This window comes from Schistocerca nitens, chromosome 4, assembly GCF_023898315.1.
Source record: "Schistocerca nitens isolate TAMUIC-IGC-003100 chromosome 4, iqSchNite1.1, whole genome shotgun sequence".
Taxonomy (NCBI): Eukaryota; Metazoa; Arthropoda; class Insecta; order Orthoptera; family Acrididae; genus Schistocerca; species Schistocerca nitens.
Window position 1 is genome coordinate 869,929,990 of NC_064617.1, and position 207,134 is coordinate 870,137,123.

Sequence of the window (207,134 nt, forward strand, 5' to 3'; positions counted from 1 at the left end):
TTACAGATACTGCAGCATGTTTTGCACTATGTCTTGCTGTATTGACTTAACAGTCAAGGTCAAACTTGTTGTATAAATATTGCAAAATATCTGTGTAACATGGAATTAAACATCTGCCAGGTTTATGTTAATTAAGAAAGACATGCTAAATATTCAAAAATGTTTGTACCGTGGAAAACCCTGGCAAAATGTGCTGTGGCTGTTGATCAGATGTAGATGTAGATCACATTTCACACATAATTACTGATCTGGCAGTAAAATAAAAAGGGTGACCAGTCTGCATATCTTACTCTCACTGGTTTTACCATTAACTGCAAGGATTGTATTCTGGTGATATTATATTAACTCAAACAACTGAAATTGCCATCTTAATATGTACTTTCTAGTAATTTTCACACATGCATGCATTATTACTAAAATCATATAAGATAAAAAGAGGGAAACCTGTGAAGTTGCAGAACTATTGACAGTGTGGTGTTAACTTGTTGGCACATTTACTGACTGATGAGACACAATTAGTGCGTGTTTTCGTAAGAGGATTTCAAACTAATAGGAATACCATCTTTAATATATATGAAAGAAGTTATAAATGTTCTTATAGTGTTTGGAATTTTGACAGAAAACAAAATGAGCACAACTTAAATTATGTGCAGAACTCACTCATGTTGTTTGTGCTGCATTTAAATTAATTTTATCAAGTTTGGTTCTTTCACAGGTGTCACTCTATCCTTTTTGTGACACCACGTGCACTGTGCAATTACTCTATAGCATAAGTGGTAAAGATACCTGTATCTGGAAATAGCAGGATTCATTTTATTTATAACTCATTTTGTATTTCCACATGGTGAATTTTAATATTATCAACATAAGAAAACACTTTATTCAGCAATATTAAGAGTGACTAAAAATATTTCAATTTTTTTGTAAACTTTTATCAAATGGATATTTTAAGCACTGGCCCATTCTGCTTATTTACATTCAGTCCTACCAGTAAAGGGATGATTTTTTAAAGGATTGCTTTATTTATCTGTCATGATTTAGTAAACCAAAAGTCTATTGTAACAATATTTGCACAAGTATGAAGTTATTATCAGAGAACAAACATATACAAAGTCAAAGAATCTGCATAAAAATATCTTGAATGAGATATTTTATCTGTCACATTAAAGTGAAAATGGAATAGGAATTTACTGGAAACTTTTTGGGTAGCAAATAACAGGCTTACATCACTGCAGTATGGATGTTTTAAGTAATCTCCACAAGAAAGATGCGCGGTACATATTCAACTTTCTGTCTGAAGTACATAGTACATTAGATATCGGCACTTACCAAAGTTCTGTCTTTGAGCTCCTACTCTCTCTCTCTCTAATTCCTTTTCCTTCACTTTGTTTCCTCTCGTCCTCACAACAGGTGGGAACTTTCTCATAAGTAACCTATCGCTCTCCCCCACCCCCTCCCAAGGAGTTAACATTTCCAAAAGCCAGGTATAGTTTTCTCTCCATTAGTGTGTGTGTGTGTGTGTGTGTGTGTGTGTGTGTGTGTGTGTGTGTGTGAAGTTCTTATTTCTGTATGTATCCTATTTCTCAACACATCCGCTAACATCCACTATATGGTCAAAGGTTACTTTTTTACACTTATTGCTTTTAGGCTGTACTGCTCCTGTGTTAATAAACAAGCCTCTTTGGCCTCCCACATACACTTGTAGCTATGATTGTATCATCATTCACTAATAATTGTGGCGTTTCATTGTTTGTCTGTATAACACAAGTATAACATCAAAGCAGCCAACTATATCAATCGAAGCATCACTGCAAATGTGACAGTCCAGCATTGTTATAGTCAAATACAAGTGATATATGTAATAAAGACAATACAGGTAAACTTTCAGGCTTTTTTAGGAGGAGAGGGGAGAATTACATCATTGACACCAGTGTGGCATTAGTGAAACAAAATTATTATGTAACAGTCAGCTGGATTAAAATACAGTAGTTAGTTTACACTTTAATTGTAGTTGCTACACTACATTAGCACCAAAAGTTATACAACAGTGTCCTCTTCTCAACACCTTGCACACCACAACTACCACGCAGTTTCCACCAGACTGCTCGACAGAGTAATCACTTCTGTCGTCTTCAGTACCTGTCACTGTACTTGCCAACGGAATAACGGTCGCTGTAACGGTCTGGGTCACTCTTGCGGACATCTGTCGTGCCTACCGATTTTTGCCAGTGATGCGTCCAGTAGAGATCTTCGAGGTTTACATCTTTTGGATGTTTAGCATCCCTGCACAGATATACACAGTAGACCAGGCTTCCAAACAGGGTGGCAAACCCAAACACCAAAAATACAATCCCCAAGATCCTGTAAATAACAGAATTTAACAGTAAATATGTTGTACTCACAAGTTACATGTATCAACAGTGTACAAAGTAGAGACATTTATTCAGTTTCTTAAAATTATAATCAATACAAGGGGGGGTTCCACAAGTACCCATGTTTTTCAACATATGTCACATCTAACACAAACCGGTGTTACTATCATATGTTGCTGTGCAACAAACTAAGCTAAAACAAAAGTGACACAGATTTGTAAGTCAAGATGGATTTAGCAGCCATTACAGTATCATTCAGTGACATGGTTTTTTGCTCTTGGGTGGGAAATTGAATGATGAGATAAAAGTGAAACTGTAGGCTGTTTACGCTGAACCTCCACCATCAGTTAAGGCTGTAAAGGAACGACTAAATTTCGCACTATATGTATTCGGTGTTGCTGAGACTGGTACATGTTGCAAAATATTTTTTAGTTTAATTACTAAATGTTATTCTGTATAAATATCTGTTTGAAACTTGCTCTGGACTCTCTTCTATCTGAGTATGGTTGTTGACACAAATCACATTTTGTTTTATTTCTTGACTTCTCTGAAAAAGTCACACCATTTGCTTCTTTTCCACTGCATAAAGATTGCATTAGGTATCCAATGAGAAAAGTTAGTACATTATTGTTGACATAAACTAATATTGATACTATAATGACTCATACAATAGAACTCTCCATTCAGTTCAGATCATAATTTAACTGTACAATAGAACTGACACTTTGCAAGAAATGTGAGCACATCGAACTAATTATGTTGGTGACATACAGTTCACACGTCACTCACTTCCACATACAGCGTTTGTATCCACAGCAGAAGGGCCTGTTTCACACAATACGGTTTCTGCCATTCAGTAAACTTCTTTGTGCCACATTTACTGCTGACACTTCAAACATTCTGTCTAAGTGACAGATCCAAAAGCTAGAAGCATCCCGTGTCTTTGCTATAAAAATATTTGTATGTAAATGAAAGTATATCAATCTGATACTGGAGATAGCTTTTTAAGACATCTATTAATTTTCATATGACGAAGTAAAATTTTGGTTTTTCATTTCACATGATGTTTTGCACCAGAATATTTCTCACACTATTTTAAAAGAAGTATTTGCTAAAAAATTGAATTTTTCATAGATGATAGGATAACAGCTTCACAATGAATGCCTTATCTTATCATTGTTTATCTCACCATTAGTCAAGCATGAGCATTTGAGTCACAAACATAGAATGATGCCGCGTAACTGACTGTTCATTGCATTTTGACAGTATGTTATGATGTACAAAATGTACCTGAAGGTTTGAAAAAGTTTTTCATCTTGGAAAGACACTCATATCTATATGTGTTCAGAGTAAGGGGACATGATGTTTCGTTACGGATCAATGATAAGGCTGCCACAGGTTCTCGAGTTTTTCGTTAGTGTACTTTATGTGAGTCATGCTGTGGTACTCATTCTTTCCAGAAGATTGCTTTTCTTGCAACTCGCATAAAAAATGTCGTCATTATGACCTGGCAAGAGCTTTTTGTTAAAATCAGTACTTTCATTTGGACTCTGATGAAAGTACCCTATCTGAAATCTTTTATTGCACAACTCGCTGTATGCATAATTCCCTGTGTCTAAGGCCTTAAATTGTTCATAAAGTTCGATGCATATTTACCTTCCCTCGAGGCATTCATTGTGGCATTGCAATCTTTGTGTCTGTAGTCTTGTCCCATTTGTCTCATAGAATAGGCCTTTGTGTACCAAAGTAATTGATTTCCCTTTGTCTATTTCAACATCATTTTTCACACAAAAACACCCTACATGCAATAAAGAACACAAGTAGCACCCCCTTCCCCCCTGGCCACACATCGTCCACTACAGACACACACAATAGTTGTGCCCGCTCTGCAGTGGCAATTAGCAGTGATGTAAAGTTGGCAACTGCTAGTTGGTGCATTCAAGCCACTTGCCGTAGCTTGGGGAAATGCCCATTTAATGCCATGGAAAATGGTTAAGCCTGCAATTTGTCATATGGCAGAAACCATACTGAGTGAAGCAGCATAACATGTGAAATATATCTGGGAGAAATGAAGTGGAAGTTTATGAACAATGCAGATTCAGCCCAAGCTGCATATGGCGAATGACTTAATGTATTCGGCACTCAAGCCAGTACTAACTTGGCCCACTGAGGATTAATAAATAGGAGGAATGTAATAATGACCAGATTGGCATGTACTGCGTGTTGGGAAGAAGACATGCGAGTAACAGAACATTCCAATCACTCAGAATCCACTGCAGGTAATGAATTATACGTATACGAAAATGATCGACTTAAGTAAGGCACAAACTGTATGTGGGGAAGAAGAAATGCAACGTACAAAATGTTTCGGGCTGTAACAATATGGTGCTTCGAGTCTTGTGGCATCTTCATTACTCAGTATTACGTCACATCCAAAAGCTCTGCATTAATGACAAGTTAGACTTTGGTTCTAGGAATTTAAATGTTGTTGGACATAAATTTTTCAATCTGGATCACCCCTCAAGACCAGCAGATGTGGTTATTGAATGTAACATTGAAGTAGCCACTGCTTGTTTCTTGCTGATTGATGAACAAAAGTGCAAGGATTAGTAGAGTACAAACATGTGTCAATGGGAATGGCAATAAATTTTTTCGCTTAAGTTTGGGATAAGAAACAGCCTCATAAATGCCATCATAGCTAACAGTGTACTATGAGCAGGTGTGGCTTCCAACTTCGAAGCTGTGTTAGGAGCAATTTAAATGAGGTTTGAAGAACTTTTTGTGTCAATGAGACATAATTCTAGCATTATTTTGTCAAAATCATCAATAGTCAAAATGTGTGGTTGAATCTGATGAATCTGCTCCAAAGAAGCCGAAGAGGACCCCATGGACTGGGAAAATTATTGTGATGATTTTCTGGGATGCAAAAGACTTGAAATGAGAATTACTACTGGACAACACTACAGTGAGATGTTAGACTAATTCAACAAGGAATTACAGGAAGCTGCTGGAAAAGAAGGTGCTGTTTCGATATGAGAACATACCAGCATGTTCCTTCGGAGTTGTTGCAGCAGAAGTTCATAAATACGAGGGTTGGAAGTTAAATAGCGGCAACTATTTATTCACAACCGATACAAAAGAGTTACATGTTTGCACCTGTTATTGTCCTTCAAAGTAGTCAGCAGCGTTGTGTAGAACCCATTGCCAGCAACGTGGAAGGCGTAGTATACCGTTAGCAGAGCCTGTTATGTTGATGGTGCGAATCGAGTGGTCTAAAGTTATGGTGATTCTCGTGTAAGACTGTGATTATCCTAATGCATTACATTCCTCCAATGCAGACTATCAAAGCACAGTATTACTGTTCATTTTTGGAGCATCATCTGCGACCAGCTTTGCGAAAGAAGCAGCGACACTTTCTGCGCAACCCATCGTTTTACACAACAATCTGCAAGCACATACAGAGCAAGCTGTGACTGCTCTGTTCAGTCAATGGGGCTGGGAAGTACTGCACCATCCACTGTGCTCCCTGGACTTAAGTCCTTGTGACTTTGATTTGATTCCGAAGATGAAGGAACCACTTCGTGGCATTCGCTCGAGAAATGTTCCAGAGATTTGACAGGCAGTAGACCACTCGATTCGCACCATCAACAGAACAGGCTGTGCTAACGGTATACTACACCTTCCGCATTGCTGGCAGCGGGTTCTACACAATGCTGGTGGCTACTTTGAAGAACAGTAACAGGTGCAAACATGTAACTCTTTTGTATTGGTTGTGAATAAATAGTTGCCACTATTTAAGTTCCAACCCTCGTAGTTGTTTCATCCTCCATATTCGGCCAGCACAATCACTGCAAGAAATAGCTCACAGGTCAAACAAATCTGTTTGATTAAGGTTAAGTTTATGGCATAGGTGGAATTTAGAGAACTTGAGCACTCTTATTTTTTGGAGGTCTTAGAAAATAGGTGGCTGGCACTTCAGGAAAAGGCTGTTTTCTGGATAGAGAACTAGGTTGAAAAATAAATAATCTTTCTTCAGAATTGCAAGTTCATCCCTAACTCTGTGTTTGTGAAACAAATGTTATTAACTGTGATATCACACTTACTAAAATATTTGGGCTGTTGCACTGTGGTGGAATGAACTCATTGTAGGAACCCAGTATTTTGTATCCACTGTGTTGGACATCTTTAAGTGGGGGAGAATGTTGTAACATAGAGAAATTCGTTCAATCTCTCCACAACTGTCCGTGATGAGCTCACTTCAATCAAAGAACACACTGGTCACTTTGGAGTGTTGAGGTTGGTGTAGAACTGGTATTAAGCGGTCAGTACAATATTGCGGTGCCTGTGTTGTTAAGAAGCATGATGCAGTGTTCCTTTGAACATGCATGTTGTTTGTATTCGCAACTGTGAATACATTTCATATTTTGAGTTGTCATGCAACATTCAATTGCTGACTTACATCATGGCAATCAATTGTTATGTTCACTGCCTGACAAAAAAAGTGAAGCATCCAGACAGATGTCAACAAAATTTCAACCAGTACAAACCTTCGGCTGGTACATAAATGATTAGGAGTTGCAATCCTCTGCGACAGGTAGAATGGACACCAGAGTGCATTAGTGTTGTTTGTGTTTAGTGTTGTTACCTGGCAGGGTACACAACAAGCATGAACAGTGTAAGGTGTTGAGTGATTCCTGTGAAGGAAACGGAGATGCCCGTACTCGTGTGACATGACATTATCAGCATCTGACAGGGTTTGAGGGGACCCTTATTGTGGATCTTTATTTGGACTCCCAGTTGAATCATGCAGTATCCAGTGGGGCATTTGGATGCGACAGTGGCCCAATGACAGACTTCATGGAGTGATGGCCGGCATACTCATCATCAACGTTCTGGTTGATACAGTCTGACCACCGTAATGGATTTATTGCCATATTGTGCACCAAGCACGGTGTAACCCAGTCATGTATGCACTTTCCATCTGAGAACAAGTAATGGACTCCCTGCAACATCCTTTGTCATACAGAAAGATTGGTTGAAGACTGGCAGCAGCCAGAGTAATAAATACCATTCTATGTCTAGCCTGCCACTAACACCACAACACGAATGGCTGCATTTGGAGTAGTGTCATGATCAGGTTGGCTGGTTGATTTGGGGGAGGGGACCAAATATCAAGGTCATCAGTCCCATAGCATTAGGGTAGGATGGGGGAGGAAGTCGGCCATCCCCTTTCAGAGGAACCATCCTGGCATTTGCCTGAAATGATTTAGGGAAAATCTGAATCAGGATGGCCGGACACAGGTTTGAACCATCGTCCTCCTGAATACGAGTCCACTGTGCTAATCATCGTGCCACCTCTCTTGGTCCGTGATCAGGATGCATGTACTGTCGGGCGCTGATAACCTCGCTGTTGTGCGCCCTAAAACACTAATCATCAGCATGTACTGCTGATGATTAGGACTGAATTGTGTTCAGCTATGAGTCGCAGTTCTGCATTACTCCACATGACCACTGTTGGTGAGTATGACGGTGACCTGGAGAGAGGTCCCAATCTTCCAATGTTTTAGAGAGGAACAGCAGTGTTACTCATGGAATTATTGTGTGTGGAGCCACCAGGTATGACTTCAGGCTACAGCTGGAAGAGACTGAGGGAAGTTACAGAAGTCCTGTGTCCTCATGAGTTACCTCTTGTGCAACAGTATTGTGATGCCATGATTCAACAGGACAATGCTCATCAACATCACATATCCTCTCAACTCATGAATTTTCATTCACTTCCTCCTTTCCTTATGCGTTCTTCACATGTTTTGGCAGGCAGTGTATGTACTAGTCAGTAGTATGGAATTGGTGCAGTAAGACTGGGCAATATGGTGAAATGACACAATTCCAAAAATAAATTATTGCATTTCAATGTTCCCAAGACCACACCGAGAATGAAGTTGCTTAATTTGTTGGTGTATCAAAGTGAACTGTCCAATGTATCTACAAGGAATGGTTTACTCCTCGTAGCTGTACAACGCAGTTTAAGATCAGTGGTGGTAAAAAGAGCCTAACCGGCAGGACCAGAGATGAGTTTCACGCCTTGTCAAGACAACTGATTTTAAACCTGACAAGAATTACTGTTGCCAACGAATTCAGCTCCATCTGTGCCAATTTTGGAGCAAACACTTCAAAAAATACTGCGGGCAATCGGTATTTCACCCCAGGCATCTCTCAAAAGCCCAATACTCATAGCACCACATAAAGCTGCACATTTTCAATAGGCCAATGAATGTAAACTGGACAGAAGCTGGCAGGAGGCATAGTGTGGTCTGACAAGTCAGTTTTGGCTCTGGTGCAACTCACCAAGTGCACTGGCTGCCCACTGAGGCATTTAACCTACAGTTTGTGGAGGATGTTAGTGAGGCTAGTGGTAGCTCTGTGATGTTTTTGGCACCATACGTTGAACCCATTCACTGTGGACATGAACCAGGATGCTTATTTCAACAGTCTAGTGATAAAGTGTTCCCTTTCTTCTACATCTTTGTGATGCATATGCTGTGGACACTCCTGCCTTCTAAAGCGACAACGGCTGTGTTCACAGGACCGCATGCATACATTCCTGGTTTGATGAATACGAGAGACATTTTGACTGTCCTAGGAAATCAACTAATCAGAATCTCACAAAACCTAGCAGTTAACATCCATGCAATCTGATAGATCTACATGATGTAATCATAAATAAGTGGCTTTGTTTGAAAATGACAAACCTGAGGAAGCATGTGGACTCTCTCCCTCACTGATTTGCAGGCATTATCAAACCTACAGATGGTGTTACACAGTATTAGTGTGATGTCTCCTCATGGTGATTAATTTTTTGTCCATTGTGCTCATTAACTGTTGAGCAGGTGCCCCGTTTTTCATAACACGAGTGGGTGTACTTTGTACACATATAATGAATAGATGTCTTTATGTAGCCAAGGTAAACATGTATGAGTAAACTTATAGTTGTATCTTAGTTTAGTTAAACAATGATAGTAAACTTAACACTATATGAGATAAATAACTTTTTAATTAAACAATAATAAAATAAACTCAAATTATATTGCTCTGTTGCCGCATAAAGGTGTTATCCCACAGTAATGACACACTCAAAACATTAAGTAGTGCAGTTGCATCAGATCCCTACAAACAACTTATTTGATTACTAATGATCTCATAGATAACTGTCTCATTGTGGGATTGTGCTTCTAGCTCAGAATCTGGGTCATACTCTTGCACAGACTGTAAATTTTTTCTCACCTTGTTTACTGTTTATTTTGTAGCACTGCTGCTCACTTGCACTTATGACAGCACAAGTTATCACTGCATTAACTGAAGCAATAATGAAAGGATAGGTAAGGGCTTCTAATTTTAAAACAACAATGGAATGATGCAAGACAATGTCATTTGTGATTGGTGCACTTTATATGTAGGCCAACCTGCATGAGGACCAAATTAGGCATGACTTTTCTGGCTGCAAAAGTTTTCATTTTTTAACTTTGACACTCTTTCAGAACTACTGTGACAGACCTTGATACTGGGTAGTGAAAGTATGAAAATTGGTGTAACTTGACTTCATAACTTCTCTAAATACTCACCACACAAACAGTGGTTCAAAGAACTGTATAACTACTGTGAAGCCAAGGGTGACGAGTATCAATCCAAGGTTGATTAGCAGCATGAGGCAGCACATGCCACGTGTGTTGGGGCAGAATGGGTTGGGTGCTGCCATCGTCTCCACGACGAGCCCACCACGCCGCGACACACGGGACGCCCGTGACTGCTGAGTGCGTGATGTCTTCACCGTCGATCGTGACAGCTCTGAGGCTGGCCGGGAGAGGCGGGATGGGGTCCGGCTGTAGCGTGATCCACGGCTGCAATGAAGAACATATACAGAAGGACATCGCACTGATTAGGTGTAGATTTAATTTGAGAACTTGATTCTTTAACATACTACAGAGAAGAGCTTTATGGGATGGGGTACGAGTGAAGCTATACATTAACATGTGGAAGCTGCCACTACAGACTATTTCTCTAATGTTTATTAACAACAAATCATCATTACTGCTAATTTTCTAACACTGATAATTATGGCAAATAATACTCCCTCCCTCTCTCTCTCTCTACCGAGCGAGGTGGCGCAGTGGTTAGCACACTGGACTCGCATTCGGGAGGACGACGGTTCAATCCCGTCTCCGGCCATCCTGATTTAGGTTTTCCGTGATTTCCCTACATCGCTTCAGGCAAATGCCGGGATGGTTCCTTGGAAAGGGCACGGCCGATTTCCTTCCCCATCCTTCCCTCACCCGAGCTTGCGCTCCGTCTCTAATGACCTCGTTGTCGACGGGACGTTAAACACTAATCTCCTCCTCCTCTCTCTCTCTCTCTCTCTCTCTCTCTCTCTCTCTCTCACACACACACACACACACACACACACACACACACACACACGATTTAATATCCCTTTCACTTTCTTCACAATATCAAATTCTGGCAAATGATGTTACAAAGAGGAGAACAAGATTTTAATACATGGTTAATGCTACCAACTTTTGTATCACCTGAGACACTAAACATGTATGTTGTTCTTTTTTATGGAATGGTGCACTGTTTTCGACACTCTTGGAAAGCCATTGGAATCATAAGAACAATGATATAACACTTATTAGTATTTGCATCAAAACCTCTTGCCAAAGTGAAATGTGCTAAAATTGAAAGACTAAATTGCCGGAATTTGCTACTGCACTGTAAACATCATAGGCTTCATCATTAAACCCAGCATAATTAAATGAGAATACATTTATGTATTTCAAATGGTTTCCTAATCCTCTTTTAATACATTAAATGTTACATATCATTCTAGTTTTTAAAAAAAAATCAAGAGTTGACTGTGTATCTCAGCTGTATAAAGTAGGGTCCAAAGGAAATACAGTTTATCTTAGTAGCCTCGCATCACCTTCTTGCTGCATGTAGTGATGATGATTTGCATGGGAGCCTGCATGGGTATGTTCCAATGATAGTAGAAGGTTATGCATATCTTGCTATCTGATACTTTTGTGAAATATTTGATGTTAGTGAAACAAGCATTAATCACTGTACTTTTCTTTTAGAGAGTGTTTAAATGTTGTTAAAAAGTATAGCTTTTTTAATTTTATTCATTAGAATTGGATGGTGAAACCCTGTGACCAAAAACAATCGCTTTTTCTTAAGAAATGAGTTTTTCTGCTATCAGTCACAATTTTCTTTTTATTTATATTTTGTGTGACATGTTTATGAAAATGATTACGATTTTGACATGCATTTTTGTGAATCTCTATGCCACTTATTCGTGATGTTTCCAATGTGTGAGGTGCTGCATGGGTCTGTTGTCTTTAGGTTTTCTTGTAAATGTAAATATGGACAATAGGAACACCTAAATACAACAGCAGATGAATGCAGAACTTCACACATTGGTAACATCATGAATAAATGTCATAAAACCACACAAAAAGCACACTTTAGAATGGGGATTATTTCCTTAAATGTGTTGTACAAAACATAATTAAAAAGAAAATTATGGCTGATAACAGAAAAAGTTATTCCATAAAGGGACTCAAAGTACTGTATATGTTTCAAAAAAAAAAAAAAAAAAAAAAAAAAAAAACTTTCTTCAATATCTCAGTTCATGCAAGGGTCAATAATTAACCAAGTAACAATATGATATTAGGAGATATTACTGATCAAAAAAGGAAAAGGTCCTACACACTTGTGTCCAGAAGCAAATACTTTAAGATATGGGCCATTCTGTACTATGATAGCTATCTGTTTGACAACACTACAAGAGGCACTCATTGTGACTACCACCCATTTCACACCTTCTGCAGTTCTTTGTCTCTAAGAATTACAAACTAATGGGTACACACCTGACCATCCTCATATTTAGTCACATGCTTGATATGCACAGTCCTGCAATGTGTGCATATTGTAGACAGGTGGGTGTGGATTATACCAATGCCTTTAATGTCAGCCAGAAATCAATAGGAGTAAGATCAGATGAACAGGAAGGCCACACTACAGTACTTCCTCGACCAATCCATAACGCATTAGATCTTTGTGCTAGGTACTTTAGTACAAAACACAGAAAATGATGTGTTGCCCAGTGACGCATAAACCAGATCTGCTGTCTTTCTTTAAGAGTAACACTCTCCAAATTTCTCTGGGGCACTGTATGGCCCTATGAGTCTGTACAGACAATTCTGCTCCCAAATTGACATTAAAATGAACCTGACCCATAGCATCACTGATTGCTCAACGATTTGCATTTGCCCGAATGTGGTTATTACGGTAATTTATTATTCCACTCTGTGCAAATCCTGTTTCATGTGCCAGCACAATCTCAAAACAATCTGTATAGAATGGCTGATACAAGTCAGCACTAAATGTATCAGTATACCTGACAACTGCATCACAACTGTGTTTGACATTTTTCTCGTGTTCTGGCCAGTGTTTACTCTTATAATAATAATATGGGAAACTTTCATTTTAAACAAATACACAAAGAAAAATAACCCCACCTATATGTTTCTCACTTATTTTCTCGTAAAGTATACTGTCACAATGACCTTTGGTAGCTGAGCTTTTCACTGAAATGCTCCACACTGTAATAAGTTAGTATCCACAATATTCATAAAAAACATGGTTGACTATCTTGGCCTGGGTGTTTCTATGTGTTTCTACATGTAGAGCTGTAGTTAGTGGTATGGCTAACCCAATGGTGGATAATGGAGAAATAATTGTTACCCAATGGTGGATGATGGGGAAATAATTGTTATCTTGGAGAACAATAAAGTAATACACATATAATGTAACAAATGTAAATTTTAACAAAAGTTTGGAAGTGTTTCTCAAGAAGTTATTTTCTAATCTTTTAATGTCAAGAAGTGGAATAAAAACAGAAGTACCAAATTATAATCAAAATGCGCAGCTAAGAAAAAGGAGAAAGGGACATGGAATAAGCAGGGCCAGATGTCTTATCCTTAAATTTTTTTTCCTTCTTTTTAACATATTTACTTAGATTCAACTAAAAAATTCATTGGCAACCATTTCGAGCACTATGTGTGCTTTTTATATTTTTCACTTCAAAGAGCTTCTGTATCATCCAGATGTTACAATTACTTCTAATAGGCAATTTTTGTTTCCCTAGTTTAACAAATAGTTGGTGAACGAAGATTAATATCGGAGAATGAAAATGAAGCTGAAGCAGCAACTTATTTTGTACTGCAGGACAAACATTTTACTCACAGTATTAGAAAGTCTGGCCTAAATGTATTACTTTGTAATGTGACTATGTAATAACTTTTCCTTATGCCCTGTCTTGTGATTTCTTTTTCAGCCAGAAACGATTTTGAGCCTCTCTCTCATAGAAAGGATTGTAGCGTTACTGTACGGATCCAGTGAGCTATGACAAAAAACCAGCCCGAAGGATACAATACTTTGTGTGAACTGTATCGTGGAATCTGGACTCTCTAATTCTGAATTGACAGGGTCCAAGACTTTGGTGTACTATTTCTTAATGTCAACTCATTACTAACAGTAGCTGATAAGCAGTACTGTATGGTCCAAAATCATACTGGCAGTTGTTGAATGTAATAACTTTTCTTTATGCCCTGTCTTGTGATTTCTTTTTCAGCCAGAAAAGATTTTGAGCCTCTCTCTCATAGGAAGGATTGTAGCGTTACTGTATGGATCCAGTGAGCTATGACAAAAATTTGCTAATTTGTAATTTGTATCAGTATAATTACATGGAATTGCAGAAGATAGTTTCAGTTCTAATTTTGAGTACTCACAACATTTAAGCATTCTGTAGCCCCATATGTCACTTCTGCTCTTGTGGATGCTTGGTACAAAACAAGAAACACATGTATGTTGCCTGCTTCCCATGCACTGCTTATCCATGTTCATATCTGTGTCTGGAAACCACTACGAAGTGCATTGCAAAGGGTATATTTTACTGAACCATATATTAAATTTCCTTCATGTTTCGTTCACATGGATTGTGCAAAGAATTACTGCTTGTATCCCTCTGTGCAGGCTGATATTTGCCCACATTTATGTGCACCATCTGCACGGTGTATATATGTACACTGTTGTTTCCTTCCTTAACGATTGTATCTCAAGCATCGTAAGAAAATTTTTCCAAGATGTATGTGGTGTCTTTCTTTGAGTGTTGTTCAGTCACACCCTGGTTGTCTATAAAGAGAGGGGCAGGGAAGTTGCTTCTGTTGTACCACTTCTTGCAATCTGGGAAGCAGAAGTGCACACACAGTGCCTGTAAACTGATCTCATACCAATGTTGAAAAAGTCCAATCATACAGAGTGAGGTGACAAAAGTAATGGGATAGCAATATGCACATATACAGATGGTATAAGTATTGTGTACACAAGGTATAAAAGGGCAGTGCATTGGTGGATGTGTCATTTGGACTCACGTGATTCACCTGAAAAGGTTTCCCGGACACTGGGAATTAACAGACTTTGAACACAGAATGGTAGTTGGACTTAACACCCATGGGATGTTCCATTTTGGAAAACATTAGGGAACTCAATATTCTGAGATCCACAGGGACAAGTGTGTGCCGAGAATACCAAATTTCAGGCATTACCAATCACCACAGACAATGCAGTGGCCGACGGCCTTCACATAGCAACCGAGAGCAGTGGAGTTTGCGTACAACTGTAAGCATTGACAGCCAGGTAACACTGCATGAAATAACAGCAGAAATCAGTGTGGGATGTACTGAACGTATCCATTAGGACACTGTACCGAAATTTGGCATTAATGGGCTATTGCAGCAGATGACCCTGTAACGCTGGAAATGCATATCTTCCTATTTCCATCTATTGTAATATAGATTTTTCCTTGTTTTGTTACCTCAAGATATGACATTTCTGTGTCTTTATATATTGTAACTGTTTTACTGTTTGTATATATATATTTATGCATTTATGTTGGTTTGTTTTGTGAATATTATTTGTATTTATACGCTGGGTCTGGCCTAGGGAAAACTATGCTATCGAACGAATACATCGATAGGTCGTGTGGAGAACAAAAGTGTTTAGGATCTTTGGTAGTGTTAACACTGTCGCGTGGAGCGCGGGAAGAGGGAACGTCTGGCTGGGGTAGTGCAGTGGAGCAGGGGTGTTGTGTGAAGCTCCCGCGAGTTGCCGCGCTTTCGGGGTTTGGCAGCATGTAATTGCGCTCGACTTGCGATGATAGTTTCTGACATGGTGTCGCGGACGGGAAGCATTAGCTGGCGCACATCAAGAGCCCGTTTCGTCTGGTGACCGTGTCGAGAAGAAGGCGCGCCAACATCCAGCTTCTGCAACAGCGACGGCCGACAATGAGTGACTGTCGCCACCTCCTCGATCGACGGCTTCAAACCTTCAATCAACCAATAAGGAAGACTGGAAGCACGTAAAGTTTTAGAACTGTATGGCAGACCTCAGCTTTTAAAATTGTTGCATCACAAAACTACAGCAACTTAACATGACCCTTTGTTGCTCATTGTCCCAATTGCATTACCAAGCAGGGTCCCTTCCTTTTCCGAAATGAACCCGAGTGTCGTTGAAATTCAGACGCCAGCGTTGAAGTATCATTCCATTTCACTGCTTTAATTTCAAAGTTCAGTTAAAGTATTCATAGCTGGCTACAATATTTAGATTACACGAGCACAAATTAAGAGTGCGAGTTTTGTTAGCATATTTTAGCTTACCTGTGACTGCAGCTCAGCTTCGTACGTACTAAATTTTACTATTGTTAATTGTTCAGAATCATTTAATTCAAGTTCGAAGTTAAATCTCTTATTTCAAAATTGCGTAGATTCAAGTAGCTCTTGAAATGATTGTTGAGGTAGCCCAAGACTAACTGTATTTTACTGAATTTCGATATGCTTCAGAAACAAAGTTCACTATTAATTTCAGTCACTAAATTAACTTTAAATTTTCCAGTTTTATTAATTCTTTTGCTAAATTAAGTCAGGGTGTAGCGAAATTTATTACTTCAGACAAACATTCAGTTTTCACACAACACGTGTCAACCTTCAGTTGCCACGCTTTTAGTGCTAATTATGTGTACAATAACCTTTCTTTTTCAGTTATTATAGTAATTGTCCATAGGACTGGCGACCGTAATTTTCCCCAAATCTCAAATATCTAATTACCGCTAATTAATTGTTAACGTAACGGCCGCACATTTACTTTCTTTATTAACTTTACCCCTTTTCAAAATTAATTTCCACCAGTTTCATTTACATTTTTCCTTTCATTTAGATGTAACCCTTCCCTCCCTCTTTACCGACAGATTAACTTCGGTGACGATTGCTTTCCCAAATTTTCATTAGGTACAAGCGGTTTAATTTTTCACTGTCATTAAGGTCGATAAGTGAGGGGGAGGTTACACGTGGCGACCTGGTGACAGGACAATCTTCGGATGTGAGGTTGTTCTGGACACGAATTTTGCATTGTGCAAATCTCGTAACAAAGTACTGGTTACGAAATGGTCGATACGTCAGCGAGAATATTAGTGTGAGGAATCCTAATTAGATTTGAGGTTTGTCATTTATATTGAAAATTTGTAAAATGAGTGAAGGTAACAATTACCAGAATTTGGTAGACTTGGATACGGAACAATCGGTCGAACAGTGGGAAACGCGCGCCGCGGTACCCATTGTTCAGGGGCAGGCGGCTAGCATGAAAGACGCGACCGCCGAAACGCAACAAAGAGCAGAAATGGAATTCCAAACTTTAGAAAATGTTTCGGAATCGGAAGTGAAAATCAAATGTGAATCCCTTGATGAATACGGGGGGACAATTAAAGAGGAAGCCGCTACGGAAGTAAAACCGGTAGTTTCCGGGAATTTAACTGACTTATTGAATGTTTTGATTAACGAAATCACGAGTCAGTCTGAAAAAATTGAACGGAAGCTAGACAATCAGAACAAAGCTATTAATGTTGTTAACAACAATGTTGGAGTTGTTAACACAAAAGTTGATAAAATCAAAGAAGATATTGTTGTGATTAATACCGAAATCGGTAATCTTAAACAGGAAATGATGGGCGTTCAGGCGGAAGTTGCGAGCATAAATACTCGTTTTTATTCCGAAATTAGCAGAATCGAGAAAAGTGTAGGAGAAGCAGTTGCTCCGATCATCGAGAATAAGGTGACGGAACAAATTCAATTAGTGAAAAAAGAGGATCAAAAGAAGGTGGAAACTTTAAAGGCTTTAGTATTCGAAGTAGATACCAAAGTGACGAAGCAAGCTAATACCTGCGAAGAAAAAAAAAGGGAAGTAGAAACGCTTGCGACAACCACTTGCCAAGTAATTACGAGAGTGTCGGAATTAGAAAAGAAACTTGACGAAAAACAGAGCTATGTGCCAATATGTGCACATAGTTCGGAATTGTTGACGAAAGAGGAGCGGTTCGACCCCTTGAAAAAAGGTGGTATACACCCGACGGATTTCATTAAAAATTGTGAAAGAGTTTTACCCAGATCATGGACTAATGAGAGAAAAATTAATGCAGTTATTGATGTGTTGGCTGATGATGCCAAGCGTTGGGGCTTAAACCTCAACATTACTAACCTGACTTTTGACGAGTTTAAAAATTTGTTTCTGGCCGAATACTGGTCAGAGCAAAAACAGCAAGGTGTCTGGCGCGAATTTGTCGTATCGAGGCCTTTCGATGCGAATTCGCGCGGTTCGATGAAGGAGTTTTGTGAGGGCTGGATCCACAAGTTGGAATATTTGCTTGATCGCCGCACGGAAACCGAAATAGTCTGGGAACTCTACAAGAAGCTTCCAGATGATACAAAACGCTACGTAGGAAGCAATTACAGGACAATCAATGATTTACTGGAAAGAGTTGAGGACGAGGACAATTGGCGCAATAATCGCGACAGTGGTAGAGGCCGTGGTAACAACAACGGGTACCACAGCAACCACAACAACGACAACTATGGGAATAATGCATACCGCAATCTTGGCAGCAATAACAATAGTGGTTAGGGCCGTAATGACAATCGGTACAATGCAAATAATAACAGGAATGACGGAAACCAGTATCATACTAGCGTGATACGGGCTTCGCAGAATAGTAATAACGCCAGAGGGTGTGATCAGCCGCCTCAGCAGCATCCGGGGAGCGTATCTGCTGGGACGATACAGGGAAACCATTAGCCGCGCCGGTGAGGGGCCCACAGGGCGTGGAGAAATTTTGGAGGCCCAATAACAGTAGAAAACCCAGGTGTCGTCGTTATGAAAATTCCGTATACAATATTCAACGGCGGGAGAGTGTGCCAGTGTTAGGAGAAAGGAGTGCGCCCACAAGTAGTAGATCAGCTGTAGACACGGCTGTAGAAAATACATTTACTGTCAGTGAGAACAATTTAAGTAGTGTTCCGGAAAACGATTATAAAGTGGCAGCTGTAACACCCACAGCAGAAATGAAGATTGAGTTTAAGAATGATTCGCAATTGTTGAGAGAAGATCAGATGTCGGATAACACGTTCGTCATTGAGCGAGGGGATGCAGAGAGGGATGAGGTCTGGTTAAGGCAGTTCGGTCGCTTATACGACGAACTAAGAGATTATAGGGGCCTGTACGGGAGAAGTGTTTATGGGGAGCGCGGGCAGGATTTGCCGCGTCTCGTCCCACAGGAAGATAGTATTTGTGAAGTGATAGAAAGTTCTGACCCTAACCGGCAGACTTTACTAGAAATAGTTGAAGTTCATGGGGAGCACGAGCAAGATTCGTCGTGTTTCGTCCCGCAGGAGTTGGATGTTGAAGTAGTAACGGAAAGTTCTGGCCCTAACCGGCAGACTTTACCGAAAGTTATAGTGGTAGAAGTAGCCGACCCATCTGACGCAAACCTCCAGTTTAAACATTGCGAGAGTATTAAGGAGAAAGATTGCGAAAATTTTAGTGATAGCCGGACTCGACTGGTAGAAAAGCACATAGATTACAGTGTGTATGAGGTTAGAGCTGACGTTATACGGTCAGACGGTAGCAGTGTGGGTTGCGCAGATCCAGAGGAAGTAATTGCAGATACTACTGGGCACATTCCTCCAGGTAGATTGGCAGATGAGATCAATCTGACCAAAGAGGAATCAACGAAGGTGACAATTAATGAATTGATAGCAAAGCAACACTCACTAGTTGACGAGTTACAGGAAAATGTTTCGGTATTGGAGGCGAAGCTACAGACTAAGCCTCAGGACAAACGTGTTGAAATTAAAACTGTATGTGAACAGAGGCTGAAAAGGCCGCCAGATAAGCCGGATTTAGGATCAAAGCCGGATGGTTTTTTCTGGGATGACCTGGATTTAGACGAGGATTTACTGTGGGAAAATAAAGAAACAGTCGAGGACAAGTGTAGACAGATAGTAGTGTCTGTTAATATGCACGACCTACAACTAAACGTGTTGATTGACACCGGTGCAGAATTGAGTGCTGTATCTGGGAAAATATTTGAGTTACTGAAAGACAGACCTGGTATCGTAGTTATGCCAGTAACAGGAGTGAAAATTATCGGTGCTACTGGGAAGGCCAGTAAACCGGTCACAAAACAGATTTTTGTCAACTTCGAGATTTGTGGGGCACGATTTGAACAAGAGTTTGTCGCCGTGCCAGACTTAACTACGGAAGTAATTATCGGGTTAGATTGGCTATTAAAGTACTGTGCAGTGATTAATTGCGAAAGCAAAACTTTGAGATGTACGTCACAAGATAAAACAATAGTAGTTAGTTTTGACGAGGCAGGAGACGGTGTGCATAGGCAATACCAGCCTATACACATTGTTAACTGGCCGGATGGTACTGACGTAGGTATGAATTTGAACTACTGTAATGTGAGGAATCTCGGCATTGACAATAGTGTAGAAAGTGAATTGGAAAGTATTGTAGACGGTGTGTCAAACGTAACACACGAACATAGACGAGCCCTGTATGAAGTGATAATGAAGAATAAGAGCGTGTTTTCAAACAAACCGGGACTAGTGGAAGAGATAATCAAATTCCCTCCACGGATTGACATTAGTATTGGTGTGAAAAAAGATCGTTTGCGAGAAATAATGAAGCTAAAAGCCGATGCTCGCATACGTCGTCATGACGCTAAAGCGCGTTTTGCTAAGTTTGCAATCGGAGACTTAGTACTTGTAAAAGTTCATGAGAAATCGAGCGAGATAAACAATGAAATCTCTAAATTTAAGTTTGTTTATAATGAACCATATAAAGTCATAGGTATACCTCACACAAATGCTTATTGCTTAGAGTATCCAAGCTCTGGAAAACTATTAGGTATACGGAACTTGTAGACTTGAAATTGTACCAACCTAGGATTGATTAATACCACAGAATGGGTAATTTGTACAGTATGTAAATATAGAGTGTAAGATTTAAACGATTTGCTAGATTGCCATGCTTTTGCCTGACCAAGAGGACATTAAAGAAGTTGTAATTAATAAGTAATAAATTTTTACTAAATGATTTAAGAGAGAGTGATTATTTATCAATTGAAAAATCCAAGCTGCTAGTTTAAGTTTTCAGCTGAGTCACAGTAGATTAAGGAATGTAAATATGCTTTTGTAACTAGCTGTCAGATTTCATGAATGTGTGTTTTACTAGTCATTGCCGATGTACTTAGACGCTGTTTTAAGTTTCAGGCTAGTACATGCGTGTGATGATGGACAGTGTCGAGTTATCCACTGTGATAGTGTTAATGGACTCCTTGAGATTACTCAGGAGTGGGTTTTTCCGAAAGAATTCAGTGAAACGGACGTTCTGGAAATGCCGTTACACAGGCGAGTGAGATCAAGCGTGCCGCACAGGCGGGCGCAACAATACTAACGAGGCGGAGTCGCGGTCGGCTCTTGTGCCGCTGTCGGCATTCTTTGTACTTGCGGGTACGGAAGGCGGAGTTGTTTTTCTTCCCGGGCAGCCTATGTGAAAGAATTCTGTTGTCAATATTTATGTTTTTTGTCGATCTGCTGCGTTAAGTGGACTCTCATGACGGGAATATTAATTATGAAAAGGTTATATAAAATGTGTATTCTATGTAATTAATTATTAATTTGCGTGTTTTGATCCACCTGTTTTTATGACCATGTACTCTGATTAATTTTGTAATTAGTATTCCATTTCTCGATAGTGTTACGAATTTTAATGATTTTGGAATAGCTAAACCATTTTCTATGTTTTCTATGAATTTTAATATGTTGTCAACCTGTTTTATTTTGTGCAAGATGACAGAGTGGAATAAGATTAGGAGTGTCTCCACTCAATTATTATGGTCTAAAAATTGGTTTATGGTTAATTAGACGAATGCTAAATTTTCTTGATGTTTTGACATATGCATTTCCGCTGTTTTTTTTCCTTTTTGGGACATTTTCTGAGTATGTTTAGGTTACACTAACATCCTCAGACAATGTGGGGCACGTGTAACGCCGGAAATGCATATCCTCCTATTTCCATCTATTTTACTATAGATTTTTCCTTGTTTTGTTACCTCAAGATATGACATTTCTGTGTCTTTATATATTGTAATTGTTTTACTGTTTGTATATATATATATTTATGCATTTATGTTGGTTTGTTTTGTGAATATTATTTGTATTTATACGCTGGGTCTGGCCTAGGGAAAACTATGCTATCGAACGAATACATCGATAGGTCGTGTGGAGAACAAAAGTGTTTAGGATCTTTGGTAGTGTTAACACTGTCGCGTGGAGCGCGGGAAGAGGGAACGTCTGGCTGGGGTAGTGCAGTGGAGCAGGGGTGTTGTGTGAAGCTCCCGCGAGTTGCCGCGCTTTCGGGGTTTGGCAGCATGTAATTGCGCTCGACTTGCGATGATAGTTTCTGACATGGTGTCGCGGACGGGAAGCATCAGCTGGCGCACATCAAGAGCCCGTTTCGTCTGGTGACCGTGTCGAGAAGAAGGCGCGCCAACATCCAGCTTCTGCAACAGCGACGGCCGACAATGAGTGACTGTCGCCACCTCCTCGATCGACGGCTTCAAACCTTCAATCAACCAATAAGGAAGACTGGAAGCACGTAAAGTTTTAGAACTGTATGGCAGACCTCAGCTTTTAAAATTGTTGCATCACAAAATTACAGCAACTTAACATGACCCTTTGTTGCTCATTGTCCCAATTGCATTACCAAGCAGGGTCCCTTCCTTTTCCGAAATGAACCCGAGTGTCATTGAAATTCAGACGCCAGCGTTGAAGTATCATTCCATTTCACTGCTTTAATTTCAAAGTTCAGTTAAAGTATTCATAGCTGGCTACAATATTTAGATTACACGAGCACAAATTAAGAGTGCGAGTTTTGTTAGCATATTTTAGCTTACCTGTGACTGCAGCTCAGCTTCGTACGTACTATATTTTACTATTGTTAATTGTTCAGAATCATTTAATTCAGTTCGAAGTTAAATCTCTTATTTCAAAATTGCGTAGATTCAAGTAGCTCTTGAAATGATTGTTGAGGTAGCCCAAGACTAACAGTATTTTACTGAATTTCGATATGCTTCAGAAACAAAGTTCACTACTAATTTCAGTCACTAAATTAACTTTAAATTTTCCAGTTTTATTAATTCTTTTGCTAAATTAAGTCAGGGTGTAGCGAAATTTATTACTTCAGACAAACATTCAGTTTTCACACAACACGTGTCAACCTTCAGTTGCCACGCTTTTAGTGCTAATTATGTGTACAATAACCTTTCTTTATCAGTTATTATAGTAATTGTCCATAGGACTGGCGACCATAATTTTCCCCAAATCTCAAATATCTAATTACCGCTAGTTAATGGTTAACGTAACGGCCGCACATTTACTTTCTTTATTAACTTTACCCCTTTTCAAAATTAATTTCCACCAGTTTCATTTACATTTTTCCTTTCATTTAGATGTAACCCTTCCCTCCCTCTTTACCGACAGATTAACTTCGGTGACGATTGCTTTCCCAAATTTTCATTAGGTACAAGCGGTTTAATTTTTCACTGTCATTAAGGTCGATAAGTGAGGGGGAGGTTACAACCCGACACGAGTGCTTTTGCAAACATACTTCCATCGCCCTCAGCACTTCTAACCATATCGGTTAGATCTCAAACTACCGGACTGTGGCTTGTTAGATGAGTCTCAATCTCAGTTGGTAAGGGCTGACAGGGGGGTTCGAGTGTGGCACAGGCCCAATGAAGCCACGGACCCATGTTGTTAACAAGACACTGTGCAAGCTGATAGTGGCTCCATTATGGTCTGGGCTGTGTTTACATGGAATGGACTGAGTCCTCTGGTTCAACTGAAGCGATCATTGATTGGAAATGGTTATTTTCAGCTACTTGAAGATCATTTGCAGCCTTTTACAAATGACAAAAGCGCCTTGTCACAGGGCCACAATTGTACGGAATTGGCCTGAAGAACATTCTGGGCAATCTGAGCGAATGATTTGGTGATTCAGTCCGCCTAACACTAATTGCATTGAACATTTATGAAACATAATTTAGAGGTCTGTTCGTGAACGTTTGCAATTACGGACTGCTGTTGAGGCAGCATCCCTCAATATTTGTGCAGGGGACTTCCAGTGACTTGCTGAGTCCATGCGAAGTCGAGCTGCTGCACTGCACCAGGCATAAGGACATCCGACACGATGTTGGGAGGTATCCCATCACTATTAGCACCTCTGCGTGTGCAGTAACAAACAAAACTTTTAACTTGATTGAGGTTTTGGTAACGAAGACGCTGCATACTATCTTGGACGCAGAGTTATTGACAGAAGCAGAATCAACTTCTGGTGTACCGCCCGCCATCAGAGTGCTTTGCAGAAAATGCTTGTGTTGTAGGAGTGAAACAGGTACGAGGAGGAGGTGGATGGAGAGACGGATTTTGAATGCCGACGTCTCTTCGTTACGTCCATGTACCGTGACGAGTAATTTAATCTGGCACCGGTGCGACACCTGCTTACCTAATTTCCGAGGGTGCCCTGTAGGCGGCGCTGGTGACGTAGATGTCGGACCCCTCCGGGTCGGAGAGCAAGCTGGGCGCCCGAGGAGAAGGCCGAGCAGTGCCGGAGCGCCCCGTCGGCGGCCGACCAGCGCCGGAGATGGCCGAAGGCGGCCGATGCCCGCCCGAGATGGAAAAGGCGGAGGGCGGCCGGGCGGCGCCCAGCGCGCTGTCCTCGCCGTCCGTGGAGGCTGCGCGGCCGTGCGAGTGCGCATGTGCGACGGACTGGCCGTGCACGGGCGACGGCGCCACGTAGTGCGCTGGGCCCAGCCGGCGCACCATCGCCGCTCAGCGTCTGCAACAGCGCGGACAATTGTAGGCTGGTTTGTTTTTACAATAATCTAGGAAAGTTAAAACAACAAAAAAGGTAGATTTCGACTTACAGGGTAACAATTATTGAACTATATGAAATAAGATTGTCATAACTTCCTAACGGTTTGCGTCAGGACGTTCAAACTGCACGGTTGGCCGCGGGGCATGATGGGAATTAGTATGGTTTGGTTTTGCAATGAAGCCCACTTTCATTCGGATGGATTCATCAATAAGCAAACTTGGCGCATTTGGGGGACTGAGAATCCGGATTTCCTGATCGAGAACTCTCTGCATCCTCAACGGGTGATTGTGTGCTGTGGAATGCCCAGTCACGGAATAATCGGTGCGATATTCCTCGATGGCACGGTGAATGCCGAACGGTATGTGAAGATTTTGGAAGATGATTTCATCCCCATTACCAAAGCAACCCTGATTTCCACAAGATGTGTTTCGTGCAAGACGGAGCTCAACCCCATCGAAGCAGGAGAGTGTTTGATGACCTGGAGGAGCACCCTGGGAACCGCATACTGGTCCGGGGTACCCAGAGGCAACTGGCATGGTCCTCAATTGGCCGCCATATTCTCCACTACTGAACACATGCGACTCGCTTTTGTGGGGCTATACTAAGGACAAAGTGAACAGCAATAACCCCAAAACCATTGGTGAACTGGAAACAGCCATTCAAGAGGTCACTGACAGCATCGATGTTCCGACACTTCAGCGGGCCATGCAGAATTTCGCCATTCGTCTGTGCCACATCATCGCCAGTGACGACTGTCACAACCTAAACCCGAATATCTGTAGTGACGTTTACATGTTGAATAAAGTGTGCGCACGCAGTAGTTTGTAGCTAATTTACTTTTTTTTCATGCAGTTCAATAATTGTCACCCTGTATGTGGCTGAGCTAATAATACCGTTGTTCCACACAATATTTATTTCGTTTTCTTATTCCACACAATATTTATTTCGTTTTCATATTAAATACAGGTAAACCAGAAATCTTAGTGGTGAGCAGACAAAACACCGTTGCCCAATGCTCACTTAACAATGAGCGACCACAGACTGTCGAAACTATTATAGCCGTCCGGGCTGGCCGAGCGGTTCTAGGCGCTGCAGTCTGGAACCGCGCGACCGCTACGGTCGCAGGTTCGAATCCTGCTTCGGGCATGGATGTGTGTGATGTCCTTAGGTTAGTTAGGTTTAAGTAGTTCTAAGTTCTAGGGGACTGATGACCTCAGCAGTTAAGTCCCATACTGCTCACAGCCATTTGAACCATTTGAAACTATTAAATATAGATGGCCTCCTTTGTAAATGAGCAACATTTTCCAACAATTCTCCGAATACGCCGAAATCGACCATTCACCTTGGCTACTATCGACTTAACGTGCTCGTTCCAGATCATATCATTTTGCAACATTACGCCCTAACGTCAACGTTACTGTGTCAAGCGGTACATGAACATCACAAGATTATTTTTCCTATTCATCTGTGTTAACTTATATTCTTCTACATGTGGAGCAAGCTGCCATTCATCACACCAAATGGAAGTTCTGTCTAGTCATCCTGTATCCTCCTACACTCGATCAACGCCAACACTTTCCAGTTTACTGCAGCATCGACAGCAAACACCGCAGATTGCTGCTCATCCTATCTGTCAGATCATTTGAGTACGAGGCCCGCAGAAAAGTGATGTATCGATTTTTTTTTATTCTTTTGTCAATATCGCTTGAGGTATTACATGGCATATACAGGGTGGTCCATTGATCGTGACCGGGCCAAATATCTCACGAAATAAGCGTCAAACGAAAAAAACTACAAAGAACGAAACTTGTCTAGCTTGAAGGGGGAAACCAGATGGCGCAATGGTTTGCCCACTAGATGGCGCTGCCATAGGTCTAACGGATATCAACTGCGTTTTTATTAAATAGGAACCCCTATTTTTTATTACATATTCGTGTAGTACGTAAAGAAATACGAATGTTTTAGTTGGACCACTTTTTTCGCTTTGTGATAGATGGCGCTGTAATAGTCACAATCATATGGCTCACAATTTTAGACGAACAGTTGGTAACTGGTAGGTTTTTTAAATTAAAATACAGAACATAGGTACGTTTGAACATCTTATTTCGGTTGTTCCACTGTGATACATGTACCTTTGTGAAGTTATCATTTCTGAGAACGCATGCTGTTACAGCGTGGTTACCTGTAAATATCACATTAATGCAATAAATGTTCAAAATGGTGTCCGTCAACCTCAATGCATTTGGCAATACGTGTAACGACATTCCTTTCAACAGCGAGTAGTTCGCCTTTCGTAATGTCCGCACATGCATTGACAATGCGCTGACGCATGTTGTCAGGCGTCGTCAGGGGATCACGACAGCAAATATCCTTCAACTTTCCCCACAGAAAGAAATCTAGGGACGTCAGATCCGGTGAACGTGCTTCGAATCAATCCATCTGTCATGAAATATGCTATTCAATACCGCTTCAACCGCACGCGAGCTCTGTGCCGGACATCCAACATGTTGGAAGTACATCGCCATTCTGTCATGCAGTGAAACATCTTGTAGTAACATCGGTAGAACATTACGTAGGAAATCAGCATACATTGCACCATTTAGATTGCCATCGATAAAATGGGGGCCAATTATCATTCCTCCCATAATGCCGCACCATAGATTAACACGACAAGGTCGCTGATGTTCCACTTGTCGCAGCCATCGTGGATTTTCCGTTGCCCAATAGTGCATATTATGCCGGTTTACGTTACCGCTGTTGGTGAATGACGTTTCGTCGCTAAATAGAACGCGTGCAAAAAATCTGTCATCGTCCCGTACTTTCTCTTGTGCCCAGTGGCAGAACTGTACACGATGTTCAAAGTCGTCGCCATGCAATTCCTGGTGCACAGAAATATGGTACGGGTGCAATCGATGTTGATGTAGCATTCTCAACACCGACGTTTTTGAGATTCCCGATTCTCGCGCAATGTCTGCTACTGATGTGCGGATTAGCCGCGACAGCAGCTAAACACCTACTTGGGCGTCATCATTTGTTGCAGGTCGTGGTTGACGTTTCACATGTGGCTGATCACTTCCTGTTTCCTTAAATAACATAACTATCCGGCGAACGGTCCGGACACTTCGATGGTGTCCAGGATACTGAGCAGCATACATAGCACACGCCCGTTGGGCATTTTGATCACAATAGCCATACATCAATACGATATCGACCTATTCCGCAATTGTTAAATGATCCACTTTAACACGGGTAATGTATCACGAAGCAAATACCGTCCGCACTGGTGGAATGTTCCGTGATACCACGTACTTATACGTTTGTGACTATTACAGCACCATCTACCACAAAGCGAAAATAGTGGTCCACCTAAAACATTCATATTTCTTTACGTACTACTCGAATATGTAATAAAAGTGGGGATTCCTATTTAAAAACGCAGTTGATATCTGTTTGACCTATCGCAGCGCCATCTAGTGAGCCAACCATAGCGCCATCTGCTTTCCACCTTCAAGCTAGAAAGGTTTCGTTCTTTGTAGTTTTTTCGTTTGACGCTTATCCTCTGCCGCTACAGGGCTCCGAATTGTAGTGTGTAATATGGCGGTCTCCCCCCTGAGCCATGGACCTTGCCGTTGGTGGGGAGGCTTGCGTGCCTCAACGATACACACAGCCGCACCGTAGGTGCAACCACAACGGAGGAGTATCTGTTGAGAGGCCAGACGAACGTGTGGTTCCTGAAGAGGGGCAGCAGCCTTTTCAGTAGTTGCAGGGGCAACAGTCTGGATTATTGACTGATCTGGCCTTGTAACACTAACCAAAATGGCTTTGCTGTTCTGGTACTGCGAACGGCTGAAAGCAAGGGTAAACTACAGCCGTAATTTTTCCCGAGGGCATGCAGCTTTACTGTATCATTAAAAGATGATGGCGTCCTCTCAGGTAAAATATTCAGGAGGTAAAATAGTCCCCCATTCGGATCTCCGGGCGGGGACTACTCAGGAGGACGTTGTTATCAGGAGAAAGAAAACTGGCGTTCTATGGGTCGGAGCGTGGAATGTCAGATCCCTTAATCGGGCAGGAAGGTTAGAAAATTTAAAAAGGGAAATGGATTGGTTAAAGTTAGATATAGTGGGAATTAGTGAAGTTCGGTGGCAGGAGGAACAAGACTTTTGGACAGGTGAATACAGGGTTATAAATACAAAATCAGATAGGGGTAATGCAGGAGTAGGTTTAATAATGAATAAAAAAATAGGAGTGCGGGTTAGCTACTACAAACAGCACAGTGAACGCATTATTGTGGCCAAGATAGACACGAAGCCCAAGCCTACTACAGTAGTACAAGTTTATATGTCAACTAGCTCTGCAAATAATGAAGAAATTGATGAAATGTATTATGAGATAAAAGAAATTATTCAGGTAGTGAAGGGAGACGAAACTTTAATAGTCATGGGTGACTGGAATTCGAGAGTAGGAAAAGGGAGAGAAGGAAACATGGTAGGTGAATATGGATTGAGGCTAAGAAATGAAAGAGGAAGCCGTCTGGTAGAATTTTGCGCAGAGCATAACTTAATCATAGCTAACACTTGGTTCAAGAATCATGAAAGAAGGTTGTATACATGGAAGAACCCTGGAGATACTAAAAGGTATCAGATAGATTATATAATGGTAAGACTGAGATTTAGGAACCAGGTTTTAAATTGTAAGACATTTCCAGGGGCAGATGTGGACTCTGACCACAATCTATTGGTTATGAACTGTAGATTAGAACTGAAGAAACTGCAAAAAGGTGGGAATTTAAGTAGATGGGACCTCGATAAACTGACTAAACCAGAGGTTGTAGAGAGTTTCAGGAAGAGCATAAGGGAACGATTGACAGGAATGGGGGAAAGAAATACAGTAGAAGAAGAATGGGTCCCTTTGAGGGATGAAACAGTGAAGGCAGCAGAGGATCAAATAGGTAAAAAGACAAAGGCTAGTAGAAACCCTTGGGTAACAGAAGAAATACTGAATTTAATTGATGAAAGGAGAAGATATAAAGACGCAGTAAATGAAGCAGGAAAAAAGAAAAAAAAACGTCTCAAAAATGATATCGACAGGAAGTGCAAAATGGCTAAGCAGGGATGGCTAGAGGACAAATGTAAGGATGTAGAGGGTTATCTCACTAGGGGTAAGATAAATTCTGCCTACAGGATAATTAAAGAGACCTTTGGAGAAAAGAGAACCACTTGCATGAATATCAAGAGCTCAGATGGAAACCCAGTTCTAAGCAAAGAAGGGAAAGCAGAAAGGTGGAAGGAGTATATAGAGGGTCTATACAAGGGCGATGTACTTGAGGACAATATTATGGAAATGGAAGAGGATGTAGATGAAGATGAAATGGGAGATATGATACTGCGTGAAGAGTTTGACAGAGCATTGAAAGACCTAAGTTGAAACAAGGCCCCAGGAGTAGACCAAATTCCATTAGAGCTACTGACAGCCTTGGGGGAGCCAGTCCTGACAAAACTCTACCATCTGGTGAGCAAGATGTATGAGACAGGCGAAATACCCTCAGACTTCAAGAATAATATAATAATTCCAATCCCAAAGAAAGCAGGTGTTGACAGATGTGAAAATTACTGAACTACCAGTTTAATAAGTCACAGCTGCAAAATATTAACGTGAATTCTTTACAGACGAATGGAAAAACTGATAGAAGCCGACCTCGGGGAAGATCAGTTTGGATTCCGTAGAAATGTTGGAACACGTGAGGCAATACTGACCCTACGACTTACCTTAGAAGAACGATTAAGGAAAGGCAAACCTACTTTTCTAGCATTTGTAGACTTAGAGAAAGCTTTTGACAATGTTGATTGGAATACAGTCTTTAAAATTCTGACGGTGGCACGGGTAAAATACAGGGAGCGAAAGGCTATTTACAATTTGTACAGAAACCAGATGGCAGTTATAAGAGTCGAGGGGTATGAAAGGGAAGCAGTGGTTGGGAAGGCAGTGAGACAGGGTTGTAGCCTCTCCCCGATGCTATTCAATCTGTATATTGAGCAAACAATAAAGGAAACAAAAGAAAAATTCGGAGCAGGTATTAAAATCCATGGAGAAGAAATAAAAACTTTGAGATTGGCCGATGACATTGTAAATTCTGTCAGAGACAGCAAAGGACTTGGAAGAGCAGTTGAACGGAATGGACAGTGTCTTGAAAGGAGGGTATAAGATGAACATCAACAAAAGCAAAACGAGGATAATGGAATGTAGTCGAATTAAGTTAAGGAGTTTTGCTATTTAGGTAGCAAAATAACTGATGATGGTCGAAGTAGAGAGGATATAAAATGTAGACTGGTAATGGAAAGGAAAGCGTTTCTGAAGAAGAAAAATTTGTTAACATCGAGTATAGATTTAAATGTCAGGAAATTGTTTCTGAATGTATTTGTATGGAGTGTAGCCATGTATGGAAGTGAAACGTGGACGATGAATAGTTTAGAGAAGAAGAGAATAGAAGCTTTCGAAATGTGGTGCTACAGAAGAATGCTGAAGATTAGATGGGTAGATCACATAACTAATGAGGAGGTATTGAATAGAATTGGGGAGAAGAGGAGTTTGTGGCACAACTTGTCTAGAAGAAGGGATCTGTTGGTAGGAAATGTTCTGAGGCATCAAGGGATCACCAATTTAGTATTGTACGGCAGCGTGGAGGGTAAAAATCGTAGAGGGAGACCAAGAGATGAATACACTAAGCAGATTCAGAAGGATGTAGGCTGCAGTAGGTACTGGGAGATGAAGAAGCTTGCACAGGACAGAAGACAGGACTGAAGACCACAACAACAACAAACATGATCGAGTTTCTAACCGCAGAAGAGTTCGTCCACAAATGTATCACCCTCTCCTTCAGGATGACAATGCCAGACCACGCAAGAGCGCTGCGTCATTTGCAGTAATCCAGCAACTTGGGTTCACTGCCATCGATTTTCCTCCATATAATCCCGACTTGGCTCCATCCGATTTTCATCTGTTTGCAAAAGAACGCCACCGAGGACTTCAATTGGATAGTGACGAAGCAGTGCAAGCAGAGGTGAGGTTGTGGCTCCGACAACTACGTCAGATATTCTGCAGTGACGGTATCAGCGAAGCTGACTCTCTTTGGGAGAAATGTGTCCATCGCCATGCTGAAAAATAATGTTGAGAAATAAATATGCAGACACTGCTATCTCCGCGGACCTAACCGAATCACGCGCGCCCTGCCGTCGCTCAGCCCGGCCGCACATGCGCGGTGGTCGGCCTTAGCTTCACGTCGCGGCCGCCGGAGGTTCGTGGCGTCATCTCCGGCTGCAGACGTCGCGCCATTCAATAGTTCTTGCCTGCAGCTCCCTCTATGGCCACAAGATATAACGGGAGCACAGACCTGACGCTACGGCCACTCGCTCTTGCTCGCTAGCTGTGTTAGTATCGAAGAGTAATTGTATAGATCTTATATGACAACCTTGGGCTTAGAACTTAGTTACGATATGGATTGCACTGTGGATTTGTGAATTGTATTGTGAACTTAATTACGTAGCTACTGGTTATGAGAGCAATATACGGTGCCTGCTTCAGTGTGGAGAATAAAGATAAGTAATCTTGCTGATCGCTGGCGCGTTACTTTGAGACTAATCTTTTCTCGGCCATCAGATATTGCGTCACAGCCCAGTCACGTCCTGCTGCCAATTCCAACTTATGTTTGCCACTCCAGGCAGACATAAAACAAAAAAATGGTTCAAATGGCTCTGAGCACTATGGGACTTAACATCTATGGTCATCAGTCCCCTAGAACTTAGAACTACTTAAACCTAACTAACCTAAGGACATCACACAACACCCAGCCATCACGAGGCAGTGAAAATCCCTGACGCTGCCGGGAACCGAACCCGGGAACCCGGGCGTTTGAAGCGAGAACGCTACCGCACGACCACGAGATGCGGGCAGACATAAAACACACGAAGAATAAAAATGTAAAATGTTAATAAAGTTTGTTTGGTTTAAAAGTTTTCACAAACAAAATTCGGAGGCTTTACTTTTCAGCGGGCCGTCGTATGGGTAGGACAAGAGTAGTCCCACCATCATCCTTTCCTGGGGCACTTCCAACTATTCCCTCGTCTGAGATGAACACAGTTTCCTGGGTTCTGTTAGTGAAGAAGTCTTCGAGCCACTCACGCATTTGGGAAGCTGTTCCGTACGCTCGGAGCTTCGTTAGCAGTCTGCAGTGGGGTACTGTGCAATGCGCTTCATCCACGGTTCGCAGAATATCGTGCAAGAAATTGCAACCCGAGTTTTGCACAAGCGATGCTTTTTTACTGAACTGAATCTGGGATTTCGGCAAGGCAGTCCAACGCGCAAACCACGAATCTACGGAGACTACAGCAGTGAATTGCTGATTTTTTCAGTTTTTTTAATAATAAATATTGGACGGGTTGCAGATGTCACATGATAAAGCCGTCGAAGATGTAAAACATTATGAATATGACCACAAATCAAGACTAAACAGTGTTCCCCTAAACGACACTCCCAGGATCGAAACACGTATCTGTGCCAGTGTCCAGGATGGCCTTTCTTTGTCATTACATTGTATTCCCCTTATGCCCCAAGGGACGTTGAACCGCCGTGTCCGTCTTCTTTCTTTCCATTTGCGCAGAGAAGAATGGTACGCTCTGTGGGAGGTTATAGTTAGTGACCCACACTTTTCATTTGTTCCGAGTAGATAAATAGGCGCACCTGTCACCCGGTGCAACGTCAGCTGGCGAGCAGTGCTGCTACACACGACAGACGCTTACTGGTCCTCTTCGTGTGCTCCGGCTCACCATGGAAACCACGGCGTGTGGCGAGCTAGCCTTTCGTCTGAAGTAGAGAGTGTCTCACCGCAGTCCGATCCACGAACGGTGGCGGTTCGCGCATGTTGAGGTACAGACGGGGATCGCATTGTTGACGATTCCAAGCGACAGTTGTAGTACGCGCATGCGCGTGCTTTTCGCTTGGGATGAGAACTCGCAACAAATGGAACCTAAATTCACTAAACAACCCGCTACGACCACGTTCACGCTCGCATCAACTACAGCATTCACAACAGAACGGTACTGAACGCTCATTGGCCGTCGGAGAACACATGACGTAGGTGCGTAGAACAAGCCTAAACTCGACCGCCATCGTTCGTGACTCCAACTATAGTAACCGGAAACCGACATCACGTGATCCTGTCTGTACTTCACTGCAGTGACAGGTTACGCTCCAATTCCGACCCTGGCAGCAGATTTAAAAACCACTGTACAGTTGCGTTTACCGTGAACCTCCCCCCCCCCCCCCTTTTCCATCCCATATGTTGACCATTCATGTTTAATGAACAAAGAACGCCGTCTTCTGAACTGATTAAGTAGTAAAAGATGTGTTACTTTTCAGCTGAGATTAATGACTTCTATTTCATGGAAATCGAGTGAATAACTATTTCCTGTTACACATGTTACGTTTCAATCGTGAATTCAGTATCGCAGTTTATCTTCTGAACACCAAGCTATCGTATAGAACACGAATCAGGCTAAGAAGTCAAGTGTTCAGCTTGTGTTAAAGCATTTGGTCGTAACCAGAATCTCGACTGTCACGCACTTCTGAAATTTTTCAGAACAGCTCGCTCAGTTTTTATAAACAACAGAAAGCCTGATACCTCATGTTGCAGCATGAAGTATAGAAGCCACGAGTTTTTCTCGTTCACTTTTCATGAAGAGCAGTAAATTTGGTTCAAATGGCTCTGAGCACTATAGGACTTAACTTCTGAGGTCATCAGTCCCATAGAACTTAGAACTACTTGAACCTAACTAACCTAAGGACATCACACACATCCATGCCCCAGGCAGGATTCAAACCTGCAACCGTAGCGGTCGCGCGGTTCCAGACTGTAGCGCCTAGAACCGCTCGGCAGCAGTAAATTTGATTAAACACTAATTACGTAAGTTTTTTAACGCCTTCTGTTAGCTGATCTTCTCCGTTTCTTGTTAACTACACACTTAAAGCATAGCCACCCTTAACCTTAAAATGATGTGGACCACTGATAACGTGTTTCATTGTACAATACATTTTCATATCAAAAAGTGCTGCAATTGCATGTCATTCAATTACAGCGTAGGAATTCAATTACTTAAACGGGACCGAGCGAGGTGGCGCAGTGGTTAGACACTGGACTCGCATTCGGGAGGACGACGGTTCAATCCCGCGTCCGGCCATCCTGATTTAGGTTTTCCGTGCTTTCCCTAAATCACTCCAGGCAAATGCCGGGATGGTTCCTCTGAAAGGGCACGGCCGACTTCCTTCCCCATCCTTCCCTAATCCGATGAGACCGATGACCACGCTCTCTGGTCTCCTTCCCCAAACCAACCAACCAACCAACCAACTTAAACGGAACTATATAATTGGATATTATTTCAGTCTGAGACACAACATTAAAAAAAACTGGAAATTGCAAGAAGTCCTACCGCAATTTTATTTTATGAAACATTCTCGTATCAGTATATAGGTTTTAGAATTTTAATCTCGGAACGACGTTCCTTCCATTCATAAGGTTCTAGTTCTTGCTCGCGACTTCGCCCGCCCGGATCTCGAACGCGCATTAATTTTGAAAAATCCTGAAGTTATAAACTACCGGTGAGAAAAACACATTTAAAAAACTGAAGGTGAACCTGTATAAAGGACGCAACGGTAAAAAACTGATGTGTTTGTAAGCACAGATACCGATATTTGAAGTATGAAATACCAACAGACCTGGATAGGGGAACAGCCTCCTGTTGTATTTAAAGAAATTACGAAAATTAAAGAATCTGTGCGTACAAACATATAAATTCTTCACCGTAGCGCCCTTTCGACAGCTTCACCTTCAGTTTTTTATATCCGCTTTTCTCACCGATAATAAGCTTCAGGATTTTTCACAATTCATGCGACTTCGAGATCAACGTGGGCGTAGCCGGGGGCAAAGCATTATTACTTTTCGACAAACTTATCAACGATAATAGTTACACCAAGTAAAATTGACTGAAAGAAGTTAAACGAACGAATACACTAATACAAATCATAACAATCGGATAACTTCACTTATGTCGATAAGAAACGATTATAAGCTCCGAAGAAATGTACGGAAGTGGTTTTTAGTGCCAATTCGACGATCTTGTCTGCGATAATAGTAGCGTATACTCTACAAACTGATCAACGATATTAGTTGCACCGATACGAGCAAGGAGGTATCATACAATTACTAAATAAAAAACAGACCGCGCATATCATAGACTTACTAAATAAAAAATAGACCGCTCATTGGCGCTAGTGTCGCGTCCCCACATTGAATGTGATAGAAGCCGCCATTTGCAGGGAAACAGTGTGTAAACAGGGTTCGTACGTGTCCTGTTTTTAATTGTAACAGTAAGAATGGAAGCAAAGACGAAGACGGAAACAATGTTACATTTAACAGGTCAGTCATTTCTGGTTGTTTGTTACTTTCTATTACTTGTATATAGTATTTTCATGGAGAAATAATACATCATGAGCGTTTGTTTTTGTTTAGATTTCCCCTTACAAATGATTTTCTAAATCGGAAATGAATTGTTGCTACTCGGAGAGAGAACTTCCAACCGACAGCAAATCATTTGCTGTGCTCTCTTCATTTTGAAGAGAATTGTTACATGTAAAATTATGTTAATAGACGTCAACTGAAGGACGATGCTATACCGACAGTATTTGGATTTCCAACTCATTTGCAAAAGGTTTGCAGAGCCAATTAATGCAAATGCTAAATGTAGGTGACAGCAGATTGTTCTATAGCCTAACCTGATGCCTATATTTACACCTTATACTGTATCTAATAAACTTACTGCTACAAAAATTGCAAGTTACATAAGGAAAAAGTTGCAGTGTTAGATTACAGACAAAGGTACTTTGTTGCATGTCAAGTACTTATATTGTATTTGCATATAAATTACTAAAAATATTAACAGGGTTAATGTACTAACTTGAACTGAATGAAGAACTAGGCACATGATAGGTATTTAGATTTTTAATCAGATATATATTAAGTATGAATCAGAGGTAGGTTGAATAATTGCGTTTAGATACTTAACATGTGTTGTCAGGTGGTGATTATACTTCGTAAATGGTCAAATATTTGGTCAAGTGTTGCAAACTCAACCACTTTCAGAGGTGTTATCAGTGTTAAAAACTAATGTGCGAATTGAATTCCTACGGTATTTAAAGTGATATGGGTTATTACAATTAATCATACCAAAATTCGAGTGTAGACACTACTGTGCTAAACAAAAGTAAGCGTGCAAAATGTACACAGTAGTCGGCAAAAAGCAAACAGGACCTGACAGGAAAGTTATGTGAATTAAATAATAATCGTTCTGTCTGCTACTTTAAAAGTTTAATGTAATTATCTAATGCAAATAGCTCGATGTAAACTCGCTCCACCTTGTCAGGAGAGAGCCTTACATTCTTAAATTTCGCGTCTCTATGCAGACGTATTTCGGAAATTAGGAAACTTCATTCATTTAAGTATACTTTTAAAATAGACACGAATACTCAGTATTTTTTTTGAACAAACACGTGTTTAATTTGTGCTTCAATTTGCTCTTGTTGCGTCTCATATACTTCAAATCACAACCCCAGTACCAGGATTCATCCCTGCAAATGGCGGCGATCAGCTGCTTCAATTGGGGGACAGTTACCTCGCTTCTCCGCTACGGCGTGGTAGGGGCTTGGGAGGTATATAAACTACATAGAGTGGCTATCTCTGAGGTAACAGCGCTCCCAGCGGCAGCAAAAAGCAACACCGGCCGCCATTTTTTGAGACGTCTACATGTCAGTATATTTACATTTGGTGTATAGTACTGGCGTTAGAAAATAACTGTTTTCCGGTTGTAATTTGTTTTAAAAGTCTTATTGACCGATCGCGAATCATGCCCAGTGTATGTGCAGTGTACAATTGCGCTAATAGAAGTGATAAAACAATTGGAATATCATATTTCAGGTGAGTATCTAAATGTGTGTTGTGCTTAGCGTCTTGTGCGTCATTTTAGTATTTAAGCTGTATACAAAATGTAAATAAGCTACTGTATACACGTCTCATTATTTTTAGATTTCCTCTGAAAAAGAAAGAGCTGTTAAGTCGGTGGGTAACCAATATGAGGCGAGATAAGTGGCAGCCAACTCAATATAGCTACGTATACTCGTTTCTCTTTGAAGATAGGCGACTTCTGGCAAACGCAGTACCGATAATATTTATGTTTCTTGACCATCTGCAGAAAACAACTATAGTATAGAAACAACCAAGGAAACAGCATGTCAGTGAAGAATCAGCGTCCTTATCAAATGAACCAGGCAAAATACTTTGCTGTTATTTATTTGCTATAACGGTTATGTGTGAATTTCACTATTAATCAATGTATGTTTAAAGAAAAATAAAGCTTAATAATAATACTTCATTTTTGTAGGTGAAAGAGTGAATCAGAATGATCATACAGATCATTCTTATTGTTTGCCTAGCCCAAAAAAATTTAAACAGAATTATGAGGCACTACAGAAAAGGACCGAGAAGCTGAGGAAGCAAGCGAAACATGCAAAGCAAAGTGTTTCAAGAAAGAAGAAACAAAATGTGACATATAAAACAGTGGTTGTAGGCCTAAATAAGAGACTTCAAGACTGTGCTTCTGAAGTGATAGGATGTGACAAAAATAGTGATATTCTGAAGCAACTTTTTGCAATGCAAAACAAATGTTCAATTCTTGAATATCCTAAAGAAATAAAACAGTTTACCCTTACACTCAATTTTTTACTCCTCCAAAGCTTATAATTATTTGAGGAAGTTTGTTAAATTACCCCATCCTCGAACACTACGCAGGTGGGCAACTATAGTAAAAGGCAGTCCTAGATTTACAGAAGAAAGCTTAAAAAAATTTGCAGATGAGGTTCAACATAGTTCAGGACCTATTTTAGCTGCACTTATGTTCGATGAGGTTGCTCTTAAAAAAAGACTTAATATGGGATGTTAATAAGGTCTGGTAGAAGCCGACCTTGGCGAAGATCAGTTTGGATTCCGTAGAAATGTTGGAACATGTGAGGCAATATTGACCCTACAACTTATCTTAGAAAGTAGATTAAGGAAAGGCAAACCTACGTTTCTAGCAGTTTTAGACTTAGAGAAAGCTTTTGACAATGTTGACTGGAATACTCTCTTTCAAATCCTGGAGAGGACTTTGAGCACTATGCGACTTAACTTCTGAGGTCATCAGTCGCCTAGAACTTAGAACTAATTAAACCTAACTAACCTAAGGACATCACACACATCCATGCCCGAGGCAGGATTCGAACCTGCGACCGTAGCCGTCGCGCGGTTCCAGACTGAAGCGCCTAGAACCGCTCGGCCACACTGGCGGGCTTACAGCTGTTTCTGTCGCTCGGCTCCAGACTGTAGCGACTAGAACCGCACGGCCATTCCAGCCGGCCCAAATCCTGAAGATGTCAGGGGTAAAATACAGGGAGCGAAAGACTATTTATAATTTGTAAAGAAACCAGATGGCAGTTATAAGAGTCAAGGGACATGAAAGGGAAGCAGTGGTTGGGAAGAGAGTGAGACAGGGTTGTAGCCTATCCCCGATGTTATTCAATTTGTATATTCAGCAAGCAGTAAAGGAAACAAAAGAAAAATTCAGAGTAGGAATTAAAATCCATGGAGAAGAAATAAAAACTTTGAGGTTCGCCGATGACATTGTAATTCTGTCAGAGACAGCAAACGACCTGGAAGAGCAGCTGAACGGAATGGACAGTGTCTTGAAAGGAGGATATAAGATGAACATCAACAAAAGCAAAACGAGGATAATGGAATGCAGTCAAATTAATTCGGGTGATGCTGCGGGAATTAGATTAGGAAATGAGACGCTTAAAGAAGTAAATGAGTTTTACTATTTGGGAAGCAAAATAACTGATGATGGTTGAAGTAGAGAGGATATAAAATGTAGACTGGCAATGGCAAGGAAAACATTTCTGAAGAAGAGAAGTTTGTTAACATCGAGTATAGATTTAAGTGTCAGGAAGTCGTTTCTGAAAGTATTTGTATGGAGTGTAGCCATGTATGGAAGTGAAACGTGGACGATAAATAGTTTAGACGAGAAGAGAATAGAAGATTTCGAAAGGTGGTGCTACAGAAGAATGCTGAAGATTACATGGGTAGATCACATAACTAATGAGAAGGTATTGAATAGAATTGGAGAGAAGATAAATTTGTGGCACAACTTGACAAGAAGGGACCGGTTGGTAGGGCATGTTCTGAGGCATCAAGGGATCACCAATTTAGTATTGGCGGGCAGCGTGGAGGGTAAAAATCGTAGAGGGAGACCAAGAGATGAATACAGTAAACAGATTCAGAAGGATGTAGGTTGCAGTAGGTACTGGGAGATGAAGAAGCTTGCACAGGGTAGAGTAGCATGGAGAGCTGCATCAAACCAGTCTCAGGACTGAAGACCACAACAACAACTTACAAAGCACCGAGTTGATCCACATAAATGTAAATTTTACACATTTACATGGACAACTCATGCTTGACCAAAAATTTGATTATGACAAAACTGTTTTCACAAGAAAGTACCTGAATGTTCCAAAGGCAGTTTCCATGCATCTGCTTTGGTTTCCGACTTCCTCGTACTGATCTAGATGAAGAAAACACTCTGTATTGAAGACGCTCTTACACGGCCATAAACCAAGATTTTAAATAATTCCGTTACTGTTTTTCTAAAACTGTGAATTATTTAAGAATAACTATTTCAAAAGAATAAGTAGTGTATTAAGAAAGTTTAGGCGCAAGAAGTTATAGTTATGTCAACTACCGCCCTTATTTTGTCTCCCGTCGCCTGTATTGTGTTGACTCGTGTGAGCGCTTATGACTTTTGATTGTCAAAATACATAATGTGAAAGAATTCAAAACTTTAATTTCAGGTGAAAGTAATCATCTTTGTGAAAGGGAAAAGTTTTATTATTAGAACGAACAGATAACTACTTTTAAAGTGAAATCATTGGGAAGTGTGATAGGGATTATCAGTGGACAGGAATTAATTCAAAGGCGAAACTGTGAGAACTTCAAATATTTTTCGGTCGCTACATTAAGTTGTGCAGCGATCATCTTTTTTTCACCAAATCGAACTATAGTTAACGCAGACATAAGATCTTTGACCGTCAGCATTACTGAATACTGACTTTATAACAGCACGCAAAAATAACTTTTGACGTAAATTTAACTTATTTGCAAGGGTGTGAAATTAATTTGGGCAGGACTTGCTTAAATGTTATCGTCTCTATTCATTGATTACTCCATCAAAGTTAGAGAGAGAAAGATACTACGAAATAATCAGTTCCACTACGAGCCGTATTTAACGATAAATTTTAAAGACAGTAAATTGTGGCGTCTTCTCGCAAAGAAAAATTAGCAGTTACCACGCACTGGGATCAGAAAGAAACAAATATTAACGACGACTAACCACTACCAATCAGTCGAGCAATATCAAGATCACGAGAGCCGGCACAGTATGTAGAGATAACTCGGCTTCTAGACAACGTATCAAGACGAAATATGTACCAGATTTAAAGTTAGATCTCCAATAATATAGCTGTGAAAACCGCATCCAATTTCGTGCAGTAGTTTTTGCGTGGTGCGGCGCGTGAAACATACGAACAGACAGACAGACAAAATATCAAACAAAAACTCTAAAGATAATTGTTTTGACTTTCGTTGCTGTTATAAAGAACCCTCATATTGAGATTTCTTAAGTATCTCGTACATACAGACATTGGCCAGTTACAATTTTATTATATGTATGGATTTCGTTATAATTTCTCGTGAATGTGGCACTCTGGTTCAAATGAAACAATGAAACGAAGCACTAATGAGGAAATATTACCAAAACTGAAATAACAAAAAGATAAATAGCAAGAGTGACAGCCTGCAAGCGAAGTACACAGCATTCCGACAAAAAAATACCGGAATGGATGGTTAAAAGCTCGAAAAACACAGCATATTGTCGACAAACACGATGAATGGTCACGGAACATCAATTTCCTGGTACTAAATATCACCTCAGCCGAGTGTGTCCCTGCGCGAGGCATTACCAATCACATGTATGGATTCGCATCCAGGAGAAACGCGTTTCAAAGTCCCTGCCGGTCCTGAGGTTGTAGCATTCCCGTAATTTTATTCAATGCTATAAGCACCTGCTGTAAGGGTTCCTTTGAAATTGATACAAGCGATTTCTTCTCCCGGCTAAGCTAGTGTAAATCTCTGTATCTGTATCGCCTCCGCTTGCCGCCGTCTGCAGTTTGTGATTAGCTGAAATTGCGTCACTTGACAGTTCCGGCCATGTTGGATTCCCCTATTACGTGTCAACGATAGGACGTGATACATATTTACCAAAGTTCCCAAAAGAAGGAAATTTTGCAGGATTCCTGCTGAAGGGAGAGGAGCAGCAAGATTTTTATGTGTTAACGTAGTCATCTGCTGGTTTAAGATCTGCCGGCGAGTTGTCGTATAACAAAGAGCTGTAGTATTTTAACTCGACAAATTCGTGATCAACAGTTGCTGCGCACTGTTTTGAGAACAATTCTGGACGTATCGATGCTTCGTGTTAGCCTGCGCATGGTTGAAAGAAGCAAATAAAACTGAAATATAACAGAGCGAACACATTTGAATGTTGTTTCATTTCGTTTCGCAATTAGAGGTAAATTCTTCCATACTGAAGCAAACCATTACATAAAAAAAGGGGATAGATCTGATGCTAACAACTACCTACCAATCTCACTTCTGACAGCTTTATCTAAAATTCTGGAAAAAGTTATGTATTCAAGAGTAGCTTCACATATTTGTAAAATTGAAGTACAAACAAAAATGTCAATTTGGTTTTCAGAAAAGCTTTTCAACAGAAAATGCTAGATATGCTTTCACTGATCAATATTAAATGCTTTGAATAACCTAACCTCAACCCCTGGGATATTTTGTGATCTCTCAAAGGCTTTTGACTGTGTGTGTCATGATATTCTTCTAGATAAGCGTAAGTATTGTAGAATGAGTGGGACAGTCCACAGATGGTTTAATTCATATTTAATTGGAAGAATGCAAAAGGTTGAAATTAATAGTATATATAGACTGCAAAAATCAGCAGATTCCTTTAAATGGGGAGGTATCAAGAACGGTGTCCCACAGGGTGCAGTCTTGGGTCCCTTATTATTCTTAATATATATTAATGATGTGCCACTCAATATTCATGAAGATGCAAAGCTAGTTCTTTTTGCTGATGATACAAGTATAGTAATCACACCGAACTAACAACAATCAGCTGAAGAAATTGTAAACGTCATTCAGAAAATTAAGTAATTCTCTGCATTGGACTCTCACTAAATTTTGAGAAAACACAGTATATACAATTCAGAGCTGCATCAAACCAGTCTTTGGACTGAAGACCACAACAACAACATATAATTTTGTACAGTAAATGGCGTAACATCATTGATAAATATAGAGTGTTAACAGAAGTCTGTTGCCAAGACAGAATATTCAAAGTTTCTGGGCGTGTGCATTTATGAGAAATTAAATTGGAAGAAATACATTAATGATCTGCTGAAACAGGTAGTATATTGAGGTAGCAAATTGAGACGAACAGTTTGATACAGGGCACTTGTCGTCTATCAAGCCGGGAAACTACCTCAAATTGGCCTACAAAAACTACGTAAGCTACAGCGCATGCGCGTCGAGCGAGGTTTTCAACATTTTCGCGCTCTCTTCGCACAAACCATTAGTTCTAGACAAAAAATGAATAGAACCTTTTTTGTAGGAAATTTAATATAGTTTAATTTTGTACTGCGACACGTTTTCGCTGGAGGGTGCGGTTTTCGAGTTATTCAAGGAAAACGTACAATAGTTATATTAAATGTGTTCTACCTCGGAAACCATTCGGAATAGGGCATACGTCCATATGAAGTTTTTTGTTCAGAATCACTAATACTATCCCCCCTCAAAGCATGTACCTTTCCACCTGACTCACCCTGTATATTCACTTATGGATTCGTTATTAATAACCCATCCCAGTTGAAAAATAATAGCGAAGTACATAGCTACAGTACTAGACGAAAGGATGATCTTCAATATCCAGGATTAAATCTCACTTTACACAAAAAGGGGTGAATTATGCTGCCAAAAAAATCTTTGGTCATTTGCGAAATAACATTAAAAGTCTGACAGATAGTCAACCAACATTTAAAAACAAATTAAAAGAATTTCTGAATGACAAATGCTTCTACATAATACACGAATTTTTAGATATCAGATAGTAACTGTAATAAATAAATATATATATATATATATATATATATATATATATATATATATTTTGTAATGAAAACTTATGTTAAAGTGACACATTCCACATCATTAAGAAATGTCTTATTCGTGATCTATGGAACAAGTATTAATGTAATGTAACGTAACTTTTTCCATTCGTTTACTCTAACGCTACATCAAACAAAGCATTAAAAGACAACACACAGATGAACCAAAAACTTACGACATTACCCATTGCGATGTTGGATGCCCCCTTGTGGCGTTTCAGTCACTTGACGCGGTAAGGCCGGTATTACACTATTATATTTCTTTGACAAAGAAATATAATCAAATATTCGCCAAATTTCTTTGAGAAAGATCTTTGACGTGGAGATAAAACGGGGTATTACACCGTCGACAAACTTCAAGATGGCGGATAACAACCTGTTATTATGCGTTGTAGCTGCTACTAACAAAATTGCATTGTGTGTGTATTTGGAAGAAAAGCGACGGAAGAAAAGGAAATATACTTGGATGAAGCCATAGGTATTACGTCGAGATTATAAAAGCAGCCAACAAAATATGATACGAGAGCTGCAAATGGAGGACGTCAATTCTATATAAATTATTTACGAATGGATGAGAGTGTATTTCAGTACTTGCTCAGTAAAGTACCTCTTATATTATAAAACAAAATACTCTCTTGAGAAATGTTATACCGCAGAAGACGGGCAAACTGTGACACTGGGATTTCTTGATACAGGAGATAGCTACTCTAGTTTACAACACAGGACTCGAATATCACATGCACATCAACCAAAATAATTCCAGAAACGTGTGAAGCGATTTATAGAGCACTGAAGAGCGAATATGTAATGGGAAATAAAAGTTTAGAGCACTATATGGGCAACAAGAACTATTTTTATTTTTGAATAATTTAATTAATGGGATTAGTGTTCCTAGAACTACAAAATTAATTTAAAAAATACGAAAGAGATGAGGTGCTTTTTAACTTGTGGCTTCCAGAGTTCAAAAATAGACAAAGTAGAATGGAAAGCAAAGAAAGAACTTTTTATTTTACAGTGTGACCACATCCCCCATTGCGACTTGCTGAAAAGCTGACTGGATATTTCCAGATGTAGAGGTGGATGGTGGACATATATCGCCTGCAGCATATTCCACCTGCCCATCAACACACAATTAATAGCAAGCACTGTGTCCCTTGCTCGCCCCTCCACCATAGCCGAAGCAAGTCTGAGACGAAGGAACATACTAACTTTGAGGCCATGTTTACAAACACACTACAGAGACATCAAATAGCTGTAGCGACGCCAGCGCTCCAAGCGGTTACATTTCACATTGCAGTGAACAGAAGACGAAAGACTTGTATGATCAAATCTACGGAGAGGCCCTACTTAGATTTGATTTATTTGACGACAGGTGCCGGCCGCGGTGGTCTCGCGGTTCTAGGCGCGCAGTCCGGAACCGTGCGACCGCTACGGTCGCAGGTTCGAATCCTGCCTCGGGCATGGATGTGTGTGATGTCCTTAGGTTAGTTAGGTTTAAGTAGTTCTAAGTTCTAGGGGACTGATAACCACAGCAGTTGAGTCCCATAGTGCTCAGAGCCATTTGAACCATTTTTTTGACGACAGGTGAGATTTGACAAAATTCCCTATTACACCACCAAATTTCTTTGACATAAATATTTGACACATCAGCTTTGACAAAGAAATATGACAGTGTAATACCGGCCAAAGGGAAGTACACTACTGGCCATTAAAATTGCTACACCACGAAGATGACGTGCTACAGACGCGAAATTTAACCGACAGGAAGAAGATGCTGTGATACGCAAATGATTAGCTTTTCAGAGCATTCACACAAGGTTGGCGCCGGAGGCGACACCTACAACGTGCTGACATGAGGAAAGTTGCCAAGCGATTTCCCATACACAAACAGCAGTTGACCGGCGTTGCCTGGTGAAACGTTGTTGTGATGCCTCATGTAAGGAGGAGAAATGAGTACCACCACCTTTCCGACTTTGATAAAGGTCGGATTGTAGCCTATCGCGATTGCGGTTTATCGTACCGCGACATTGCTGCTCGCATTGGTCGAGATCCAATGACTGTTATGGAATCGGTGGGTTCAGGAGGGCAATATGGAACGCCGTTCTGGATCCCAACGGCCTCGTATCACTAGCAGCCGAGATGACATGCATCTTATCCGCATGGCTGTAACGGATCGTGCAGCCACGTCTCGATCCCTCAGCCAAAAGATGGGGACGTTTGCAACACAACAACCATCTGCACGAACAGTTCGACGACGTTTGCAGCAGCATGGACTATTAGCTCGGAGACCATGGCTGCGGTTACCCTTGCGCTGCATCACAGGAGCGCCTGCGATGGTGTACTCAACGACGAACGTGAGTGCACGAATGGCAAAACGTCATTTTTTCGGATGAATCCAGGTTCTGTTTACAGCATCATGGTGGTCGCATTCGTGTTTGGCGACATTGCGGTGAACGCACGTTGGAAGCGCGTATTCGTCGTCGCCATACTGGCGTATCACCCGGCGGGATGGTATGGGGTGCCATTGGTTACTCGTCTCGGTCACCTCTTGTCCGCATTGATGGGACTTTGAACAGTGGACGTTACATTTCAGATGTGTTACGCCCCGTGGCTCTACCCTTCATTCGATCCCTGCGAAACCCTACATTTCAGCAGGATAATGCACGACCGCATGTTGCAGGTCCTGTACGGGCCTTTCTGGATAACGAAAATGTTCGACTGCTGCCCTGGCCAGCACATTCTTCAGATCTCTCACCAATTGAAAAGTTCTGGTCAATGGTGGCCGAGCAACTGGCTCGTCACAATATGCTAGTCACTACTCTTGATGAACTGTGGTATCGTGTTGAAGCTGCATGGGCATCTGTACCTATACACGCCATCCAAGCTCTGTTTGACTCAATGCCCAGGCCCATCAAGGCCGTTATTACGGCTACTGATTTCTCAGGATCTATGGACACAAATTGCGTGAAAATGTAATCACATGTCAGTTCTAGTATAATATATTTGTGCAATGAATACCCGTTTATTCTGCATTTCTTCTTGGTGTAGCAGTTTTAATGGCCAGTAGTGTATATAAAATCGGAACAGAGACGAATGGGTAATCATTGTAGTGACAATGTGGGCCACAAATGTGGTATTCCTATGTTGATCCAAAGACTTACCGATTACGTACGATTGCAGTAGGCTGGGATCATAGAATTTGGACCGTCGGCTAATGGAAACGTGTCGTGTGGTCGGATGAACTGTGTTTCATGTTATAACAGGTCGTGTCCGGATGTGCGTCATCCAGACGGACGGCTGCTCGAAACGTGAACTGCGCCAAGGACGCCGGCCGTTGGTGGCGGTACCGGCTGATTCAAAAAGAAAGAACAGCACTTCAGTTGTTAATCGCAGACAAACTATAAAAAAGAGAAACACATCGCGCATGTCACTGGCTAGACGAAGGTTCAAAATTATGACGCAGATACGCTGTTGTTTGTTAGCATCAACATGGCGATTACACCGCAATAAATCATTTTGTGTGTTGGAATTTGCGCGGAGCCAAGCCATTCTCCAAGTGTAAAGTGCATTCCGCCTTCTATTCAGCAAGAAGCCGCCTCTGCACAATCAGGTTTACGACTGGCATAACAAACTGGTCGCCTATACAAAGGGAAGAGCACTGGTCAGTCACGCACGTCTGATGAAAATGTCGAGCGTATCCGAGATGGGTTTATAGGAAACCTTCGGAAGTCCACAAGACGGGCAGGCCAGAAACTTTAACTTCGTCAAGCAACGGTGTGGCGTCTTCTGAAAGGACGCCTGCATATGAAGCCTTACACGTTGCAGTTATTGCAGCAACTGCGTTCTGGCGACCATAACAGAAGGTATGAGTCTTGCATTTCATTTCTCCAGGATATGGAAGAGGACACACTTTCCGAGCGACTCATCTTTTCAGATGAACCGACGTTTCATCTATTGCTGAAAGTAAAAGGCCATAATGTTTAGAATTTAGGGGTCACAAAATTCTGGCATCGTCGTCGAACATCAAAGATTCTCACCAAAACTGAAAATACACTACTGGCCATTAAAATTGTTACACCAAGAAGAAATGTAGGTGATAAAAGGGTATTCATTGGACAAATATATTATACTAGAACTGACATGTGATCACATTTTCACGCAATTTGGGTGCATAGATCCTGAGAAATCAGTACCCAGAACAACCACCTCTGGCCGTAATAACGGCCTTGATACACCTGGGCATTGAGTCAAACAGAGCTTGGATGGCGTGTACAGGTACACCTGCCCATGCAGCTTCAACATGATACCACAGTTCATCCAGGAAGGCCCGTACAGGACCTGCAACATGCGGTCGTGCATTATCCTGCTGAAATGTAGGGTTTCGCAGGGATCGAATGAAAGGTAGAGCCACAGGTCGTAACACGTCTGAAATGTAACGTCCACTGTTCAAAGTGCCGTCAATGCGAACAAGAGGTGACCGAGACGAGTAACCAATGGCACCCCATACCATCACGCCGGGTAATACGCCAGTATGGCGATGACGAATGCACGCTTCCAATGTGCGTTCACCGCGATGTCGCCAAACACGGATGCGACCATCGTGATGCTGTAAACAGAACCTGGATTCATCCGAAAAAATGACGTTTTGCCATTCGTGCACCCAGGTTCGTCGTTGAGTACACTACCGCAGGCGCTCCTGTTTGTGATGCAGCCTCAAAGGTAACTGCAGCCATGGTCTCCGAGCTGATAGTCCATGCTGCTGCAAACGTCGTCGAACTGTTCGTGCAGATGGTTGTTGTCTTGCAAACGTCCCCATCTCTTGACTCAGGGATCGAGACGTTGGCTGCACGATCCGTTACAGCCATGCGGATAAGATGCATGTCATCTCGGCTGCTAGTGATACGAGGCCGTTGGGATCCAGCACGGCGTTCCGTATTGCCCTCCTGAACCCACCGATTCCATAACAGTCATTGGATCTCGACCAACGCGAGCAGCAATGTGGCGATACGATAAACCGCAATCGCGATAGGCTACAATCCGACCTTTATCAAAGTCGGAAACGTGATGGTACGCATTTCTCCTCCTTACACGAGGCATCACAACGTTTCACCAGGCAACGCCGGTCAACTGCTGTTTGTGCATGGGAAATCGCTTGGCAACTTTCCTCATGTCAGCACGTTGTAGGTGTCGCCTCCGGCGCCAACCTTGTGTGAATGCTCTGAAAAGCTAATCATTTGCGTATCACAGCATCTTCTTCCTGTCGGTTAAATTTCGCGTCTGTAGCACGTCATCTTCGTGGTGTAGCAATTTTAATGACCAGTAGTGTATTTTGTGCGCTTATGTTCACAAAGTCAATGGATTGTTCTTTTTTTGCGGAGGAAAACGTGACAGGAATGCTGTACCTGGACATGCTGCGAAATTGGATGTTTGCTCCACTTCACAACATTAAATTGATTTCATTTTTATGTATGATGGCGCCCCACTTCACCTTCACCTTAAGATCGAACGTTATCTTTACACTACCATCCCACAACGTTGGATTGGAGGAAGTAGACAACAAGATCTCGTTCACTGCTTTTGGCCTCCCAGCCTTTCAATTTTTTTCTCTGTGGGGTACACAAGTCTTTGGCAGCTACTCTTCAAGAGTTGAGAAATCGAATTGTTGAAGATGTCGATTCAATAAACAGGGACCTGCTGATTGGTGTGTGGAATGAAGTGGACTACCGGTTCAATGTTTCTCGAACAACGTATGGTGCTTATGTCGAGTATATGGTATAGATTCTGTGCGAAAGTAAAAAGTTTGTACCTTCCTGTATCCAGTGAGATGCGCAGCGTGTTTCTATCTTTCATAGTTCGTCTGTAATAAAAATTAAAAAAAAATTTTTTTAATCATCCTGTTTTATGCTGTGAGGGACATCCACTAGAGCTTCCACGGGACGTGTTGTGTAGTAATAATCGGCCTCGTGACAGCTGTGGATTACATGAAGATTATTGCGGACCAACTGCATCCGTTCACGCTTCTTGATGTCTTTCCGTGTCACAATGCCAGAACCGCGCTACAGTGGTCTGAGGAGCACAATAACTCGCCCGATCTGAACCTGATGCAACACGTGTGGGACGCTATCGTGTGCTACAAACTAGTGGCCCGTAATTTACGACAATTAAGTGACCTGTGCGTAGGCGTCTGGCGCTACACACCTCCGGAAACCTACCAGTGACTTGCCGAATCCCTCCCACGCAGAATCGCTGTTGCTCTGGCGTTATAAAGGTGGACCATCACGCTGTTAAGTAGGTGATCATAATGTTTTGACTCAAATAAGTGGAAGAAAAGCATAAAAGACGTTCTGATGTAATGGGCACAATAGAGTCGAATTTCTTTTTAATACTCGGTACTTTACAGCTGTTTGGTTCAAATGGCTCTGAGCACTATGGGACTCAACATCTGAGGTCATCAGTCCCCTAGAACTTAGAACTACTTAAACCTAACTAACCTAAGGACATCACATACATCCATGCCCGAGGCAGGATTCGAACCTGCGACCGTAGCCGTTGCGCGGTTCCAGACTGAAGCGCCTAGAACCGCTCGGCCACACCGGCCGGCTTACAGCTGTTTCTGTGCTAGTCTAAGCAACTTGAAACGCAAATACAAGGTGCAGTATGTTCACCAAACAATGTTTGTGGTAGATTTTTGACGAAAGTTCAGAACCTAAATACAGTGGATTGTACAAGACTTATCTATGAGGTACACCGTATTTGAGACATACATATGTGGGAGTTCAGCTACATGCAAGGATATTGTGAATGCTTCATACATGGCTGATAAGTTTGTACGGAGGACACGAGTCATTTAGTGCCCATTATCCCTCTGGCATTGAAGTTTTGCACTACACAGGGTGTTTCAAAAAGGACTTATGAACTTGAGGTGACTGTAGTGTCAATTTGTAGGGAAATACGTCAAGTTTTGTCTCGCGAGTTCGCTAGTGCCGAATTGGACCGTAGCGAGCGCTAGCGGCAGTTGTGTTAAAGGTGGCTGCCATCACTGGAACCAAGCGTGCTAGCTGTGTGTTTTGGCTCGAAGAATCGAAGTTGGCTACAACAGTTCAGCGTAATTTCCGTACCAGGTACGCTAAAGATCCTCCTAGTAGGCCTACAATTTATGAGTGGCGTAAATGTTTTGTAGATACAGGGTGCTCGGAAAGACATGGGAAGTAATCAGGTCGTCCATGCACATCTGATGACGTCGTTGAGCGAATGAGACCTTACATCAGTTAATTTTTTTTATGGGGTTCATCAAGGATATCATGTTTGTACCTCCTGTACCGGCTTCTCTACCTGAACTTACAGCAAGAATTTACGCCGCCACTGAGCAAGTTACACTTGCGATGCTACAGCGAGTTTGGGGAGAAATTGACTTCCGATGGGTTGTGTGAAGGATAACGAACGGAAGCCACGTACAACATCTTTAGTTTAAGGAAAGTCCTATTGGAAACACCCTGTACTTGGATTCAATACGCACAGTCCAGTTAGATTAATGTGACTGTCGCCTATGTTCTACGTCAACGTGCAGTAACCACCCCCAGACGGCAGGTGGCAGCACTAGCAGTGGGGGGTATATAAAGTGTGTCGGCCGGACACGGAAAACAGTGCAGTCGTTATCGTAATGCGGAAGTGGACCGATTTCTGTGACGTCCAAAAAGGCACATCATAGGCTTTCGGGCCAAGGTTGGAAGCATTTCCGACACGACTAAGTTTGTAAACTGTCCATGTGTCGCCGTAGTTAAAGTGACGCTATCCGAAAACGGCGCCGAGGCGCCTGTGGTGCACCACGGACCATAGATGACACGGGTGAATGGCGGCTGTGGAGATGTGTACGAGCGAATAGACGTGCAACTGCTGAGCAACTGACCGGCCAGACGAACGAAGAGGCTACCGAAAGGTGTCCTCAACTAGCGTTCAGAGAACACTGCTGCGAAACTCAGCTCGCTCTGTTCCTTCATGAGATCCACAGCGCAATGGACAACGGCGCTCAGGTTGATGCCGCGTTCCTTGATTTCAGTAAGGCGTTTGACACTGTCCAGCACTGCCGGTTAATGAAAAAAATACGGGTCTACGGAGTATCGAAGGAGACATGCAATGCAGTTGGATTCAGATAGAGCTCAATACGTCGTTCTTGTTTGTTGTTGTGGTCTTCAGTCCAGAGACTGGTTTGATGCAGCTCTCCATGCTACTCTATCCTGTGCAAGCTGCTTCATCTCCCAGTACCTACTGCAGCCTACATCCTTCTGAATCTGCTTAGTGTATTCATCTCTTGGTCTCCCTCTACGATTTTTACCCTCCACGCTGCCCTCCAATACTAAATTGATGATCCCTCGATGTCTCAGAACATGTCCTACCAACCGATCCATTCTTCTAGTCAAGTTGTGCCAAAAACTCCTCCCCAATTCTATTCAATACCTCCTCATTAGTTACGTGACTACCCATCTAATCTCCAGCATTCTTCTGTAGCACCACATTTCTAAAGCTTCTATTCTCTTCTTGTCCAAACTGGTTATCGTCCATGTTTCACTTCCATACATGGCTACATTCCATACAAATACTTTCAGAAACGACTTCCTGACACTTAAATCTATACTCGGTGTTAACAAATTTTTCTTCTTCAGAAACGCTTTCCTTGCCATTGCCAGTCTACATTTTATATCCTCTCTACTTTGACCATCATCAGGTATTTTGCTCCCCAAACAGCAAAACTCCTTTACTACTTTAAGTGTCTCATTTCCTAATCTAAATCCCTCAGCATCACCCAACTTAAATCGACTACATTCCATTATCTTCGTTTTGCTTTGTTGATGTACATCTTATACCCTCCTTTCAAGACACTGTCCATTCCGTTCAACTGCTCTTCCAGTCCTTTGCTGTCTCTGACAGAATTTAAAATGTCATCGGCCAACCTCAAAGTTTGTATTTCTTCTCCATGGATTTTAATACCCACTCCGAACTTTTCTTTTGTTGCCTTTATTGCTTGCTCAATATCCAGATTGAATAACATCGGGGATAGGCTACAACCCTGTCTCACTCCCTTCCAAACCACTGCTTCCCTTTCATACCCCTCGACTCTTATAACTGCCATCTGCTTTCAGTACAAATTGTTAATAGCCTTTCGCTCTCTGTATTTTACCCCTGCCATCTTCAGAATTTGAAAGAGAGTATTCCAACCAACTTTGTCAAAAGCTTTCTCTAAGTCTACAAATGCTAGAAACGTAGGTTTGCCTTTCCTTAATCTTTCTTCTAAGATAAGTCGTAGGGTCAGTATTGCCTCACGTGTTCCAACATTTCTACGGAATCCAAACTGATCTTCCCCGATGTCGGCTTCCATCAGTTTTTCCATTCGTCTGTAAGGAATTCGAGTTAGTATTTTGCAGCTGTGACTTATTAAACTGATAGTTCAGGAATTTTCACATCTGTCAACACCTGCTTTCTTTGGGATTGGGATTACTATATTCTTCTTGAAGTCTGAGGGCATTTCGCCTGTCTCATACATCTTGCTCACCAAATGTTAGAGTTTTGTCAGGACTGGCTCTCCCAAGGCCGTCAGTAGTTCTAATGGAATGTTGTCTATTCCGGGGGCCTTGTCTCGACTCAGGTCTTTCAGTGCTCTGTCAAACTCTTCACGCAATATCATATCTCCCATTTCATCTACATCCTCTTCCATTTCCATAATATTATCCTCAAGTACATCGCCCTTATATAGACCCTCTATATACTCCTTCCACCTTTCTGCTTTCCCTTCTTTGCTTAGAACTGGGTTTCCATCAAAGCTCTCGATATTCATGCAAGTGGTTCTCTTTTCTCCAAAGGTCTCTTTAATTATCCTGTAGGCAGTATTTATCTTACCCCTAGTGAGATAACCGTCTACATCCTTTCATTTGTCCTCTAGCCATCCCTGCTTAGCCATTTTGCACTTCCTGTTGACCTCATTTTTGAGATGTTTGTATTCCTTTTTGCCTGCTTCATTTACTGCATTTTTATATTTTCTCCTTTCATCAATTAAATTCAATATTTCTTCTGTTACCCAAGGGTTTCTACTAGCCCTTGTCTTTTTACCTATTTGATCCTCTGCTGCCTTCACTATTTCATCCCTCAAAGCTACCCATTCTTCTTCTACTGTATTTCTTTCCCCCATTCCTGTCAATTGTTCCCTTATGCTCTCCCTGAAACTCTGTACAACCTCTGGTTCTTTCAGTTTATCCAGGTCCCATCTCCTTAAATTCCCACCTTTTTGCAGTTTCTTTAGTTTTAGTCTACAATAGATTGTGGTCAGAGTCCACATCTGCCCCTGGAAATGTCTTACAATTTAAAACCTGGTTCCTAAATCTCTGTCTTACCATTACATAATCTATCTGATACCTTTTAGTATCTCCAGGGTTCTTCCATGTATACAACTTTCTTTCATGATTCTTAAACCAAGTGTTAGCTGTGATTAAGTTATGCTCTGCGCAAAATTCTACCAGGCGGCTTCCTGTTTCATTTCTTAGCCCCAATGCATATTCACCTACTATGTTTCCTTCTCTCCCTTTTCCTACTCTCGAATTCCAGTCACCCATGACTATTAAATTTTCGTCTCTCTTCACTACCTGAATAATTTCTTTTATCTCATCATATATTTAATGAATTTCTTCGTCATCTGCAGAGTAGTTGGCATATAAACTTGTATTACTGTAGTAGGCGTGGGCTTCGTGTCTATCTTGGCCACAATAATGCGTTCACTATGCTGTTTGTAGTAGCTTACCCGTACTCCTATTTTTTTTATTCATTATTAAACCTACTCCTGCATTACCCCTATTTGATTTTGTATTTAAAACCCTGTATTCACCTGACCAAAAGTCTTGTTCCTCCTGCCACCGAACTTCACTAATTCCCACTATATCTAACTTTAACCTATCCATTTCCCTTTTTAAATTTTCTAACCTACCTGCGCGATTAAGGGACCTGACATTCCACGCTCCGATCCGTAGAACGCCAGTTTTCTTTCTCCTGATAACAACTTCCTCTTGAATAGTCCCCGCCCGGAGATCCGAATGGGGGACTATTTTACCTCCGGAATATTTTACCCTTGAGGACGCTATCATCATTTAATCATACAGTAAAGCTGCATGCCCTCGGGAAAAATTACGGCTGTAGTTTCCCTTGCTTTCAGCCGTTCGCAGTACCAGAACAGCAAGGCCATTTTGGTTAATGTTACAAGGCCAGATCAGTCTGATACAGACTGTTGCCCCTGCGACTACTGAAAAGGCTGCTGCCCCTCTTCAGGAACCACACGTTTGTCTGGCCTCTCAAGAGATACCCCTCCGTTGTGGTTGCACCTACGGTACGGCTATCTGTATCGTTGAGGCACACAAGCCCCCCCTACCAACGGCAAGGTCCATGGTTCATGGGGGGGGGGGGGGGGGCACCTCTGCATACAGTTTGTTTTTTCTCGGCATGATGGCATCGACCAGAAGAACAAGGCAACGTGTCACACAGCTCGAGGTGTACGCGCGCGGTTCGAAGAGCACCAGGGTCAGTTTACAGTACTCTGCAGGCCGGCGAACTTCCCGGATTTAGACCCAACCGAGTTTACGTGGGCCATTCCCGCCCTGGATCCTCAATCGCTGGCCACAGCTCTAGAGTCGCCATGGCGCCACGTCCCAGTCGGTACCTTCCAGAAGGTCACTGACTCTCTTCCTGGACGTCTCGCAGCGGTCCGCGGTGCAGAAGATCGCCATTCAGGCTTTTGACAGGTGGTCACAATAAAGATATTACTACTACTGCTACTACTACTACTACGTGATCAGGCCCAGTGACCGCACGTATCTACAAGTTTCCTCCTCCACTGTATTCTGTTCATTGCTGGTATCCACCAACCGTTCACATCTATTGACACTTGGTTTAAATCGTCATGGAGTCCATCCCTCCAGCACTTCTTGGCCGGCCGGTGTGGCCGTGCGGTTAAAGGCGCTTCAGTCTGGAACCGCGTGACCGCTCCGGTCGCAGGTTCGAATCCTGCCTCAGGCATGGATGTGTGTGATGTCCTTAGGTTAGTTAGGTTTAAGTAGTTCTAAGTTCTAGGGGACTGATGACCACAGATGTTAAGTCCCATAGTGCTCAGAGCCATTTGAACCATTTGAACCAGCGCTTCTTGAGTTTCCCTGGCGGTCTCTTTCCTGTAGGTGTGAAATCCAGGAGCTTCCGAGGCCATCTGTGATCCTCCATGCGGGCCACATGGCCAGCCCACTGCATTCGTTTGGCTTTGACAGTTCCTGCTGTGTTGGGCTGCTGGTATAGTTCCTCTTGGCTGTATCTGATCCGCCATTCCCCCGTATCTGCCTCCAGAACTGGACCGAAGATCTTCCGAAGCACTTTTGTCTCAAAAACAAGAAGCTTATGGAAGTCCTGTTTCCGGATACTCCATGTCCCACAGCCATATAGAACAACAGGCTGGATCAGGGTTCTGTACAGTCGAATCTTGAACTGTCTGGAGAAATATCTGGACCGAAGCAGTTGTGCTAGGCTGTGGTAAGAACGGTTTCCTGCTTGTATTCTGGCATTGATCTCTGCTTCACATGACGAGTCCTCCGTGAAAAGTGCTCCTAGGTATTTGAATTCTTGCACTCTCTTGTAGGACTGGTCCCCAACCTGCAGTGATTGTAGATGATCAGCAGTCTGACAATGACCACGCGTCATAACGAGGTACTCTGTCATGGCTTCGTTTATGTTTAGCCCAAATTTGCTGGCAGCCTCCTTTAGTGCTGGATGCGAATTTGGTTGGTTGATGTAGGGGAGCGGACCAAACAGCGAAGTCGTCGGTCCTATCGGGTTAGGGAAGGATGGAGAAGGAAGTCGGCCGTGCTCTTTCAAAGGAACCTTCCCGGCATTTGCCTGAAGCGATTTAGGGAAATCACGGAAAACCTAAATCAGGATGGCCGGCCGCGGGTTTGAACCGTCGTCCTCCCGAATGTGATCCAGTGCGCTGACCATTGCGCCACCTTGCTCGTTAACGCCTATTTCCATTAAGAAATACAACATTACTAGGCACGTAAGTGTACAACATACTGTGTTTCTTGTGACAAAATAAAACAAGTAGTTGGCAGTTGATGGCTGGAGTGCTAACACATTATCTGCGTATCCAGTTATGCTGGCAACTGATGTGATATATATATATAGGGATCATGTCAACCCGTACTGCATCAACATCAGCCTCAATATGGCGCACTGAAGCGTTGAAACCTGTTGTAACAAAATAAAATCACAAGGACGGCTGTAGGTGTTTTATTTTGTCACAATAGTAAACGGCCGTCGTCCCAAAGACCTCTTGCCAAAAGGATGGACACACAAATACTGTGATTCTGTCTCAGTAATAAACCGAGAGCTCAGAAAAGCAGTGCAATAAGAAACTTTGTAGGAAAAAAATTTTATCTGAACTTTTAAATAAACTTACTGCCAGAGAAGCATCGTTTCTGTACTAGTATAAGATTCGATTTACGGACTTTCATTGAAATTTTCCTAGCGAATATTGTTCCAGATTTCTAGTGTTTGTCCTGCAATTTTCCTTTTTTTCTTTTTTATTCGTATAAAATATCCGCTGCAGAGTGAAAATCTTATTCTGGAAACATCCCCCAGGCTGTGGCTATGTCTCCGCAATATCCTTTCTTCCAGGAGTGTTAGTTCTGCAAGGTATGCAGGAGAGCTACTGTGAAGTTTGGAAGATAGGAGACGAGTTACTGGCGGAATTAAAGCTGTGAGAAAGGGGCCTGAGTCGTGCTTTGGTAGATCAGTTGGTAGAGCACTTGCCCGCGAAAGGCAAAGCTCGCGAGTTCGAATCTCGGTCCGGCACACAGTTTTAATCTTCGAGGAAGTTTCGTATAAAAGATGTTTCTCGATCTAATGTTGGTTACCTTGTGCTGCTGCTTTTAATGAGTACTCGAGATGATCAGTTTAAAGTTACTTGTAACTAAACAGGTATTTCAGCTCGCTTCCGTACCACTACATGCGTAATCTAACGTTGGCGCTGTTACTTAAACATAGCAGCATAAAAATTAAGTTTCTCTTTCCCACAAAAAATTTGACACGTTTTGTTTACTTTCTTTGTTGCTAAGGACTCAGGACATTCAGTACGAAGCTGATGCACTTCTGTAGCTATACATGAGCTTGGCGAATGGCTTACCTACAGTGGATGGACTAAGATATATAAAACACCAAGAAACTGCAACAAATTGCCATGTCTAATACAGCGTAAGAAACCTGTTGTCATTCAAAACAGCTTCCACTCGTCTCGAAGTGGATAGATACTGGTCCTATTGGTTTTCAAGGGAATTTTATACTAATTGTGCTGCAAAGCAGTGGCATGTTGTGGATAGCGAATTGTAGGCTACCTTTCCATCCATAGTGGACCACGAAGGCTCAATAATATTGGAATCCTCTGTCTCTGGTGGCCGGGGGAGATCCGACAATTCATTATCGTGTTCGCAGAACCAGTCCTGAACTACGTGAACTGTCACACCAGGAGGCCTGTCTTCCTTGAACACTTCATCACTAGTGGGGAATAAACATTGCACCACGGAATGGACCTGATCGGCGAAAATAGTCACAAAATCCGCGGCAATATTTACCTTGCAGGGTAACTATGGAGCCCATGGAATACCACGACATGACTGCCCAAATCATCGTCACCGAACCCTCGCCATGTTTCGGTCTTGAGACGTTAACTCGGCCAGAACTTGGAATCAGTGTGATGCAAGACTCGTCCGACCAAATGACTTTCTTTCGTTGCTGCATAGCCCAGTTTTCATGGCTTCGGCACCACGTTGTCCTGTTGCATCACGGGTAGTTCTGCAATTCCAGCTCGCTCTGCACTTCCATGCTTATGGAGCTCTCCTCGTGTTGTTTTCGTGCTGACAGGGTTCGCCAGAGTAACATTCAGTTCTGCAGTGACTTTTCCAGCTGTGTTATTTTCCGTCAAGATCCTCTGCAATGAACGTGTGTCACGATTGCTCAACACATACTTTCGTCAGCCTTGTGACTTAACGGACGGTGTTTTTCTGCTTGCCGTATATGCGGTAGAAACCGTCGATCGGTGCTACCTGAAACACCCAATACTTCGGCTCCCTTAGTTACGGAAGCACACACCATACGAGCGCCAACAGTTTGCCAACGTTCGAATTCACTATCTCCAGCATCATGCACTCAGGACTACACCACGACTAACACTTGCAACATACTGAAAACACTGCGCAGGTGCTGTTCGTGGTGAAATCCAACAGTGCAACCTGCAGGCTAGGCTAGCACCTACATTCATGTTCAAGAGTGCATATCTTTCTGTTTTCATCTCTTTGCCCTAAACCCAGTTTATAGCTAAGCGACTAACGCGGCGCACGTTGCAAGTTGCCTATCTAACAGCTTCCAGGGGCAACAAAATTTGATTTTCAATATTTCATATAATGACTAACCCAATTTCAAAGTTTAAAATGCTGTCACAATCTACTCATTAAGAGGTATAATCTTATGTTACATGTTAAACACAGTACACGTATTACAGCCAGAAAGTGTGTATAATGTCTTGACGTAGCGAAACTCACAGCGCGTAATTTACCCAGGCTATATTCACCCACTGTTTGACAATGCGAGCACTTAGCGACTAGCGACACACTTTAGACATAATTTCAAACATTTACGAAACTACTTCTCGCTAACACACCCCACAAACCGATGAAAGGAAAAAAGTTAATCACTTACTGTTGTCGCTAATCGGACAGTCAAACTTCAGCATAAGGCTTGGCGTTTTTAATTTCTCACTTCGTTACTGCTAACCCTATTCGCAATACATTTCGCACACGGTATCCACATATACCACTGAATGTACCTGCAAAATTATGTCGTTGTACGGTGCATATTTCAGGAAATATGACGTCATAAACATTGAGATGCGCGTAGAACTTACTTTTGCTTAAACTGGAGCGCAATTTACCCACACAGCACTTAACGAGTTCCAACATACTTTAAACAAACAATAATTTCAAACCTTTTCTAGCGTAGATGGTTAACGTCAAATATTTAACACACTTTCCCTCTTGTCAAGTAATCAGAAATTGGAAGCTATTTAATACATGAAAGTTTGATTCTTAAAGAATCAGGGGTTTACTGGTTTAACAAAAACGGGTAAATACGCTGTATCGATTATTGTATGAGCAGGAGCAGGATGGCACATGCTGGAAAGCTTGGCATATATTACCTACAAACAGTTTCGTAGTTAGTTCTCTGCCACTAGTAACGCCCACAGACCATTCCTTCTTTATTTATTGGCGCTCTGCGTCCGTGACCAACCATTTTATTTGGATCAGGCGACATAATTTGTTCTTTTCGTTTCGTTTCGTTTAAGTCAGGTGATGCTGAGGGAATTAGATTAGGAAATGAGACATTAAAATTAGTAAAGGAGTTTTGCTGTTTGGGGAGCAAAATAACTGATGATGGTCGAAGTAGAGAGGATATAAAATGTAGACTGGCAATGGCAAGGAAAGCGTTTCTGAAGAAGAGAAATTTGTTAACATCGAGTATAGATTTAAGTGTCAGGAAGTCGTTTCTGAAAGTATTTGTATGGAGTGTAGCCATGTATGGAAGTGAAACATGGACGATAAATAGTTTGGACAAGAACAGAATAGAAGCTTTTGAAATGTGGTGCTACAGAAGAATGCTGAAGATTAGATGGGTAGATCACGTAAGTAATGAGGAGGTATTGAATAGAATTGGGGAGAAGAGGAGTTTGTGGCACAACTTGACAAGAAGAAGGGACCGGTTGGTGGGGCATATTCTGACTCACCAAGGGATCACCAATATAATATTGGAGGGCAGCGTGGAGGATAAAAATCGTAGAGGGAGAGCAAGAGATGAATACACTAAGCAGATTCAAAAGGATGTACGTTGCAGTAAGTACTGGAAGATGAAGAAGCTTGCACAGGATAGAGTAGCATGGAGAGCTGCATCAAACCAGTCTCAGGACTGAAGACAACAACAACAACATTCGTTTTTGTATGAACCGAAGCGTTATTGGCAAGCCGAGTGAAGCAGCGTCAACAGGAAAAACAGTAGAGTACGATTTTGATAAAATTATTTACTAGATTTGCTCGAATGGGTTAGCTTTTTAACTCTGAACAAAAAAATACATCACTTCCTAGTAACGTAGTATACCGACAAAAATTGTTTAAAAAAATTGGCCTAGTGTTTTGTGAAATGATCTGTCTAAAAGTTAGAAAAAAGACAGATTAGAAAACATTTGACGCGCCTCATTTGCTGTACATGATTTCGAAGATCATTCACAGGCGCGTCAAGTGGTTGTCTAATCTGTTTCATTTCTTACCTTCAGACAATAATTTCACAAACCATTTCACCGATTTTTAATTTTTTTTATTTTGTTCAAAAAGCATGATCTTTTGCCTTCCTAACGTCTGTTGTTCTCGAAATATCCTGAATTTAGTATTGATTCAAAGGAAGCCTTTTGACAGTTAAATATCATACCACTGTAACTTTTTACGCGCAAAGTAACTAGACCTTGAAAAGGTGAACTTTTTTACACTTACTTTACTTAACCAACAGCAGGAGCTCGTGAAATATCTCAATTTCCCTTAAATCGCTAATTCAGTTTTTCTTAATTGCCCTGACTGCTTTCAAGCAATTAAATATGTTTTTGCGAAACAAGACCTCAAGTTAGGCAATTTGATACCCGGTTTGTCCATTTCTCATTCTTCATTTGGCTACGAAATTTCGGACAAAAACCCATTCTGTAAACATTGACCAAAAAGTAATAAACAGTGTAATATGTTCAACGCTCCTGGATGTGCATATCGATGAAAATTCAAACTGGAAGAACTATAAAGCGGATCTGGTAAAATATTTAAGTTCACCTACTTTTGCCATCAGAACAACTCCAACAAGAATTTTAACATCATCATCATCATTTAAGACTGATTGTGCCTTTCAGCGTTCAGTCTGGAGCATAGCCCCCTTATAAAATTCCTCCATGATCCCCTATTCAGTGCTAACATTGGTGCCTCTTCTAATGTTAAACCTATTACTTCAAAATCATTCTTAACCGAATCCAGGTACCTTCTCATTGGTCTGCCCCGACTCCTCCTACCCTCTACTGCTGAACCCATGAGTCTCTTGGGTAACCTTGCTTCTCCCATGCGTGTAACATGACCCCACCATCTAAGCCTGTTCGCCCTGACTGCTACATCTATAAAGTTCATTCCCAGTTTTTCTTTGATTTCCTCATTGTGGACACCCTCCTGCCATTGTTCCCATCTACTAGTACCTGCAATCATCCTAGCTACTTTCATATCCGTAACCTCAACCTTGTTGATAAGGTAACCTGAATCCACCCAGCTTTCGCTCCCATACAACAAAGTTGGTCGAAAGACTGAACGGTGCACAGATAACTTAGTCTTGGTACTGACTTCCTTCTTGCAGAAGAGAGTACATCGTAGCTGAGCATTTTAACTTTCAAACAAATATACCTGGTCAAGTTCTGTATTTCAAAAAATCCCCCACCTCCTATTAACCTACTGCAGCAACAAAAAATAATAGAAGCTGAATTTTTTTGAGTGTGCATATCGATGAAAACTTGAAACTGCAAAAATTGTGGCTAGTAACGAATTAAGCAGTGTAAAGAAAACTCTAAGGTACAACTGCTATCGTTTTAGATTACTCATGTCGAAATTCTCGCATAAGTAAGCTATGTGTAACAACTGTATCGCAGAGATCTGTTAACACTGTTTCGTTACAGTTACAGTGGAAATAGGCCGTATGCTTCATCGGTTTCCGTTGTAGGTCACCACTACCCAGAGGAACCTACGCAACTAGTGGGGAAAAGCAGCCGGTAATAATGTAAACAACAACAAATGTAATGTAAACGAGGACAGGCGTCTTAAGATGAACCTGTCGGTTCGATACTGGTACCGGCGCTATTTGTGTAAATAAATTGCAATATTAACACTGGTTAGTTGCTGTTTTCGTCTTTGCAAGAATCAAATTACACGCGTGCCCGAGGACAGTTTCTTCGGACAGCTGCTGTTCGCGTTGCACAATAACCCTAACAGTACCAACGCATTTTCCGTAACGCGCGTTACCAACGGGGGTGGGGTACTTCATGCTCACTCTAAAACATCGAAAACAAAATAAAATGCGTTATCTGATGTTGGCTTATATCAACAACACACTTTTTAAAGACATTGTGTTGTTTAAGTAACGTCCAGAACCCGAAAATTATTGTAGCACCCTCCTAACAGTATCAACACACTTTCAGTCTCGTGTACTACCAACTTTATGCTCACCGAATAAAAAATTGAAAATGCAAATTTTGTTACCTGTTGTCGACTTTTACTCACAACATACTATTTAAAGAGCTATTGATGTGCAAGTGAGGTCGCGAACCTGAAATATGACTCCTAAATCTAAAATTTTTGGTTCAACTTTAACCGAAAATTTTTTAAAAATATGGAATCTGCTAGAAGAATTCATTAAAAACAATTTACATTTTTCCAAATTTTAAAATATAAAGTAACTGACTAGATTATAATATTTTCAAAAGGTGGCATAAAGTACCCCCGACCTCCTCTCCCCCTTAGTGTTGCGAGAGTTAACTATTTGGCAGACAACATTAACAGAAATGTCAATTTTTTGTAGATAATGAAGTTATCGACAAGAAAGTGCTATCTGAGAAGACCTGCGCAAATATTCAGTCAGATCTTGATCTGATTTCAAATTGGTGCGAAAATTGGCAGCTTTCTTTAATTGCCCAGAAACGTAAAATCTTGCGCTTCACAAACGAAAAAATGTATGTTATATCTAAGATATCAATGAATCATAATTGGAGCCAATTCTTACAAATACCTGGCTGTAACAGTTTTTAGGGATATGAGGTGAACCCACCGCACAGGTTCAGTTATGGGTGAGAAAGTGGCATACTGGGAAAATCTAGCCAGTCTGCGAAGGAGATTGCTAGCAAAATACTCATACGACCCATCCTAGAATATTACAGAAGTGCGTGTGACGCACGCGAAATCTGACTGTCATGAGATATTGCACGTATACAAAGAAGAATGACACGTATTGGTCCCATGTTTATTTTTTCCACAGCAGAGCGTCACATACGAGCCGAAAAATCTGAACTGACAGACGCTTGAATGTAGACGAAAGCCTGCTAACCAAGTTCCAGGAGTTTGAGAAATCTGGGAATACACTGCCGACACTTACCATACGTACCACACCTCCAAGGGACCGCGGAGACATGAAATTTCTGCGCGCGCAGAGGGGATCTAAGAAACCATTGTTAGCGCGTGCTACACGCAAACGGAAAGAGAAGAATTGCTACTAAATATTACAATGGTAAGTGCCCTCTGTCAGTTACTACACACTTGTTTTCACAGTATAGATTAAAGTTTAAAAGTAATTCACGGAAAATACCGGAAATTGAATCGGACGGATGTTCGAATAGTCGTCCTCCAGAACATTACAACTTCAGTGTCTTTTGCCAGCATCCACCTCACACGGTTCACTTCAGTGTCCTTTACATGCTCGGATAATTTGCACCGATTTGCTTGCACAAACAGTGCTTGCACAGACGTATCGTTCCTGGTGAATGAATCAGCGACTGAAAAATTTGTCTGTGGTATTGTCTTTGTCTGGTTTGTGCAAAATCTGGCGACACTTGAATTGACGCAGGCCAGATGAAGTGCTCTAGTACTTCAAACATGGCACAACCTGTTTCCGGAATGATGTGGCTCAAAGACGAAGGTGATAAAACAGCAGAAAATTTCGGATCAGCATAGCTTCCGCCAGTTGCCGAGTACCTCAGTATTAGTATAATCCCTAAATAATCACGAAACGGACGAATGGAAAAACTGGTAGAAGCTGACCTCGGGAAAGATCAGTTTGGATTCCGTAGAAATGTTGGAACACGTGAGGCAATACTGACCCTACGACTTATCTTAGAAAACAGATCAAGGAAAGGCAAACCTACGTTTCCAGCATTTGTAGACTTAGAGAAAGCTTTTGACAATGTTGACTGAAATACTCTCTTTCAAATTCTGAAGATAGCAGGGGTAAAACACAGGGAGAGAAAGGCTATTTACAATTTGTACAGAAACCAGAAGGCAGTTATAAGAGTCGAGGGGCATGAAAGGGAAGCAGTGGTTGGGAAGGCAGGGTTGTAGCCTATCCCCGATGTTATTCAATCTGTATATTCAGCAAGCAGTAAAGGAAACAAAAGAAAAATTCGAAGTAGGAATTAAAATCCATGGAGAAGAAATAAAAACTTTGAGGTTCGCCGATGACATTGTAATTCTGTCAGAGACAGCAGAGGACCTGGAAGAGCAGCTGAACGGAATGGACAGTGTCTTGAAAGGAGGATATAAGATGAACATCAACAAAAGCAAAACGAGGATAATGGAATGTAGTCGAATTAAATCGGGTGATGCTGCGGGAATTAGATTAGGAAATGAGACGCTTAAAGTAGTGATTGAGTTCTGCTATTTGGGGAGCAAAATAACTGATGATGGCCGAAGTAGAGAGGATATAAAATGTAGACTGGCAATGGCAAGGAAAGCGTTTCTGAAGAAGAGAAATTTGTTAACATCGAGTAGAGATTTAAGTGTCAGGAAGTCGTTTCTGAAAGTATTTGTATGGAGTGTAGCCATGTATGGAATTGAAACGTGGACGATAAATACACTCCTGGAAATGGAAAAAAGAACACATTGACACCGGTGTGTCAGACCCACCATATTTGCTCCGGACACTGCGAGAGGGCTGTACAAGCAATGATCACACGCACGGCACAGCGGACACACCAGGAACCGCGGTGTTGGCCGTCGAATGGCGCTAGCTGCGCAGCATTTGTGCACCGCCGCCGTCAGTGTCAGCCAGTTTGCCGTGGCATACGGAGCTCCATCGCAGTCTTTAACACTGGTAGCATGCCGCGACAGCGTGGACGTGAACCGTATGTGCAGTTGACGGACTTTGAGCGAGGGCGTATAGTGGGCATGCGGGAGGCCGGGTGGACGTACCGCCGAATTGCTCAACACGTGGGGTGTGAGGTCTCCACAGTACATCGATGTTGTCGCCAGTGGTCGGCAGAAGGTGCACGTGCCCGTCGACCTGGGACCGGACCGCAGCGACGCACGGATGCACGCCAAGACCGTAGGATCCTACGCAGTGCCGTAGGGGATCGCACCGCCACTTCCCAGCAAATTAGGGACACTGTTGCTCCTGGGGTATCGGCGAGGACCATTCGCAACCGTCTCCATGAAGCTGGGCTACGGTCCCGCACACCGTTAGGCCGTCTTCCGCTCACGCCCCAACATCGTGCAGCCCGCCTCCAGTGGTGTCGCGACAGGCGTGAATGGAGGGACGAATGGAGACGTGTCGTCTTCAGCGATGAGAGTCGCTTCTGCCTTGGTGCCAATGATGGTCGTATGCGTGTTTGGCGCCGTGCAGGTGAGCGCCACAATCAGGACTGCATACGACCGAGGCACACAGGGCCAACACCCGGCATCATGGTGTGGGGAGCGATCTCCTACACTGGCCGTACACCACTGGTGATCGTCGAGGGGACACTGAATAGTGCACGGTACATCCAAACCGTCATCGAACCCATCGTTCTACCATTCCTAGACCGGCAAGGGAACTTGCTGTTCCAACAGGACAATGCACGTCCGCACATATCCCGTGCCACCCAACGTGCTCTAGAAGGTGTAAGTCAACTACCCTGGCCAGCAAGATCTCCGGATCTGTCCCCCATTGAGCATGTTTGGGACTTGATGAAGCGTCGTCTCACGCGGTCTGCACGTCCAGCACGAACGCTGGTCCAACTGAGGCGCCAGGTGGAAATGGCATGGCAAGCCGTTCCACAGGACTACATCCAGCATCTCTACGATCGTCTCCATGGGAGAATAGCAGCCTGCATTGCTGCGAAAGGTGGATATACACTGTACTAGTGCCGACATTGTGCATGCTCTGTTGCCTGTGTCTATGTGCCTGTGGTTCTGTCAGTGTGATCATGTGATGTATCTGACCCCAGGAATGTGTCAATATAGTTTCCCCTTCCTGGGACAATGAATTCACGGTGTTCTTATTTCAATTTCCAGGAGTGTAGTTTAGACAAGAAGAGAATAGAAGCTTCCGAAATGTGGTGCTACAGAAGAATGCTGAAGATTAGATGGGTAGATCACATAACTTATGATGAGGTATTGAATGGAATTGGAGAGAAGAGAAATTTGAGGGCACAACTTAACTAGGAGAAGGGATCGGTTGGTGGGCATATTCTGACTCACCAAGGGATCACCAATATAATATTGGAGGTCAGCGTGGAGGATAAAAATCGTAGAGGGATACCAAGAGATGAATACACTAAACAGATTCAGAAGGATGTAGGTTGCAGTAGATACTGGGAGATGAAGAAGCTTGCACAGGATAGAGAAGCATGGAGAGCTGCATCAAACCAGTCTCAGGACTGAAGACCACAACAACAACAATCACTAATTTATTGATTCGCTCATTAAAGAGCTATATCTCCTTGTATACGGTATAATATACTGCAACATCAAACAGAATGTCTATCTTAACGTCCAGTCTTTGGTAGTGAAACCAGTTCTCTTTTTCACTATTTAGTTCCTTCAAAAGATTAGCCTGCAAAGGCTTTAGATTTTTTAGAAGCCACTCTTTTGTCCGTCGTCAGCGTACTGATCTTTTTCTTTTTATAGCTTCCGAAACAGAAGCGCCAAACAGGGCTACTGATTCAGGACAAAGCTGCATTGCGGTTGGGAGGTGTAAATGCGAACTGAAGACTGCAGACCAGATGTGCAGACGGTCGTTGCGAAAATGGCCTGCTCAGACAAACCTGACCGTGTAAAGAGGCCCTCAAAGGCTCAATACAGTGTAATTAAAAATGAATAACTCGATTTTGAACGTTGACAATTACTAAACATGGGACGTGCCAGCAAGGAAATGTGTGTTTTTTTGGAATGGGCGTGGCCTAGAGGTTCAAAAAATCGCCGTTAGATGTCAGTCAATGCGTCTGCTCATTTTACAGTGGGAAGTAAGATGGCGTCTGCACAACACAAGGCGTTTTGTGTGCTGCAGTTTGCAAAGAGCGAGTCACTGATTTCGGCCCAGCGTGCTTTTCGTCGGCGTTTTGGTATTGGTCCGCCTGAAAAAAAAAAAAAATCGTCCTTGATACCGCCAATCTGAAGAGACGCGTTGCTTGTGTAAAGGTACGAGCAGGTCCTCGCGCTTCTGATGACATGGCGAAAGAATTCGGTAAATGTTTGAGCGGAGCCCACGAAAGTCTACTCGCTGCGCAAGCAGAGAACTGGCAATGCCTCATACGGCTGTCTGGCTAACGTTAAGGCGTCATTTGGTCTATAAACCATATAGACTCTATTTCGTTCATCTTAAGAATAAACCCCATGTAAACATTACACTACCTATTCTTGGCCGGCCGCTGTGGTCGAGCGGTTCTAGGCGCTTCAGTCTGGAACCGCGCTGCTGCTACGGTCGCAGGTTCGAATTCTGCCTCGGGCATGGATGGGTGTGATGTCTTTAGTTTAGTTAGGTTTAAGTAGTTCTAAGTTCTAGGGGACTGATGACCTCAGATGTTAAGTCCCATAGTGCTCAGAGCCATTTTTGAACCTATTCTTCCCGCGTTTGCTGGAACCTCATTGGATTTTCTTTCACGAGGTACGCAAGACAAGCTGTGCCGAGTACAGTCAAGTTCGATAATGATGATACATTTTATCCTGTGCGTTGCGATGATACGGGGAACATATTTACCGTCGCATTTAACTCGGACAGCACTGACCAGGCAAGTGATCCAACTGATCTGCACTGATGTGAACAGTTGCAGTAAAGACGTAAAACGAGACGACCAGAGACCAATACAGCGTTGAATGTAATTTAATTTTTAACAGAAGGAAATAATATATGGCAAAACTCAGATAATACGCTTCTTAGGTGAGCAGACGGAAACCAAAAGTGATGAAAATTCCGGACTTGACAGAATGATGTGTGACGTAGAAACGCACTTCTGATTTCCCATGTAGTTCAATATTGAAGCCACTAAAGGTATTACACTCAGTCGTCTGGTAATCTCCGAACACTTTCCATACCGGACTCCGAGGAATACATTTCAGTACTGTTACGTTGATAAAGAGGCGATCAGCAACAGAATCTCGATCCACCATAAAAATCAGCACTTCCTCCTCCTCTTTTATAACGGGCTGGTCTGCAATTTGCCATTGTTCGCTAGTAACGTGTCACGTGCATTAGTTGCAGTACGTTTGGCGGCTTAAATGTCTTATTATTTCTCGCGACGAAACCCTTAACCCCAGATCAATCCTATTGGGTTCAGACTGCAGTGGTACGGTGACAACAGTAAACCCTGCAACGTTTGTACAGTGTGCTCGACGCCGTCAAAATTATTGTTTTCCATGTTTCTACGACATTAAACACTCCGGCTCGTTAGAGACCAAATCTGTTCTACAACACAATGGACGTATTCAAATAAAGAGTATTTGATTGTTCAATTTACTCCAAAATATTTATTTGTGCAATGTTGTCTTAACTTCAATAGTCTTTGACAATCCTTTATAAAATATCAATAGTTAAGATTTTATGTTTGCCAATGAAAACCAGAATTGTGCGTGTGATATGCAATTACAAGACGTGCATTACTCTTGAAAAATGATTTTTAAGTATGAATTAATGAACATATATTTGATGAATCCCATACTTAAATGATTTAGGTATTCAAACAGAACAAAAAATCTTACGGATCACAACGGGATTCGAACAGCCTTCCCACAGCATACACTACTACCATTCTACGACGCTACCGATTACGCCACAGACTTAATTAAAAGTACATTGTTTTATTTATTACATAATCTTTCGCGAAAAATGTCAAAACTGATTTTTCTCTGTTATCTTGTGAAAGCCAGCCGATGTGGCCGAGCAGTTCTAGGCTCTTCAGTCTGGAACCGCACGATCGCTACGGTCGCAGGTTCGAATCCTGCCTCGGGCATGGATGTGTGTGATGTCCTTAGGTTAGTTAGGTTTAAGTAGTTCTAAGTTCTAGGGGACTGATGGCCTCAAATGTTAAGTCCCACAGTGCTCAGAGCCATTTGAACCATTTTGAATCTTGTGAAAAACATGGAGAACAATTTGTTTCTCGATATTAACGGTGTTCCGCGCACGTGTTTCACTACGAAGCAGGGAGGAGTGTCATCCATTTTCACAGTACGTACGAGGCGTGTTTTTTAAGTAAGTACCGTTTTGAAATTAAAAAAAGACGTGCTAAGATATCTCAATAATTTTATTTTTACGTGAAAACCTGCACCTTCATCTACTTTTCTGCATAATTCTGCCGCCTGACTTGTAATCACCACTGTTTTGACTTCTTCATCGTCTTGAAGACGCTGACCGCCCAAGTGTTTCTTCAAGTGCAGGAACAGATGGTAGTCACTGGGCGCAAGATCGGGGCTGTACGGAGGATGATCTAGAGTTTCCCATCGAAAAGATGTGATGAGATTTTTGATCTGATTCGCCACATGCGGACGGGCATTATCTTGCAGCAAAACGATGCCCTTGCTCAACTTCCATGGACTGCTGCTTTGATTCTGGTGTGACGTAGGCCACCCATGTTACACCGCCCGTAACAATTTGGCTTAAGAAATCATCACCGTCGTTGTGGTACAGCTCAAGGAAAGTCAATGCATTGTTTAACGTTTGGTTTTGTGCACATCCGTCAACATTTTCTGTATACAACGTGCGCACAATTTTCGGTAATTCAAGTGCTCGGTCACAATGCCATACAAAACACTACGAGAAACATTAGGAAAGTCATCCCGCAAGGAGGAAATCGTAAAGCGTCCGTTTTCTCTCACCTTATTGTCCACTTCCTGCACCAAACTTTCATTAACGACCGAAGGACGCCCACTCCGTTCTTCATCACGCACATTTGTGCGGCCATCTTTAAATACTCTCACCCACTTTCTTACCATTCCATCACTCATTATGTTTTCTCCGATCATTATGTTTTCTCCGATCTCACGATGAATATCGGTCGCTTTTAGGCCTTTAGCACTAAGAAATCTTGTAACAGCCCGTACTTCACACACGATTATCGGAGGCATTTTAAACACTCAGTACACAATGTAAACAAGGAAGAATCAGACTGTAATGGCGTCAGTGCGTAGATTAAGGTACAGGCTTTCATGTAAAAATAAAATTATTGAGATATCTTAGCACGGCTTTTTTTTTTAAATTTCAAAACGGTACTTACTTAATAAACACGCCTCGTATTAGCAGCGAGACAATAAGAGCACAAGTAGCGGTTACAGAGACTGTGACTGTACACGATTTTTGAAATAAAAATAACATAGCTAAAGTATGATTAAGAGAAACGTTGATGGCTGTTAATACATTAGAATGCCTTAAAGTTTCATTTCCAGTGTCATAATAATTAGATTTCTAGTACATTAAGTTGGACCTACTTCCAAGAGCGGAACAACAGCAGTGTACGAGAGCTACGGCTGCTGATCAACCGTCGTGTTTGTGTTTGTTTACATTAGGTTTATTTAATGGTGAACGAAGTATATAATTTAGTGCAAGCTGTTCGGGTTGGTGGTATAAGGAAATGGGTTGACTTCAGCAATGCTCTGCTGGAGGACTTGGAATACGAAACATTTTTTACTATGCATGACTTACAGTGATGAAGGAACATTTCATGTTAGGAGTAAAGTAAACAGGTATAACGTGAGCGTATGGGGGCTCCAGAACCTTCATGACATTACTGCGCACGAAAGAGATTCACCTAAAATTAACGTCTTTTTTGTGTTTCTCGTTAAAAAGTGTAGGGTCCCTTCTTTCTTGAGGAAAACACAGCGACTAGAAAGAGGTATCTTCAAGTGCTGCAGAACTGGCGTTTTACTCAACTTCCGGAGGACTCCGATTACTTTATTTTCCAACAGGATGTTCTCCGCCACACTGACAACAGCGTATATCAGTTCCTCAATAACTAGGGAGCACGGGACCCTGAGACAATGAACTGCATTCTTGGCCTTAAGGATCTCCAGACATGACCATATGCGATTTTTTGTTGTGAGGATACGTGAAGAAGAGTGTGTTCGCCCCCCCCCCCCCTACCTCGTGAGGTAGAGGAAGTGAAGAACAGAATAACAGCCGCCATAACTTAATATAAGAGCATATACACTGAGTACAGTTTATGACGAATTTAGATATCGTCTAGATCAGGGATTCCCAAAGTGGTCGATACCGACCCCTGGGGGTCGACATAAACGAAAACTCTTTTGGGGGATCGACGAGGTCTAAAAATCGACCCCTATTAAATTAACACAAGTTCTTATTTAAAACTTTCAAGATAGGTAGGTACTGTATTGTTTATGTTATGTTACATGTACTAAGAATAATTAATATTTTTGTAAGAAATAGCATTGTTGTAGTAATGTAAAGTCTCAAGTTCGTACAAGATGAAAAACTCGGCTAGTCTGTGTGGACAAGTTTGTGCATTATGAATAAGGGGGTTGATCTTAAAAGTAGGTAATTTGGCCATGGGGGTCTAAGGTAACAGTTCATTTTGGAAAAGGGGTCACTTGTCCAAAATAGTTTGGGGATCCCTGGTCTAGATGTTATTTGTCCTGCTGCTGATGGGCAAATAGAGCGTATGTAATAGCATAACTAAAACTTTTAGATCTTTTGAATATTTTGTAATCCATCCCATATTTGTAGTATTTTTTTAATCAATAACAATGGTGTTTGGAATGAGGTCATTGTTTTTGAAACGCCCTGTATTTATTCCGCATAATGTTGTGTCAGTACATTGCGGGAAAGTGTGAGGCCGAGGACGGCACAATATTAATGGGTAATATTTATGCCCGGGACGCGTCAGTTACAACTCTGCCTTCGTAGCGAACACATCGGTACTCGACAATATGGAACTGGTATGTTTTGCGACTGAGTTGTTTTCCTTGGAAAACACAATGAGATATTATGTAGACGAAATAAGTTTGAAAATATGCGATTGCAGTCTTTCTCGGCGTTTTCCAAAGATGAATTCTTCTCGGGTTATCAGTCGAGTGGTGGCGTCGTCTTGTCGCAACGTTTAGATGAGTTTCGTACCAATCATCTTCTGACTTCGCCAGAAGATGATGGATACGAAACTCATCGAAACGTTGCGACAAGACTACGCCACCACTGTGCTGATAACCCGAGAAGAATTCATCACAAGTTTGAAAATCTTCCAGTAAACATTTCAGTGGCTCATGGGCTCGTTCACTGTAGCATAGATCCGTAAACAAGAACTAATTACAGAATAAACAGATCAATCATACAATTTATCGTGCACATGTTCTGATTTCTAGGTAGTTCTCTGCCGCGACAATTCTTGCAAACGAAATAAAACAACTGTTTATTGATTACTGATTGAAAGATTAGCTGATCTTGTGTCTGTGACAACTGTTGCAGAAACAAAATAAAAAATGACATGTATGCTCACTAGACAGCTGACCTGATGTTATTTGTCAGTTCTTAAAACTGCTACAAATAAAATAAATGTATCTGCTTACTGTCGTGACACAATTATATTGTTTCCGCTGCTGTTGTGGACAATAAGGTACCTGGTATTTCCTAAACAGTCAGCAATTTCATTTCTCAAAGCATCGCTTGTTGGTATAACTTACATGCTCCAGCACATCCCTGGATCATTTGTCATTTACTTTTTTACCGTTCTTTGTGGAATTTCGTTCGGAGCGAACTGAATTTCTCTCGGTCTCGGCAAGAACTGCCGTTTACTGACCACTAATAGCATTCCGCAGCACAATATATTGCGCAATACATTGAGCAAGTATTACTAATTTCAAAGCTCTGCAGTCTCGTTGAACACACGGCGCAAACCGCTCTCAGACGGTCAATATTATTGCGCAATACACAATATTGCGCAATAAAAATCGAGAGTGTGACGGCTAAAATGTCACCCTTAAATGTGTGAGAGGAGGGAAGCATTTTAATGACTACTGACGCTGAGTGAAAAAAAAAATGTACAGTTTCTCTAGTCTGTCTGTAGTTGGACAGTGGTAATAGTGAATTCTTAAACATATCATCAAAGCAATTTAATAGTTTGGACCTCCACCACTGACAATCACGAAGAAGTGTGAAAGCTAGAAAATTTCAATCTCAGTTAATGAAAGTTCGCACAATAACTTAGCTGCTCCATATGATGAGATTGTCAACTTTGATATCCACAGGGGTTGCTGCTTCAGGAAGTCCCAGAATTCGGCGTCCGACAGCTTTCGAAATACTCCCACACAAATAGCTTCCGCAAGACAATAATGCAGACTGACCTTGTGGCTCAGCGCCACTTCCTTTTACTTAAAACTAAACAGCTGAATATACTATTAAAAGTAAGATTCCAAAATAACAATTAAACGTCATTAGATGATTTCAGTTACAACAAAAAATGGACTACATATTTCCCTTCATGTTCTGACATTCAGTTTGAAAAAGTTTTAATTAATTTCATATACAATTTCAATGAAATTTACAGTACAATAATTTAAATTAAATTATAGTCAATTATAAACAAATCACTTCGAATAAAACATTGTTAATAGTATTTTGGTTTGCTGTCAAGTAGAGCTACGGTTTTAAATAATCATACAGAATAAACATCGTAGAATTTCAGAAATAGAGGACAAGTAAATTTTCAGGAGTATGTGGTGCAACATGACTGACAGTTCATATCACGAAATTTCAAAATTGCATTATTAACAAACGGCTTCCATTCCTTGTTTACTAACATAAATCGGGTAGTGTATTAATGTGAAATTTAATTTGATATAGTAAACATATTTGTACTAACTTTTTAAAGGGCAGATTGCTACTGGAACTAGGTACAGTCGTAACAGTATAAAGCCCAGAAAGTTCAGATTTCGAGCTAAAATGACCTCTTCAGAGAATGTTGCCATGAGGACGGAATTTCAGATAAGGATGGGGAGGTAGCCCCATTTCACGGCCCCTTTAGAATCTTGCAACACCGGCGGGATTCTGGTTACGTAGCCGCTGCGGGTGTCAAACGGTTCGGGTTACGCAGGAGAGCGACCAGCTGTCGCTTCCGCAGTCCTGTGACGGGTTTGGGTTTGGAGGGACCACTTTTCCTCGCAGCGACCGGTTCTCGGAACTTGCACACGCGCTCTGCGCTGACATCACAGGCCCGCCTACGCATTACGGTATGCGTGTTGTCTGCTGACGTTGGCGTCCTCTGAGGACGCTGCACAACTTGGCGCAGGGCGGACTCACTGCCTAGCCTTTCTGCTGGGCTTCAAACTGTTCTACCTTCCTATTGTTCACGCATTTCTCTCTCTCTCTCTCTCTCTCTCTCTCTCTCTCTCTCGCTCTCTCTCCGTCTCTGCAAGCCTCGAACACTCGTTTTGAAATATCTGCATTACGTCAGCTACCTGCATTATCAGATTTCTTTTCTATTCCATTTGTGTACTGATACAGAGAAAAATGACTATACGGTGCAGTTTTGCTAAATGGGGAGACAGTGCAGGAAACAATGCTGAGAGTATAAGAAACAAAGGAGGTCATTTGGACATATGAACACAAATGTGTCCCAAAGGAGGTACAAGATCATTTACCGTTTTTGAAAACAGGATTGCTGTGCGGTGTGGGATCCGCCTCAGATGGGACTGACGGATGACATCGAAAAAGTACAAAGAAGGGCAGCTCGTTTAGTATTATCGCGAAGTAGGAGAGCTAGTGTCACAGACATGAAACGTGAATTGGAGTACCAATCATTAAAACAATGGCGTTTTTCGTTGCGACGGGATATTCTCATGAAATTTCAATCACCAGTTTTCTCTTACGATTGCGAAAACATTCTGTTGGCACCCATCTACATAGGGAGAAATGACCATCACGATAAAATAAGAGAAATCAGGGCTCGCACAGAAAAATTTAAGTGCTCGTTTTCCCAGCGCGCCGTTCGAGAGTGGAACGGTAGAGAGACAGCTTCAAGGTGGTTCGTTGAACCCTCTGCCAGGAACTTTACATCCAACGCGCGAGAGAGTCTGGATAAACATGAACTAGAAAAGAAGTTAACTCCACGGCGTATTCAGCGTAAAATCCAGTTGGAACTGCGACATAGTCTGGACTGGATGAGCGCCACGAATGTTCGCCCATGCACATTAACTTTTGCCCCTTATTTCAGTTATGTTTTTCACTCTGTCTAGGCCTTAACATCCTTCTTTTACAACATTCCAGATGCATAGTCACGATTTCAAGGAACCTAACTATGAGGTTAGCAGCCCGCTCTTCCGTATGAAATCTGTGGGGACAGATGATGCGAGAGAGGGGGGCTTTGTTGTTGTTGTTGTGGGGGTGTACATTCTGAAGACTGATTTGATGCAACTCTCCATGCCTGGAAACACCTTCATCTCTGAATAACTACTCCAACCTATTATACCCATTTAGCCGGCCGCTGTGGCCGAGCGGCTCTGGGCGCTTCAGTCTGGAACCGCGCTGCTGCTACGGTCGCAGGTTCGAATCCTGCATCGGGCATGGATGTGTGTGAAGTCCTTAGGTTAGTTAGGGGACTGATGACCTCAGATGTTAAGTCCCATAGTGCTTAGAGCCATTTGAACCATTTTGTATTATACCCATTTGAACCTACACACTCTATTCGTGCCTAGTTCTCCCTCTACAACTTGTGTCCTCCACACTTCCTTCCATTACCGAACTCACAATTTCTTGATGCCTCAGGATGTGACCTGTTGACTGATCCCTTCTTTCAGTCAAGTTGTGCCACAGATTTCATTTCCCCCCATTTTTATTCAGTACCTCCTCATTAGTTATTCGATACATACAAATAATCTTCAGCATTCTTCTGTCGCAGCACATTTCAAAGACTTCTACTCTCTTATTGTCTGAACTACTTTTCATCCCCGTTCCAATCGTGTACGATGCTACAGTCCAGAGAAGAATTCCTAACACTTAAATTTATACAGGGCGCGACAAAAATGTACGGCACAAATTGCAGGACACATTCCTCACGACGAAAATGTTATATGAACGTGAGTCTGGAAAGGCATAGTTCCGTGCATAACTAATTTTCAAAAATGGTTCAAATGGCTCTGAGCACTATGGGACTCAACTGCTGTGGTCATCAGTCCCCTAGAACTTAGAACTACTTGAACGTAACTAACCTAAGGACATCACACACATCCATGCCCGAGGCAGGATTCGAACCTGCGACCGTAGCAGTCGCACGGTTCGGGACTGCGCGCCTAGAACCGCGAGACCACCGCGGCCGGCCTAACTAATTTTCTCCAACTCATTAATTATGGGAAACACACACGAACGGAACCTTAGAATTATGGAGAGTGCTATTGGTGACGTCTGGTTACGTTGTGCACCGCCAGTGTTTGTGCCTGTTGCTATGTGTTGTACGTCATTGCTTGTTTACAGGTAACATCAACTGTTGCAGCGATCAGTACGATCTTTGCAAGCACACGGATTACTATGTAGAGTTAATCACAGACTTGGCTCGTGCATGGCAGTGTACACAAATGTAGAGATGGAGGTGTCCATTTGATGTATGGATTAGCTGACGGAAATGGTGCCCGCGCTCTGTTTTTTGTACCGTGAGAGTTTTACCAGGACGACGGTGACACAACAGGAAAACGTTTGCAGCCTTTGGTAGTCGGCTTAGAGAAGATGGAACATTTAAGCGACCGGGGGAGGCCTGGAAGGATGAGGACTCCGCAACGGGAGGCGGCAATTCTTCATGCTGTTGACGACAACCCTAGTGTCAGGACAAGACATGTAGCTGCAACACTGAAAGTTGGCCACAGGATTATCTGGCGAGTGTTAACACTAGGACCGCCGCGCGGGGTAGCCGCACGGTCTAGGGCGCCTAGCCACGGTTCGCGCGGCTCACCCCGGCGGACGTTCGAGTCCTCCCTCGGGCATGTGTCTGTGTATTGTCCATAGCGTAAGTTGTTTCAAGTTAAATTAAGTAGTGTGTAAGTTTAGGGACCGATGACCTCAGCAGTTTGGTCCCATAGGAACTTACCACAAATTTCCAAACACTAGGACCAGCGGTATCAGGCACTATCAGCTGCTGATTTTCCTGCATGGACACTCTTCTGCAAATGGTTTATTCGCCAAAGAGTACATTCTGATTTTAGTGCAACGGTGCTGTTCACAGATGAGGCATCGTTTCAACGAGATCAGACAGTAAATTTTCACAATCGGCATGTATGGGCAGACGTCGACCCTCACGCAATTGTTGAAGCAAGTCATCAACAAAGATATTCTGCCAATGTTTGGGCCAGCTTTGTTGGTGACTGTTTGGTAGGGTCTTCTCACTTTCTTCCACCCAGGCTTAACGGACAAAGTTGTTATAATTTCGTAGAGAATGTTCTATCCGATCTCTTAGCAGATGTCCCTTTAGCTGTGCAACTAATCATATACTACATGCACGATGGAGCGCCTCCATATTTTAGTGTTAAGGTCCGTCAGCTTCTAAAACAGATTCGGTGACGGGCGGACACGTGGAGATGGACAATTACCTGGTATTCTCGCTCTCCGCTCCTTAAACTCACTGGACTTTTATTTGGAAGCTCTTGTGTATGGAACTCCAGAACAAGATGTTTACAGTCTCAGTGGCCGTATTGTGGAAGGCTGCGAAATCAAACGATATACTCAAGGGACTTGAGCAGATTTCCATTACAAAATCATGAAGGGGCCCGCAGCAAACGACAAATTCACGAGAAGCGAACTACAAGCTTTGACATTCAAATGATTAGCATTTCAATGTTATTCGTTTATCTGTACATTGAGCAAGCGGCACATAAAATCAAAGAAAAAATTGGAGAAGGAATTGAACTTCAGGGAGACGAATTAAAAACTTTGAGATTTGCTGATGACACTGTAATTCTGCCAGAGACGGCAAAGGGCTTGGAAGAGCAGCTGAACAAAATGGAAAGCGTCTCGAAAGCAGGACATAAGGTGAACATCAATAAAAGCAAAATATGGATAATTGAACATAGTTGAATTAAATCAGACGATGCTGAGGTAATTATATTAGCAAATGAGACATTAAAAGTAGTGGTCAGTTTCGCTACTCGGGCAGTAAAATCATGATGGCCGAAGTAGAGAATTTACAAAATGTAGATTGGCAACAAAAACATTTCTGAAGAAGAGAAATTTTTTAACATCGAATGTAGAATTAAGTGTTAGGAAGTATTTTCTGAAAGTATTTGTATGGAGTCTAGATATGTATAGATGTGAAACATGGGCGATAAACAGTTCAGAAAAGAAGAGAACAGAAGCGTTTGAAACGCGGTGCTACAGAAGAATAGGGAAAATTAGATGGCTAGATCACGTAACTAATGAAGAGCTACTGAACAAAATTGAGGAGGCAAGAAATTTATGGCGCAGTCTGAGTAGAAAAAGGGATCTGTTGATAGGACACAATTTGAGACATCAATGAATCACTAACTTAGTATTTGAGGGAGGTGTAGGGGGTAAAAATTGTAGTGGCAGAGCAAAAGATGAATACAGTAAGCAGATTCAGAAGGACGTCTGTTGCAGTAGCTATTCGGAAATGATGAGACATGCACAGGATAGAGCAGCATGGAGAGCTGCATCTGTGGTATCGCAGGTTATCGGCACTGTCAGAGCGGGTGCCTCGAAGATTCCTGCGGGCGCTTTGAATGAAGAACTTCCACGCCGCCTTCGAAGGCAGACCGGCAGGTCGGTGTCATAAGGGGCGACCACTTGGGCACCAATGTCCAACTTCTACACACATCAAAAAAGTTTTACATCACCTCGTTAAGAGAGTTCCGGAACCTTTACAGAAAATTGGAATAGAGATCAACACATACATCACTGCCGCCCTTTTTATTGAAAACCGCACATTGCATGTTGTACCACCATACAGCGAGACCTTCAGAGCTGGTGGTCCAGAGTGCTGTACACATTGGGACCTCTAATACCCAGTAGCACGTTCTCTTGCTTTGATGCATGCCTGTATTCGTCGTGGCATACTATTCGCAAGTTCATCAAAGCACAGTTGGTACAGTCAACGGCGATTCGGCGTAGATCCCTCAGAGTGGATGGTGAGTCACGTCGTCCATAAACAGCCCTTTTCAATCTATCCCAGGCATATTCGATAGCGTTCATGTCTGGAGAACATGCTGGCCACTCTAGTCGAGCGATGTCGTTATCCTGAAAGAAGTCATTCACAAGATGTGCACGATGGGGGCGCGCATTGTCATCCATGAAGTCGAATGCTTTGCCAATATGCTGCCGATATGGTTGCACTATCGGTCGGAGGATGGCATTCACGTATAGTACAGCCGCTACGGCGCCTTCCATGACCGCCAGCGGCGTACGTCGGCCTCACACAGAGCCACTCCAAAACGGCAAGGAACCTTCACCTTGCCGTACTCGCTGGACAGTGGGTCTACGGCGTTCAGCCTGACCGGGTTGCCTCCAAACACGTCTCCAACGATTGTCTGGTTGAAGGCATATGCGACACTCATCGGTGAAGAGAACGTGATGCCAATCCTAAGCGGTCCATTCGGCATGTTGCTGGGCCTATCTGCACCGCCCGCATGGTGCCGTGGTTGCAAAGATAGACTTCGCCATGGCCGTCGGTAGTGAAGTTGCGCATTATGCAGCCGCGTGGGGTAGCCGCCCGGTCTGGAGCACCTTGTCACAGTCCGCGCGGCTCCCTCCGTCGGGGGTTCGAGTCCTCCTTCGGCCATGGGTGTGTGTTGTCCTTAACGTAAGTTAGTTTAAGTTAGATTAAGTCGTGTGTAAGCTTAGGGACCGATGACCTTAGCAGTTTGATCCCATAAGACCTTACCACAAATTTCCAAATTTTACATCATGCAGCCTATTGCGCACAGTTTGAGTCGTAACACGAAATCCTGTGGCTGCACGAAAAGCATTATTCAACATGGTGGCGTTGCTGTCATGGTTCCCCCGAGCTATAATCCGAAGGTAGCGGTCATCCACTTCAGTAGTAGCCCTTTGGCAGCCTGAGCGAGGCATGTCATCGACAGTTTCTGTCTCTCTGTATCTCCTCCATGTTCGAACAACATCGCTTTGGTTCTCTCTGAGACGCCTGGACACTTCCCTTGTTGAGAGCCCTTCCTGGCACAAAGTAACAATTTGGACGCGATCGAACCGCAGTATTGACCGTCTAGGCATGGCTGAACTACAGACAACACGAGCCGCGTACCTCCGTCCTGGTGGAATGACTGGAATTGATCGGCTGTCGGACCTCCTCCGTCTAATAGCCGCTGCTCATGCATGGTTGTTTACATCTTTGGGCGGGTTTACAGGCATCTTTGAACAGTCAAAGGGACTACGTCTGTGATACAATATCCACAGTTCTTCAGGAGTTCTGGGAATCGGGGTGATGCAAAACTTTTTTGATGTGTGTACTTCTAGTTCTGTGTTTCTAGCGAGATTTCCGTGTTGGTAGTTGGTGCCGAAGATTACTCCAAGTTCTTGATAATTAGCTCTACCGGTAAATATCCAGTGTATATAGAGGCTTGTCTGTGTCAGGCCTCTGTCGTATTGTTAGCCACAGCTGTAACGAGTTGTTAACAGTGAAGCAGTTCTCCAGAATAATTTGAGCACAATACATGTATTCAAACTGCATTTTTGTCAACTACTCTTCTGCTTGCCTGCCCAGATTTCTGCGGCGACAGATGCCTTGGCTATCTTCCACCCACTTGTCTGTAGCAATGAGAGCATTAACGGTTGCCGACGCTCAACACAACAACATCAAACCAATCTTCGGACCGAAGACCACAACAACAACAACAGCGTTTAAGTGCAACTGCACAAACTGTGCAGAAATAACAACATAGGCACTGACCAGCCAGAACATTATGACTATCGACCTACTATCGATATAAACCCGTTCAGGTGACAGAAACTTCACCTGGCGAGGAATGACTGCTAATCAGACACACGCACGTCACATGTACTATCAGTGCTTTCCGGGTGTACTTGTCGAAGGCGCGCGATCTGAGTCTGACCGAGGGCTGATTGTGATGGCCCAGAGGCTCGGTACGAGCATTTCGGAAACCGCACGACTTGCCGGGTATTCGAGGAGTGCTGCGATGAGTGTTTTCAACACTTGGCGAAACCAGGGTGAAACCACGTTCATAGGTCGTCGGGTTGGGCAGCCACCCCTCATTCCAAATGTCGGACGTCGTAGGCTGGGCAGACTGATAAAACAGGACAGGCGGCGAATTGTGGTGGAACTAACATCAGACTTTAACGCTGGGCAGAGTACAAATGCGTCTGAACACACAGTGCACTGAACACTCCTAACGACGGGCCTCCGCAGTCAACAACCCATGTGCCAAAGTTAACACCACGATATCGGCAACTACGACTGAAACAGGCACATGACCATCGGCACTGGACGTTGACGCAGTGGTAGACCATTGCATGGTGTGATGAATCCTGGTACCTTTTTCATCATGCCGATGGGAGGGCGCGACACCGTCGTCTTCCAGGGGAACAGCTGCTTGGCACCTGTACCACGGGACAGAGACAAGCTGGCGGCGGCTATGTTATGATCTGGGGAACATTCACGCGGGCATCCATGGGTGCAGTGGAGCTCATGCCAGCACGTGTCGGAATTCGACTGTAGAAGGATCTGCTAAACCGCTGCTCACATTGCTCAGGATGCCACTCTTGTCATCCAATTATGGATAAAGTGCTTCAGGAGGACCATGTCACACGCTATGCAGGTCCCCAATAGTCCCACGTGAATAGCGCCCGAGAGGGCGTCATTCGATCAGCCTGACTGGATTTTACACCCACCCCATGTACCTAGAGCTATGAAACGGCCTGGTTTGCAAACAGACAAATGACAACACACACAATGCAACGAGGTCTGGTGCGGCACTGACTGTTCACACGACTACTACTGTTATGGCTTCCCGTGATGCTGGCAGCAGAGGGAAGTGCACCGGCAGCATTGGACACGGGGGTGGCACCACATTGTCTCACCAGACAGTCAGCAGTCCTGCATACAGCATCACAGTGGACATACCTGTGTGTGAAGGCTGTGAGGAGAACAAACACTACCATCTCACACTCATCATACCAGCCCAATATCTGGTGTGACATTATGGCATGCCTTTACGTACTACACAACAGGATCACCTATGGTTCGCATAGCTGGTGTTCCTGATAGCAGCTTTACATTTCTGACCTGTTCAGGCTGATGGCTGTGCCCTTTGTCAAGTCTTCGTGATGTTATATTTTGGCGAGATAACACAATGCCACACGTGCTGTTATTGTGCTGGCGTAAGCATCGCCATCACACAATTCGGCAAATATGAATCGCGAAGATCGATTAGTAGGTGCTGGATCAAGTGAACCTGTCACGAGAGAGGCCAGGGACACACCCACAAGCAACTCGCCGCCAACGCCCTCTCGACAGCATGTATTTACGCCGCCACCACTGACCGGAGGGCCTCACTTAATCAAGCAGTTGGGCGTCTGTCAGTTTACTCACAGAGCGGGTTTAATTCGTCACAGGCTACGACAGTACATAGCGACCAGATTAGTGACTATAACAGGACTAGTTTACCTCAACCGGAATTGTACTTACTAGTTTGTAATAGTAAGGTTACCAATGGACATTACCACAGTCTGCAACAGGACTATTACTGAAGAGCTTTTACCACGAAACATGGACTCTATTCGAGTTAAGTAAATGTTTCCAGTTCATATAGATAAACAACTGTATTAATCCAGAGAGCATTTTTGTTGTAGATAGAGGATACCAGCCGCCCAAAACAACATCATCTCCCTTGCTTCCATGCGGTACAAGACTCTGCAGTCATGACATATACTACCGGATCAGAAGTATGACATTCCTATGTAGTGCAGAATCGACCACTAGATGTCACGACAGGCGGACCCGCTGGTATAAAAGAAGGGGCGGGGGGGGGGTACTGTAGTATCCTATGACTATAACTATGATTATAATATCAATGAGTCACTGTTGAAATCGGCAAACTCATACAAATTCCTGGGTGTACCAGTTTGTAAGGATATGAAATGGAATGATCACATAGGCCCAGTCATGGGTAAAGCAGGTAGTAGACTTCGGTTTATTGGCAGAATGCTGTGGAAGTGCGATCGGTTTACAGGGGAGATAGCTTTCAAATCTCTTGTGAGACTGGTTCTGGAATATTGCTCAAGTGTGTGGGACCCGTACCAGATGAAACCGACGGGATGTTGAACATATACAGAGAAGGGTAGCACGAATGGTCACAGGTTTGTTTAATCCTTGGGAGAGTGTCACAGAGATACTGAAGGAACCGAATTGGAAGAGTGTTGAAGACGGGAGGTAACTATCCTGAGAAAGTATATTAACAAAGTTTCAAGAACCGGATTTAAATGATTATTCTAGGATTATACTACAACCCCATATGTATTGCTGACAAAGGGATCGTGAAGATAAAATTAGAATAATTACTGCAAGCAAAGAGACATTCAAACAATTATTCCTCACGCACAACATACGTGAATGGAACAGGGAGAAACCCTAATAACTGACATACGCTTTGCCATGCACCTCACGGCTGTTTTCCGAATATAGATGTAGACGTAGACTGTGTAATCAGTAGAGAAGCAGTGACAAAGGAATAAGTTGGTCAGGACAACTCAGTGAAGGTGTCGAAGTTGAGTGGCTGTACGAGCATACAAGATGACTTCAGTTGGTGTGATGAATGGCTGCTAGCTCTAAATGTACAAAAGTAAGTTAATGCTGATGAGTAGGAAAAACAGAGCCGCAATGTTTGGATACAGCATTAGTAGCGTCCTGCTTGTCACAGTCAAGCTGTTTAAATATCTGAGCTTAACGTTGCAAACATATGAAATGGAACGAGCGTGTGAAGATTGTGTTATGGAAAGCCAGGCAGACTTTATGTACTGAAGGGCAGGGACTGTCGAACATCAAGGTGTGTGGTTGTAAATATTAGAATGAAATCACATTTGTAGGCAGTACCTTCGTCAAATATGAACAATGATAATACCATACTATTCTCTTACACGCATTGTATTTGGAGAGTGTACATATCCATTATACTTGCGAGTCTAATTATCAAAGTTATAATGAAAACATGAAGAACCACCACTATAAATATGAGTACACGTCACAAATGAGAAGATGCTCATGAGACATTAAACAAGGGGGACGTAATGAGTAGAGCTGTATGGGCAAAGAGAGCGTACCTCTCCAAAACAAGTCTCCTGTCAAACACAGACGTTACTTTGGGGTCAAATTTGTGAGACTGTACATCTGCTGCAAGCACTGTGTAACAGTCACCGCTCGGGTTAGGATTTTTAGTGGGTGTGGAGATGGACATATGAGATGGTGACGGTGCAGGTGCAGGAAGCCCAGCTCGGTAGCTCGTGCGGGTAGGTTTACTACTTGTGATTTTACAGTGCGGACTGTCTTCTCCGGTGCGGCGGAAGGCGTGCTGATTTGCACACCTGAGCGCACCAAGGGATGTGGGTGGACAGAACGCTGAGTCGGCAGGGTTGTTGTGTAGGCCAGGTCTCAGCAGCGGTGTCGTGCAGGTTGCCGGAACAGGATTTAGTAGGCGCATGTCTACCGCGGCCTGCCATGGCCTCGAGTAGCCCACCACAGTGCTATCGAAGACGGACACGTGAAGGCAGAAGCCCAGGATCCGAACCAGCAACACAGCCATACTTAGGTGTCTCGCGCTGTAGGTTTTATGTGATAATTCGACATCACTCGGTATGGCGCTCCACCAAACAAAGCCGCAGACTTTTCCACATCTTGTAACCGTCAATGGTGCCCAAACGACAATGGCAACTTGCAGCGGCTAAGTTCCACAACAGCCAGCTGTCTATGGGCTGAGCAGCGAAGTCTTCTCTTGGCAGCAGGCAGCACATCACAATTCACCAACCAAGTTATTCTGAAACTGGCGAGGCTGTCATCCCGTCGGAGTGAGAAATGCACACAGGATGACGAGATACTGAGACCACAGTCTAACATAACAGTCGCGACACTCACTGCTGTAAAAGCTGTTACCGTTTGACAGCTCGAACGACACTAGCTCTCCAAACGGTGAGAAAGGAGAACTTCAGATGCGTCGTAAGCACGATGTTTGTTTTGCATCCATTTCCTACGTGATTTACGAAATATTTAATTCATTATTTTTCCTCCAAGAGTTTGTGTAATATCAGAAGACATAGATGTTTCTAAAAATGATTCTACAATACGCGCAAGTAGGGATAAAAATCATGAATCCAGTGACAAGTTACAACACATTCGTGAAGAGATACTTGTGACGTTGGACAGAACTGCTACTTACCACGTTGATATCAACGGAATATAAACACATAGATTGATACATAAGAAGCACAGACATGTACCTCTACATGCAAAAGCGATCGACGCCCCATTTGTCGTTCCGTAAGCCTATTGTGTTTTAGTCATTTTCTGTTTCCACACGTACGACCTTCATCTTTATATTATTCTAAGTGGGACAAGCAACTGCCAAATAGTGGGAGAAATATACTGTCTGTGTAAACCCCAAGTCCTCAAAGCCAATAACACTGTCAGAACTGCTGTCACATGGTAAATTTGCCATTGGAGACTTTTTATCCAACGACATGTGCACTATTTCATCAGTATCGGAGAAATGCTGTACCTTCTGCTTCAAAAGGTGGAACATATAGTCACTTATTCCACGTTTCATTTGTATGCCTTCCACATACTTCTGTAATGTGCGCACTGATGGAAATATAAAACATTGTGACCAAACCTGTATGCCTGAGTGCTGTAATATAATAAACTTAGAGCAAATAGCTTGTTTTCGTCTTTCCACCTTGCAGATGGCATTTTAATCTGCCTTAACAAGAAGTCAAGGGCATCTTTTTCTAAATATCAAGATCCTATAGTCTTCAAAATTTGTTTGTCCTTCTCCACTTGATCCTTCTGATAGTGTTTTTGTTGCTGTCCCTACATAAAATGATAGGCACTTTCCTTGTCCCGTGACAGTTTTTCACAAAGTCTAGCGATCTGCACATTCTGATGCTCCACAAGCTTTTTCTAGAAACGAATAACTGCGCTTAATTTTACCACTTCGTCAAAGCACGTCGGTGTTGACGATTCAGATTAATCTGGCACTGATATATGGAGCGTTGAACTGGCTGCTTCTGTGCCATGGAAGTGTTTGACAGCTTTAGACGGATTTGTACCAGTTTCCTCTTCATCGTCAGATGAGGTGCCTTATTTGGAATGCCAAACAATGGGTTAACTACATTCCACACTAGTTTATTATTGTCTTCACTTATGAAACAGAGGATGACACGCGTAAAGCTGAAATACTAAACACCTTTTTCCAAAGCTGTTTCACAGAGGAAGACCGCACTGCAGTTCCTTCTCTAAATCTTCGCACAAACGAAAAAATGGCTGACATCGAAATAAGTGTCCAAGGAATAGAAAAGCAACTGGAATCACTCAACAGAGGAAAGTCCACTGGACCTGACGGGATACCAATTCGATTCTACACAGAGTACGCAAAAGAACTTGCCCCCCTTCTAACAGCCGTGTACCGCAAGTCTCTAGAGGAACGGAAGGTTCCAAATGATTGGAAAAGAGCACAGGTAGTCCCAGTCTTCAAGAAGGGTCGTCGAGCAGATGCGCAAAACTATAGACCTATATCTCTGACGTCGATCTGTTGTAGAATTTTAGAACATGTTTTTTGCTCGAGTATCATGTCGTTTTTGGAAACCCAGAATCTACTATGTAGGAATCAACATGGACTCCGGAAACAGCGATCGTGTGAGACCCAACTCGCTTTATTTGTTCATGAGACCCAGAAAATATTAGATACAGGCTCCCAGGTAGATGCTGTTTTTCTTGACTTCCGGAAGGCGTTCGATACAGTTCCGCACTGTCGCCTGATAAACAAAGTAAGAGCCTACGGAGTATCAGACCAGCTGTGTGGCTGGATTGAAGAGTTTTTAGCAAACAGAACACAGCATGTTGTTCTCAATGGAGAGACGTCTACAGACGTTAAAGTAACCTCTGGCGTGCCACAGGGGAGTGTTATGGGACCATTGCTTTTCACAATATATATAAATGATCTAGTAGATAGTGTCGGAAGTTCCATGCGGCTTTTTGCGGATGATGCTGTAGTATACAGAGAAGTTGCAGCATTAGAAATTTGTAGCGAAATCCAGGAAGATCTGCAGCGGATAGGCACTTGGTGCAGGGAGTGGCAACTGTCCCTTAACATAGACAAATGTAATGTATTGCGAATACATAGAATGAAGGATCCTTTATTGTATGATTATATGATAGCGGAACAAACACTGGTAGCAGTTACTTCTGTAAAATATCTGGGAGTATGCGTGCGGAACGATTTGAAGTGGAATGATAATATAAAATTAATTGTTGGTAAGGCGGGTACCAGGTTGAGATTCATTAGGAGAGTGCTTAGAAAATGTAGTCCATCAACAAAGGAGGTGGCTTACAAAACTCTCGTTCGACCTATACTTGAGTATTGCTCGTCAGTGTGGGATCCGTACCAGATCGGGTTGACGGAGGAGATAGAGAAGATCCAAAGAAGAGCGGCGCGTTTCGTCACAGAGTTATTTGGTAACCGTGATAGCGTTACGGAGATGTTTAATAAACTCAAGTGTCAGACTCTGCAAGAGAGGCGCTCTGCATCGCGGTGTAGCTTGCTGTCCAGGTTTCGAGAGGGTGCGTTTCTGGATGAGGTATCGAATATATTGCATCCCCCTACTTATACCTCCCGAGGAGATCACGAATGTAAAATTAGAGAGATTAGAGCGCGCACGGAGGCTTTCAGACAGTCGTTCTTCCCGCGAACCATACGCGACTGGAACAGGAAAGGGAGGTAATGACAGTGGCACGTAAAGTGCCCTCCCCCACACACCGTTGGGTGGCTTGCGGAGTATAAATGTAGATGTAGGTGTAGATGAACTGGTTTTGTTCGACGTGTTGCGGACAAAATTTAACATTATTATAAGGATAAACGGGGTCTTTTTTCGTAAGATCTTCTTGTCTGCTATTCACTAGCCATTTTCTGCATCTAAAACGAAACATTAATCATCAGTATACATGTACTTTGCAAGCGAACCCTGGCGATACAGTTTAGTAACATGATGGTGTATACCTCTCAGGGTCCTTAGGAAACCTAAAAAAAGACAGACGGGGTATCTTTTCTTTTTGTTGCTGCATTCTATTGCACTACGCTACGCTCCCATTGGTAAAAGTCACTGTGGAAACCAAAATAAACAACTAATATTCGCTTTCGCTTTCACGATCGCGCCGTAGGTAACAAAATCGAGGCGAAGTGTCGCGATTGTTATGTTAGACTGTGCTGAGACTGAGACTTCTGAAACGGCCGCATGTAAGACGGACGTGACATCGTCACAGCCAACGATGCGGTCATCTGCCCTCATTATTCGGAAGTGCCAGTGGACTTGTCCCCACCGCGGTGTCTAAGTTATTTTCAGCTGCCCTCGCCTTCGCACTATTTTTCAGTGCTAGGACGACGTGGAGCGGCCGAGCTCGGACGTTACGTGTTACGGCGCCACACTGCAAGGCTCGCAGAACGACGTATTGGGTGCTGTCATACCGCGCCGTTTCCGCTCCCTGATTACGGCTCGGCTCGGTGCGGAAATATATTACGAGCTTTGTCAAGTGCTAAATGACTCAGTCATTTATCCATTTAGCACTTGACAATGGCCGAGAAGGGCTCGGTCAAAGGCTCGTGGTATCTTAACTACCTGATGCGGCTGGAAGCTCGAGGCGATTTTAGCAGCTTATATCGCCGCGGGACCATGCATTCAAACGTAAGTGGATGAGTTAAAATCAGAATTGAAACCGTCTTATAACAGAAACGGTACGTTTCTGGACATGAGTTCCTATTCAGAATAGTATGTACGCACTCCCCTCTACAAGATCAAGTAACGGGAGTTTCCGAACACCCTGTATATGCACACTCGTGAGTTGGATCTGCTGTGCAATAAGTTTACGGAAGTGACTCACGGACAGGGGGAAAACCGGCAAAATAAAAGAACTGAGGCATTTGAGATTCCGTGTTACAGAAGCTGAAAATTAAATGCACTGGTGACATAGAAATGAGAAGATTCTCTATAGAATCGTTGAGGACAGAAATAACTATAACAAACAGAATGGAAGGACATGTGGTAAGACATCAATAAATTGCTTTCATGATATCAGAGGGAGCCATATGTGGCAAAAATCGTAGGGGAACACGAAGACTAATATACACGCCGTTAGCCGTAGAATTGCAATTCCAGGAAGAAAAAGAAATAGAGAAATTTTACTAGTTATATGTATACTGCTAGAACGCTGAGTGATCTAGCAGTAGTGGACACCAGAAGATCCTGAGGAAGATCCCAGCAGAGGTGTCGAAACGTCGATCATTTTAGAAGAAACATGACGCGGCCTAATAACCCAGAAGATTTTAACTTCAGTGACAACGGCCACGAAAGCCTGCAGACTTTTATGAGTAAATTTGTAGGTGATTTGGGGGTTTAGAGGGTGCTAAATTTAGTACACAAAGCTGCCTTCTCTGACGGCAGTAACGCCTCTAACCCGGCCGGGCACAGTCTGAGCTTGGATGACATACATGGGTACGTCATTCCACGGAGCATCAGCTGCCTGTCAGAGGTCCTCAGTCTCACTGCCTGGCACGTGATGGCGTGGCAGTCTCTTTGCAACCCGTCACCAGGTGTTTCCAACGGGTGACAGATCTGGACCTGACCACGTCAGCATCTCTGGTGTAGAAGTACAGCGTCTGATGAAAGGTATAGACACTTATTACTGGACATTGATATGGGTTGTGTCCACACTTCGCCTTTATGACGGCTTTAATTCCGCTGTGGACGCTTCCACTGAGACGTCTGAATGTCTGTGGAGGAATGGCAGCCCATTCTTCCCCAACTGCCGAAAGCACAGATGGTGGTGATGTTGGACGCTGGGGGTCTGGAGCGAAGTCAACGTTCCAAGTCGTACCAAACATGTTGCATTTGGTTCAGAACAGGACACTGGCATGACTGAAGGCACTAACTACTGATAGGCATACTTAGCAAATGAAAGATTTTGATAGAGAACAAACAATGTATTTACCTTAGTTGTGATCAAAAAGTCAGCATAAATTTGAAAACTTAATAAACCACGGAATAATGTAGATAGAGAGGTAAAAATTGACACACATGCTTGGAATGACATGGGGTTTTATTAGAATAAAAAAAAACACCCCATATTGCTAGACGCGTGAAAGATCTCTTGCGCGCGTCGTTTGGTGATGATCGTGTGCTCAGCCGCCACTTTCATCATGCTTGGCCTCCCAGGTCCCCAGACCTCAGTCCGTGCGATTATTGGCTTTGGGGTTACCTGAAGTCGCAAGTATATCGTGATCGACCGACAACTCTAGGGACGCTGAAAGACAACATCCGACGCCAATGCCTCACCATAACTCCGGACATGCTTTACAGTGCTGTTCACAACATTATTCCTCGACTACAGCTATTGTTGAGGAATTATGGTGGACATATTGAGCATTTCCTGTAAAGAACATCATCTTTGCTTTGTCTTACTTTGTTATGCTAATTATTGCTATTCTGATCATATGAAGCGCCATCTGTCGGACATTTTCTGAACGTTTGTATTTTTTTGGTTCTAATAAAACCCCAGTCATTCCAAGCATGTGTGTCAATTTGTACCGCCCAATCTAAATTATTTCGTGATTTATTCAGTTTCAAATTTATACTGACTTTTTGATCACCTGGTATATATTAATCAGACTATAAGCGTAACGTTGGGAAGTGATATGAAATGAATGAGCACCTAAGGACGGTATTAAAAAAAGCGAACAGTGGACTTCGTTTTAGTGTAAGAATTTTAGGATCGTGTAGCTGATCTACACTCCTGGAAATTGAAATAAGAACACCGTGAATTCATTGTCCCAGGAAGCGGAAACTTTATTGACACATTCCTGGGGTCAGATACATCACATGATCACACTGACAGAACCTCAGGCACATAGACACAGGCAACAGAGCATGCACAATGTCGGCACTAGTACAGTGTATATCCACCTTTCGCAGCAATGCAGGCTGCTATTCTCCCATGGAGACGATCGTAGAGATGCTGGATGTAGTCCTGTGGAACGGCTTGCCATGCCATTTCCACCTGGCGCCTCAGTTGGACCAGCGTTCGTGCTGGACGTGCAGACCGCGTGAGACGACGCTTCATCCAGTCCCAAACATGCTCAATGGGGGACAGATCCGGAGATCTTGCTGGCCAGGGTAGTTGACTTACACCTTCTAGAGCACGTTGGGTGGCACGGGATACATGCGGACGTGCATTGTCCTGTTGGAACAGCAAGTTCCCTTGCCGGTCTAGGAATGGTAGAACGATGGGTTCGATGACGGTTTGGATGTACCGTGCACTATTCAGTGTCCCCTCGACGATCACCAGTGGTGTACGGCCAGTGTAGGAGATCGCTCCCCACACCATGATGCCGGGTGTTGGCCCTGTGTGCCTCGGTCGTATGCAGTCCTGATTGTGGCGCTCACCTGCATGGCGCCAAACACGCATACGACCATCATTGGCACCAAGGCAGAAGCGACTCTCATCGCTGAAGACGACACGTCTCCATTCGTCCCTCCATTCACGCCTGTCGCGACACCACTGGAGGCGGGCTGCACGATGTTGGGGCGTGAGCGGAAGACGGCCTAACGGGGTGCGGGACCGTAGCCCAGCTTCATGGAGACGGTTGCGAATGGTCCTCGCCGATACCCCAGGAGCAACAGTGTCCCTAATTTGCTGGGAAGTGGCGGTGCGGTCCCCTACGGCACTGCGTAGGATCCTACGGTCTTGGCGTGCATCCGTGCGTCGCTGCGGTCCGGTCCCAGGTCGACGGGCACGTGCACCTTCCGCCGACCACTGGCGACAACATCGATGTACTGTGGAGACCTCACGCCCCACGTGTTGAGCAATTCGGTGGTACGTCCACCCGGCCTCCCGCATGCCCACTATACGCCCTCGCTCAAAGTCCGTCAACTGCACATACGGTTCACGTCCACGCTGTCGCGGCATGCTACCAGTGTTAAAGACTGCGACGGAGCTCCGTATGCCACGGCAAACTGGCTGACACTGACGGCGGCGGTGCACAAATGCTGCGCAGCTAACGCCATTCGACGGCCAACACCGCGGTTCCTGGTGTGTCCGCTGTGCCGTGCGTGTGATCATTGCTTGTACAGCCCTCTCGCAGTGTCCGGAGCAAGTATGGTGGGTCTGACACACCGGTGTCAATGTGTTCTTTTTTCCATTTCCAGGAGTGTATAAAGAAGAGCGCGACCTATTCACGAACGATGGCGGTTCACGAAGGTCGAGGCACAAACGGGCTTCGTACTGATGCCGGTTCCAAGCGACAGCTGCGGTAAGCGCACACACGAGTTTTGCGTGTGAAGAAAGCGTGTATCCCGCACATTATTTGTCTCGCTTGCTTATGTAGAATTTCTCGCGTACCACCACCATCAGCCGTGACAACTTGCAATAGATGGAATAAAAATTCACTACATAACTCGCTACCATCACGTTCAATGCTCGCACTGGTTCCGACGTTCATAGCAGAGCTCAGAGAACACTACTGAACGTTCACTGGCTGTCGCACAATGCGTCGCGTAGGTGCGCATATGATGCCTAAACTATCCCCACATCGTTCGTTACTCCGACAACAGCGCGACCCATTGTTCAATACTGCTCGAGAGTGTAGGACCCTCACCAGGTCGGATTAAAGGAAGACATCAAAGCAATTCAAAGGTGCGCTGTTAGATTTGTTACCGGTAAGTTCGATCAACATACAAGCATTATGGAGATACTTCGTGAACTCAAATAACGTTCTTTTCGCGAAATTCTGTAGAGCAAATGTAGAGGGCCGGAATCTGCAGCTGAGTGCAGAACGATTCTCCTGGCGCCAAATTACATACCGCTTAAGGGCCACTAAAACAAGATAATAGAACTTAGGGCTCGTATGGATGCACAAAGATAGTCGTTTTCCCCACGCTTCATTTGCCAGCGGAACAGGAAAGTAAATAAATAGCAGTGCTAAAATGTACCCACTGCCGTGCACCATACGGATTGTGGAGAATGTATGTAGATGTACATAAACTAAATCTGACAGCGCTGCAGGCGGGAGGCGCTAATTTAATAAATTTGTCGCACATAAACTAAATCTGACAGCGCTGCAGGCGGGAGGCGCTAATTTAATAAATTTGTCGCAGCACTGGACTTACAGTAATAGAAATAAGTATTCATACACTAGAGCGTGGAAAAGTAAACTGCCTTTATTAACAATACGAAACCAAAAACACTAATTGGATATGCACTATACACATTGACCAGTCGCCAATGCAGCTATGCTGGTATATAGAACGAGAATGAACAAGCCTTTACAAAACAAAATACAAAAACGTCTGCCAAGTTCTCTATTGCGCTGGAACTTAAGTATTCATACACTAACAGAAAATGACACTTCTAACAAAGCCAGAACATGTTTAATACTTCGTATGCATACCCTTCCGATGTGTTACTTCTCGCAACCTCCGTGGCATGGAATTGACCAATTTTCTTGTAGTTTCCGACGTGATATCTACCCATTCTCGAAGGAGAGCCTCTTTCAAAGAGGCCTTACTGCGGATGTCGTTTTCTCACTCGTGTTTCCAGCTCACTCCACAGGTGTTCGATGGGATACAGGTCCGGACTCTGAGCTGGTGTTTTAAGAGTGTGTGGAGTGTTGTAGAGCAACCACAGCCGGACAATTTGCGCCGTATGTTTGGGATCATTGTCCTGTTGGAAGTAATAATTTCTAGGAAGATCCAAGGCGTCAACACTCTGTTGTAAGTTCTGTTTGTTAATGTTCATATACACAAATCTGTCCATGGTACCTTCCACAAACACTAATTTTCCGACACAGGAGGCTGACATACAGCCCCATACCATCACTCCACCACCTCTGTGCTTCACCGTGGGTTGAATGTTGTTTCGGTCGAGGTCTGTATTCGGTCTTCTCCAGACCAAGATCCTACCATCATTGTGCACGATATTAAATTTGCTTTCATCACTATAAACAATACAGTATCCCAGAAGTCTGCTGTCTTGGATACATGCTGTTTCGCGAATACCATCCGTCACTTCCTGTTCTTTTTGCTGATGTAGGGCTTTCGTCTCGGGACTCTGGCTCTGTAGCCCGAACGATTGAGAATGGTACGAACTGCCCTTGCAGTGATGTCGTTTCGGAAGTGGTCATGTACATATGCGGATAGTGCCGACGCTGTCGTTTTCGGGTTTTTCTTGATGATTCTTAGTAGCATTCTCTTGTTGTGAGCTTCTGTGGACGACCGTGTCGTTCACTGTTTATTACTACATGTCTGTCCTTATATGATAGATTGCACAGTCGCTCGGCTTTGTCCTATGATGTTCGCAATTTCGGCATACGACTTGTGTTGCAGATATTGGGCGACAACGGTGTTTCGTTCCTCAATGGTCGTTTCCTTCCCCTTGCGGCCCATTCTGCTGTTCCACGGTACCCACGTCCGACGTGCTGCTGAAATGTAACGTCCACTGTTCAAAGTGCCGTCAATGCGAACGAGAGGTGACCGACACGTGTAACCAATGGCACCCCATACCATCACGCCGGGTGATACGCCAGTATGGCGATGACGAATACACGCTTCCAATGTGCGTTCACCGCGATGTCGCCAAACACGGATGCCACCATCATGACGCTGTAAACAGAACCTGGATTCATCCGAAAAAATTACGTTTTGCCACTCGTGCACCCAGGTTCGTCGTTGAGTTCACCATCACAGGCGCTCCTGTCTGTGATGCAGCGTCAAGGGTAACCGCAGCCACGGTCTCCGAGCTGATAGACCATGCTGCTGCAAACGCCGTCGAACTGTTCGTGCAGATGGTTGTTGTGTTGCAACGTCCCCATCTATTGACTCAGAGACAGAGACGTGGCTGCACGATCCGTTACAGCCATGCGGATAAGATGCTTGTCATCTCGACTGCTAGTGATACTAGGCCGTCGGGATCCAGCACGGCATTCCGTATTACCCTCCTGAACCCACCGATTCCATATTCTGCTAACAGTCATTGGATGTCGACCAACGCGACCAGCAGTGTCGCGATACGATAAACCACAATCGCGATAGGCTACAATCCGACCTTTATCAAAGTCGGAAACGTGATGGTACGCATTTCTGCTCCTTATACGAGGCATCACAACTGCGTTTCACCAGGCAACGCCGGTCAACTGCTGTTTGTGTATGAGAAATCGGTTGGAAACTTTCCTCATGTCAGCACGTTGTAGGTGTCGCCACCGGCGCCAACCTTGTGTGGATGCTCTGAAAAGCTAATCATTTGCATATCACAGCATCTTCTTCCTCTTGGTTAAATTTCGCGTCTGTAGCACGTCATCTTCGTGGTGTAGCAATTTTAATGGCCAGTAGTGTATTTAAGTGATAAAATATTGCAAAATCACAGGTTAATGTAAGCGCGAGATAAGCGATCGCAAATGTGGAATCCTGCTTCATTAATAACCGGTGATACCGCCGGAATGTTGGATGGATACGTATATGGATGTGTTGTACAGGTGCCGGGTGTCCGTTTGTGGGTTGGAGTTTCATGCCTGTTGCACTTGCAAGGTCAATACAGGGACGTTTAATCCTGGTTGTGGATGGCGCTAGAGTTGTCGTCTGATGGTGTTCCATACGTACTCGACCGGCGACAGATCTGGTGATCGAGCAGGCCAAGGCAAGATGTCGACACCGAGGCAAGATGTCGAGCTCTGTAGAGCTCTGTAGAGCATGTTGGGTTACAACAGCGGTATGTGGGCGAGCTGTTGGAAAACGGGTCCTGCAATGCTGTTCATGAACGGCAGCACAACAGGTCGAATCACCAGACAGATTTACAGTCAGGGTGCGTGGGATAATTACGAGAGTGCTACTGCTCTTATACGAAATCGCACCCCAGACCATAACTCCAGGTGTGTAGGTCCAGTGTGTCTTGCAGGCAGACAGGTTGGTTGCAGGCCCTCAACTGGCCTTCTTCTAACCAACACGTGGCCGTCAATGGCACCGAGGCAGAACCACCTTTCTTCAGAAAATACAACCGACCTCCATCCTGCCCTCCGTTGAGCTCTCACTTAAGCCGCAAATGGCGGTGGTTTGGCGTGGAATGCACACCACATGACATCTGCCTCGGAGCTGTCCTTGAAGCAACCGACTTGTAACAATTTGTTGTGTCACTGTGGTGCCAAGAGCTGCTCAAATTGCTGCTGCATATGCAGTACGATGCGCCAGTGGCATACGCCGAACACGATAGTCAAATGGTTCAAATGGCTCTGAGCACTATGGGACTTAACAGCTGAGGTCTTCAGTCCCCTAGAACTTAGAACTACTTAAACCTAACTAACCTAAGGACATCACACACATCCATGCCCGAGGCAGGATTGGAACCTGCGACCGCAGCGGTCGCGCGGTTCCAGACTGTAGCGCCTAGAACCGCTCAGCCACCCCGGTCGGCCAAACACGATAGTCCTCCCTCTCGGTAGTACCACGTGGTCGTTCGGATATCGGCCTTATTGCGACCGTACATTCTCGTGACCACCGGTGCCCGCACTCGTGTACAGTGCCTAAATTCTTGCCAAGTCTTTCAGCAGTGTCACAGAAGCATCATCCAGCTGCCCATAGCTCTATTACACAACCTCGTGCAAACTCAGTGAGGTGTCGATAATAGGGTGTTTGTCGCCTCAAAGGCTGTCATGACTAACATCGACAGCCGGCCGAGGTGGCCGCGCGGTTCTAGGCGCTACAGTCTGGAACCGCGCGACCGCTACGGTCGCAGGTTCGAATCCTGTCTCGGTTAGTTAGGTTTAAATAGTTCTAGGTCCTAAGGGACTGATGACCTCAGAAGTGAAATCCCATAGTGCTCAGAGCCATTTGAACCAACTAACATCGACTCACCACGTTCAATCTCACAACTGTTACAGCGTATATTTAAAGCAAACCTGATTTGCATCCTCTGGTGCTACAGAAGAATGCTGAAGATTAGATGGGTAGATCATGTAACTAATGAGGAGGTACTGAATAGGACTGGGGAGAAGAAAAGTTTGTGGCACAACTTGACTAGAAGAAGGGATCGGTTGGTAGGAAATGTTCTGAGGCATCAAGGGATCACAAATTTAGTATTGGAGGGAAGCGTGGAGGGTAAAAATCGTAGAGGGAGACCAAGAGATGAATACACTAAACAGATTCAGAAGGATGTAGGTTGCAGTAGGTACTGGCAGATGGAGAAGCTTGCACAGAATAGAGTAGCATGGAGAGCTGCATCAAACCAGTCTCAAGACTGAAGACCACAACAACAACAACAACAACAGTGGCGATACTAGCGCCACTCTTATGTGACAGGCGCAAAATCTGTATAAGACGTTACCTTTCAGTTGTAGAAAAACGCCTACCAACTTTGTTTATGTCGCACAATTCTCTATTAGTGCTGAGATTTTTTTTACATAAGTATATACACAAAAATTACATACACAGTTGTTCGTAATAAATCCTTTCAACCGGCCGGAGTGGCCGAGCGATGCTAGGCGCTACAGTCTGGAACCGCGCGACCGCTACGGTCGCAGGTTCCAATCTTGCCTCGGGCATGGATGTGTGTTGTGTCCTTAGGTTAGTTAGGTTTAAGTAGTTCTAAGTTCTAGGGGACTGATGACTTCAGAAGTTAAGTCCCACAGCACTCAGAGCCATTTGAACCAAATCCTTTCATGCTGTTGTGGCCTTCAGTCCAAAGAGTGGTTTGATGCAGCTCTTCATACTCCTCTATCCTGTGCAAGCCTATTCGTCTCCAAGCAACTGCTGCAGTCTACATCCTTCTGAATCTGCTTACTGTATTCATCTATTGGCCTTCCTCTACGATCCCCCCCCCCCCCCCCGCCCACCCACACAAATTTCCCTCCTGTACTAAATTTGTGGTCCATTGAGGCCTCAGAATGTGTCCTACCAACTGACCCATTCTTCTAGTCAGGTTGTACCACAAATTTCTCTTCTCCCAATTCTATTCAGTACCTCCTCATTAGTTACGTGATTTACCCATCTGATCTTCAGCATTCTTCCGTAGCACCACATTTCAAGTGCTTTATTCTCTTCTTGTCTAAACTATTTATCGTCCATGTTTCACTTCCATTCACCGCTACACTCCATACAAATACTTTCAGAAAAGACTTCCTGACACTTAAATCTATACTCGATATTAACAAATTTCTTTTCTTCATGAACACTTTCCTTGCCATTGCCAGTCTACATTTTATACCTACTTCGACCATCATCAGTTATTTTGCTCCCCAAATAGCAAAACTCATCTACTATTTTAAATGTCTCATTAACTAGTCTCATTCCCTCAGCGTCACCTGATTTAATTCGACTACATTCTACTGTGCTCGTTTTGCTGTTGCTGATCTTCATCTTATATCCTTCTTTCGAGATATTGTCCATTTAGTTCAACTGCTCTTCCGAGTCCTTTGCTGTTGCTGAGAGAATCACAATGTCATCGGCAAACTTCAAAGTTTTTATTTCTTCTCCCTAGACTTTAATTCCTACTGCAAATTTTTCTTTTGTTTCATTTACTGCTTCCTCAATATACAGATGAAATAACATCGGGGATAGGCTAAAACCTGTCTCCCTCCCTTCTCAATCGCTGCTTCCCTTTCGTGCCCCTCGACTCTTATAACTGCCATCTGGTTTCTTTACAAATTGGAAATCGTCTTTCGCTGACTGTATTTTATCCCTGCCACCTTTAGAATTTGAAAGTGAGTTTTCCAGTCGACATTGTCAAAAGCTTTCTCTGAGGCTTCAAATGCTATAAACGTAGGTCTGCCTTTCCTTAACGTAGCTTCTATGAGAAGTCTTAGGGTTAGTATTACCTCGCGTGATCCTACATGTCTCTGGAATCGAAACAGATTTTCTCCGAGGTCGCCTTCTACAAGTTTTTCCATTCGTCTGTACAGAATTCGTGTTAGTATTTTGCAATCGTGAGTTATTAAAAATGATGTTCCGTAATTTTCACAACAGTCGTCATCTGCTTTCTTTGGAATTGCTATTATTCTATTCTTCGTGAAATCTGAGGGTATCTCGCCTGTCTCAAACATCTTGCTCACCAGATGGAAGAGTTTTCTCATGGCTGGCTCTCCCAAGGCTGCCAGTAGCTCTAGCGGAATGTTGTCTACTCCCGGGGCCTTGTTTCGACTTACGTCTTTCAGTGCTCTGTCAAATTCTTCTCCCATTTCGTCTCCATCTACGTCTTCTTCCATTTCCATAATATTACCCTCAAGTACATCTCCCCTGTACAGATTCTCTACATACTCCTTCGACCTTTCTGGTTTCCCTTCTTTGCTTAGAACTCGTGTTCCATCTGAGCTCTTGATTTTCATTTTTTTTTTTCTTTATTGAATTTCAATTCCCCCCGAAGGGGGCGGGCTGGCAGCAGCTTAGTATGCCGCTCTTCATTGATTTTCATACAAGTGGTTCTCTTTTCTCCGAAGGTCTCCCTAATTTTCCTGTAGGCAGCACCTATATTACCCCTAGTAATATATGCTTCTACATCCTTACATTTGACCTCTAGCCATTCCTGCTTAGCCAGTTTGCACTTCCTGTCGATTTTATTTCTTAGGCGTTTGTATTCCCTTTCGCCTGCTTCTTTAAATCCTTTCTTTCAGAATCTTTTTTAAAATAAGGAAATGCTGTAACATACATGATTTGACCGGTTTTGCATGTAGACTGCCCTCTATGGGCACTTCTCCGAACTCGTTGAAAGCAGTCGCAGCAGAGATGGCATTGACTGCCATAGCAATGAAAGACTGCCGTAATTCGGCCTCTGGTGGTCAGAACTGAGGCGATCACTTGCAAGGACTGTACACTGCTGTCAAAGGACCTGGTTCGTGCTCTTATAGATCTTACTCCGTCCAATGCCACCAGCCGCAATCATGGGTACAACATTTTATCTTGTTATTATTGCAGCTTTTATTCTAGAAGTTTTTAGCCACGTTAACATCTTTTTGTATAAAATCCCTCTTATTATGTACGAGGATCGTTCAATAAGTAATGCCCCACATTTTTTTCCTCAGAATATATTTATTGTTAAGAGTCAGAATTTGGTGACCATATACGAGGGCCGTTCAGAAAGTAACCTCCGGTTGATTTAAAAAAATACACCAAGTTAAATAAAAATATTTTAATATATACATCTTACAACTACATCTTTGCACTATTTTTCTACATAGTCTCCATAGCGATTGAGGCACTTATCGTATCTCTTCACAAGCTTTGAAATTCCTTCTGCATAAAAATCACCCGCTTGTGCCTGGAGCCAGCCTGTGACCGCATCTTTGAGCTCTTCGTCGTCATCAAACCGCTGTGACCCGAGCCATTTCTTCAAATGCATGAAGAGGTGATAATTACTTGGCGCCAGGTCTGGGCTGTAAGGTGGATGGTTGATAACGTCCCACTTGAAGGACTCAAGAAGGGCCGTTGTTCTGCGAGCAGAGTGAGGACGGGCGTTATCGTGCAAAAAAACGATACCGGAAGTCAGCATACCACGGCGTTTGTTCTGTATAGCCCGTCGTAACTTTTTTATTGTTTCACAGTACACGTCTTGATTAATGGTCGTACCACGTTCCATGAATTCAACCAACAACACCCCTTTGGCATCCCAAAACACCGTTGCCATCAGTTTTCTGGCAGAAAAATCTTGCGAGGCTTTTCTTGGTTTGGTAGGCGAATTTGAATGTGCCCACATCTTTGATTGTTCTTTTGTCTCAGGGTTCACGTACTTAATCCAGGTTTCGTCACCGGTCACGATTCTGTTTAACAATGGTTCTCCTTCGTCCTCATAACGTGACAGAAAGTCTAATGCAGAGGCCATTCTTTGAGTTTTGTGGTGGTCGGTAAGAATTTTGGGCACCCATCGTGCACAGAACTTACGGTAACCCAATCTTGCTGTCACTATCTCGTACAAGAGAGTCTTAGAAATCTGTGGAAAACCAGTAGACAACTCCGACATTGAGAAACGTCGGTTTTCACGAACTTTTGCATCAACTGTCTGAACGAGTTCGTCAGTCACCAATGATGGTCTACCACTCCTCTCTTCATCATGAAGGTTTTCTCGTCCACTTTTAAATAAACGTACCCATTCACGGACAACTACTTCACTCATAACTCTTGGTCCGTACACGGCACAAAGCTCACGATGAATAGCTGCTGCAGAATATCCTTTGGCTGTAAAAAACCTTATGACAGCACGCACTTCACATTTGGCGGGGTTTTCTATTGCAGCACACATTTCAAACTGCCACAAAAACTAAACTAGCGCAGGTACGACGTTCACTCGACCACGGCTTGATGCCGACTGACCTGTTGAGTGCGTGAACGCACAGATGGCGTCGCTACTCCCCCCACAACCCGCACTGTGACCAATCGGAGGTTACTTTCTGAACCGCCCTCGTACATCAACATGTCTTGTCTATGTCCTAATTTTCTACATAGTCTCCGTCACGTTCTATGGCCGTACGGCATCTTTGTGGAAGAGCATGTATTCGCTGCTGGTCAAAGCTCTTGTCCTGTAGGCATAGCCATGTTTTCACTGCACGACTGACACTCTCGTCATCTTCAAAGTCTGTTCCCCGTAGAGAATCTTTAAGCGGCACAAAGAGACGGAAGTCCGAGAACGCCAGGTCTGGACTGTAGGGTGGATAAGACAATGATGTCCAACTCAATTTGGCGATGTGTTCCCAGGTTCTCAGACTTGTGTGTGGGCGTGCATTATCGAGTTGGATCAAGTTTTTCCTGCTGGATTCTTGTCCGATCGAAAACGTCGGAAACGGTTCTTCAGTTTATTCAGAGTCTTCACGTATGCCTCTGAAATGATGGTTGACCCTCTTGGAATCACATCCACGAGAATGACTCCATCACAACCCCAGAAGACTGTCACCATGAATTTTCCTGCAGAGAGGGTTGTCTTGAGTTTCTTCTTTTGTGCTGAATGAGGATGGCGCCACTTCACGGACTGTTTTTTTGTTTCCGGTACAAAATGGTGCACCCAGCTTTCGTCCCCCGTTACGATCCGTGACAGAAAGACCTCTCTGTCCGTCTCAAAATGCTCCTACAATTCAGATGAAATGGCCTTTCTTTGAATCGCGTGGTCTGCTGTGAGCGTTCGTGGAACCCATCGTGAACACCTCTTTGAATATCCGAGAGTCTCGATCATTGCAGACGCACTTCCGATGCTGACCGGCAACTGTAGAGCCAATTGTCGAGTTGTGATGCGCCGGTCGGCAAGAATAATGGCATCCGCACGATGCAGCATGTCTGGAGCAGTGGCTGTGACAGTATGTCCAGGGCGTGTCTGATCGTGGAGCTCTGTTTCTGCATTTCCTGAGGCTGTCTTTCTTTGCCCATAGCCCAAGTGTTCAAATGGCCCTGAGCACCTGAGCGGTCGCGCGGATCCAGACTGAAGCGCCTAGAACCGCTCGGCCATTTCGGCCGGCTCGCGCAAGTGTACTACTATCAACTGCAGCATCGTCATACACTGCATACAAACGTTTATGATTGGTCACCACAATTTTTCTGCACACAAGAATTCAATAACAGCGCGCTTCTTGCAACATGAGTCATGTGTAGACGCCATTTTGACGCTGTACTACAGCTCTGCCATCTGCCAGAACGGTTCGAAACTTCACCGGTGCGCAGAACAAACATCATATGCGAAGCACCAACAAGGACGTTTGTCTATGTATATTGTTGTGTACATAGTTCCGCGTAGTCAGCGCGTACACAACTTTCCCACTAGAGCGCGCCCCGCTAAGCACAAAAGCGCAGGCGCAGCGCTCGTCCGTCTCCGCACTACGAGATGGCGCTGCCTTAGAGATGGACCAAATTCTGCTTGCGCCGATCCGCGTATTAATATGTAACGCAGCCAATGAGATTGCTGCTAACGTAGAACCTTTTCAACCTCGCGGATCACACTCGTGCAGTGATACCTGAACGCGCGAGGTATTATAACGAGTGTACAGACCTCCGATTAGTCAGTCTGCATTAGTCTGCATTTGCCTGCACCAGTCTGCATTAGTCTGCACCAGTCTATAGTCAAGTTTCAGTCTGCACCTAAGAAGATTATCATATTCCTGTACATAGCCATGAAAATAAAGTATCAGAGATATGTAAGAATAAGATTAACGTACCAGTACCAATGGAACTTCAGATTGTAAATTGTAAATAGCATCCAGAACCAAGTGAAGTAATTTTTATGCTTGTTATTATTTTAATAAATGTGTGTGAAAATTAATCAAGTTCTGTTTAAAGTTGGTCACCGTCAATCTGCTACTCTAATCGTGCAAGTGGCATTTCTATCGTCTGACCAAACGGCAGAAGATAAACACGCCACGATAAGACCACAAGACATATTGCTGACACTCGCCTACTTCGTTAGAGCGACAAGTCAAATAATCTGATGGTGTGTGTACCGAAGGTCTTACAGTACGCACACCACATATATTAATGGCTTTTTTTTTTAATATGTGCGGGATTACTTATTGAACGACCCTTCGTATTACTCTTGTACTGCAGTGCTTAAGGCCTGAAGATTGTTTAAATTATAGACCGAAACCGGCTGCCAACTAAACTGAACATCTGTTGCGATCAAGATTTTTTTTTTACTTAATTTTAATAAATGGTGCAACCAGATTTCGTCACGGAACGTAGTCGAGGAAAGGGCTCAACTCTACCTCCCGGAAGATCTGCGGCGCAGTGCACATTTTAAGGCGTCACGGCGCCTTCCTGGCTGTTACTGGGTTCCTCGGCAGCAGAGGTTTGGTCCGCTTTCTCCGGGTGACGCCACCGCCTCTGGCGCGTGGGTGTACCGCCAGAAACTCGGCTTCCGTTATTAAGTCGTGACGCGTGCGGGAACTACGGTTCGCAGTAGCGCACAGCTTCGGCGTAACCCGCTTGACAAAGTGCGTTGACCTCAAGAGGAACTGCTCCGAAGTAGACAAGCCCACTTTTGGGCTAAAAGACACAATCTTTGGCATTTGCGGAACATTTCTCCTTCTTCTTAATCGCTTAATGTTGCAGAATCCATAGCATGAATAAAATACAAGAAGTGAATGGATATACAGGGTGTTACAAAAATGTACGGCCAAACTTTCAGGAAACATTCCTCACACACAAAGAAAGAAAATGTTATGTGGACATGTGTCCGAAAACGCTTAATTTCCATGTTAGAGCTCATTTTAGTTTCGTCAGTATGTACTCTACTTCCTCGATAGGTTCAGATCATGAACGTTATGGGCAGTACATCTGTCCAATGCAAGAAGAACATGTCTGTTTTGAGCAACCATTCGACTGTTGAAACGAAGAAGCCACTTGCGAAATGATGTGCCATCGATCCAAGGTTTCTTGTGGTGAGAGTAGATGCAAGGTAAAGTGTCCATATTTATGTTTTTAAAACAACGTGGTTTCTCGGATTTACCGATAACCCAGGGACGAAACTTATCACTGCCGTCAGCATTACAGCATATTACAACAGTCACACGTTGTTTGGTTCGTGCTCCACCGTGACACTTATCACCTTTTATCCCCAGCGTGTGATTTGGAAAAAGATTGTAGAAAAATCCAGTTTCATTCATGTTAAACACATCACACGAGGCATACTTTTTCCTCACTCGGTTGAATTCATACAACCAGCTATTCGCACTTTCTTCATCAACTTCATTTGATTCGCCACAAATTTGCACAGATGAAATTGAATGTCTCTTTTGGAACCGATACAACCAACCAGCAGAACAACGGAGTTCTTCGATGCCCATATGTTTAGCAATATCATTTGCTTTTGACTGAATCACGGGGCCAGTTAAAGGTATGTTAGATGCACGCATATGATTGAACCATTCTAGCAGTAACGTCTCCATGTCCTCATACTTGGCGATACGAAGTCGTTTAGATTTGTTTCCAGAACCTGATGCTGCAGCATTAATATTTTTTCTCGATTCTTAATAAGCGTAGATAAAGTAGATTTAGGTATTCCAAACTGCTCTGCGATTGCTGTTTTCTTGGTACCACGGTCCACTTCTTCGAGAATCTTAAGCTTTAACTGTACATTTAGAGCTGTCTGTTTCCTTTTTGCCATTTTCGCGTGCTACCGTACCGGTTGTAACTGTAGTTTTTATTCGGTATTCCAACTCGATACGGCTACGACTAATACAACGCCTGTCAAATCTGACACAGTACATTCCTAAATGCTACTGCAGTCATTATTGAATGTCTTACAATGTACAACATACGGTGATTGTTGAGGTGATAATCGCGGCTACCGAGCTACAATACTTTAAAAACGAGTCAACAGTAAGTATAATTAGCTTTGTAGCTGTATTTCCTACATTCATTTTGGAAAAAAATTACGCTTCAGAATACTCTAAGGTCGGAAGTTTGTGTTACAGTGAAATTTAGTTACGCTAGGAACTGAAAGAGAGTTCGTAATTCGCCTCAACCGAAATTCGTGTTAACCGATAAAACATACCATAAGAACTAATGTATTCCTGGGGGGAACAATATTTTTACCGCGTTAACCGCGAGTTCGTCTTACGCGAGTTCGCGCTAACGAGGTTATACTGTATACAGGGTGTTACAAAAAGGTACGGCCAAACTTTCAGGAAACATTCCTCACACACAAAGAAAGAAAGTATGTTATGTGGACATGTGTCCGGAAACGCTTACTTTCCATGTTAGAGCTTATTTTATTACTTCTCTTCAAATCACATTAATCATGGAATGGAAACACATAGCAACAGAACGTACCAGTGTGACTTCAAACACTTTGTTACAGGAAATGTTCAAAATGTCCTCCGTTAGCGAGGATACATGCATCCACCCTCCGTCGCATGGAATCCCTGATGCGCTGATGCAGCCCTGGAGAATGGCGTATTGTATCACAGCCGTCCACAATACGAGCACGAAGAGTCTCTACATTTGGTACCGGGGTTGCGTAGACAAGAGCTTTCAAATGCCCCCATAAATGAAAGTCAAGAGGGTTGAGGTCAGGAGAGCGTGGAGGCCATGGAACTGGTCCGCCTCTACCAATCCATCGGTCACCGAATCTGTTGTTCAGAAGCGTACGAACGCTTCGACTGAAATGTGCAGGAGCTCCATCGTGCATGAACCACATGTTGTGTCGTACTTGTAAAGGCACATGTTCTAGCAGCACAGGTAGAGTATCCCGTATGAAATCATGATAACGTGCTCCATTGAGCGTAGGTGGAAGAACATGGGACCCCATCAAGACATCACCAACAATGCCTGCCCAAACGTTCACAGAAAATCTGTGTTGATGACGTGATTGCACAATTGCGTGCGGATTCTCGTCAGCCCACACATGTTGATTGTGAAAATTTACAATTTGATCACGTTGGAATGAAGCCTCATCCGTAAAGAGAACATTTGCACTGAAATGAGGATTGACACATTGTTGGATGAACCATTCGCAGAAGTGTACCCGTGGAGGCCAATCAGCTGCTGATAGTGCCTGCACACGCTGTACATGGCACGGAAACAACTGGTTCTCCCGTAGCACTCTCCATACAGTGACGTGGTCAACGTTACCTTGTACAGCAGCAACTTCTCTGACGCTGACATTAGGGTTATCGTCAACTGCACGACGAATTGCCTCGTCCATTGCAGGTGTCCTCGTCGTTCTAGGTCTTCCCCAGTCGCGAGTCATAGGCTGGAATGTTGCGTGCTCCCTATGACGCCGATCAATTGCTTCGAACGTCTTCCTGTCGGGACACCTTCGTTCTGGAAATCTGTCTCGATACAAACGTACCGCGCCACGGCTATTGCCCCGTGCTAATCCATGCATCAAATGGGCATCTGCCAGCTCCGCATTTGTAAACATTGCACTGAATGCAAAACCACGTTCGTGATGAACACTAACCTGTTGATGCTACGTACTGATGTGCTTGATGCTAGTACTGTAGAGCAATGAGTCGCATGTCAACACAAGCATCGAAGTCAACATTACCTTCCTTCAATTGGGCCAACTGGCGGTGAATCGAGGAAGTACAGTACATACTGACGAAACTAAAATGAGCTCTAACATGGAAATTAAGCGTTTCCGGACACATGTCCACATAACATCTTTTCTTTATTTGTGTGTGAGGAATGTTTCCTGAAAGTTTGGCCGTACCTTTTTGTAATACCCTGTATATTCCAGTTGATCAGAAGCATCCGGACACCCCTATGCAATTCGGAAATGACTGCCACAGTCCGATTAAAATTACTTGACAGTTTGACAGGGGACTGTCCTATTTGCCATCACTATTTTCGGGAAGTTATGGCCACAAATGTGAATGAAGTTGCGAATTTGATAAAAGTACGCAACTTCTGTAATATCGATATAATCGTGTTCCTTGTAAGAGTGTGTTTGAGACCAGAGATGTTGGTCAGAGCACAGTCATACATTGCTAGACTGGCAATACCGTATACGGCACCATTGGTGTCACTGAAGCCAGCAGTTTAGAACAGCAATATGGCGGCGAGCGTAAAGAACTTGTAACCAGCTGTTTATTTACTGATAAAACACTCTTAAGAAATGGGAATAAACTGATACAACTACGTTACCTTTAGAGTTTTGGCATAATGTTCAATACATGTGTCGTGTTTGGCTGTAAATTTCCGTACAGCAGACGGAAGATAACAAGCAAAGGAACATGTCTCAATGCAAGTGTACCTAGAAACATCTTATGCATGTTTGCTTTTATACCATATGTAAGCATAAATCACTACATTACATTTCGTCTTATCCGAAATACCGGCAGTATTGAAATATTTTGCCAATTTAGGGGGTTTAATGAGGTAGTATTAACAGACGCAGCTTAATGACGTGCTTTTAACCGATTTTGATCAGTTTCGACTTTTCTTCGAATAACTGCTCGTTGTGAAAGCGCTCCTATAAGTAGAACGTGCCATTTGTTGTTGATAACAAGTGTCTTTATTCATTTGCGTGTTATTACGGAAACTACAGTCTGATAAATGGAAATTAGTACTCTTCTCATAACAAGGTTCTACACTGCATGTGTTAAATTCAACTAGTACGCAAATATTTCCTCAACTCCAGAAATTCTTCAAGCCACCTCGGAAAACTTACAACGCCGTTTCGTTTCAGAAAATCGTGTTAGTACCACAAGGAAACTTCCTGACGCCGCCATCTTACTAAACGTCAGGCTTCAGTAAAAGCTACATCTTTGCCAGTATGTCTGTGGGTCAGAGAGGTTAACTTTGCATTGTCAGAGTAAGGCACAGAGTAACAACAGCAGAGTGTGTTGGGCCGTCTGGCAATGCACTTGGTTTAAAAAGGGTAGAAGATGGCCTGCTGTGCAGTATTATTTAAAAAAGATTTTGTAATAATATATTTTGAGGAAAGATACTGAGCAAATGAGATTATATTAATGGAGGAATGCTAACTTTTAAGGTAATCCAGTTTTTCATGTTTGAAATTGTGTGGCTTCTCTCGGTTAGAATATTGCGTATGGTTGCAGTTTGCTGTAGAAATTTTGTAATGAAGCACATGGTCTTATAGTTGAAACAAGTGTCAAGGAAGGCGACCCTACACAGGAGAGTTATTAATAAATATTTTGCTAATTTGTCTAGGCGTGAGAACTCTATGAAAAGGTGTATTCTTGTTATGGCTTAATGAATCACAGCTGCACGTGGAGTCTTTCTTCTCATTTATCAGTCGTTAAGATTAGTTCCCTATTTTCATTTATTTTCAGGACTGCACAGTCGCATTGCAAAATGGTTCAAATGGCTCTGAGCACTATGGGACTTAACATCGGAGGTCATCCGTCCCCTAGAACTTAGAACTACTTAAACCTAACTAACCTAAGGACACCATACACATCCATGCCCGAGGCATGAACCGAACCTGCGACCGTAGCAGTCGCGCGGTTCCGGACTGAAGCGCCTAGAACCGCTCGGCCATCCCGGCCGGCAGTCGCATTGCACATGGCGATTTGTGTACTGAAAAGCATTTATGAAAATTGGCAAGGTACCGCCTTGCATTGTACATCGCATGTATGGCAAATGAAATTTGATTTTTGACAGTCGCGTCATTTTTCCTAATAGCCGCAAGTTGCAGAGCAGATGAGCGTTCCGTGGATACAGGGCGGCCAATAAATTGAATTATCATCAAAGTTTATGTCCAAAGAGTGTATTTGTGAGAGTAATATCACTATCAATTCAGAGGCATAATACATATACATGTACATGGATACCCTGCAAATCACACTTAAATGCGTGGCTGAGGGTTCATCGAACCACCTTCACAATAATTCTCCATTATCCCACTCTCGAAAAGCGCGCGGAAAAAACGAACACCTATATCTTTCCGTGCGAGCTCTGATTTCCCTCATTTTATTATGATGATCGTTTCTCCCTATGCAGGTCGGTGTCAGCAAAATGATTTTCGCACTCTGAGGGGAAATCTGGTGATTGGAATTTCGTGAGAAGATTCCGCCGTAACGACAAAACGCCTTTGTTTTAATGGCGTCCATCCCAAATCCTCTATCATGTATACGGATCTCTCCCCTGTTTCACGATAGTAAAAAACCTGCTGTTCTTCGTAGAACTTTCTCCATGTACTCCGTCAGTCCTATCTGCTAATGATCTCAGACCGCGCAGCAGTACTCCAAAAGAGGACGGACAAGCTATTGTAGGCAGTCTCGTTAGTGGATCTGTTACATTTTCTAAGTCTTCTGTGAATAAAACGCAGTCTTTGGATTGCCTTCCCCACAACATTTTCTGTGTGTTCTTTCCAATTTAAGTTGTTTGTAATTGTAATTGCTAGGCACTTAGTTGAATTTACGGCCTTTAGATCTGACTGATTTATCATGTAACCGAAGTTTAACAGATTCATTTTAGCACTCATGTGGATGACCTCACACTTTCCATTATTAGGGCCAATTGCCAATTTTCGCACCATATAGATGTTGTTGTTGTTGTGGTCTTCAGTCCTGAGACTGGTTTGAAGCAGCTCTCCATGCTACTCTATCCTGTGCAAGCTTCTTCATCTCCCAGTACCTACTGCAACCTACATCCTTCTGAATCTGCTTGGTGTATCCATCTCTTGGTCTCCCTCTACGATTTTTACCCTCCAATACTAAATTGGTGATCCCTTGATGCCTCAGAACATGTCCTACCAACCGATCCCTTCTTCTAGTCAAGTTGTGCCACAAACTTCTCTCCAATTCTATTCAATACCTCCTCATTAGTTATGTGATCTACCCATCTAATCTTCAGCATTCTTCTGTAGCACCACATTTCGAAAGCTTCTATTCTCTTCTTGTCTAAACTATTTATCGTCCACGTTTCACTTCCATACATGGCTACACTGCATAAAAATACTTTCAGTAACGACTACCTGACACTTAAATCTATACTCAACGTTAACAAATTTCTCTTCTTCAGAAACGCTTTCCTTCCCATTGTCAGTCTACATTTTATATCCTCTCTACTTCGACCATCATCAGTTATTTTGCTCCCCAAATAGCAAAACTCCTTTACTACTTTAAGTGTCTCATTTCCTAAACTAATACCCTCACCATCACCCGACTTAATTCGACTACATTCCATTATCCTCGTTTTGCTTTTGTTGATGTTCATCTTATATCCTACTTTCAAGACACTATCCATTCCGTTCAACTGCTCTTCCAAGTCCTTTGCTGTCTCTGACAGAATTACAATGTCATCGGTGAATTTCAAAGTTTTTATTTCTTCTCCATGAATGTTAATACCTACTCCAAATTTTTCTAGCTTTTCTAAATCGTTTCGCAATTTGTTTCGATCTTACTGATGACTATCTGCAAACAATCTAAGACGCCTGCTCAGATTGTCTCCTAAATTGTTTATATAGATAAGGAACAGCACAGGGCATATAACACTACTTTGGGGAACGCCAGAAATCACTTATGTTTTACTCGATGACTTTCCGTCAATTACTACGAACTCTGACGTCTCTGACAGGAAATAACGAACCCAGTCACAGAGCGGAGGCGATATTACTTAAGCACTCAGTTTCACAAGCCGCTTGTGTGGTACGTGTCAGAAGCCTTTGGGAAATCTAGAAATACGGAATCAATTTGAAATCCCTTGTCACTTCGTGTGAGTAAAAAGCTACTACTGTTTCACAAGAACGATGTTTCTAAATCCGTGTTGTCAATAGAGCGTTCTCTTCGAGGTAATTCATAATTTTCGAACACAATATATACTCAAAAACCCTTCTGCATATCGACGTTAATGATGTGGGCCTGTAATTTAGTGGATTACTCCTACTGCATTCTTGAATATTTCCAGTCTTCGCGAGCGGTCGTATATGATTGTTGAGTATGGAGCTACTGCATCAGCAACCTCTGAAAGGAGGCTGTTATACAGTCTGGACCGGAAGACTTGCTTTTATTAACTGGTTCAAGTTGCTTCGCTACTCCGAGGATATCTACCTTCTAAGTTACTCAAGTTGGCAGCTGTTCTTGCCATTGACTGTTCATACATTTAAACCGATTAATTGAATAAAAATAATGATCAGAGTCTTTGGTTATACTTAGAAATAAAAGAATTTCAGTGTATTTGATAAGATTCGAAACTGTGACCTTCACATCGAGTTTATACGCTAACGCTGCACTGTGCTACTTCACTACGTGAAGCCTTTATACACTACTGGCCATTAAAACTGCTGCACCAAGAAGGAATGCAGATGATACACGGATATTCATAAGACAAATATATTATACTAGAACTGTCATGTGATTACATTTCCACGCAATTTGGGTGCATAGATCCTGAGAAATCAGTACCGAGAACAACCACCTCTGGCCGCAATAACGGCCTTGATACGCCTGGGCATTGAGTCAAACAGAGCTTGGATGGCGTGTACAGCTACAGCTGCCCATGCAGCTTCAACACGATACCACAGTTCATCAAGAGTAGTGACTGGCGTATTGTGATGAGCCAGTTGCTCGGCCACCATTGACCAGACGTTTCCAGTTGGTGAGAGATCTGGAGAATGTGCTGGCCAGGGCAACAGTCGAACATTTTCTGTATCCAGAAAGGCCCGTACAGGACCTGCAACATGCGGTCGTGCATTATCCTGCTGAAATGTAGGGTTTCGCAGGGGTCGAATGAAGGGTAGAGCCACGGGCCGTAACACATCTGAAATGTAACGTCCACTGTTCAAAGTGCCGTCAATGCGAACAAGAGGTGACCGAGACGAGTAACCAATGGCACCCCATATCATCCCGCCGGGTGATACGCCAGTATGGCGATGACGAATACACGCTTCCAATGTGCGTTCACCGCGATGTCGCCAGACACGGATGCGACCATCATGATGCTGTAAACAGAACCTGGATTCATCCGAAAAAATGACGTTTTGCCATTCATGCACCCAGATTTGTCGTCGAGTACACCATCACAGGCGCTCCTGTCTGTGATGCAGCGTCAAGGGTAACCGCAGCCACGGTCTCCGAGCTGATAGACCATGCTGCTGCAAACGTCGTCGAACTGTTCGTGCAGATGGTTGTTGTCTTGCAAACGTCCCCATCTGTTGACTGAGGGATCGAGACGTGGCTGCACGATCCGTTACAGCCATGCGGATAAGATGCCTGCCATCTCGACTGCTAGTGATACGAGGCCGTTGGGATCCAGCACGGCGTTCCGTATTACCCTCCTGAACCCACCGATTCCATGCTCTGCTAACAGTCATTTCATCTCGACCAACGCGAGCAGCAATGTCGCGATACAATAAACCGCAATCGCGACAGGCTACAATCCGACCTTTATCAAAGTCGTAAACGTGATGGTAAGCATTTCTCCTCCTTACACAAGGCATCACCACAACGTTTCACCAGGCAACGGCGGTCAACTGCTGTTTGTGTATGAGAAATCGGTTGGAAACTTTCGTGAGCACATTGTATGTGTCGCCACCGGCGCCAACCTTGTGTAAATACCCTGAAAAGCTAATCATTTGCATATCACAGCATCTTCTTCCTGTGGGTTAAATTTCGCGTCTGTAGCACGTCATCTTCGTGGTGTAGCAATTTTAATGACCAGTAGTGTATTTATTACTTTTCTGACTCAGTCGCAACGATGAGCTGCAGCCTTCTAAAATTCGGGGTCAAGCTTTATGATGTACGCCGATCTCTGTTATTGTAATAATCGCGTATGTGAAGCTGAATCGCGTTTTGTGCGGAATCACTCAGAAGTGTTTGGCTATTGCAGTGTATGAAACATGTGTATTTCGTTAGCGTCGTTGTGTGTGTTTGCGTGCGTGTGTGTTGTTTTTAGTGTGGTTATCATGTGTGATGAAATACGAAATTAAAGTGCCACACCTGGGAATCCACACAGATCAAGGACGAAAGCCGTACGAGAAACTGGAAGCGAACTGATCAACTGTGGCACTTTGGCAACGGCGAAAGGTTCGGGCGTGACGTTGTGCACTCTGACTGGAAGAAACCAGCTCCAAAGCATGAAGCGTCAACTATCAAGTAATTTTAATCGGACTATAGTTGTCACGAGACTTGGACCTGCCAGTTGTAAGCAGAGAGCCAGTAACTGCGGAATGGTTCGGTCAGGAGAGGCTATAAAAAATTTCTGTAGTCATCGCCAAGTGCCACTTGAGATCGTATGACTGGAAACGAGTGATTTGGTGCGATATTCCAAATTAAGATGCAATGTTCCTTGAGACATGCATGCATCTCCGAAAGCGTAGGCACTGCGGCGACTACAACCGTCATGAAATACACGAAATATATTCGCGGTTGCGAATACGGACAAGCATCCGCTGTATAACGGGATGACGATAGTGAAAATTTGTGCCGCACCGGGACCCAAAGGCGGTTTTCCCGGGTAACCGACTTTCAATTGAAATGTACTCGGACGACCAAATGATAAGGCGACCACTCGCGTTAAATGGGATATCCGGGTTCGAGTGCGGGCCATATTCACAACCGCGAGTACATTTCATGTATTTCATAGCGGCTGTAGTCGGCACAGTGTTACGACGGATAGACGTAAGTGTCCGAAGGAAAATTCCACCGTTCTTCCTAATAACACAGGCACTGCAATATCGTATTTATCTGCCTACACCGGACATGAGACTTTAATTAAAATGTCTGCGCTGTACAGGAATACGAGGTGGGATCCAAAATTTTCGGGACTGGTGCTGCCATCTGGAAAGTAGGGGTAGTAGATCTTTGTACTGCAAGGTGGCGAGAGCTGCATATCTGATGAGTCAGTGTGCGGAGTGGCATTCAGCTGGGAGGACTTGTTGCGTATCCACAGTGATTTCCGTAATACTCTGTGTTTGGTGTGTGCCGATTTTACGATGGATCCGCGAACAGAACAGCGGTGTGTATCAAATTCGTCAGACCGCACCTGATGATGCAACCTTCTTGTCACGGGTTATCACCGGCGACGAGAGCTGGATTTACGGTTATGACCCAGAGACAAAGCAACAATCGTCCCAATGGAAGAGCCCGGGCTCTCCAAGACCCAAAAAAGTGAGACAGGTGAAGAGCAAAGTGAAGAGCATGATCATCGTTTTCTTTGATACCAAGGCAATTGTGCACAAAGAATTCGTCCCACCCAACTCAACAGTGAATTCCGCGTACTACTGTAACCATTTGCGACGGCTCCGTGAAAACGTGCGGCGACGACGGCCCGAACTTTGGCGTCAAGGGAACTGGCTGCTGCATCAAGAAACGCACCCTGTCACACGTCCTTGCTCACCGGGACCTTTCTGGCAAAAAACAACTCGGCGGTTGTACCCCACCCACCGTACTCGCCAGATTTGCCACCTTGCGATTTCGCGCTATTCCCAAGACTGAAACTCAAGTTGAAAGGCCGTCGGTTCGACACTCTAGAGAGGATTCAAGAAGCATCGCTGACGGTGATAAAGGACAGGACTTCCAGAAATGTTTGACCAGTGGCAGAAGCGCTGGGACTGGTGTGTACGTGCGGATGGGAACTACTTCGAGGGTGATGGTGACCATTAGCCCAAAGATACGGTTTTCAACAGATGGCAGCACCAGTCCCTAAAATTTTGGATAGCACCTCGTATACATAACGGACGTACGAATACAAGTTGTAGACACGTATCTGACGACATATGGAAGTTTGGGTGTGGCTGTGAGTCGTGATCGGGTAGCCTAATGGGAACGTGACCGCTCGTGATACACGGGAAATCCGGGCTCGAGTCCCGGCCCGGCACAAATTGCCATTGTCAGCATTCCATTATACAGCTGATGGTTGTCCATATTCGCAACTGCGAATAGATTTTATGTATTTCGCCAGTCATTTGGGGCGATGAATCACGCTACACGCCATGTCAGTCCGAAGAAAAGGGTTTGGGTTTGGCAAATGGCCGGAGAGCATCACCAGCTACCATGTGTAGCACCAACAGTGAAGTATAGAGGAACTGGTGTTACTGTACGGGGAAGTCTTTCGTGGTCAGGGTGCGGTCCCCTTACTGCGCCTAAGAAAACCCCGAATGCTGAAAGCTATACATTGTGCGGAAGAACTTGCTCCCTTTCTACCAGTAATTTACCGTATATCGCTTGAGCAACGAAAGGTATCTATCGACTGGAAAAAAGCGCGGGTCATTCCCGTTTTTAAGAAAAGCTGTAAGACATTATTCCACACAATTATAGACCTACATCAAATGTTCAAATGTGTGAGAATTCCTAAGGGACCAAACTCCTGAGCCGGCCAGAGTGGCCGTGCGGTTCTAGGCGCTACAGTCTGGAGCCGCGCGACCGCTACGGTCGCAGGTTCGAATCCTGCCTCGGGCATGGATGTGTGTGATGTTCTTAGGTTAGTTAGGTTTCATTAGTTCTAAAAAAAAAAGGTTCATATGGCTCTGAGCACTATGGGACTTAACATCTGAGGTCATCAGTCCCCTAGAACTTAGAACTACTTAAACCTAACTAACCAAAGGACAACACACAACTCCCAGTCAGTTCTAAATTCTAGGCGACTGATGACCTCAGAAGTTAAGTCGCACAGTGCTCAGAGCCATTTGAACCAAACTGCTGAGGTCATCGGTCCCTAGACGTACACACTACTGAAACTAACTTATGTTACGAACCACACACACACCCATGCCCAACGGAGGAATCGAACCTCCAGCGGGAGGGGCCGCGCAGACCTATATCGTTGACGTCAATCTGTTCTAGAATTATGGAACATGTCTGTGACGTTTTTCTATAAAAATCAACATGGATTTCGCAAACTCAGCTCGCTCTGTTCCTTCATGGGATCCACAGTGCAGTGTACAACGGCGCTCATGTTGATGACGCGTTCCTCGATTTCAGTAAGGCTTTTTACACCGTCACACATTGCCGTTTAATGAAAAAAAAAATACGAGCAGACTTGCGATTGGATTCAATATTTTTCTTACAGATAGAACTCAACACGTCGCTCTTAACGAAACAAAATCGACAGATGTAAAGGTAATATCCGGAGTACCACAGGGAAGGGTGATAGGACCGTTGCTGTTTACAGTATATACAAACGATATAGTAGAAAGCGTCGGATGCTCTTTAAGGCTATTAGCACACGATGCAATTGTCCATACCAAAGTAGCAAAGCCAGAAGATAGTAAGAATTTGGAGAACGACTTGTAGAGAATTGATGATTGATGCAGGCTCTGCCAGTTGTGCCTGAAGGTAAATAAATGTAACATATTGCACATACATAGGATAAGAAATCCATTACTGTACAGCTACACTTCTGATGAGAAAAAGCTGGAGACAGCGACTGCCGTAAAATATCTGCGTAACTATCCAGAGCGACCTTAAGTGGAATTATCACATAAAAGAGAATGTTCAAATGTGTGTGAACTCCTAAGGGACCAAACTGCTACGGTCATCGGTCTCTAGACTTACACACTACTTAAACTAACTTAGACTAACTTACGCTAAGGACAACACACACACCCATGCCCGAGGGAGGACTCGAACCTCCGGCGGGAGACGCCGCGGTGGCCGAGCGGTTCTAGGCGCTTCAGTCCGGAACCGCGCGACTGCTACGGTCGCAGGTTCGAATCCTGCCGCGGGCATGGATGTGTGTGATGTCCTTAGGTTAGTTAGGTTTAAGTAGTTCTAAGTTCTATGGGACTGATGACCTCAGATGTTAAGTCCCATAGTGCTCAGAGCCATTTGAACCCTTTTGAAGAGGCCGCGCAGTTCATGACATGGCGCCTCTAATTGCGCGGCCACTCTGCGCGGCCCACATAAAACACAGAGTGGGAAAAGCACATACCAGATTCAGATTCATCGGAAGAATCTTAGGCAAATGTAACTCATTCACGAAAGAAGTGGCTTATAAGGCCCTTGTTCGCCCGATTCTTGAGTATTGTTCATATATCTGGGATCCCTATCAGGTAGGGCTGATAGAGGAGATAGAGAAGATCCGAGGAAGAGGGACGCGTTTCGTCACGGGATTGTTTAGCTGGCGAGAGAGCGTTACGGAAATGCTAAACAAATTCCGCTGGCAGACGTCACAAGAGAGACGTTCTACATCACGGAGAGAGTGCTTTTGACGAGCAGTCGGACAACATATTAAATCTCCCCGATACATGTCACGTATTGACCCCGAGGAGAAAATTCGAGAAATTAGAGCGAATACTGAGGCTTACCGACAATCATTCTTCTCACGCACTATTTGCGAGTGGAACAGATAGTGTACCGAAAGTACCCTCCGCCACACACCAACATATTATTAGGTGGCTTGCGAAGTCTGGTGTAGATGTACATGTGAGCAGTCAACAGTTCAGAGACGATGTTGGTTTATATCAGCATGACGATGCACTCTGTCATACAGCAGCTTCTGTGGGGCAGTGGTTTGTGGACAACAGCATTCCTGAAATGGACTGCTCTGCCAGAGTGCCGACCTGAACCCAACAGAACGCCTTTGGGATGAGTTCAGACGTCGACTTTGCTCAAGATTCCAGCGTCCAATATCACCATTTTTTCTGATTTAGGCTGCTGTGGAAGAACGGGCTACCATTCGTACACAGACATTCAGACACCGCACTGAAAGTGTCCGCAGCAGAGTTCAAAGCGTCTCAAATGCGAAGGGTGGACACACCTCGTGCTAATATCCGCTACTAGGTGTCCAGATACTTTTCATCACATAGTGTAACAGCCGAAGAACATGAAAGTGAGGTCGGTAGTTGAAAATGGGACGAGACATATCTGTAGCCTATCCCAACTATTCGATCTGAACGTTGAGCAAGCAATAAGAGAAACTCATGAGAAATTTCAAAATGGAATTAAAGTTCGAGGAGAAAAATAAAAAGTCTGAGGTTAACGAATAACAGTGCAGTTCTGTCAGAGACCGCGGAGTACTTGGAAGATCAGTACAGAGTGTGTCTTGAAAGGAAGTCAACGGATGACAATCATGTAAAAATAGAGTAATGGAGTACAGCAGATTTAAATCAAGTCATGCCGCGGGCATCAGAATAGGAAATGAGACAGTACAAGTAGAAGTTGAGTTTTTGTATTGTTGTTGTTGTTGTGGTCTTCAGTCCTGAGACTGGTTTGATGCAGCTCTCCATGCTACTCTATCCTGTGCAAGCGTCTTCATCTCCCAGTACCTACTGCAACATACATCCTTCTGAATCTGCTTAGTGTATTCATCTCTTGGTCTCCCTCTACGATTTTTACCCTCCACGCTGCCCTCCAATGCTAAATTTGTGATCCCTTGATGCCTCAAAACATGTCCTACCAACCGATCCCTTCTTCTAGTCAAGTTGTGCCACAAACTTCTCTTCTCCCCAATCCTATTCAATTCCTCCTCATTAGTTACGTGATCTACCCACCTTATCTTCAGCATTCTTCTGTAGCACCACATTTCGAAAGCTTCTATTCGATTCTTGTCCAAACTGGTTATCGTCCATGTGTCACTTCCATACATGGCTACAATCCATACAAATACTTTCAGAAACGACTTCCTGACACTTAAATCTATACTCGATGTTAACAAATTTCTCTTCTTCAGAAACGCTTTCCTTCCCATTGCCAGTCTACATTTTATATCCTCTCTACTTCGACCATCATCAGTTATTTTACTCCCTAAATAGCAAAACTCCTTTACTACTTTAAGTGTCTCATTTCCTAATCTAATCCCCTCAGCATCACCCGATTTAATTTGACTACATTCCATTATCCTCGTTTTGCTTTTGTTGATGTTCATCTTATATCCTCCTTTCAAGACACTGTACATTCCGTTCAACTGCTCTTCCATGTCCTTTGCTGTCTCTGACAGAATTACAATGTCATCGGCGAACCTCAAAGTTTTTACTTCTTCTCCATGAATTTTAATACCTACTCCGAATTTTTCTTTTGTTTCCTTTACTGCTTGCTCAATATACAGATTGAATAACATCGGGGAGAGGCTACAACCCTGTCTCACTCCTTTCCCAACCACTGCTTCCCTTTCATGCCCCTCGACTCTTATAACTGCCATCTGGTTTCTGTACAAATTGTAAATAGCCTTTCGCTCCCTGTATTTTACCCCTGCCACCTTCAGAATTTGAAAGAGAGTATTCCAGTTAACGTTGTCAAAAGCTTTCTCTAAGTCTACAAATGCTAGAAACGTAGGTTTGCCTTTTCTTAATCTTTCTTCTAAGATAAGTCGTAAGGTTAGTATTAGGACAGCAAAATTACTGGCCATCGTCGAAATATAGAGGACTTGAAATTCGGACTGGCTATAGCAAGGGAAGTATTTTGAAAGAGAGATTTGTTAACATCGAATACAAATCTTTTCTGAAAGTGTGTCCTGGAGTGTAATCTTGTAAGCTAGTGGTAGGTTTTGAAATACCGTGTTACAGAAGATTGCTGGCGATTAGGTGGCTATATCGTATAAATAATGAGGAATTTAATAGAATTATGGAGCAGAGAAATTTGTAGACCACTTGACTAAAAGAAGAGATCAGTTTAATCTCGAAAGTGCGAGGATTACTGCTACAACTTTTTTTTTAAAAGTATTGGAAATTGATGCAGCACCCATCTTGAGATATCAAGGGATTGTCAGCTTCGTAATGCAGACAAGTAGGGAGGGGGGGAGGGGAAATTGTAGAGGGATGCACGGATTCGGTTGCAGTACTTATGCAAGAATGAAGAGGCATACACAAGATGGACCAGCCATGGGAGCTGCATTAAACCAGTCTGAAGAACGCTACTTCAAATAGTTCATCACTAGTGGTGTCAGCGGCTCGTGGTCTTGCGGTAGCGTTCTCGCTTCCCCCGCACGGGGTCCCGGGTTCGATTCCCGGCGGGGTCAGGGATTTTCTCTACCTGGAGATGACTGGGTGTTGTGTATCTTTCATCATCATTTCATCCCTATTCACTCGCAAGTCGCAGTAGTGGAGCGGCGGCCGAACCGCCCCGCGAGGGGTCTCCCGTCCACCAATGCCATACGCTCATTATTATTATCATCACTAGTGGTAGAAGATGAGCATTACTCCTTAGGCCAATATTACACTATCATATGTCTATCTTAAAGTTGAAATGTCAAATATTTATGTCAAAGAAATTTGATAGTGTAATAGGGAACTTTGTCAAATCTCGCCTTTCGTCAAAGCAATATAATCAAATCTAGAGCCTCGCCGTACATTTGATAATAAAAGTCTTCCGTCTTCTGTTAACCGCAATGTGAAATCCAACCGCTTGGAGCGCTGGCGTCGCTGCAGCTATTTGACATCTCTATAGAGTGTAGTGTGTTTGTAAACATGGCTCCAAAGTTTAGCTGATGTGTTCCTTCCACTCTTTCTAATAACCGACTTTCGACTGGAGGGGGAGGGGGCGGGGGCGGGGGGGGGGGGGTGAACAAGGGGCACATAAATCGTGTGCTGATGGGCAGGTGGAATATTCTGCAGGCGACTTCGTATCCGCAATCACAGCTACAGCCATCCACCTCTATATCTGGAAACCTCCAAGCAGCTTTTCAGCAAGCAATAGTGGAGGTGGTCGTACTCTAAAATAATTTTTTTTCTTAGCTTTCCATTTACGTTTATTTTAAACTCTAGATGCCACTACTTAAAAACTAGTACAATGCAATTGTGGTAGAAGCAATTGCAGCGTATAATAAGTTGTTGTTGTCCGTCATCTTGAACCTTGACGAAAAAATGATGACAGAGTAATACCCCTTTTTGGCGCCATGTCAAAGATCTTTGTCAAAGAAATTTGACGAACATTTGATCATATTTCTTTCTCAAAGACATAGCGTAATAACGGCCTTGCCGCAGTGGTAACACCGGTTCCCGTCAGATAGCCGAAGTTGAGCGCTGTCGGGCTGGACTAGCAGTTGGATGGGTGACCATCAAGTCAGCGGAGCGCTGTTGGCAAGCGGAGTGCACTCAGCCCTTGAGAGGCACACTGAAGAGCTACTTGATTGAGAACTAGCGACTCCGGTCTCGTAAACTGACATAAGGCCGGGAGAGCGGTGTGCTGACCGCATGCCCCCTCCATATGCGCATCCAGTTACGCCTATAGGCTGAGAATGACACGGCGGCCGGTCGGTACCATTGTACACATGAAGAATAAATATGTAGAATGTTAATAATGTTTGTTTTATTTGAAAAGCTTTACGATTTTTCACATTAAGAAATCGGAAGCATGTTTCCAATATGCTCTCTTAAAATGTTCTGGAATCCTATCCAGTCGACAAGCACCGTGTATATATTAGCATAATCAAAAATATAACAATATTTTTTTTCAGGAATTCCAAGACAGAATAAAATGAGTGAGACATGAGGAAATTCTTTAGTTTAGTCTTGAAAATGCGAGGATTAGTGCTAAAGATGTTTTAAATTCTTGTTGTAGCTTACGGAAAACGGATGCACCAGAATTCTGCACACTGTTCTACACAAGAGTCAGGGGGATGCGGTAATTTCGGCCTTGTATTAACTGTGTAAAAGCCGCTAATTCTTGGGAATAAGCTCATACTGTTAACAAGAAACGACATTAAAGAAAATAAATATTGAGAGGGCAATGTCAGAATTCCCAGGCTCCTGAACTGGGGTCGATAAGAGGTTCGCGAAGTTAGAGCCTCAGAAACGGCCCGTTTCTGAGAAGAAAATACCATTTGTGAATAGAAGGAGTCACCCCAGAATATAATTCCGTATGTCTTATGCAAATGCAAATACGCAAAGTAGATTCATCATTGCAGATACTGTTCTAATGGTAAATATACCAGACTTCAATTTTTGAACAAGATTCTGAACATACGTTTTACCATGACAGCTTACTTTATATCTGAACACCTTTAAATTTGATTGTGAAGACTCACTAATCAAATTCCCATTCAGTGGAATCAAAATGTCAGTTTCAGTTGAATTGAGTGTGAGAAACTGTAAAAATTGAGTTTTACTGTGATTTAGCATCAATTTATTTCTATATGCCATGAACTTATTTCTTGAAAAGCCACGAACTTATTTGTTGAACAGCACTTTTTTGTTGCATTCGACATCCTTCACTATGGGGCTAATGTCATCAGTAAACAGAAATATTTTGCAATCAACTGCCATCTTAGAAGGCATATCAATCACACATGTATGAGACAACAGCCGTCCAAATATTGGCGCCTGAGGCAACCCCACTTAACTCTGTCCCAATCAGACGCCACTTCGTTGCCATTCTCACAACTACCGAGAATGACCTTTTGCTGCCTGTGCTTTTAAACGCCTCAGTTAAACCAAAGAGGACGCCTATTATTCGCACCTTTTTATTCAGTCCGTCCAGTGCCTCACCGAGAAAAAAGAATATAGCACTTTCAGTCGTAAAACCTCTTCTGAAACCAAACTGTACATTTGACAGCAAATAATATGAGGCGAAGTGAATTACTCGTGCATATTCAGCCTTTTCAATAACTTTCACAAACACCGACGGCACAGAAACAGATCTAAAATTGTCTACATCATCCGGTTCTTCTTTTTTATAAGACGGTTTCGCTGCTGAGTGCTTTAATCGTTCAGGAAACTGTCAATTCAAACAGCTCTTGAAAAATAACCAGCTAGTCGGTATCCCAGTGTAGGAAGCTTCTGGGCTGTCACGTTGTTTCACTGGTGCTCTGATATAGCAATGTCAGAGTCAACACCAATTTTTCTCTAATACGTTTTATATTTGATGAAGTATTGTAATATCTTCATTTCTTCGATATCTGACCTGTTTTGATGATGGTTCATTTGTTAGAGAGACTTTCGTTAAGCAGGGATACCATCAGGTTGAAGTGGTACTTTAGGTCGCAATGACAAGGAATAATTATCTGGACCTGAAGAACAAATTATCTGCGCAATGCTTCCTTTAATTACTTTTATTTTCCCAATTAAATTTAATTAAATTAAATAAGCTGAACTAGTATATAGATAAGTATTCAACTTGAGCGTGAGGACGCCAGAGTAAACCGAGCTGTCACAGGTTAAGAAAGAGTTCGAGCAGTCTTTGAGTAAGACAGATATATCTCTGAGCTGAGTTCTTGTTGTGGTTGTTGAGCCCAGCCATATGTCAAGGACGGTCAGTCGTGAGTCGTCAGCTAGCGCGTCAGTACGGAGGTGTGAGGCAATAAAAAAAAAAAGTTCAAATGTGTGTGAAATCTTATGGGACTTAACCGCTAAGGTCATCAGTCCTTAAGCTTACACACTACTTAACCTGAATTATCCTAACGACAAACACACACACCCATGCCCGAGGGAGGACTCGAACCTCCGCCGCGGCCAGCCTCACAGTCCATGACTGCAGCGCCCTTGACCGCTGGGCTAATCCCGCACGGCGGGGGGCAATCAAATGGTTCAAATGGCTCTGAGCACTATGGGACTTAACATTTGAGGTCATCAGTCCCCTAGAACTTAGAACTACTTAAACCTAACTAACCTAAGGACATCACACACATCCATGCCCGAGGCAGGATTCGAACCTGCGACCGTAGCGGTCGCACGGTTCCAGACTGTAGCGCCTAGAACCGCTCGGCCACTCCGGCCAGCTTGAATACCTGCATTCGCTGACGTAATATGGAGCAATTCCACACACAGATGCAACAAATTCATTGCAGAGAAAGATGTTGTAAGGATAGTATCTGGTTCCATACTGGACCTTCTGGTAGGCAACTGTTTAAAAAGGTAAGGCATACTAACAAAGGCTACACAACACATTTATTTTCTTATGAAATTTATTTTGAAGAATCAGGCACAATCTGAAAATAATGGCAGCATTCACATGTACAGCACTAGCAACAAAACCAGTCTCCCCTATCCACAACTTATGTTTTCTCTTGCACAGAACAAAGCAGTGTATACGTCATGAAAGTACAATGAAGCGCAAAAGAACCTGGTATAGGCGAGCGTATTCAAATACAGAGATACGTAAACAGGCAGAATACGGAGCCGCGGCTGGCAACGCCTATATACTAAGACAAGTGTCTGGGGCAGCTCTTAGATCAATTACTGCTGTTACAATGACGTGTCATCAAGATTTAAGTGAGTTTGAACGTGGCGTTATAGTCGTCGCACGAGCCATGGGACACAGCATCTCCGAGGTAGCGATGAAGTAAGTATTTTCCCGTACGACCATTTCATGAGTGTACTGTGAATATCAAGAATCGAGTAAAACATCAAATCTCCGACATCGCTGCGACCGGAAAAAGATCCTGCAAGAACGGGACCAACGACGACTGAAGAGAATCGTTCAACGTAACAGAAGAGCTACCCTTCCGCAAATTGCTGCAGATTTCACTGCTGGGCCATCAACAAGTGTCAACGTGCGAACCATTCAACGAAATATCATCGATATGGGCTTTCCGAGCCGAAGACCCATTCATGTACCCTTGATGACTACTCGACACAAAGCATTACGCCTCGCCTGGGCCCGTCAACACCGACATTGGACTGTTGGTGATTGGAAACATGTTGCCTGGTCAGACGAGTCTCGATTCAAATTGTATCGAGTAGATTGACGTGTTCGGGTATGGAGACAACCTCATTAATCCATGGACCCTGCATGTCAGTAGGGGACTGTTGTAGCTGGTGGAGACTCTGTAATGGTTTGGAGCGCGTGCAGTTGGAATGAGACGTACGTAAGCATCCTGTCGGACAATCTGCATCCATTCATGTCCATTGTTCATTCCGATGGACTTGGGCAATTCCAGCAGAACAATGGGACACCCCACACGTCCAGAATTGCTCCAGGAACACTCTTCTGAGTTTAAACACTTCCGCTGGTCACCAAACTCCCCAGACATGAACGTTATTGAGCATCTCTGGGATGCTTTGGAAGGTGCTGTTCAGAAATGATCTCCACCCCTCGTACTCTTACGGATTTACGGACAGCCCTGCAGGATTCATGGTGACAGTTCCCTCCAGCACTACTTCAGACATTAGTCGAGTCCATGCCTCGTCGTGTTGCGGCACTTCTGCGTTCCCCCCGGGGCTCTCCACGAAACTAAGCGGGTGTAACAGTTTCTTTAGCTTTTCCTAGTATTTGACCATGTCTCTTATGAACCAGAAGTGTTGTCAGACGAAAGTATTTAAAACAAATTGATGTCAATTCTACATAATAACTCCTTCTGTCCCATAAATGAATTTCTGTGTAGACAGTATGTACGTGGTTGGGTTGCATTTATCAATTTTGTTTTCGATAAAAAATTATTTGTGGGAATATACAACATGTAGCATGTTACCGCTACACGGAACGCGCAAATAGCTAGACGGAACTGTATGATCTCTCAGAGTCTCACGGCATAAAATAAAATGGGAACAACTATTCGACTTAACAAAAAATGGTTCAAATGGCTCTGAGCACTATGGGACTTAACATCTGAGGTCATCAGTCCCCTAGAACTTAGAACTACTTAAACCTAACTAACCTAAGGACATCACACACATCCATGCCCGAGGCAGGATTCGAACCTGCGACCGTAGCGGTCGCGCGGCTCTGGACTGAGCGCCTAGAACCGCTAGACCACAGCGGCCGGCCTCGACTTAACAGCCGGAGGCACACCATTAAACTAGGCGAGACTAAGGCGCAAGCTGTCTGTAACAACAAAAAAGTACATATTCATTTTCGACCAGTAGTTCCTCATCTCAAAGTTATCAGTTTAAGATACTCTACCGCCAGTAGAATATTGACCCAAACTGTTTGTAACACACTGAATGTCCCGCTACACACGTTCAGGTGCGCATAACGGGATTGTCTGTGCAGTAAAATCTGGACGAGTGTATGACGAAACTGCACAGGTGTGTTCCACCTGCGCAGGCGACCAGAACGAACACGTGATGTCATTCGGCATTACACCGCAGGTCGTGACTGAGCAGGGAGACCGACGTGTTTGTTTATGGGCAGGACAGTTCAAGTAAATCGCAATACGTACTTGGGTAAACAACGAAATAGTTTGCGAAAGTAAAATGGGTAGCGTCTGGGACTAGGTATGTGCTGTATTTCGCAGTGAACCTTACGGAGCCGATTTAACCACAGATATTGTCATGGTTGCGAGAAGAAGCAACCTGAGAGTTAGAAATTAACAGGAAATAAATTGAACTTGCTTCCAACAAATGAGCGTGTAGTTTGCATTTCCGGAAGGAAAGGAAAAAAAAATAACGCAGTAATTTTGAAGATCGGGAGAGGTTCGATTGAAATACACGAGGTGTGGCTAGAAAAAAACCGGACTAGTACTGGTGAAACAATAAAACGAATGCAATAAGGCTGAAAGTCGCGTGGCCTGTCACGTGACTCTCGCAACGCCTACTGCTCGAGTGTCATCTGCCTCCTGCACTCAGTCTGCCCGTGGCGTCTGTTTCAAGTAGTTGACGTTTTGTCTGTGCGTCGGAAAATGTTGAGTGTACAGAAAGAACAGCGTGTTAACATCAAATTTTGTTTCAAACTAGGAAAATCTGCAAGTGAAACGTTTGTAATGTTACAACAAGTGTACGGCGATGATTGTTTATCGCGAACACAAGTGTTTGAGTGGTTTAAACGATTTAAAGATGGCCGCGAAGACACCAGTGATGACACTCGCACTGGCAGACCATTGTCAGCAAAAACTGATGCAAACATTGAAAAAATCGGTAAACTTGTTCGACAAAAGATCGCCGTTTAACAATCAGAGCAGATGGTAGTGTGGCGAGGATAATGGAAGGATACTTGCGACCTTCGATGAGAAGTACGATTTAATGTAGATTGTCACGCTATTTTGTGCCGCGCAAGTCTCCCTATTCTGCATAACCACTCCATTTGAACGTGCTTACCATATTCTAGCTTTGGTTTCCCTCTAAAGCTTTATCCCCGCCACATTCTCCCCCCCCCCCCCCCCCTTCCAACTAACTAAATTAACTATTTTTTGACGTTTAAAGTTTGTCAAACCAGTCTGTCTCTTATTTCATCTAATCTGAAGCTTTCTTCTGCACCGTCACATTTCAAAAACTTACATTGCCCTCTTGTCTCTACCGTCTATCATCAACGTACCGATTCCAGACAATGATGCTCTCCAGGCAAATACATTCTGGAAGAACTGCTAATAGGAAAATAATTTATTTCTCCTTTTCAGAGAAGCAGTTCTTCGTATTGCCAGCCTGCATTTTATATTCTGTTTACGTCTGCCGTCGCCATTCGGTTTGCTGCCCCACTAGCAAAAATCGTCCGTTACTCATTTCATTTCACTGCTGCACGCGCCTTCCAAGCAGGCAACACAGCAAGCAAGTTGCACGTCTGGCTACATTGTCAGAATCAGAGAACAAAATACGAAAGCGAAACACAAGCAACACCTAATTAGCGGTGGTGGTCCACTGAATTGTGAGTACTGACCGTTCTTAACACAAGTGTTATGGCCCTAATCTCAAAAGTATACAGGGTGGTCCATTGATAGTGACCGGGCCAAATATCTCACGAAATAAGCATCAAACGAAAAAAACTACAAAAAGCGAAACTCGTCTAGCTTGAAGGGGGAAACCAGATGGCGCTATGGTTGGCCCGCTAAATGGCGCTGCCCTAGGTCAAACGGATATCAACTGCGTTTTTTTAAATAGGAACCCCCATCTTTTATTATATACTCGTGTAGTACATGAATGTTTTAGTTGGACCACTTTTTTCGCTTTGTGATAGATGGTGCTGTAATAGTCACAAACGTGAAAGTACGTGGTATCAAGTAACATTCCGGACGGTATTTGCTTCGTGATACATTACCCGTATGAAAATGGACCGTTTACCAATTGCGGAAAACGTCGATATCATGTTGATGTATGGCTATTGTGATCAAAATGCCCAACGGGCGTGTGCTATGTATGCTGCTCGGTATCCTGGACGACATCATCCAAGTGTCCGGACCGTTCGCAGGAGAGTTACGTTATTTAAGGAAACAGGAAGTGTTCAGCCACATGTGAAACGTCAACCACGACCTGCAACAAATGATGATGCCAAAGGAGGTGTTTCAGCTGCTGTCGCGGCTAATCTGCACATCAGCAGCAGACAAATTGCGCGAGATTCGGGAATCTCAAAAACGTACCATATTTCTATGCACCAGGAATTGCATGGCGACGACTTTGAACGTCATCTACAGTTCTGCCACTGGACACAAGAGAAATTACGGGACGATGACAGATTTTTTGCAAGCGTTTTATTTAGCGACGAAGCGTCATTCACCAACAGCGGTAACGTAAACCGGCATAATATGCACTACTGACAAGGGAACCTCCCCATCGCACCCCCCCCCCCCTCAGATTTAGTTATAAGTTGGCACAGTGGATAGGCCTTGAAAAACTGGACACAGATCAATCGAGAAAACAGGAAGAAGTTGTGTGGAACTATGAAAAAAATTAGTAAAATATACAAACTGAGTAGTCCATGCGCAACATCTGCAACATCAAGGAGGTTGTAGCACAAGGAGCGCCGTGGTCCCGTGGTTAGCGTGAGTAGCTGCAGAACGAGAGGTCCTAGGTTCAAGTCTTGCCTCGACTGAAAATTTTACTTTCTTTATTTTCGGAAAGTTATGATCTGTCGGTTCGTTCATTGACGTCTCTGTTCACTGTAAGAAGTTTAGTGTCTGTGTTTTGCGACCGCACCGCAAAACCGTGCGATTAGTAGACGAAAGGACGTGCCTCTCCAATGGGAACCGAAAACATTTGATCGCAAGGTCATAGTTCAACCGATTCCTCCACAGGAAAACATCTGATATATTCTATACGACACTGGTGACGGCATGTGCGTCACATGACAGGAATATGTTGTCGACCCACCAAACTTGTACACTAAGCGAATGGTAAAAAGATTCTTCTACCTTGCCCGATTTAGGTTTTCTTGTGGATGTGATAATCACTCCGAAAAAAGTGATGAAAACATGAGTTTGTCACAAACTGAAAATAAAAATTTAAAATTTTCACTTGAGGAAAGACTTGAACCTAGGGCCTCTCGTTTGGTAGCTGCTCTCGCTAACCACGGGACCACGGCGCTCCGTGTCACGCACTGTCCTTGATGTTGCCTATCTTCGCATGGACTACTCAGTTTGTATATTTTACTAATTTTTTTCACAGTTCCACACAACTTCTTCCGGTTTTCTCGATTGATCCGTGTTCAGTTTTTCAAGGCCTATCCACTGTGCCAACTTATAACTAAATCTGAGGGGGGGTGCGATGGGGAGGTTCCCTTGTGAGCAACGGAAAATCCACGATGGCTGCGACAAGTGGAACATCAGCGGCCTTGGCGAGTTAATGTATGGTGCGGCATTATGGGAGGAAGGATAATTGGCCCCCATTTTATCGATCGCAATCTAAATGGTGCAATGTATGCTGATTTCCTACGTAATGTTCTACCGATGTTACTACAAGATGTTTCACTGCATGACAGAATGGCGACGTACTTTGAACATGATGGTTGTCCGGCACATAGCTCGCGTGCGGCTGAAGCGGTATTGAATATCATATTTCATGACAGGTGGATTGTTCGTCGAAGCACCATACCATGGCCCACACGTTCACCGGATCTGACATCCCCGGATTTCTATCTGTGAGGAAGTTGAAGGATATTTGTTATCGTGATCCACCGAAAACGCCTGACAACATGTGTCAGCGCATTGTCAATGCATGTGCGAACATTACAGAAGGCGAGGTACTCGCTGTAGACAGGAATCTCGTTACACGTATTGCCAAATGCATTGAGGTTGACGGACATCATTTTGAGCATGTATTGCATTAATGTGGTATTTACAGGTAATCACGCTGTAACAGCATGCGTTCTCAGAAATGATATGTTCACAGAGGTACATGTATCACATTGTCACAACCGAAATAAAATGTACAAACGTATTTTAATTTAAAAAACCTGCCTATTACCAACTGTTCCTCTAACATTGTGAGCCATATGTTTGTGACTATTAAAGCGCATCTATCACAAAGCGGAAAAAGTGGTCCAACTAAAACATTCATAATTCTTTACGTACTACACGAATATGTAATAAAAATGGGGGTTCCTATTTAAAAAACGCAGTTGATATCCGTTTGATCTATGGCAGCACCATCTAGCGGGCCAACCATAGCGCCATCTGGTTTCCCCTTTCAAGCTAGACAAGTTTCGTTCTTTGTAGTTTTTTCGTTTGAAGCTTATTTCGTGAGATATTTGGCCCTGTCACGATCAGTGGACCACCCTGTATAAGACACAAAGGAATTACAGGCATTGGCTGCGAGCGGGCATGGACTGAAAAGGGGGAAACATTCGTGCCGGACAGGGATTCGAACCAGGATCTCTTGCTTACCAGGCAGATGTTCTGGCCACTGAGCCATCCGGAATCAGTGTCCATTGCAACTGCACGGACTACCCTAGCACACCTACCATCTGATCCATATACTCAACTTATCCACACACTACTGATGTAGTGCCTCTTGCCCATTAACCTCATTACTGGCGGCATTTCGCCGTCTCCCGTAAGAGTTCGATATATACATATACAGGGTGACTGGAATTCGTCAGTAGGAAAAGGGAGAGAAGGAAACATAGTAGGTGAATATGGATTGGGGGAAGAAATGAAAGAGGAAGCCGCCTGGTAGAATTTTTCACAGAGCATAACTTAATCATAGCTAACACTTGGTTCAAGAATCATAAAAGAAGGTTGTATACCTGGAAGAATCCTGGAGATACTAAAAGGTATCAGATAGATTATATAATGGTAAGACAGAGATTTAGGAACCAGGTTTTAAATTGTAAGACATTTCCAGGGGCAGATGTGGATTCTGACCACAATCTATTGGTTATGAACTGCAGATTGAAACTGAAGAAACTGCAAAAAGGTGGGAATTTAAGGAGATGGGACCTGGATAAACTGAAAGAACCAGAGGTTGTAGAGAGCTTCAGGGAGAGCATAAGGGAACAATTGACAGGAATGTGGGAAAGAAATACAGTAGAAGAAGAATGGGTAGCTCTGAGGGATGAAGTAGTGAAGGCAGCAGAGGATCAAGTAGGTAAAAAGACGAGGGCTAATAGAAATCCTTGGGTAACAGAAGAAATATTGAATTTAATTGATGAAAGGAGAAAATATAAAAATGCAGTAAATGAAGCAGGCAAAAAGGAATACAAACGTCTCAAAAATGAGATCGACAGGAAGTGCAAAATGGCTAAGCAGGGATGGCTAGAGGACAAATGTAAGGATGTAGAGGCTTGTCTCACTAGGGGTAAGATAGATACTGCCTACAGGAAAATTAAAGAGACCTTTGGAGAGAAGAGAACCACTTGTATGAATATCAAGAGCTCAGATGGCAACCCAGTTCTAAGCAAAGAAGGGAAGGCAGAAAGGTGGAAGGAGTATATAGAGGGTTTATACAAGGGCGATGTACTTGAGGACAATATTATGGAAATGAAAGAGGATGTAGATGAAGATGAAATGGGAGATAAGATACTGCGTGAAGAGTTTGACAGAGCACTGAAAGACCTGAGTCGAAACAAGGCCCCGGGAGTAGACAACATTCCATTAGAACTACTGATGGCCTTGGGAGAGCCAGTCATGACAAAACTCTACCATCTGGTGAGCAAGATGTATGAGACAGGCGAAATACCCTCAGACTTCAAGAAGAGTGTAATAATTCCAATCCCAAAGAAAGCAGGTGTTGACAGATGTGAAAATTACCGAACTATCAGTTTAATAAGTCACAGCTGCTAAATACTAACGCGAATTCTTTACAGACGAATGGAAAAACTGGTAGAAGCGGACCTCGGGGAAGATCAGTTTGGATTCCGTAGAAATGTTGGAACACGTGAGGCAATACTAACCTTAAGACGTATCTTAGAAGAAAGATTAAGAAAAGGCAAACCTACGTTTCTAGCATTTGTAGACTTAGAGAAAGCTTTTGACAACGTTAACTGGAATACTCTCTTTCAAATTCTGAAGGTGGCAGGGGTAAAATACAAGGAGCGAAAGGCTATTTACAATTTGTACAGAAACCAGATGGCAGTTATAAGAGTCGAGGGGCATGAAAGGGAAGCAGTGATTGGGAAAGGAGTGAGACAGGGTTGTAGCCTCTCCCCGATGTTATTCAATCTGTATATTGAGCAAGCAGTAAAGGAAACAATAGAAAAATTCGGAGTAGATATTAAAATTCATGGAGAAGAAGTAAAAACTTCGAGGTTCACCGATGACATTGTAATTCTGTCAGAGACAGCAAAGGACTTGGAAGAGCAGTTGAACGGAATGGACAGTGTTTTGAAAGGAGGATATAAGATGAACATCAACAAAAGCAAAACGAGGATAATGGAATGTAGTCAAATTAAATCGGGTGATGCTGAGGGGATTAGATTAGGAAATGAGACACTTAAAGTAGTAAAGGAGTTTTGCTATTTAGGGAGCAAAATAACTGATGATGGTCGAAGTAGAGAGGATATAAAATGTAGACTGGCAATGGCAAGGAAATCGTTTCTGAAGAAGAGAAATTTGTTGAGTATAGATTTAAGTATCAGGAAGTCGTTTCTGAAAGTATTTGTATGGAGTGTAGCCATGTATGGAAGTGAAACATGGACGATAACCAGTTTGGACAAGAAGAGAATAGAAGCTTTCGAAATGTGGTGCTACAGAAGAATGCTGAAGATAAGGTGGGTAGATCACGTAACTAATGAGGAGGTATTGAATAGGATTGGGGAGAAGAGAAGTTTGTGGCACAACTTGACTAGAAGAAGGGATCGGTTGGTAGGACATGTTTTGAGGCATCAAGGGATCACAAATTTAGCATTGGAGGGCAGGGTGGAGGGTAAAAATCGTAGAGGGAGACCAAGAGATCAATACACTAAGCAGATTCAGAAGGATGTAGGTTGCAGTAGGTTCTGGGAGATGAAGAAGCTTGCACAGGATAGAGTAGCATGGAGAGCTGCATGAAATCAGTCTCAGGACTGAAGACCACAACAACAACAACAACAACAGGGTGAGTCACATAACATTACCGCTGGATATATTTCGTAAACCACATCAAATACTGACGAATCGATTCCACAGACCGAACGTGAGGAGACGGACTAGTGTAATTGGTTAATACAAACCATAAAAAAATGCACGGAAGTATATTTTTTAACGTAAACCTACGTTTTTTTAAATGGAACCCCGTTAGTTTTGTTAGCACATCTGAACATATAAACAAATACGTAATCAGTGCCGTTTGTTGCACTGTAAAATGTTAATTACATCCGGAGATATTGTAACCTAAAGTTGACGCTTGAGTACCACTCCTCCGCTGTTCGATCGTGTGTATCGGAGAGCACCGAATTACGTAGGGATCCAAAGGGAACAGTGATGGACCTTAGGTACAGAAGAGACTGGAACAGCACATTACGTCCACATGGTAACACCTTTTTATTGGTCTTTTTCACTGACGCACATGAACATTACCATGAGGGGTGAGGTACACGTACACACGTGGTTCCCGTTTTCAATTACGGAGTGGACTAGAGTGTGTCCCGACACGTCAAGCCAATAGATGTTCAATGTGGTGGCCATCATTTGCTGCACACAATTGCAATCTCTGGCGTAATGAATGACGTACACGCCGCAGTACATCTGGTGTAATGTTGCCGCAGGCTGCCACAATACGTTGTTTCATATCCTCTGGGGTTGTAGGCACATCACGGTACACATTCTCCTTTAACGTACCCCACAGAAAGAAGTCCAGAGGTGTAAGATCAGGAGAACGGGCTGGCCAATTTATGCGTCCTCCACGTCCTATGAAACGCCCGTCGAACATCTTGTCAAGGGTCAGCCTAGTGTTAATTGCGGAATGTGCAGGTGCACCATCATGCTGATACCACATACGTCGACGCGTTTCCAGTGGGACATTTTCGAGCAACGTTGTCAGATCATTCTGTAGAAACGCGATGTATGTTGCAGCTGTTTGGGCCCCTGCAATGAAGTGAGGAGCAATGAGGTGGTCGCCAATGATTCCGCACCATACATTTACAGTCCACGGTCGCTGTCTCTCTACCTGTCTGAGCCATCGAGGATTGTCCACGGACCAGTACTGCATGTTCCGTAGATTCACTGCCCCGTGGTTTGTGAAACCCGGTTCATCGGTAAACAGGTAGAACTGCAACGCATTCTCTGTTAATGCCCATTGACAGAATTGCACTCGATGATTAAAGTCAAGCCGGCCGAAGTGGCCGTGCGGTTAAAGGCGCTGCAGTCTGGAACCGCAAGACCGCTACGGTCGCAGGTTCGAATCCTGCCTCGGGCATGGATATTTGTGATGTCCTTAGGTTAGTTAGGTTTAACTAGTTCTAAGTTCTAGGGGACTAATGACCTCAGCAGTTGAGTCCCATAGTGCTCAGAGCCATTTGAACCATTTGAACCATTTGATTAAAGTCATCACCATGTAATTGCTGATGTAGCGACACATGAAACGGGTGAAAGCGGTGACGATGCAGTATGCGCATGACACTACTTTGACTCAGTCCACCGGTTCTCGCAATGTCCCGTGTACTCATGTGTGGGTTCATGGCAACAGCAGCTAACACACCAACTGCACCCGCTTCTCCTGTGACGGGCCTGTTACGGACCCGTTTGCGTGCTGCGACCATACCTGTTGCTTACAGTTGGCGGTAGATGTTTTGCAATGTGCGGCACGTTGGATGCTCTCTGTCCGGGTACCGTTCTGCATACACCCTGCAGGCTTCAGCTGCATTTCGTCGACACTCGCCATAGATGAGTATCATCTCCGCCTTTTCAGGGTTCGAATACACCATGGTCACAGTTCCTACAACACTACACTATCACAGACGTCTGGTAACACGGTGTACTACAGTTGGTCTGCGTGCGGAGACGAATGAAGAATAACAATAGCAGCAAGCGCTACATGCGGACAGTGCGACAGCTAGACCAAACCACAACATTGCACTACAGCCACACTCGTAAACACGGTCGTCATCGTAAACATGTCCCTGCAGATGCTGCTCGCCGACCGTGGCCCGTGTTTGTTACAACACGCAACTGAACGTCGGAGGTTTCAAGCGTCAACTTTAGGTTACAATATCTCCGGATGTAATTAACTTTTTACAGTGCAACAAACGGCACTGATTACGTATTTGTTTATATGTTCAGATGTGCTAACAAAACTAACGTGGTTCCATTTAAAAAAACGTAGGTTTGTGTTAAAAAACATAAATGGCTCTGAGCACTATGGGACTCAACTGCTGAGGTCATTAGTCCCCTAGAACTTAGAACTAGTTAAACCTAACTAACCTAAGGACATCACAAACATCCATGCCCGAGGCAGGATTCGAACCTGCGACCGTAGTGGTCTTGCGGTTCCAGACTGCAGCGCCTTTAACCGCACGGCCACTTCGGCCGGCAAAAAAAAAAAAAAAAAAAAAAAAAAAAAAAAAAAAAAAAAAAAAAAAAAAAACTTCCGTGCATTTTTGTATGGTTTGGATTAAACAATTACACTAGCCCCTCTCCTCACGTTCGGTCTGTGGAATCGGTTCGTCAGTATTTGATGCGGTTTACGAAATATATCCAGCGGTAACGTTAGGTGATTCACCCTGTATATATAGGGTGAGGCAGCTAAGTCATAACACCCCTTGTAATAGATACAAAGATGCCGTTTGGACAGTGAATTGCAGGGACAGGGGCTACTTGAAAACATCACATTTCATGTTTGTGCTATTTTTTTTATTACAGAGATATGAGGCCATCTTTGGTTTTTTAAATGGAACCCTATGTTAAATTTTAGCGTAACATGATGGGCTTAAAAAGACGATTTCAAACATGTGTATATCATAATATTTAGGCGAATACTTTTTAGACACATATGTCCTCATATCGTGTTCGTCCTTCGAAGTGGAGTTGTCCAGTGCGACCTTTCCTGTTGTGTATAGTACATGGTAAACGTCGCGAGTTCGTCCTTACACAAACACGCCCATTTAGCCGACAATGGTAATACATACTGAGATATTTTGCGAGAAAATTAACTGATGATGTCGGCAAATATTATTCAGTTATTTGACAACTGTGACACCAAAATAGCAGACAACATACAGTATTAAAATACTACAAGATGTTAATACATTTTAAGTAACAGAAATACAAATTTAAATGAGGAGGCCCTTATTGGTCACAATTATTTCGTACATATTTGTTTTTTATTTGAAAATATTTACTATTGATCACGATACGAAGCAAATACACACAAAAATGCAAAATACATACTGTACATGATAGAAAACTATACTGAAGCATGTGCTCAACATGCTTCCCCTCTGCTGCAATGCACATTTGTAGTAGCCGTTCGAATGATTTGTGAACGACTGCGAGTGTGTCACGTGAGATATCAGCGCACTCTTCACTCTTCGATGATACGTTGCTTCATATCGTCTGGTGTAATTGGTATTTGATCATACACTTTGATTGCTCCCCACAGAAAAAAAATTAAGAGGGGTCAAATCAGGAGACCGGGCTGGCCACTTCACTTCAGCACGTCGTCCTATCCTAAACAATCCGGGACCTTTTCATTTAATAGCTCTGTAGCCACACGGGAAGAGTGAGCAGGGCAGCCGTCTTGTTGGAACCACATGCACTGGCGCGTAGTTAGTGGTACATCTTCCAGCAAAATGGGCAGAACGTTTCACAGGAACTGTGCATAGTTATTGCCGTTAGCCGAAATGACGTACGGCCCGACAATGACAAATGGTTCAAATGGCTCTGAGCACTATGCGACTTAACTTGTGAGGTCATCAGTCGCCTAGAACTTAGAACTAATTAAACCTAACTAACCTAAGGACATCACACACATCCATGCCCGAGGCAGGATTCGAACCTGCGACCGTAGCGGTAGCTCGGCTCCAGACTGTAGCGCCTAGAACCGCACGGCCACTCCGGCCGGCGACAATGACATTTCTGACGATGCCACACCACACGTTAACACTCCACGGTTGCTGATGCTGTACCTGTCGAAACCAATGAGGGTTCTCTATTGACCAGTAATGCACATTATGCAAATTCACATTACCGTGGTTGGTGAAAGTCGCTTCATCAGTGAAAAGCACCCGTTAAAAAAACGTTGGATCATCTTGCAGGCGCTGCAGAGCAAACCGGCAAAATTCCTGGCGCCGTTCGAAATCCACCCGGTGAGTGCTTGATGTAATGAGAGGTGAAACGGGTGAAATATATGCCGGCGCAATATGTGTAGAACACTTCTCTGACTTATACCACATTCCGAGGCGATACGTCGCGACGAAACAGTAGGGTCGTTATGCGCCAACGCTAGAACGCCCTCTTCATGTACAGTCGTGGACAAAACGAGCGAGACCCCTCGCCTTTTCGTTATGCTGATCCGCACGGCTTTAAAGTCTGCTACACAGCATAACAGGCAAGGCGACGAAGTGCTACCAACATACTATGCGCAGGCGTGAAATTGACAAACTATCTGAACTTTTTTAGACTGTATTCCATAATTTCTAAGACTATATTAATGCTGATTAGTGTGTTAAATACAACACGTAAACATAAGACAGAACTGAAAGAAGAAACGCTAATTTGTATGAAACGGACGAATAAAAATGAATTTCAGCTTATCCAGATAACAGACAAAGAACCCCAGACCGTTACGAATTAGCAAAATATTGTCCGCATTCGCCCGCGAAACGGTCTGTGTCAACGTTCAGACCAGTCATACTGGATTACCATTGCTGACCTACCATGAAAGTGTGCAAATTTAGCAATGCGTGAAGATTCATAACGAAATTCACTTAAACATCATTCAGTGCCACACTTAAGTCAATTCCATTATTGACAGAAGCGGAAAAAGGAGGCAGTATCATGTATGAAATTCTACAAGAGTGTCATATTGACATCCACAGAGCGCCAGTACAGAATAAAGGTAGCGATAAATCGTATTGGGTGCGCGAGAATTTCTTAAAATTGCTTTACTGATATTCTACCTGCCTCCATAGAGATTAGAACCGAAAACAAACCAGACCTTCCTTTCACTATGCTAGCAGACAACCTAGGCAAACAGCCCTCTATTATTACCCCAGACATGAACAAGCCGGCAATTTCGCAATAAAAATCTGCAGTTTCTGTTGCATAGAGCTTTCTGGACTCAAAAACATGAATTTTCTTCCTTTATGTCACCACTTATGCGACAATCATTCGGGATGATTATCGAAATAACAAATTACTGTTATTAGAGAGTAAATTTTGTAGGATAATTCTGCACCACCCCAGGAAATAAACGGCTACATAGCTACCAAACGTATTCTGCATTGTTTCGAATTCTCCACTAGACTCGCCACAGCCAGAAAACGTTCATTAGCAGAAGTGTTTCTTAAGCTAGCTAGCAATGAGAATGTTCGTACTTCTAAAACGCGGTGGCATTAATACTGGGATGTGAATTACCACGTGTATAGGCAAATACATTCTATTTGCATTCCTGTAAACGTGATTTGGATCGAAAACGTAGCTACGACTAATATGCTTATGTATCGACAGCAACTAGAACATTTCGAATAAAGAGTAGCGGGTGTTATTTATGCGGCCCTCATCTTCAGTGTTTTCGTTGTTAGGATTTCGTCACCTAAACCGGTAAAAACGGAACCCTACTAGTCTCACTTTCTTGACCGTCTATCGGTCTACCCAACCCTTAAAACCCGTTTACCTCCAGAACGGGTGGACATAATAAGCGGAAATGTATCGCACTTCTTGCTGTAACCGGTCCCTTGCTGGTGTAAAAAAGTGAGCTTCTATGTCAACGCAATCAAAAGATACGACGGTTTATGTAAAGAAAATTTACGCGAAAGGTCAAAAAATGGCTTCAAGAACTATGCGACCTAACTGCTTAGGTCATCAGCCCCTAGACCTAGAACTACTTAAACCTAGCTAGCCTAAGGGCATCACAGACATCTATGCCCGAGGTAGAATTCCAACCTGCGACTGAAGCAGCCGTGCGGTTCGTCACTGAAGCGCCTGGAACCGCTCGGCCACCGCAACGCGGCGAAACCCTACTCACCTCATGTATAATGATAATATATACTGTCTAGTGAGGATAAACTGTATTCGCCAGCAACTCAGATCGTTTGATCACGGAACTTTTACGAAGCTACATTCAAACTTTGTCGAAGTCGTCTGCAATATCCATTACAAACACCCTAGGAACTTCGTATGCGATATCCACTTCTGAATACGCTGGCAGATAATGCAGTACTATAACAAGTAGGTGGGAACTTATTGTTATTGGTCCATGCATGACACTTTATTTCAATATCACTTTAACGCGCCTAGGTGTTCGTATATGGCTGAAATTAATGAACAAAAAGTAAATAAACAGTAAACAACTTCGATGTTCAGATCAAGTGAAAGTCACATGTCGTAATTACAACATAATTTCGTTGTTACATCTACATGACTACATCAACAGGATTTCTTTGCAATCCGGACTTACGTGCCTGGCAGAAGGTTCGGATTATTTCTCTACCGTCCCACTCATTAACAGTGTGCGGGAAAAGGGACTACTTAAATCTTTTCTTGCGAGCCTTGAATTACATTATTACTATGGTTTCTTCTTGTGTAAGTACCCTAGGAAATAATGTTTTGGCATTCAGAACATATGGTGGTGATTGAAATTTCGTGAAAAGATCTCGTGGCAACGAAAAACGCATATGTTTTCATGAATGTTACCCCAACTCGATTATCAAATCTGGGATCCTCTCTCCCCTATTTCGTGACATTACAAAGCGTGCTACCGTTCCTTGGACGTTTTTGCGTGCACAGTCAATCACGTCTGTCAAGGATATCATAGCAGTGGACGGACAAACGTAGTGTAGGCAGTGTTTTCAGTTGGCCTGTTGCGTATTCTTAGTGTGCGGCCAATAAAACGCAGTCATTCGTTTGCCTTCCCCACAAAAGTATGTTTTCGATCTTTCCAGTTTAAGTTTTACTGGGTACTGAGATGAACTGACAGTGCTTCGACTTGTGTTTTGTCATGTAACCGAAAGTTAATTATTGTTATTGGACGCAGCTTTCGTGTTTAATGTATTCCTCAGTCAACAACAGTAGACTCCTCGTACACCACACATAACTGTTTCAAAGTATTAAATTGTTACTGATCTTACCATGTTGCAGTGGTCATCTTAACTTGCCGTTTTGAAAAAAAGGAAAATATTTTAGCGAAATGTAGCAACTAAGAAGCGGAGTATCCAAACAAACAAACGTTTCAGGTTTAAGTAGTTGCAGTAGGTCTACTACACAGTAACGTAAATTAGGAGCAAAGTCCATAAGTAGATCCTCATCAGGAAAACCAGCCCTCATAATGCAAAGTGCAACTACAACAAAGAAAGTTTCCAAACATGTCAATGAGTAGTCGAGGAAAGTGGACGCATTCTGTCTACTGAATCCCAACGCACGCAATTTACGAGGGGGCACGCCAAGTGTCAGACCCCGATCTTGCTTTTAACTACGCTCATTGAAAGAGGGGACAAAATAAGCTTAAACTCTACCGCTTCTGAGAAAACGACGGTCAAAGTGTTCAATGCGTTGTTGCTATAGTGTAGATACCGCTTAGCGGTTAAGGATTCAACTGAAGCGGTGGCTCTGCGGCTACCATAGCGACTTCGGAACTTTGCGCTGCGAGTTCGAAACCCGGTTTTTCCTTTTTTCCCCCCTCACTCTCTGAATTATCTACGAATGTTTATTCCAATTTATGATGAAACACTGTTGTCGTTATTCGTCAGTTAATTTACTGTGTAAAGAAATAAGTTAAAAAGGGAACACACAGTGCGTAGTGGGGCGATCACTCTGTTGTAGAAATAATTCAGAAGCCAAGATCGCTTAAATACTGTCTACTGGATAACCGGTTTCAACACACTAAAGGTGCCATTATCGGATCTAAATGTAGATTAACATTGATAAACCATTTGGATATAACGATACATGAGGCAGACGAGATGATTTTATATCAGCTTGTCTCATTCGTTTATTATTTTTTTAATTCATTAATTACACATAAAGTTAATTGTCGAGTAATGACAACATTATTTCAACATAAATTAGAAAAAAAAAAACATTCGAAGATAATTCTGATAGAGAGGCAGGAAAATAAAATAATTAAAAAACCCAATATGGTCTCGAACACGGGAATCAATGCTAAGAAGGAACGACGGTAGCCACTGAGCCACCGCTTCAATTGCGTTCTCGGCTGCAGAATGTATCTACACTAGAGCAACAGCGCGTTGATAACTTTGGCCGTCGTTTTCTCGGAAACGGTCGAGTGTCTGCAGATAAGCCGAAACACAAGTTCGCTTATTTTGTCCTCTCCTTCACTGACAAGGGGAGGCCGCCAATTGTGAAATTCAGATTCGATTCATACTGCGCATAATAAAAGCTCATGGCCAGAGGTGTAATGTGGCAAAGCACCAAGATGCACTTCTCAGCCGTTGTCGAGAAAATCGACAGTTAGAAGAAACCGCTGCGGTGAAATACTCTCTACGATTCATAATTTTCTACAGCGTCGTGGCGCAGCGGTAAGCGCTCGAGTTCGTAATCCGAAGGTCGGCGGATCGAATCTCGCTCCATGCAACTTTTTTTTTTTTTAGTATTTGTTTTTTGTAATTCAAATGTGTGTATAAACACACACACACACACACACACACACACACACACATATATATATATATATATATATATATATATATATATATAATTCCCGGCAACAGGTTGCAACAATTATGCATATAATAAGTTGTTGAAAGTCGTTTGTCGTGGAAAAACTGGCGACTTCGAACATCATTATGTTTTCCGCAAACAAATTTGTATTTCACAAATGTTATTAATTGTCTTCATAATGTTAACCACGTATAGTTAGCGGAAGACGTAGAAACGATATTCCGAAACGAATACGTATAGCGTAAGTCAAACGTTCGAATTAGAATAGAAACCCCACGAACACAAATTTGCTGTGGCAGGTATGAAATATAAACTCCGTTAATCGCTCGTTACACTTGAAGGACAGATGTTGAATGGGCCGAAACGAGCCGCCGCATAACAGCGTAGTTGCCTGCTAACTTCGAAAGAAGGTAGATGCGGTCCCTAGCGCAACTTATAACATCGTCGAAAATCAGTGCGGACGTGAGAGCTTTGGTACACCCTGTTAAACAAACGGTAAAATGGAGGCGGTACAATTGGAGAGCGATCCGCCTTCACCAACATGCATAAGCAATTCATTAATAGTTTATATATATATATATATATATATATATATATATATATATATATATATTTGAATTACAAAAAAATAATAATAATAAAAAAAATGTTGCATGGCGTGAGATTCGATCCGGCGACCTTCGGATTACGAACTCGAGCGCTTACCGCTGCGCCACGACGCTGTAGAAAATTATTAATCGTAGAGAGTATTTCACCGCAACGGTTTCTTCTAACTGTCGATTTTCTCGACAACAGCTGAGAAGTGCATCTTGGTGCTTTGCCACATTACACCTCTGGCCATGAGCTTTTATTATGCGCAGTATGAATCGAATCTGAATTTCACATTTGGCGGCCTCCCCTTGTGAGCAAAGTTTCGGGACAATCAGCCTATGACACTTGGCGAGTTCCCCTCGCTCGTCGAGTCGCTTCTTACGCCCGGCGAGAATTATGTATGCCTCCGAGTAAACTGCGCCACCTGGAAACACGGCGAGCGGGGATAAACACGTTTTCCTTCTTATAAGGCAACCCTCTACAGATAAAATTCATGAAGTGTTCTTCAGGTTGCCTCAGATATTTCAGAAATGTTTCTTGCGTCAGGCCTGCCGCATATGCAAAACGTAAACATTTCATTTCATGTAATATTTATCAGGATAAGACATGACAAGAGTGGACCAGTCCCTTCTGAGAAAAATTAGAGATTTTAAGTTGCTCCACTATGTAATGACACGGGTATGGGCTTGCGATCTCTCTTTTATGCCATCGATTTCCGTGTTACACATACTTGGCCACTGCGTTGTGGCTGCCATCGTGGAGGAGGCAGTCTGTTTCCTGCCAGCGCTGTTTCCGCAGCCAATATTAACCGCGACGAATCATTCAGTCAACGCTAAATGGCCCATCTGGCTGAGGCAGACAAGGGCGCTATAATAGAACTCCATGCAGAGGGATCTTCAAATGCCGACATAGCAAGAACTATGGGTCTTCACAAGTCGACGGTAGCCAGGTGGATCAGACGAAAGGAAGAGAGTGGTAACTTGAATGGGAGGCCTCATGGCCGTCGCCGCAAAACAACAGCAGCTCAGGATCAGCAGATACGCCGTTTCAGTGAGAACCACCCATTTGTCAACGCACGACAAATTCAGCAAACTTTGGGTCTCAATGTTAGCAGTAAGACCGTCACTCCTCGTGTAAGGGAAGGTGGACTGAGAGCAAGAAGCGCTGCTGTGAAAGAGACATTGACTGTTTCCCAAAGAGAAGCTTGCCTTGCTTTTGCTACTGAAAATGGCGACAAACCTCTCCAGTTTTGGAGGCGAGTGATTTTCACGCACCAAAAAGTTTTCTCTACGGCATCATCCGGAAAAGTACTAGTTTACCGGCCTAAATGTGCTAGGTATAATCGAAAATATATTTACAGTTGCCGAAGGAGTGGCAGGTTGTCGGTGCCGGCCGGTGTGGCCGTGCGGTTCGAGGCGCTTCAGTCTGGAACCGCGTGACCGCTACGGTCGCAGGTTCGAATCCTGCCTCGCGCATGGATGTGTGTGATGTCCTTAGGTTAGTTAGGTTTAAGTAGTTCTACGTTCTAGGGGACTGATGACCACAGATGTTAAGTCCCACAGTGCTCAGAGCCATTTGTAGTCGGTAACGGTATGGGCGTGGATATCGGCCGAAGGGTGTGGGCTCCTGTGGGAAGTGGAAGGAAGATTCGATGCGCGCAATTACATATCAATTCTGGAGAACGTGATGTTGCCTGCTGTGGCAGCAAGATTTGGCGATGATCAGATCATGTTCCAACAAGATCGCTCGTCTATTCATATGGCACGTGTGGTTAAGAGGCGGGTCGACGACCATAGTAATATTACTGTAACGGAATGGCCACCTAAAGGAGCTGACACGAATCCCATTGAGAATATCTTGGCAGAAATGGTCAGAGTAATACGAGAAAAGGGCAGTCACCGTCGACTCGCCGACAGCTTTCTGATGTGATTCATGACGCTTGGAATGAGTTACTTGAATCTCCTAGTTATGTGGCTCGAGTTGTGGGCTCAATGCCCAACAGACTTCGAGCTGTTGTGGAAGCCAAAGGAGGCTTCACCAATCAGCTGTTTCAAGCTTTGTTTCTTTCTTCTTCGTCTTTTTTTTTTTTTTTTACTTACAGACGTATATTTTATATAATTTCAAGGAAACGCAGTAAATGGAATGTGGACTGATTTTTGAGGCTTCATTTTGTGACGGCTAAACAGTGCTGCATCATGGGACCCGCTATTTGTCCACATGTGGCTGAACATCAGAGGTGTAAAAAATTTTGAGGTGCCGAAGTTCTCTGGAAGAATAACGTCTTTTAGACAAGGAGATGATTTTTAGTTCATTTCATTTTAACCATTCACACTATGATTTGACATTCTAATCTTTGATTTCATTTTATTATTATGTATCTTTTCTCCAGTGAAAGTCAACGGTAGTAAGTTTCAAGATATGAAGAATAACTGGAAGTTTCTAATTTGTGGAAAGCGTATTTAACAGTTAATATTTTCGACAAATCTGTAGTTATAGGACATATTAAGAAGCGAGTCAAAAATGGCATTGTGGAATGATCAGGTTGGTCTCTAAAGGGTAACGACGATAAAATAGCAAATATGAAACTATGGGTAACAACTATTGTTGATGGTGAGGAGCCATAATCGATATGTCACTTTTCCGTAATTGTATTTCTGAAGTTTATCGTCAATCCTAGGACTGACACCGATACTCTGTTTTACGTAAAGAATACAACCTTCAAAATTTATTTAGCAGCGCAGAATATTAAATCACAGTTTATAGATCAGGAACCTAATCCAACTGCCTTTAATTTTATTTTCACGGATGACATTGAGACAGTAAATAACAAGAGAAATAAGAAAACTCTCAGAATCAATATAGAGAATTAAAGTATCATGTGAATTCAAAAGTTTGCTATAATAGCGATTAATTGCTTTTTACAGACCCCTTCATGCCTACGTTTTCCGTCAGACAGACAATGTTTGAAACTAGGACTAACGAGGTAAACAATTTTTCCACAAATTGTCAAATTGGAAGTCGGAGAGCCAGTTACATAAATTACGATGACAACAAACGTTTTTCAAGTAAACTGATCACAGGAGGCATCCAACGCATTTATTGTGAGTTACATGCACAGTATGTAAACTGGCAACGCCACCAACACACAATACCACTAACAAGGGAACATCCCCATCGCACCGCCCTCAGATTTAGTTATAAGTTGATACAGGGGATAGGCCTTGAAAAACTGAACACAGATCAATCGAGAAAACAGGAAGAAGTTGTGTGGAAGTATGAAAAAAATAAGCAAAATATACAAACTGAGTAGTCCATGCGCAAGATAGGCAACATCAAGGATAGGGTGAGCTCAGGAGCGCCGTGATCCCGTGGTTAGCGCACGCAGCTGCGGAACGAGAGGTCCATCCGTCAAATTTTCCCAGGAGTGAAAAGTTTAATTTTTATTTTCAGACAATTATTATCTGTCCGTCCGTCTGTCCGATGCGAGGTAACCGCGCCGTAGTATGATGACGCTACACCTAAAAAACATCGAAAGACATGACGTCAGTCGACTATAGCGCACGGAAGAGAGAGTATTCCTGCTAATGAGGCTCCCTGGCTGGCAGTTAACTGTTCGCTACTTTGGACGAGAGTGCATTAAATACGTGCGATGCATTGCGTGGGCAATATGAATCCAGCAAATATAGCTCGTGACTCCAATAACAATGTCAATGAATATTTTCCGAACTGTAAGGCATCGGAAAGTTCCTTAAGGGATCGAACGATTGTCGAACATTTGTATGATTATTTCCTACATTTGTTGAATAACAGTACGTGTGGTGATGATTGTCTGAAAATAAAAAAACCAAACAACTAACCCGAGGGAAGACTTAAACCAACGACCTCTCGTTCTGCAGCTCCTCACGCTAACCACGCGACCACTGCGCTCCCGTGCTCAAGCTATCCTTGAAGTTGCTTATCATGCACACGGACTACTCAGTTTGTTTGGTTTGAATATTTTTTTCATAGGTCCACACAACTTCTTCCTGTTTTTCGAATGATCTGTGTTCAGTTTTCAAGGCCTATCCACTGTGTCAACTTATAACTAAATCTGAGGAGGGTGCGATGGGGAGGTTCCCTTGTTAGCTATGAAACAACTGTAGCAAAACGGAGCATCCTCGTTATCCATGTGATGGATAAGACGACTAATTCGCAACATAAATGTCAATGTAAGCATCAGTTTCTGTTGGAACGTGCTTCCCGGACCAAATAACATACATTTCCTACGTCTTCAATGCGAATCATGTAGCAAATGTAATTTAAAGGACATAAAAATATCGAGTGAATTTACTAAAATAATTATGAACCACTTGAATTTGCATTCAACAGGCAATGTTCAGAAGTCTGGTGTAGGAGTACTGCATGCTCTAATTCGAAACAACAAAAATCAACAGAGTAACTATTATTGAACGTCATCAGGTCACTCATCGAGCATTCCTATGCAGTACTGTTACTGGTGACGTGTTATGATGCCTTTATCGTTAACTTCCTAAGAAGAAATGAAAGGCTGAGCCCCACCAAAAGACGTAAACTCGAGGAGAGAGTTGCGTGAACATATTATTTTACATCTGATAAATCCAAAAGTGTGTTTTGGGCTACGAATTCTGCCCCCAGGGTGTGTGCAACACAGCTGGAATTTGTTGCCAACAACTGAGACACCTTTCGGTCACAGTGTAAGAAAATCGAGCAACAAAACTACATCACCTGTGGTACTGCATGATAACGCACTATGTTGATTTGAGAAACAAAACTATCCAGGAGATTGATAGGAAAGTCGTCTCTCAGGCACATTTGTATTGATAGGGAAGTCCTCTCTCAAGCACTTGTCCCTCTCGTCATATATTTGTAAAATTTTACCTTTCCCACTCTAGATCGATCAACCGTCAAGGCAATTCATTTCTAGACGAAAATATTTTGCCGGCCGCGGTGGTCTAGCGGTTCTGGCGCTGCAGTCCGGAACCGCGGGACTGTTACGGTCGCAGGTTCGAATCCTGCCTCGGGCATGGGTGTGTGTGATGTCCTTAGGTTAGTTAGGTTTAAGTAGTTCTAAGTTCTAGGGGACTTATGACCTAAGATGTTGAGTCCAATAGTGCTCAGAGCCATTTGAACCATTTTTTTAAAAATACTTTTAAAACTACTCTTGTTTATTGACATCGTTAGAACAAGTAGGTTTCTACAGGCGTAGAATTTGTAAACAACTTTAGCATTGTCATATCGTTTTAGATATCGTGAAAGAAAATTCTGCTGCTAATTAATTTCTCTTTGATAATTACTGTTGCGTTTAGTAAACTAATGGAAAATGCAATTAAAATATTCACTGTACTAATACAAACTAAAGTCAGCTGAATACAGAAACATCACGACGGCAGTCTATCTTAATAAAGCATTAAGTTTCTGTGAGACAATTGGGCTTATTTTAACACGAATTAGTAGGATATTACAGACTTTACACTTAGAAAAGATCTGTATTTATTTCATTTCCTGTACCATTCGTAAGTGTTATGAAAATGGGGCTTTTCATAGATAAAATTATGTATTCACAACAACAAAAAAATGTCGGCAGAAAACAAAAGTGGCATTATGAATCTGGCAGTACCGTAAGGTTTTCACTCTGACACTAAGAGTTACTGAAAGTAGCAAGAAGAATTTTGCTCGAGCGTTGTCTTACGATTCCCTTATTAAGTTTTTATCTGCCTGCTTGTAGCTGTGCTACAAAAGAATTAAAAATCTGGCTTTCAGCAAGTCTCGAAAGGCGAACAAAAGCAGCTTGCACCTGGTTACTAAGCATGTTACCTGGGGACTGGTTTTTTCTTAAAGCGGGAAGACATCCTTTTGTGGTTCAATTGGCAAATGTCAGTCAGACGTGTGACGTTAGTCTAAGCGTTTCGGTGTGTTGAATTTGTACCAATGATTTTTCTACACGTTTTTTCTGTCCCAAATAGAGTTGAAGTCTCCCATTAGTATTTTCACGTCATCTTGGTGAATTTTGCTCATGGTATTTTCGAGTGTGTTCCAGAATTTTTCAACATTGTCGGTGTTTTTCTTATTTTCGATGTTGGTGGGTTCAAATGGTTCAAATGGCTCTGAGCACTATGGGACTTAACTGCTGTGGTCATCAGTCCCCTAGAACTTAGAACTAGTTAAACCTAACTAACCTAAGGACATCGCACACATCCATGCCCGAGGCAGGATGCGAACCTGCGACCGTAGCGGTCGCGCGGTTCCAGACTGTAGCGCCTAGAACCTCTCGAACACTCCGGCCGTCGATGTTGGTGGGGACACGTGCATTGATGAGTGTATATGTTTTACTGGGGCTCTGAATGACCATAGTCATAAGTCGCTTGTTGACGGGCCAGCCGCGGTGGCCGAGCGGTTCTTGGCTCTTCAGTCCGGAACCGCGCGACTGCTACGGTCGCAGGTTCGAATCCAGCCTTGGGCATGAATTTGTGTGATGTCCTTAGATTAGCTAGGTATAAGTAGTTCTAAGTTCTAGGAGACTGATGACCTCCACTGTTAAGTTCCATAGTGCTCAGAGCCATTGGAACCTTTTGATTGTCGATCGGTGTGATTTCTTTGACAGAGTTGATAGATCGGTGTTCGAGAAATGCAATGCCGAAGATTGGTACGCCTTTCGTTACCTTTTGTTGTATTCTGCTCTTGAAGATGCAATGGTTTCCCTAATGCACGGTTTCATTGTCAGTTAGTCGTGGTTCTTGAAGTGCAAGGATGAGAATTTTTTGTCGGTCCATTTCTTTTGTGAAATTATTTAGTTTTCGTGTTTGGATCAAGGTATCGATGTTTACTTTTAAATGCATGTTTTTTGCTTGTAGGGAAATTTACCAGAGATCTTCGATATTCTCTGTCGTGCTAACCTGGACTCCCCAGAATCCGAAAATCCAACTGCCGCCTGTCGACAGCCGGGTTGTGTACCACCTGGGATAAAGTTGACTTTGCTTGCATAGTTTACGTTTGCTTGTGTTTCATTGGTTGTGCTTGGGTGATACCAGGACCGGACAGGACCAGAGGGTGTTGAAGCCTTTGAAAGCAAATATTTTCAGCCAAGCTCATTGAGCTAACAGACGGTGACCAGAGTAACGGTGATTTTCACTCAGACGTGTCTGGATTTTGCGTTCAACGGATTGAGTAGCCGTTCAGGATTGTGTTAGTATTTGGTTCACCCTAGTATTTGATTTCGTCGGTACCACCCATATGGGGGAGGGTTTCCACTATCCGCCACACGCGATTATTATTATTATTATTATTATTATTATTATTGTCATTATGTCTCAGCAAATCCCATATGGTGTATCTTCCCACCACTGAAATAGATGTGTATTGTTCGATTCAGTATTTCCATCACATAAATGTGGTTTATAATTACGTTACATTGCTACTAGTAGACATATTTCTCACTTTTTCTTAGACAGTTGCTACCTGTTACTCCATCATAGGAATTTATGTGCGAAGCATTGTTGAAATACAGACGTTCAAATTATCCGATTTCTGTAATTTCATTTCGATACTAGATCGTTCTAATCGGATTCAGCCAGGTAGTCTTAATGTGGATATCCGACCACGACTGTCATCATATGATAGACTGTGTAAACCACATTCTTTATCGGACTGTTGAATATAGATCACTTATCTATGACAGGACCTGAATTCTTAAACACTGTGGAAAATAATAATCCGATGTGCTTATTACAAATACGTTATTCCAATATAAATATGTGAACTAACGAGATAACAGTTTATTTACAGGAGCAGAACTAATGTTCAAATGTTCAAATGTGTGTGAAATCGTATGGGACTTAACTGCTAAGGTCATCAGTACCTAAGCTTACACACTACTTAACCTAAATCATCCTAAGGACAAACACACACACCCATGCCCGAGGGAGGACTCGAACCTCCGCCGGGATCAGCCACGCAGCTCATGACTGCAGCGCCCCTGACCGCTCGGCTAATCCCGCGCGGCTACTAAAAGTATACTCGTCCACAAAACCCATGTGGACAATTATCTGATAATCGGTCAAGCTTTGCTTTGTCGCAGCTCTTTAGGACAAAAGAATGGACAGTTCCCTGCTTTTTGCGTTTCCGATAGCGCCTACGATAAGAATCTGGTGTCATATTATGTTTCAGAGCCGTAAACTGTTTATTTTTTCACCTCATACTAAAACAAAAGCTATGATATGAGACGAGGAAATGACTTATATGCTTCTCAGGAACTTAAGTTTTTCGCGTTAATTTTCTCACTTCATTCTAAAACAAGGACGTTAATATGAGAAGAGGAAATGAAATATACGCTTCCAAGACATATTATTTCCTTGTGTGCTACTACTGCATACATGAAAGCCCTGCAGTTAATTTTTGTATGTTGGATAAATTTTGATATCACCTCACATTCCTTTGTGAGAAGGTTCCTATTTTCTTAGGATTCAAATAGAGTGGACATTTCATCACTGGTTAATATTCTCATGACTAATGACATGATACCCGTTGCAATTGCTCCATGGCACCTGTGAGTAGAGTCTCACGTTGGTTACTATAAGAACACGCAGGCAGTGATATCCGCTCACTGCAGTCAGAGCCAAGGTGATTTCTTTCTGTTTATGGCGAAGCGTCTGCTGCAGTGTCCACGCTCAGCCAACATAAACAAATCGCGGCGGCATTGGGCAGTGCTGATCGCTGCGCTTGTCGCAGGCCTCGACAACAAGAGCGCACTCTCTGCTAACGATACTATGGAGTTAATACATCTTACTTAACGTAATATGCAGGACGTGGGTTAGGTGAAAATTCAGTTTGTAACTTCCCATCGCATTAACATACTTTACAGTCATATTTGATGCCCGGTTGTCTGTCTGATGTTAATAGTATTGATTCAGATTGTGCATTAACACGAAAACTCACTCACACACACACACACACACACACACACACACACACACACGCACACACTCATTGATTCCAGTGAGGGTGACAACTACTGTGTGTTGAACAACACATGCACCAGTCAGTTCCTCAGTTGGCGTCGAGTGGATGAGTTTTTTCAATTACCTTGCATTGCAAGAATTGTATGTAAGAGCCTGAAAGTAAAGCAAAGCTTGACCGATTATCAGATAATTGTCCACATGGGTTTTGTGGACGAGTATACTTTTAGTAGCCGCGCGGGATTAGCCGAGCGGTCAGGGGCGCTGCAGTCATGAGCTGCGTGGCTGATCCCGGCGGAGGTTCGAGTCCTCCCTCGGGCATGGGTGTGTGTGTTTGTCCTTAGGATGATTTAGGTTAAGTAGTGTGTAAGCTTAGGTACTGATGACCTTAGCAGTTAAGTCCCATACGACTTCACACACATTTGAACATTTGAACATTAGTTCTGCTCCTGTAAATAAACTGTTATCTCGTTAGTTCACATATTTATATTGGAATAACGTATTTGTAATAAGCACATCGGATTATTATTTTCCACAGTGTTTAAGAATTCAGGTCCTGTCATAGATAAGTGATCTATATTCAACAGTCCGATAAAGAATGTGGTTTACACAGTCTATCATATGATGACAGTCGTGGTCGGATATCCACATTAAGACTACCTGGCTGAATCCGATTAGAACGATCTGGTATCGAAATGAAATTACAGAAATCGGATAATTTGAACGTCTGTATTTCAACAATGCTTCGCACATAAATTCCTATGATGGAGTAACAGGTAGCAACTGTCTAAGAAAAAGTGAGAAATATGTCTACTAGTAGCAATGTAACGTAATTATAAACCACATTTATGTGATGGAAATACTGAATCGAACAATACACATCTATTTCAGTGGTGGGAAGATACACCATATGGGATTTGCTGAGACATAATGACAATAATAATAATAATAATAATAATAATAATCGCGTGTGGCGGATAGTGGAAACCCTCCCCCATATGGGTGGTACCGAAGAAATCAAATACTAGGGGTGAACCAAATACTAACACAATCCTGAACGGCTACTCAATCCGTTGAACGCAAAATCCAGACACGTCTGAGTGAAAATCACCGTTACTCTGGTCACCGTCTGTTAGCTCAATGAGCTTGGCTGAAAATATTTGCTTTCAAAGGCTTCAACACCCTCTGGTCCTGTCCGGTCCTGGTATCACCCAAGCACAACCAATGAAACACAAGCAAACGTAAACTATGCAAGCAAAGTCAACTTTATCCCAGGTGGTACACAACCCGGCTGTCGACAGGCGGCAGTTGGATTTTCGGATTCTGGGGAGTCCAGGTTAGCACGACAGAGAATATCGAAGATCTCTGGTAAATTTCCCTACAAGCAAAAAACATGCATTTAAAAGTAAACATCGATACCTTGATCCAAACACGAAAACTAAATAATTTCACAAAAGAAATGGACCGACAAAAAATTCTCATCCTTGCACTTCAAGAACCACGACTAACTGACAATGAAACCGTGTATTAGGGAAACCATTGCATCTTCAAGAGCAGAATACAACAAAAGGTAACGAAAGGCGTACCAATCTTCGGCATTGCATTTCTCGAACACCGATCTATCAACTCTGCCAAAGAATTCACACCGATCGACAATCAAAAGGTTCCAATGGCTCTGAGCACTATGGAACTTAACAGTGGAGGTCATCAGTCTCCTAGAACTTAGAACTACTTATACCTAGCTAATCTAAGGACATCACACAAATTCATGCCCAAGGCTGGATTCGAACCTGCGACCGTAGCAGTCGCGCGGTTCCAGACTGAAGAGCCAAGAACCGCTCGGCCACCGCGGCAGGCCCGTCAACAAGCGACTTATGACTATGGTCATTCAGAGCCCCAGTAAAACATATACACTCATCAATGCACGTGTCCCCACCAACATCGACGGCCGGAGTGTTCGAGAGGTTCTAGGCGCTACAGTCTGGAACCGCGCGACCGCTACGGTCGCAGGTTCGCATCCTGCCTCGGGCATGGATGTGTGCGATGTCCTTAGGTTAGTTAGGTTTAACTAGTTCTAAGTTCTAGGGGACTGATGACCACAGCAGTTAAGTCCCATAGTGCTCAGAGCCATTTGAACCATTTGAACCCACCAACATCGAAAATAAGAAAAACACCGACAATGTTGAAAAATTCTGGAACACACTCGAAAATACCATGAGCAAAATTCACCAAGATGACGTGAAAATACTAATGGGAGACTTCAACTCTATTTGGGACAGAAAAAACGTGTAGAAAAATCATTGGTACAAATTCAACACACCGAAACGCTTAGACTAACGTCACACGTCTGACTGACATTTGCCAATTGAACCACAAAAGGATGTCTTCCCGCTTTAAGAAAAAACCAGTCCCCAGGTAACATGCTTAGTAACCAGGTGCAAGCTGCTTTTGTTCGCCTTTCGAGACTTGCTGAAAGCCAGATTTTTAATTCTTTTGTAGCACAGCTACAAGCAGGCAGATAAAAACTTAATAAGGGAATCGTAAGACAACGCTCGAGCAAAATTCTTCTTGCTACTTTCAGTAACTCTTAGTGTCAGAGTGAAAACCTTACGGTACTGCCAGATTCATAATGCCACTTTTGTTTTCTGCCGACATTTTTTTGTTGTTGTGAATACATAATTTTATCTATGAAAAGCCCCATTTTCATAACACTTACGAATGGTACAGGAAATGAAATAAATACAGATCTTTTCTAAGTGTAAAGTCTGTAATATCCTACTAATTCGTGTTAAAATAAGCCCAATTGTCTCACAGAAACTTAATGCTTTATTAAGATAGACTGCCGTCGTGATGTTTCTGTATTCAGCTGACTTTAGTTTGTATTAGTACAGTGAATATTTTAATTGCATTTTCCATTAGTTTACTAAACGCAACAGTAATTATCAAAGAGAAATTAATTAGCAGCAGAATTTTCTTTCACGATATCTAAAACGATATGACAATGCTAAAGTTGTTTACAAATTCTACGCCTGTAGAAACCTACTTGTTCTAACGATGTCAATAAACAAGAGTAGTTTTAAAAGTATTTTCGTCTAGAAATGAATTGCCTTGACGGTTGATCGATCTAGAGTGGGAAAGGTAAAATTTTACAAATATATGACGAGAGGGACAAGTGCTTGAGAGAGGACTTCCCTATCAATACAAATGTGCCTGAGAGACGACTTTCCTATCAATCTCCTGGATAGTTTTGTTTCTCAAATCAACATAGTGCGTTATCATGCAGTACCACAGGTGATGTAGTTTTGTTGCTCGATTTTCTTACACTGTGACCGAAAGGTGTCTCAGTTGTTGGCAACAAATTCCAGCTGTGTTGCACACACCCTGGGGGCAGAATTCGTAGCCCAAAACACACTTTTGGATTTATCAGATGTAAAATAATATGTTCACGCAACTCTCTCCTCGAGTTTACGTCTTTTGGTGGGGCTCAGCCTTTCATTTCTTCTTAGGAAGTTAACGATAAAGGCATCATAACACGTCACCAGTAACAGTACTGCATAGGAATGCTCGATGAGTGACCTGATGACGTTCAATAATAGTTACTCTGTTTATTTTTGTTGTTTCGAATTAGAGCATGCAGTACTCCTACACCAGACTTCTGAACATTGCCTGTTGAATGCAAATTCAAGTGGTTCATAATTATTTTAGTAAATTCACTCGATATTTTTATGTCCTTTAAATTACATTTGCTACATGATTCGCATTGAAGACGTAGGAAATGTATGTTATTTGGTCCGGGAAGCACGTTCCAACAGAAACTGATGCTTACATTGACATTTATGTTGCGAATTAGTCGTCTTATCCATCACATGGATAACGAGGATGCTCCGTTTTGCTACAGTTGTTTCATAGCTAACAAGGGAACCTCCCCATCGCACCCTCCTCAGATTTAGTTATAAGTTGACACAGTGGATAGGCCTTGAAAACTGAACACAGATCATTCGAAAAACAGGAAGAAGTTGTGTGGACCTATGAAAAAAATATTCAAACCAAACAAACTGAGTAGTCCGTGTGCATGATAAGCAACTTCAAGGATAGCTTGAGCACGGGAGCGCAGTGGTCGCGTGGTTAGCGTGAGGAGCTGCAGAACGAGAGGTCGTTGGTTTAAGTCTTCCCTCGGGTTAGTTGTTTGGTTTTTTTATTTTCAGACAATCATCACCACACGTACTGTTATTCAACAAATGTAGGAAATAATCATACAAATGTTCGACAATCGTTCGATCCCTTAAGGAACTTTCCGATGCCTTACAGTTCGGAAAATATTCATTGACATTGTTATTGGAGTCACGAGCTATATTTGCTGGATTCATATTGCCCACGCAATGCATCGCACGTATTTAATGCACTCTCGTCCAAAGTAGCGAACAGTTAACTGCCAGCCAGGGAGCCTCATTAGCAGGAATACTCTCTCTTCCGTGCGCTATAGTCGACTGACGTCATGTCTTTCGATGTTTTTTAGGTGTAGCGTCATCATACTACGGCGCGGTTACCTCGCATCGGACAGACGGACGGACAGATAATAATTGTCTGAAAATAAAAATTAAACTTTTCACTCCTGGGAAAATTTGACGGAAGGACCTCTCGTTCCGCAGCTGCGTGCGCTAACCACGGGATCACGGCGCTCCTGAGCTCACCCTATCCTTGATGTTGCCTATATTGCGCCTGGACTACTCAGTTTGTATATTTTGCTTATTTTTTTCATACTTCCACACAACTTCTTCCTGTTTTCTCGATTGATCTGTGTTCAGTTTTTCAAGGCCTATCCCCTGTATCAACTTATAACTAAATCTGAGGGCGGTGCGATGGGGATGTTCCCTTGTTAGTGGTATTGTGTGTTGGTGGCGTTGCCAGTTTACATACTGTGCATGTAACTCACAATAAATGCGTTGGATTCCTCCTGTGATCAGTTTACTTGAAAAACGTTTGTTGTCATCGTAATTTGTGTAACTGTCTCTCCGACTTCCAATTTGACAATTTGTGGAAAAATTGTTTACCTCGTTAGTCCTAGTTTCAAACATTGTCTGATAGAAAACGTAGGCATGAAGGAGTCTGTAAAAGCAATTAATCGCTATTATAGCAAACTTTTGAATCCACTGGACACTTGAATTCTATATATTGATTCTGAGAGTTTTGTTATTTCTCTTGTTATTTACTGTCCCAAAGTCATCCGTGAGAATAAAATTAAAGGCAGTTGGATTAGGTTCCTGATCTATAAACTGTGATTTAATATTCTGCGCTGCTAAATAAATTTTGAAGGTTGTATTCTTTACGTAAAACAGAGTATCGATGTCAGTCCTAGGATTGACGATAAACTTCAGAAATACAATTACGGAAAAGTGACATATCGATTACGGCTACTCACCATCAACAATAGTTTTTACCCATTGTTTAGTATTTGCTATTTTACCGTCGTTACCCTTTAGAGGCCAACCTGATCTTTCCACAGTGCCATTTTTACTTGCTTCTTAATATGTCCTATAACTACAGATTTGTTGAAAATATGAACTGTTAAATACGCTATTCCACAAATTAAAAACTTCCAGTTATTCTTCATATCTTGAAACTTACTACCGTTGACTTTCACTGAAGGAAAGATACGTAATAATAAAATGAAATCAAAGATTAGAATGTCGAAGCATAGTGTGAATGGTTAAAATGAAATGAACTAAAAATCATCTTCTTGTCTAAAACACTTTACTCTTCCAGAGAACTTCGGTACCTCTCAAAATTTTTTCAGCTCTGATGTTTAGCCACATGTGGAAAAATAGCGGGTCTCATGATGCAGCACTGTTTAGCCGTCACAAAATAAAGCCTCAAAAATCAGTAAATAAAACTATTCTTGTACAGTTGCCCGAATCGCATATACCAACCGCCCTTTGCTGCGACAACTACTCAAAGTCTATTGGGTATTTGATTTTGTTCTGCTTTTTCGGGCCTCCTTACCTCTCCTTCTAGCCCAACCTTTGTTCTGCAATTACGTCTTCATCGGGGAGCTTCTCCTCAACATTTTTATTTTGTGCTGAACTGTTTTGTACCCTTCTTGCATACACACGTGTGTCACGTATTTTATAGAGACTGAATGAATATATAAGGTGAGTATTTCTTCTCTTATCAAATTAAATATTACATATCTTGCTGTGAATTAATTTGTTTGTCCCCATTCCACTTATTGCGTTTCCTTGAAATTATATAAAACATAAGTCTGTAAAAAAAAATCGCGTATAGCCTCCTTTGGCTTCCACAACAGCTGGAAGTCTGTTGGGCATTGAGCCCACAACTCGAGCCACAGAACTAGGAGATTCAAGTAACTCATTCCAAGCTTCATGAATTTGCTGATTTGTCGTGCGTTGACAAATGGGTGGTTCTCACTGAAACGGCGTATCTGCTGATCCTGAGCTTGCGTTGTTTTGCGGCGACGGCCATGAGGCCTCCCATTCAAGTTACCACTCTCTTCCTTTCGTCTGATCCACCTGGCTACCGTCGACTTGTGAAGACCCATAGTTCTCGCTATGTCGGCATTTGAAGATCCCTCTGCATGGAGTATTATAGCGCCCTTGTCTGCCTCAGCCAGATGGGCCATTTAGCGTTGACTGAATGATTCGTCGCGGTTAATATTGGCTGCGGAAACAGCGCTGGCAGGAAACAGACTGCCTCCTCCAAGATGGCAGCCGCAACGCAGTGGCCAAGTATGTGTAAAACGGAAATCGATGGCATAAAAGACAGATCGCAAGCCCGTGCCCGTGTCATTACATAGTGGAGCAACTTAGAATCTCTAATTTTTCTCAGAAGTGACTGGTCCACTCTTGTCATGTCTTATCCTGATAAATATTACATGAAATGAAATGTTTACGTTTTGCATATGCGGCAGGCCTGACGCAAGAAACATTTCTGAAATATCTGAGGCAACCTGAAGAACACTTCGTGAATATTATCTGTAGAAGGTTGCCTTATAAGAAGGAAAACGTGTTTATCCCCGCTCGCCGTGTTTCCAGGTGGCGCAGTTTACTCGGAGGCATACATAATTCTCGCCGGGCGTAAGAAGCGACTTGACGAGCGAGGGGAACTCGCCAAATGTCATAGGCTGATTGTCCCGAAACTTTGCTCAGTGAAGGAGAGGACAAAATAAGCGAACATGTGTTTCGGCTTATCTGCAGACACTCGACCGTTTCCGAGAAAACGACGGTCAAAGTTATCAACGCGCTGTTGCTCTAGTGTAGATACCTTCTGCAGCCGAGAACGCAATTGAAGCGGTGGCTACCGTCGTTCCTTCTTAACACTGATTCCCGTGTTCGATACCATATTGGGTTTTTTAATTATTTTATTTTCCTGCCTCTCTATCAGAATTATCTACGAATGTTTTTTTCTAAGTTATGTTGAAATAATGTTGTCATTATTCGCCAATTAACTTTATGTGTAATTAATGAATTAAAAAGTAATAAACGAATGAGACAAGCTGATCTAACATCATCTGGGCTGCCTCATGTATCGTTATAACCAAATATTTTATAAATGTTAATCTACATTCAGATCCGATGATGGCACCTTTAGTGTGTTGAAACCGGTTATCCAGTAAACAATATTTAAGCGATCTTGGCTTCTGAATTATTTCTACAACAGAGTGATCGCCCCACTACGCACTGTGTGTTCCCTTTTTAACTTATTTCTTTACACAGTAAATTAACTGACGAATAACGACAACAGTGTTTCAACATAAATTGGAATAAACATTCGTAGATAATTCAGAGAGTGAGGGGGAAAAAAAGGAAAAACCGGGTTTCGAACTCGCAGCGCAAAGTTCAGAAATCGCTATGGTAGCCGCAGAGCCACCGCTCCAGTTGAATGCTTACCCGCTAAGAGGTGTCTACACTATAGTAACAGCGCATTGAAAACTTTGACCGTCGTTTTCTCAGAAGCGGTAGAGTGTAAGCAGATAAGCCGAGACACGTGTTCGCTTATTTTGTCCCCGCTTTCACTGAGCGAAGTTTCAGCAAGATCGGGGTATTTCCTCGGGAACACAGGAAGAAACCATAGTAATAATGTAATTCAAGGCTCGCAAGAAAAGATTTAAGTGGTCCTTTTTCCCGCACACTGTTAATGAGTGGGACGGTAGAGAAATAACCCTAACCTTCTGCCAGGCACGTAAGTCCGGATTGCCAAGAAATCCTGTTGATGTAGTCATGTAGATGTAACGACGAAATTATGTTTTAATTACGACATGTGACTTTCATTTGATTTAAACATCGAAGTTGTTTGCTGTTTCAAAATGGTTCAAATGCCTCTGAGCACTATGGGACTCAACTGCTGTGGTCATAAGTCCCCTAGAACTTAGAACTACTTAAACCTAACTAACCTAAGGACATCACACACATCCATGCCCCAGGCAGGATTCGAACCAGCGACCGTAGCAGTCGCACGGTTCCGGACTGCGCGCCTAGAACCGCGAGACCACCGCGGCCGGCTCGTTTGTTGTTTATTTACTTTTTGTTCAATAGTTTCAGGCATATACAAACACCTAGGCGCGTTAAAGTGATATTGAAATAAAGTGTCATGCATGGACCAATAACAATAAGTTCCCACCTACTTGTTATAGTACTGCATTATCTGCCAGCGTATTCAGAAGTGGATATCGCATACGAAGTTCCTAGGGTGTTTGTAATGGATATTGCAGACGACTTCGACAAAGTTTGAATGTAGCTTCGTAAAAGTTCCGTGATCAAACGATCTGAGTTGCTGGCGAATACAGTTTATCCTCACTAGACAGTATATATTATCATTATACATGAGGTGAGTAGGGTTTCGCCGCGTTGCGGTGGCCGAGCGGTTCCAGGCGCTTCAGTGACGAACCGCACGGCTGCTTCAGTCGCAGGTTGGAATTCTACCTCGGGCATAGATGTCTGTGATGCCCTTAGGCTAGCTAGGTTTAAGTAGTTCTAGGTCTAGGGGCTGATGACCTAAGCAGTTAGGTCGCATAGTTCTTGAAGCCATTTTTTGACCTTTCGCGTAAATTTTCTTTACATAAACCGTCGTATCTTTTGATTGCGTTGACATAGAAGCTCACTTTTTTACACCAGCATGGGACCGGTTACAGCAAGAAGTGCGATACATTTCCGCTTATTATGTCCACCCGTTCTGGAGGTAAACGGGTTTTAAGGGTTGGGTAGACCGATAGACGGTCAAGAAAGTGAGACTAGTAGGGTTCCGTTTTTACCGGTTTAGGTGACGAAATCCTAACAACGAAAACACTGAAGATGAGGGCCGCATAAATAACACCCGCTACTCTTTATTCGAAATGTTCTAGTTGCTGTCGATACATAAGCATATTAGTCGTAGCTACGTTTTCGATCCAAATCACGTTTACAGGAATGCAAATAGAATGTATTTGCCTATACACGTGGTAATTCACATCCCAGTATTAATGCCACCGCGTTTTAGAAGTACGAACATTCTCATTGCTAGCTAGCTTAAGAAACACTTCTGCTAATGAACGTTTTCTGGCTGTGGCGAGTCTAGTGGAGAATTCGAAACAATGCAGAATACGTTTGGCAGCTATGTAGCCGTTTATTTCCTGGGGTGGTGCAGAATTATCCTACAAAATTTACTCTCTTATAACAGTAATTTGTTATTTCGATAAACATCCCGAATGATTGTCACATAAGCGGTGACATAAAGGAAGAAAATTCATGTTTTTGAGTCCAGAAAGCTCTATGCAACAGAAACTGCAGATTTTCATTTCGAAATTGCCTGCTTGTTCATGTCTGGGGTAATAATAGAGGGCTGTTTGCCTAGGTTGTCTGCTAGCATAGTGAAAGGAAGGTCTGGTTTGTTTTCGGTTCTAATCTCTATGGAGGCAGGTAGAATATCAGTAAAGCAATTTTAAGAAATTCTCGCGCACCCAATACGTTTTATCGCTACCTTTATTCTGTACTGGCGCCCTGTGCATGTCAATATGACACTCTTGTAGAATTTCATACATGTTACTGCCTACTTTTTCCGCTTCTGTCAATAATGGAATTGACTTAAGCGTGGCACTGAATGATTTTTAACTGAATTTCGTTATGAATCTTCACGCATTGCTAAATTTGCACACTTTCATGGTAGGTCAGCAACGGTAATCCAGTATGACTGGTCTGAACGTTGACACAGACCGTTTCGCGGCCGAATGCGGATAATATTTTGCTACTTCGTAACGATCTGGGGTTCTTTGTCTTACTGAAACAGTTAAGTCATCTCGACAAGTTGAAATGCATTTTTTTTGGTACAGTTCATACCAATTAGCGTTTCTTCTTTCTGTTCTGTCTTATATTTACGTGTTGTATTTAACACACTAATCAGCATTAATATAGTCTTACAAATTATGGAATACAGTCTAAAAAAGTTCAGATAGTTTGTCAATTTCACGCCTGCGCATAGTATGTTGGTAGCACTTCGTCGCCTTGCCTGTTATGCTGTGTAGCAGACTTTAAAGCCGTGCGGATCAGCATAACGAAAAGGCGAGGGGTCTCGCTCGTTTTGTCCACGACTGTACCTCGCCAGTTGCAGTTTTCTGCCTTGTCCTCTGTATGGCGTTCCACGATCCCGATTCGAGTAGTTTCTTGCAAATACGTGCAAGAAGCTGGCGCGTAGGACGCTCAAGATCAGGATACAGCTCTCCATATCGCTTTATTGCTCTAACAGCATTTCTTCTGCTTTCACCATACACTAGACGCATATCTAACTTTTCTTCGTTGGTGTACATGTCTGCTCCAAGAAACTGTGACGGAAATGCGATGTCTCATTACCTCAGCAGCACATTTATACCCTTCTCTCCAGCCACCTCGTGCGTCACCTTGCGGCGTTATCGAGCAGCAGGAAAACGTCTTCCCTGTTACGTTCCTCAGTGGTCAACAGGAAAGGTCGCACTGGACAACGCCGCTTTGAAGGACGAACACGATACGAGAACATATCTGTGTCTCAAAAAGTATTCGCCTAAATATTACGATATACACATGTTTGAAGCCGTCTTTTTAAGCACATCATGTAACGCTAAAATTTAACATAGGGTTCCATTTAAAAAAACCAAAAATGGCCTCATATCTCTGTGACAAAAAATAGCACAAACATGAAATGTGGTGTATTCAAGTAGCCCATGTCCCTGCAATTCACTGTCATATATATATATATATATATATATATATATATATATATATATATATATATATAGCTCTTACGGGAGACGGCGAAATGCCGCGAGTAATGAGGTTAATGGGCAAGAGGCACTACACCAGTAGTGTGTGGATAAGTTGAGAATTTGGATCAGATGGTAGGTGTGCTAGGGTAGTCCGTGCAGTTGCAATGAACACTGATTCCGGATGGCTCAGTGGCCAGAACATCTCCCTCGTAAGCAAGAGATCCTGGTTCGAATCTCTGTCCGGCACGAATGTTTCCCCATTGATCTTCAGTCCATGCCCGCTCGCAGACAATGCTTGTAATTCCTTTGTGTCTTATATACTTTTGAGATTTGTCAAGAACGGTCAGTACTCACAATTCAGTGGACCACCACCACTAATTAGTTGTTGCTTGTGTTTCGCTTTCGTAATTTGTTCTCTGACTGACAATGTAGCCAGACGTAGAACTTGCAACTATCTGTCAGCCACTGCACTCGTGACTTTTTGAGGTTGTGCTGGCATCAGAACAAAATTAACGATTCCGGCTGTGTATGCACTGAAATGGAGATCTATTATTCTTCTACGGTTTAGCGAACTATGTTAATCGATATGTAAGTCTCATGTACACCGAAATACAACCTCAACGCCGCACTCTACCCGAAAAAAGTTTCGATATGTTGTTCCAGAGACTTCCAGACACAAACATTGTTCTCAGCTACACGCTAGACCGCTCAGAGTCCTCTCGCAGGATACAGAGGAGCCAGCCTTGCGACCAGTGGAAGATGAGCGTGAAACATATGTGTCAAAACTGTGAGCGAACCCAAAATACGCTCGAGCGAATATGGAAGAAAGGCGTCAGGTTTCTCTTTAATATCAATTTGTGGGCTGGAATTGTGAGTGACAGACACAGCGATATACGAGGTTCATTCCGAAAGTACTGCCTCCTATTTCTTTGTAATGACTTTGGATGTCCGCGCCAGATGTCGTTAGTGTACTGCTAATGCTTGAACGTTCCTCTTTCATTTGCAGCTGGTTCCGTCGTTCTGCGATAGTCGGCGCCAGCAGAGGAGTGTTCCAAAATGGAGTCGGATATGGACGCGTGTATAAAACAGCGGTGTGTAATTGAATTCCTCACTGCTGAAGGAATTGCACCGACTGAAATCCATGGACACTTGCTACAGGTGTATTAAGACGAGACAATCGATGTGAGCAATGTGAAGCGATGGCTACGGCATTTTTTCAAGGTAGTGAAAAGGGTGTGCATGTCAAGCCACGATCAGGTCGACCCCGCACAGCTGTCATCCCTCGCCATGAAGAGCGTCTTGATCAACGCATCGGTGCTGATAGGCGGATAACGACCAGAGAATTGTGCACAAAGTTCTAGGCGCTTCAGTCTGGAACCGCGCGACCTCTGCGGTCGCAGGTTCGAATCCTGCCTCGGGCATGGATGTGTGTGGTGTCCTTAGGTTAGTTAGGTTTAAGTAGTTCTAAGTTCTAGGGGACTGATGACCTTAGATGTTAAGTCCCATAGTGCTCAGAGCCAGCCAATTGTGCGCAAAGCTGAATGTCGGCTGTACAACGTTGGAAACAATGTCGTAACATCTCATTTATCGCAAAGTCTGTGCGAGATGGATCCCGCGAAAGCTTACAGAAGAACAAAAAAATCATCGACTGGAAATTTGTCAAGACCTGCTGGACCAATGTGAAGCTGAAGGTGACAGTTTTCTGAATAGCATGAGACTTGGTGTCACCACTAAGAGCCGGAATCCAAAAGACGCTCCATGGAATGGCGACATGAGAATTCTTCGTCAACTTAAGAGAAATTCGAGACACAGCCGTCTGCAGGTAAAGTGATGTGCACAGCCTTCTGGGATAGCCAGCGTGTAGTACTTTTGGATGTCGAGCCTGGAAAAACTGTCAGTTCAGCACACTACGAGACGACACTGACTAAGCTAAAAACCAAAATTTCCAGGATAAGGCCTGAGAGGAAGACCAACTTTCACCCGTGTAATGATAACGCCAGGTACCACACCCGTTTTGTGACAACGCAACGCATTGCAAAATTCGGCTGGTCTGTCTTACCACATCCACCGTACAGTCTCGATTTAGTGCCTTCAAACTTCCATCTCTTTGGGCCTCTGAAGGATGGACAACGTGGCGAACATTTCCAAGACTCGGATGCCGTTGTCAAAGCTGTAAGGAAGTGGTTAGCCTAAGCTGGTTCCGATTTTTATAAGCGCGGCATGCAGGCTCTTGTTCATCATTGGCAAAAGTGCACGACGAATGGTGTTGACTATGTGGAAAAATGACAGTGTTGCTGAAATATTGCTCTATTTAGCTGTGCTGTTGTGATTCATGTATCTCCTGTAGCTTCCATGAATAAAAATAGCGGGCACTACTTTCCAAAAAACTGAGCAAATGGCTCTGAGCACTATGGGACTCAACATCTGAGGTCATCAGTCCCCTAGAACTTAGAACTACTTAATCCTAACGGCCATTACTTTCGGAACCACCTTCGTATTTTACCGGACAAATGAACAGATGCCACTTATCACCAATTTCTGCATGAAAAATTACCCACGTAATTGCAGAATGTCACACTGGTAGAAACAGGACGGATGTGGCTTAGCCGACCGCTGTGGCCGAGCGGTTCTAGGCGCTTCAGTCCGGAACCGTGCTGCTGCTACGGTCGCAGGTTCGAATCCTGCCTCGGGCATGGATGTGTGTGTTGTACTTAAGTTAGTTAGATTTAAGTACTAAGTCTAGGGGACTGATGACCTTAGATGTTAAGTCCCATAGTGGTTAGAGCCGTTTGAACCATTGGATGTGGCTTATGTACGACATGACGAACTGTAGTCCCTAATACAAGCTTTTAATGAGAAATGGATTGGGCGAGAAGATCCGGTAGCATTGCCTCACTGTTCTAGTTTCTTAGAGTCCTGTCTATGGGGACATTTAAGTGCGTTGGTGTATACACCATCCATCGACAATGTGCACACATTATTACAAAAATGGTTCAAATGGCTCTGAGCACTATGGGACTCAACTGCTGTGGTCATCAGTCCCCTAGAACATAGAACTACTTAAACCTAACTAACCTAAGGACATCACACACACCCATGCCCGAGGCAGGATTCGAACCTGCGACCGTAGCAGCAGCGCGGCTCCGGACTGGAGCGCCTAGAACCGCACGGCCACCGCGGCCGGCACACATTATAACATGCATGCCTGGGGTAGCTAAGTGTGTTCTCATGTGTTCGTGACTATTTGAGGAGTGAGGCTGAAAGATACGAGATGCGTTTTTCTGAAAGCAGGTTGGTTCCATTCAGGATTCCAACACACCGTATTATTCGCCACTCCTTTGGCTAAAAACCTCTGTTTTTCAAGGTAATCCCCGTTCAGTGCGACAGCCTGAAGGCGCCTTACTGGGAGGTCCTGTATGCCCGTATGATACCGCTGTACTAGTTTACGTCGGACTCAAAGTCTTGCTGCATCAATAACCTCCAATGCGTTGTCATGAAGAACGAAAAATTCGTTTTGTGGAAGTCGCTTCTTCAATTTCCTTATGGTATTACAGGAGAACATCAAACAGAATAACCACTTCAGAATCCCGAAAGACCGTCGCCATAACTTTACCGGATGCGGGTGCGGCTTTGAACTTGTTCTTCGAAGGAGAGGTGTGTGGCGCCACTCCACGGATTGTTGTTCTGTTACCAGTTCGCGGTGATTAAGCTCTATCTCGTCGCCTGTGACGATGTTCGACAAAAAATTGTCACTGTCAGTCACGTAACGCGCAAGCGATTCCGCGCAGATGGTCTAGATCAGGGGTTCCCAACAAAATTTTCTCGAGGACCCCCTCATCGAGCATGACTGGTACCTTGTCATATCACAGAATCAAGTACCTAAAAAAGCCAAATTAAGAGTCATTTTATACATTTTCTAGTTTTGGTACACAGAAAAAAATTGACATATTCATTATTGAAAAAATTTTGAGCTTAAAACTTTTTCAATTTAGCCTACATTCTTATTGTTAAATTTTTGATTTTTGCTCAAAATCTTTGTCTTCAAATCTGGGTGTTTAGTACAAACAGTCTCCTTAAAAAAATAACAATTGAGAATCATACGAAGTATATCTAATATATTTTTTTATTTTAATAGCATCTTGCGGACCCCTCTGGCATAGCTCGCGGGCCCCGGGGGTCCGCGGACCACCTGTTGGGAACCACTGGTCTAGATGGTCTTTCGTTGCTCTTTATGATCTCGTGTTAGCCGGTGAGGAACGCAGCGGGAACACGCCTGTTAAGTACTCCAACTGGTGGCCGAGTGTGTCAGCACTACCAACAAAGATTGTGCAGAGAGGTGCCTGAGTGCGATCCGTCGATTATCTCGAATGAGAGTGTCCGCACGTTCCAACACTGCAGGAGTCACAGCTATGTGCGGCCGGCAGGCACGCGGGAGATGGGACAAGTTGCGCGACCTTGTTGCGATGATGGCAGACATCTCGCCCAACGACTCACCGTGGTTTTGTTCACTGCTGGGTCTCCGCAGACGTTCTGCAAGCGTCTATGAAGATACGCGATGCTCTGGTTTTCCGCCATAAGAAACTCAATGACATTTCTCTGCTTGGAACGCACTTCCGCTACGTACGCCATTTTGAAGACTACCTATAGCCCCGCCACCTATCGGAACTTCATGAAACTATAGGGGAATACTCCATGATGTCCTGCAACAATTTTCGATTTTTATTGAACAGAAATTGGTCGAGAAAAAATGTATTGCCTTGCTTATTGAACACCCCTCGCATGTGAGAGTAAGTGCTTATCACATGGAGTATTTCCTGTAACGTCAACTTAAAGATGGTTGTTACAGGGTTAAACGTCCGCAACTCCTGGAAATATCGGTACAGTGGATCAGCTTGTTCGATCAGGAGACTGTCCATCCTCCGCGATAAAAAAACGGATTGAAGTTTTCACTGATGGATTTAGAGAGTGTCATGCGACGTCCGTACAGAAGTCATGACGAAAAGCGACGAAGAAACAGATGGACAAAAAGGATAGAAACGTGGTTAGCATCACTGGGTAGATTATGGAGTCCCGGGTTCGATTCCCGGCCAGGTCGGAGATTTTCTTCGCTCGGGGACAGGGTGTTTGTGCTGTTCTACAAAGGTTGTCCAGAAAGTAATCCACCGCATTTTTTTCCGATGGATAGCGTAGCTGCAGAACAGTTTCAAAATGGCATCTGTAGGTGATGTACGTTACAGGCCGTCTTTGAATTTCCACTGCAGAGAAAGAAACTGTGGGGAATATTCACAAACGCTTGTGCAAAGTCTATGGAGCATCTGCTGTCGACAGAATTACAGTTAGTCTCTGGGCACCGAGGTTGGCGGTTCGGCGGAGCTCCACGATTTTCAGCGGTCGGGGAGACCATCCACGGCTGTCACATCTGACAGCGATGACCTAGCCCCCTCAGACTTCCACTTGTTTGGGCCATTAATGGATGCTATTCGTGGAAGACATTTTGAGGACGATGAGTAGATGACTCACACAGAGAAGCACTGGCTCCGACGCTCACATTTCGCGCTGGAGGGAGGCCATAGAACGGGAATAGAAATTACGTCACCATCACTTTTGAAACACGTTTTCAGCCCAGAGATTGGTTTGATGCAGCTCTCCATGCTGCTCTATCCTGAGCAAGCTTCTTCATCTCCGAGTAACTACTGCAGCCTACATCCTTCTGAATCTGGTTACTGTATTCATTCCTTGGTCTCCCTCTACCATTTTTACCCTCCACGCTGCACTCCAACACTAAATTGGTGATCCCTCGATGCCTTAGAACGTGTCCCCGCATGAGACATGGACCTTGTCGTTGGTGGGGAGGCCTGCGTGGCTTAGCGATACAGATGGCCGTACCGTAGGTGCAACCACAACCCAGAGGTATCTGTTGAGAGGCCAGACAAACGTGTGGTTCCTGAAGAGGGGCAGCAGCCCTTTCAGTAGTTGCAGGGGCAACGGTATGGATGACTGACTGATCTGGCCTTGAAACATTAAACAAAACGGCCTTGCTGTGCTGGTACTGCGAATGGCTGAAAGCAAGGGGACACTACAGCCGTAATTTCTCGCGACGGCATGTACCTTTACTGTATGGTTAAATGATGATGGCGTCGTCCTGGGTAAAATATTCCGAAGGTAAAATAAAATAGTCCCCCATTCGGATCTCCGGGCGGGGAACTACTCTGGAGGACGTCGTCATCAGAAGAAAGAAAACTGACATTCTGGGAATTAGTGAAGTTCGGTGGCACGAGGAGTAAGACTTCTGGTCAGGTGAATACAGGGTTATAAATACAAAATCAAATAGGGGTAATGGAGGAATAGGTTTAATAATGAATAAAAAATAAGTGAGCGTGTAAGTATATACAGTCTTAGGGTTGGGGCGCTATGCTCCTGTAGTGTACGGTTCCATTCCCTCCAGCGGAAACCCCACAGGCAAATTGTCTGCGAATGCCGCTTCGCTTGAGTTCGCTTCCATTCGTTCCATTGTAAACGAGGCGTGAAGATGCTCACCTGTAACTGCTTTTCGCCGGCTTAACGCTGTGCATCTTCAGGGACACAGTCAAATGCCGCCAGTACTGACTACCGCATCACAGCTGCCGCGCCACGTGCGGTTGCATCACTGGTAGCGCACGCCGGCATTCCCGCAACGTGACAACACCCGCCTGTTGAGGACGCGGCTAGTTCTGTGCGACAACTAGCCTTTTCCGCAGCAGAGAGAAATTGCGTGGTAAAACCTGCCTGCAGTCGTCGACAGTTTTCTAGCACGGCGCGGCTACTGAGCTAGCGCAAGAAACTGGTCTCATATTAGGTAGGATCTAAATTTAAATCCCCGTACAAATTGTCTGGATTACAACGGTTCTCCAAAGTCGCTTTAGGCAAATGTTGACACCGTCGCTTTCTATACGAGGAGCGTTCAATAAATAATGCAACACTTTTTTTTTCTGAAAGCAGGTTGGTTTTATTCAGGATTCCAATACACCATATTATTCCCCACCGTTTTGGCTACAAAACCCTATTTTTCAACGTAATCTCGGTTCAATGCGACGGCCTTAGGCAAAGTTACTGGGAAGGCCTGAATGCCCGCATGGTACCACTCTACTGGTCGACGTCAGATCCAACGTCTTGGTGCATCAGTAACCTCCCCATCATCCACACACAGCTTGCCACGTAGTGCATCCTTCACTGGGCCAAACAGATGGAAGTCGGAAGGTGCGAGATCCGGGGTGTAGGGTGGATGAGGAAGAACAGTTCATTCCCGGTGTGCAGACTTGCGTGATACCATGGGTTGTCATGCAGGAGGGTAAAGATGAGGAAGAACAGTTCCACGGAGTTTTGTGACCTCCTCTCTGGTGCGGAGACTTAGTTAGTTTAGACCTTGCGTTGTCAAGGAGAAGCATAAGTTCGTTTACATTTTTGTGGCGACAAAGACGCTGGAGTCGTTTTTTCAGTTTCCTGAGGGTAGCACAATACACTTCTGAGTTGATCGTTGCACCATGAGGGAGGACTTCAAAGAGAATAGCCCCTCCATGCACTATTGGCCATTAAAATTGCTGCACCAAGAAGAAATGCAGATGATAAACGGGTATTCATTGGACAAATCTATTATACTAGAACTGACATGTGATTACATTTTCACGCAATTTGGGTGCATAGATCCTGAGAAATCAGGATAAATCGCAATCGCGATAGCCTACAATCCGACCTTTATCATAGTCGGAAACGCGATTGTACGCATTTCTCCTCCTTACACGAGGCATCACAACAACGTTTCACCAAGCAACGCCGGTCAACTGCTGTTTGTGTATGAGATATCGGTTGGAAACTTTTCTCATGCCAGCACGTTGTAGGTGTCGCCACCGGCACCAACCTTGTGTGAATGCTCTGAAAAGCTAATCATTTGCATATCACAGCATCTTCTTCCTGTCGGTTAAATTTCGCGTCTGTAGCACGTCATCTTCATGGTGTAGCAATTTTAATGGCCAGTTGTGTAGTTCCGGAAGACCGTCGCCATGACTTTACCGGCTCGCGATGCGGCTTTGAAGTTTTTCTTCGGAGGAGAGGTGGTGTGGCGCCACTGCATGGACTGTCGTTTTGTTTCTGGTTCGGATTTAATCCCCCCTGTATCATCGCTTGTGACGATGTTCGACAAGAAATTACCACGATGAGCCTCGTCCCACGCAAGCAATACCGCACAGATGATTCTTCATTGCTCCTTTATGGTCTCCAGTTTGGCCGCGGGGAACCCAGCCTTCGGGTATCCTGACTGGTGGACGAGTGTGTCAGCACTACTGACGCAGACATCCAGTTGTGCAGTGAGGTGTTTGATTGTGATCCGCCTATCACCTCGAATGAGAGTGTCCGCACATTCCGACACTGCAGGAGTCACAGCTGTGTGCGGACGGCCGGCACGCGGGAGATGGGACAGCTTTGTGCGACCTTGTTGCGGTGATGGCAGACAGGTCGCCCAACGACTCACCGTGGTTTTGTTCACTGCCAGGTCTCCGTACACGTCCTGCAAGCGCCTATGAAGATATGCGATGCTCTGGTTTTTCGCCAAAATAAACTCAATGACAGTTCTCTGCTTGGAACGCACTTCCGTTACGTACGCCATTTTGAAGACTACCTACACCCCGCCACCTATCAGAACTACGTAAAAATGTAGGGGCTGAAGCTGGAATATTCCACAATGTCCCACAACATATTCCGCATTTTTTCAACCGAAAATGACCGAGAAAAAGATGTGTTGCACTACTTATTCAACGCCCCTCGTTGATCACTGTCGTATCCCTTCTCCGTTCGACTTTCCGGTATTTCACGTACTGAAGAATGTTCTACTCACCTTCCGATGACTTGGAGCACACGCCATCCCTGAAGAAACCGAGTTATGTTCCCAAGCTTGACAAGCTGTAGCTGAAACCAGCCGCACTAAATGTGGCTACAGGTTACAGGGGGACAAAAATAGTTATTCTGGTTCCAGGTTTTGATAAATATTAAGTGAGCAAAAGCAGAATGAAAATTCCGATATGTTGTCACTCTTTGGACACAATTTCGACTGCTAAGTCCGCATTAGTTTGTAGTTTACAATACAACATTCACACGTAGATACAATCACTTTCAATAGCCAGCTTATGGTGTACACCATTCTCTGTTACCGAAAAAATACGCACGGATTTTTTGTGAACCGAATGCTGGCTCACAACTATACAAATTGTTCACTATGATCTGCTACTTCCAGGTTAGAGCTTGTACAGTACGCCACGCGGATTTAAATTGTTTAGAATAGGACACAGCTCACACAGAAAACGCGGAATTTGCACGTTCCCCTCCACAGTTCGTCCGTTAATACTTTCCGATACTTCACGATATTGTTTTGGCCCGCTCAAACCTAAAACACATTTTCACAGCTCAATGTCAACATATTGTGTCGTTATGTTGCCCGAGCCCTGACTCCTTGACGCTGCAGAACGCAATCCTTCTCGCTATACAAAGTGCGCGCAAAGGCGCACTTTTATCATTGGTTGGGATGGGATCCATCGTAGCCAATCATTTTGCAGCTCTAATCTTCACCATTCCGTGTCTTCTACTTTGCACCGGTCACATAACCAACATTTCTTTAACTCAATTTATTAAATAAATAATTTTGAAAAACCAAATAACAATAAATTAATGCCTTCTTTAAATAGCTGAGCTATCAAGACTATGTTTCTCATTTCCCCAATACCGTAATAAACTCACAAATTTTATCGATGTATATGACACACACACACACACACACACACACAAACGCGCGCTATAGATTGATGTTCGCACGCTATCATACATTCATTTAACTATAACTGCAAATTTTCACAGATCATACATATACCACATATGTTCCTTCATTATCTCAAGTAACACGATAAATGCAACTGGTGTTATTTTACATAAAACATAATGGCAGTGGGAACAGAAATACTAGAAGCACATGGACAAGTGGGAATAACACTTGAGCTCTGAGTGTTTCGTACAAACTTAATTAAGTATGCTAATAGATAGTTGATTTACATATAGGTTTTGACGAGTGAGTTTACGAGTATCAAAATACGTGACATTAATGGCCGTATGTATTGACTTGACTTAGAAGCTTAAATCTTTTACAACGCCACGGGACCATTGATTGACACAAATATCAACTTGATATCTCCACCGGTTCCTGCGAAAAATGGGCCGTAACCGACCCTACGAGACTGAGAGCGTGCGTTCCAAGAATAGCCAGGAACGAATTCTCCCCCTCCATATATATATATATATATATATATATATATATATATATATATATATATATATATATATATATATGGTGGTCCATTGATCGTGAACGGGCCAAAATATCTCACGAAAAAAGCGTCAAACGAAAAAACTACAAAGAACGAAACTTGTCTAGCCTGAAGGGGGAAACCAGATGGCGCTATGGTCTGCGCGCTACAAGGCGCTACCATAGGTCAAACGGATATCAACTGCGTTTTTTTAAATAGGAACCCCCATTTTTTATTACATATTCGTGTAGTACGTAAAGAAATATGAATGTTTTAGTTGGACCACTTTTGTAGCTTTTTTATAGATGGCGCTGTAATAGTCACAAACATATGGCTCACAATTTTAGACGAACAGTTGGTAACAAGTAGGTTTTTTAAATTAAAATACGTTCGTAGGTACGTTTCAACATTTTATTTCTGTTGTTCCAATGTAATACATGTACCTTTGTGAACTTATCATTTCTGAGAACGCATGCTGTTACAGCGTGATTACCTGTAAATACCACATTAATGCAATAAATTCTCAAAATTATGTCCGTCAACCTCAATGCATTTGGCAATACGTGTAACGACATTCCTCTCAACAGCGAGTAGTTCGCCTTCCGTAATGTTCGCACATACATTGACAATGCGCTGACGCATGATGTCAGGCGATGTCGGTGGATCACGATAGTAAATATCCTTCAACTTTCCCCACAGAAAGAAATCAAGGGACGTCAGATCCGGTGAACGTGCGGGCCATGGTATGGTGCTTCGACGACCAATCCACCTGTCATGAAATATGCCATTCAATACCGCTTCTACCGCACGCGAGCTATGTGCCGGACATCCATCGTGTTGGAAGTACATCGCCATTCTGGCATGCAGTGAAACGTCTTGTAATAACATCGGTAGAACATCACGTAGGAAATCAGCATACATTGCACCATTTAGATTGCGATCGATAAAATGGGGGCCAATTATCCTTCCTCCCATAATGCCGCACCATACATTAACCCGCCAAGGTCGCTGATGTTCCACCTGTCGCAGTCATCGTGGATTTTCCGTTGCCCAATAGTGCATATTATGCCGGTTTACGTTACCGCTGTTGGAGAATGAGGCTTCGTAGCTAAATAGAACGCGTGCAAAAAATCTGTCATCGTCCCGTAATTTTTCTTGTGCGCAGTGGCAGAACTGTACACGACGTTCAAAGTCGTCGCCATGCAATTCCTGGTGCATAGAAATATGGTACGGGTGCAATCGATGTTGATATAGCATTCTCAACACCGACGTTTTTGAGATTCCTGAATCTCGCGCAATTTGTCTGCTACTGATGTGCGGAGTAGCCATGACAGCAGCTAAAACACCTACTTGCAGGTCGCGGATGACGTTTCATATGTGGCTGAACACTTCCTGTTTCCTTAAATAACGTAACTATCCGGTGGACGGTCCGGACACTTGGATGATGTCGTCCAGGAAACCGAGCAGCATACATAGCACACGGCCATTGGGCATTTTGTTCACAATAGCCATACATCAACACGATATCGACGTTTTCCGCAATTGGTAAACGCTCCATTTTATCACGAAGCAAATACCGTCCGCACTGGTTCAAAAATGGTTCAAATGGCTCTGAGCACTATGGGACTCAACTTCTGAGGTTATCAGTCCCCTAGAACTTAAAACTACTTAAACCTAACTAACCTAAAGACATCACACACATCCATGCCCGTGGCAGGATTCGAACCTGCGACCGTAGCGGTCTCGCGGTTCCAGACTGTAGCGCCTAGAACCGCACGGCCACTCCAGCCGGCGTCCGCACTGGCGGAATGTTATTTGATACCACGTACTTATATGTTTGTGATTATTACAGCGCCATCTATCACAAAGCGAAAAGAGTGGTCCAACTAAATCTTTCATATTTCTTTACGTACTACACGAATATGTAATAAAAATGGGGGTTCCTATTTTTAAAAAAACGCTGTTGATATCCGTTTGACCTATGGCAGCGCCATCTAGCGGGCCAACCATAGCGCCATCTGGTTGCCCCCTTCAATCTAGACCGGTTTCGTTCTGTGCAGTTTTTTCGTTTGATGCTTATTTCGTGAGATATTTGGCCCGGTCACTATCAATGGACCACCCTATATATATATATATATATATATATATATATATATATATATATATATATATATATATATATATATATAATGCCACAGCATTTCCGTAACGCGTACAGAAAATTCTCGGTTAACTTATCGCGTCAGACATGGGTAAAATCTCTTCTCGAACTCTCGATGAAATCCTCCATCATTTTCGTCACGAACAACTGACTGTCGTCGCAGCTGTTGAGGTAATTATTTATAGCCCACAGATAGGATTACCAGTACTAAAAACAGAAAAGCTGGACTCCGCCTTATATTTAGCCGTAAACCTTGCTCTGAAAGCCGGGCTACCTGTTTTAAGTATTAATGTGAGATCAGCCTTAAATGTGCTTCAACAAAAAATAAAAATAAAAAAAGTCAGCAAACTGCCTTGTAATTTTGCAATTGTGATAGCAGCTAACAGTAAGTGCTTAGCGTTTTAAATGCCGAGTCTTGTTGCTGAGCTAATCCTATGTTGAAATATGCTAAAAGCTCTTTGTTAAACAGAACAAACAATTGTCTATTCTTCTGGGACGGAAAACAAAAAGGTATTCGATAACTTACGTCATTTCAATTAGATTCACAAAGGAATAATAATAATCTGTGGTTAAGTATTCAAATTCTCATTTGAACCCACTTTATCAACAATGTTATTTTTTTATAGAATTAATTTCGAGGAACTGTTGAAAGAATGATTTTAAATTAACAAAAACAACATATCTGTCATTGTTTCTGTTTTTAGTTTACTGCAGTCCTTTGTCCGCGGGGCGTTCAAGAAAGAGAACATCCCTTCGACGTTGGCATTATGGCCTGGATCTGCAAAGTAATATACTGCCAATTTCAACAATTCCCAATAAAATTCTTCATTATACTGTGATTTAAAATAACTTGTCCACTTTCGACTAGCTAAGAGACTTTTAAAGGCATCATCGGTTTTTTTCATGAATTTCGTGAGATTTTGCCACTGATCAAAGAATATATTGTCATCTAACTTTACATTTTTACCAGTACCAAGTGCTTCGTCTGTGAATTATTTTTACGAGCTTCAAACAGGAGCGACTTATTTTCAGTTAGCTGTGTGATTACTACACTGAAGAGCCAAAGAAACTGGTACATCTGCCTAATATCATGTAGGGCGCCCGCGAGCATGCCGCAACACGGACGTAGCATGGACTCGACTAATGTCTGAAGTAGTGCTGGTAGGAAATAACACCATGAATCCTGCAGGGCTGTCCATAAATCCGTAAGAGTACGAGTGGTGGGGTTCTCTTCTGAACAGCACGTTGCAAGGCATCCCAGATATGCTCAATAACGTACATGTCTAGAGAGTTTGGTGGCCAGCGGTAGAGTTTAAACGTAGAAGAGTATACCTGGAGCCACTCTGTAGCAATTCTGGACATGTAGTGTTTGTCCTGCTGGAATTTCCCAAGTCCGTCGGAGTGCACAGTGGACATGAACGTATGCAGCTGATCAGACAGGATGCTTACGTACGTGTCACCTGTCAGAGTCGTATCTAGACGTATGAGGGGTCCCAAACGACTCCAACTGCACACGCCCCGCACCATTACAGAGCCCCCACCAGCTTCAACTGTCCCCTGCTGACATGCAGGAACCATGGATTCATGTGGTTCTCTCCATACCCGTACACGTCCTTCCGCTCGATACAATTTGAATCGAGACTCATCCGACCAGGCAACATGTTTCCAGTCAACAGTCCAATTTCGGTGTTGACGGACCCATGCGAGGCTTTAGCTTTGTGTCGTGCAGTCATCTCTGATACACGAGTGGGCCTTCGGCTCCGTAATTGTATATCGGTGATGTTTCGTTCAGTGTTTCATATGCTAACACTTGTTGATGGCCCAGCATTTAAATCTGCAGCAATTTGCGGAAGCGTTGCACTTCTGTGACGGTGACGATTCTCTTCAGTCGTCGTTGGTTCCGTTCTTGCAGGATCTTTTTCCGGCCACAGCGATGTTGGAGATTTGACGTTTTACCGGATTCCTGATATTCACGATATACTCGTGAAATGGACGTTCACGAAAATTCCCACTTCATCGCTACCTCGGAGATGCTGTGTCCCATCTCTCGTGCGCCGACTATAGCATCACATTCAAACTCACTTAAATCTTTATAACTCGCCGTTGTAGCAGCAGTAGCAGATATAACAACTCTGCTAGGCATGTGTTGTCTTATACAGGGTGTTACAAAAAGGTACGGCCAAACTTTCAGGAAACATTCCTCACACACAAAGAAAGAAAATATGTTATGTGGACATGTGTCCGGAAATGCTTACTTTCCATGTTAGAGCTCATTTTATTACTTCTCTTCAAATCACATTAATCATGGAATGGAAACACATAGCAACAGAACGTACCAGCGCGACTTCAAACACTTTGTTACAGGAAATGTTCAAAATGATAGCGAGGATACATGCATCCACCCTCCGTCGCATGGCATCCCTGATGCGCTGATGCAGCCGTGGAGAATAGCGTATTGTATCACAGCCGTCCACAATACGAGCACGAAGAGTCTCTACATTTGGTACCGGGGTTGCGTAGACAAGAGCTTTCAAATGCCCCCATAAATGAAAGTCAAGAGGGTTGAGGTCAGGAGAGCGTGGAGGCCATGGAACTGGTCCGCCTCTACCAATCCATCGGTCACCGAATCTGTTGTTCAGAAGCGTACGAACACTTCGACTGAAATGTGCAGGAGCTCCATCGTGCATGAACCACATGTTGTGTCGTACTTGTAAAGGCACATGTTCTAGCAGCACAGGTAAAGTATCCCGTATGAAATCATGATAACGTGCTCCATTGAGCGTAGGTGGAAGAACATGGGGCCCAATCAAGACATCACCAACATTGCCTGCCCAAACGTTCACAGAAAATCTGTGTTGATGACGTGTTGCACAATTGCGTGCGGATTCTCGTCAGCCCACACGTGTTGATTGTGAAAATTTACAATTTGATCACGTTGGAATGAATCCTCATCCGTAAAGAGAACATTTGCACTGAAATGAGGATTGACACATTGTTGGATGAACCATTCGCAGAAGTGTACCCGTGGAGGCCAATCAGCTGCTGATAGTGCCTGCACACGCTGTACATGGTACGGAAACAACTGGTTCTCCCGTAGCACTCTCCATACAGTGACGTGGTCAACGTTACCTTGTATAGCAGCAACTTCTCTGACGCTGACATTAGGCTTATCGTCAACTGCACGAAGAATTGCCTCGTCCATTGCAGGTGTTCTCGTCGTTCTAGGTCTTCCCCAGTCGCGAGTCATAGGCTGGAATGTTCCGTGCTCCCTAAGACGCCGATCAATTGCTTCGAACGTCTTCCTGTCGGGACACCTTCGTTCTGGAAATCTGTCTCGATACAAACGTACCGTGCCACGGCTATTGCCCCGTGCTAATCCATACATCAAATGGGCATCTACCAACTCCGCATTTGTAAACATTGCACTGACTGCAAACCACGTTCGTGATGAACACTAACCTGTTGATGCTACGTACTGATGTGCTTGATGGTAGTACTGTAGAGCAATGAGTCGCATGTCAACACAAGCACCGAAGTCAACATTACCTTCCTTCAATTGGGTCAACTGGCGGTGAATCGAGGAAGTACAGCACATACTGACGAAACTAAAATGAGCTCTAACATGGAAATTAAGCGTTTCCGGACACATGTCCACATAACATCTTTACTTTATTTGTGTGTGAGGAATGTTTCCTGAAAGTTTGGCCGTACCTTTTTGTAACACCCTGTATATGCGTTGCCGACCGTAGCGCCGTATTCTGCCTCTTTGCATATTTGTGTATTTGAATACTTATGCCTATACCTGTTTCTTCGGCGCTTCAATGTATTTGGCAGAACACGACCGTAAACAGCCGCACACATATCGACCCTACCCACACACAACGTACATCACCACTACGTCATTCTGCCGGGGCCAACGCTCTTGAAAGAACGTAAACAGTACGGCGCATTTCTCTGTCTCTTCAAAAAAATGGTTCAAATGGCTCTGAGCACTATGCGACAGCTTCTGAGGTCATCAGTCGCCTAGAACTTAGAACTAATTAAACCTAACTAACCTAAGGACATCACACACATCCATGCCCGAGGCAGGATTCGAACCTGCGACCGTGGAGGTCGCTCGGCTCCAGACTGTAGCGCCTAGAACCGCACGGCCACTCCGGCCGGCCTCTCTGCCTCTTCTCAGCACGATGTAACGATGACTTAAGCCAATCAATCACAAGCCGTCTAGGGGACATCACAACAGCCACGGTAGTCAGTTGGCCCTAACTGAAGACGCTGGACGATTTCGTCGACAACGAAATCTTGAAAGTTTTTATACACGGTTGTTGTCGTGAGAAACTTCAATCTCAAATCTCCGTAAAACTCTCGTGCTTACTAAACAATCCCATGAGGAAACGCAGCGCTTTCCGCTGGATCTTCTCTATTTCTTCAATTAATCCAACACGGTAAGGGTCAGTGATGAGCAGTACTCAAGAATCGGTCGAACAACTGTTTTGAGGGTGCGGCTGGTCCCGGCGGAGGTTCGAGTCCTCCTTCTGGCGTGGGTGTGTGTGTTTGTACTTAGTATAATTTAGGTTAAGTAGTGTGTAAGCTTAGGGACTGATGGCCTTAGCACTTACGTACCATGAGGTTTCACACACATCTGAACTTTTTTTTTCCTTTTTTTTTTTTGTGGGTGACTTCTCTCAATGAATCTTACAATTAGCCACACACCGGCTTTTCCGAAAATTAGTTGTAAGCGTTCGTTCCTCATTAAATCGTTCCAGACATTACTTGACATTTTATGACATGTTTCTAGTGACTTATTGCTAGTTGCGTAATAGAACAGTAAGGTGTATTTCCGCCTGTTTATGTGCACTGGTTCCAATTATGTGAGCTGATGATTAGCTCCTAACCAGTGCAGTGTGAATGATCACTACATGCCACAAGACTGAAAGGAAAGCCATTTCATCTTAAGTGCTGCAGCAATTTTAGGCCAATAGAGATGTGTTTCTGTCACAGATCGTTGCAGATGAACAAATCTGGGTGCATCACTTTGAGCTGGAAACAAAAAGTTAGTCACTGGAATGGCACCACCCGGAATCATCAGAAAAGAAGGCAAAGGACCAATGTTCACAGAGGAAGAAAACACCATGGGATATCCCAGGCAACAATGCCATACGACATTTACATTTATATCAAGTGGATATCATAGCAGCCAATGGGTTTTGTGCAGCGGTAACACCTGTTCCCGTCAGACTGCTGAAGTTAAGCGCTGACGGGCTTGGCTAGCACTTGGATGGGTGACCGTCCTTTCATTCTGCAGGTATTTCTCCATATCGCTACACTCTGGCGTTACGACTTGACTTTGCAACAACACCATCGTCCGCAAAAGCATCGCGCAACTTCCTACGATATCCCAAAAAATCTAAACTCCGTCCGACAGGTCTCGGAAGACCCTAGCGGTACCGACCGACCGCTGTGTAATCCTCAGACCGTAGGCGTCACTGGATGTGGATATGGAGCGGCATGTGGTCAGCACATCGCTCTCCCGGCCGATTGTCAATTTTCGTGACGGGTGCCGCTACTTCTCAATCAAGTAGCTCTTCAATCTGCCTCACAAGGGCTGAGTGCACCCCGCTTGGCAACAGTGTTCGGGAGACCGGACGGTCACCCATCCAAGTGCTAGCCAAGCCCGACAGCGCTTAACTTCAGCAGTCTGACGGGAACTAGTGATACCACTGCACAAAGTCCATTGGCTGCTATGATATCCACCTGATATCAATGTAAATGTCGTATGCTATTGTTGCCTGGGATATCCCACGGGGCCGATTCGGGTACCGGTTGGAAAGGGTTGGTCCTTTGCTTGCTTTTGTGATGATTCCGGGTAGTGCCATTCCAGTGACTAACTTTTTGTTTCCAGCTCAAAGTGATGCACCCAGGTTTGTTCATCTGTAACGATCTGTAACAGAAACACATCTCCATTGGCCTAAAATTGCTGCGGCACTTCAGATGAAATGGCTTTCCTTTCAATCTTGTGGCATGTAGTGATCATTCGCGGAACACGTTCTGAGCCCATCTTAAATACTGAGGGGGCTCAGCCATTGCACACACACATCAATGCTCACCGAGAGCTACAGTACCAATTGTCGAGCAGTGACGCACCGGCCCGCGACAATAATGGCATCTGGGCGATTCAAAATATTGGGAACGGTGGCTGTGATAGGATGTCCCGAACGCGGCAGATCATGAAGCTCAGTTTCTGCGCCTCCTGACACTTCTACCTCTCTTGACTCACCGCCCAACGGTGCTCCTATCACCTGCCTCATTACCATACACTGCACACAAATGTATTCACCACTGTCTCTTTTTCCGCGTCCAACAATTCGATTACGGCACGTTGTTGATTACGATTGTCTTGAGTAGACGCCATTCTCATGGATCACTAACACCCAAACTTCCACATGTCAGACTCTCAGATCGGCACCAAACGTTGTATGTCGATAGAGTATCAACCAAGACACCGATTTAGTTCGTGCTGTGTGCTGTCGTCCAGCAGAACCATAGACCATCACTGTGAGTACGTCAGCGTATAGCTTCGGTGGAGAAGTCGGTAGAGCATTAGATCGCCGTACCAAGGGTCATAGGTTCATACCCCATGATGACAATTTTTTTATTACTGTATTATGCTTGAAAGTGTTATATGGGACTATTAATACTTCCGCACGTGTTACACAGTTGCTTTTTTATTCTGCTGTTCCGATTGTTCAAGTTTATTCTGTGAAACTACAAACGTACTGTTCTGTCGCTCATGTCCGACAGAACACCACACCCAAGTATACAGATGTACTCTATAGGTTTCGTACTTTCAACTAACGAAGCCTAAGCGGGCTACCAAAAGAACATTGCTACAAACTCCGACAAGTCATTTTACATGTCAGGAAAACATTCTCCCATATAACAGTTTCACGCGCAAACAGTTAAAACAAATTATCGTGTGTGTGATTTGAACGCTGGACATTTCGCACGACGGCCTCAGGCTCTACCAACTTCCCCACGAGAGACCTACAAAGCTATTATTCACGGATGCGTCCTACGCACAACGTTTGGTACCGATCTGAGTGTCTGACATCTGCAGGTTTAGGTGTAAGGCTCTGCCTTGTGTCGGAATTGTTCGAATTTTCGCATACGCGTAGAAGAAACATCAAATTTGAAGCACCTGAAGAGACTTTCTTATATATATTAACGATTGTAAAAAAAATTTGGGCATTATTTATTGGACAACCTCCTATGTACATGACTGTTGTTCATGATTACTGGACGAAAGAGTTGCCGACTTCGTGGCCATGTGGGTAAGCATCACACTACGCATCCAAACGTCTCGATTTCGTTGTACGGAAAAACCTTTGGAAATTTCTTAGAGGTAATGGGATTTTCACTTAAAGTAATGATTTAGATACATATTAAAAGTTGAGTTATGTCCTGATAGGCGTTGCGCGAGTAAGTTGAGGTTTTCTTTTAATTTACGAAGTATTCAATCTATTGTTCAAAGGAAGGAAACGCGCTACATCTTCCACACAACCATGCCAAACAAAGTTTTGTCATGTTCCGAACAGAGGTTGAACCGATTAATGTCTGCCTTTAATTTTTAGTGAAGTGAGCATCTGATTCAGTTTCCCCTCTGTCATCGGGTACTTGGTTCGATGAATAGTTCGTAGGTGTAGAGATGTGAATGTTCTGCTCAGACATATACAGAATTAAAACTGATGGGAAAACAGATTTTCATTTCACATTGAGTGGAGATTTAGGAAGTGTGTGTGTGTCTGTGCATCCTACGACATAAAATGAATACTAATTTGCTCGCCAGAGAATGTTCAGTTGCATCTACTCCAAGCATCATAGTTCTTCGCAAATGTTGCCTGTGTGCTTATTCAAATCGAACACTCCAGTTCCTAATTATGTTCTTCTTACATTCAGAGAACCGATTTCGATTCAATTATTGGCTTAGTTTCAAGCTTTTATGCGGAGAACAATGGGGTAACGTAATATAATTTGTTCGGCCCTTTTCAAATTCTGACTGCAGCTGACGACGATTAGTGTTATCTGAATATGAAAATTTTATTAAGTAGCCGTGCTTTCCTCGGCGTAAACAATATATCTGAGGATGGTTTTTAACTGAGTATGAACCTATTCTATGAATAAAACGCACCGTAATAGGCAACTGAAGAGTTTGTTGTCGATAAACAAAGTGAAATCGACGCTTTTAATTTACAAGTATTACAGCAGTCATCTAACACAATCAATAGTAAGTGTATGGATCTTCTACACAAAGCTTTATAAGCACGTAATTTGCTCCAAAATGTTATCCATTGTTCAAGAACATATATTTTCAATAGCTGTACAGCAATATAAAAAGTTCATCTACAAACAAACTACACCTACCGAAAAACACCGTCATTATATTAGATACATTACTTATGTACCTTGAGAGCTACAAATAAGAAATTATGGCATGCTAATTAAATCTAATATATCAGTTCCTGTGTATGCACATTATACGTATTATTTCCTTTGACATGATTCATATCAAGAAGCATCTCCATTGTACGGGTTATGAACTATCAATGAATCCCGAAAGCGAGCACACGATTTGAAATTTATGGCGTTAAACGGCAGTACGTAACTGATACCCAACGAGTTAGATTCCTTTTTTTAGTTCTCCTTCATTTTCTCTAGGTAATTTAAAATTTTGATAAACTTATGCAAAATATAAGTTTCTTCTTGTTCACGACATATCCGTACCTGACTCGGCGATATGTTGTTAACGTTTCTGCTGATCTTGCGCTGCGCAAGTGGTATATTGATACAGAGAATCATTCGCAATTTTGCACTAGTTTTCACATTTGAGCTATGCCATGAATTGTAATCACTTTGTGTAGTTCCTGTCGTTCAATAGTGGCTAACTTTGATGTTTTTAGAACAGTTTACTAAGATATTTTGCAGTGAATAGATTACGTGCTCCTGATTTCTTCGCAAGACACTTTTTGTTCCTTATTGAAGCATCCTCAGTGGCGATTTTGTGTAACCCTTTGTTTATATTTGTTGCAGGTACTGCAGTGCGCTCCTTCTGTTGGGAAAGTGTGTGTGTGTGTGTGTGTTTGGGGGGGGGGGGGGGGGGGGGCGGGGGGATTGACCCTAAGTGTGTGCTGTGCAGGATGTGGTATGTCTCCTAGTAACGGGATACGGGTAAACAGTGACGACCTTTATTTTATTGTATCTTCTTAGGAGATAAATCTTATTTTTAGGGCACGACTGTCCTAAAGCTGTGCAGCTCCATACCTGTTTAATAGAGACACTGGCTGGTAACGCTTACATCTGTGCTCTGACCGAACTGTATTTAGCTGTCCTGTACAGCCGAGGATGTCCTTTTATGCACGTTTCACAATTTCCACTTCACAATTTCACTACTGTTTCTGTCACGCTTTCATACACGACAGTTTTCGTACATCTTCAAATAACGAAATTTACTAAAGAAAAACACAGCCATTTTTAATTAATTATCCTTTTTGTAATTTCAGTTCCAGTCTCCTATAAAGATTTTCATTGCTCTATTTCAGTTTATAGCTCATTTCCCAGTTGTCTTATTGGTATTTTCAAATTGCAATGATCATTTTCCAAGTATTTTAGGTTATAAAAGTCCAGATCCTGCAGTTATAAATTATTTAATTTTTATAAACTAAATGGATGCGTAAACTGAATGAATGCTCACAATACAGAAAAGTACAGCAAATTTGATCGCGAAATCGGTCGCTTCATTACAGCACAGCACATCTGTATTTCAACTATTACACAGACTAAAAAGTGCCTAACAGGAGAATCAGGAACATATGTAGCTGACAACGTATCGTAAATGTAAACGTAAGCACCACAAAGACACATATCATGAAACAACAGGTGACATTAGTCCTAAGTGCCACGTAGTAAAAAATATTGATGGAGTCTAACATGAACTGAAGCCCTTGCTTATGTGGTTGAACAGGAAAAAAGCAATGTAGTGCCCTCTATCGAGGTGCCAGTGAATCGTTAAATAATAGGAAAGCTATATAATTTAAAAAATTCGTTCTGCACACCCAGAGACGGCGCTAATGAACTTTTAATGTATGATTTTAGTTTATGCCCAAAGAGGCACACTATTTTGATTGTACTATTTTCATTCCTTCACTTTACTTATTTGTTCATTTATACAACACTGGTTAGCTTCATACCTTTCGACATTGTAATGTTGCTTTACTCCACACATTTATACTGTAAGTCCAGAGATAGCGCTAATGTAATTTCACGAGTTCTACGATTGTAGTCTATGCCCAGAGAGGGCGCTCCACGTTTTACTGTACTATTTGCAGTCCTTCAAATTTTAATTATTTTGGTACATTATGTTAACACTGTACTTTCCGTGTCGTATGGAGTTCTAAATGAATCCTCTTCCACCAGTTTGTAATGCAAAAATACATGACTTACTGTTCTACACATACTGCCGTTTGCTGTACTTATGGCTCCACACATGTGATTTGCTTTCCGTGGTTTAACCATTATTTGCAGTTTAATTGAAAAATTAAAATTACATAGCTTTACTATTACTTAACAGCTCACCAGTACTCCAATACAGGGAACCACAAGGCTATGACGTCACATTTTTTTCCTGTTCAACCATGTAAGCAATGGCTTTAGTTCATGATTGACTGCTGTACGCACTACACCGCCAATATGTTTGACTACGTGCCATTTTGCACTAATGTCACCTGTTGTTATACTGTTTGCAACTATGTGGTGTTTATGTTTGCACTTGTTGTCAACCATCTTATATTTGTTCCTGATTCTCCTGTGTTGTCATTTTTAGCACTGAAGATGTCTGTAACCGCTGAAATCTAGATCTATGTAATAAAGCGTCGATCATTTTCTATATTCAATGTTCGCTGCGGGCAACAAGATCATATTGATTCCAGTCTGATTAAAGGAAATCTCAATAGGGGCATCTGCTCCCACAGACCCTCCCCCCCCCCCTCGACCACCCCCCCCCCACCCCCCACCCGTCCCCGATGTTAACAAATATTAGTATGAGATCACTGTTGACTCTAGGTACAGGATAACGTGCTGCGTCGTGCCCCTCTGGAAAATTTCGATCTAGTCACAAATCTGTTGAGGTATTATACGGATGTACTTTCCTTAGATTTTCTAAAGTACTGCAGACGCTGATTTCCTTGTAATAGGCTTCTTGGAACAGGACTGTGTGACAGTAAACATTTCGTTGAGGTTTCCGTGACAGTGTGCGCACGATTTTCGAGGATGATTTTTTAGTGGGAGATTTAAACGCACGGTTGAGCAAGTAACTCAGAGCTTTCCCGTCAGCTGGCTGTACGGGATGGGATGCCCACGCGCGCGCGACACGCCCTGCTTGGCGTTAAAAAGAAACGAACACGAAGACACCGCCAGCACGCTACATCTGCATAATAACAGCCCCTCTGGCATACCGGGCTCCGTCCTTCACTTAATGAATCGTGTCAAGGGAACAACGGCAGACCTCTATAGTCGAAGCCGACAACGCAGCGCCCATCCAGTCTGTGCACGTGCGCTTAAAGAACATGTGCAACTACAAAAGCAAGCCGAGAACACATATATTAACAGTATAAACGCAGACTTCTGCAGCCATTGTCACAGTCAATAAAATTTTTCACGATTTGTGATCGCATTGTCAATATGTAAAACTAACGACGTTTCGATCATTATTGCAAATGACCTTCTTCAGGGTGTTTTTGTTTATTCCACAAACATTCTGAAGAAGGTCACTTGCAACAGTGACCGAAACGTCGGTAGTTTTAGACATTGGCAATGCGGTCACAAACGCAGAAAAATTTTACTGACGTTTACAATAGTTTTGTTGAGTAAGGAGGAAAAGGTAGATTACGGAAAATTACAGAACAAAGGAGCACAAAGGTAAAGGGTAAATAACAACAATGATACATATGAAATATTTTCGGTATTGGTGGTTCTCCACAGCTGTATTGTAGGAGTTTCACATAGTAAAGTATTGCCAAGCAAATCCCTTGTCATAGCAGTTTCGATCTAGAATATCATCACCCGACCTCAAAAACCACCTTAGCACATGTATTTTCCACCATGACTGCGAAAATCAACATTCTGTCGCACGTTTAAAACATCTAACATCAAATGTGCTCCTAAATTTCTGTCCATAAAGTTCAGATACGAAACGAATGACAGGTTGAACGTATGTGTCACTAAACAGCTTAGTATAAGAAACCAAAACCTAAGCAAACTTTTCGCCATAGACGTCAGACACAGAAGACCTGCACATCTTACTCGGGAATTGTTTTAGCAGGTACTCGTTGTCTTCTCGAATAATTTAGTAATGTCCATCACACACATTCGATTTGAAATTTTGTTCATGTCTGACATTTCGTAGACAAAAATTAGGAAGCAGAGTTTGACGTTACATCTTTCGAACTTCATACCGAATGGTCATTTCGACATCATGGTACTCCAGATTTCGATGTCCATTTCTCCGCTTGCCTGAGTGAGGTCTCTGTGGCTCCCTTTGACAAACAATAGAAATTCTCTGGTCGCGCTCTATTAGCTACCGCGTAAGAAAGAAAAGAGTAACGTGAACAGAGGCAGGCAACGGTGGCAAAAGGACCCATTGTAGCGTCCGCGGAGAGCAGCTTACAGCGGTTAAAAATCACGGAGACTCTGCTGGGCCAGCTGATGCAAATTGAGCATCGAGTTCTGGGCGGCGTCCATGTTGATGACGTAGCGTGTCCAAGGCCAGCTCGCCGTTACTCTGACTCCCACTTTCCCTTTCGCCAGACCTTACTTGGGTGCAGTTCCTGTCCGCTGTCATACTAGACGCTGGCTCGGATCTTGCATGCTATTGATAACAACATAACCTACTGTACAACAAATTGAATAATTTTATATGTAGCAGCCTCTCCGACTTGATAACTGCGGAGTCAATTACGGCAGTAAATGCTCTAAGATGAGGTTAAAATTGAATTGCTGACAAGAAACAGGTTTGTGGTCCCACGCTACTGGACCAGCAATCACTTTTACAATGTATCCAGTACTTCGAATTAATATTAGAAACGTGTTTAATAAAAATAGAAACTGTTTGATGAGAGACTTAAGCACACTGCTACAATAATATAAGTCTTTGCAGTGCAACAATTTATCCACTTTCTGTTGAATGTTGTTCGATTCGCAAGTACACAACGCATGAGTAATCACTGTTTCTGCATACGTGACCAGAAGCTATTATTCAAGATGACTAATACACGGATATACTCAGCAGGAGAGGAAACGACAGTACAAAATGCATAGTAACGCACACGTTAACCAACAGAGATAATGGCAACAAACACTTTTTTATCAAAATGGTATACCATCCTCAAACACTGATAACAAGGCGTGGGATGTAAACTTACAACGAGCGGCCGTTGGGATGCAGCAGTTGTCCACACGCAATCACACACCTTCCTCTTGAGATGCTTCTGCGCAACTGAAGAGCAGAACGACAGCAGGTCGCGACTCAGGCTTGCCAACCTCGCAACATGAGCGCGCAACCTCGCCCCAGCGTGCAGATCAGCAGCCGTGTTCAGACTGCGCCAACACACTGGCTGCGAAGTCGTACTGCTAAAATTTTTGCGTGATATCGTATGTCCACAGTTGTCTGAACTGGTCTCGCACGCAACACACCCGGCTCTCGGGTGGGGGTGGAGGGTGGGGGGGGGGGGGGCAAACCGGGGTATCTGCCCCGCGCTGCCATTTCTAGGGGCACCAAATTCATATTCTTGAAGAGAAAAACCTTGTTTCACAAAGCGCCTAGTAACCTTCTCACGTTGCTCTATCGATTATTCATATGATTTTGACACGCATCCCAGTTGGTTTTTCAAATTTTTGAACACATTCTAAGTTGATTTCTGAACGAATCACAAGTTGATTTTTGGATGCGGGTATAGTGTACGTGATGTCTCTTCCAGGGGAATCTCCGTCGCATCTACAAATAAAAAAAACTTTTACGCAGAGAAAAAGGGTCGGGGCTATGAGCTGAGCCAAATAAACCCGAATAGGTGAATGCCAACCGCTGTTGGTTTCTGTGGTTGATTGGGTGTTCGAATGATAAGCGTTGTTATAATTACTGGCGAAATCCATAGATTCATACTACTGGAGTGGAAATAAACGACAACAGGAATAACATGTAAGATGGTTCGAATGGCTCTGAGCACTATGGGACGTAACTTCTGAGGTCATCAGTCCCCTAGAACTTATAACTACTTAAACCTAACTAACCTAAGGACATCAAACACATCCATGCCCGAGGCAGGATTCGAACCTGCGACCGCAGCGGTAGCGCGGTTCTAGACTGTAGCGCCTAGAACCGCTCGGCCACCACGGCCGGCAACATGTAAGAAAGCTTACACATTATCTTCTTGGTGTATGCAAGAAAATGAAATTTTGACAGAAATTTTTTGCCAGAGCGCTACATTACTAAGGGCCAGTAGTACAGTTCCCTGTTAGCAGCAACGAAGTTCTGTTCTCGGAATAGCGCAGAAACCGCGTTTTACGAACACGTAAAAATGACCAACCGGAGAATAACCGCGGAATAGCTAAACTAGTGACTGGCAGGGTAAGTGAAGTTAACCGGAGAATAAATTTTGAAAATGGCAGGGATAGTTACAGAATTAGCGATAAAAAGATTGTTAGAACGAGGAAGGAGAAGAAGCGTCAACATTATATGGAAGAAAATGACGATTCCAAATTTATATAAAAATTTCGTACTGCTACTTTTCGATCCCATGCTTGAGAAACTGGAGCACATAAATTAAATTATTTCCTAGCATAAAACTTTTTGCTTGTAGTAGGCCTAATAGGCATTTGATATTGGTACTTCGGGAATTATATTCAGTCGTGTTATTTGTTTAAATGAGGTAGATGAAATTGGCCATTTGTGGCAAAACAATCTCGCTTATTTGGCGTATGTTACAATTGCTGCAGTATTAGAAAGGCCTATCTCGTTTTATCTAGCAGACAGTGTCAAAATAGAATTAATCAAATCGAGAAACCTCACCAGTCTTCGATACCATTCGTATTAACAGCTTTTTCAGTATCAGACAACAACATTTTAATTTTTTATGTAGCAAAACGTTTGACGAACTTTGCTGAGGTAATAGATTCTTTCGCAGAAAAGAAAGCTGTAGCAAGATTAGAGAGAAAAAAATTCTGGGACCTAAGGATTGAAGAGATGTGCACTGTCTTTCTTGTCTGTTATCGTTACTGGTTTTATGTTTCCTATATTTAATTTTATGTCACACAAAAGAGAAAGTTATTAGCTACTAGGCAACAAAGAGTACAAATTTCTGAAGAGTTCTTATTCTCCAGGTCACAAATAATCCCGCCCAGAATCCAGAATGAACTGAACAAATCTTTAACTTCCACTGCCCTCAATATAGGCTTCCATTAAAAGATATACACGTTTGAATTCCACAGAGCAAAATACAGTGACGTGCGATAGAAGAATGCTGTGTGAAGAGGCACTTCGACACACTTAAGACCGAATAACATGTCTTACATTTCCTCGAACGGATATATGTTTTATACATCAAACTCTTCAGAAATACATTCGCTACAAAATGAACATATATTTGAAAAATCGTTTTCTTTTTAGTTTTATGTCGTCCTATCTCAGATGCTCAATGGGGTGGAAAGGGGAGGGGGCGGGGGCACCCCTGTTCGGAAATATCTTAGATCCGGGGATGCTCGCATGTTGTCCTCTTATATGTCATACGGTCGCATGTGTAACAGATGCCACGAAGACCAGTAACTTCTCAACAATGCCACATCTACACACATATTCCGGCGAGCCACATGCCGGTGTGTGGCGACGGTATTTTTGATATCAATATCATTTACCCTCTATCTGGTTTCAACTACGAATGATGCGAATGATTGTCGGCAAAAGAAAATCCTAGTACGGGCTCTTAATTGCCATCTTCCCGTCGTGATCATTTCGAGAGATGAATTTAGGAGCAAATAATATGCTGTCCGACTCTTGTTGGAGCATACACTCACGGAATCTTAGCTGTGAACTTGTTCTTAATCCACCGCGGCTCTCTCGTAGTGTGGGCCACTGGAATTTGCTGAGCACCTCTGTTACGCTCTCTCTCAGACTGACTAAAAAGAAAAAAGAAAAAAAAAACATCTTCGACGCACGCGGGTCTTGTTTGGAGCTTTTATTAATCAAGCCTGGCCTCCGACTGACGAGCAATGATAAAAATCGATCGAAGGAGTGTTTTGCGAGCCATTTTTCCAAAGACTGAAGTCTTGCTTTAAATGTTCAAAAACGTAAAACTGTACAATTTACGAAACGATAAAAATGTGCTATCAGGACTGCAGTTTGTTGTCGACTTACGTTTGTAACCGGTCAACTCAAACAGATACCAGGTGGCTATAATTCATTTGCAACTAGTCACAGAGGTCGAGTGTGGGCTGTAATTATCGAATGACCGCGAAACTTGATAGATATTCTAATGCGTTGATGGAGAACCGATATACGCTGCAAAAGAAATTAGTTCCAGTTTTGGCCACGAGGTGCAAATCTGGCGGAGTGAAGGCAAGAGAGGCGTATTCAAATGTTTCCATATGTATTTGTTTACACTACTGGCCATTAAAATTGCTACACCACGAAGATGACGTGCTACAGACGCGAAATTTAACCGACAGGAAGAAGATGCTGTGATATGCAAATGATTAGCTTTTCAGAGCATTCACACAAGTTTGGCGCCGGTGGCGACACCTACAACGTGCTGACATGAGGAAAGTTTTCAACCGATTTCTCATACACAAACAGCAGTTGATTGGCGTTGCCTGGTGAAACGTTGTTGTGATGCCTCGTATAAGGAGGAGAAATGAGTAACATCACGTTTCCGACTTTGATAAAGGTCGGATTGTAGCCTATCGCGATTGCGGTTTAGCGAGATTGCTGCTCGTGTTGGTCGAGATCCAATGACTGTTAGCAGAATATGGAATCGGTGGGTTCAGGAGGGTAATACGGAACGCCGTGCTGGATCCCAACGGCCTCGTATCACTAGCAGTCGACATGACAGGCATCTTATCTGCATGGCTGTAACGGATCGTGCAGCCACGTCTCGATCCCTCATTCAAAAGATGGGGACGTTTGCAAGACAACAAAATGTTCGACTGCTGCTCTGGCCAGCACATTCTCCAGATCTCTCACCAACTGAAAACGTCTGGTCAATGGTGGCCGAGCAACTGGCTCGTCACAATACGCCAGTCACTACTCTTGATGAACTGTTGTATCGTGTTGAAGCTGTATGGGCAGCTGCACCTGTACACGCCATCCAAGCTCTATTTGACTCAATCCCCAGGGGTATGAAGGCCGTTATTACGGACAGAGGTGGTTGTTCTGGGTACTGATTTCTCAGGATCTATGCACCCAAACTGCGTTAAAATGTAATCACATGTCAGTTCTAGTATAATACTTTTGTCCAATGAATACCTGTTTATCATCTGCATTTCTTCTTGGTGTAGCAATTTTAATGGCCAGTAGTGTATTTATTTATTGATCCTGTGAGTCAAGGACTGTACAGTGTACAAAAGATATTGGACCATTCATTTATTACAATACACATTCCTTGACTTTTTTCAGACATCATTTGAACAAAAGATAAACTCATACAATATTTTCTTACTCTACGCATTTCATAAAAACAGTCTAACTCGGTGAGGCAGTTTTGTTTTTTTAGGTATTCCCTTACCGTACAGAAGCAGTGTTCGACCAAGTAATCCTTCACAATTGATTTGAACTTGTTTAAGTCCATTATTATTTTTGTGGATTTGAGTAGTGCACAGTACGATTTGTTACCAAGGTGGAGGAAGCCTTCCTGTAATAGCACTGTGTTTGTATGTTGTACATGTACATCATTTATTTGTTTTGTGTGATAGCTATGTACAGATTCATGACGGGTGATACTTGGACTGCCGCTGTTCAGATTTTCTTTAACCTCAATTAAATTTTCAAGTATAGAAAGTGGTAGTATTTTATTTCTGCTAAATAGTGTCTTGCATGATGATCTTTGGTCTAACCCTTCCATTAATCTAATAATCTTTTCCTACAATGTAAATGATTTCTGACTAGCTGAACAATTTCCCTATAACACTACACCATATTTCAATATTGAATGTACATATATACACATATATCATGTGACATACAGTTTCTTATTACTCTCATTACAAAACATATTTTGCTCAGTTTTTTGTTCACATAGTCCATGTGTGTATCCCATTTCATGTTTTGTTGAATCTATATACCGAGAAATTTTGTACTCTCTCTTTTTTCAATTTTTTGTCCACCTATTTCTATAGGAGGATTAGCTGGTGTCCTGTTCTGGGTGGTGAAAATAACCAATGCAACAGATTTTTCCAGATTTGTAAAGAAACTGTCTGTATCAAAGTACTGTACTATCTTCTCTCTTCAAGGTTTTCTTCGCTACTTTCTGTAATTAAGATGTGTTAGGAACGAGACGTGGGCAGAAGAGGTCAAACAAGCGAGAAAGGCATAATCATTAACCACCGGTTAGACAATTTGTTCAATATGTGCACCAGAGACGTCGGCGAGACGCTGTAACCGTAGAACGATGTGATCAACAGTTGTTCGCAGCAGTTTCAGTGGACTCTGAGCAACGTTTTCATGTACAATAGCCTTAACATCAGGTAGAAACCGAATACGTCCCTCGTAAACGGGCTCTTTTAGATATCCCGAGATCTTGCAGGCCATTCATCTGGAAAACCTCGGAGATAACACGTTCGTGGAAGGTTACATTAAACAGATCTTACATTGGGCGAGCGGCGTTAGGTGCTGCCCCATTTTGCCCGAAAGCAGTGGTTTCCATACAGTTGCGCTATGGCGAAGCAGGAATCACATACTGTACACAGAGAAATGTAATGTATTGCGAATACATAGAAAGAAGGATCCTTTATTGTATGATTATATGATAACGGAACAAACAATGGTAGCAGTTACTTCCGTAAAATATCTGGGAGTATGCGTACGGAACAATTTGAAGTGGAATGATCATATAAAATTATTTGTTGGTAAGGCGCGTGCCAGGTTGAGATTCATTGGGAGAGTCCTTAGAAAATGTAGTCCATCAACAAAGGAGGTGGCTTACAAAGCACTCGTTCGACCAATACTTGATTATTGCTCATCAGTGTGGGATCCGCACCATGTCAGGTTGACAGAGGAGATAGAGAAGATCCAAAGAAGAGGGGCGCGTTTCGTCACAGGGTTATTTGGTAACAGTGATAGCGTTACGGAGATGTTTAGCAAACTCAAGTGGCAGACTCTGCAAGAGAGGCGCTCTGCATCGCGGTGTAGCTTGCTGTCCAGGTTTCGAGAGGGTGCGTTTCTGGATGAGGTATCGAATATATTGCATCCCCCTACTTATACAAAAATGGTTCAAATGGCTCTGAGCACTATGGGACTCAACTGCTGAGGTCATAAGTCCCCTAGAACTCAAAACTACTTAAACCTAACTAACCTAAGGACAACACACACATCCATGCCCGAGGCAGGATTCGAACCTGCGACCGTAGCGGTAGCGCGTTTCCAGACTGTAGCGCCAGAACCGCTCGACCACCAGCGGCCGGCCCCCTACTTATACCTCCCGAGGGGATCACGAATGTAAAATTAGAGAGATTCGAGCGCGCACGGGGGCTTTCCGGCAGTCGTTCTTCCCGCGAACCATACGCGACTGGAACAGGAAAGGGAGGTAATGACAGTGGCACGTGCAGTGCCCTCCGCCACACACCCTTGGGTGGCTTGCGTATCATAAATGTAGATGTAGATGTAGACGGTACATCTGACAGGGCCTCTAGATGTATTCTCGTCAAAGAAGAGCGGACCGACACTCTATATATTCCTTTCATCTTTAAGCTTTCCTTCTCTGCTTAGGACTGATTTTCCATCTACGCCCTTGATATTCATTCAGGTGGTTCTCTTTTCTCCAAAGGTCTCTTTAATTTTCCTGTTGCGGCATCTATCTTTTCTCTAGTGATACATGCTTCTAAATCCTTGACCTCTAGCCATATCTGTTTAGCCGTTTTGCACTTTCTGTTGATCCTATTTTTTAAACGTTTACATGCCCTTTCGCCTGATTTATTTACTGCATGTTTATATTTTTTTCCTTTCATCAATTAAATTAAATATCTCTTGTTTCTTCTAGCCCTCGCCTTTTTACCTACTTGATCCTCTTCTGCCTTCACTATTTCATCTCTCAAAGCTACCCATACTTCAAAAAAAATGGTTCAAATGGCTCTGAGCACTATGGGACGTAACATCTGAGGTCTCAGTCCCCTAGACTTAGAACTACTTAAACCTAACTGACCTAAGGACATCATACACATACATGCCCGAGGCAAGATTCGAACCTGCGACCGTAGCAGCAGCGCGGTTCCGGACTGAAGCGCCTAGCACCTCCCGGTCACAGCGGCCGGCTACTCATACTTCTTCTACCGTATTTCTTCCCCTGTTATTGTCAATCGTTCCCCAATGCTCCCTCTGAAACTCTTTACAACGTCTGGTTGTTTCATTTTATCCAGGTCCCACCTCCTTAAATTCCTACCTTTCTGCAGTTTCTTCAGTTTTAATCTACAGTTCACGACCAATAAATAAATTGTGGGCAAAGTCCGCATGTGTCCCTAGAAACGTCTTAAAATTTAAAATCTGGTTGCTATATCTTTGTCTTGCCATTATATAATCAATCTGAAACTCCCGGTGTCTCCAGGTGTCTTCCACGTAAAGAACCTTCTTACATGATTCTTAAACCAAGTGTTAGCTATAGTTGAATTATGCTCTGAGCAAAATTCTATCAGGCGGCTTCCTCTTTCATTCGTTTCCCCCAGTCCATATTCACCTGCTATTTTTCGGTCTCTGCCTTTTCTTACTATCGAATTTCAGACCCTCACGATTATAAAATTCCCGTCTCTCTTAAGAACTTGGATAACTTCTTTTACCTCACCATAGATTTCTGCGATCTTTGCATCATCTGCGGAGCTAATTGGGATACAAACTTGTACTACTGTGCCGGTTGTTGGCTTCGTGTCTATCTTCGTTACAACAATGCGTTCACTATGCCATTCATAATAGCTTATCCACGTTTCTATTCTTTTATTCGGTATTAAACCTACTCCTCCATTACCCGTATTTGATTTTGTATGTATAACTCTGTATTCACCTGACCAGAAGTGCCGTTCCTTCTGCCTACCTGCCCGGTTAAGGTATCTAACATTCCAAACTACGATCCATAAAACGCTAGTTTTGTTTCTCCTGATAACGACATCCTCCTGAATAGTCCCTTCCCGGAGATCCGAATGGGGGACTATTTTACCTCCGGAATATTTGACCCAAGAGGACGCCATCATCATTTAACCATACAGTAGAGATGCATGCCCGCGGGAGAAATTATGGCTGTAGTTTTGACTTGCTTTCAGTAGAGCAAGTCCGTTTTGGTTGATATTACACGGCCAGGTCACTCCATCATCCAGACTGTTGCCCGTAAAACTACTGAAAAGGCTGCTGCCCCTCTTCAGGAACCACACGTTTGTCTGGCCTCTCAACAGATACGCCCCTGGTGCGGTTGCACCTACGGTACGGCTATCTGTATCGCTGAGACACGCAAGCCTCCCCACCAACGACAAGGTCCATGGATAATGAGGGTGGAACCTGAATTTACAAAAATAAAAATTACAATAGTACAATAATAAAATAATGCACACAGCTTATATTTGTACATGGTAAATACAAGAACATTTAGAGGTTACAATAAAGTAGGTTTTCAGTTATGTGTGCTAGTAACAATGGACATGGAGAAAGGAATGGACGAGGAAGGGAAAGATGAATGTGATAACACACAGTTAAAGAATATGAGGGAGGAGAAGGTGGCCTGATTCAGTAAGAAAGGAAAAGAAAAAGAAGCGAAACTGGGAGAAGGAGGGAGCGCTGGCTTTGGTTTTTGGCACAGAGGAAGTTGTCCATACGCGTCAACCTGCACAGCCCTGTAGACTCAGTTCCTAACCGAATCCAGGCGGTTATCAATCCCAAGTGCGGAACTGCTTGTAATGATGCTTATGATGATTTCCATAGGGGTGACTAATTTTTTGTGCAGCGAGCTTACATCATTAATGACGTTTGCACACATTACGAAGGTTTCAAGAGTCCGCACAGCCAAAAAATCGGAAGGTATGAAGATCGTGGGACCGAACTGACCAATGAACTGATCATTAAACGCCTATGTGAGACGTTCTCGGTCATTCAGGAAAAAAATGGGCCGGTGGTTCATCATGGATGAACCACGTCTTCAGCCGTTGTTAGGATGGTACCTCTTCAAGCGGGACAGGCGAGGATCTTTCAATGCCATGCACCAGCAACCTCTTTACTAAAGTGTAAAATCCAGTAATTTATGCCCATACAGTAATTCAACTGCGTGTGATTTTGCTTCAGCCCACACATGTTCGTTATGAAATTTAGCAGTACCATCTTAGGTGAAATGAGCATCGTTTGTGAACAGTATATTTGCTGTGAAAAGTGATCCTTCAGCACATCTTTGCAACAGCCGTTGGCAGAACTGTATTCTGGCAGGCTGATCTTGTTGCCAAAGAGTTTGGACACATTGCAGATCAGGGGTGCCCAAGAATTAGGCTCGCGATCCACGCCCCAACACGAGGGCCATAACACACACAAGGGGAATGTACGTACTTTCCCTCAGCGGTTTAAGTGTCGTTGACAGTGTGTGTACAGCATACTTCAGCCCAAGTAAAGAGGAAGCGGCAACTCTCAGCCGTTTTTGAGAAAATAGAGTGTGAACGTTTTAGCCATGCTTATATATACTGTTGTGTGATCGCTAATAATAGGCAAGGAGTCCGTAGCCAAGTCATTAAGCACTTGGTTTCACAAGGGGGAAGGTCGCTGGAGAGAATCTCACTGCTGCTTCTCTCTTTTTTTTTTTTTTTTTTTTTTTACTACGTAGCACTAGCAACAGGCTTATTACGGCTATCCAAATTATCACTATTTAATGATTCATTTATTATTTACATAATATTTATCCTGAAAAATAGGAAAACAAAACATTTTTGTAAGGACATTGGAAATAAAAAAGGACACACCACCACTTTGAATCAAATTAGTATAGTCTTTTTATTGACATTGTTGTACCAGCATTTGTGACACGTTTGGAGCACTGAACGAAAATAATGATTGTAGAAACATGTAAAACAATAATTATTGTGTCATACAGAACACGTAATCAACGCCAAGTTTTTGCATGAGCATGTTTTTTTCAAAGTTTCTGCTACACAACAAACTTGGTTTACTTTCATAAACGGTTCTCGCCGGAGTACCACGCATATATGAACGTATCACCGAATATTGGTGCAGATAACTGATCGTGTACGATTGATTGAATTTTTATGCAGTCTTCTCTTGAAGAAGCGACGTCTCTATTGTGTTCGATGACGTACTACCAATTTTTTTAGTTATTTTATAAGGTTTTTCATCTGTCTGCAAAAATAAACGTCGCTGGACAGCACCAACGTAGTACAATTTGGAGGAATTACTTTAATACTGCACGCTATCAGATCCACTCTATCTCGAATAATTTTGTCGTACAAAACCGAGGTCTTTTGCCCTCACCATGAATCGAGGAGCAAAAGTTGTTCATCTCTCACGTATGCCTTCATGACGTCAGAAATTTCCTGTATAGTACTGTTGTGAGTTCACCGAACTTTGAAGATGTTATCAATACGTTTTCGTATTTGCCTGCGTACTCATCAGTTACTTCTTGCACCTTTGGTCCAAATGAGCCAGTGGTCTCTTGCAAACAGACGAAGACCATTGGTAGTAATTTTCCAGATAAGGCGACAGCATATTGACCAGTGTGATAATGTGTCACCCTGTGCATATCCTTTCCGTCCACAAGAATCAAATTTCTTCCGCGTTCGGTGAGAGTTTGGTCACAAGTTGATTGGTATTGGCACCCTAGAAAAACATTCACAAGTTAGCGTCGTATAGTCTGTAAAAATAGTAATGCTATTGATGTAAATGAATCAGGTACTTTTATGCTGTTCGTTATCTATGCAAACGATTTGGGAGACAATTTGAGCAGCCGCCTTAGGTTGTTTGCAGATGATGCTGTCGTTTATCGTCTAGTAAGTTCATCAGACGATCAAAAAAAATTACATAACTATTTAGAAAAAAAATCTGTATGGTGCGAAAATTGGAAATTGACTCTAAATAACGAAAAGTGTGAAGTCTTCTGAAATTTTACCGCCGTATTTCTTCTTCTAATAATTTCCAGGTATGCAGCCGGATCCCGTCGACATTCTGCCACGATATTTCGGCCCAGAGACGTCCGACCATCATCAGGTGAGTGCACAACTACTGAATAGCCCAGGTGCAATCGCGGTATTTATGCTGAATCTCGCGCATGCGAAATGTACTTGCATCCTACAGCGCATGCGTCAGGTGTTGACATGCGCGGCATAGCCGAGTTGTACGTGCTGCCCTCAGTGGTGAAAGTAAAAGATCATCTAGTCATTGAGTATCGAATGACGCTGTCGATTCCGCTATGATTGTATAATTTAAATAACAGGATTCCAGTTTTTATCCAGCCGAAAGCCGTTGTCACGATTTATAAGATTATCGGCAAGACGTATTTCCACTGATTCTTTGATTACGGAATCCCAAAATCCGGAAACCGGAGCTAAAATGTTTGTTCCATTGTATTCCATTGAATGCCCCACAGAAATACAGTGCTCTGCTACTTGCGATTTTGACGGTTACCGCAGACGGGTGTATCTTTCATGTTCTGTACATCGTTCATGGACAGTTCTTGTCGTCTGGCTAATATATGCAGAGCCACATTCACAGGGAATTTTGTAGACGCCTGCTTTCTTCAGTTGTAAATCGTCTTTAACGGATCCAACCAGGGCCCGGTTCTTTGCTGGTGGACGGAAGATAACCTTGATTTTATTTTTCTTCAGTAATCGGCCTATTTTCGACGACACATTCCCGGCGTATGGAAGGATCGCAGTTGATTTAAAGTCGTCATCAGCGTCCTCAGTGCCTTGCTTCTTGTTATGACAGTTGCACATGGCCTTCCTTATTTGGCGTGAAGTGTAGCCATTCTCTTTAAAAATCTTCTCCAAGTGTTCTAATTCTTCATGGAGCTTTTCATCATCTGATATTACATGCGCTAGATGTATTAAGGTACTGAGAACACCGACTGTTTGTGCTGGGTGATGGCGGCTTGACGCCTGGAGATACAGATCTGTGTGAGTCGGTTTCCTGTACACAGAATGTCCTAATGACCCATCATTTTTACGGCGTACTAGCACGTCTAGAAATGGTGAAGTGCCATCTTTTTCAATCTCCATCGTGAATTTGATACTCTCATGTAATGAGTTTAAGTGATGAAGGAATTTCTCCAGTTCCTGTCTGCCATGAGGCCATACAACAAAAGTATCATCTACGAACCACCAGAAGACCGTAGGCTTTAAAACAGCAGACTCAAGTGCTTTCTCCTCAGAGTCCTCCATAAAGAGATTAGCTACCACAGGGGACACTCCCCATGGCGACGCCGTCTGTTTGTTCAAAGAATTCGTCATTGAATAAAAAGTACGTTGAGGAGAGTATATGTTCAAACAAGGCCGTCATTTCTGCACTGAATAAGTTACCAATAAGATGTAACGATTCCATTAAAGGCACTTTGGTAAAAAGTGAGACCACATCGAAGCTGACTAATAAATCCGAGCTGCTAAGCTTAACTTCCTTCAAGCGACTGACAAAATCCTTGGAATTACGTATATGGTGGCAACACTTACCCACAAACGGCTTCAGTAGTGTGGCCAGATATTTTGCTGTAGAATAGGTCGCAGCACCAATATTACTCACTATTAATCGTAGTGGGGCACCGTCCTTGTGTAAAGGCCGTAAATTCAACTAAATACTTAGCCATTACAATTACAGACAACTTAAATTGGAAAGAACACATAGAAAATGTAGTGGGGAAGGCAATCCAAAGGCAGCGTTTTATTGGCAGAGCACTTAGAAATGTAACAGATCTACCAAAGGCAGGCCGCGGTGGTCTAGCGGTTCTAGGCGCTCAGTCAGGAACCGCGCGACTGCTACGGTCGCAGGTTCGAATCCTGCCTCGGGCATGGATGTGTGTGATGTCCTTAGGTTAGTTAGGTTTAAGTAGTTCTAAGTTCTCGGGGACTTATGACCACAGATGTTGAGTCCCATAGTGCTCAGAGCCATTTGAACCATTTGAAATCTACCAAAGAGACTGCCTACACTACGCTTGTCCGTCCTCTTTTGCAGTAACTTACTGCTGCGCTGTCTGGGAAACGACCATCATCATAAAATAATGGAAATCAGAGCTCGCCCGAAAAGATATACGCTTTCGTTCTTTCCGAGCGCTGTTCGGAAGTGCAACAATAGAGAATTCTTGTGAAGGTGATTCAATGAACCCTCTGCCAGGCACTTAGATGTGATTTGCAGAGTATCCATGTAGAGGTACATGTAGAGGTCTGATCAGTGTTAATAAAAGAATCTTTGTCGTATTTTGGCGCGAGGGCTCAAGTCTGCATTCGAAAATTTGCTGCTGCATTAAGGACTTCCTGCAGTGGAGCGCTTTCCTTCTCGGATATAAATATCTTTTTTTTTCTCTTTTTTTCTCTGACGAATCCGCTGTCTTCGTTTGAAGAGCACAATTCACGAATCAGGAGCTTGAAAACTTAAATCAGGAAATTGACTGGCAGCAGCAAGAGCGCACTGCTGCCGGTTTCTCGTCGTCACCTGTTGATTACATTCTCGAGCTCCTGTGAAATGATCACAGGTCTACGAATCAATTGTTTTAAGTTGTTCATGCCTTGTTGCATCTTGTTTTATGTGTCCTTCCCATCTATTCAAGCCTTTCATGCTTTTGAGGCGTGAAGCTCCCGTTATACGAAGAGCGGTTGAGCACCGCCCTGGACGCTCTCTCGCTAGGTAGACGACCGTAATCTTGTAAATACATAATCACCGTCCATTTTCGACTGCTTCTCTTCGGCTCGTAATCGTCTGATGAATATGAAGCGAGTTCTTCATTTTACTCAAACACAACCTCTTCATCGATGCCTTGGTGGATGGTTAGTTCGCCTTGTACCACGAGTTGTTTCTCCGCTAGCATTTCAAAAATTACTCGAAATATTTCTTCTCCAATTTCCATGTGTCCTTGTGCAGAAGATTTCGAAGGGATGAGATTGTTTTGGAGAAGGACCTGATGGTTGCCCACAAGTGGCGTTTTTAATCGTACTTTTGAACTTCGCTGTCAAGCGATTCGGCTCCACAATCGGGTCGAAGTACCAGACACATCAGTACATTTACTCGTATAATCAGAAATCTTGGAGCGTTAACGTGTAACTACCTCGGAGGCTAACAGACGAATGTTCTACGTGTTTGTAAACGCTGTTTCCTTTCTTTCTCCACCAACCGATAGTTGTTTGTGCCCATGCAACTGTTTCTGTTGGACCAAAACTTAACCGCAAGGTTACCGGGAAAATGGGTTCATTTGGTGAGTCGTGCCATACCTGTTCCTATCCCGAGAAAATGGGCTCATGGTGGGCTGAAACGTACGTGCAGGAATACGGTTATGATGGTAAACTACTTCCACAATGCTAGAGAAAAACCCGAGTTTTCAAGGTGAAGATTATCTTAACAACAAATGATTCTTTAGATATGCTGCACTATTATAAGCTGAAGAGCAAAGAAACTGGTACACGTACCTTATATCGTGTAGGGCTCCCGTGAGTACGCAGAAGTGCCGCAACACAACGTGGCATGGTCTCGACTAATGTGTGAAGTACAGCTGGAGGGAACTGACACCATGAATACTGCACGGCTGTCCATAAGTCCACGATCCGCTGGAGATCTCTTCTGAACAGCACGTTGCAAGGCAACCCGGACATGCTCAATAATGTTCATGTCTGGGGAGTTTGGTGGCCAGCGGATGTGTTTAAACTCGGAAGAGTGTTCCTGAAGCAACTCTGTAACAATTCTGGACGTGTGGGGTGTTGCATTGACCTGTTGGAATTGCCCAAGTCCGTTGGATTGCACAATGGACATGAGTGGATGTAGGTGATCAGACAGGATGCTTACGTCACCTGTCAGAGTCGTATCTAGGCGTATTAGGGGTCCCATATCACTCCAACTGCACACACCCCACACCATTACAGAGCCTCCACCAGCTTGAACAGCCCCCTACTGACATTCAGGTTCCATGGATTCATGAGGTTGTTTCCATACCCGTACACGCCCATACGCTCGATACCATTTAAAATGAGACTCGTCCGACCAGGCAACATGTTTCCAGTCACCAACAGTCCAATGTCGAAGTCGACGGGCCCAGGCGAGGCGTAGAGCTTTGTGTCGTGCAGTCATCAAGGGTACACCAGTGGACCTTCGGTTTCGAAAGCCCATGTCAATGATATTTCGTTGAATGGTTCGCACGCTGCCATTGTTGAAGGCCCAGCACTGAAATCTGCAGCAATTTGCGGAAGGGTTGCACTTCTGTCGCGTTGAACGATTCTCTTCAGTCGTCGTTGGGCCCATTCTTGCAGGATTTTTTTCTGGCCGCATCGATGTCGGAGATTTGATGTTTTACTGGATTCCTGGTATTCACGGTATACTCGTGAAATGGTCGTACTGGACAATCCCCACTTCATCGCTGTCTAGGAGATGCTGTGTCCGACCGTTCGGGCGCCGACTATAACGCCACCTACAAATTCACTTAAATCTTGATAACCTGCCACTGTAGCAGCAGTAATCGATCTCACAACTGCGCCAGACACTCACTGTCTTAAATAGGTGTTGCCGACCGCAGCGACGTATTCTGCCTGTTTACATATCTCTGTATTCGAATACGCATTCCTGTACCAGTTTCTTTGGCGTTTCAGTGTATTTTACACTTCTCAGCAACATAGATCAAAAATAAAACAAATTTTCACTACTATTTAATTATTTCTGACACGCTGAAGACTTAATATAATTTCTATCTCGTAGAAACTCTTCGCAAAGAGACAGTTTGATGGATTTCCGCAACCTCTTTGCCACATCATCGTGACTTACTTAGTGGCATAATTGAAAAAACGTCTTTCACACTCATATGTTGGTCGCAATATTGTAGCACTTTTGCAACCTCGGTATGGAGACGTGGAAACTCTGCCTCCAACAAAAATGGCTTAAAATGGATTGCACTGTAAACGTATCACTGACTGCTGCTTTGATCTTAAAGACATATTCACAACAAAGCGACGAATGAGTGTGATATGTGAAAATAAGGCGTCATGTATGAAATATCTTGTGGGAAAAGTTGACTATGTCGAAAAAGGGGGGGGGGGGCGCTTGACATGTTCGCGCGGAGCGGCAAAATCCCTGGAGCCGGTGCTGATTTGTGTGGTGTTGTACCTAGTGATTGTCAATAGAATTTACAAAAATGAATGAAAAGTGTTTAACGTTACCTAGTCCTTCCAGCGATCGCCATCAAATTCGGTGTCACTATTGCTCATTAGTTTCTTTTACAAGCCGCCAGCAGGCTGCTGTGGGAGGAAGTGGAGCTCGTCCTAGCAGCCAAAGCGCTGCGAGCTCAAGGTGAGCTTTCGTTCCCCGCATACCTCCGTACAGTAAAAGTGTGCGAATAGTATAGATGCAGGGGACAAACCCTGTCACGACAGTTCGTCATATACAGAGGTTGGAGGAGTAGCAGAAAGGAATACGCAATTAGCTCGTAAAATCGGTATTTTTTTGCTACATAATCATTACATACTATTATGCATAAATGTATGTGCAAGTTTTAACAAATTTTCCAGTAAAGCATGAGGAAGGGGGAGAGAGCGGTGAGAAATGCATGTTTGAGTACTGGAGGGGGGGGGGGGGGGGGGCGGGGCGAGGCCCCTACTTTCAACTATTGGGGAGGGGGCACAAAGTACCTTGCCCCCCCCCCCCCCTAAGTCGGCGCCACTGCTATTGCTCAAACATAGGAAAAGAAATTCACTACTGTACAGTTACACTACTGATGACAAACGGCTGGAAACAGTATCTACCGTGAAACATCTAGGAGTAAATATCCAGAGCGACCTTAAGTGGAATGACTT

At 43.1% G+C, this 207,134-nt stretch overlaps 1 protein-coding gene across 2 annotated transcripts; it reads right to left on the reverse strand.

The window, feature by feature from the left end:
- Positions 1 to 1,505: 1,505 nt before the first annotated feature.
- LOC126253352 (uncharacterized) lies at positions 1,506 to 190,457 on the reverse strand. 2 transcript variants are annotated; one of them, XM_049954624.1, is made up of 5 exons: positions 190,352 to 190,432; positions 47,336 to 47,524; positions 24,387 to 24,719; positions 9,992 to 10,267; positions 1,506 to 2,361 (listed from the first exon to the last, which is right to left on the reverse strand). In XM_049954624.1, exons 3-5 carry the CDS (start codon positions 24,704 to 24,706, stop codon positions 2,133 to 2,135), a joined length of 825 nt encoding a protein of 274 aa, XP_049810581.1. In that variant the 5' UTR covers positions 24,707 to 24,719; positions 47,336 to 47,524; positions 190,352 to 190,432; the 3' UTR covers positions 1,506 to 2,132. The 2 variants fall into 2 exon arrangements, with proteins under 2 accessions (XP_049810581.1, XP_049810580.1); XM_049954623.1 differs by lacking the exon at positions 47,336 to 47,524 and having other exon boundaries at positions 190,352 to 190,457.
- Between the last annotated feature and the right edge of the window lie 16,677 nt (positions 190,458 to 207,134).

Bases quoted from the DNA above. Each gene is read 5' to 3' on its own strand.
- LOC126253352 (XM_049954623.1), bottom strand. From the start codon at position 24,706: ATGGTGCGCCGGCTGGGCCCAGCGCACTACGTGGCGCCGTCGCCCGTG. The intron at 10,268-24,386 runs GTAAGCAGGTGT...TCTTCATTGCAG, and splicing joins AGGGCACCCTCGGAAATTAG to CCGTGGATCACGCTACAGCC. The intron at 2,362-9,991 runs GTGAGTATTTAG...TGTTATTTACAG, and splicing joins TTTGAACCACTGTTTGTGTG to GATCTTGGGGATTGTATTTT.